Here is a 288,358-nt window from a genome sequence, read left to right on the forward strand (position 1 = left end):
TCACGCCATCTTTGGCGTGTGCCTGCGCGGCCTGGGTGAACCTCGTGCGAGCCTGTTTTGGTTGACGTGGCGGCTTGGAGCCTTGACCGGTCTTTGGACGCTCTGTAGGTGATCACATCTTACAGGGACCGCTTCTGTCTGCATTCTGCCAGTTATGTTAGGTTTTTTTGTATTCTATCGTTTGTAAAGTTTACTATTATGTGCATTTATCTTTTATTAACTAAAGAATTTTATACCCGTTCGATAAAACTTAAACGAGTTTTGAAAGAGCAGCCAAATCCGTTATCTATCTTGTAAGATTTAATGGCTCTGTTTTATGTTCTTTCTAATGAAATAGTGAGTACCTTTTCAAAATAACTTTTATTCAAAATAATTACCTGGTCCTCAATTTGTATTTGCTCAATTTCAATTTGTAATAACAATAATTTTGTGGCTCAATAAATTTAAAAATATTTTAAACAAAAACTGCTCAATTGCCGCCTCCCCTCCCTCATGGTCCCACCATTTCTAATGTATTAAGTCGAGCACATGCAGAGGTACCGTAGAGCCATGCTCCATTAACAATCAAAAAAGTGTCCATCACATTTAGACAGTAGCTTAATAATCTAAACGAAGGATGGAGACTTCTGCTTAATGTCAAGTTGAGATCGTCTGATAAGGATAATAAAGAAAACCAGGCTTTTATTAATTCAGTAAGTGAGAGGCACACGGAAAACTACATTAGAATAAAAAATCAATGCATAAAACGCAGGTCCTCTTGATCACAAGTCCAGCCATTTCTTTCCATCCCTTTCACCCGCTCTAATTCTTCAGGAACTCTTTCAGTGAAAGAAAGGAATATAAGAAATCAGAGTTCTTTGGTTAAACCTTGATAATATCTTTAACGCCTCTTGGTTGAAAGCGTTAAAAGTAGTATAGTTTTCTTTCTTTGATGGTGAGAGACGAAGAAATTCACATTATTCCTAAAGAAAAATTTTAAAAAAATATTGTATCACCATGCCATTTTTAAACGTAATGTACAATTTTTTTATTTGATAACCAACTCAGCACTTCACTTCTTATATTCTGAAAATAATTTTTTTACTTTTATTTTATTTATTTATTTATTGTTCCGTGGGACCAAATTAAGGAGAAATCTCCATGGTCATGGAACGAGTCAATACATGAAATTATAACACGATATTAGAAACAGATAAAATGAAATATAGAAAAAAAAAACATATTCAGGTGACAAGTCATAAGTTTAAATGAAGACAATCAACAATGTAACACTGGAATTTCCTTAATTTTTTAGCTCTTCCAGGAGCTCCTCGACAGAATAGAAGGAGTGAGCCATGAGGAAACTCTTCAGTTTAGACTTAAAAGAGTTTGGGCTACTGCTAAGATTTTTGAGTTCTTGTGGTAGCTTATTGAAAATGGATGCAGCAGAATACTGCACTCCTTTCTGCACAAGAGTCAAGGAACTGCATTCTACATGCAGATTTGATTTCTGCCTAGTATTAACTGAGTGAAAGCTGCTAACTCTTGGGAATAGGCTAATATTGCTAACAACAAACGACATTAAAGAAAATATATACTGTGAGGGCAATGTCAGAATTCCCAGATTTTTGAATAGGGGTCGACAAGAGGTTCTCGAACTTACACCACATATAGCTCGAACAGCCCGTTTTTGAGCCAAAAATACCCTTTTTGAATCAGAAGAATTACCCCAAAAAATAATACCATACGACATAAGCGTATGAAAATATGCGAAGTAGACTACTTTTCGTGTTGAAGTGTCACTTATTTCAGATACTGTTCTAATGGTAAATAAAGCAGCATTTAGTTTCTGAACAAGATCCTGAACATGGGCTTTCCACAACAGCTTACTATCTATCCGTACGCCTAGGAACTTGAACTGTTCCGTCTCGCTTATAACATGCCCATTCTGTCTGATTAAAATGTCAGTTCTTGTTGAATTGTGAGTTAGAAACTGTAAAAACTGAGTATTACTGTGATTTAGCATCAAATTATTTTCCACAAGCCACGAACTTATTTCATGAACTAAATTATTTGTTACTGTTTCAATATTACACACAAGATCCTTCACTATCAAGCTGGTGTCATCAGCAAACAGAAATATTTTTGAATCACCTGTAATACTAGAAGGCATATCATTTATATAAATAAGAAACAGCAGTGGCCCCAGCACCGACCCTTGGGGAACGCCCCACTTAACAGTGCCCCATTGGGACTGAACATCACTACCACTCTCAATATTGCGGATAATTACCCTCTGCTTTCTGTTCTTAAAGTAAGAGGCGAACCAATTGTAAGCTACTCCCCTTACTCCATAATGGTCCAACTTCTGCAGTAATATTTTGTGGTCAACACAGTCAAAAGCCTTCGTTAAATCAAAGAAAACACCTAGCGTTCGCAACCTTTTATTTAATCCGTCGAAAACCTCACAGAGAAAAGAGAATATAGCATTTTCAGTTGTTAAACCATTTCTAAAACCAAACTGAACATTTGACAGCAAATTATGTGAATTTAAATGCTCCAGTAACCTTGTATATACAACCTTCTCGATAACTTTAGCAAACACCGATGGCATAGAAATAGGTCTAAAATTGTCAACATTATCAATGTCTCCCTTTTTATAAAGTGGCTTCACTACCGAGTATTTTAATCGATCAGGAAACCGACCACTCCTAAAGGAAAAGTTACAGATATGGCTAAGTACTGGGCTAACATACATAGAACAATACTTCAGTATTCTGCTAGATACCCCGTCGTATCCATGAGAGTTCTTGGTCTTTAGTGATTTAATTATTAACTCAATCTCCCTCTTGTCAGTATCATGGAGGAGCATTTCAGGTAACAGTCTCGGAACACTTTTTTCTAAGAGCGCTATATGATTCCCTGTTGGAATTAGGTTTCTATTTAGTTCACCTGCTATATTCAGAAAGTGATTATTAAATACTGTACATATATGCGACTTATCAGTAACACGGACATTCCCACTACGCACTGATTCTATATCCTCGACCTGTCTCTGCAGACCAGCAGACATTCAAATAACAGTCGAAGAACATTAAATAATCAACACGACCGTTTTACTCTTCTCGTATTTGCGACTGTATAAAGTGTTTGAATCATTCGTGGTCTAGAAATAATTATTCAGTGTAACCTATTTATAAAGGAAAAAGGTATGTCGTTGTAAGCGTGCTACTTTTAACACTGCAAAAGTCTTCGCGCGGTTTAAATTCGTGGATTATGGTTCAGGAAGATTCGTGTATTTTAACGAAGACCTAATCTTAACAAGAAACTTGATTGGCTATTTCTGTATACCTACTTTGCCCTATATTAATTCGATACGAAACCTCTGGCCTGATTAACAGTGTTTGTTAAGGTGAAATACCGATAGTCACCAGAAAGCGTCGGTTCGATTCCATTAGGAAACTTGTGCATCTATCTGAGCGGTATTTGCCTCTTATACGAGGCCTGTTCAGAAAGTAAGCTCCGATTGATTGCCAAATTGAAACCACAGTGAACATCAGAAATGTTTTACTTGTAACAATTAGCTACACCTTTCAGCTACTTCTCTACGTAGTCGCCGTTCTGACTTAGACTTTTGTCATAGCGTTGTACCAACTTTTCAATAGCCTCATCATAGAAGGCAGCCGCCAGTGCTTTCCGCCAATTCTCCACGCTGGCCTACACCTCGTTGTCTGTGTCAAAATGTTGTCTTCAAAGACAGCGGTTCATGTGACCAGAGATGAAACTCAGGGGGAGACAATTGCGGACTGTATTGTGGGTAATCTCACATTTCCATTTGAAAACGATGCAGGAGCATCTTCATTGCCCCTGCAGAATGCGGCTGAGAATTGTCTTGAAGAAGAAACAGCACGACAGTTATGTAATGTTAGCTGCATAGCTTCAGGCGAAATTTCTCACCAGGCCCTCGTACTTGGCGGCAGACACTATTTTCTAGACATCTTTACGCACTCACTGCGAGCTCAGAAATGAGAAGAGCGACGTGATGCTAACTGGGGTTATACTAGAGACACTACCTAACACATCTGTGAAAAGCTTTATCGGATTTTCATAGGCGTTTCCATTTCGCGACCGATCGGAGCTTACTTTCTGAACGCCCCTCGTACATTCTGTGGTGCCCTTCCATGGCTAGTGACAATATAGACTATGGGCCGACCCTGATACGTAGCGTCCAGTGTAGTTTTAAAAGACAATGAATTATCTCGCTGGAAAAGGACATTGAAAAATCATGTTACAAAGTTATATTGTTCGTACAAGTATTTACAGTTTTCTTCCACTTTTTTACTTTAATCTTGTCACCACCTTGGTGTTATCAAATGAACATTACATACTCATTAGCCCATACTGTTGCACGTGTTTGTTCGTCCAATACACAGAATTAGACAATAAACTATTTCTCGAGGGACTAAAAATTAAACGTATTTCGCACCATAGCTGCAAAATTCATCGTGGAACCCTTGTAGCAAGTACCTGAGATTACAGTTTTTCTGTGATACTCTGTGCAGTCAAATGTTTAGAGAATGTGAATACACAGGTGTTTCGCACAAATGTTAAGCAAATTACTCACTTTAAATCTCTACTATATGTGCACTCATTTGGATAAATAACTATACGCACAGCAGATTTACAGCAGCTGGCGTCACGCTCCCTTAAACGTATTATTTTTATGACGAAGGGCGTGGAAACGAATTTGCTCTTCCTATTGATTTATATTGATTTCTATGGTATTCAGCTACTACCGCCAGATGACGGTTAGGCCTTTACAGACGCTGTTCTAGTCAATAGCTTCCCTATACTAAGATATGCATCCTATAAAATGGAGTGGCTGACCAGTCGAATATAAAATTGAATACATCATTCCTGTAACCCATTACGAAACATACAAATTACAACTTACAGAGTTACTTTAGGGCGACCTCGGTTCTAATCTGGCGAACAGATCGACATAGAGCCTAGCTTCCGATGAAACAGCACAGACTCCCTATATAGTGATTTCAGGTGCTTGCGATCTGACGAGAACGACTATTATGCTGGATCCCGCTTCCCCTCAAATGATACTTACCTAATGTGCGTAAATTTACAAGGCCTGAAGAAATAACAGAGAAACACTACCTAAAGTTTTCACAGCTCTTTAATCTGATAACTACCTAGGAGATTCCTAAAGACATTTGTGAAACCTCTTTACGTCCAACAACAACTTAATTATGTACACAAACACGTCCAAATTACTCCGTCATCTTCATAAGAAACGCACAGGTCATGTAACCAACAACAGGCGTCAGAGAGAAACAGCCCGAGACAGAGAGTGAGGTAAGTATACAGAGAGAGATGGAGAGTGATGAGAAGGAAGGGGGGGGGGGGAGGTAAGAATATGAAACTGAGGGTTTTGCAAATTGCGAAACAGGAAGTCCAGGTAATTAGTTACATATTCGCAGCATGTCGTGCCCCGTCCAGAGTGTAACAACAGCTGCAGTCCTACTTCTCCGTCGTAAAATATACGAGGGTTGTAACTTTAATAGCGGCAACTATTTATTTACAGCTCATACAAAATAGACACGTGTTTCAAAATTTTACTGACCTTCAAAGTAGTCACCAGCATTGTGTATAACCCGTTGCCAGCGATGTGGAAGTCGGAGGATACTCTTAGCAGTGCCAGTTGTGTTGACAGTTCGAGCGGCGCTGTCTATTGCACGACGAATTTGTAGCAGTACTGAAGCGAATGCCGTGAAGTGTTTCCTTCAGTATTGAAATTGAGTTGAACTCACGAGGGCTTAAGTCAGGGGAGTGCTGTAGCTGGTATAGCACTTAGCAGCGCCATCAGTCAAACAAATCAGTGACAGCTTGCACTGTGCGTGCTTGAGCATTGTTCTGCAAGATGATGGTCATGTCCTGCAGAAAGTGTCATCACTTCTGTCTCTAAGCTGGTCGTAGGTTGTGTTCCAAAAATGGGGGAAGAGGCTAAACAGCGAGGTCATCGCTCTCATCGGATTAGGGAAGGATCAAATGGCTCTGAGCACTATGGGACTTAACTTCTGAGGTCATCAGTCCCCTAGAACTTAGAACTACTTACACCTAACTAACCTAACGACATCACAAACATTCATGCCCGAGGCAGGATTCGAACCTGCGACCGCAGCGGTTGGGCGGTTCCAGACTTTAGCGCCTAGATTAGGGAAGGGCGGGAAAGGAAGTCGGCTGTGCCCTTTCAAAGGAACCATCCCGGGATTTGCCTGGAGCGACTTATTGAAATCACGGAAAACCTAAATCAGGATGGCCGGACGCAGAACTGAACCGTCGTCCTCCCGAATGCGAGTCCAGTGTGCTAACCACTGCGTCACCTCGCTCGGTGAATGTTTTAGAGTTGCGCTGACTTGCTTAGGTGTATTGACATTTGTGTTTTGAACGTCACGTGCAATAAATAATGGAGGTGATAGCATTTCGATTGCTTCTAGTCTCCTTGCAATTTTGATTTTTAGTTCCTTGCAGACTTACTGTAACACTTGTACATTAATGTATAAATGGCTCCAAGGTCCATCTACGTGTTGGAGTACATTAGAGTAGACTGAACTAAATTAAATAATGGCACATTGTCTGGCCTCAGTAGTATTCTAAGGTCTGCTGCTCTTCCGAAATCTCGTAGGTTCCTTCCTCATATCCTGTGTAGTGATTTTTTTCTTTTTTTCACTTGACTTTCGTTTTAGTCGTTAAACGCTGATCTGTCCCAGCAGAAGCAGATTACACGTAGTTGTGAATGAGGGTTGGTATAAAGATGCTAAAACATCAAATGCATGTCACAGCTCGAATAACACAGAGCCCAAGGCTTGTTGGTAGGTAGGCTAGTATAATGTATCCAGTCAGGGTCACGGCGTTGAATTGGTCTACAGACTCCGAGAAGCGGGCGTGCGCAGACGGCTTGCGAACATCGATCTCATCTGCGGTCCTGCCTCACCTAGCCCGCCCTGCAACCTGCACGCACGTCAAAACTTAATTCATCGTTATTACGCATATATCTAACCAGCTCCACGTTTTCCAGAAAGATTTTCCTGCTTTCACGACGCAGTGGTTGGGCAACGTCTATTAGGTTCTACTGCCGGATCACAGTGCAAGCACTCCATTCATTTCATCTACATCCTCAAGATTTACGTCACAAACGACGAGGTACAAAAACAATATTAACCAGACACTTTGGTGCCTACGTATTGCCAATAAGTGATCTATTGGTAATGATGATGATAACAGCAGAAGTGCTTGCGGGGTTAGGTGTTCAGTTCTTAATGACGCCTAAACAGCATAGGCCTATACAATCCCGGAAAAGAGAACAAAATTACTGATGCTTTTGTTAAATTAAGAGTTAACTTCAGCAAAGAAATCAGTGATACTTGGAAACAGGTATAGAATAACCTTATCATTGGTGTAGGGATATAGGCAGCCTTTTCAAAAAATTAGGAAAATGCATTTTTTCATATTTTCCATGCTATTGGCGAGAACATTAATCCTACTTTTTATCTTTAATGCTGACAGTTACCTATAAAGTCGTGTTCCTGCATAGTATGTAACTACACGCAATCATGAAAAGCAGGGTGTAAGAAGACAAGACGTAATACATTTAAAACAGATCGCTGTGCGCGCTTAGCTGTTATTTTAATGGTTTCTGTTACTATTAGTGTCAGTTTCCCAGAAGAATCATAGAACTCTTTCATGTGGAAGTCAATCGCAGTATGCTGGAGAAGAATGCATTATGAAACGAATTTATTCAATTTAGGTTCAGAAACTCATTTTCAAGTGCCATTTTAGTACTGTGCAACCAAGGTATTATAAAAGATACCAGTGAATTGCGTCGGTGTTTTCATCATATGCTGGATTACATCAGTAAATTACCTGAATAATTTGCATTTTAATCCACGGTATTTTTTGCGCGAAGACCTTTTCTTTAGTTTACACCGTCTTTACAAAACAAAACTAAATATCTACAGTGATTCCCTTGTCATAAAATTACACACACGACGTGATACGCGTTCATAACATTTCAATAACCACCAAAATACCTAATTTTAACACTTTCACACGATCCGTCTTTCCAGCGCATTGCATACTGCCACTAGACTGTACAGCGTTACTTCAGATATTTCAAGTAACTGGTTATTGATACCAAGCTGCAGTCAAGATTTCTTTATCAAGATTTAAGTTTCCACTCGATCAGTGAGAAAATGTTTATCCGACGTAGAATGAAGCTGTTCTGTGTTAACAGATACTGTAATGCTTTGTAATACTGATGAATTATAGGAGTAGTTAAACACCACCCATTATTATCGCGATAACAGCAGTGATATTACTTCAGAGGAACTCGGAAAAGCTAATTGGTATTCATGCGACAGAATGTGATACCAATATGTACCAAATCGCTGCGCATAAAAACGGGATTTATCCGAGGCTCACACCTCTGATTCTATAGGTTATACAAAGGTAGGTTCAAGTGTTTAGGTTAGGCCTTGGGACAGGGGCCATTTGTATACCAAACAGAAGCATCGTCTTATTGTAACTTTCCCGCAGTGCAGGGTCAAAGTTTGAATATTGTACATTTCCTCCAACTTAGGCAAATGGAGAAAATCGGTTACTTGGTTTTGTATTAGATGTGGTCGACGATACGCTTTACATGGAGACACCAGATGGTTCATGGGCGGTTCCTAAGAAAACCTAATAAAAGCGTTTTTCACCATTTTTCGGAGTCATCAGTGCATATATAAATAATTAACGGCACCAAGTTGCTAAAACCTTAACAGTATACTCTCTAAGCATTTATCTAGAAGTTCCATCTTCCAGTTTTCAAAAATCTGTATCTGTTGTCGCCACACATCCCAAAAACATGGTTTTGGGTACCAAAGCCTATACGTGGAATTAAACACTGCCATCCACGACAAATGGCTACATTTTTTACGTTATGTTCCTAAGATCTCAATCTCGAACACCCTTGAACATTTTCTTGACATCATTATGTTACCGAAATCCAGACGTTCATAATTACCCTACTTGTACACGAAAAATACGTCTGTTGGATCCGGTATGAAGCGGATACGTAGTTTATAAAGTGACTTAGAACGGAGAAACACGCTCTAAAGTGCCTCCGTTATTATCAGAAGAGCTATGGGGGCCCCATGTTGTAGTACTGAGGCACATGCAAAATTTTTGTGAGCGTAAAATCCAGTCTGAGGTGTAAAATTTGTTTTGCGTTATTTCAGTTTCACATAAGTAAACCATCAAAATTTTACTGACCCATAAAGTTCTTATTTTAATATTTCATTTTTGTGGGGGCCAGGGCATCAACGTGTCTTGAGAATGAAAACATGGTCCAGGTAGGCTGTATTCTTTTTATTATTTGAGTGGCCAATTTCAACCTTTGGTCTTTTCAAGCACCTTTATATAATATGCGTTCAGTAATGGTGAGATTTGTTTATACTTCAATTGTCTGCAAGCTCTCACATATAAATATACTTCATAAGCCAAGTTACTTAATTGTCTTAAGTTTCCAGCCTAATTTTAAGTTATAATATACCGCTGGTATATATGGACAGAAAAACAACATACTTCTGAGCGTATGCGGCACGAAAAAATACACTCTTGTACTACCTCTATTAGCCGACACGAACAGAAATGTCATCTCATAGTATAGCCATAGCTGTTATGATAAAGCCGGCCGCGGTGGTCTAGCGGTTCTGGCGCTGCAGTCCGGAACCGCGGGACTGCTACGGTCGCAGGTTCGAATCCTGCCTCGGGCATGGGTGTGTGTGATGTCTTTAGGTTAGTTAGGTTTAAGTAGTTCTAAGTTCTAGGGGACTTATGACCTTAGATGTTGAGTCCCATAGTGCTCAGAGCCATTTGAACCATTTTTTTGTTATGATAAAACCAAAGACGTTTAGAGCCTATCTGCGGGTGGTCGATAACATTAGGTACGCTACCGAAGTCATATTCCCTGCCATAATATGTGCATCCACTGTTCTTTCGAAAATTTTAGAAAAGGTAATACACAACCGTTTTCTTAACCATGTGACAGCCAATAATATACTGTCAAAGTCACCGTTTGGCTTTCTAAAGGGTTCTGCTGTTGAGAAGGCTATCTACACATTCAGTGATAATGTGTTTAATTTATTAGACAATAAATTGCAAGCTACTGGTACACTTTGTGATATGTCACAGGCATTTGACTATGTACACCACAATATCAAAAATGGCTCTGAGCACTATGGGACTTAACATCTGAGGTCATCAGTCCCTTAGAACTTAGAACTACTTAAACCTAACTAAGGACTTCACACACATCCATGCCCGAAGCAGGATTCGAACCTACGACCGCAGTATATCACAATATCCTTTTAAGTAAATTATAATATTACGGTGTGGCAGGAAATGCTGTAAAATGGTTCAAATCCTTCATCTCTGACAGGAAACAAATTGTGTCATTAGGAAAGAGATATTTATTGAACCATCAGACATCGTCCAACTGGAAACTAATTACATGTGTGGTCCCAAATGGTTCCATCTCAGGGCTCTTATTTTCTCTTTTGTGTATTAACGACCTTTCATTTGTAATATTACCAGGTGCTAATGTTGTTTTGTTTGCAGATGATACAAACATTGCAAGAAATAGCAAATCAGAAAGATCAGTTGGTGAAATTTTCTCGGTTCGTAGACAATTGTTTGTCACTAAACTTCGAAAAAACACACTATGTGCAGTTCAGAACTTGAAAGACGTTTCCCACCAGTATATCCCTAAAATATGGTGACAAACAAATAGAAGAAGCTGACAGTGATCAATTCTTGAGATTACAGCTCAATAATAAACTCGGTTGGAAGGAGTACACCACAAAAATGCTGAAGCATCTAAACAAATCTCTGTCTGTAATGCGAATTTTGTCAGACATAGGAGATATAAAGATAAAAAAGCAGGCATACTATGCTCATTACATTCCATAATGTCATATGGGATTATTAAGTAGGAGAACTCAACAAGCAAAGCTGAATTTTTCTGGGCCCAAAAAAGTGTAATAAGAATTATTTGTGATGTAAATTAAGAATATCCTACATAGGCCTGTTTAGGGAATTAGTGATATTAACTACTTTAAGTAATTTAAATTTATCTTTAAAAATTTATCCCTTTTTCAAACTAACAGCTCATTTCATGGAATCAGTACTAGAAATGATGACAGTCACCACAAAGATTTGAAGTCATTTATGTTGGTCGAAAATTGTGCAATTACTCAGGAACACACATTTTCAGTAACTTAGTACCAGCCGTAAAAAGTTTAACTATTCATAAAGTTCAGTTTAAAAGAAGCTTAAAGGATTTATTGCTGGATATCTCCTTCTACTTCGCTGATGAATTTGTTAGTAGAACCAACTGACGAGTATGTGTTAATAATAATATCAAATAATACATGTATTAGTAGAATCTGACTTGTGCACAAATTCAGTGCAGTAATGTGATCGTTGTAAGTCCTGCAAAATAAATTTTCTGCTTGTTGATACGTAGCTACAATAGTCCAAGAATTATCATATACTCCTGAGCCTACTGAACATGTACATGCTTTGTGACAAGTTATTTATCACCATTTACACGAAAATGCGTGTAAGCAAATTTTTACTTATTCTACATCCATGTCGACAATTTCAAGGTGTCTGTGAAAGGTATATTAGCATAGCTATTTGCTTTTCTTTGTAAATGGTTATTGTATACTCTTGTTTTTTTGACATGGTGTGCATCTTGGAGGATCTTCTCACTATGAATCTACTGAAACGAAAAGTAGATCTAATCTACTCTAAAAACTACGCAGCCATTTATCTTCTCTACCCTTCTCCAACCCGAGCTTGTGCTTTGATGTTCTTGCCATGGACGGGACGTTAAAACATATTCTACTTTCTTCCTTTACATATTTTTCCATGTTTATTCCATCGCTAGTGTCAATAAACTATTACATTTATGTTTGTTTGTTACAGCCTTGCATCATAAATATGAGAATTTCCTTTAAGGGATCAATACGTTGAATGGTAAGCTGAACTTGTAGATTAATGCGATGCAGGATAAAGTAGGCGTTAAGATCGTCTGTCGTAAATCGAAGCTTTCCTTGCAGAACTGTCTATAGTACTATAACTGTGATAAGCAGCTGTCTGAAAGAGAAAGAAGGAAAGATCGGTATAGCATTCTTGGCTGGGAGGTGCCGAGACGTAGGTTCAGACAACTAATCGCAACGTATCTTTATCTTCAGCTCGCAGTAGCCCCTTTCCTCGCTGTGTATGAGACTACTGTCTTAAGTGTAAATGTTGATTTTAGATAACTGTAATGGAAGTGTGTGTAGTGTGGTATCATGATTTTCTCTTGTGAGGGCGAGTGAAGGAAAAAACGGCTCTGGCAAATACCCTACTGTTGTCGGACAGTGCCAAGGGCGCCGACGAGCTAATTGTCTCCATCCGACGTCATCAACAGTTACGAATGCCTTCACTCTGAGACATTGCGGAGAGGTACGAAATTTAATCCAGGGCATCGACGCAAAGTGTGATTGTGATAGTGATCAGGACCTTTACGCAACCATCTCTCCTTCGCTCGCCGGGTGGTGGTAATTCCTTCGACGGCCAGGATTCCAATCGGCTACGCTGCTACTGCCCGAGTGGATCGCCACTGCAGGGCCTGCGTCAGCGACCTCGGTTGCGGTGGCGGGTACCTTACTGTTATTCTACATTAAATGTGATGCGTAGTGTCTCAAATCTTAGTACAGCTTCATGTAGGATATCTTAAAAATATAAAGAAAGAAACGAAAAAGCAACATTTCAGTAGGCTTTGCGACGGTGCTACGCTCTTAGGTAGATATATTTGTAAATAGAGCTTCTTTCCCGAATTTGATCTTGAAGGATATTTTATATTGTCATGAGTACATCTACTAGAAGAGAGTTTTCTTCATTGTCTTCATGAGGCCAAAATACCTAGAGCAAGGGTAGTTGGGGTATAATCGCGTAGCTGAGGAGAAAGCTAGATAATAATGACAATTTTCGCTGTTGAGACTTCAAATTTATATCTGTGAAAGATAAGCATGGCATGAACGACATATATGTGACTACGAGGACTTATTTTTAGTGGTCTAAATTATATTTAATATGACACAGTACTGTGCAGTATACGGCTATACCCCATAACTTGGAGTTAAAGCAGGTAATCTGTGGGGCACAAACGGAAAATGTTATGTTTTCCGTCTGAGGCATGGGACACAACGATAAACACGCAAGTCATTTTAAGTTAACGCTGTAAAATTCTCATGGGCTCACTTCTCACACTTTAAATACTTCACCCGATCATCTGATTTTCTTGTTGACGAGTAGGTCTCTTTACAAAGAAGACAAGGCGCCTCTTTCTCATCTTCGAAAGAGTTTTTCACCTCACGCGTCTTGAGACTCCTCTGACCCTGTTATGGACTAGACCCAGAGTCTTCGAACATTGCCGGCCGGTGTGGCCGAGCGGTTCTAGGCGCTACAGTCTGGAACCGCGCGATCGCTACGGTCGCAGGTTTGAATCCTGCCTCGGGCATGGATGTGTGTGATGTCCTTAGGTTAGTTAGGTTTAAGTAGTTCTAAGTTCTAGGGGACTGATAACCTCAGAAGTTAAGTCCCATAGTGCTCAGAGCCATTTGAGCCATTTTTTCTTCGAAAATTTTTTTAACTTGCCAGGAAGATGCTTTCGTTGCGTTGAGTTCATTTTTGTAGGGAGACACTGTGATCATGGCGCATTTTCCTCTTCACTTGGCTGATGATGATGGTCTCTCTAATGAGGTACTGGCTTTACACTTTCCGGCGGCAGGGTGAATAAACACTGTGTTTGCACATCAGCCGACGTACCAGGCTGTGGAGAAGAAGCAGTAACTGGCCGTTGTGTTCTGGTATTATTATTTTTGTTGTATCTGATGGTGCAAACTCCCCTTCACCAAATGTATTAGGATTAAACAGGAAAATACCCGTATTTTGAAACTCAGACAGCTCATTTTGCATTGTTGCTGTTCTAGTATATGGAAGTCCGGACAAGTGAACCATTTATTACTGATTGCCACTCTTCCTGGATGGCTGTCAAGCCATGTCGTAATTTCCTTACAATATAAACCGCTTAATGGTCCCATCTCAAACGAAAATACACCTCTTGAGCAAGAGACAATTAATAATATTATTAGTGACAGAAATAACCTAAAACTGTAGCAAATAATTATAAATTCCATATTTAATTATTAAATTGCGGTTATTAAAACATGTGCACACAAGTAGCTTACCGTTTAAAGCATATACTTCTTCCGTCACACATGTAAGTTATACGTAACGAAGTCATGGGATAATGTCAGGTAGTTCCTGTTTTACCCCACTGCTCCTCTGTGATTTTACTCCAACTGCACCTTCTCTGTAAAATTACTTCTGCATAAGAAATAAGATGTAGAATCGTTAAACAGGGCATATGTTCATAAAACCTGTTAAAGGTATTATTCAAAGCGTTAAAAGTTACAGCTTGCAATACGGTGGTATAAGTTTCTTACTGAACAAAAGAGACCACAAAATTCTAAAAAATTATTTTGCTCAACAACAGCGCGTCTGATACTACCAAGCCTCATGGCGATACTGAAGCAGACAAATCTTCATAGTCTATCGGCTAAAAAACAACGTTAGCAGGTCGCAGAGAGAAATATGACAGTTCCCGGTTTCATCCCCTGCTTCCCCTATCATACTGTATGTTCCTAGTGAAAGTTTGCAATGTACCGTACTGTTCTGGCTCACAGGTGTAATCCCAACAAAACACTCGTTATAATTCTATTGGGAAATACTAACTCAAATCCGTCAGTCCTTTTTCTCTACTTGATGCCACGTTAGAAATGTTGGAAATATTCCTCCATAAGTACCTTCAGTCAGTATTTCCGTGACCTGATCATAGCATTTATGTATCTTCCTGCCAAGATATGTGTTTGAATCACGTCTGCAATTCTCTTCTGCCATGATTGCAACGGGGAGAGCGAAAAACGGAGAATTCTACATTGCAGTCTACAGTCGAAGTTAACAAACCTGAAACTATATTATGAGCTCATTAAATTGTAGGTGTGAACGTGTAACTTCGTTTATCAATATCTTTCTATCATCGGTGCCAAACGAAACGCGGTGATTAAATCAGTTGGTTTCCTTAGTAGTTGCTTAGGAAATACTCTCCAGGAAAAGTCAAACGCAAAGATATCAGTTTTAATATTTAGCAGTCACATTCCGACAGAGTGAACTTCATTAATAGCGCAAGCTAATTGGCGCCCTAGCATATAGGAATTTGAAGCACACCCTTCTTGTCAGAGGGCAGGGCTCTGAGGCGGTCCAATAACAGTACGAGCTAGGAGTGAAAGGAAATTACCAGCGTATCTTATAATTGGCGGCAGTTTCCAGCAGCTCGACCGTAACGCATTTTAAAAAAATAAATTAAGTCATGACGCCTGCAGCACACGGAATACCTGTTCTCTGTTATTTCTTCATTGGTTGCGCCAGACTTCAATAAAAATCCAGTTTAGGTAGAGGCTGTGTCTAGCGATCGTTCTTTGATAAGCGAGCGCGAGAAACGAGACCGGTTCCGGTGCGCCTGGTGCTGGCATTTACACCTTAAACGGCGATTTGCTGTCCGCCGAATCACGCGCGGCTATTTTGCACGGATTATTGGCTGCACTATAAGCTTAACAGATTTTCCTTACAAGGAAGTGGCCTGTCACCTCGTATTGGTGTTGATATTCATGTGTAGAATATATGGATACCTCCATTTCATTATATCTAAAGCTGGTGTTGCTAGACGGAATCATATTACACGGCGTACTGGTTTTCGTCACAGCTGCAACGAGCATTATCCCATCATTTAGATTTCCCAAAACAACCGACAAACGAAATGCTTCGACCTGTTGTAGGTATTATTTCACTGGTACAAAGACACCGCATATCGCTCATGAGGTGACAAAATAATGCACCTACGAGGTTCATTATTTCCGTTAAACCATGCAGTCTTCCTATTTAAAACTGAACGTGAATGTTTTAAAAACTTCAGTATACATCCGATGGGATTCAAAATGTCTCGACGGCATTAGCAACGCTTCCCAACTCAAACTAATAACAACATTAATAATAATGATAATAACGTAGATTGATGAAAGAGCAAAATATCACATTTATCACTACGAATGTATGTATGGATATGATGTGCCAAGTGATTGGAATACGTAGAGAATTTAGTGGGACCAGTCACCGAAAGAAATAAATGAATTTACCAATATTCAAAAGATTACTCTTCTTATTTTTCCACCGAGCGAGGTGGCGCAGTGGTTAGACACTGGACTCGCATTCGGGAGGACGACGGTTCAATCCCGCGTCCGGCCATCCTGATTTAGGTTTTCCGTGATTTCCCTAAATCGCTCCAGGCAAATGCCGGGATGGTTCCTTTGAAAGGGCACGGCCGACTTCCTTCCCCATCCTTCCCTAATCCGATGAGACCGATGACCTCGCTGTCTGGTCTCCTTCCCCAAACCAACGAACCAACCAATCTTATTTTTCCTGGCCTTTACCAGTATCTACACAAGGTGCGCATGTTAAGGATTTGACAATATTAGTAGTTGAGGGTGATCGGATACCCTCCATGTCACCACCAACACTTCCCCCCCCCCCCCCCCCCCCGGTGACGGAATTTGTGTACCCCAATTGTGTCTAGAGCTATCCATGTGAAAGTGTACGAACGTTTTCTAAATGTTTTCAAACCTCAGGCGGGACGTGAGTACGACCCCGGTATACATCTGGTCGTACGTGGGAAACTGCCTAAAAATATCCATGCTGGCCAGCACACCGGCATTCTGGGCATAACGCGCGCGGCTATCCAGGCGTGTGATTACCAAAAGTAAACAATTAGTTTAGGAAACGAAACACTTAAATTAGTTTGTAATTTTGCTATTTGGGTAGTAAAATAACTGATGATAGCCTAAGTAGAGAGGATATAAAATGCAGACTGGCAGTAGCAATGGCAGAAGAAGAGATATTTGTTAACATCGAATACAGATTGATGTTAGAAGGTCTTTTCTGGAGGTATTTTTCTTGAGCGTAGCCTTGTAATGGAAGTAAAACATCGACGAGAAACAGTTTACAAAAGAAGGGAATAGAAGGTTTGAAATGTGGTGCTACACAAGGACGCTGAAGATTAGATGGGTAGTTCATGTAACCGATGAGGAAGTACTGATAAGAAATGACAACAAATTTATTGCACACCGTGACAAAGAACCAATCGGTTCGCAGAACACTTCATGAAACAGCAAGGAATCTCAAATTTAGTAGCGGAGTGAAGTATGGGGAGTACGAATCATAGCAGAACAGGAGACGAATTCACTAAACCGATTCAAAAGGATGTAGGTTGTAGTAGTTTTTCGGAGATGAAGAGGCTTGCACAGGGTAGAGTAGCACAGAGAGCTGCATCAAAGCAGTCTTCGGACTAAACACAACAACTAATCACCTACTTTTCCACACCTCAATAAAGAAATTCCAAGGCCTGATAGCCTACAATGTGTCGCTATGTAAAAACTGTCTGAAAATTTAAAAAGAAAACTACTAGTCTAGCTTCATTGGACTAGCAACTAGATTGTGGATCTTTTATGACTAGCCCGTGTGAAATAGGGCTACCTCACTATGAATATTTTAATCTAATATCCAGTTACTGAGTGGGATTTGGAGATGACAAATGCGTAGCCCGAGCGTTTCTAGACACTTCAGTCCGGAACCACGCGGCTGCCACGGTCGCAGGTTCGATCCTGCCTGGGGAATGGATGTGTGTGATGTCCTTAGGTTAGTTAGGTTTATGTAGTTCTAAGTCTAGGGGACTGATGACCTCATATGTTAAGTCCCATAGTGCTTAGAGCCATTTGAACCATTTTGAAATACATAGCAGGCGACGATGTACAACACATATAAAAAAACTATACACTAGCCATACGCAATACTCATAATAATACATGTCAGTATGTAATCTGATGTACTTATTGTGTGAAATATTTAATAAAGATATTAATAATGCGACTGCTGATATGTAGCTCTGAATTTCATTGACATTTTTGTTCAATTTACAGGCTACATGGGTTTTTATTACAACTGTGTAGGGCCCGAGAAGATAAATTCGACCGAAGTTTCATAAGCGTACATATAGCGCCACAGTCTCTCTTCGCTATTATTTCGCTTGGTACTATTTTCACTAGAATTGACTGGTATTTAACAGAGAGAAGATTTCGCATGCTGCAAATACACAAACAGATCAGACAAAATTGTTTGTCGAATGTTGAAAGTATCGAATATTGACTGTAGCTCGAACCTAAAAGAGAAGAAAAGACGGAGCATTCGTAAAAAGAAACTTTGGAACATTCGTAGCAATAGTTTCAAAGCTGAAACTTTGTCTCTAAGCCGGCCGGTGTGGCCGAGTGGCTCTAGGCGCTTCAGTCTGGAACCGCTAGACCGCTACGGTCGCAGGTTCGAATCCTGCCTCGGGCATGGATGTGTGTCATGTCCTTAGGTTGGTTAGGTTTACGTAGTTCTAAGTGCTAGGGGACTGATGACCTCAGATGTTAAGTCCCATAGTGCTCAGAGCCGTTTGAACCAATTTGATTGTTTCTAAACCTGGCAGGAAATCCAAAGAGATTCTGGTCATATGTAAAGTATGCTAGCGGCAAGACACAATCAATGCCTTCTCCGCGCGATAGCAGTGGAAATACTATCGAAGACAGTGCTTCCAAAGCAGAATTACTAAACACAGCCTTCCGAAATGCCTTCACAAAAGAAGACGAAGTAAATATTCCAGAATTCCAACATCAGTAACTTAGAAGTAAATATCCGTGGAGTAGTGTAGCAACTTAAATCACTTAATAAAAGCAAGTCTTCTGGTCCAGACTGTATACCAATTGGGTTTCTTTCATAGCATGCTGATGCAATAGCTCCATACATTACCATCATATACAACCGTTCGCTCGACGAAAGATCCGTACCCAGCGATTGGAAAGTTACAGAAGTCACAACAATATTCAAGAAAGGTATTAGGAGTAATCCTCTAAATTACAGGCCCGTATCATTAACGTCCATATGCAGCAGTGTTTTGGAACATATATTGTGTTCGAACATTATAAATTACCTCGAAGAAAACGGTCTGTTGACGTACAGTCAACATCGATTTAGAAAACATCGTTCTTGCGAAACACAACTAGTTTTTTACTCGCACGAAGCGCTGGGTGCCATTGATAAGGGATATAAAATTCATTCCGTATTTCTGGATTTCCGGAAGGCTTTTGACAGTGTACCACACAAGCGGCTTGTAGTGAAATTGCGTGCTTATGGAATATTGTGATTCCCTGTCAGAGAGGTCACAGTTAGTAGTAACTGACGGAAAGTCATCGAGTAAAGGTAGTGTTATAGGCCCCTTGCTGTTCCTTATCTATATAAACGATTTGGGAGACAATCTGAGCAGCCCTCTTAGGTTGTTTGCAGATGACGTTATTGTGTTATCGACTAATAAAGTCAACAGAATATCAAAAAAAGCTCCAAAACGATTTAGAAAAGATATATTTATGGTGCGAAAATTGGCAATTGATCCTAAATAACCAAAAGTGTGAAGTCATCCACACGACTGCTAAAATGAATCCGTTAAACTTCGGTCACACGATAAATCCGTCAAATCTAAAGGCCGTAAATTCAACTAAATATCTAGGAATTACAATTACGAACAACTTAAATTGGAAGGAACACACAGAAAATGTTGTGGAGAAGGCTAAACCAAAGACTGCGTTTTATTTGCAGGATACTGAGAAAATGTAACAGATCTACTAAGGAGACTGTCTACCCCTACGCTTGTCCGTCCTCTTTCAGAATACTGCTATGTAGCTGTAGCTAAACACACGAGTCTACACTAACTCGACCTTGAAAACATAATCGAATTCTATAAAATTTTCCCTATTACAACTCTGTTTTGGATTCAGTTCTGTATTAATTATTTTCCTCTAGAGGAAAATGTCCCCCCACCCCACCCCTCCCCCTACAGCCTCGCACGTGAACTCGCCGCTTCCGGGTTTCAGGAAAGCGTTGGTCCACTAGGTGGACCAACGACGAAGATTGGTATGGAGGGCAGCCTTCACGTGGTTTTTAGGTAATTTCCCTCTTCCAAGTAGGTGGTAACCTGGCAGGGACCCACGTCAGGCCTGAGTTACACGATTCGCAAACATTTAGAAAAAGTTCGCACGCTTTCACATGGGATATCCATAGACGTAGACAGTTAGGCTACCCAAATTCCGTTCAATGGGGAAAACGGGTGGCGTCGGGAAGGACATCCGGCCACAATTAACGTCCTGATCCCACGAACACATGGAAGAAAGTGAAGATCTCTCGAGCAAACTGCGATTCACATTATCTGCCATTTACAGCTAAGCCTCTTTGTGTTTCCGAGACTATCATTTTCTAAGATTAACAATTGTTCACCGCCCATGACGTTTACTGAATGGTTTATATAGGACACATATGTCAATATTGATTTTTTTTTTTTTTTTTTTTTTTGCTGCTGCCAATCAAACTGTAGCAATTGTTTCATGTACAGTTTCTTTAAGCTAGATCAAACTTTCGTGAATGTAGTGAAGGTATTAACTGGAGCAACTTATTCATGGATCTAGAATTGTTCTGGTAAAGACCGTCCATTTCAGAATGATTCGCCTTATTCATACTGTTTGGTAATTCTACTGAACTACAACATTGGTTCCCAACTATTGGTCCGCAAGAGCTAAAATATGATCCACGAAAGATTAAAAATTTCAAAATTGTAACCATTGTTGTTGTTGTGGTCTTCAGTCCTGAGACTGGTTTGATGCAGCTCTCCATGCTACTCTATCCTGTGCAAGCTTCTTCATCTCCCAGTAGCTACTGCAACCTACATCCTTCTGAATCTGCTTGGTGTATTCATCTCTTGGTCGCCCCCTACGATTTTTACCCTCCACGCTGCCCTCCAATACTAAATTGGTGATCCCTTGGTGCCTCAGAACATGTCCTACCAACCGATCCCTTCTTCTAGTCAAGTTGTGCCACAAACTCCTCTTCTCCCCAATCCTATTCAGTACCTCCTCATTAGTTATTGTAACCATTATGAGTTCTTAATTTCTTGTTACGCAGGCGGTGCAGCGTCGCACGCTCAGTGAGTTATGGCGAGCACGAGTGGCCGGCGAGAGGGCATAACAGCATAGCACGGACCGGTCAGTTAGTCGTAAGCTTCTTTTTTTCTTGTGCGGCGGTATGAGTGATTCTTCTCGTATTTGGGTGTTTAGTGCTTCGACGGAATCAGCTGTTCAACTCACCGTTAGTCTTCAACATTCTCACCAGTTTATGACTTACGCAAAAGGTAAGCATACATTTTTTCAATATTAAACTCTTTTAATAACAACTATGTTTTACAGAAGGGAATCTATGTGTTTATTACATAAAGTTCCAACAGTTAGATACATTTCGTGTATTACCTAGTTAGAATATCACATTGCATAACGATATGTAGTTTAAATATAGTAAAAGTATATTTATTTATCTGTAAACAGAATATTTATTTATTTTATCATGGAAAATACATCATTTTTACCCTTTTACTAGTTAGGTTTATATTCTTGCATTTCTTTTTTATTTTCAGAAAACGGCGACTAAAAGAAAACATGATGATAGTTACTTTAAATTCGTATTTACTTCAATAGAAAGTAATGGGGAAAGAAAACCACAATGCGTTATATGTGCAATCGTTCTCGTGAACTATTTCTTGAACCCAACGAAATTAAAATTCCACTTGGAAACGCTTTCATTCTTTCTTTTATTTGCAAAAATTCAGTTATGGATAGGTAAAATTACCGAAAAATATTATCCCGTGTTCGCTACATTGAAATCATTCGATCAAAGAATTCTTTGAAGGGAAGTTAGAGAATCCGAAAAGCAATAAAACTCGGGCCTAGTGGTACAAGATTTGCGCCATCGCAGAAACATTTGTAGTGTCGTTTGACATACCAAAATCGTTAGCGTAATGAAAAAATCCTCACGTAACATGGAAAGACTCGTGAAACATTGTGTGATCAAAGCTTTCAAAGAAGTTTTAGGGCAAAAAAAGAAAATAAAAATATTATAAATCGAAGTGCAGGGTAAAACCTCGAACTGAACTAATGTAAAATGAAATCGAGGAGCAACTTGTTTCAAGAGTTGAAAAATTGCCATGCTGTGCTTTCCAGTATGATGAATCGACTGACATTCCTCATTGTTGTCCGTTAATCGTTATTTTCCGTATTTTAGATGATGATAACATAATAAAAGAAGAATTATTGATATCGTGGGATCTGGAAACGACTTCAAAAGGTATCGACGTCATGAAAATAATAACAAAATATTTTCACAAACAAACATAAAACTTGTCAGTTTCTGTACACGTGGCGCTCCATCTATGTTAGGATCACGCTCCGGTCTAGCGACGTTAATATAACAGAAGAACCTTTCAGCATTAAAACGTATGGCGTCTTACATCTCCAGGCGCTAGCTTCCTGAATACCTTAATAGTACAATGCAGTTGGCCATAAATGTAGTAAATATTATGAAAATCAGCGTTTTAAATATTCACATTTTTCAAAAACAGTGCACTGAAATAGACTTCGACCACGATACCCTTCTCTTTCACACAGGTCCGTCGGCTGTCGAGAGGTACCACGCTGGGAAGATTATATGAAGTAAGAGGAGAGGCTGAGTGGTTTCCAGGTGAGATAAAAATGAGAGTTACTAGAGCAGTTTTCTGATCTGACATCTCAGATACATTTGTCTTATCTTGTGAATATTTTCGCAGACTTGAGTAAGTTGAACTTACAGTTCCAAGGTTCTGGAAACAGACATTTGGAAGTCGTTGCAAATATATTTATCTTTGAAGAAGAACTTCTCGCTTTCATTCTTTCTTTTATTTGCAAAAATTCAGTTATGGATAGGTAAAATTACCGAAAAATATTATCCCGAGTTCGCCACATTGAAATCATTCGTTGATGGTAAAAAGTATGACACTATTAGGGCAAACATATAAGAAAACATCATGTCACCTGCAGATGTTGAATTCAAGCACTACTTCTCAGAATATAACAAAACAGAAGCCACAGTTGACCAAAAATTGATTCGCTACCCTTTTAGTTGTAATGGTGATGAAGTTGCAGAGGGAATCTAGGAAAAGCGCACTAAATTCCAAAATGATAGAATCTGTAAGGACGCATCTGAATCTGATTCACTTAAGCAGTTTTGTTCTAAAAAAGGCAATTTAATTCACTACAATTCCACAAATCGCCTTTCTCCACAACTTATTTATCTAAACAAGGGCTTTCTGCTTCGCTGGTAATTGAAAAAATAGTGCAGGAATCAATTGAAAGTAGATGATGACACCCGAGTAGCTTTGAGCAATAATGCTATCCCCAATATTACAGAACTTTTCCAAAAGGTGCAAATTCAAAACTCACAGAGATGCAAACCGAATTTACCTTTCTGCTAAAAATGTTACGTTTTATATTATAATAGTACTGTTAATACGTGTTACGTTTGACTTTAACGAATGTCTTAAAAGTTTTGATTAAAGTTTATTTTTAGATTGACAGAGTTTACTTGTATTGAACATTAAACGTTAGACGAGCCATAATTTCAATTCGCCTGTAACAATATTCCTTTCATTTACAGCATAAGGCAGCTGAATCTTGATTGTTACTGCATATTAAGGTTAAAAGTGGCTGTTAGCGTTGGGAACATATTACTCTCCTGTTAGTGCCTTTGAAAAAGAAGAACGAAATAAACATTAGAATTTATCATCCCACCGATATTGTGTTTCTTAGAGACGAAGAACTAGTTCAGTTTCAGAAGTATGGGGAAGGAATCAGCTTTGCATATTTTTAGAATACATAGGGGTATTTCCCTCCTGTTATTTAGAAAAACTGTTGAAATCGTGCACTATAGCTGTCGGACAGGAATTATAACTCCTAACATTCGGAATAAAAGTCAGATGTCTTAATAAATGTTGCACCTTGTTTGGTACGCTGTTCTCAAAATCGTTTGAGGGAAACGTATGGCTACCAAGTGTTACTAGAAACATAGACATATGTTGTCGTACGAAACTGAAGAAAAACGGAACCGAAGTTTCTCGTGGTGTTGATTCTCACGTTTTCACTTCACTTTGCACTTTACGGCGCATTTTTCTATACGTTTACTGTGACTACTTGCAAATTGTCCATTTCTGAATGTATTTGTAGAATTTGGTAGCTAAATTCGTGAATTGTTGTTTCAGATGCCACCGAGCGTTGCAGTCGTGTATACCGGTATTTATCTCTCTGTTCGCACTCAGAGTGCACCTTCCCTGTACAAATTGTGAGTATTGTATGGTATACGTACCTGTTTCGTGTTGGAGACTCTGATAATTACATGTGAAGTGTAGTGTCAGGTTGCTGCTTTTGATGAAACTAGAGAAAGTTTAGTGAATTTTGGTGTCGGCACATAGCCTGCTCTCTCGAATAGCAACAAGATTTACCTACCCCTCCGACAGACGGATCTCAATCGACGTCGTTCCTTGTCCTCACTTGTTGAAATGAGTATATGTACCATTCATTGAATTTGGTTTACATTACACTGCATTTCTTTGTATTTAATATCAATTGGGTCTCATTGTGTGAATCATTTGTGTTTAGTAGCTACCACCTCAGAACAAGAGTACTTTTCTATAAACGATACAATCTTCTACAAATGAACTTTGACAACCTTTAAAAAATTACTCTTATTTTCTTTCCTATTATCGTCTGGCAACACTGGTAGTCCGCCTGTAATAGCTTCGATACGGACAGAAAATGCTGCCACGATCGCGATAAATGTTATATGATGTAGTTCAGACCTGGCTTCGACAGACAATGTTAGCAGTTGAATTATTTTTCGGATTATAATGCACAGTTACTTCATGCTGAGTTCCTGCACTTTTACTGACTTTCACAGGAATTTCTCGCCACTGGAACTTTTACTCTGAGGAAAACTCAAAGATGAAGTTGTGAAATCCCAAGAGGATGTAAAACATCAGATTGTTGCTGCATGTGTAGTGACATCGAACGAATCTCTTCAGTATGTTCATAGGCCCTTGCACCAGCAACTGAAAATATGTATTTCTGTATACGATGGGCATTTCTAACACTTCATGACATAATGGAATTTTAAGTATATGTATATGCCACATTCTTCAGTGATTTTTTTTGTTGCTGTTAGTCGTGTGTTCCTGCAATATAAGTGTATATCTTGACATTAAACTCATCACGCGAAGTTATTATTTAACTGTCTTTATCCCTCATTTCCTTTCTTTACAGATCCATTCAATTTTTGAAGTGCACTTTTCTTTCCAGTATCTAGCAGGAAATCAGCGCAACTGTTACGGTAGTTAGCTGGAGAACAATCTGTAAATGTAATGTCCAGTGCCTTTCAGTTGGAGTGTCAGTCCTAGCACATGCAGCCAAGAATGATTAGTGTTAGTTTTATATTAAACTGTTCTCCACTAATCCGCTTTTGAAATAGACTGTCTCAGCACCGTCAAGCTTCAATAGTTCATTGGCCCGACGCAACAATTCCATGTAACAGCGCGAAGCACTGCGATGATGATGATGATGATGAGTCCCATACTTCTTTACAGAGCGTAGGGGAGCTACGCGGGAGACCCGCGCCGCCTTACTAGGCAAGGTCCTAGTGGAGGTGGTTTGCCATTGCCTTCCTCCGACCGTAATGGGGATGAATGATGATGATGAAGACAACACAACAACACCCAGTCATCTCGAGGCAGGAAAAATCCCTGACCCCGCCGGGAATCGAACCCGGGACCCCGTGCTCGGGAAGCGAGAACGCTACCGCGAGACCACGAGCGGCGGACCGAAGCACTGCATAAGATCGCAATCGGTTTCGTGTTCAGAATCGATAAACCTTAAGTTCTAAATATCGTAATTACCGCGAAACTTGTAATCGGATTTAGGAGACAGAAACACCGTGGAATTCGTCTCCTTTAGAACTACAATACTAACAGCAGAAACAACTAGAGCTACAGTGGAAAAAGCGAAATTGATATCAATATCTCTGTAATTAATACAACTAGGAAAAGAGAGTATACGTCATTTAGTGAGTACTTTTTCGCAATTCATTTGGGCAAAAACAGAACTATGATAGCTCAAACGGGCGAGGAAATATTTGAGGTGAACAGTTTAATTGAATCACCCTGTAAAACAGTGTAAGATTTTAAACATCTACATCACATATTTATGTTGAAGACTAAATACAGAACAGTTTATTTGAATGACCCTGTAAAACAGTGTAAGATTTGCATCTACATCACATATTCACTGCTGAAGACTAAAATACGTCATGAAAAGCATTTAATATTACTGCTGCGAGCTAGTGTCAAACTAAGGTTCGAGTAAATTGAGAGTGTTCCGTAAGACTTTCTTGTTCCGTAAGACTTCTGGGTAGTAAAAATGACTGGTGATCTCTGAGGCCCAATGGAGTTATCACCACTTTTACGTCTCCAAAGATGAGAACAGTAAATATCCATAAAGTGATGATGGTCGATTAATGATGTTGTTAAATCCAAACACAATACTTGAAGAACTTTCATACCTGAATCTGGCGAACGAGAACGGCAGGGGTGGCGTCCAGCACTTACTGATCACCACATAACGCGCGACATGTTTCTGCGCTTCCTAATATTGTCTTACGGAGCGATGGTATAATGGAGTACTGGTGATTATGAGTTAGGGGATACAAAAGTTTTCGGTCTGCCAACAATATTTCCGTGATTTACGACGTTGATTAGTCCTGTGTTTCATCCTCGCCCTGCCCAATGAACGAGCGTTAACGAAACAAACACAGTTCTATTTCATAAATGTCCTAGTTACCCCATCAGTCCAAAAATATTCGGGACTGGATTAATAATAAAATAAAAACAGTTAAGACGGTTTTAATGCTTTATATGTGTCATATCGTCTCCCCCCATTTGAGTACAACGCACAGAACGTTCATACAGTCATGTGATAACATCAGAAAATTCATCCTTTGGATGTTGTTAAATTCGCATATCACATTGTCTTCGGTTATGTTGTCAGCGCGTTGAGCCTTCATGTGAACTTGTCATTTGGTAGTAGGTTCGTGTTGATGATATCAAATCTAGTCAGTCTAGTCACCACAGATGTCTACTTGTCGTTAGTTTTGTTCGGGAGTGAAGGCGTGTGGGACAGGCTCTGCAAATAGTTTTCTCTTATTCAAAACATTGCGAAGAATATCTTAAATATTTGATGTAGAGATGTTGCCCCATCCTGGTATGTGAGACAACAATGTTGACACACAACGGCCGCCCGTCCACCGCTTAACAATGCCTACTCACAACTCACTTTTCAAGTGCGCATCTATTATTTACAACTGTTAGTTCAGCAGTCACCGTAGCTACTGCGAGGTTCAAATCGCTCTCAAAGCTATGGGACTCAACATCTCCAGTTATCAGTCCCGCCGGCCAAGGTGGCCGAGCGGTTCTAGGCGCTTTAGTCTGGAACCGCGCGACCGCTACGGTCGCAGGTTCGAATCCTGCCTCGGGCATGGATGTGTGTGATGTCCTTAGGTTAGTTAGGTTTAAGTGGTTCTAAGTTCTAGGGGACTGATGACCTCAGATGTTAAGTCCCATAGTGCTCAGAGCCATTTGAACCATCATCAGTCCCCTAGAATTTATAACTACTTAAACCTAACTAGCCTAAGGACATCACACACATCCATGCCCGAGGCAGGATTCGAACCTGCAACCGTAGCGGTCGAGCTGTTCCAGAGTGAAGCGCCTAGAACCGGCCAGCTACTGCGAGGACGTCGCTTGTAAGCCAGGAATAAAATCAGTCTCGGAACTTTTTGGATGGTTAGTGTATAGTACCCATAAGACAAGACAAGTTATCATAGCAGATGAATTAAAAATACTTTCCAGAGATTACAGGCCTTTCCACATAATGAAATTTATCCATACATGTTTCAGCAGTTTATGTGCTATCTTTACTGCTTCCTGTTTATTAAATTCTTTCACATAACGCTATTGATTACTTTATGCTGGCAATGTCCTACATGTCTTACTTTATACAGCTTGTCGTGCTTTCTGGTGCTATCGTATTGTTGTCGTTGCAATGGAGGCGTTCAAACACGTATACTGTTCACTATCACTGTTTTATCAGTGATGTGCGAATTTTATTTTATTCTCTCACGAAAATACTGTTCTACCGTAGGCTCAAGTGTTTTTGTATGTACGTCTCGTTCAGACGCATATAGCTACAACAACATCGTGAGCTGAAGACAAAAACTGGAAGTTTTTATGGTGAAACCAAGTGCGTGCTTAATTGTTAAAGGAGTCATAGTGAACAGAATAAATTAAGAAATAAAACAAACAAACCGTGCTTATGTTCTACTAATATTTGTCTCACAGAAATCTATCAGTTAGTAGTAAACATAAACAAAGTTTGTTTATATTCCAACCTTCATATTGAAATTGCTCTACCAAGAAGTGACAGAAAAATTAATAAACATGAAGAAAATAAGTGTTTTTCACGTCTAATAGAACATCAGACGGGACTATTGTACAGAGATCATGGCGAATTGTGGAAAATATGGTACAAGTAAAACTATAGCACAGACAAACTGATAACGTTACTTCAGACACGTTAATACAGGAAACACTTTTGATAGCAAACGAAGTGTTGAAAAATGTATAGGTAAATGAGAAAGAAATATACTGTGTCTTCCGGAATACGGAAATTTTATCCAGTGTTTTCAGTCAGAAGAACTATAATATCGAAAGATGATGATAATTATTTTCGAAGTGGAGTGATTTAACTTGGCCTCGAAATTTTCCATCCTACAGAGCTACACGACATTAATTTTAGTTTTAATGTGACAATGTGGATTTTCTGCATCTGCACGAAAATTATTTATTGTGCTGTGAAATCAATACTTTGACGTTTTAAGTTTGGAATTTGGGGCTGACTGGCGACAAAGATATAAAAACGGCCATATATTCCTGTTCATAAGATATTGTTCACTGCCTTCTGACGTTTCACCTTTCTTAGAAATTTTTAAAAGAAAAGTCATACTGTCGTAATTTTTATAGATTGCAAAACAGTCTAATATCAACATCAACGACAGAGCTTCAGTTTATTTGTCTTCTTACAGGAAATTTATTCTTTTTGGGTCTTTTATTCCCTTTATTCAGCGATGCTTCTCTTAGAATGTGTTTTGCCACAGAAAAAGCGAGTTCCTGTCTAACTATATTTTCGCAACGAACCTGTATTTGAAAGACTTCCCGATAAATATGTTAAATGATGTCTGTTCTCTCCGGCGTAACTGGTGTAATTGCGACTACACTGTGCGTCATGTTCATAAACGAAATAAAAAGTTTCTGCTACAACCTTAGACGTATTAAGGACGACGACGTTATTTATGACGAAACTAATTCCCGAGCAAATTGCTCTGAAATCCATTGTAAGACACAGTATACTACTAGCTGACGTGAAGGCTGACAATTTGCATTAAATACTGCGGAATGTAGCCTTATGTGAGTGAATAACATTTAAACTGTCCTTGGTTTCTAATACAGCGTAAACTAAATTCTTGCGGAACAACGTGCTTCCACAACTACACATAATACCGTGCTGTATCGACAGTACTTTGGATAATGTATTTTACAAGCGTAAATTACAAGCTTATATAAAGCTATGGAAATGAAAAATAAAAACCTGAAGCAAAGATAAGTAAACTGTCATTTGCCGACGACCAATTAAACCTACAGAAAATACGAAACAACATACAGTGAGTTGTATGTCATTACACGAGACGTGCACCAGTTTCAAGCTGATCACAAATAATGGCGTTGAGGGTAAATACCCACTCTGATCAAGACTGTAACAGTCTTCTCCACTAGTTCAAGTCTCACACTTCGAAAGAGAGAAAATGCTGAAAAAGTAGGCACGTTCAAAACCATCTCTGGAACAATAATAACGATCTTAACAAGAATAAATAAAAATTGAATAAAAACAGCAAGCCACTGCACTTCCCACAATTCAGAACGGTCCTTACTTTGACAAAGGATCATCCGCATAGCTGACAGAACAAAATGTAGTCAGCAAAAATGAGATTTGTAAGGACTGTACTCTAGAATTTTCTCTGAGCATTGCCACAGAACAAATACAACTAGAACAATGAAGAATATGTGACTAAGGTCCTACCATCGACAAGCCATTAGAGTTGACAAGCCATTGTTGATCATCGTACTGTGGTTGTGTAATGGTTAGCATTTCTGTCTAGCAAGCAAGGAGACCCAGCTTCGAGTCCTGGTCGCAGCACAAATTTTAATTCATTTCGTCTGCTTCGATCATTAACGTAGATAATAAAAAAAGAGACTTAAATGTCTCAGGGAAACATTTAATTATAAGACCTATAGTAAATAGTTGATATGCTGCAACGAAATTGCGATATTTTCAGATATGGATTCATGTCTGCGAGCGCTCTTATTTATTCACACACATAACTTCTACGTTTAGACTTGAGGTTTAAGTATTGGTTTCGGTGAACAGCATGTGTGTTCGGCTTCAGTCGCAGATACACAGCAATTGTTATATTAATGAGGTTGGGACACGCGTGTTTTGCTGTGCACCTGTATAGGATCGTAGCGATAGAATCTCCCAGACGCAGTAACATCTAGACGACGACGGATGTATGAAACATGTTATGTTGGGATACACTGCATATACCATGTCGCATAATAAATTGTGGGGAAACGTGCTGAAAATACAGACTCCTGTACAAACAACATCATAACTCTTATGAATGAGAAATGTATTTAAATTCGTTGTGAAAAAGTGCACCGTCTTCAGAAAGCCGGCAGAAATCTATGACACTCTGAATGTTATACCATGTAAACTTATAGATGTATAATATACCTAACTGCGTATTCTGGACTTAACAGTTCTATCTAGTAGCAAACAAATGACTGTGTTGAAATTTCCAATTCATGTGGGTATCTTTGAGGCCTAAATTTCAATGATTTAACATCTCCCTCTAGTTTTAAACATGTTCTATTAAAATGTTGATAAATAAAATAATAATACGAATAAATAAGTTTAATGGGTCGGATTTAACTATTAATTATCATATAATGGTGTAAAGTGAACACGCATTTAAAGCTGGTAGTGGCTGTATTATCGCCAGCAAAACACAAAATAACAAAGGACAAAAGGTACGTCATGGGCCTCTTTCAAACGATGTTACGATAGATTTCGTATTCATTCCGAGATTCAACGCTGCGCAGATACGAGTATGAAAACGTATGTTCCTTTACACTTCACCGGCCGGAGTGGCTGACCGGTTCTAGGCGCTACAGTCTGGAACCGCGCGACCGCTACGGTCGCAGGTTCGAATCCTGCCTCGGTCATGGATGTGTGTGATGTCCTTAGGTTAATTAGGTTTAAGTAGTTCTAAGTTCTAGGGGACTGATGACTTCAGAAGTTAAGTCCCATAGTGCTCAGAGCCTTTACACTTCAATATGGTTTCCGTTGTTCTCGAAGTGTGATTGGTTTGAAACTTTTGTGTTAGTTCCTTTGAAACAAAAAGATAATCGCAATAACACAACTGCAGAAGGAACGTGAATGGTGGCAATTTTTCTGTTGATATCTAAATCGGATTATATTGTTTTGTGAACAGAAAAGATGTTTGCAAGCTGCTGATCAGCTCAGTAATGACGCAGCCTTTCTTTATTGATGTACACCTTTGCTACGAGTATCTTTCCCATAGGAATTCTTCTTTTCTGTAATACATGATTCAACAGATGGGTATTAGACATGACTGGGAAGAGTCGTATCTACTGTTAGCTACAAAATTTAAATGAGTCACTGTGTGTTAGAGATATTGAGCTGAGACGGCCCATTTCATGCTATACTGATCTGTGGCAGTCCTATTCCCAGTGCACAGTGGATTTATAGAAGAACAGGATGTTCATGGGCGTCAAGAAGTAGCCCACTGGATACAGCGTATGTTCACTTACTGTCGGTTGAACACTTGGGACACAAATACGCAGAAAGAACTGTCGCCTAGAAATTCCAATTTCATAAGATAGTTTGGCCGTCTTTCTAAAGAAGCTCACTACGAGAAAATAGTGGTGACTGGTGGACTAAAGTTATATGTTCCTTCTCGGCGTAGGAGGGAAGAGGGAGAGACTAAGAGGTAGTCGAGAGTAAGTGGGAGGAGTCGCAATTGGCTTGCGGTGTTAGAATGAGTAGAATACAGCTATAAAACTGAGACAAAAGTGATGAGAGTTTGAGATTAGTCGAGCCGCAGCGGTGGAGTCAGTAATACACAAAGATTGCTGCAGAATGATGATGTTTGGATTGTGGGGCGCTCAACCGCGCGGTTATCTGCGCTCGTACACAGTCCCAATCTTTTCTCAGTCCAATCTTGCCACTTGCATGAGCGATGATGAAATGATGAGGACAACACAAACACCCAGTCATCTCGAGGCAGGTGAAAATCCCTGACCCCGCCGGGAATCGAACCCGGGACCCCATGCTCGCGAAGCGAGAATGCGACCGAGAAACCACGAGCTGCGGACTGCAGAATGATGGTAATAGTCATATTCTTCAGTTGTTAGACGGAATGATGTTATTAAATAGACCTTTCCTGAACTGGTTTATTCGATTTTTCTGCCTCTTTGTACTGTCTTGTTCCATGTAAGTCTGCATAAACATTCCACCAGATTGTAACGCGTCGTAGGCCTTGGATGTAAATCCGTTCTCGTATAATAACTGAGTACGACTACTTTAATTAGTCCTACCTAGTTAGACTACTTAAACTGACCCTGTTCGGTGGCGATTCTTCTGTCAGAGCGAAAGACACACAGTCATCAAATCAGAGGGCTTAAAGATATTGTCATCGAACTCTGAGCTTTCTCTGAAAGAGAAATATTACGGTAGCATATCTAGGGCAAAACTTGCATACAGCGTACACTTGATGGTGAAAGGACTTGGACTAACAGTGGGAACGGAACGAAATGATTCGTATTTCAGGACAGGGCCAACTGAAAGTGATAAGTAAAATATGAACAGCTACTTTCCTTCTTTCAACAATTTGAAGTTATAGATATTATTTACTAAGGCCGGCCGGGGTGGCCGAGCGGTTCTAGGCGCTATAGTCTGGAACCGCGCGACCGCTACGGTCGCAGGTTCGAATCCTGCCTCTGGCATGGATGTGTGGGATGTCCTTAGGTTAGTTAGGTTTAAGTAGTTCTAAGTTCTAGGAACTGATGATCTCCGAAGTTAAGTCCCATAGTGCTCAGAGCCATATGAACCATTTACAAAGAAATCTGTAGAATATCTAGCTTCTATCCAAACTGTTAAGGCAACAAATTTGAAATAGAAGAAACGTAGTCGCTATGGCGAAAAAAGCTAGAAAAACGTCAGGAAATTATCATATTAAGATTAACTTATCTTAAGCCTAACTATATCTTAGTTCAGTTGCTCAGAAGTCGTAGTTATGGACAGATCGTCTATTGTATTGACTACCACAATAAACTTGGCATTGATCATTTTTCCTGGAACGTAAAACGGTTAGTATTACTACGGAGGACAGACATTAATAACACTGGCATTTTCAGAGTAACGTGTCCCGGTATACTGCTAGAAGAAAATAACGCATTCGTTGAACTGACAGTCACGAAAATATAGTCTCGTGTAAAGTTAACACAATCTGTACGTTTACGGACAAATACGTTCTCGAGGACAATACATTATATGGGTCGTGAACACTTAAACAAAGGCAGCTGCCTACCAATGCCGTGTGTGGCATGTAGCTCGCTACGATTATCATAATGTAATCAGGCTCTCCTTCTTACTCTACATCGATGTCGGTGTTGCAACCAGGTGAATTCAGTTTTGGATGAAACACTGCTAACATAACAAAGCATGCTGGAACAGATTTTTCCTTTGTTGCATAGACAGTTTACCTTGTGGTAGCCTCATGCTATCTCATGTCCTTTAGGAATAAAATGATATAACTTTTTTCACTAGAATAGTTAAAGAACTGTTTCTCCTAATGGGTCAGATATTTTCGGAGTGCGGTGCATTACCTCAATTTCCCATAAGATGTAGCGAAATATACTGGGGTGCAAAACTCACTTTCGCATAATGTGACACTGACAAGTAACAGAGATCGATGCAACCTGGACCATACAGAGAAACAACTGCTGTAGTATAGTACAGAAGGTAAATCAAACAAGTACGCAATGAGACGGACAGAAATGATACTTTTATTCAAAGATAATAATTACACTAAGATCATCGCGATTTATGTTGGTCCCCTTGCCATTAAAAAGGCGGTATATGGTTCTTAATAGAGTATATGACCACCACGGATGCCAATGCATGCTGTGCAACGCGCTCTCACGCTGGCTACACAGTTGGTAACGGTTCTTGTGTTACGGGGTTCCATTCGTCCACCAGTGCGGATGGTCGTTCGTGCATCAGTGCACAATGCAGTGCTTCTCTTCAAGGCATTCTACACGTGCTCCATGTGGTTTAACTCGGGAGAACGGACTGGTTATTACATTCGCCAAATATCCTTTCATTACACGAACTGCTCTACTTGTGCAGTACGATGTGGTTGCGCCTTGTCGTCCGTAAATATGAAGTGAGGGCCGAATGCACTTCTGAAAAGACGCACATGTGGAAGGACAGACTCATAGTAACGTTGACCGTTGAGTGTATCGTTTTCACAGATTTAAAGAGCAGGACATCCAACCAACATTATGCCTCTCCGAACCATAACACATGGACCATTAAATGATAATGTTCGACAATGTTCCTGAGTGCACTACGTGTTCCCATGATGATGGTACGTCTAGCATTGTCGGGCGTGCTCGTTTTGGTGGCCCAGGTGTTATGGAGTGGACTAGCATAATGTTGCATGGGAGTATTGACCTTAAAATCTCTGAAAGCGGTACACTCACAGGTCAACGTTACTGCAACACTGTACTCCTTCCCAATGTGCGTCTTTTTACGGATGCTTTCGCCCCAGGATTAACTTTTATGAGTGACAATGCGCGACTGCATCGAACAGGTTGAGTAGCTATTGGAACGAGAGGATATTCGTCGATTGTACTAGTCTGCCAGTTCCATCGGCTTCATTTCCATTGAGCACGTGGCGGATGCGCTAGGGAGAAGTTTTGCAGCCTTTCCTCATGCACCAACAACCATTCAGCAGCTGTCAATTGTCTTTATGGAGTGACTGAACGCCTTGCTACAAGACGTCCTTATCAACCTTGTGACCAGCATGGGAGCAAGTTCCTGAGCATCTGTCGTTATCTGACACCCTATTAAGAACCGTGTATCACCTTTTGTAATGTCCAGTGCACCATCAAAAAATCACGGCGACTTCAGTGTAATTACTAGCTTTGAATAAAAGTATCATTTCCGTTTCTCTCAGGGCGTGTTTCCTTCAGTTACCTTCTGCACCGTGCTGTAGCAGCTCTTTCTATGTATGGTCCAAGTTTCATGGAGCTATGTTACTTGGCAGTGACATATCACGCGGAAATTACTTTCATCCTTAAGGTTTGCAGACCAGTTCATTGAATCTTTGTCGGAGGCATGAAGTCAGCTGTCCTGAAATTCTAATGATGGATAATCAAAAAAGTTAACTTTCTGATACATTAAAAAAATTAGGTATTGCTTATATATGCACAGAACGAAATAGGATACAGTTCCCCCGTACCGTAACATTAAATTTGTCTTTGTGAGATTTAAAATGTCAGATAAACGCGAAGAAAGCCGAAGATTTGCTTCTGTCGATGTTCCCCAAAACAACGAAACAGCCTGTAAAAGAATTCGACACCTTTACCAGAACTGTTGCAGACAATCTGGTTACTAAACAAGGCGAAAACAGTGGTAGCTAAAACAGACGAAAGATAACGGTTGCTGTAAGTCACTGTTAAATGTCAAAGTAACATTATTATCAAATCGCTACAGGTATTTTACATACGAAAATGGCCAACTGTGAAGTACATAACAACTCCAGCTATTTACGCCAACTTCATTTTTCTGTTCTTTCTGTAAAGTATAACTTGATGACTTTAGTTCAAAGGATGTCGAGTTGGTTCAAATGGTTCAAATGGCTCTGAGCACTAAGGGACTTAACATCTGTGGTCATCAGTCTCCTAGAACTTAGAACTACTTAAATCTAACTAACCTAAGGACATCACACACATCCATGCCCGAGGCAGGATTCGAACCTGCGACCGTAGCAGTCTCGCGGTTCCGGACTGAGCGCCTAGAACCGCTAGACCACCGTGGCCGGCCAGTGCGGTGATGATTTTCGGTACGGACTGCAACCCTTTACGCGGCCTGTGAGCCACAGACAAAAGTGTACATATTCCGCTCTTAATCTGCCCATGCTCGCCTTTTATCCAGGCAGGCTAGCTCCGGCACGTTATCAGCAGAAAGGGCAGGCTGTTTTACTCCCATGCAGCCAAGCTATGCCCAGGCTAAAGGAGTCTTGCTTGCCTGCCCGTCTTTCTGCAGTGCTACACTACGTGGCAGTTTATCCTGTACGCTATCACCATAGTGTTATGAGAAGGGATCGGAAGTTGATGAAAAATATTTTTTACCCGAATATCAGGAGACGAGGCTCAATGAAATGTGTATTCATTTTAGGTCATTGTAGGCCAGAAAATGATGGATTTTATTTGTCCTTTTTTTCTTTTTGGTGTATATCCGGCTTACTTATTTATTTCGATATGAACGGTTTTCTCTGAAACTTTACTCTCTTTCGACTAGTCTGGTGATTCTTAATTCGAATCATGATTACGTCATCTCTGTAGTTCTCTGTAGTAACCAGACCAACTCCGAAAGTCGAAGTCCTTTTCACGTAAGAACCTGACGATGTCTATTATACTGCAACAGCAACTAACGTAAGGTTTTGGAAATCCATTGTCTATAAACTTAGTGTGTTTTGGCCAAATATGACCGTAGTTATACCAATTTTAATTGCTTTTTCCAGGATGTCTACTACGGGTTCGCTGAATTCGCTCTAAGTGCCCAAAATAGTTCATCCAAAATTCCCCAAATGCATTGTATCAAACACGAATTTCGTTTTTCAAATTATGTCAATCTGAAAAGAACATGTCTGAAAGACGTTTTCTTTCATACTGAGCTTTCTTCGCGTTACGTTACATACCACCAGAATGTGGTATTTAGTATCCACTGAGCCATATTTTTTCCTGTATCAGTCAATGTGTATCCTAAATTTAGAAAGCTTATATACTGATAAATAGCCTCAATTCCTTAGCACAGATTTCAATTAGCTTGTCAGTCACTAAGTCTTTGTGCTCGTTTAAAATGTTTATAAAGTTAGGAAACTGCTTGTCAAATTAACAAACATGTCGTAACATACTTGTCAGATGAGTGATCAATAACTTTTTATACAGTTTGCATTGCGAGACACCTACCAATCTTTTTGAAGCTTGCTCATAAGGATACGAAAACTTTTCACTTACTGGACTTGGGCTGTGTTTGGTGATTGGTGTTGTGACGGTACTCACGACTCCAGAGAGTACTGCACCACAGTCGATAAGCCACGCTCGAAACACTCGTAGCGCAACAGCTGTATGTGTTGACAGTACGAAATGTACTAAATATACCGAGGTTCGCCAGTGGCCGCAGATGCCAACCCATGGGCATCACGTGTGTAGATAGCGATTGGTCGATGCCTCGTTAAATACAGGACCACTGATCTACCGCGAACAGTTCCCTTCATTTCTCCGAGTCATGTGTAGTCTCCAGTTACCTCCGAGTCTACAAGCTGCAGTGTTCGTCCATTGTCACAGAGACTTAGACATCATAGGCCAGCTCTGGACTCTACATAGGCCTCACTCAGAGGCACAGTGACAGGATTTTAATGTTTTAGAGAACTGGTAATAATTTCAAACGTTTTATTGTGTTGGACATTTCACAAAAAGAAGCTTCATTTAGTTGAGTATTTCTTCATAGTTAATCAATATCATCTTATTATTAACTGTTGGGAATCTTTTTGACTGAAGCTAACCTACGTCGTCCCCCTGCATTCCCGACAACTGGAATATATTCCCGAATTCTTAACTACTCCTCAAGCTCTTTAAGTTCGGTTCATTTTGCTACTCCCACACTTGTGATAAATGAGCTGTAGTGAAACTACCTACAGAAGCATATACCTGGCTATTCACGTTGGATTGATAGCGCAACCTGTTGTCAGATGCAGCAGACTGAACGGGTCCCATGAAGCTTGCCAGTCTTGCGGAAACCCAAGCCGGCCTGCTTTAACCAGTTCTTCAGTACACATGTATTCTTGAGTCTCCGTTGCGGCGGGTTGAGCTGCTTTAATGCTTGCGGCGGAGATAAGGGGAGATAGGCTGGAAGGAGAATTTGTATCCTTCTGGCCGCACCCAGCTGATAGATGACCACTTAAAACCGATGAATTTAAAAAAAACGTATCTTCAAGAAACAGTACACTGCGCAAAATTACAGGAACACCCTGGGGTCCAGCAGCAGAAACAGTTAAAACTACAGCTCCATCTTTGTGTTACGCTGCAAGTCAATATGCTAGCCCTGTGTGTAATTCTGCCTAAGCTTAACAAGTGAATGTTGCTCTCAATGAGTCGTGTAGACTAATTACGAGATGTCTGAAACCTACATCGCGGGATCAGCTCTACCATTTATCTGGTATTGCCTCTCCAGATATCAAGCGAGAAGTAGCGCATGTAGGGAGAGGTACTAGATATCTACCTCCACTAAATCTCCATTAAATGGTCACCGTTCCCCTCCTTCAAGACTAACGTCCAGGAAATGTCACATGAGGACAAAAGTAACACTGTCCAACTGTGACTGTGTGGAAAATGATGTCTGATCACCACTAGATGATACCATAGGAAAAACTAGGACCTGGCTTCAATGAAGAATGACCTATGTGGAAAACTCTGAATAAGTTCATCACTGGGGATGCAAGGTCAAAAGGCAATTTGCAGATCTGGGGTTAGCCCACATCATCAACCCTTTGTGATAGTTTATTTTAACAAACCACGGAACACTCGTACCAATGTAGAATGTGGCCTGAAAGATGGACCTTTGCAACCTGAGGTGCGCAAGCTCTGAATCGATGTTACTGCCAAACATTCAGCTAAAGTTGCTTACATTGTTATCTTTGTCTTTATTTCTTTTTTTAACATCCTATTAATGTATGACAATGATGACTATGATCTCTAAGATGTAACATTGTCTTCAGCTTTTTTTTAATATTGGCAGTTAATTTATGAATTTTACTATGTATTTTGTATGTCGAAGTTTGACGCTTTGACACGAATAAATGAAATAAATACTGCAGCTTTCAGCCAGGAGTATGGAAGTTGGATCTGGTGGCAAAGATCACTCAACAAGTTGCATGTGATGCATTACTTTCATCTACAACAAAATTTCGTTACGATTGAACTCATGATGAAAATTCGCAGGAAAACCTATGACTCCACTATCTGTGATGTCTAATGCGGGTAGAAATGTGCGGAGAACTAATTGTAACAATTAGCTGACTTACGTAGTCAGTAAGCGCTTAAGAGTCCATAAGGCCATTGTTAGTTGATAGTGCGTCATGTATGATGTACACTGTCTCAGACGTAATTTTATCTGGCTTAATGGCTGTTCAGGGTTTTTACTGCCGTGGGTTGTAACTTTCACAGAATGTTCGATATAATATAGAAATATGACGATGTGTGTTCGAAGCAGTTTCGTCGTATAACGAATGTGTTTATGGTATCCTGACAATCTGAGCAGAATATTAAGTTTATTAGCATTTCATTGCAGCTACATTTATGAAACATCTCTTTATGGTATTATACACTGTGAGGCAAACTGAGCGTCAATAATGCACGAAAACACTCTACTGGACTTAACACTAGTTAATGGCCTTTGTACCTGATGTGTATTTCCACTGAGCAGGCCTCTGTTATAAATATTGACCTTATTAAATATCACGTGGCGTAAGTATGGGCACGGAAAGATAAAGTTGAACTGCAGAGGAATTTCTTTCGACCCGCACAATAACCAAATGCAATACAACTACGTTTGTAAACATCCATAATTTGAAAGTATCTTATTTCATAGGATGAGAAGCAATTTTTTGGTCAAATATCATTACTTTCACCTCAGTGGTTCAGAAACGCCAACTTTCATATGATGGGAACAGTTACTTTGTAGGAGGAACTCTCTTTTACTAAATGGCAAAAATGGGAGCAGGACAACACGTAACGCTCTTTTCATTGAAACTAGATGGCATTTCCCAACTTCTATTACTTAAAACTGGACTTCAGCCATTGAACAATGTTGAACTGACCACCAAGCTCCATAACTGGTTTAGGAGAGTTATGGTCAATAAATGGCTTGCGTGCCTGATTGAAGAAACATTACGTATCACAGATGTGTTGTGGCTTCGAACATCAATCGGTCGAAGTAGTCTTTCTTTCAGCGCAACTCTGTGTGGTCGCTTATAATGCTTCTCACAGCGTACAATTCAGTATTACCATCAGATCCTCTTTTCTGTGATAGTGCGACAATGGTAGCTCACATTATGTCACATAGCGCGTTCAAGAAACACAAACTTTTGCCTAATAAACTAGTTACGTCTGTTCATTATATTCTCCAGCAAAATTCAAGTATGACATGTAATTTCATAGCATGGTGATAATTACATAATAATAAAATACACTCATCGTCATAAAAAGGGCTGCATCCAGGAGGACCTGACCGATCCACTGCAAACTGTGTGGGCATGTTGCACAGCATCAGCTATACCCGTAATTACTTTTCCAGGTTCGGCTGTGCATTCGGGGAATGTGTGAGGGGCCATGAAGTTATGCCAGTCTGTTGATATAAGAGGATCCTTAACGGCCGCGGCGGCCAGTTCAACAGCGGGTAGCATCATTAGAGCATCACCTTAAAGAGCACTGTGCCTAGGAGACACGTTTGATAGCAGTTTTCCGACCTAGATGAGATCGAGAGAGCCCTACCGTGGGCTCTGTTCTTGACGGTTGTGGATACAGGAAGGCACTGTAAGTAGGCTGTTTAGGTTTTTATGTTGGTAACGCCACGTAGCGCTCTGTATGAAAATCAATGGCTGTGCTGTGTGCAGTCTGTGGCTGGTTGGCATTGTTGGAATATTCGCTGTTGTAGTGTTGGGCAGTTGGATGTGAACAGCGCGTAGCGTTGCGCAGTTGGAGGTGATCCGCCAGCAGTGGTGGATGTGAGAAGAGAGATGGCGGAGTTTTGAGAGCGGATGATCTGGACGTGTGTCCATCAGAAAGAGTAAATTTGTAAGACTGGATGTCATGAACTGATATAGAACAGCGCGTAGGGTTGCGCAGTTGGAGGTGAGCCGCCAGCGGTGGTGGATATAGGAAGAGAGATGGCGGAGTTTTGAGAGCGGATGATGTGAGCGTGTGTCCATCAGACAGAGTAAATTTGTAAGACTGGATGTCATGAACTGATATATATATTATGACTTTTGAACACTATTAAGGTATATACATTGTTTGTTCTCTATCAAAATCTTTCATTTGCTAAGTATGCATATCAGTAGTTAGTGCCTTCAGTAGTTAGAATCTTTTATTTAGCTGGCAGTATTGGCGCTCGCTGTATTGCAGTAGCTCGAGTAACGAAGATTTTTGTGAGGTAAGTGATTCATGGAAGGTATAGGTTATTGTTAGTCAGGGCCGTTCTTTTGTAGGGATTATTGAAAGTCAGATTCTGTTGCGCTAAAAATATTGTGTGTCAGTTTAGTGATGATCAGAATAAGTAAAGAGAGAAATGTCTGAGTACGCTCAGTTTTGCTCAGCTGTTTGAAAATCAAATAAAGTAAGAGGTTTATCAGCACAGTAATTCATAAATGTTTCTAAGAGGGAGTTTCAGTTGACGGTTGTGGATACAGGAAGGCACGCATGCACAATATATAGGCTCTGGGTGTCCGACATGCCCCACAAGGTGGGAGCAGCGACAGACTCCGCCACGAACGAGCGGATCCAACGTCAACGATAGGGGCCATTCAGCGGGCTATCCTGCCTTCTATGCAACATCCTGTAAGTGCTAGTACCATTGGCAGGTGGCCGCATGACGCAGGGATCACCGCTGGTCGACCGTTGCGACGTCTGCTACTCACATCCCCGCATTGTCGCGCCCTATTTGCCTGGTGTTGGCAACGGAGGACATGGGGCCCTGCAGACTGTCAGCGGATCATCTTCCGGACGAGTCTCGCGTCTGCCTTGGAGGCAACAGTCACCGGGTCCGTGTCTGGAGGCGCAGTAGAGAGTGCCACGATGAGTACCTTATGGTCTACATACAAGGCATCGCCTGATCCGTCCCTGGTCGACACTGTACGCAGTGTCATGGAGCGTGTCATCAGCACTCCACCTCCACACACCAACCTGTGGGATCTACGTACTCAGGTGCAAGCGGCATAGGATGGAGTATTACAGAACTACATCCGAGACCTGTACAACTCCATTCCGTGACCTCTGGACGCTTGTATTTCCTTCGTAGCTGAAAGTGTAATTCACAAGTGTGGTACCGTCTATCTGCCGGCCTACAGTGATCGCAGTCTGCCTTGTCTTTCTGCATGTAGTCTTTTTATGACGATGTGTGTATGTGCATACTTGAGGGTAGCGATGTACGTGCTGCATCAAACCGTTTCTTCTATTCACGATCCTTATGAGAAAAGTACATGGGTAACCGAAGAATGAATTAAGCTTTCTCGCGAACATCTGGTTCTTGAAGTTTTCTTTCATGCTTCGATGTGATAAACAATATTTTCTTCCAGCTTCGCCCACCGTCTAGTGATTTGGACTATGATGTAATAAATATTTTTATTTTCAACCAAATTAAAGTAAAGATTTAAAAATACCGATTCATTTCTCTTTAGAAACTATCTAAAAAAAATTATAGCCAAGAAGGCAATAGACCTCGCGAGCATTGTATAAGCAGTGTTCTTTACAGGTAATATTACTTGCCCAATATGAAGTTAACCAATGCAAACCTCACACAATCCCGAGCTTCACTTATATTCTTCTTAACTGCTGTTTTCAAGTACTGGAGGATGTGATTCACTGCAGTTGTGAATAGCTGATTGTGCTTAAAAACAGTACAATAGTGTAAGAATCTATCGGCTCATATGCCTAAGGAGAATTACACGAGTTTCCCTTATTGTAGGTAGCAATGACAGAGAAGGACTTCATATTGGTGAAAATTTCAGTAACTGTCAAAATTATTCTTAAACGTATCCCTATGTAGTATACTTCACAACTATTTGGATCTGTTTTGTAGTCAACCAATAACTTCTGGATTCTTCGTAAAACAAAAATATTTCTCTTTATCCTTATAGTTTTGAAAAATTAATGTTTCGTCGACTAATGGCTTGGAGCTTCATTAACCACCAGGTATTCAGAGTACTTAAAGTACAGACTTACGTGTCACAGCGGATCAGACATCTGCATGTTTGTATTAAACGAGGACTAATCTTTTAATGTTTCTGATAATCTATCTTGCATAATGTGGTCTTAAAAGTGAATATCCGAAATTGATATGAGTCTATTCTTTGTAATGGTAAATAAGCCTTGGTATCTGCTGCCCTGCATCAGATGTTTTATAATGGACTTTATTTTCACCTTAACGGCAAGACACCATGTCACTTTTTAACTATCACTGAACACATATCTATATTCAGAATCCTACCAAGTATCATTTTCTGGAAAGAAGATGCACGTGGACAGAAAAAGATGCTTTTTGTGCCAATAAGACATTGGATATTATGAGACTTAAATAATTTAAAACCGTAAACATTAGCATTATTCTCTTTAAATTACACTTTGGAAAAATAACTGTTATATTAACATCTCAGTCTTTAATGTAGCCATATTGTAATAGAATTGTCTGAGATCTGCAATTTCCTTATGAAACACATCTTTATCCTGATTCTTCCGAAGTAGCCTCATGACTTATAATTACTCCAAATAGAAATCACGTGTAGAGAAAATGTGATGAAGTTTTTATTTTCCATAAACATAACACATGTGTTTAATTTTAAGAAAGGGGTCTCTTGACACCAGTGTCTACTCATATCCAGACATTAGACTAGCAAAATATTGCATTATGTCCTGTAATAAAAACTCCAAAGGTTGGCATCTGAAACTGCTACAAACTCTCCTACTGTATACTCTGTTTTTTTGTCATTACGACAGTAATTCATTTGTCTTTTTTATTACAAATGTTGTATCAGTGTCGCTAGGTCCTTTGGCGTGTTCTTACGTCCACATGGCTGACTTGACTGAAGCCTGTAATTATTTCTCGTAAACAGAATTGGATTCTAGTTAGGCGTGAGAAAGTGTTTATGGTTTTTATGGTGTTTAGGGATTTTAATGTTTTCAGACATTCATCCAGTGCCACTTTTGCGCTATACAGTAGGTACTCATTACTTGTATAGTGTAAAACCATGATGCTTGAAATAGGGTTCTGCGTGTACTTTTAATAGCAATAAACAGTCCTCTTTTGTTATTATGATTAGCCAGTCTGATGATGATATCAAATCGAAACTCTGAAAATAATAAACGTTACTGTAACTGCTTTTACCATTTAAAGACGTTTTTTCTGTATCTTCTACATGTCTTTTACCTATCCTATTGCAACACAGTGTGAAAACTGAACAAAACCTTTGCCAATTCACCCATGCAATACATTCACTTTCAGTTGCTTACAGCAATATATTTTTTGTCTCTGGTTTTAATAAGAACATTAGATTTTATAACTTTCAAGTTCTTCCGATGGTAGGGGTAAAAGTAGAAAATGTTTTTTAGGAAATGTTTTATTCATATCTGACTTTAATTATATTTACATTATATAAGGATGTCACGAAAAAATCATATTCACTTACTGTCATTTATATTGCTGATAATGTTAGCCTTATTCCCAGCATTGTTCTTTAGCGATGTAGAGTACTAATCACCATATATTATTGCTCTGCTACATATAAATACTACAACGCTGACATGCATTCACTTTTCTTACAACATTTTGTCTATTGTTAACACGAGTGCATTTCTAAGTTTATCACTGTGTTAAATCAACTAAATATTTGTCTATAATTTCGGATAAGACAAACGAAAATGATTGTTTATAGTTATAAACAAAATGTTTTTGGTAATATGTTCCTTTTTCACAAACTGGAAGGAAATAGATATTTTTTTCACTACAAAACTCAATAAAATTACTGAAGAAGAATCACAACTTGCAGCAACTTGAGCTTTTTTTTATATTCCTTAGAAATTCCCTCCAACAGTCTGAGGGAAACTAATTATTCCCAGTAAGTGCACCAGCTGATGAACGTGATAACATATTGTTTATGAAATGGACTAGAAGCCTGGAGACATAGACATCTTGTGACATACCGGTACTAAACATGTTGCACTGAAATATAATACACATGTTTATTTCTTTTTATTAAAAATTCCTTTACGCAATTTTACTCTCAATGAAACGACCTCCGACAGTAAACCTTTACTTCGAGGAAATATCGCATCTTCTGTTTAACGGCCACGGTTACATTTCAGTGGTACAGTGGTTACCATTGAGAATATCGTGTCTTTCTGCTTTTCTTAGGTGTTCTACTGATATGTACAAGCACCTGTTTGTTTCATTCGGATAATTACAGAATTAACGCTACATTATTTAAAAAATATATCTCATAATTTAGACAATAATGTGATTTAATCTGTTCTACTATCTTTTTCTTGGAGCATTTTCAGCCAACTACTAGCATACCAAAAATAAATAATGTTATTTTATCTAATGGCAATATAACAGGCAGCGAGCAAATCAAATGAACTAAACCAAGCTTTCACACTTTCCGTCTTACATTGCTGGAATTGCCTATCACTCATTATCAGCATTATTCTCGTGAACAGAACACAAGATACCAGTCATAAACTTATAATTAAGCTACAAGCTTCTCAGATAAATCCTACATACAGTAGGAATATGGCAACCTGCACTCCACAACGATTAGTAGCTACGGTGGATTAAATGGGAGATCATTCTCAAACGTCCGCGCAGGAGGGATTTTTAGTTCTCGTTTCGTTACTCCCTCTTGACGCACAGCGGAATTGTCCGACAGGCTGGTGCACTGCTATTGCTACTGCATAATGTTTGTTGATACTGCCAGTAGTCCAAGTCACTGCACAGTGTCGCGGCGGTTCACGGTGTTGTGGGGGCAGCCAGGACGCCGGAGACGGTCTGCGGGACCGTCGGCGGCGGCTGCTGCTGCTGCTGCTGCTGCGGGGGCGGTGCTGTCGTCTCCTCGTCATCTTCATCGATGGGCACGGTGCTGTGGTTGTAGAGGCCCTGCGCCATCAGCTGCAGCGCCAGCGGGTTCTTCTGGCCGCTGGCCTTCTTGATCTTGGCGCGCTTGTTCTGGAACCAGATCTTGATCTGCGCCTCGTTGAGGCCCAGCTCCCTGGCCAGCTCCTGGCGGCGGCGCTCAGTCAGGTATCTGTTCTCGGTGAACTCGTGCTTCAGCCGCGCCAGCTGCTCGCCGCTGAACGCCGTGCGCGGCCGCTTCTCCTCCGGCTTCTTGTCTTTGCGCTTCAGCCGTCGCGACCGAGGACCTGCAACAAGGGGAAACAACTTGTAAAGGAAATGCTGAGTTTTACCAGGGCGCGAGACTTCATAAAAAATCTGATAAGGCACGCCCTTATCGTTGGAAACATTTATAAATGCTTCAAATGGCTCTAAGTACTATGGGACTTAACATCTGAGGTCATCAGTCCCCTAGACTTAGAACTATTTAAACCTAACTAACCTAAGGACATCACACACATCCATGCCCGAGGCAGGATTCGAACCTGCGATCGTGGCAGCCGTGTGGTTGCAGACAGAAGCGCCTAGAACCGCTCGGCTACCACGGTCGGCGGAAACATTTATAAGGACCTCAGCAAACGAAGCCTTCACCTGCAGGGACCACATGAATGTAGTAATTCATGTACAGATAAACCTCTAAAGAACGTTTTACATTTGATTTATTTGACTAGTTTCACTCATATACATTATCTGATCAAAAGCAGCCAATCACCCTATATAACTAGGAATTCATCACTAGCTGTCACGAAATGCGTACCCCCGGGTATAAAACTAGACGGGAAGTATTGTAGAGATGTCCGCAGCTCGTGGTCGTACGGTAGCGTTCTCGCTTCCCACGCCCGGGTTCCCGTGTTCGATTCCCGGCGGGGTTAGGGATTTTCTCTGCCTCGTGATGACTGGGTGTTGTGTGATGTCCTTAGGTTAGTTAGGTTTAAGTAGTTCTAAGTTCTAGGGGACTGATGACCATAGATGTTAAGTCCCATAGTGCTCAGAGCCATTTGAACCATTTTTTTTATTGTAGAGATGCAGTAACAGAAGAATGGGTCGATCAACACAGCTGAGTGACTTCGAGCATGGACCTGCCGATGGATGTAACCTGAGTAACAATTCCATCAAGGACGAAACGATTCTGATGCTGGCTAAGCCGCCTGTGTGTGAAATGATAGCGAAGAAACGCAAAGAAAAAACAACAGTAAACCAAGACCAAGAGACCTCATGTACTGACGGAAAGAGACCGTAGAGCATTCCAGAGAGTGGCTGCAAATAATCACACGAAACCAGCGGAGGGAATCAGTCGTGAGTTCCAAAGTGCTACTAACAGCCTATTTAGCACAACCCCTCGACGAGCTGTACAGTCCTTACATAAAATGGCAATACCATGTAATTAGAACATATCCATAAATAAAACTAAAGTTATGGCATTTTGAGGAAATGAATATCTTTCAAGGAGACCACACAAAAAACGGTTCAAATGGCTCTTAGCACTATGGGACTCAACTTCTGAGGTCATCAGTCCCCTAGAACTTAGAACTACTTAGACCTAACTAACCTAAGGACATCACACACATCCATGCCCGAGGCAGGAATCGAACCTGCGACCGTAGCGGTCTCGCGGTTCCAGACTGTAGCGCCTAGAACCGCACGGCCACTCCGGCCGGCGAGACCACACAGCAATCGGATTTTTTGTAATTGTTTATATTTATGTTATGTGAAGTTCAGAACTTAAATATCAACGACATGGAGCAGAGTAATATTTGACGGTGATTTTAACTGTTTTATTAACAAAAAAACCTAAAGAAAAATTTAAACATACGTATGGCACTCGAATATATGGTTAGAAATTTAAATATGATTGACACGTGCGAGGCAACAAATACAGACTCATTACTAGACATCTGCATCACTAGTCATTCAGCGAGCAGAATATACCGGATATACGTCTCACAAGACGTATTACGTAACGTCACTACGTCAGAAATCTGGCTTGTAAATTTCTCCAATCATTATATTATTTATACACTGAAGCGCCAAAGAAACTTTTATAGGCATGCGTATTCAAATACAGAGATATATGAACAGGCACAATACGGCGCTGCGGTCGACAACGCCTATATAAGACAACAAGTGCCTGGAGCAGTTGTTATATCGGTTACTGCTGCTACAATGGCAAGTTATCAAGATTTAAGTGAGTCTGAACGTGGTGTTATAGTCGGCGCACAAGCGATGGGACACAGCCGCTCCGAGGTAGCGATGAAATGGGGTTTGTTCCGTATGACCATTTCAAAAGTGTACCGTCAATGTCAGGAATCCGGTAAAACATTGAATCTCCGACATCGCTCCGGCCGGAAAAAGATACTGCAAGAACGGGACCAACGACGACTGAAGAGAATCGTTCAACGTGACAGAAGAGCAGCCCTTCCGCAAATTGCTGCAGATTTCACTGCAGGGCCATCAACAAGTGTCAACGTCTAGACCATTCAACGAACATAATCGATATGGCCTTTCAGAGCTGAAGGCACACTCGTGTACCCTTGGTGACTGCACGACACAAAGCTTTACGCCTCGCGTGGGCCCGTCAACACCGACATTGGACTGTTGATGACTGGAAACATGTTGCCTGGTCTGACGGGTCTCGTTTCAAATTGTATCCAGCGCATGGACGTATGGAGTCAACCTCATGAATTCATGCGTCCTGCATGTCAGCAGGGGACTGTTCAAGCTGGTGGAGGCTCTGTAAGGGTGTGTGGCTTGTGCAGTTGGAGTGATATGAGACCCCTGATATGTCTATATATCACTCTGACATGTGAGACGTACGTAAGCATCCTGTCTGATCACCTGCATTCATTCATGTCCATTGTGCATTCCGGAGGACTTGGGCAATTCCAGCAGGAAAATGCGACACACGTCCTGAATTGCTACAGAGTGGCTCCAGGAACACTCTTTTGAGTTTAAACACTTCTGCTGGCCACCAAACTTCCCAGACATGAGCATTATTGAGCATGTCTGGGATGCCTTGCAACGTGCTGTTCAGAAGAGATCACCACCCCCTCGTACTCTTACGAATTTATGGACAGCCCAGCAAGATTCATGGTGTCAGTTCCCTCCAGCACTACTTCAGACATTTGTCGAGTCCATGCCACATCGTGTTGCGACACTTCTGCGAGCTCGCGGGGGGCCTACACGATATTAGGCAGGTATACCAATTTCTTTGGCTCTTCAGTGTATTACCAGACTCAGTTTACAAACAACTTTCTGTGGGAAAGGATACCATACTGAGACACCAGGAATTAAGAATTATGGCGCTGGAAACATGGAAGGCTTGCGTCACTACGTGACGTGCTGACCGAAGCAGACAACAGTTCTCTCCGCGACAAATTTGAAGAAGAGTAAATATATGAAGCCCGAAAGGATAGTCAACAGCAGTACAATACTCGCTGAATTTTACCTCATTTATTGGGATATACTGAAAGAGGATCTAATTAACGAATTCAGTGATGCATGGAATGTCCAATTACCAAACCTGCGCAGTCCCTGGACGCAGTATAACCGACACCTTGTGTAACTACCGTGGCATATTAGCTATTACAGATATTTGAAAACCATGGGAATTTGTAACATCTGTCGATCTTTCGAAAGCTTTCGACCGGGTCTTCCACAGTTTTATACTAAAAGAAGAGCGGAAATGTATCTGCAACAAATTCTCCCAAATTTTCATAGTCATTTTGCAAGGACCTCAGTCCAAAATCGTGATCAAGTGGGCCATTCGATATAAAGCGGTCAGTCTGTCAGGGTTTCCCACTATCGATGGCCATGTATGCCTCTTCCAAGGAAACTTAACAGCTCATTCCCACAGAAATTCGTATGTCGAGCGCTTGTAGATGATCTAAGAATGTCTGTGTCAGCATAAGGCCAGATATCCCGCCGGCCTGGGTGACCGAGCGGGTCTGGGCGCTACAGTCTGCAACCGCGCGACCGCTACGGTCACAGGTTCGAATACTGCCTCGGGCATGGATGTGTGTGATGTCCTTAGGTTAGTTAGGTTTAAGTAGTTCTAAGTTCTAGGGGACTGATGAGCACAGAAGTTAAGTCCCATAGTGCTCAGAGCCATTTGAACCATTTGAACTTACTGGGCGGCAACAGGAGCCATCATGAACTATATACAATCCAAGATCATGAACTTAGGGAAAGTTTACCGCTGAAAGAACAACGATGGTTACGAACAGCAACCAAGATATGAGGTTTAGGGCAAGACCTGGTTTCAGGCCTACAAAGGGTGCAAACTTTCAGCTGGCGATTAATGTTGAACAAAGTTAGGGCTAGAATACAGCTAAATTCCAAGCGATGTCTCGATATGATACAGGAAGTAAAACTAGTGAACGAGGTCATATTATCCAAAGTGTATTCTATACCGTCCATTTTGATAGTACGAGCGCCAATAACCAAAAGTCTATTAGGAGTGAGAGGATATTCCGCATATTTTCGAGGTGAAATACAGCACGCTAACATTACCCATTGAAGAATGTAGGATGGGATTAATAGCTACTGGCGCAAAGTGCAAAACATTAGTAGTTCACAGTGTTCTTAAAAAATCAAAATTCAGCCCTAACAACCTAACATGTATGGTTCTAAAAGTAGTTCACCCTGAAAGGCGAGTGGCACCCGTTAATATTGGTAAAATACATTCAAAGCTCAGCTTTTTCAAAACCAACACAGTCGAGAACAGCTACGTAACCCAGGAAGACAAAATGTGCAACGCAAAGAAATATTACTAACATATTAAGAAACGTTCAGCTGTTAACAGAATGGAAACTAAATACCTTCATGTCAGCTGTCATGAGGTGTGGAAGATGATTCATAACAAACAGCTTACATAATGCATGACATAACATATAGTTTACATCAAGTATGGGGACAAAATGGGACAAGGTCGTCAATGAAACGATTACAAAGCGCAATACTATATACATCTTGCGCATTCACCGCCTTTTGATGAGCGTAATGAAGAGGACACGTTTATATACAGTTTCAAATGTCGCCATCCACGAGCTGTCTGGAATTGGGCTCAATTGCGTACTGTACCGCTGTATAACAAGATACAAGTTTTGACACCACACCAACAGCTGTATCCCGGCCGGAAAAGCAATATGGTAATCTGGCTATCGAGACAATTCGTTCTTACATGATAACGTCAGACACACCGCGTTTAACGGAAGTTAAACATTACACGATATGCTGCAGAACAAACGAAATTATGAAAGCACTTGCTGCATCTGGCGCATTAAGACCAGTGTATACATTGCATAATTCACTCCTTTCATTCGTAATTAAGATTAATGCTTTTTGTAATTATGCTCCTTATATCTGAAATGCACCTTACGATCTGGAAGTAGGATACAGGTTATAAGAACAAAATATGCTATGACGAAGGAGAAGAAATTTCTTTTATTTGCTCGTATTTCTCTGATTTTCCTGAAAGACAAACAGGAAACTCAGTTTCTATAGACGACAGCTGATTGGATTTATACAAAATATCAGAATTCTTCCCACATATGAAGAAGAATTTTTAGAAGGTAGAGAGGCATAAAGGATTTCAAAAGAAGGAGAGAGTACTTTACATTTTAAGGATGAAGGAATATACTATCATCAAAATGGACTTTGCTGTATTATTACTTCTCCTTTTCAGTTTCACGAAATGAAAAATTTTCATTATCATTTACCTCACAGTTAAGAAGAAATTTAATTTAAATAAATAACAAAAAAGAAGAAATTATCACATCAAATCAAATAAAACGCATTAGTCACTTTCTTCCGTTTTCCAGGAGCATTACTATGTTTCAACAAACAACATAAGGGCATAGAAGCCAGGCCGATACGACAGCTTAAGGTGAGAGAATGGCAGAGCTATAACCGGGAGGGAAGGAGGGAAAAAAGTGGTAGAACGCTTGTCTGCGACGTGGGCGGCTTGGGTTCTATTCCTGACCAAAGCTAATTTTAAACAGTAGTGCATGTTCGACAAACATTTCTGTGAAGCGTAAATTACATAAAGGAGGGAAAAAAATCGGTAACTCTCGAGTCCGGTAATCACTGGTTCGAGTACCGTTTTGGTTATTAGTGTTTTCGTTTTTTATCGCTCAGTTTGAATGCCCACATAATTTAAATATTATATTCATCAAATATATGATTAGCACATATCCAATTGTCATTTTTATGAAAATTGCACATCTTTTTTACAGCTACATGCTGCAAACAAAAACCCAGTTTCCATTGCGAACACAAATTCTTAATAAATGAGTGTCTAATTTTAAAAAATTATAAATTAAATTTGTTTTCATCTTCATTTATTTTATTTTTCACAGATAAGTCAGAAGAAATTAGACCATTGTTAAAAATTTACTGCAGCCCAGAACAGAACTAAGGCCTCCACGAGCAATGTAAGCACTCTACCATAGACACACGCTGCCCCTTCGAACCAATGATCTTATATTAGGACATTAAAGGCAATAGGGAAACGTCAAAGTCGATTTTCTCAAGAATTTTTGAGTACCAACGGATCATGCACCACCGCAGCACGCGTGCACCAACATGTCTGAGGGCGGCGGCAAACAACCACTTCTAACGATGTTATGAACTGACTCTCCGTGTGAATCTTGATGGACTTCATATGTTTACTAGTTAGATTTATCTATACCTTAATAGATTATCTCAAGAGCAATGACGTCTCAACATCAAGCTATCTGCATTGGTCTGTCTCAACATCGTATCATATATTTGAGTCCTGTTTTGGGTTTGAACGCTGCACAGTGTATGCATTTGTGTATAAGAAATAGTTCTGTGACAAACAAATTTGTGTCATACGTACTGCAAAGTCCTCCAGGGTTGGTGTGTGGATTTATTACCAGTGTAAGGAATTTGCATAAAACTTCCTGGCAGATTCTCATTCTGGAATTTGCATAAAGTCTCTAAATACTGTTGTTTACGTATATGTGTTAGCAAATGGTTCCTTCTGGTTCAACATAAATCTGTCCGAGACTTTTGCTAATAAGCGCTTGCAACGTTAATGAGATAGCATTGTTGATCACGTTCGTTTTGCTGTTAGCCAATGTGGAGTAAGCCACCAGATTTCAGCTCTATGCTGCCTCAAGCTAACTGAAGCGAGAAATAAAAGTAAAACTAAAATAAGAACCAAACGTTTCAGACATTCTTGCTACGCACTTATGTAATCTAGTCACTGTTCCGAACGTACCTGTCTTGTCGAATGTGCTTCATGTATACTAGCACCAAGGCCTCAACAAATACACTACTGACCATTAAAATTGCTACACCACGAAGATGACATGCTACGGACACGAAATTTAACCGACAGGACGAATATGTTGTAATATGCAAATGATTAGCTTTTCAGAGCATTCTCACAAGGTTGGCGCCGGTGGCGACACCTACAACGTGCTGACATGAGGAAAGTTTCCAACCGATTTCTCATGCCAGCCGGAGTGGCCGTGCCGTTCTAGGCGCTACAGTCTGGAGCCGAACGACCGTTCCGGTCGCAGGTTCGAATCCTGCTTCGGGCATGGATGTGTGTGATGTCCTTAGTTTAGTTAGGTTTAATTAGTTTTAAGTTCTAGGCGACTGATGACCTCAGAAGATAAGTCGCATAGTGCTCAGAGCCATTTGATTTCTCATACACAAACAACAGTTGACCGGCGTTGGCTGGTGAAACGTTGTTGTGATGCCTTGTATACGGAGGAGAAATGCGTACCATCACGTTCCGACTTTGATAAAGGTCGGATTGTAGCCTATCGCGATTGCGGTTTATCGTATCGCGACATTGCTGCTCGCGTTGGTCGAGCTCCAATGGCTGTTAGCAGAATATGGAATCTGTGGGTTCAGGAGGGTAATACGGAACGCCGTGCTGGATCCCAACGGCCTCGTATCACTAGCAGTCGAGATGACACGCATCTTATCCGCATGGCTGTAACGGATCGTGCAGCCACGTCTCGATCCCTCAGTCAACAGATGGAGACGTTCGCAAGACAACAACCATCTGCACGAACAGTTCGCCGACGTTTGCAGCAGCATGGACTATCAGCTCAGAGACCATGGCTGCGGTTACCCCTGACGCTGCATCACAGACAGGAGCGCCTGCGATGGTGTACTCAACGACGAACCTGGGTGCACGAATGGCAAGACGTCATTTTTTCGGATGAATCCAAGTTCTGTTTACAGCGTCATGATGGTCTCATCCGTGTTTGGCGACATCGCGGTGAACGCATATTGGAAGCGTGTATTCGTCATCGCCATACTGGCGTATCACCCGGCGTGATGGTATGGGGTGCCATTGGTTACACGTCTCGGTCACCTCTTGTTCGCATTGACGGCACTTTGAACAGTGGACGTTACATTTCAGATGTGTTACGACCTGTGGCTCTACCCTTCATTCGATACCTGCCCTGGCCAGCACATTCTGCAGACCTCTCACCAACTGAAAACATCTGGTCAATGGTGGCCGAGCAACTGGCTCGTCACAATACGCCAGCCACTACTTTTGGTGAACTGTGGTATCGTGTTGAAGCTGCATGGGCAGCTGTACCTGTACACGCCATCCAAGCTCTGTTTGACTCAATGCTCAGTCGTATCAAGGTCGTTATTGCGGCCTGAGGTGGTTGTTCTGGGTACTGATTTCTCAGGATCTATGCACCCAAATTGCGTGGAAATGTAATCACATGTCAGTTCTAGTATAATATATTTGTCCAATGAATACCCGTTTATCATCTGCATTTCTTCTTGGTGTAGCAATTTTAATGACCAGTAGTGTAATAGTAGAGTTTAATTTTTCGTTCTTTAATAACAGGCAATGCCTTCGCAAGCGTCTGTAAAGGTGCGACAGAGAGTTCGAACAGTTTGGCAGGGTTGCAGCCGTGTGAGCTGGGATGGCGCGACGGCGATCAATTGAGGCAGGCGAGGCGTGAGGCGTGGCGCGTGTCCTGTCCCCGGGGATCTCGCGGTCGCGTATTTGGCGCCTCATTCGTCACACCCGACCCTCTCGCAATGATGCCTACACCCTCGCCTGTTGCAGCTTAATAACTCTCTAATGGCACTTCCTTAGGGGAGCAGATCATCCTCAGCACCCCTCAGCATTTATTCCGGAACAATTACATCACTTTTAAACCAACGCATGTCGTACAGGATGTGATGAATGCACAACCTCCCACACATCTCGTTACACACACACACACAAGTGCATCTGGTTACAGATTCGCTACACAACAACAGGAGCGCTACGAAACTTTATTCGAGCACGTTTCAGGTGCGATGACTTAAAATGATTATGATACCTGTATCTAGTAACAACAACTTGTTAATCTGGAAGACACAAATGGATTACAGACATTGGCGCGAGCGGACATTGACTTAAATCAATGAGGAAATTCGAAAATTTGTGCCGGATAGGGATTCGGATCCTTGTCTCCTGCTTAGTAGGCAGATGCGCTGACCACTGCGCCACCCGGACGCAGTTGTCATCGCTACTGCAGGGACTACCCTAGCACGCCTCCATCAGACCCAAATTCTCAACCCACTCACACACAACTAATGTAGTGTCCATTGCCCACTATCCTCATTACTCGTGACATTTCGCCGATTGCTGTTAGAGTTTGAGCCTGGTGTGCATTTGCACTGAAGCGATCATTCGCCGTCTCTCCTTAATTATATATACAGGGTGTTTGAAAAAGAACTACCTAGTTTTAAATATAAATTTAATGGGGAAATTAATAAAAAAATTACATCAATGAGTACATATCATGAAAGAGAATTCCTTCAAGTTTTGTTTAATGTTAGTAGACGTCAACTTGGGATCCATTTGTTGCCCTGCACACATCGAGACGATATCCTACTTCTCTCCACGTATTCACCAACATTTCAGGTGTAACTGTCCCAACCGCCGCGAATATTGTTTCCCGCAAATGATTGATGTCTCTGATGTTTTCACTGTACACAACATTTTTTATGTGGTCCCAAAAGAAAAAGTCCAGTGGGGTTAAGTCTGGGCTTCGTGGTGGCCAAGGTGTTGAGCCAGCCCTACCTACCCACCGAGTGTCAAGAGCCGCACGCACACGGTTTCTGTAATAAGGTTGGGCGCCATCTTGTTGGGAAAACACAAGCCCCTTTCCCGCCTCAATATCGTCCATTTGGGGAAAGACGAACTCTGTCAATATGTCACAGTAAATGCAAAATACACTCCGCCTTCAGGCCACAAGTGGCCCGTCGGGACCATCCGACCGCCGTGTCATCCTCAGTTGAGGATGCGAATACGAGGGGCGTGTGGTCAGCACACCGCTCTCCCGGTCGTTATGACGGTTTTCTTTGACCGGAGCCGCTACTATTCGGTCGAGTAGCTCCTCAATTGGCATCACGAGGCTTAGTGCACCCCGAAAAATGGCAACAGCGCATGGCGGCACGGATGGTCACCCATCCAAGTGCCGACCACGCCAGACAGCGCTTAACTTTGGTGATCTGACGGGAACTGGTGTATCCACTGCCGCAAGGCCGTTGCCCTGTCACAGTAAACGTTTCCGTTTCTTGTTTTTCTACAAAAATGAAAGTACCAATCACACGATCTTCCATCAAACCGCACCAGACATCAATTTTGGGAGAGTCACGTTGATGCTGAATAATTTCATGTGGATGCTCTGCCCCTCAAATTCTGCACTGTTCCACTGACATGAAATGTAGCCTCATTGCTCTGTTCTTCACTGCACGCATGCGTGGACTGAACTGAGAGAACAGAGGAAAAAGCAGCACTGGTGCCTTCTCAAAGTCAAGCAGACCTGCCAACTGCAGGGGAGCCAAACTTGGAGAGTTGATGAATCAAACACCACAAACTAGAATAGTCTATGTCACTTTGTACAGATTCTATGACACATTAAAACTAGGGAGTTCTTTTTCAAACACTCGGTATGTGTAGTGTCTGTTCTTTCGGACACCATAGATATGCATATATTGCTAATTTTAATATTACTCATTTTATGGGCTATTCTGAGGTAGAAGCTGTTAAATGAATCATTGCACACAATCATATCAAAAGTGTCCGAAGAACCCAAGGTAATGTGGAATTGGCCACTAGATGTCACGGAACGGGACATGCCTGTATAAAAGGAAGCGAGGAGTGTTGTGTTGTCACTAGAGAAGCAGTAGCGCATAATGATCGGTTAAGAGGGCTCAGTGACTTCGAACGTGGACTTATCATTTATTTCCGTCTTGGTAACAGGTCCATCAGGGGCGTTATGACCGTTCTTAAGTTTCCCAAGTAGACAGTTTGTGATGTGATACTGAGGTGCAAACACGAAGGAGCAATCACAGCTAAACCAAACAGGCAGACCTCAGGGACCGTCGATCATTGTGGAACGTGATTGTTAAAATGAGCCGGCCGCGGTGGCCGTGCGGTTCTAGGCGCTCCAGTCCGGAGCCGCGCTGTTGCTACGGTCGCAGGTTCGAATCCTGCCACGGGCATGGGTGTATGTGATGTCCTTAGGTTAGTTAGGTTTAAGTAGTTCTAAGTTCTAGGGGACTGATGACCACAGCAGTTGAGTCCCATAGTGCTCAGAGCCATTTTTTTGTTAAAATGACATGAACATAGCGGAAGGAATCACACGAGAGTTCCAAACTGCTATCATCATTCCAGACGGTAAAATGATTGTACGTATAGAGTTACAGGAATGGTTTACAATGGTCGATCAGCTCTTCATAAGTTACACATTTCTGTATTGAATGTTAAGCGACGCTTGGTGTAAAGAGCGACGCAGCTGGACAGAGAATGACTTGAAACAAGTGATTCTTAGTGATTTGGTCATCCGATGAAAGGGTTTGGGTTTGGCAATTACCTGGAAAACATTACCTGTCTTCATGTGTAGCAACAATAGTAAAGTGCGGAACAGGTGGCATTACGATATGGGAGGTTATTTTGCCTTCTGGGTGTCGTCCCGATACACCTCTTAAGATAATGCTGAATGTGGAAGGATGTGAACACATTTTCCAGCATTGTGTACTCCGTACGACAGAGACAGCTAGGAGACAATGACAAAGCACTCCGTCATAAAGCGGCATCTCTAAGGCTGTGATTTATGGTTTATAGCTTTCCTGTCCAGAGTGCCAATATGAACCCAATGGAACACCTTTGGGATGAATTATAACGGCGACTTTTTTCGGGGTACCAGCGTCCAAAATCACTATCTTCCTTCGTTTCGGCTGCAATTTCTCCACAGACATTCAGGCACCTTACTGACATCCCCAGCACAGTTCAAGCCGTCATACGGGCGAACCCACTCCATATTAATTTCCGCTAATAGGTGTACGGCCATTGATCAGATACAGTATTTCCTTAGTAAAAAACACCCACACGTGATGTTAAAACACAGCTACGTGTTTGGAGGGTTACGATTTTGTATCTGGCTTCTCGTGGTTAGATCATCTGTCAGAATGTCTTGAATTTTTTAACTAGCAATCACAATGTAATATTAGCTCATTCCAAAATTTGAAAAGAGGCGCACTGATGAACGACCGGTAGTATGGCGGGACGGCACACTGAAACAGAAGCTCGAAGGACCTACCACGAACATTCGATGGGAGTTCAAATGGTACGTTACACATTATTGTGGCAAGCCACTTAACTTTTATTGAATGCTGCACTACACTTCACAGTGACGTTGATACATGAGACTATTTTTCAAGATTCTCTGTAAAGAATGGTCGGAATCTTCTAGAAATCGTTTAATCCCTCGACGACAGAAACCCATTCCTTGATCACGAAGTCATTCGAGAACCGCTGTGTGAACTTCTTCAGCGTTGGAAGCATCCCCCCTACCCCGCAGGTGAAGGAAATCGTATGGTGCAAAATCTGGGCTGTATGGTAGATCAGCATCACACGCGACTCTGCGGCCTGATTATTGACACCATTTCACTATGGCTGACGCCGGCCGCTGTGGTCGAGCGGTTCTAGGCGCTTCAGTCCGGAACCACGTGGCTGCTACGGTCGCAGGTTCGAATCCTGAATCGGACATGGATTTGTGTGATGTCCTTAGGTTAGTTAGGTTTAAGTAGTTCTAAGTCTAGGGGACTGATGACCTCAGATGTTAAGTCCCATAGTGCTTGGAGCCATTTGAACCACTGTGGATGAGTGCGACATTACATTGGGTCTATATACCGCCAGAATATTAGTGTGAATCTGTGTGTAACATAGAACTTTCGCCCCAAGACTCGTACTGTTGTCACGCGTACTTCAACTTTGGAAAACGAATGCGGTCGCCGCGCCAGTTCACTCGTTCACTGTGATGCACGTGTCATACGTACCACAGCAGAGCTGTGTGTAGCAAAACCCGAAACATGCACTCTCTTCTGACAATGTACCGCTCTAGCTGCCTCACTGTCTTAGGATGCAATTTACTTTCTGAAGTCCCCCCGAACAAAAAAAAAAAAAATTAGAGGAAAGGCAATGCAAGACTTTAAAATGACGCGTGAGGAGGATTCTCTGTATGTTAAACGTGAAAGATTTTATTTTCTTCTTTGACCTTCTTTGACAGGATTTAACTACAACCAATATCAGTGAGAGTACCCTCTTGAGTATTTCAGTAACAGAGAAAGGGAACAACAGTGAACTATAGAAGAAACTATTCTTCTAAATTAGTTAACTGAAATAACGGAAAACCTGAATCTGGACGGTGGAATAATGAGTCTCTTCTGTTACATCCCACTGCTTTCGCTCAGTGCTTCTTAATTAATCCTTAGGGAAAAAAAGAAGTGCCATTTCTGTCCAGATTTTTCTAAAGTACAGCATTGTACGATGATGCAATACTTTTCCGTTATTTGAATCTTTTTCAAACCGTTTATTCAACGGCAGAATGACATAATTTATGTGCTGTATTAACTTTGTAGTTTATTTTTGGTCAAAACTTATTCTTAATCCCAATTTTTTCGTATGTTTCTGTTTCGATTTCACACCCTGCTTCTTCCTCTAACTTACGAAGTAGAGTTGCAAAATAATCACAGACTGCCTAGTGGATACCTTTCTTGCAAGTCTGTCTAAAAAATCACTTTCATGGAAAAGATGGTGAAATAAATGCAGGTGAAAATTAGGGCCTGTATTAACTCGCAGCCCCACTCATGCTTTTCTTTCTTTCTAATGGTTTAAACAGAAATCTCTTGTAAGTTTTATGACCTATGGAAACATCTGATGGACTTCTTCAACTCACTGACCGCCCACTCCTTTACTGTTCGGCCTGTCTGAGGATCTGAGCCTTACATTTAGCACACTGCTAATAAATAACTACTCTTTACTTGGAAAGGTGATTTTCTGAAAGACAAGTGCCACTATGAAATTTTCGTTAGTCTTATAATTTATAATTATCACATCATGAGTTCTTTAAAGCTTTTAAGAAGTTCCGCTTACTATTTTTTGGTATTAGGAAAGAAGACAGCAATTACAATCATTGCAAATGAATGAGAATGTCTGGTCGAAAACCAGACCAATGCATAGATCGTACTACCAGACGGAGGGGCCTCTGTGCCCATCACAGAATTTTTTTTTAATTCGTTAATTCCTGTTCGTTCTTATCAATAAAACCGTTTTTAAATAGGTATGTACATGTAGCGTACTGAACCAAATAAATCTTTTAGCACAATCTTAGCAATACCAAAGCATTTTCCGTAACTATACGCAGAGCGGAGTGGTACATCATGATCACTATAATTTAAAAAAAAAACATAAATTTCGTTAACTGTTATGAGCTTTATTCGCATTATAACTGTTATGAGCTTTATTCGCAGTATACTTTTTCAGTATATATAGATGTGTAAGAAGGGCCCTGACTTTGAAAATATGAATATGACATTTGTACTTAAAAGTCACATGCATTTAAGTTTCTGTGTTATGTTTTACAGTAATTTTCAAACCAATAACAGAATCTGCTGTAAGAAATGATTAAAAACAATAAATATTTTTTTCAAATTTTTAAAATTGAAGTACATGACTAGAATACAATATATTCAAAAGGCGGACATGAAGTACACCCCTCTTCCCCTCCTTGGTATTACGATTGTTAACAAACATTGCAACTTTCTGTGACCGAAGTGCAATGATTATGCCAACGGCGTTTAATGGATATGTGACAGGGTTCCCATTCACGACTTTGGAAGATACCTACAGATGCTCCTCTGATCTCTGTCGGCAATGTAGCACTGAGGTAGACTACTACGGTATAGCCACTGTCAAATTATAAAGTGCTCACTGTAGTGACACTGTCTCTCTGATGTATCTGTTGTAGTTTATTGTCAACTATCATTAATCTTTCTTACATATAAAGCATTTTTCAGCAAAGTAATTATTTAACTATTGGTGGTTTTATTTCTGTTGTTTTCAGTTGTCTGCCGTGTTCTATGGTTGTTGCGACACGTTCTGTATGCGCATGGGATATGAAGTCCACTGCCGACCATTGTGCCCCAGTGGTTGAGGGAGAATTGAAATCCAAATCCCCACCCAACCATCCTAATTTTGGGTTCCGTAAGTCATTTAAGGAAAATGTCTGCGAGATTCCCTATAAATTATCACTTCTGAATTCATGACCTATGACGCTTCTGTCTTGGAATGTACTCCGCCTGCAGTAACACCGTCGTCGACAGGACGTTAATTTTAAATCGTCCTTTCTACAATTTGAATAATTGACGAGGTGGTTTCACATCTGCAGCCATCAGTGTGGACCCGGAGATAGAGGTACGAGGTGATGTTGCTGTAATGATGGACACCGCCCTGCTACTTATAAAAACGGCGTTTTTCCGTTTCTGTTCGGGCGGTATCCAACACGTACGTTAAGGCGTAGCTGCCTTAAACGAGACGTCGTTTCGACTCGCCCAAAAGGATTAATCAAGGAAATGGGCGTTAACATGGCAGCGCATTTACGAGGCGCAGTTACTGAGACGTAAAAGGCTCATTAGGAAGCTCAGCACAGCCAGAGGAAGTCGGGAGAATTTAGTTGAGGGCGACATTCCACGCGACGGTGCAGCTGCCGCTGCAGCAGGCCCCTTATCGTTGCGTAATGGAGATCAGAACAAAAGTAACCCTGCTCCCCGGTTGTGCATCGAATACGACGCGCCGCCGAAAGGTAGGCGTGTGTGACGCATCGTGGATACGAGGAGCGCGTCTTTCCAGATAAGTGGAAGGCGCAGCGCTCTCGCGTCGTCCCACCGAAACAGTGGAGCCATTTGTGATCTCTTGGTCCTCGTCCGCTGTCCGACTGCAGCTGCGAACAAAGGCCGCTTATTAGCGATGGCGCGGTTTCTGTTTTTGTGTTTGAGGCGTTCCGCTTATTGGAGCCACACAGGCAGGAGTGATGTATTGGCCGCGTCCGCCAGCCTTCCCACTTGAGCCGACACAGCGGGACGTCTGCTCAGCATTCCGCATCTGTTTTGTCTCTCGCTGACTGTCACACATGCTGCGCAACGTACGCGAGATAAAAGAACCATCAAATGTGTTATAGGTACCTTCGGGGAAACCGCGATGTGTAACGAAATAGGGTAGCACGCTTCGCGTAGATGTAATTCATTTATTTATGAGGAGGAACTAATCCTGAAACTCTCAGGGCTCAAAGGCCCATTATGTTCACCGCTGAACTTGCTCAGTGTCTGCCCTCCCTCCAGCCCCCTCCGCATCCATCGAATAATTGAGGGGAAGAGCCCACAAATATGTTAATTGAATTCTGTCTAGATGTACACTCTCAATGGAACTATCAATTGTAACTAAAAATAATATCGAAAAATAAAAGAATTAGTCTCATTTGGGAGCGTTAGTCACTCAGAACTTAGCTAAATGCTTGAAAAATGCGTCTTTAAAGCCACTTTTGCTAATTCTTTGCTTCAGTGCATACCCAAGTTACGAATTCAAACAGGATACTCTGAGATTTACGCATGAGTCAGAAATGGAACACTGTGATACGATCTACTAATAATATAACAACTGTTTTCTAAAGTATTTCATCAATTCACCCTGTATTTCTACTAAGTGCAAATAAAATCTCTCCCAGATACGTTTTTATGTGACACGTTTCTTGTGTTAGCCATTTTGGCAGAAGCTGCATACAGAACACAGTAATTTAAAAGAAAAACGTCTTTTTGCTCACTGCATCCGCTGAAGATGCCTTTTAAGTAACGCGAAACAAGTCTGTGTCCATTAGTTAACAAAAAAACTTAATGTACAGCAAAGAAAGAGGTACTTTTCTTTTAATCTGCCGCTATTTGGTTTTTCAATTTGTTGAATAAAACGTTCTCGGTTTTCCAGCCGCGTCAGTTCGAATAAAATCCTCGAGTTTTCGATGGCCATTCCGCCATCGTCGTCAGGACTTCACTGACTGCCTGGGCTGCTACGGTTTCTCGCTTATATAGGCATGATGACATCATCAGCAGCCAATCAGATCGCCCCATTGTGGAGCGCGCGCTGCAGTTAGTTGATTACAGCAAACAGAAACGGTCTAGAAATTGTATAATATAGACACAAATAGGATATCAAGTTCCTTCCATTAGAAAAGTGGGCGCACTCAACGACTGTGATATGAGTTTCAAATGATCAGTCATCCTTTTCTTTCAGGTTTTATTAGGCAAATCCAGATTTCGGCTAGTGCCTAGCCATTATCAATGCACTATTTCATAGTATCAATGCGTGTCCTAGTACGTCGGTCCCCTGTTATTGGGGCTTCTGTCACAGTTCGTTCAAGGCTACTAGTGAGTACAAAACTTAGTAGTCTTGAACGAACTGTGGCAGAAGCCTCAACAACAGGGTACTGACGTACTAGGACATGCACTGATACCATGAAATAGCGCACTGATAATGGCTAGGCAGTAGCCGAAATCTAGATTTGCTTAATAAAAGCTGAAAAAAAAAAGTACGACTGATTGCTGTGCTCTATCGTTTGAAAGGAAAACAAATAGAATATTTATCTTTTGTAACTGACATATCATTATAAAAACTGCCATTATATGGCACTGAAAATAAAATAACAAACCCAGTAATGAAAAACTTCAAAAGCCTAAATTGCTTGTTATTTGAGGATGAGGACGTACATAAATACACAATTTCCGGTTTCTTCATGTGGTGGAAAAAACTATATACTTCTTATCCAAACGCACTGACGGAATGTGGCTCTTTCTAAACGCTTACAACGTTAAGAAAACCTGGGAGAAGAACTGGCGCCGTCCACTGTGGCCGAGCGGTTCTAGGCGCTTCAGTACGGAACCACGCGGCTGCTACGGTCGCAGATTATAATCCAGCCTCGGGCATGGATGTGTGTGATTCCTTAGGCTAGTTAGATTTAAGTAGTTCTAAGTCTAGGGGACTGAGGACCACAGATGTTAAGTCCCATAGCGCTTAGAGCCATTTTATTTGAAGAACTGGCGCTGATGTACAGAACCACTTTTTTTTATTGTATTTTGCTGAAATAACCATTTCACATAGAGACATATAACAAGAATGTCTATAAACCTCCTTAGGCGACTATATTGCATAATTTCTAATGTATGATTGAGCTTAGGGGTTAATGTATGCCGGTCGAAGTGGCCGTGCGGTTAAAGGCGCTGCAGTCTGGAACCGCGAGACCACTACGGTCGCAGGTTCGAATTCTGCCTCGGGCATGGATGTTTGTGATGTCCTTAGGTTAGTTAGGTTTAACTAGTTCTAAGTTCTAGGGGACTAATGACCTCAGCAGTTGAGTCCCATAGTGCTCAGAGCCATTTGAACCATTTGGTTAATGTATAACTGTGTAATGTGTCCAGAATTTGTTTTGATATATGGAAAAATCTGCAACAGGCTATCCTCAAATGAGGTAGTTTTGATATTCTATGGCGTTTGGTGCTATTCTCTCGGCAGGTACACTGGCTTTTCAAAATGCTCCAGACGTATGGACGACATACATATAGCGTCTTCTATAGCACTCAAATACAGTTATATTGTTTTTTTATTATTTATTACATCAAAAAGCCCCCAACATGTAACGTAACTCGCGTATATCCTCAGAAGCATATTTTCCCTCAACTTCTCTCTCCTTCCTTTTTTTTTAAAAAACTGTGTTTTTTTACAAGGCATCACTATGGATCGTTTGACATTTATTTTCAGTTCTGCGCTTATTCGACCCATACTTAAAATCTGCTGTACAAAACACGAGTAGCATATCCCGGATCTCCCATTTGGCGTATTTATCACTGTGCCTCCTCGCTCGCTCGTATTTTTATGATCTTGCAAAATGTTAGCTTTTCTTAAGATCTACTGCTAGATTTGCGTGTAGAAACATATTATTGCAAAGATTTAGAAGGCTGACCTTCATGACACCCTACTTTTGTCGGCGTTCGTACGTTCACCTTTGTATTTATTTAAGTGACCTCACTGTCATAATATTTATTGGCAACTGACAGCCTTCGTTGTAAATGATTAGTCAATCTGAGTAACATTTCCTTAACACAGGGACAAATATGTCACAGCCCTGTGAGAATAACGTAATTTACTGTACGTGTTGCCTTACTTTGAAATTAATCCAGTGTTTGAGACAACTCAAGCAAACGGTGGTAATTTCTTTTGGGTCGGCAGCATTGACTCCATTTCTGTCTTTCCGTGATCATGATTTTTAATGGATTTCTTACAGCATGGATCATATGAGGTGGCACATTCAACTCGTATCCTCAGGGCACTGACTTCTCATCCTTTCCAAATCAAATTTTTCAATCTTTTTTTCGTTTCAATAGGCCACTCTACGCTGATGCCTCTAGAATGGTTCGTCCAGCGATGCCACTAGTCACTCGGTTCCAGTTTATCATCCGAATCTACTGGTCCTCCATTTCTAGTAGGGTTACGTCTCAGCAAAGAACCAAACCTTTCACCTCCTAACAAACAGTTTTAGTCGGTAGAACATTCTTAAATAATGGTAGCCGCATTTAAAAGCCATTGTATGATACTTTAAGAAGCCTTATTTCGTTACTTGTGAAGGACTACCAGCTAAGTGTTTTTTGGTGGAAGTCTTGACTTTGATGCTTATGAATACAACGCCTTCAAGGCATATACAGCTTAAAAATACTTCGAAATGTTGCCTCTCTGTAATTAACAACCTTATGAAAACCAGTGTATGGAAATTATTTATTTTTTCTTTACAATTATTTCCCCAACAGATTAACAGATAATATGTAATTTGTAATAGACTCACTTTACACATGGTAATTTTGGTCGATACTACACATCGCGATGAGTTAATAATAAATCCGTGGGATACACGTGTGCCAACTGGCTCTGCATTTCAAGATTTTGTTTCTAGCGTTTCAGGTATGTCTGACAGATGCCTTTAATATTAATGTACGCGTGGATTACAGGTGGACCGATGTCGATAAGAAGCAAATGAAGGAAACGTGGATGAACTTCGCCCAACCTCAAAGCGCTCAAGGCCAATCACTGCTCTGATCAGCAGGCCCTTCCATTTCACTGCCGTGTATTTCACAAATTCGTATTTTTGTTACAGTTATCTACTTTTGAACATTAGAAAGGGATAAGTGTTATTTTTATTTAAAATAGATAGGAGACATTATTTTCCAGCGTATACTTAAAATACTTATATTTGCGTAATGATATTAATTCGTGGAACGCATTTACATAAATGCATGTTGATGAGTGCTATGTAGAAGTTAGCAAAGCAACTTTTGTGCTATTGTCACATGTATTTAATATGTCATGTACTACTTCAACTTACGCTTCACCATCACAGATGATAACCATTTAAAAAGTCATTTTCCAATTTCAAAATCTGTAACGGGATAGTACATAGCGACGACGTAAATATGTTTAAAACGTAAGTACAATGAGTTTGTCAAAATTTCAAAAGTGTTTTTAGTAAACGATGACACATGAATAACTATTCTGCGTTAACAATTGCAAAAACATATGCGTCTAATTTTAGACTGAGGTTAAAAGGGCAGCCTTATTTCAAAGCATTTCTTGCGTATCAAAGCTGCGAACACTAGCGTTTCGAACGAGTTGATAACTGGCGTGGCTTTCTAAGTCAGTTTTAAGCCGGAGTTGATTCAGTGACAATCCTCACTTTTAAACATTGTATGTGCTCGAGACGCTTCAAGAAAATGTTTTTATAGCATTTATTTCATTATATAAAATTTGCGAACAATGGAGTATCTGAACCGATTCGCTATTTACTCTTATTTGAAAGGAAAAAAAAATACGCTGTGAGGGTTACAGGATACAGCTGGGTCTCACTATACAATGCAGTACATTCACATCACGAAAATCATCTAGAGACTGTACGATAACATTTATAATAACGCACTTTGCTACACACCTACAGTCCTAGAGCCCAAAATTTGAGGTATCTTTATCCGACTACCGAGAACGCTGCGGTATGTCCTTCACTATATGTTTGGAAATAACATCGTTCTCTATTTACTTCGGACGAAAGATAACAAATGACTGAAACATTTGTTTCCTTTTCGTCTGAAGTTTACAGAACTGAGAGCAACGCGGACGGAGTTTAGTAGAAAACTGTTCAACATATCATTGTATACGTGTTCATAGACGTTCTTTATGAAGCAGCCACTCTTGAAAACCATCGTTGCTGCGCTCAAGGTCTTGCATCTCACGACGTTGTTCAATATTACGAGAAATACTGACACAAAATAAAAAAACAACATTATTTCATTTAACTCTCAGCGGGCGAGATGCCAAGGTGTTTAAAACAATGGACCCGTATTCCAGAAGAACATCACCGAAGAACTTCATCACAAATCCAATACGAGTTAAATACCGCTTATCCGCAAATCAGTTTAGACGTATTGTAATACATGTCCTTCGTAAACACTGCAATCGACCTCCTGCTTTTTCCTTCCATAAATCGAATTTGTACTCCGTCTTGAACTATATCGGCGTTGGTGGAATGTTGAACGATAATATCCCTTTTGTTTGATGCACAGCTCTGGAGTCAACAACTTACCATCGTCGTCAAGAGCACTTGGGTGTTTCTTGAAGGCCACTTCAAATATGTCACCATTGTCCTTAGCCGGCCGCGGTGGTCTCGCGGTTCTAGGCGCGCAGTCCGGAACCGTGCGACTGCTACGATCGCAGGTTCGAATCCTGCCTCGGGCATGGATGTGTGTGATGTCCTTAGGTTAGTTAGGTTTAAGTAGTTCTAAGTTCTAGGGGACTAATGACCACAGCAGTTGAGTCCCATAGTGCTCAGAGCCATTTGAACCATTGTCCTTAATACAGGCAGTGATTGAAAATCTATTATAATAATAGTAACGACAAATATTTTCCAAGTCGTTTTCATAATTTGGATCTTTATTACCAATTACTCTAGATTTATATGGGCCACGCTGGACACTGAAACTATGAGAGAAACATTCCCCATAACCACTTCCAACACGTGCAGGCAGCAACGCCGAGACAATAGACACGGAACTTCTACAACAGCTGAAGAGGGAAATCGAGATCGTGACCTTTCATATATCTATTCACATTAGCGAACACTGCTAACTAACGTGATGAAAAACTAAGCTGACCTTGTCGCGGAAACAAGAGAATGGCCTCCGTTCGGACGTGACGTATTGTTCGTATATCCTTATTATCTATCTTTTCCCATGGGATAACTTTCCAGTTCCTGCTGCGACCTACAGCACAGTTGCATACAGCTTTCAGGCACAGCAGTTTATAACACTGTTTGTTTAATGTGACAGAGCCTTTGACCAAACAGTTTAAAGCACGCTGCAGCTGAATTCCGGCAGCTCTGACGCTACTAAAATGTTTCTCGCGGCGACTCATCAAACACGTTTTAGGCCAGCTACGACGTACTCGTCTCTATTTTAAAATAGCCCATCATCTGTTTGTTTCAAACGGCTTGACGAAATCCGTACTCAGGCTAGCCGGAGGCTGTATACAACGTCTTATAAACAGTTCTCTGAAAGCATATGATTTTTAGAATCACTTTAAGTGACAAACAGTTTATATCGATGACGGACGAACAATATTCTTACACCGATCGGGTCTCTGGTGTACCGCAATAGAAACTTCACTACTAACAGCCCGATGACAACAACTGCGCCGGCCAGTGTGGCCGAGCGGTTCTAGGTGCTTCAGTCTGGAACCGCGCGACCGCTACGGTCGCAGGCTCGAATCCTGCTTCGGGCATTGATGTGTGTGATGTCCTTAGGTTGGTTAGGTTTAAGTAGTTCTAAGGTCTAGGGGACTGATGACGTCCGACGTTAAGTCCCATAGTGCTCAGAACCATTTGAACCATTTGAACAACAACTGCTACGGGCAGTATTCCTGCAAGTTGTGAACGTCTTGTTTACATGATCAATCTGTCAGGCATGCTTTTCCATTAGCTTCATTTGTAATCGTAGCGACAAAGGAAGTAAGAAAGATCAGTAGTTAATGTCATCTGAAACAGAGCACAAGACTGAATTAGACCAGTATGTGGAATGTCACGGATTTGTTGAAACACCTATCGTGGCATTTGATTTAATGACAGACTGAGATCTACGCGAAATCGAAGTCAGGATGAGCATATGGGGATTTGAATAAAAATCCACCCGTGTACAAGTCCAGTTTCTTAGCCATTCTACCCTCTCGCTTGATTCGAAATCACAGAAACAACCATTCATAAACGCGGTATATCTTCGAAATGAAGTTTCCCACTTGAAGTTTGGAGAGCTCCGTAGGAGTATTTTTATATATTGGACTTGGATAATCGGAAGTGAGTTGCATCACCGCCGTGGGATGAAAACCTCGAAGGAAATGATTTGTGTTAATTTCATCACTGGTTAAGGAAAGGCTCGTTGTCTACCCTTTGAGTTAGTTCCATGGTACCAACGGCATCACAACTAAGTACAATATTGCAGGTTACTGGTTCGTTAACCGAGCGAGGTGGCGCAGTGGACTGGACTCGCATTCGGGAGGTTCAATCCCGCGTCCGGCCATCATGATATAGGTTTTCCGTCATCTCCCGAAGTCCTTTCAGGCAAATTCCGGGAGAGTCCCTTTGAAAGGGCACGGCCGGCTTCCTTTCCCATCCTTCCCTAATCCGATGGGACTGATGACCTCGCTGTTTGGTTCCTTCTACCAAATCAGCCAATTAACCAACTGGTGCGTAGACCAGGGGTGAAAGAAGAACGGCGGGAATCGGAAAGTAGCACGGGAACCACAATATGGAAGGAGACTAGTTGTAATTTGAATGTTGAACGCACACAACATGTTGGTTGCTGAAAATAACACTATCTCATTTTTGTTTGATCTCTTTATAAGAGTGGATCAAAAAGTAATGCCTCCTGTGTATTAAAAATTTAATAATTAACCTGTACCAGCGGTTTTAGTACAGATAATAACCTGAACTGTTCTCTGTACAACACTGCCGTTCAACATAGTCACCACGCATTTGTACACATTTGCTCCGTCGTTGAATTCAGACATAAAAACCATTTTGAAAAATTCAGGGTTCTCCTTCTTGACCCATTTTTCTCAGAATGACTTTAAAGCTGTTGATTGTGAATTCTAACGCGTCTTTCTCCTCGTATCACTTGCTCAGCGCCTTCTCGATTTGCGTCTCTGTCAGATGTTGTCGACCGGCAGCTGCGATGTTTATCTGCAACGTCTGTTTGTCCATTACCAAACTTCGTCACCCAAAGCTGCACATCCCTGATGTCCATTGTAGCATCCCCACACATTTTCTTCATGTATGAGGTTAAAACAACTTTACAATCATGGCCAAAGAAACAAAACCCTGAAATTTTACAAACTAGTTTCGAAGCCTTGGTTCAACGATGGCGAAAATCTATGCAAAGGCATGGTGACTGTGTTGAACGGTGGTGTTGTACAGAGCAGTGTTCAGGATATGATCTGTACCAATTCCACTTTTAAATGTTGTTTATTAAGTTTTTTACTACGGAGGAAGCTTTACTTTTTAGGTGAAACTCTTGTGCGATCTGCTGAATTAATCAATGATACAAGTTAGGAATATTCCAGCGAGCTGTTGAACTATAAACGTCATAAATGAAGACAGATGAGTGGGATAGTGCACCCATGTATCATTAACACTTCCATAATAATATAAACATCACAAACGACATCTGACAGAATTATTGATTCTTCACAATGTATTTCGCGCTGCAGACTGGCGATGTATCCGCGTTCTGCCCTGGAAGGCGCTAGCACCTGACCACCAACAGCTCCGCCAGTGTTTTTGTCTTTAAAGGCAGACACGAATAATTTCTGCCACCGTGTCCGTTATATCAAAGTGCCCTCGTGGGCGTCTACCATCGTTCATAACATCACGTGGAAATTCTTTCTGTATTCTGTAGACAACCAGGATAAACATCAGTCGCACCACATGCAATCCTTTCGTAACCAGGCACCGATTAACTGGCGCGTAAACTAAGCTATGCTAGAGACAATGACAGCATAACTTATCCACTTTCAGAAGGTAATTTCAGTGTTCAGTAATGTGCTCTTGTTCTCTCTCTCTCTCTCTCTCTCTCTCTCTCTATCTATCTATCTATCTGTCTATCTATCTATCTGCGTGTCTGTCTAGCTTTCTATCTCTCCCTATCCACTTCTTTGAGAGACAAAGTAAAATAAAGTACATTTTCCTTTTTCTGTCATCAGGTATAATATTTACTTTTATGATAGCTTTTGTGGCTGCTACAGCTATTTCGTTTTGTATTTCAAGACGTGATTATACAGTCATAAAAAACAATGTAAGTGTGATAATACAATAGTAAAACTATTTTAAAGGCGGCTGATGAAGAATGGTTGATCCCAGTATCACTCAGGAATACGTTGTTGTTAATATGGTACAACTATTTACTACATAGTTAACATATAGATACAGATCTCGTCAGTCTTCTCTGCCACGACGAAGAGCGTAAGCTATCATTAAGACAGTCTCACATCTTTACTTTCATGTGTGTCTCCTCGAATCTATTTATCTACCTCTTTTACAAAAGGGCGCTGATAACCTCGACGTTGAGCGCCTATAAAATCCATACACACACACTCTCTTCCAAAAGAATTTAATACCGACTTCCTTCTCTGTTTCTATTTTTTATTTTCAGTAGGTAATATATTTGATATTTGAAACTGCGTACGCATGAAACAAGCGAGAAAATTGTAACAGGTCAGCTTGTGCCAGGGCAATACAGCTTGTACACGCCACTCCTGCACCGTTCGCGTGACGAAGAAAGACTTTTTTCTGAAGCAGGGCACGTTCTAGCGCGGCCTGTCACGAACGACGCAATTTCAAGTGGCACTGTGCTTTTCACACGGCAAGCTGAAGTTCAAACCCGACATTTATGCACGACAGCTTTAACCCTTTTCGATGTAGTTGCAGCTGGGCATCTAGTGGTTGAATTGTCTAACAGATGTTCGAAATTTGTCTATCATTCCGTCTTTTACTAAACGAATTTCCTCAGGATATCACAGTACTCAAGGAATATATTTTTGCCTACGGGAATATCCGGATAGGTTTTTACAGTATAAGACTGGAGCACGTTTCAACTTCACTGAATGATAAAAAGGATAGTTACGATAGTTACCTTTTAATAATTCTGAAATATTTCCAAAAACATTCATCGCAGGCACCAGCATGCAAATCAAGTCTTCCTGGTAACACTATATCATTTTTGGACCTAGAGTTAACGATCATCAGCAAACTCTTGCATTTTTTATACGTCTCACATTAGATTCTGGCTCATGACTCTGATTACTCTATAATAAGTGATTTTCGTCTAGTCACCTACTATATGAAACTGATGCACTCATTCAGAAATTCAAATATCATGAGGTAAAAAGAAATATAACAAGGAAAACTACATGTTTAGTTCAGATCAGTTTTTCAAATATGTTGATGTAATTTTCAGTCTGAAGATTGGTGTGATGCAGCTGTCCAAGCTAGTCTTTCCTGCGCAAGTCTCAATATCTGTGCGTAAGTGCGGCAACATACATCCACTTGTAACTACTTACAGTATTACTGCTGTGATTTCACTCTGCGATTTCCGCCACCATCACATCATTCAGTTACCAATTTAACTATCACTTGATGCTTCAGGTTGTGCTCTATCAACCTGTCCCCTACTTTAGTCAAATTATGCCATAAAATTATTTTCTGCCTGACTGAATTTATTTCCTCCTCTTTAGCTATCTCAATTATCAACATAACCCAGAGCGTTCTTCTTAAATATCACATTTAAAAACCTTCTACTCGCCGTTTTAGTCTGCATGATACATCACCCATATCTCGCTTCTATATATCGCTAAATCTCAGAAAACTTTCCTAATAGTTACGATCCAAGTCATTTACCTCACCAGATGCAACGTCATCGACACATCTTAAAGCTTTTATTTCTTTTTCTTGAGTTTTAATTCCTTTCTCACTTATCTCCCATCTCCCTTGATTCTTTGTGTGATAGCTCTAAGTGCACACTGAATAAAATGAGGGTTAGGCTACAACACTGCTCCACTCAAAAAAATGGCTCTGAGCACTATGGGACTTAACTTCTGAGGTCATCAGTCCCGTAGAACTTAGAACTACTTAAACCTAACTAACCTAAGGACATCACACACATCAATGCCCGAGGAAGAATTCGAACCTGCGACCGTAGCGGTCGTGCGGTTCCAGACTGCAGCGCCTAGAACCGCTCGACCACCTCGACCGGCACACTGCTCCACTCCCGTACATGTCCTTCGACTGGATCAGGCTGCAGTATAGTTTCTGCACCAGTCGCACATAACCCATCACCTTCTATATTTAAACGCGAATAACTTTAGAATGTCATAGAATGTATTCCAGCCAGCAGTGTCATAGACTTTTCTACGTAAGTTAAAAACATATACGTGAATCGCTGCAAAAGCTTATAAGAAACGTTGTTCTAAATTTTTATTGCTTCAGAATTGTAAATCTTACACTAAGAAATACATGAAGTATGCTGCTCTAAAAAACGTTTTTAATTTTTGGTTAAAAGGAAAAGAACAGAAACTAAATATTTTTAAAATGCTGTATTATACTGATACCGCAATTTAACTACTATTGGATTAATAAAGATAATGGATCGAGCTTGTAATACAGTTTCATACTTTTTGTTTTATATACAGATTGACGGTGCGCATGAACCTAATAACAGACGACTTAGATATTGAGAAATCATACGAAAAGTCATGTATGTAGCTACATGGTAAATAACTGTGTTTTAAGTAAAGGTGCTGTTTGGTTACCATTCTGATTCAGCAAGTATTTCTTCGATCACAAAAATGTTAATCTGACATAGCTGTCAAACAGTTTTCCATCCGATACTGAGTTTTGTTTCAGGAAATAAGACTAATACACACACACACACACACACACACACACACACACACACACAGTTGTATTGTACATTCAGCAAGCATAAACGGTAAAAAAAATAGTTCAAATGGCTCTTAGCACTATGGGACTTAACATCTGAGGTCATCAGTCCCCTAGAACTTAGAACTACTTAAACCTAACTAACCTAAGGACATCACACACATCCATACCTGAGCCAGGATTCGAGCCTGTTACCGTAGCGGTCGCGCTAAACGGTAAAAAATACGAACACAGTAGCACAGCAAAAGAAAGGGAAACTGGAAAATCGTATCAGCAGACCACTCTTCGTGGAAGATAGATGCAGAAGGCAATTGTGAGTACCAGCAAAACGAAAATAGCTACATTTGCAAGATCAATTCTAGGAATGAAATACGGAGGAGTTCAATGTCCCGTCGATGACGAGGTCATTAGAGACAGAACACTAGTTCGTAGTGGACTAGGAGGTGACCTTATGAAAGGAACTTTCCTGGCGTTACCTAAAATAATAATTCAACCAGTTCGGCTTTCATGGTGCAGAAGACGTGGTAGTGGCGTGAAGGTATTGTACAGAATTACCCAAATTATCGAAGTACCGAAGACAAAAATGATAAAGACTGCCACAAATGAAACCAAGTTTTGCTGAGGAAAAAAAAAAAAAAACACATCGCATCGGTTTCAAAAATCGGAGTTTTGAACATCAAACGACGTGGCAGTCAAATTCTGACTTTATAAACATTTGAGAAATCAAAAGTAGAACAGAAGCGTTTTATTGAAGACTGCGGATGGCTGAAAGAGGAGATGAACTGTTGAACAAAATACATGAGATTGATGCATTGAGTGGAAGAAATAAAGTACAGAAATGGTGAAGTTACTGGATAGCTATTATTTAAGTAAAACGTTGAGAGAAGTGTATTATAGAAATAGGCACTAACATTGTCCAGGTTGTTAGCTCAAGTAAGTATCCACAGATGAAGACGTGGATGCAATATACACTACTGGCCATTAAAATTGCTACACCAAGAAGAAATGCAGATGATAAACGGGTATTCATTGGACAAATATATTATACTAGAACTGACATATGATAACATTTTCACGCGGGTGCATAGATCCTGAAAAATCAGTACACAGAACAACCACCTCTGGCCGTAATAACGGCCTTGATACTCCTGGGCATTGAGTCAAACAGAGCTTGGATGGCGGGCACAGGTACAGCTGCCCATGCAGCTTCAACACGATACCACAGTTCATCAAGAGTAGTGACTAGCATATTGTGACGAGCCAGTTGCTCGGCCACCATTGACCAGATGTTTTCAATTGGTGAGAGATCTGGAGAATTTCCTAGCCAGGGCAGCAGTCGAACATTTTCTGTATCCAGAAAGAACCATACAGTACATGCATCATGCGGTCGTGCATTACTCTGCTGAAATGTAGGGTTTCGCAGGGATCGAATGAAGGGTAGAGCCACGGGTCGTAACACATCTGAAATGTAACGTCCACCGTTCAAAGTGCCGTCAATGCGAACAAGAGGTGACCGGGACGTGTAACCAATGGCACCCCATACCATCACGCCGGGTGATACGTCAGTATGGCGAAGAAGGATACACGCTTCCAATGTGTTTATTTGTGTACTAACATAAGGTGAATCAATACATTATGGCTGGAGAGCTAGTGGTAGAGATTTTGTAAACTTGCTTCCTAAAATATGTGAATTCTGGGCAGAGTCGTAATTCGGGCTCATTAGTTTCTTCTACTTTACATCAAAGAATTGGAAATGGTTCATTGTGTTATATCCACTTTTACTTTCGTTTATTTATTTAAAACACAATATTTCTTCTGTGCGGTTAGTATTAATTTTAGTGCATATTTAGTGTACTTTGAGAGAGAGATGATAGTCCCTAGTATTTTATGTCTGCCTCTTTTCGTGTGAAGCAGAATGGTTACGACATTCTTTCTATTCTGGAGACTTCTTTTACTCTTTACACATTCTGTAAATTGTTATACAAGTTTCTTTTGCATTTCTTTTAGGCAAGCTTTATGTATTTCTATTCGAACTTCATCACCTGTAGCCATCTCGTCTGATCGTACTTCTAGAATATCATCCGGCTCTATCCCAAAACTTCACAGAATAATCATTGATTTTTGTTATTAACTGTGTGATTCATCTCTTGAATTTTACACATACATTTAAAGAAATCTTCGAATGCTTGACCAGTTTACCCTCTGATTTCAGTTACTGTGTTATTTGCGATCTTAATTGATACCATGTAATGTGTACCCGGCACAAATTCGTATTATGATTCCATCGTGTTATTATTATTTCCAGTTGTCCCCTTGTCAAATTGTCGTTAGTGGCATTCTATTTCCCACACTCTCGGGGAGACGCTGTGGAACAGTCTCATTAAATTAATTAATTCTATCACGTTACTTCTATAGATTTCTTGATACTGTTACCTACTGTTGTATGCGAAGCGTCAAAAATGGAAAGATCGTAACAATGTAATTGAGCAGAATGCATTTTGTAGACTGAGACACTCTGGAAAAATTCAAAGGGAGATTGAGTTATTGACGAAATAGATCGTTTACAAAACCATACCGTTCTGTCAATTCCAAAATACCGTTCCCAAGTCTGGGACGCTTATCATTCTGGATCATGGATAGGATGAAAAAGACTGAAATAACTGTGAAATCTGTAACAGGTTTATTTATCCGACAGTAGAGAGTCACTACTGTCTGCAATGGGACATGTTACGAGAAAGATTTGGTTCTTCACCTAAATATTTCGCTTAACGATTATGGCGGTGAAATTAGAGATGTTGGGAATTATGTGTAGGGGAACGAACAGTTGTTCTTCCCGACCACCAACCGAAATTGTAACTGAAAAAGAGTGTTACGTGTGGAATGATACTGATACACCACTCACGTTATGGTGCTTTGCGTAGTGCAGATGTTGATGTATTTTCCTATCGAATATGTCTTCAGGGGTGTTATACAAAATACTTCTTGTTTCCACAGTTTGCTGAAGTGGTGAGATTTAGCAACACGTAGCAGCGCCTTTGCTACTGTCCACCCTTATTTGAGTTTTCCGTGCGAGCTGGCGCTCGCGTGCTGCCGGCGCCTCCCGTAGTTAAGTCAAAACGCGCTTTGTGTCCAGTGGGCTGGCGGCCGCAGTTGCGTGAGGGAAATCTCGGCGCTCCTGTTTGACGAGCTGGTAAAAGCACTCTCCTGGCCCACTGCTCACGCTGGAGTCAAAGAGCAGGAAACAAGGTTAGAATTCAACGTCTCAGCAGGGGAAGGATAAGGAAAAGCAGCAGCAAACGTTCCATGGGCACCATTCCATCATTCACCGGATCCGAAGCAGATAAACCGTGATAATTTTAAATCGAAATGACTGGACTGGGATTGGGACGAAACTACACTATATGAGGCCAGTGGCTTAATCGCTGCGAAAACTCGCTGGGTAGGACTATATCGACTATGACAGCTACTAAGATAGTTAGAACATTTCCGAGGAGACATGAGGGTCCAAGTTCGAGACTCGTTCTAAAACGCAGTTTCCAAAAGTAAAAAACGAAGGTGAGAGATTGAAGTCCCGTCTGTTTCTGCCTAATTAAAAAATGTGAAGCACCCAGAAGGGGAGGAGCAAATGTAACGAAACTTTACGGTTTGAAAGGGTATTCAATGTTATTATAATGATTACAGAATGAGTAATAATTACAAGAACTTGGCAATAGGAACTCACTTACCACCATGACGTTGCACGCCCTCTGGACCGGATGAATGCACTGACTCCGATGGGTAGGGTGTCAATAGGCAGTTTTATTTTCTCCTGAGGTAAGCTGGTCCACAACTTTTGTGACTGGTCCTTAATATCCTAGATACTGGCACTGGGACGTAATTGACGTCCGAACTGAACTCATATATGTTCTATCGGAGACGTATATGTTGATCTAGTTGGATGCGTGAGTACCTCAACATCACGCAAAAAGTTCGTAGGGACACGTTTAATGAGCGGCCGAGCATTTTTCTGTTAAAAAATGACACCACGATATTGTTGCCTGCGAAGTAGCACATGAGGACACACGACATCCGTGACTTACCGTTGTGCCATCAGAGTTCCCTCAGTCACTACCACACGTAACCTGAAGTCATACCCGATGGCTCCCTAGACCATGACGCCATCCGTAACGCCACTGTGTTTCGCCAGAACATTGGAAGAATGAACCCTCTCCTCACGGATCTGCCATACTCACAGACAAAGGTCATCTGGGATAGTGGAGAGGAGAGGTTTCACTGCTGAACACAATGGGACGCCATTCATTAACAATCCGCGCCTCCCAGTCACGGTACCATTCCAAACGCTGTCGTTTGTGTTGTAGTGTTAACGAGAGCCTACAAATGAGACGGTGATTCCATAGACCGGCCGCTGCTAGTCTCTGTTCAATGTTCCGGCGTGACAAAGAGTGTTGCAGGGAGTCCATTACTTGTTATCGCACTGCAGGCGCATTTTTGAAGCAGTTCTTATGTGATTGGTGCACAGTCGGTGTTCTTGACATGGTCGACCAGAACCTTGAAGCCCAGTAGGGCATTTGTCCTCACGTTTGCATGCAGTCCAGCATCGGGCCAATGACACGTCTGAATGCCACGTACTTCTGAAAATAGCTTGTTTCGAACAGTCGGCTAAGTGGAGATTCACAATGAGGCCCCTTTCAAACATGTCAGGTGCTGATAACGCTGTCTCACATGCGTACGTGGCATCTCCGCGCCCTTCACAATGGTTATTCTACATCCGACGCTGTTCACGCCCCTTATGTACCCTGTCAGGCCTGGTAACAACCTAAATACGAACAACAGTAATGCAATCTGGCGTTATAGAGACGTTCTACATGTCACAAGAATTGCAACTCTAATCATTTACAGACCCGCCAATAGTGTGTACGTGTATGAAGTTACATTGACATTCGACAATGTTCTCTGGGTGCCGCAGGTTTTTGCCAATTAGCGTAGATGGAACTCTTAGTTCGACAAGGCTAGAGAAGGAATTCGGGCGTAGTCGGTTCTAAAGAACTATTCTGACATTCATCTGACCAGTGTAAGGGAAGCACAATAAAAAAGTAATTTGCATAACTGGAGAAGGATTTAAAGCCCAGTTCTACAAAATACGGCTCCAGTGGTGTCAGAGATTTCATTTCAAGACATACTTCATTGAAGAGTGGAAGATTAACTCTGGTGCGTCTCTGATTAATAAAAACAGTGTAATGAAACAATGTAGTGAACTGGCGCAGTGAGAGAAACATATATAATCGCTTTTAGAGAAAGTTAATTAATTTATTACATCTGTTGGTAAAGGTATTAGATTACCGCGTACAAGATTCTTTTGCAACCTATTCTTCATTCTTGTGTTTATGAGAACAACACTTGGTCAGACAGGAAGACGAGTGTTGCTATATTTGTAACCAATAGGTTAAGACAATAGGAGAGTGTTATAGAGACGTTACACAAACTTACACAGGAATCGTTGCAAGAAAGGCGAGCTTTCATTTCATCAAACGCCTCTGGGCACGTATAGAAAACCATTGTTGTGAGTAGTTATGAAACCCTTCTCCTGCACTAATCGTTAGTCTTTCGGAAAGAATCAGATAAGTGAAATAAAGGCGCGTACGATGGCATACAGCAAGGTACATTCCCGCGCTCCTTTCGACAGTGGAGCACTATTAGAAGGATTAAATAAGGCTATAAATGAATTTTACAGTAAGTTGAGGAGTAAAAAAAATGGCTCAGAGCACTATGGGACTTAACTTCTAAGGTCATCAGTCCCCTAGAACTTAGAAATAATTGAACCTAAGTAACCTAAGGACATCACACACATCCATACCCGAGGCAAGAGTCGAACCTGCGACCGTAGCGGTCGCAAGGTTCCAGACTGTAGCGCCTAGAACCGCTTGGCCACCCCTGCCGGCAGTTGAGGAGTAATTATGGAAGGGTAGGTGTAGACTAGTTACAAGATTTTAAGGGGTGGACACAAATACGGAAACACCAAAATCACAGCACATTAAACCGTTGGTATGCAAAACAGCTTCCACTCGTCCCGTATTGTTTTCAAAGGAACCTTATACCATTCTTGCTGTTAAAAAAGTATCATGTTCAGCATAGGATGACGGAGATGGATAACGATCACTCTCGCTTCTCACCAAGGTAGACCACAAAGGCTCAATAATGTTGAAATGTGGTGCCTGGAGATGCGAAAATTAGCTCACAAAACCTGTCCTGAGCAATGCGACCCGCGTGAACAGGTGTTCTGTCTTCTTGGAATACAGCATCACCACTGGGAAACAAATAACATACAGTGGGATGGATGTGATCAGCCAAAATGGTCACATAATGCTTGACAGTAACGCGACCTTGCAGGGTAACCACGGAGCCCACTGAATACCACAACATGACTGCCCATATCATCACCGAACCGCCTACATTTTTTATATTGACGGCAAGTAGTCGGCATCGTAGGCTTGGGACGGTGTACTCTAGCCGTAAACTCGGCCAGAAGTTGGAAACAGCGTGAAAGAAGATCTACCCGACCGAATGACTTTCATTCGTCGCTCCAGGTTTCACGATTTCGGCACCACGTTTTGCTGTTACGGGCATTGAAATCACTGAGATCTGGTCTTTAAATTTCATCTCACCGTGAAGTTCCTAGCTTATAAGGCCCTCTTCGTGTTGTTTTGGCGCTGACAGGATTCACGGGAGCGATATTAAGTTCTGGACTGACTTTTGCAGCTGCCGTTCTCTTATTTTTCGTCATAATTCTTTCCAATAACTGTCTGTCACGATCACTCAACACAAACTTCCGTGAGGTTTTTCCGCTTTTCCGTGTATACGCTATAAATCTTTGATTTTCTGCCTCCTGAAACACCAAACACTTCGACTGCCGTGGTTTCAGAAGCACCCGCCGTACGAGAACCAACAATTTGGCTTCGTTGTGATTCACTTAAGTCCAACATAATGCACTCACAATTATACATAACACTGTTCTAACCACGACTGACACTTGCAACGTATTGAGGATATAGCAGAGGTGTTGTTCGTGATGGAATTCAGCAGCGCCGTCTGCAGGTTCAAATGGCTCTGAGCACTATGGGACTTAACATCTGAGGTCATCAGTCCCCTAGAACTTAGAACTACTTAAACCTAACTAACCCAATGACATCACACACATCCATGCCCGAGGCAGGATTCGAACCTGCGACCGTAGCGGTCTCGCGGTTCCAGACTGAAGCGCCTAGAACCGCACGGCCATACCGGCCGGCGCCGTCTGCAGGCTTGGCTACAGCTGTATTTCTGTTCAAGCTTGCATTTCAAAAATGGTTCAAATGGCTCTGAGCACTATGGGACTCAACTGCTGAGGTCATTAGTCCCCTAGAACTTAGAACTAGTTAAACCTAACTAACCTAAGGACATCACACACATCCATGCCCGAGGCAGGATTCGAACCTGCGACCGTAGCAGTCGCGCGGTTCCGGACTGCGCGCCTAGAACCGCTAGACCACCGCGGCCGGCAAGCTTGCATTTCTCGCGATCCTTAAATATTCTTGTCCAACCCCTGTAGGCACTCTATAACACGTAAGTATATGGAAATACTGTTAATGGCCAATGAAATAGAAAGAAAATTCTGCTCCACTATTAGAATGACTTGGTGCTGCTCACAATACAGACAAGCTGTTTCGTTCCCTTAAGATGTGGGACAAAATGAGAAGAAAAATCTTTGTGTCAGTGTCTTACTGGATGAGTCACCCAGGGTCATATTTTACGTCGCAGTTTACTCAATAAAGGCTCTCACCACTAGACGGAGGACCTCAGTTGCAGTGTGTAATGCAGAACAGAATAACCAGTCCGTGCTAAGAGTGGTTGCTACAGGTCGTTCATATCTTACAATCTTCTGAGTATTATCTATCTCGTACAATATTTCTTGAGGGCTTGGATAATGACTGTACCTTCCCATAGGAGTACGAAGTCAGACGGAACAGCTGCGGTATACAAACTGGATCAAGTTATACATGCAGCCGCTAGTAAACATTTGTTAAGTGTTTGTAAGAGAGCGAAGTCCGTTTTGCTGACAGGTAAACTAAAAAAATAATCAACAATTCATATCTAAATATTCTCAAATCATCTTACTAACTGCAGGTGAAACTACCATGTCGCGTTACGTGCTAAGCAGGTCTTTACGTCTTTAACAGCATGGAGGACTAGTACAGTTCACCACCGGTGGAACATGTACGCGGACGTGGAAGTAATGCGTAAGTTTCTCGCTTTTTCCTTACTTGCATTACCAACTAACGTGGCATCACCACAGTCTGCGCTCGGCGTTGTCGAGTGTGCTACTTCAAGAGACAGGATTTTCGGGACAACTTTCTGTGAACTGCACGATAAATACTTTTGCTCGTGTTCACGTCTTGTGCCAAATAGGATGCTTAGCTTCATACCATGTCAGAAACTGGCACCGGCAATTGCAATACCGTGCAAGGCTCTCTAGTACGGTATTTCAGAACGGAATGTAACAGCCTGTTACTTTCCATTGGAGAAGAAAGCTGACGCTGCTGCTTTACCTTCATATGATCTTTGTGCAACGAGAGTACGTATTCTGCACCAGCTTGGAAATACTCCGTATTTCCTGCATTTCTTTCGCTGCTGTCTCTGGGATGTCATGCAGGCACGCGTGGACGTAAGTAATTACTAAAACCGTATAAGAAGGAAGAACTCTCCAGCGAAATAACATTCTAGATCCCAGTGCGGTGGCTGACATAATTCTAAATAACTTCTTGGAAGTACAGAGACGTGTACCACATTAAGTTGTGTAACGTAATGTAACCTCCTGGAGGTGTTCAGAACTCATATTGTGGCCCATTTCAGCGACTGGTAAATCAAGCATAAAGAAATGCCATCCAGAACGACGCCGTTTCACAATTTAATTCTTAAAACAAATCTCTTTGCCTGTAATGGCTTTGAGGGAAGTAAATTGCTGAAAATGTAGGCACTTGCCATCACATGCTCTCCAGACTACAGCAAGTATTTGAAAGGACATTTCTGGACAGCTCGAAAATTGACTAACCTACGCCAGTATAGGGCACACTTACGTCTGTAATTACGTCTAGGCTGCTTCGAATAATCGACATCATGGCAGGAGGGTTTGCAACATATTTACCGAAAACTTGTCAAAGGAAGGTGAATTACTCCGTCGCAACACTCATAAAAATGTTTCTGATTAATCAAACCCTGTACTCACAGTCGAACTATTGCGACCATACGTTGCAGAACATAGCCCGTGGTAGCCGTGAAACCCGCCTAACTTTCAGCGATCTTTGATCCTCACGTTACCCCCTACGCATTAGACCTATATGTACGTTATTGCAAAGTCCTAACACCTGGTAGAACGATTAGAAAGGAAGAAAGGTTAGGGCTTTACTTGCCATCGACGACGAGGTCATTAGAGAGGAGCACAATCTTAGCTTGGACAAGGGTAGACAGGAAATCGGCCATCTCCTTTTTAAAGGAACCACCCCGTAATTTCTATCAGTCAGTTTAGGGGATCGACGGAAAATCTCATACTGTATGGCTGTACGGGGATCTGAACCGCCGTTCTCCGGAATGTGAGTCCAGTGTCTTACCACTACGCCATCTCGCTCAGTAGAACAAGTTTGGACCAAAGAAAGAAATATTATAAGAAAGATCTTGAACGCGGCACGAAATAATAGTGAGTACAGAAGAAGACATAACGATGATCTATATTTCTATTTGGAGAGTGTAACGAACACCATTCGAAAAATGAGGACTTAATTCTGTGGACACCAAACATGAATGAGATCAAACAGTTGTCTAATCGATTTTTTGTACATTTATGAGTAATAAGAGATCTGGCCGGTAGGGGTTAATAATTAAAAAGGACATTCAAGACTTGGGAATGTCATATCTAGAATTATCTTAAGAAGAAATCGAACAGACATCACAGTTCCAGGCAAACCTATGTAAACCAGCTAGATGTGGAGTAAAGTGCCGATGGTAGTTCAGAAACGAAGAATGTCGAGGCACTGGGCTTGCACTGAAACTGAGGAGAAGAAACGGGTTAAATTAAGTAGTTCAGGGGTAGGGAAATAAGATTTATTACCACTTAAAATTTGATGAATTACGTTACAAGCCATGAAAATGCAATTCCGCCATTGTAAAACAGATATTTTAATAAGCTGAATATCACATAGAGATTAGTACTTTAGATTTAACACTACCAACCTACTGATCATGACAGAATATGTAAATAACGTAATAGGGATTTGACTATTATTCCCCTCAAATTTTGAGCTGATGCTGTGACATTGCATACCAGGGAAATGCACTGTGAAACCCTTTTTTCCTCAGAGATAGGAAAATGTCGACTAAATACAGTAAGCTCCATTTCCATTATCACAACAGTGTCTGAAAATTCGTGGTGGAAGACTTGTTCATATGATTAATTCATTTTCCAATACACTACCAACACACGACTGATTTCTGGCAACGTAAGAAGTGATAGCCGCATTGCAGTAAAACTTACAGTCCATAGTATTCGTAGGAAGTGTCACTGAACAGAGGAGATAGGGCAACAACATTCTCCTATCGGTGCAAGTTGTAAACTTTAAACAATTTACTAAGTTCTCAGAGCCTGATCTTAGTCTTCTGAGTCTTTGCGAGGTATTAAAAACTACAACTTTTGTCTCCTTGGCCACCGAAAAGTTTGTGTAACGTTCTCCGAATATATACAGCTGCAGAATTCGTTTATTGAACGTCTACAGCCAGCAACTAAAACACACACTCTTACTTCTATATGAGTTTTACAAAAATCAAATAAATAATAGGAAAGACATTAAAAGCAACCGTCAAATTGTTCAATGAATGTTTACGGAACTTATTACTTATCGTAGAAAGAAGCCTAGAACTATATCAGCGTAATACTGAAGTTAGTTATGTTTTTAAAAAATGGTTCAAATGGCTCTGAGCACTATGGGACTCAACTGCTGAGGTTATTAGTCCCCTAGAAATTAGAACTAGTTAAACCTAACTAACCTAAGGACATCACAAACAGCCATGCCCGAGGCAGGATTCGAACCTGCGACCGTAGCGGTCTTGCGGTTCCAGACTGCAGCGCCTTTAACCGCACGGCCACTTCGGCCGGCTTTATGTTTTTAACTAGGAGCTCAACACTACTTATTCGACAATCATAATTTCATATTTTTGACATTACCACAGTGAGCCTGCCGTCTCGTTTAGATACAGTCTAGCAAAATACTTACATGATGTTCGTGGACCGTAATAACAAGGAGAATACTTACGTATTCATACGTTCGAGAGAATATACCGAATATCGTATTCAAGTATTGGACAGAATTTTCTGAGTGGGTAGTGTTTTCAGTTCAACGAGGCTGAAAAGTTGTTAGGACACAAGAGACGTATTTGAGAGGCAAATCATTTAAAATTTCCGTCCACTAAACCTAATTTGGCGTCCCCAAAAAATCAGGGATATGTGTTCCAAAGAAGTCATAGCTTAAGCATATAGGAAATATTTGGTCATAATTAATTTTTGGAGAAGTTAGCTTACTAGCCACAGATAACTGTGGAGGCAATTTTTTTCCTTCCCAATGATTGTTAAGTGATTTATGTCGGGAATGTGAGCAGATCACTAGCACAGATTTCGCTTATTGTCTGCGAACCACAGTACAGTAGTTCTCGCTTTGTGAAGAGGAAAGTTATCATAATATAAATACTGAAACGAATCGATTCCAAACTTCTGGTACAGTGCGGGAAGTATACTGTCGCTTAAAAAATTTTCATGAACACTTGCATACACTTTGCCATTGACCAGAATAATGAACCGAGCTCAAACCAGAGTCGATCACACTAATTACTACACTATCGTCAGTACACATACGATAAAATATCGTTTTTCCATCCATCAAGCATGTCTACACATGCTCGTTTGGGTGCCACCATCATTCACTGCAAATCTCCATTCCTTAAACCTTCTGCCTGTGCCGTATAGACAACTATCATCACTGTTTGTACAACTTGAGAAACTTCGAGCGTTTGTTCTTGTGATGTTTAGTTTCTAGACTGTAAACCTAGTTTTAACTTATCTACCTCGTTCAGTGTTAATCCTCTGAGCCTTAGCTGACACGGTACTTGCTGCAATAGTTCACAAATTTATATGACGATTGCTTCTTACAGCTAGATTTTTAGAAGGCGACAGTCCAATTAATTTACTGCTTATACCGGCGTGTTACATATCGGGTTCAGCATTTCAATGACATCTCCGTTTCACAACAACATGGTAACCCTAATTCTTATGAAATTTCTCTGGCAGTATACTTCAACATACGGGCCCTTGCAGTCACATCCCTTTCGGAGACTCTCTGTTGTTCCGTTCTACAGTAAATCCATGTAATATGTTGAGGCATTGTTTGGCACTCATACCACCTTTAGAGCATAAAGTGGCATAGCATATACAGCGTCCGGAATCTTTAACTTCATATTCGTTGTGCATCATCCCAGCCTAAACGAGTCGCAGAGTTTCATGGGCTAATCATTATCGACCGCGACGAAAAATTTTGTTATAACACGAAGAATGGGGTAAAGGAGATATGGCGGATAACAACAGAATTGCCAGCTATTTGCAGCGATGCTAAAAAGTATGCGTATATTGAGGAGTACACTCAGCATACAGCTCGGCTGCAAGGCGCCTTAGACCAGGCAACCTGCGAACACCAGCTGCCAGCCGGGCTGCGTGCTTAGAGGCCACTTTCTGGTGGATACAGAAGCAGATGTCGCGTAGAGAGCCAATTGAAACAGTGACGCGTGTTCTGTGCCGCATCGGTCTTAATACTGGTTTCAGGATAATGGAAAACAACTACTGTGAAAAAATCATCGACACATTAGAGTCCATGTTGTTCTTGGTTGTGCTGAGATCAGTCCGAAGACTTTTTCGATAAATTCTCGACTATAGTCTTCCCTGAGTAAGCCTCTTCATCTCCGAATAACTACTTCAACCTACCTCCATTTGAACCTGCTTAATGTATTCCTGCCTAGAACTCACTCTACATTTTTACCCCCTCACTTCCCTCCACAGCTAAACTGATTATTCTTCGATGTGTTAGGATGTGTACTATCAACCGAACCCTTCTTTTACTCAAAGTGTCTCATAAATTTCTTTTTCCCATGATTACAATCACTATGGTCACATCATTTATTCGGTTTACCCATTTAATCTTCAGCATTCTTCTTTAGTAGCACATTTCCAAAGCTTAGCCAATCACAGTTTGAATTTCAAAAGGGCAACACTATTGAGTCAGGTCTATTCATACATTCAGTGAGTACATAAAAATATCGCTAAATAACAAAATATTACCAGTTCGGATCTTCTATAACTTACTGAAGGCATTTGGCTGTGTCAGTCATAATGTTCTATAAGATTAACTACGTTTCAGTTAACGCACAGTTCAGCACATTCCTAGTTTAGTTCTTATTTGAGAAACAGTATACAGTAAGTTACCCTAGACTGTTCCAGTAATACAAAGAGTATTACTACATCATCTGCTTGGGGAGAAATTAAAATGAGAGTCCTACAAGGTTCGATCATGGGCCCACTTCTGCTCTCCCTCTATGTTAATGATCTACCAGTTTATTTTAATTAGGAGGCAGAATTAATCATATTTGCCTATAATTCAAGCTTTGCTGTGAAGGAGACCAGAGACGCATCTGCAGAAGAAATAGTAAATGATGTTTTTATGAAAGTTACAGACTAGCTTTACACAAATTGATTGGCAGTAAACTTTGAACAAGCATATATCATCCAATGTTGTACTGTCTAAAATATCACATCTCCAGTTAATCTAGTATACCAACAAGGAATAGCAAATAGGTTAAAAAATTTTAACTTATTTAATGCGTATATTGATGCAAACTGTGGAAAAACCAGGTAACACACATGCTAACACGTATAGGAACGGCTAGTTTCGCATAAAAATAATTACCAACTTTGGTGATACAGGAGTCACCAAATGGTTCAAATGGCTCTGAGCACTATGGGACTCAACTGCTGAGGTCATTAGTCCCCTAGAACTTAGAACTAGTTAAACCTAACTAACCTAAGGACATCACAAACATCCATGCCCGAGGCAGGAGTCGAACCTGCGACCGTAGCGGTCTTGCGGTTCCAGACTGCAGCGCCTTTAACCGCACGGCCACTTCGGCCGGCACAGAAGTCACCAAATTAACATATTTTGCACGTTTTCATTCCCTGATGTCTTATTGTATCATATTCTGAACTAACTCCTCACTTAGACAAAGGTACTCATTGTACAAAAGAAAGTAATTCGAATTATGTGTGGTGCTCACTCGCATACATCTTGCAGGCATGTCTTTGAGAATCTTTGAATATTAATCACAGCTTCACAGTACATTTGTTCACTTATGAAATTTGTTATCAAAATTCATCTCAGTATGTGAGCGACAGAGATATTCAGACGTACAACACACAGAAGAAAAAAATGATCTGCATTATACTGTAATTAATCTACCTTTGGCACAGAACTTGGTGAAATTAGCAGCTATGAATAATTTTTGAGAATTCACCCATGGAAGTATAGCGTCTGACTGATAGAAGTGTACATTGAAAATGTTTCTCTTTAATAACTTCTCCTGTATCACAAAAGAGTTCTGGAATAGAAATACTTAACCGTTTTTGCAGAAAAAATTGCCAGCATATAGCCATACAAATATTCTTTTTGCATAGTTTGCATGTACAGAAAATTAGATTCTTTGATAAATGTCACTCATGTATAAAATCTACTGTAATATCCATCATCTGTTAACACACTATGCAAGGAGTCGAAATTTATAGATATTCATCTGAAAACTTTATGGTATCCAGCTCTCAGGGTACCACACTGTTAGAATAGGGTCGAATATCTGTGGCGGTAGTCGACAAATATTCTGTACTTGTTAACAATCAATCATTTAATTTATATGGGTAAGCCTTAAACTCCTTAAAGTGTTTTGTAGTACACATGACTTCATGAATTTCAGTCTTTATGAATGTCTAGCGCTGAATATACTAGTATCCCTCTGGCGCATGATATCTTTATATAATTTTCGTTTTCAGCAATACTCTTTCGTTTCGTTGGTCATATTAGAACAGATGTCACTATGAATGGAAAAACCGTTAAAGGGCTGTTTTGTAGTAGGACAGTAACTGACAACGCTTTTGCGTAGTGATATCAATGCCCAAATTGTAGACCGGCTAAAATTCGATCCTGTTTGATTGCGCTTGCTACTTGTAGATAAAATTGGCGGAGACAATTTCTTTTCCGAGACAATGTGTCGAACAGTATTACTAGAGACAGTCTCGTCCTTATACATTTGAAAAGCTGTACACGAGCAAAATTCCTTTCAAACAAGCCGGCAGCTTTGGAAAATGGACAATTTACATCTTCTTAACACAGATACAGCACTTTACGTGATAGCAGTATACAGAGACTAGAAGTGGTGCATTTTCGTTTTAGCTATTTATTTCCTATTCTCAATAGACGTTGAGCCGTGTTAACTAAATCGTGAAGAGGATTAATCGATGGCTGAAACGCCCTTGTCAGCGTCGTCCCAGTGCAACCACTTTTCTCGCATAATGTTTTATGTATCAGCAAGTTTTTAAACGTCAGGAAAGGAACTAAAAATGTATTGTATGAAACTTGTGTGTGTGTGTGCGCGCGTGCGTTTGTGCGTGTGTGTTTCGGAAACGAATCTTCACTAAACTGATAAACATTTTTTCTCAGATCGTCTTCCCACCAGGTGAAGAGGTCTTGGCAAGCGTTAAGTATTAGAGAGAGAATATTTTAACAAGTACTTCTACGGTTTACTCAGTACGAAAAAACATAATCAGTAGAATTAAAACGTATTGTTATGAGAACACTTGTACACAAATTTGATATTTAAGATCTTACCACTGAGAGTGCTGAAGTGTTACAGGTTGAGCGAAGTGACTAAGGGGCTAGTACACTGCTATCGCAGTCGGGGTTCACATTCCAGCTTGCCCGTCAGATTCCGATATTTCACAGTTTCATCCAGTCGATTAAGGCGAAAACAGGGACGGATGTTTTGAAAAAGACATAGCCGACGTCCTTTGCTATCTTAGTATCAGCGAAGCCGGTGCTTAGTCTCCGATGACCTCGTCGTCGACGGGGCAATAAAACTTAATCTTTCTTCGTTTTTCAAGTAGTTTACAATATTAATATATTTGTTGTATTCGTATCCGGATATAATTTAGGGACGCGACACAAAAATGGACATTGAATATCGTCTGCAGATTGATAAGGAGCTGAGCGCCGGAATGACGTGTGTGTGCACTTCGTTAATCTACTTATATTCACCGTTAGTTTCTGTTTCCTGCTTAAAATTAGTTTAGTTGACTTTTATTCTTTTAATACGGGAGAAGCAATTAGATACTTCGTAACCATATTACGTATAGTTCATATCGAGGCTCTTATCGTTCACGAGGCAAGTTTTCACGTCACTCGCCTGAATAAATAATTCTTTTTCTCACACCTACTAAATTTATTGGCAATTCGTTTCCAGATGAAATGCTATGATACGAGAACTGACGTTTCTCCCAAGTAGCCGGCCAATCAAACATAACAGTAACATATTTCCTTCAGAATAAATTGCTCCTTTCGATTAGTAATATCTTTTCAGTACAGAAAGAGTGTGATTTCTTGTACCTTTCGTTCTTAAGTATTAAGAAACTGTTTTTGTATGTATTTTCTTGTCAGTAATTTGCTCATATCTGAGGTGGCCAGCATTGCATTCCATTAATTATATACCTTCTTCAACGCATTAGATCAACTTCCCTTCCTCTCAAAACCGTTCACCTGAAATGATCAAATCAATATACGTCTTTGGCTGCGTTGATCAGGATCGTCTCTTGGCAGATTTCTGTAATTGTCGATGAATAGCTGACATATCGCAGTATGTGTATATTGCTAATATACCTTTGATTTCTAACTTCGTTACTAGAACAGAATTTTCGTCTAAGTTACATATGATACTTCGCGATAACAGCACTTGTTCACTTTATAGCATCGATACGCTTTCCTTTACATTTATTTTTCTGTTACCATATAATTCTCTGAAATTATACGTTACTAATAAGTAATTCTACTACATTAAATGTAATAAGAATCTTTCGGTAGTTTTTTAACTCAGTATGTGAATTAATGTTCCATGATATTTTGATTCGTTCACATTTGTACTTGTTCATTTTTCATATGAATCGAACGTTTTCCACAAGAATAAACAGGAATTTTTTTATTTATCTTGCTTTTTTATTTTCAATGACAGCATTTCTTTGGAGCATTTTTGAATGTATTTCTACATAATGTCGCCAACACTCAATACTATTCATTGCATTTTACTTTCGAGACTGTTCTGCAACTCACAGTGTTGCCAGTGCTGGAGGTAAGATCTACCTCAGGGTAGTCTTACTTGCATTGTAGTATTCGCATAGCACATTGCTATCATGAGTGTTTACTCATATTACTGGAAACTCTTTATAGCTGGTGACCTCGAAGTTACTGCTGCTGAAAAATATGATAAGATAATTCAGTCTTGCCCTTATTAATTTTGAATAATGTATTACATAGAGATAAAAGACTCACTTCTTTCACAAAGAAGAACAGGATTTCTTACTATATTTCTCTGAAAAACATTTTCTGTGTTGAAAACAATGTGTTGCGCAGATTCATTACAGTTTCGGACCGAGGAGAGCAGCCACAGAAAAAAATCCACAATCGGGTGGTCTTTATTGGAAATCAAAGATATGGTTTTTTTTTAATATACACAAGTAGCTAGTTAGTTAATTTCATTAGAAACCAGAATAACTAAGCTCCAAGCAGGATCGCTCCGTGACTGGGCAATCTGGATATAACTGAATAGCCTCTATCATCTTATAATAGTAGAAAGTGTCTTGACTTGTCGATTATCAACACAACGATCTATATAGTGATTACTGCAGCGACATACGCCCTCGTAATCGTTGTAAGCAACTTATCGAAAAGACAAATTTCTGTAAGGATCGTTGTTCTACATCTACATGGATACTCTGCAAATCACATTTAAGTGATTGGCAGACGGTTCATTGAACCACCTTCATGATTCTCTATCATTTCAATTTCGTATAGCGAGCAGAAGGAACTAACACCTATATATTTCCGTAACAGCTCTGATTTCCCTTATTTTATCATGTTGGTCGTTTCTTCCTACATAGGTCGGCCTCAACAAAATATTTTCGCATTCAGAGGAGAAAGTTGGTGATTGGAATTTCTTGAGACGATTCCTCCGCAACGAAAAACGCCTTTGTTTTAATGATGTCCATCCCAAATCCTGTATCATTTCAGTGACACTCTCTCCCCCATTTCGCGATAATACAAAACGTGCTTTTTAGATGAACTCTGTCAGTCCTATCTGTTAAGGCTCCCACACTGCGCAGCAGTATTCTAAAAGAGGACAGACAAGCTTAGTGTAGGCAGTCTCTTTAGTAGATCTGTTATATTTTCTAAGTGTCCTGCCAATAAAACGCAATCTTTAGTTAGACTTCCCAACAACATTTTCTATTTGTTCTTTCCAATTTAAGTTGTTCCTAATTGAATTCCTAGGTATTTGATTGAATTTACGGCCTTTAGATTTGACTGATTTGTCGTGTAACCGAAGCTTAATGCATTTCTATTAGCACTCATGGGGATGACCTCACACTTTCCGTTATTTAGGTTCAACTGACAATTTTCGCATCATACAGATATCTTTTCTACGTCGTTTTGCAATTTGTTTTGATCTTCTGATGACTTTACTATTTGATAAATGACAGCGTCATCTGCAAACAACCTAAGACGGCTGCTCAGATTGTCTCCCAACCCGTTTATGTAGATAAGGTACAGCAAACTGCCTATAACACTACCTTGGGGAACGCCAGAAATCACTTCTGTTTTACTCGATGACTTCCTGTCAGTTACTACAAACTATTACCCCTCTCACAGGAAATCATGAATCCAGTCACGTAACTGAGACGATATTCCATAGGCACGCAATTTCACTACAAGCCGCTTGTGTGGTACAGTGTCAAAAGCCTTCCGGAAATCCAGAAATACGGAATGAATTTGAAGTCCCTTGTAAATAGCATTCAACGCCTCGTGCGAGTAAAGAGCTAGTTGTGTTTCGCAAGAACGATGTGTTCTAAATCCGTGTTGCCTGTGTGTCAATAGACCGTTTTCTTCGAGGTAATTCGTAATATTCGAACACAATATATGCCCCAAAATACTGATATCGGCCTGTAATGTAGTGGATTACTCCTACTCCGTTTGGTGTGATCCGTGCAACTTTCCGTTCTTTCGGCACGGATGTTCCGTCGAGCGAACGGCGATATATGATTGTTAAGTATGGAGCAATTGCATGAGCATACTCTGAAATGAACCAAATTGGTAAACAATCTTGATCAGAAGAATTGCTTTTATTAAGTGATTTAAGTTGCTTCACTACTCCGAGGATATGTACTTCTACGTTACTCATGTTGACAGCTGTTCTTGATTCGAATTCTGGAATATTTACTTCGTCTTCTTTTGTGAAGGCATTTCGGTAGTATCTCCATTGCTATCGCGCAGAGAAGGCATTGATTGTGTCTTGTCGCTAGCATACTTCACATACAACCAGAATCTCTTTGGATTTTCTGCCAGGTTTCGAGACAACGTTTCGTTGTGGAAACTATTATAAGCATCTCACATTGAAGTCTGCGCTAAATTTCGAGCTTCTGTAAAAGATTGCGGATCTTGGAGATTTTGAGCCTGATTAAATTTGGCATGTTTCTTTCGTTGTTTCTGTTATAGTGTTCTGACCCGTTTTGTGTACTAAGGAGGATGAGCTTCGTCGTTTGTTAATTTATTTGGAATAAATCTCTCAGTTGCTGCCGATACTATTTCTTTGAATTCAAGCCACATCTGGTCTACACTTACATTGTTAATTTGAAAGAAGTGGAGATTGTCTCTGAGGAAGGCGTCAAGTGAATTTTTATCTGCTTTTTTGAATAGGTATATTTTTCGTTTATTTTTGGAATATTTGTGTGTTAAGATATTCAGCCTCGCTACGAAAACCCTGTGTTCACTAATCCTTATATCCGTTTTGATGGTCGTTATTAACTCAGGATTATTTGTTACTAAGAGGTCAAGTGCGTTTTCACAATTGTTTACTAATCACGTGGGCTCATGAACTAACTGCTCGAAATAATTTTCAGAGAATGCGTTTAGCACAATTTCGGATGATGTTTTATGTGTACCTCCGGAATCAAACATGTATTTTCGCCTATATATCGACTATAAATTAAAGGCAAATGGCTCTTAGCACTATGGGACTTAACATCTGTGGTCATCAGTCCCCTAGAACTTAGAACTACTTAAACCTAACTAACCTAAGGACATCACACACATCCATGACCGAGGCAGGATTCGAGCCTGCGACCATAGCAGCCGCGCGGCTCCGGACTGAGCGCCTAGAACCGCTAGACCACCGCGGCCGGCAAAATTAAAGTCACGACCAAGTCGGATACGTGTTCGAGGTCAAACTCAAGTTTTCTTTGAACCTTTCAGCAACTGTACCATCCGAACTGGGTGGTCAGTAAAAGGATCCAAGTATTATTTTGTTCCGGTTTCCAACAATGACCTCTGCCCATACTAACTCACATGAAGTATCTACTTCAATTTCGCGACAAGATAAACTGCTTCTAACACCAACAAAAACGCCGCCGGCAAATATGTTTAGCCTATCCTTTCGGCACACCGTTAGGTACTTCGCAAATATTTTGGGTGAACTTATCACCCTCTTGAGCCAGCTTTCAGTGCCTATAATGCTTTGAGCATTAGTTCTTTCTATTAGCGCTTGGCGCTTCAGTACTTTCCAAACACAGCTACGACAATTTACAACTGTTATACCGATGGTTCCTGTATACACGTTTTTCCTGTGTTCGGCCTGTACCCTTTGTGACTGAAACCCTTTTTGTGTTTTCCCGACATCCCCTAACCTAAAAAAAAACCGCCCAGTCCACACCACACAGCCTGTACTACCCGTGTAGCCGCCTCCGATACTCCTAATCTATTCAGCGGAACCCGAAACCCAACCACCCTACGGCAACCTGAGCAGCAAACTGCCTGATCTGCTCCGCACTGTGACAGAGAATGTTTACCTCGATGATACTATGGCGAAAGGTAGTATAAGCAGAGGAGAGTTCTAATGACCTACCTACAAAACGGAATCAGAACATTCACCCCAGCCGGCCGTTGTGGCCAAGCGGTTCTAGGCGCTTCAGTCCGGAACCGCGGGACTGCTACGGTCGCAGGTTCGAATCCTGCCTCGGGCATGGATGTGTGTGATGTCCTTATGTTAGTTTGGTTTGATTAGGTCTAAGTTCTAGGTGACTGATGACCTCAGATGTTAAGTCCCATAGTGCTCAGAGCCATTTGAACCATTTGAACCATTCACCCCAAATACCGGGCTCTACGCTTCCAAGCAGAGATCCACCATTTCTTTGCATTGACAATAAGACGATTACAGACTTTATTACACTCTCGATATAAACTTAAATGTAAGGGCTCTGAGATATGAAATTAGTAACTATTATTGTGTCTATAAAATGATCTAGTCGGAAGTCTGCAGTAACTTCCATGATTTCAGCTTAGCTAAATATCTTTCAGAGACCTATCCCGCACAAAATCACTTGTTGGTTCGTTTCCATAAACGTACACGAAGCTGAATACTTTCTATCAGGAACTTGTTGTAATTCACTTACTACAAGGCTCCTTGAGGTTCACCACTGTGGCCTTAAAACGTTTACTTCCATTTGCCGAAGAGGTTAAGTCAGTTTCTACATTTATAATGTTAATTGTGATTAGAGTCCAACAAGAACAGTAGGTGAAGTAAAAGACTGCGTAGCAGCAGCACCACCTCAGTCAAGCAACAGTCACTAAGAAGAAGCATTATCTGAATAAATAAGGGAAAACGTATTTCTAGTAAGTGATGTTGCCCTTTATCATCCATCAAAAAATAAAGTGTTTGCCCTTTAATTTACAAGCGGGGAAAAAAGAAAAAAACTAACTTAAATGTGGATATGTAACTACGTCGTAAGAGGCCAGGAAAAGAAATTGGCTATTGTTCATTTAAAGGAAGTATCCCGGAATTCGCCTAAAGCGATTTAGAAATTTTTTTTTAAATATAAGTTGATTCTAATTGAGCGGGCGACAATTTGATCTTACCTTTCCAGAGATACAAGTTCATAGTCTATTAACTGTGCGACATCATTCTGTTTTACGTGAATTTTACACCTGCATAATTTATATTGCGTGTTTCATTTAGGACAAAGTCTGATTACCGTGTGAAAAAGTAATTACCAACAACAAATTTTGGCACACTATTTTCTGTAACAGTGCTTCATTAATTCGATTATTCTTTTATATCTTTCACTCAGGTATATGCTTTTCATCATCTTTTTGTTTATACCTGATGAAATTTCCTCCTTTTCGTATAAGAACCTTTCTTGAGTCTAATTTGAACAACGTGAACTCTAGAACGATGTTCATATTATATTATATACATTATTTTATTATTATATACATTCATATTATATTATATACAAAAGTTATTTGATTTTCATACATCTTATGGAACTATTATTCCTGACTCGAAAACATTTGCATACATTCATCGTTTGATCATTTGAGCTTGACTTTTCGATCCATAACTACGGAAGTTTTTATTCGTATTAGTTACTTTTGCACGTCTCGTAGATTACTGAAATGATTACATATTTGAAACTCGTGGGAAAACTAAACTAGGAAATGCTCCTGTGTTGTTATGCTTAAAATAAATAATGAAAATAGTGTACGAGTTTCCACTATTGATGTCCCGATAAGAACGAGATTTCCCGGTGTACTACCTACACTAAGTCTCAAGCGCGTCATGGAGAGACAATAGACTCACTACTTCGCGCATTCCTGTAACGACCTGGTGGGTTTATCAAAGAAAAAGACTGTGCACACCAGTTACTTAAAATCTGATAGGAAAAGCAAAGAATAGCAACTCCATCTTACCGTTTGCTTCAATGATTACGGGTTCCATTTGATGCTATTTAGTGGAAGTAAATGGGGAGGAATTGTGGGAAATAGGAATTCCTAGAAGGCCTTTCAGTGTTCTAAAAACTTTTTCTCGAAAGCAGTAGAACCAGTTCAAACGTGGTTGTGGACTTCAGACACTAGGAACATTTTATTTTTATTTATTTGCTAGATTGTATAGTTTGACAAATATTCAGCAACTTATACGGTGAATCAATTATGACAATATTCTGGAAGACTATAATGATGAGAACAAATACAATGAATGATACCAGAATGACGCATTTGTGGAAGAGGATGAAGTCTCTAAATTGTCGTTTCTTTGTTGTCATAAAGATTTATTACGAAACATGTATCTAACTCTGGCAAGACCGCTCTCTCTCAGTCAGACGCCCATCAGAATATTTGTAAAAAGCAAATGTTTTGGAAGTGCTTTCTGTAAAAGATATGAGAAAGCTTCAACGTATTTAAAATATTCCCTAGCAATCTTGAGTTGATAAAATACTCATGAACTCTTGCAGATGCGCAGATCGTTTTGCAACACTAATTGTCAATTGCTGAGAAATGGAAAACTGCAACTTCGTTCGTCGAATTGTTAGTGGCATTTTCGATAACAGATCGCAGTTACACGTGGAAATCATCAATCAAAGATTATAATCCAAAGTATTTTCCGTAACGAACATGAAAATTTTCTGTAGCATATCATTATCCTCAAGGACTTGCAACTTTTGATCCTAGGCACAGAGAAGCAGTCTTCACTATAGCGGGGGCCACAAATCACATCTGGTGATGTACTTATTTTTTAAAAAATTTCTGGACAGACCTTACGTGCCTACAGAGGAAACTGAAACTTGTAGATAATTGACAGCAGAAACTTCTACAACGGGAATAACTGCTCTCTTAGAGTTATTTTTTTCCCTCAGATTAAGTAATGAAAGGCAATGAAAGGCCACGTCTTCTTCCATTTCCCTCATAGCGAATCTCCATCCATAAGAAGACCAAGGCGTGGAAGAATTAAAGAGTCACCTTCGATCAACAACCAATGAAGGGCAACGTCTCGAGATTCTGTCATTACTACAATTATCAACCTGTTTCTTGTATCCTGTATTCTTGTATGTTGTATCACTGCGTAAATCTACAATTTTCTATTCGACTACGATGACATAAACTTCAAAAATTTCATATTTCATAAAATGTTTCTTGTAAAAAAGTCAGTAGCACTGTGTTTTATTTAAGTTAAGACGTAACTTTTCGGTCTCGTAAACTGACATACGGCCGGGAGAGCGGTGTGCTGCCCACATACCCCTCCATATCCGCATCCAGTGACGCCTGTGGATGAGGATGATACGGCGGCCGGTCGGTATGGTTGGACCTCAATGGAGTGTTCGGGTGGAGTTTAGTTTAGTTTTAAGACGTAACTTCCCGTACACACACTGGAAGTCTTTGAGTCTATAACCTTGGTGTGAAATATCATCGTAAGACCGTACTTGTGTAACAATAGACACCTTTTATTATATTGTTTTATATCTAAAACTATTTTCTACTGGAAGGTTACTTTAAACATGAGAGCACATGGTTCTTTTCGAAGTGGTATGCCGACGTCTTCCTCCGACAAGATGTGGAGTCCATTATGCCATCAAGTCCGACACTTCCCTCACTTTAGTAATGTTTATATATCTTGTGCATTGATGTAGTGACGACTCTTTTGTGAAACTCATTTCGACTAATATTGTGATTGTCAGAGCATCCACAATGTGTATGCGTAATTCCTTTACATTTAGAGAAATGTACTGAGTTTTCGAGGAGATTTTGCAGCCTAAACTGTCCCAAAAATCCTGAATGTTCCCTTTAGTTTTCGTTGTGTTGATTACGCATTATATTATTCTTATTATAACTGACTATCAGGTGAACTTCCAGACTTGCTCCAATAATTTTACAATACACTGTTGAAGATTAACTGCACTAGAACCAGGCATCAGCAGGATGAAAGTAGTTTAGGTACATTCCATAAGCACGCATTTATCTTTCTTATAGCCAAGCGACGGAACATAAAATTTCATTTACGGTGCTTGGAATAGTTTTGGTGATATGGACTTCCCAAATAATAGCTTATATTGACAGTACAAACAAGTTTTCTGTCACTAGTAATTGTTCCGCGGTTCCCTTTGTACTTTTACTCATTTTTACCTGCATCTTTCAACATATCTCAAGCAAAGGAACAGTTTATTTAGTTTGGCATTATGTTTGAGGTATCTGTTGTATTACCTTGTCTTTTAAGGTTATGTCCTAATAGTAAAGTTGAAAAATTATATTTTTCCTTGTGACATTTTCACCGTTATTTCAGTGACTATGAATATGAGGAATTATGCAGAACGAACGCTGTGACAGAGATTTATCTTCATCCCTTCACAGTTTCAGACATTGACTCTGGACTGAAGGACCTCAAACCTCTTAAGGCACCTGGATTCGATGGTATCCACCCAGAATTCCTGATCCATATGGGAGGAAAAGCTAAGAAATGGCTGGCAGAATTCTTCACTGACATCCTGCTGACTGGTCAACTTCCATCTGAGTTTAAAAAGGTGAAGATAATATCTGTTCTGAAACCTGGCAAACCCAGCAACAGGGTAGAAAACTATCGCCCCATTTCCCTACTCAGCTGCTGCTACAAGCGTTTTGAAAGGCTAATATATACCAGAATAAGTAGCGCTATCTTAGAGAACGTTCCAGTTGATCAGGCAGGCTTCAGACCAGGGCGTAGCTGCTGCGACCAAGTATTGTCTCTCACATCCTTCATAGAGTCAGGATACCAAATGAAGCAGAAAACGTCGGTGGCATTTGTTGATCTAACTGCCGCCTTCGACACTGTGTGGAGGGAAGGCCTTATCTACAAATTTATCCGTATCATACCCTGCAGAACAATGGCTCGACTGATTAACAGCATGCTAAGTGATCGGAAGTTCCAGGTAATCACTGGAAGCAACATAAGTAAGGAGAGGAAGTTGAACAACGGATTGCCTCAAGGATCAGTTCTCTCACCCTTACTGTTCAACCTATATCTATCTGATCTACCTGACACTTCGTCCAGAAAATACTGCTATGCCGATGACCTGGCTCTAGCCGTCAAACACCGGGAAATGAAGACAACAGAAGAGATTTTAGCCAATGACCTGTCTGCATTAGACAATTACTTCAAAATCTGGAGACTCCAACCCAGTGTGAGTAAAACAGAAGTGTGTTGCTTCCATCTAAATAACAAGTTGGCGAACGTAAAACTGAGGTAAGTTTCAGAGGCAGAATTCTTCGTCACAACTGGAACCCAAAATATCTTGGTGTCATCCTGGATCGTACACTATGCTTCAAACAACACCTTCTTAACTTAGCTCAAAAGCTGAGGACTCGAAACAACATCCTCCATAAGCTATGCGGAACTACCTGGGGATCTTCAGCAACCACCCTGCGAACTTCAGCTCTGGGCTTGGTATACTCAAGCGCTGAGTATTGTGCACCTGTTTGGATGAATAGTCATCATACAAGGCTTGTTGATACCCAGCTGAATACGACAATGCGCATAATATCTGGCACAATCAGATCTACTCCAGTTTATTGGCTTCCACTGTTAACCGGTATAATGCCTCCTGATCTACGCAGATGTACTGCCCTTATGAGAGAATTCCACAAGATCTCCAGGAATTCTAACCTACCCGTGCATAGCGACCTGCCACTTTTAAATCGCAAGAGACTGAAATCACGTCATCCAACTCTGTGCGATGCTGCTGACATGGTTGCTAAGAATTTCAAACCTCTTGAAGAATGGAAAGGTCGGTGGGAAGCAGTGACAGATGTGCACCTGCATAACATCTTCTCAGGTGCTAAACTTCCAAGTGGATTCGACTTACCACGCAAGACGTGGTCTACTCTCAACAGAATCCGTACCAGCCACGGGCGATGCAGGGATGCTCTCTTTAAGTGGAAGAAGCTGCCTGATCCAGCTTGTGACTGCGGGGCTCCATACCAGACTGTTCACCACATTGTCAGTGAATGCAGGATTCGAGCCTATCACGGCGCCAAAGAGGACTTCCTGCTAGCAACTCCAGATGCAGTGCGCTGGATTGAAGGACTGGATATTCAGTTGTAAAGACAAACTTAAGTTTCTTGTGTGTCAATATGTACATATGTATATGTAATTTCATGATATGTCTGTATTTGCCATACGCTAAATAAAAAAATCTTCGAAATTACAAACAAAAGTAACGCAATATTTGTCCAACTACATAATGGTGTGATGACCCTACCGCCCCGACGATAGTGCGAAGGTAAGTTGGTTATAAGTGATACAACGATTTTCTTCTCGTTAGCCTTATAAATATTTTTGAAACGATGTTGTAGCTAGACATTAATTCTGCATTCAAAAGTAGGCGAAGAACAGTTACTTCTTCCAATCGATGAAAGCTTATGATAGGGAAATTTTCGCCGTGAGAAGTAACGGCAAGAGTTTCGCAATAACTTCGGTAGGCATCGTGTCAAGAGCGCTGACACGTTAATTGGGTTGTAGACGCTCGGCATAACGAGCTTTGGGCCGCATTCCATTCACTTTAGACAGAGACTGGAGCCTCATCTCGGCACGCGAGTCTGGCGAAGTTCTGCTTGTGTTAAGTGCTGCATCTCGATAGAGAGAAAAAGGGAACAATTAGCCACGACCCTCCAGGGCGCCTAGCATTAACGTGCCAAGCTGTCTTTGAACTTCGCATCTCGTCTCCAAGCATCATTATCACAACTGTGTTGGAAAACGTAATGCAGAGCACGAGGAAGGAACTATGGAAACTAATGGAATATTTCTCAAGTTATATCACTGTGAATTAGTTAAATTTGTATGTTGGGGTCAAGTCAAGAATTTGTTAACGAATTCCGTTATTAAATTAAATTTTAAGGTCTTTTGTAAAATATTAATAATGTATATACTGCATGGAATGTGTTTCCATGTGGGTAACTTTATGCGTGCTTGATGATTCTGTGAAAGCTGAATGTTTTTTAGCCATACAGCCTGATTTCTCACGAACCATTTATAGTATTGCACATTAATAATTTCATCCGCTCCTTATAATGTTTTTGAGCTACATTTCTCTATCCTGTGCTGCGAATCAAAATTTTAAGTGTGTAATATTCAACGACATTCGTTGTCTCATGTGCCACTTACTATGTCCTCCGGAAGGTGCAGAACACATTCATAGGCCTACATAGAAGGTAGCCACGCTACCTGAAAGTGAGGCGGATGCTAGCCTCCTAAGAGTGAGAAATGGGCAAGACTTATTTTACGCAACGTCTGATAAAACAAAGTTAATTCCCAAGTAAATACCCATCTGCCTAACACGGATATAGGCAGCCACATCGCTTCTCTCAAGTTACTGTCAGCAGTCACTCAAGACAGCACTAGAACTCTTCCATAGTCGCCGCTAAGAACAGTCAAACTGAACATCCTAGAAGTGATCTTACGTTAGTCATTACCCAATAGATTCAGGATTAGACCAGAGTTATAGACAGATCAGTGTTAGTGTTTACTGAACTACTTCTGCGCAATATTTTCATACTATAGTTAAGTAGTTTTCAAGTTTCTGTTAATAAATTATTGTAAATTGCTGCTAATCTATGTTGGAATCATGTTGCCATCACTGATGCCTAACCCTATTTGGTCGTGTGACGAGGCCGCATAGTTGCTAAGTGCAGCTAGTACCTCACTGCGACAACTAGCGTCGGTGATAAGAAATCATATGTTTGATACATCACATGTTTCACGGCAACGCATTTGGTGAATACAGCTGCTTATTTGCACAACACAGTTGACTGAATCAGGCTGCTCCTCCAATAACAAAGAAAATTTCGGATTTATATTCTAACAACAATTCTTTACCAAAACAAAAGAAAGAAAAACTATTTTACTGAATATATAGTGTCCATTCTGAGCGGTTTCCAGAGATGAATGTGATGAGCAAATACTTGAGCAGCTGCCTCTCATTAATAGCTATAGTGTTGAACAATGAACAACGAACAGCACGAAATCCGCAATGAAGAAAAAGCGCAGTCCGTAAGCTGATATGACAAGCTGTAGAGAATATGTTGCAAGTTTTAGCCAAACATTTCCTTAGTTCGTGACCGAACACTTGAGTACAGCTGCATAACATTCAACAACATGCTCCGGTTTGGCGATGAGGAGGCTTTAAAGTCGTTTTTCACAGTCGGCTTTACGATAACACTTCCTTTTCATGGTCTTTAAGAAAATAAAAACAAAAATCGAACTGGCTTTTACGATTAAGGAGGTGCTAACATCGGTAGTTTTACTCTACTTTTAAATTTCTGTCAACGTGAGATTCGTCCCTACAATCGCTTGTAGGAAGATTATTTATGGTTTGTAGCAGGTTACTTCATATTTACAGGTAACGTACATGCTCATTCATGAAGCATGGATCAGTCAGTCCGAGAGTGCTGATTCATACTTTGTTCCACAGCGTCTTTGGCTATGTGTCTATTGGAGTCCATTAGGTATTAATGGACACAGGAGCACTCATGCCTGGTACTCGCTACCTACGGTATTTCCTGGATAACTCTAAAATATCTTGATAACCCGCAACATCCTTCAGACAAAGAACCATACTATTGTCGCGTTGCAGAAAGATAAAAGATACTGAGCAAGAGATTGACACACAAAATCTTTTTTTACTTTGAAACTAAAAATAAAAGCAGTGTGGAATACTTTTAGCTGTCATCTACACATTTATGAAGCCGTATTTCCGTTCTTTGAGACGACACTGGGGGCTGCAAGACCACACGAGGAACTAACGTTTGACCCCGGCGCTGCTAAGGATCTCTCTATCTGAGAAAACGGTAACATGTGCACCAAATTTGCAAGAAGAACGTAGAGGGAACTTGAAGCAGACTCTGCGGGACTCTGATAGCTGGCGTTAGGGACACTACTGCCCGCATCTCGTGGTCGTGCGGTAGCGTTCTCGCTTCCCACGCCCGGGTTCCCGGGTTCGATTCCCGGCGGGGTCAGGGATTTTCTCTGCCTCGTGATGGCCGGGTGTTGTGTGCTGTTCTTAGGTTCGTGAGGTTTAAGTAGTTTTAAGTTCTAGGGGACTGATGACCATAGATGTTAAGTCCCATAGTGCTCAGAGCCATTTGAACCATTTTTTTTTTTTTTTTTTTTTTTGAAGGGACGCTACTAGTGGCATTGATCTATTACTGCCGTTCAATAACGTCTAGCGCAGAGGACGGAGCAGCGGTTTTTTCAATGTACCAAGGTCCTGCACGAGGAGTAAAACAAAAGTTGAGCTGTCTACGTACTTAAAGCAATTTCTGGTAATGCGTTACATACTTAGAGTAATAACAGAGGTCATCAATGCTGAGTTCATAGAACTTGGTTAGGCCTCACGTGGATTTCACTTATACTATTCTGTGAAAAACACGAAAGTGCTCTACCATACACTGAACACTCATATTTGAAATGAAAATGTGGAACGAACGTGGAACTGTGCTATGAAGACGGAACTAATCGTTACTTGACCAGCAAGTACGGCTTAAGAATTCGTCGTGAATAGAAACCATTGTATGCCTTCCCTCTCTTTTATACCAGAACGCCGTTTAATATAGAGTGATTAATGCAGTTTCAATGGTTACACAAGCTACCTTCTGACTGACAGTATGATATTCTATGTTCAGATTTTTGATGGACAGTCACACTACACAAATTATTTCCAGTATGACAGTAATTTAGTTGAGTAACTAATGATCAAAACGCAAACATCCTTTCATAGCCCAGTAAAAGAAGACTTTCAACGTTTCTGAGGCACCGAGTCTATGAGGCGTGAATTTTTGCAACGAAGACTGTCTGTTCTTTCACATCTTTCCTATTGCACCGAGCCGGCCGGAGTGCGCGAGCGCTTCAGTCTGGAACCTCGCGACCGCTACGGTCACAGGTTCGAATCCTGCCTGGGGCATGGATGTGTGTGATGTCCTTAGGTTGGTTAGGTTTAAGTAGCTCTAAGTTCTAGGGGACTGATGACCTCAGATGTTAAGTCCCATAGCGATCAGAGCCATTTTGTATTGCACCGAAAAATCTGCAAAAAAAAAAAAAAAATGGTTCAAATGGCTCTGAGCACAATGGGACTTAACATCTGAGGTCATCAGCCCCCTAGAACTTAGAACTACTTATACCTAACTAACCTAAGGCATCACACACATCCATGTCCGAGGCAGGATTCGAACCTGCAACCGTAGTGGTCACGTGGTTCGAGACAGTAGCGCCTAGAACCGCTCGGCCACACCGGTCGACAAATATCTGCACGCCGTACGTATATAGACGACATGCACTGTGTTTCCTGTTTAGGAACAAACTTATTCCATTCACCCACGATGCTTTCAGTTGACAACAGTAATGTCCACTTTACTCTTTGTCCTCTAACTTGCATTCACCAATGCTCGATTCTGTCTCGCGTTCTGTCTTCCAGCGGTGTTAGTTGTATGTTAACGGTGACACACAGCAATATGTGTATGATTACTGAAGAAGAGTTGCAAAAGTTACAGATGTAAAAGTACTGTGGTGTGGTTTCATTACATCTCAGAATAGCATCGTTGTGCCGTTCTTCCATTGGATTCAGTGGACCCATATAGGTGGCGCATATCAGCCAAATCTTCATCAGTAGAACTACCTATACTGCTATGTATCTCTCTTAACGTACGACTAACATTACCCAAAAAATGACGGCGCAGCAGACCGTAGTATTGCGGAATGAAAGCATCAGATCAAATGGTAAATTGGCCATTACTCATGTCAACAGCAAGTATCATGAAAGAATGCAATATGTTTATTTCGAAACAAGAAATGCAGCGCATACCGTCGACGCATACACTGTTATGCATACATTTTCGGCGCAGTTCTAATAACTATGCCACAATATTCTGTACAAACCAATATGTATGTCAAAATACATCTGTATTTGCACTTAACGCCGTTTGTTATAAAAGAAAATTCTATTTAGCTCTCCATAATGAGCTGTGGTAGCTCCATTCAGTTAGGTTTATAACACACGCAGTTCATCTACTACTAATACAGTGGCTGAACAGTTTATCCGGTTGCCATAAAATATCAAAGAAACATACTGAATATGTTTTTCATCATGTGCTAGGATGGCTCTCTTTAGCTCGGCTGCATAGTAGCGGCGGTCATACCAGCTGGAATAAGTAAACGCGAAACAGACATATGCTGCAATACCATATCTTTGTTTAGAATGTAAATTTCGCTGTTATTTTACAAAATATCATATACCCTTTTGTGGTACACATAAAATTTACATATTTCGCTTTAGGCTGTATAGCATTATCCTTCTTAGGATCAGACCATACTACTTCATTCCACAATAAAATGGGTTACTGCCTTGGAACAATACATATTTGCTTCACATAACTTTTCTAAAATCTTCCCAATTAGTAACTTTATCAGTAGGAACGAATGTTTTAGGTTTAGAACGTACAGTAAAAACATGTGATTTCTTACCATCATAACTACGCCGAGGAACACCGGTTAACTTATTGCTTATTGCTATCCTAGATTTTTCTGTAGCCCCTTGTTATTCAAAGAATCTTTCAGCAGCCTGATTATCGTTAGTAAGTCTTTCAATCGGTGCGTTTATTCTATAAGCATACACTTTAATCTTATTAATAATTACATCTTCATATATATTTTTAAATAATTACATTTCATCATTAAGCTTGTAATATGAAAAGGTTGGAAACATTTTAGCATAGGAATAAAGTCTGTCTCTCTCTCCAAAATTACAAGTAACCATCGTTATCCAACGAGTCATTGGACCGGAACGAGGCACTAATGAAACAAAATGTCTGCGACATAGCGTCTTACGTCCAAGCCTCAGACCACGTCACATTCTGTACTTCCGGCGAATACTAGAACTCAGTAAGCGACGCAGATACAAAGACACATGGTAGTAATAAATCAGTGAAATACAATTACTCTAACTAGCCATTGCAGATCACTGGTTAAAAAATAACTCTGAACAGCCACGCGGGATTAGCCGAGAGGTCTCAGGCGCTGCAGTCATGAACTGTGCGGGTGATCCCGGCGGAGGTTCGAGTCCTCCCTCAGGCATGGGTGTGTGTGTTTGTCATTAGGAGAATTTAGGTTAAGTAGTGTGTAAGCTTAGGGACTGATGACCTTAGCAGTTAAGTCCCATAAGATTTCACACACATTTCAACATTTTTTTTTTTCATCCCTGAACAACAACCGAAATTTCTTCTGTGGATTTCGGGTTCATCTGGTTTACATAGGGTGGTCAGCAACAGTCTGAAAAGTTTGTAAGGGCGTTGCAGGGTACTCTGTTTAATCGTTAAGAAATAATCATTAAGAAAAAAATTCTATACGTTATACCGTTTCCCAACTAACTAGCATTGAAGTTATGCCATCATGTCGCTGCGCGCGCAAAGTCAAGCTACCCGCCAGAGACGGTGTTACCTAACGTGTTCTTCTTTTGTTTCCCTAAAACCGAACAAGAAAGTGATACAAAAACTGGACGTGGGGCGTTAGTAAGGATCTAACGTGAACCAAATGCTGAGCAGTCTCGTGCTTTATCATCTACGCTATAAGAACAACTGACACATCGTATCTGGCGGGCCGCTTGAATTATTGCGCACAACGATTTAACTTCAATACTAATAAACACGGAAACGGCACAGCGTATCGAATTTTTTTCCTCACAATTATTTCTCAGTACAACCAACCCTGGAACACACTTATAAGCTTCTCAGACTGTTTCTGACAATCCCGTATTGAAATTGTTCCCATATTCCAAAAATTAGACATAGATTTCTTGATTCACTGAAAAGAAGTTTTCTAGTATTTTAAACCGAACACACCAGTATCTGAAATGATCTCTTGCTACTTGCACGGGTTTAGTAATTAAAATATACTTGCTAAGAAGGGTTACCTAAACACTAGAGCAATCATTTAATTTTCGTTATCCGCATTTTTAAAGGAGTACTTAAGGCGAAAATGGATAGACAATTAGGTATTGTCTCAGAGGCCTGTGGGCTACTGAATAAAACTCCGACTCTTTCGGACTGACGTAATCACTGTAACAGAAGCAGACCAACCGCTGCCTGCTATGCAATCAGCCCAGTCTGTTTACTCTTCGGCTGTGCTATTGCCATCAGCGCTGATACCGGATTACGTCCAGTAGCTCACCCGAAACATTGTAAAGCTAACAGCAGAAGTTCCCGGCGTCTCTCGACGAGCACGCCTGCACTTTGTGCTCAACTACGGAGGAGGCGGAGTCGATTCGCACAATTACCGGCACTGCGGGCTGCTAGCGCTTGCAGACATGCCGCCTGTTACCTGTACAAATGGCGGGAACGTGACTCGCTCACCAGTCGTGGGGTCAGCCGCCACAACCCGCTGCTCTTATCGGGCCTCACAGCCTCAGACTTCTCTCACGTCAGCCGCACTCACTAACTCTGAGGATGTCCGCAACAGTATTTCACTTTACTGGTTCTCATATAGTTAAACATAACGCGAAAAAATACTCTCCGTTAACATTAATATGTTTTCCGGATAAATATCCCATCTTTTAATTAGCTTTTCTTGTTTTGTAGGTTTTGTAGTAATTACTTATATAGCCAGCAAAGGTAGTTTTAGGACAAAGTACTGACTTAGTTGCAGAAGAATGGCTCTGAACACTATGGGACTTAACTTCTGATGTCATCAGTCCCCTAGAACTTATAACTACTTAAACCTAACTAACCTAAGGACATCACACACATCCATGCCCGAGGCAGGATTCGAACCTGTGACCGTAGCGGTCTCGCGGTTCCAGACTGTAGCGCCTAGAACCGCTCGGCCACTCCGGCCGGCTGCAGAAGAATAAATCAAGGATCAGCCATGGCCTCGCTGTGGTAGCTGTTCCGTACTTTCGAAAAATATGATCTGGCAAAATAGCTGTAAGCCACATTGTTGTTTGGCCGAAACTAATAGTTTCAATACACTATCCTCAGGTATCTACACTGACTATCCAAAACGTGCCGATACAGATTTTACTTCTGGCGTGCAAGCGATTTTAGCGCAGTAACTACGATGACAGCTATAATTAGGCCGGTATTAAACTATCAAATTTCTTTGTCAAAGAATTGATCAAAGATGTGATCAAATATTCCGTCAAATATATCTGACAAAGATCTTTGAGATAGCGCTAGAATGGGTGTTACACTGTCATCATATTTTTCGTCAAAGTTCAAGATGGCTGACAACAACATCTTGTTATTAATCGCAACAGTTGCATCTACCACAATTGCACTGTGTGCCCATGCGGAAGAGAAGCGGGGGAAAAAAAGGAAACATACCTGGGTGAAGCTGTGGGTTTTACGACGACACGATGAAAGCATTCAACCAAACTTCTTACGTGAGCTTATAGTGGAGGACGTCAAGTCGTACATCAATTACTTAAGAATGGATGAGCATACATTTCTGTATGTGCTCAGTGAAGTGTATCCTCATATCACACAGCACAATATTCACTTAAGAACTGCTACATCTGCAGAAGACAGGCTCCCTTGAACACTCCGATTCATTGCTACAGGAGAGGGTTAGGTTAGGTTAGGTCTCCAATCTTCTTAATCTATTTTTGTATTCAGGGTGCCTCACGTTGTAAAGCGCCTCATCAGCTTCATACATCTCTATCAGTTTTGTAGTTGTGGGCACACACCAATTGTATTTCCCAGCGGTGTTCATAAAAACACTACAGACGACAGAACGCTGCAGCGATGCTAGCGCTCCATGTGGTAACGTATCACATAGCAGTGAACAGAAGACAAGCGACTTCTTTGACCAAATCTACAGCGAGGCCCTAGATTTGATCAAATATTGGACGACATTTGACAAAGTTCCCTATTACACCATCAAATATCTTTGACAAAAATATTTGACAAATAAATTTGATAGTGTAATACCGACCTTAACAAATGTAAACAGCAGATGCGCGTCCGACCAGTCAATTGTCAGTAGACAGTGTTAATTAGTGAGTGCGTGACTGTAGTGCTTCAGTGTTGTGTCACAAATCGCAGTGGAGTAACATCTTTAAATCAAGCGTTCAAGACAGAACGTTTTGAAGAAGAAAAAAGTGTGTGCAAAGTTTGTCCCGCACACCTTCACTCCCGAACAAAAACAATGATGCACGGATGCCTGCCACGATTCGATCGAAATGCAAAACGCGGAAAATCTTTTTTCAGGAATAAATCGTCGCTTGTGACGGTATCTGGCACTATCAGTACCAACCTACCATACCATAAAACGACAATGTGCCCTTCACATTAAGAGTCAACACTTTGTCGATATAACCGACATTCGAGTCAATGTGACGCGCGAGTTGAACAACATCCAAATAAAGACATTTCTGATAGTTGCACATGGTTGTATGAAAATTATGTGCTTCGTAATCAAGTAGGGGGAGGGGGGGGACTATACAACAATTTAAGCATTAGAAATACCATCTTAAGCGTTTCTCTATATTATTTTTCTTAATCCACTCTCGAAACGTTTTGAATTAACGGGGTACACACAATAAAAAACGACCATAAATAGCCACAATCATCACAAATCAAAAATAATTGACACATATCCATAAAACATTCGTCACATAACCTGTAATTACAACTAAACTACATTAATTACATTGCTAACGTCCAACCATTTAGATCCAAGTAGTCATAATTGGTCACATGTCCTGTAATTAATGTCATGTTTCGTAAGTATAGGTTATGCGAAAAACTTTTATGGATATATGACAATTATTTTAGTTGTTTGATCATTGTAGCTAAATACGATCTTTTCATTGCATATACATACTTCAAAACTCTTCGTAAGTCGTATAGAGAGCCTGAGGGAAACCAAATCAGGACGACTGATTTAGGGCTCAGAAGTCTCTTCCTCTTGTTAGTCATATGTTGCGTTGAGAGACAACGTGCTGCATTGTATCCAGAGCAGATTGGGCAATAAAAAAGTAAGGGAAGTGTTTATCTTAATAATTTCGCTGTGAGTGTGAATAAAATTTGTCATGTAGGATAAGACAGCAGATGCGCGTCCGACCAGTCAATTGTCAGTAGACAGTGTTAATTAGTGAGTGCGTGACTGTAGTGCTTCAGTGTTGTGTCACAAATCGCAGTGTAGTAACATCTTTAAATCAAGCGTTCAAGACAGAACGTTTTGAAGAAGAAAAAAGTGTGTGCAAAGTTTGTCCCGCACACCTTCACTCCCGAACAAAAACAATGATGCATGTCTTTATTTGGATGTTGTTCAACTCGCGCGTCACATTGACTCGAATGTCGGTTATATCGACAAAGTGTTGACTCTTAATGTGAAGGGCACATTGTCGTTTTATGGTATGGTAGGTTGGTACTGATAGTGCCAGATACCGTCACAAGCGACATGTTTATCAGGTAGCAAACAGATTTGTCTAACAGCTGCTGCAAACGGGAAACAGACAACATGCTTCCCATTTTCCCCTGTTTGTACAGATACCCCAGCAACATGTTAAACTGGCAGAATCACCTAAAACCTACAGACCAAATACTTCTGAAATGAAAGATGCTATAGATGTGCCGCCTTCGCAGAAATAAAGTATAAATAGGGGCCCATAATTTCACACCACAAGCATAATTTAGTAATCACTAGGATGGATATTTATTTCAAAACCTCACATTTTTAATATAACTATGCCCACCTTCATTACAAAATTGAACTAGTGTAAATCGGATTGTTTTTCTCTGCGAAGATATAAAAGGCGGTGTTTACAGGGACATGGCTGGCTCAAATGGATCTGAGCACTATGGGACTTAACATCGGAGGCCATCAGTCCCCTAGAACTCAGAACTAATTAAACCTAACTAACCTAGGGACATCACACACATCCATGCCCGTGGCAGGATTCGAACCTGCGACCGTAGCGGTAGCGTGGTTCCAGACTGTAGCGCCTAGAACCGCTCTGCCACCCCGGCCGGCTACACGGACATACCTACCATACGAGATGATACTAAACGACATATTACTGTCACCTGCGTTAAAATTTCTGATGTACTGCTAGAACACGAGCATCAGTCTTTAGTCTTTACAGTTCAAACTTGAAACTTTTATTAAAATTGGTGGTCGGAGTTTTTAACAGTACCTTTGAAAGCGAATTGTTTTTCTTCTTGAGAATATAAACCATTAGTCTTTTACTTGATTCCTTAAGTTAATGCTGAGGCAACTGCACTTTACAACTTTAAGACTGCAACTACTCGTGAACTACTTGCACTTCATTCTAAAAAAAGTACCACTGACATTCTAAATTATTCTAGATTCACCTTTTAAAGCTATTGACCATTGTTCCATTTCAGAGTGTGACTTTCTAAAATAAATACACATTCTAGCAATTATTAAAATCGGCTTTTGGGCTAAATTTTAGGGCCGAGGAAAAATTAATGAAAATTGTTTTCTTTATTTTTAATTTTTTTTTAAAAACTGTGCACTTCAGAAAAAAGTTTCTGCTGAATTATGACATTTAAAAACCTAGATTCCAACATTGTGTGACTGTGATTTCTACTGTTATTTAATTAGTTCTTGGTATCGCTGCAGATATAACTGCATCTCCGAAGCAGATTCAAATGAAATGATGATCAGCAAACCAAGGCAAGAGAAACAAAATGTATGGCAGCAGTAGCTATGTATACTGACATGTAAGTTGTCAACATCATTTACTCCCACTGTTAGAATCACTGAGGATAACGCTGGAAGGTTTAGCACAAATAAGAGTAAGCCATGTGCCAAGTTTGCAATGCCCCTAACTTTACAGCCGTCGTGATAGTTAACGAGATATGGAGCTTGTTTTGGTTTATGATGAACAATTATTGAACAACTAAAAACAGAGGAAATGTTCTAAAAATGGTTCAAATGGCCTTGAGCACTATGGGACTCAACATCTTAGGTCATAAGTCCCCTAGAACTTAGAACTACTTAAACCTAACTAACCTAAGGACATCACACACACCCATGCCCGAGGCAGGATTCGAACCTGCGACCGTAGCAGTCCCGCGGTTCCGGACTGCAGCGCCAGAACCGCTAGACCACCGCGGCCGGCAGGAAATGTTCTAACTTCGTAATGCGTGATACTGGCACAAAGCTTTTTCATATGCTTTTGTCCGTGACCACCATATAAACAGAAGTTATCCTCAAACCGAAAATTGGTCTCTACATCATGACTAGGAGCGGGCCGGCCGTTGTGACCGAGCGGTTCTAGGTGCTTCAGCCCGAAACCGCACTGCTGCTACGGTTGCAGGTTCGAATCCTACCTCGGGCATGGATATGTGTGATGTCCTTAGGTTAGTTAGGTTTAAATAGTTCTAAGTCTAGGGGACTGATGACCTCAGATGTTTCAGTCCCATAGTGCTTAGAGCCATTTTAACCACTTGAACTAGGAGCGGCTCTTTTGTAGCTGATACGTCCTTGCGTTGGTATTGACCGTTTTATTTATTTATCCAGCCAGTTCTATGTGGACCTAAGGTTTAACATGGAATCAGAACCACGGTGCATCTTGTCAGTTTTCATATGAATACATCTTTGCCAGAGTTGACACGAACGGCAAATGATACAAAAATTTCTCAGAGAAACTGAGGATCAAAACCCGATACCCTGGATTTGGAGTGTGACACTTACCCACTTAGCCATCAAGCCACACGAACAGTGAATATCACAACAGGACATGCGCTGTAGAAGAAATCGCGGGCTTCGTATTTATGTATTTAGTACATTCCAATCCCGTGTTCCGAAATATTTCACTGCTCTCGAGAACAAGCGTCATCTCACTGTAGGCTACTTCACTTTCCAAAGGCTCTCGAACGACCTTAAAAAACCGAAGCTTTAAAACTATATGCATTTCAGTAGCTTGGTAGATAAAAATATTTCGGGGATTGTACATACACCAAAATACTAGCCCAGATGACTCCTAGTCTATATATTTCGTCTAAGTGACGTGTTTCGAGTGGTGTTACTCAATATCAGGCACCATATGCACATGAGGTATCTTCATCTACATTCATACTCCGCAAGCCACCGTACGGTGCATGGCGGAGGGTACCCTGTAGCACTACTATTCACATACTTTCCATTTCCACTCGCAAATATAGAGAGGCTCCGTAGGAGCCCTAATTTCTCTTCTCTTATATTCTTGGTCCTTGGTGACAGTAGAATCGTTCTGCAGTCTGCTTCAACTGCCGTTTCTCTGAATTTTCTCAATAGTTTTACTCGGAAAGAACGTCGCCTTCCCTCCAGGATTTCCGTTTGAGTTCCCTAAGCATCTCCGTAACACTTGCGTGTTGTTCGAACCTACAGGTAACATATATAACGGACAGCCCCGGAATTGGTTCGATGTCTTCCTTCAGTCCGACCTGGTGCGGATCCCAAATACTCACGCGGTACTCAGGGATGGTTCGGACTAGGGTGCTATATGCTATCCCCTTTACAGATGAACCACACTTTCATAAAATTCCTCCAATAGTCCAAAATCGACCATTCGAGTTCCCTACTACAATCCTTATTGCAATTTCATATCGCTTTGCAACGTTACACCTAAATATTTAATCGGCATGGCTGTGTCAAGCAGTACACTACTAAGTATTCGAATTTTACGTGTTTGTTTTTCCTCCTCATCTGTATTAACTTACATTTTTCTAAATTTAGAGGTTGCTGGCATTCAGCACATGAACCAGAATTTTTTTCTAAGTTATATTGTATCCTCCTACATTCACTCAATGACGACAGCTTCCCGTACACCACAGAATCATCAGCGAACGGCCGCAGATTGCTGCTCAGCCTGCCCGCTAGATTATTTATGTATACAGAAAATAACAGTAGCCCTCTCTGTCTTACCTGGGTACAACGTACTGGGTTCTGTCACTTCGATCCACTCTCATATCTCGAAACCTATACCGTATGCTCGTACCTCCGTTAACAGTCTGCATTGGGGCACGGTGTCAAACGCTTTTCGGAAATTTAGGAATATGGGATCTGCCTTCTGTTCTTCATCCATGGTTCGCAGGATATCAGATGATAAAAAGGCAAGCCGATTTTCGTACTAGAGATGCTTTCTAAAACCGTAATAAGTCACGGACAAAAGCTTTCTCGTCTCAAGGAAATTTATTACATTCGAACTGGGAATATGTTCACGAACTCTACAGCATGTCAAGCACATTGGTCTGTAAGTTTGAGAGTTCGTCCTTTTTTTTACCCTTCTTGCATACAGGAGTCACCTGCGCTGTTTCCCAGACGTATAGGACTTCGCGCTGGGCAGGAGATGCGCAATAACTGCAACCTAAAAAATGTGCCATAACTGTAGAGTACGTAGGTCGTGAATAGTCCTATGTTATACTGCTATCATAGGCTCTGTTGGATATGTGCTTTTATGTATGATTGTACCCTTTTCTTTCTTTCAGTTAAACTGTCCACATAATTAAAGCGCCTCCACCTAACTACACGATAACAAGTGAAGACGCCTAGAAACTTCGGCTGTTTACCCTTCGTAACAGACATAGGTCTGCCACACACTAGTAGTACGCTAAAGCAATGTAAGGATGTAAGCACCTATTAAGTCTGAAGATAAATGGTGCCAATGGAAACGCCAAATACGTATTTTTGATAGCTAGAATCTCAGAAAGCGGTTCCTGTTGACTGTACAATAAATCTGTCTGCGTAAGTAGTCGCTGAAGCAATTGGCTCTTCGCAAGGAGATAAAAAGAAACTGCAAAATCTGGAGCTTTCAGAAGTATCGTTAGTGTTAGGGCGCGTGACATACGACAAATACGTGAACGTCATACGACGAGAAATTTTGCCTGGAAATTGCAGTCGGCGTTTCTTTGACCAGCAGAAGCTACCAGTTTTACAGCAAGCAAGTCCAACATTTTTATCTCTCTTGCACGTCCGTTAAAGGGGGTGCTCATTTAGCGAGCAATGGCTTCTGACCGAGCTCCTTCGGTGGAATAACCGACATGTGGAAAACCAGCATCTAGAGCCAGATCCTCTTGAAATGGCATCATTACTGTTCCTCGTTCTGGGCGTGCACCTTCCGCCTGAGGAACCGTAAACAAATTATTTATTAATTGCACGAAGCTGGTAGTGGTAGTAGTTGTCTACCGCAAGAACTGACAGCTTATTGTTATTCACTAATATGAAGTTACAGAACAGTTACTATTTCAGTCCAGTGCGTTCATCCATCTACGTTTTTATGTATTCTCCAACACCACTTAAAATTCGTGTAGTACCTCGAAAAGGTTTCTGTGTGATCCGAAAGCTGAATTACATAATTATTGTACATTTCACCTTGTAGTGGTTCCAGGTTCACCAATTTTTTGTCGAAATTAGGGCAAAAACGCCTTAAAAAATTTGTTACTTACTATTTTAACGAATATTTCCCGTACCCGAACGTAAAACAAAATCCTTTCGCATTTAATCAATTTTATCTCCGTATATTGATGTATTTTTTTAATGTCGCCATTCATCAACAGCCGCGATGTGACATACGCTGCTGGACAAATGCCTGTTATAGACTTTCATTACAGATCTCGGTCACACACACCCATGTTCCTCTTACATATTTTCGAATACCATCCGCCCATCTCCCACTAGGGCATCGTCTCGGCATTTTCTTATATCTTGGTATCAAACAAGGAATTTCGGTGATTCATCTAAAACACACTGTCTGAGCAAAGGTATTCAGACGCCCCAATTTAATAACGAATTGACCACTAGAGGTCACGACAGGTGAACCCGCCAGTATAACATAAGACTTGGTGTAATGTCAGTAGAGAAACATTAACAGGAGAAAGATTTGGTCAGGAGAGCTCAGTGATTTCGAACGTGAACTAATTATTGTATGTCACCTGAGTGACATGGCGATCGGGGGCATTTCAACCCTTCTAAATTTGTCCAATTCAACAGCTGGCAGTCCAGGCAGACGTCATGTACCGACAGATAGGAACCGTCGATCGTTGCGGAGGGTGGTCGTTGATAACTACATCAGATCATCGGAAGGAATCACTTGTGACTTCCAAAATGTTACTAGTAATCCAGTTAGGGTGAAACCAGTGATTTTGAGTGACGAATAACGCTATATCTGGTCCAATCCGATGGTAGGATTTGGGTTTGGGGAATGCCTGCAGGACGTTACCTCCCATCAAGTGTAGAGCCAACGGTGAAGTAGGGAGGGGATTATGTTACGGTATAAGGGATTTTTTTGTGGTTAGGGTGTGGTCCCCTTATTCCGCTTATATCGAAGGTTATGAACATATTTTATAGCACTGTGTATTGCGCACGGTAGAGAAACAGCTCGAAGACAATGATTGTATCATCATGACAATGCACCCTTTCATAAAACAGCATCTGTGGAACAATAATCTGTGGACAGTAACATTGCTGAAATGGACTGGTCTGCCCAGAGCCCCGGTCGGAACCCAGTCGAACACCTTTGAGATGAGTTACATATAATGTAGAATTCCCTCCAGACCCCAACGTCCATCATCACTAACTTTCCTGATTTCTGCTCTTGAGGACGAATGGGGTGCTATTCCTCCACAGACACTGAGGCACCTCACTGAAAGTGTCCGCCGCAGCGTTCAAGCCGACGTAAAGGCGAAGGGTAGGTACACCCCATATTAGTGTCCATTAATAGGTGTCCAGATACTTTTGATCAATAATTTTATTTTATTTTGATGATAGTATTGTGTCTATATACTTTATGATCTTTTACAATCTCCGAAATGTGTGCTCATTCCCGAAAGCTTCTCTTCACAATTTTCTGTTCAAGCTGTTTCTTACCGCATCTGGCTCGTACTGCCTATTCCCGATAACCCTCTTGATATGAGCTGCTTTCACAATTTGTGTTGCCTTAATGTGTAGCAGTACGAAACTTGCGTATGATTGCTTCTAATAATTTGGGGAGCAATAGACAGAGAACAAACAGTAATTGCTGTGGATGCTACTGTTCCATAACAGTTGTAGAAGGATACAGTCAATACCCTATGACATTACTTCCGAGAATAGATACTGATTTAATTGGTAAGAAATTTATTGTTTGGTGCTTTCGCAAGCTACGCGCGTCAACTTTTGGATTGCGCAAAAAAAAGAAAAAAAGGCTCTGAGCACTATGGGACTTAACAACTGAGTTCATCAGTCCCCTATAACTTAGAACTACTTAGACCTAACTAATCTAAGGACATCACACACATCCATGCCGAGGCAGAATTCGAACCTGCGACCGTAGCAGTCGCGCGATTCCGGACTGAAACGCTTAGAACCGCTCGGCCACCGCGGCCGGCTGGATTGCGCACCACTGACAATTTTAAGACTGATTAATTAGTAAATTTATATACTTAGACTATTTACACAGTATATTACATCGTAATGGTCTACAGGTGCTCATCCTTAAGGCAGGAAATCAGTACTGAAAATATGGTACAGTAAGAAAGACATATGGTGTCTCTTCCTGATCATATGGTGGAACAGATATTCGGAAGTCAGACATATTAACAACTACTCAACAACACATTCATTTACATATAAAATTTGACATGAAAACTCAGTTTACTTCAAATAAACCCCAACCTTCACACACAATTAAAGTTAAATGATCTACCCTACTCGTACCAGAGATAACTTTGTCTCCAGAGTAAACCGCGTTTCCCCTTCGATCGCTTACCTTACGACTTGAGACACCTAACAGACATGTAATATTCACAGAACAAATTAAAACTCTTGCTTCTCGATAGCTCCAACATTTTATAATTTTTTGCCGACATCTAAAGCAAAATTCAAGATATCCTTTTTGAATTTCGTAACATTGTGGTCATAATTAAGTCGATGTCTGTATGTCATAGGTTTTTCATTCCGTTATTAGGCAGTGTCGGTGACACCGGAATGAGTAACAAGCACAGCGCGTGTTTTAATGCGAGTGGAAATATGCATAACTCTCACGATCATCGTACTATGTAGTCGGTACTGATTGACTCTAAACCAAGTTTGATTCACGTCGTAACTTGAAAGATGTTAATAGTTGATGATTAAGGGAATATTATAATAGATAACGAAAAATTAAACTATTTAGGCAGAAACTAACTGTTATAGAGGTATATTTCTTTCCAGTTTGGAAAGAAGAAATTTTACGCGCTATTCATATCAAAGAAAAGTCATCTTAAACAGCTAATGAATTGTGGCTTGGATTGTGAGATGCGTGCAGAAGGTCAGGACAGATTTTACACACTATACTGCCTACGGCGTTCTGTAATCAGATGTAAAGAGGATCGAAGGTTAGCACCAATGTTCTGTCGGCCACGACCTCATAAAAATCCGACGCACTAACAAGATGCTATTACCTATTTTATTTCTCATTTGATGTCCTAGGTCGAAATCTCTTTCAGTCAGATCGTCATTTCGGTATCGAGCTCACGAGACGCTGTTCGGGTAGCTTCTGTCATATACAAATCTTGGGAAAGTCCCCACGTATCATTGTTAATTTCTTTATCACGCCATTATACACTAAACTGAGGCTTTAGCCTGCAAATCCCTAAAAGTATTTATTCCCCTCCTTTGGCTTTAATGAAGATACTACATGAGAACGTTGCACTAACTTAGGTCACTGACCGCTTGAGAGGACGTATGCACGCAAGGTGTAAATAGATGCGGTTTCTAATTGCTTCGATTTCCTTGCAGTATTGAGTTTCAGAACCAAGAATTTTTTACACCACAGTAACTACAATACACAAGAAAGTCGTTATTCACTTACTTTGTAGCCATCAACGAGACAAAATTATTTTCAACTCGCCCTGTGTATCATTGTCCCCGCACAACAGATGGTATCTTTTATGTCGTTATTCACGACTCATAGTAACGTGAAAGGAAATTTGGAGACGTAATTCACGAAATGATCGTAGTTATAAGGATGAGCTTGAAGAAACCGGATGGATAAGGCCAGGGGGATACAACAAAAAAAGTTGTCAAGTCTCATCATCAGAACGACGGGCATAATGGATCTGAAGTGTCATAAGTGCCTAACGAAAATTGCTATAGTAATGAGAGTATCACAAAACGACGAAAAACTTGCTCCGCTACGCAGCGGCTTCTGTACAAGCAGTCTAATTACCGAGGCAGAGGAGAACGTTGAGGAGCCGAGGTAAGCAGCGAAGGGAAGAGTGCTTTTTTACGGGCTGCGCTTGCCTCCGTTTTAAAAGGAACCGTGCCTGTCATCACTGGCCGTTTTAGGAGGCGTGTTTTCTCTTATGCTTAAGTGACGGAAGCCTACGTGCAGACGTCACTTCTGGTTTGTATTTCATCTCACACTCGCTCATCTCTGATGACCTTGAAATCAGTAACGAATTAAACACATCGTGCGTGCGATTGTCAGTCTCGTCGATGGTTAATATTTTCACAAACACAAAGCCCTTGTGATTCGAGATACTTCAGCTTCTCTGAGAGCGTGGTCTTCACTTACTGTTTTGTTCTTACCTCAGTGACCAACCACTAAATGGATGTACGAAGCATCGCAAAGCGCTCTCATCTTACGAGAGTACGATGTGTCCGATAAGTTAAAGCTATCAATTAATTAGAGGTTGAATCCAACAGGAATTCAAAAATTGTACTTAACAGTTGAACTGCTACTGGATGGTTTTGGTAGATTTTCTTCAAGAATATCACGATAAGCAAAAGTGAAAAAGTATTATACATTTGTACACAAATCATCTCACATTTCTAACGACGCTTGGGACGGCATGTGACTATGTTGCTCTTGGCTTGTACGCAACGCTTGCAGTCGTGGAGGAGGGGCGGGGGGGTTTACCTCAGCAATTAGTTGACGTGTTTAGTGTACGTGTGTCAGTATTGTCATACATTTACACCAAAAGTGTATGAAACTGTCAGTGTTTGGAATGTTTCAAATACTGTGGCGCCCAAGTTAAGAAGGCGTTATCAAGCGGAAGACGGTGTAGGACAGGATGACAACACTTTCGCAATGTTTTCGATGGCTCTGGTTATTCAGAATAATCATTTGGCTGCTCAACTGCAGTTGCAATGGATCGACTGTTAGATGAAGAAAAAGACTTTATAGGCAATAATGCGATTAATAGTGTTCAGGATTGTAGTACTGGTGGCAGTGGCGGACACAGTACTCCTCAAAGAGAAGCTAACAATTCTGTTGTCTACGAACCTTCACCATTAAAGAAATTCAGCACTGTTAGTATTTTAACAACATTTTCGGAAGTACGTCTTGAAGGTATTTTCGATCATTATTATGCACCTCCACGTAACGTTGCTATCTAAAATTCGTTATTGAAGAGACATACGTCCATAAAAGGAACATCGAACATCAAACGAATATTTTAGTACGAGGAGAAAAAAAGACTTAATGAATATCCATTTCGAGAAAACAACGCAATCACAGAACCGGAGAAAAAAACAGCAAATTCTATCCCAACTTGATAACAGGAAACGAAGGAAAATGTGTCCATTACTGGAACCTGAAGTTTTGGCATGCAAAAAGCAAAAGAAACTGTTCTACAGCTCTCATAGCACGTCTCAAGAAAGAATACAGAATGAACCGTAGACACATTACTACTTTCATGACTGCCAAAGATGTACAGGAAAACCAAGATATTTCGCCAGTTTGGGGACTGCTTTGTCGAAGAAGTAAACCAGAAAATTGAAAGTTGCCAGATACAGCCACACTGCATTTGTAACACTGATTAAAGTGGATTTAATTATACACTTACTTATGGTGCGGCACTACCTAAAAAAGGGGAAAAATCAACAGCTGCCTTGGTCCACTCTGCACACAATGCAACTCACAGTTATAAATTAGATGTTGGACTGTCAAGGACTGGACATCTAACAAAAAATGTATATTTGCCTTCAGGGAAAAACTTCTGTCCAGATACTGCTTTCGCCAAATGTGTCTAGTGTTGTTCAGCATAAAGTTCCAAGGATTTTGCCGAGGAACCTAATTATATTTTTAAAGTCCAATAATGGGCAAACTAAGAGTAACGCAATCGAATGGTTTCACAATCCTAATCACAGCGGTACTTAAAGGTTCTAAATACAAGTGGAACACCGAATTGCTGTTAGAGCCGAGAGACTTCCCTCATAAGTATAATCGCCTTTTATAAAAAGAGTATACTACTAGAACTAACTGAAGGAAGAAAACTGAATCAAGAACCGAATGTGGACACTATGGACTTGAGTAGAATGTTACAGAGTCTGTTAGCTCGGTGATACGGTAGCCGTCACCTTTTGATTGATGTTTACGATGTCTCGGTCTCTTTTTCTTGTCGTTGTTATCCATCCGAGAGAAACAAATTTCTCGGCCATGAAAACAGCCTGGGCGGCAGTAGCTCGCAGAGGTTTAGTTACAGAGACGGATACCGACTCCGTTAGGCGAATGGGAAGCTGCTACCCTAGTCGAACGCGAAAATAAATCCCCGACGAGTAGTACTGGGGAATGCTTTTAAGGCAGTCGGAGGCGGCGAGCATTAGCCGATACGGCGGGAATGAATAGCGCCGGCAGACAATAGGCGGGCGGCGTTTTTTCGGCAGATGAGGCGCGCGATTGCGCCTGATCCATCGCCGCATCCGGCGGCGGGCCGCTGCCTCTTCTTCACGCAGACACCGCCAACGCAGCCGTCGACGGCGCCCCGCGACCTTATCGCCGCCACCCACTGGTCGGCTCGGGTCGACTTGACTACTGCAACCTCCTTTACGTGATCTTACACGCCACCCACGATTACTAGCTAAGGAGCTATATCAACGGAACGCAATCGTAGCAAGGAAATATGGAGCGGTTTTCGAGGACGTACATGACGCAGAATCATCACCTCTCATTCCGTTATCTTTGCATTCTGTTTTCTGTCACTATCACTTAATTTTAGTTTCTTTTAGGGAAATTTAAATGCTCTCCAGTCAACGTCATTAAAATATACAGTACGTATCGTTAACTACATAGTCCGTTCCTACGTAGCTTTTGTCACGTTAGACTTCAAACACTGCAGAATGTAGCAAACAACAAATTATTTTTATCGCCTGCATACTCATTTCCAGTATGAAGCCATGATTACTTATATTACCAGGCAGTTGGAAGGTTCCCTGTCGATAACGGAAAATAAACGAAGCAAATAAATTAATAAACATGGAAGAGGATAACAATACACAAGAACAACTTGTCACTTGAAGGGGATAGGAAATCAGCTATGAAGGGGGTAGGAAATCAGCTATGATTTTCGTACGACGGCTATTCGGAAATTAAGGAACGATCGATCGCGAAATGGAAAACATAGAGAAAATCAAAACTGTTTTATTTGCAACAGTTAGCTACACCTTCCAGCTACCTACGCTCCGACGTAGACGTCTATCGTAGCGTTATACCATCTTTTCAATAACCTCGCCATAGAAGACAGCATCCTGTGCTTCCCGACAATTTTCTACGCTGGACTGCAGCTCGTTCTCTGTGTCAAAATGTTGTCTTTATAGCCAGTGGTTCATCTGAACAGAGATGAAAATCAGGGGGCTGTATGGCGGGTGATCAAACACTTCCCATCGAAAACGCTGCAGGAGTTTCCTCATTGTACCTGCAATGTGCGGCCGAGAATTGTCATGAAGAAGGAAATGGATATTACGTAAATTCTTTGGCATGTGTGTCGTAAAATGACATATAGTATTACGAAAAAGATAATCTCTTGTTATTTAATTTTCTAACCTGTATAAATGTCAACTTTAGATTCGAGTCACAGTTAATTAAATCTTAATATAATATTTGCTATAACAGAAACAGTAACTTGTGCAGTCACTTGTTATTGGCTGACGCCTCTCTTTTGAGAATACTTGGCCCAGTGGCTAACGAGTAATTTATACCGACGTTAGAAGCCTCTAAGCACGGATATGTATTGAAGCAAACGGAAGAAAAATTACAGGTTATATTGTTTCTGGGGTTGCCATTTAGCTATTCTAAACACAAGTACAGTAAATGTCGTACAACGAGTTGAATAATCAGTAATACTTGTGCACAATAAATTGCACATAATCATGAGTAATCGTCACTGTAATTGTTGTTGCTGTCGTTTTCAACACGAAGACTAATTTGAGCAGCTCTACAAGCCTCTTCATCTCCGAATAACTTCTGCAACCCACATCCATTTTAACCCGATTGTTGTATTCATCGCTTCGTCTCCATCTACACAACTCTTAGCGCCAATTCCAAACTGACAATTCCTTGATGCCTCAGACTGTCTTATCAACCGATCCCGTGTTTTAGTCAAGTTGTGCCTTAAATTTATTTTCGCCCCAATACGATAAAGTACGTTCACAAACTTACACGGTCTACGCATCTAATTATTACAGCAATCAATTTGTTCCATAGGATTAATTTATAACAAACGCCTTGTGAGACTGAATGATTCTACTTGCTGTTTAAGCTGAATAATATTCTGCACATTTGCTATTTTTGTATATTTGTTTTTAACAACCTTTCTCTTCCTAGTCCATGTTCCTATGCACGATATTAGTTGACTTCGGACTGCTAATTATTAATTTACTAGCTATTAAGTGAGCTACTACATACCATGCAAAATTCCATGCTACTTTTAAAAGCGAGCAAATGAAACATCGTGAATGGTGGTAATATTCAGAGAAAACAACTACTCAGCAGCTCTGTTACTCAGCTGAACTTCATCCAGACTGTTTGCTACTGAGATGAATGTAAAACATATTTTAATACCTCGAATGTTATAGGGTTTGAAGCCTCGCTTTCCGTAACGATAAATGAGTATCTTATCCATTGTGCGATCTTGTCGGCCAAGATAGTGTACGTGGCTTGATCGAAAAAAAATGGATTAGCAGAGCCGTAGAACCCAATATTAACGCTGGGAATACTTTAGTACTATTTCTATAAAATTTACTTAAAAAGAAATTCCGGAAAAATGTGTTGTTAGGTAAAGCACTATGTATATGAACTATGAATGAGCTGAAGCTAGACTTTTCTTCCGGATATCTAAAGACATATGTTCCCAGAATTCGGTGAATGGTTACGAAAAATCAACTTACAAGTACGTTGTGTTGAGACATGTGCGAATGATTACTTCTCAAAAGCATTGGAGTTGGAAGAAAATATGTAAACACCACTAGAAATGAATGCTTGAACATAAATTCAGATCCTAGGCAAGACTGCAGGTTGCACTGTCGTTATTTGACCACTAAAGGCAGCTGTACAATGTCCTCAATACGTTGCAACTAGCAGTCGTGGTGAGAATAGCGTCATGTGCAGCTGTGCATTATGTCGGAGCTAAGTGAATTCCGACGCGGGCAAAATGTTAGTGCGCTTATGGTGGGTGCTTCCGTAAACAAGGTAGCTGAAGTGTTTCAAGAGGCACCATATCACAGATTGATACCGTACTCACGGAAAGCGGTAAAACATCAACCGCTCAGTCACAACGCCGAAGAAAGTGTGTGCTGAGCGGTCATTACAGACGTCATTGGGGAGGACTGTGACAAAAAATAGGAGGATGACAGCTGCAAAAGCCACTGCAGAACTGAATGACGCACTTGAGCACCATGTCTATACCAAAACAAAACGAATGGAGCTACATAAGCTGGGATTTGTTGCAGGGTCAGCTGGAATTACAGAACCACTCGTCAGTGATTCAAATGCCCGTAACAGGAAAGCATGATGCCGACACCTGGACTATATAGCGATGGAAGAAAGTCATTTGGTCGGATGAGTCTTGTTTCACACTGTTTCCAACTTATGGTCGAGTTTACGTGCCAAAAGTCAAACAATGAGGAGGTTTGGTGATGATTTGGGCAGCAATATCGTGGTATTCCATGGGCCTCATGGTTACTCTGCAAGATGGCATTACTGCCAACGACTATGTGACCATTCTGGCTGATCAGGTCCCCTCGTGTTCACACCGCTCGCATCGTCTAGGACTGTCTTTGTGAGCACGAGTAAGAATTTCGCATCTCCCCTGGCCACCACAGTCAGCACATCTTGTGGTCGGATTAGGAGAGAATGGTGAGTGATCGCTATCCACTTCCACAATTGTTACCTGAACTTGCCATTATTTTGTAGGAAAAATGATATAAGATTCCCTGCAAAACAATAGAGTACCTGTATTTACCCATTCCGCGACGACTGGAAGCTGTTTTGAATGCTAACTGTTTTCCTACTCCGTATTACGGGTGGTAAATTGTTATGCTTTTGATGTTCTTATATTTTTGCAAACCCCTAGAGTTATCCTTGTGAAAGTGTGCGAACATTTTCTAAATGTTTCAGAGTCGTGTAACTGAGGCGAGATGTGGTATCAGCCCGGTATTCAGCCTAAAAACCACAAACAGTTTGGCTAGCACACCGGCCCTCGTCGTTAATTCTCCGAACGCATTTGATCCGGTCCTGGAGATACAAAAATACACCTGCTTTTCGGCAGTGTAATACTCTCATGCTCTCAGGAGAGATGTTCTGCAGTTGACACTGCCCCATGTGCAGGGTAAGTCAGAAGGAAAGGTATATGCTTTGAGGGGTGATAGTACTGGAGATCCTGAACAAAAAACTTAAAATGAACATATGCCCTTTCCCTAACCGTATCCGACGTACAGCTGTCTGAAAAACACTGACGTCAGTCGCATGTCCTTCTTCACCATGACTCACACGCGAATACGACCAATGCGACATTATGCTGGGTAGTGTCGCCTTTACTGACCATTTCAATGCGTGCGCTGGGGCGTTATTGATGAACAACTCGTCGGTCCAGTTGTTTTAGGTAAACAGTACGGTATCTTGATTTCCTTCAAAATGTGTGACCAGAATACTTGAGGAATATTCCTCTGGCAACATGACGTCATATGTACTTTCACCACGACGGATATCCTGCACGTTACGTACGTCCAGTGACACAGTGCCTCTCTGAAACGTATCCTGGGCGTTGGACCGATCACCGTGGAATCACTTCTCGGCTGCCGAGAACACCCGATCTTACTCCATTAGATTACTCTTCGTGGGGTTTTCTTAAATGCGAAGTTTACAAGCGGAAGGTGGACAGAAAGGAGGAAGTTCTCGCTCGTATTGTACATGTGTGCGCTCAAGCAAAGGACCATACGGATGAGCTCAGATCAACAACACAGTAACTAGAATGAAATTTTCACTCTACAGCGGAATGTGCGCTGATATGAAACTTCCTGGCAGATTAAAACTGTGTGCCGGACCGAGACTCGAACTCAGGACCTTCGCCTTTCGCGGGCAAGTGCTCTACCAGCTGAGCTACCCAAGTACGACTCACGCCCCGTCCTCACAGCTTTAATTCCGCCAATACCTCGTCTCCTACCTTCCAAACTTCACAGAAGCTCTCCTCCGAACCTTGCAGAACTAGCACTCCTGTAAAAAAGGATATTGCGGAGACATGGCTTAGCCACAGCCTGCGGGATGTTTCTAGAACGAAATTTTCACTCTACAGCGGAGTGTGCGCTGATATGTAACTTCCTGGCAGATTTAAACTGTGTGCCGGATCGAGACTCGAAAGGCAAAGGTCCCGAGTTCGAGTATCGGTCCGGCACACAGTTTTGATCTGCCAGGAAGTTTCAACACAGTAACTGCCTACAAGACCTGCAAAATGCATTGCAGTTGACGGTGGACTTTTTGAACATCTTTGTGAGGAAATATACAAAATTAAAGAAAACATTAGATCACAGTGTCTCATTTACTATCACCTGCATTTGTCCTGTTCCGCATTGGTTTCATTATTTTCCTCGGAAACTGTTAAGAACAGGACATGCGTTCATATTACTTTTTTGTCCTTTGTCACCCCTCAGAGCCTGCACCTTACTTCTTGACTCACTCTGTAGTTCATCAAACGTCAAATAAGTCCATAATAATTGCCCACAGAATTACAGTTGATTCAATTGTTGATCAACATCTGTGCCGAGTTCTCTGGACAAGATAGTATTTGTTAATGCTTACATAGTCAAGAGGATTTCCGGTTTTCACACCTTAGTCACATGAAATGCCAACGGCGGTGCTCAACGAGGCCCATCCGGCAGGAACAGTCACGCACGGAATTCCAGCACTCTTACGCTTTCAAGGAACTGCTACGTTACGCACATCGGGTAGTTTTTGCAGACTTAGTTAGCTGGGTCCATAGTCATTTTCCCCATCAGTGGATAAGTAGAATTCGGCTGTCCAGAGCCAGTAACGTGGTTCAAATGGTTCAAATGGCTCTGAGCACTATGGGACTTAACAGCTCAGGTCATCAGTCCCCTAGAACTTAGAACTACTTAAACCTAACTAACCTAAGGACATCACACACATCCATGCCCGAGGCAGGATTCGAACCTGCGACCGTAGCGGTCGCGCGGTTCCAGACTGACGCGCCCAGAACCGCTCGGCCACACTGGCCGGCCCAGTAACGTGAAACATGAACAGTGTCAATAATCCATATCAACCCAAAGATAAGGTGGTTGTTACTTTCTTATTCGTTCTCACCTATTATATTCACATAGCTTATGGAGATGTCAAAGGCATGAAGTATAGATATTTTTTTAAGTGTACTGCAACATGGAGGAAATGCTTCGTGTCTCATGAACATACAAAATACATGTCTAAAGATTTGATCTTATTAATACGACATGCGACAAGCACTGCTGTACTTGTTCTTCTCAGAAAACATTTTTCGAGAAGTAGCGCAATTGAAGAAGCATAATTCCCTTGAACCCGTAGTACCACAGTAGCTTGTATTATCAGCCGTGCCTCGGGAGAGCCCCAGGTTAACTTCGTTTGTGGTTTCGTGCTTCGCTTAATGGTTATTACGTGAGGTTTCAAGAGAGAGCTTGCAATATATGGGTGAAAGCATGAGTGACAGACAACTGTTCAGACGTGAGTTTCCTCTCTGAAACTTCTGTCGTACCCGTGTTGATTTCTTGCTGCGTAGCCACAGGTCAAAACCATAAGTTCCCTCTGCGTTCGTTACAGCTCTTCGCTGCCATATGAGGTGTGGAATTAACGACTTTAAGAAATTGATACAGCTGTTCCCTTAATGCCTAGTTGCTCTTTACAAATAATACGCTTTCCGTGATGGAATGATTGTCCACTGGCGTAATGGTGGCTCTGTGCGTTCGTCATACGTAAGTACCCCTATATCTGTCAAGTCTCAGACGTACTGCCGCCATAGATATCTGCATTACAATTACCAGCATTATTTCGACTTCCTCTATTAAGCTGTGAATAAAAAAATTGACCGCTAATTACTTCCACACATTTATATCTGCCGCCCACCATCAAAATTAAAAGTAAATCTATTTGTCATTAATCGATGAGGAAACGGTGCGTAGCGTTTGGTAATTTTCATCGTTATGAAGCTTTTCATAGCAATCGCGCATGGGATATTGACAGACGACATAGAATGAAAATATGACATGGTGTGTAAGTAAGTTACGATATGAACAACGAAGAAGTAATAATTTACTTTATTGCAAAAATTTAACTCTATTATATAATCTTTAGGACGTCAAATTCCGTGGACTGATAAGACAAGGAATGAGGAAGTTCAGCGCAAAATCGGTAACTAAATGAACGTATCGAAAATACTGACAAGAGGAAAGGACAGGACGATAGGACATGAGTTAAGACATTACGGAATAAGTTTCATGCTACAATAGGGAACTGTGGAGCATAAAAACTGTAGGGGAAGACAGTTTAGAATATATTCAACGTATAACTGAGGAAGTAGGGTGCAAATGAAAAAACAAACTGTCTTAATCATTAGCAGTCAGAGAACGTAATTGATAAGATAACGTTTGCATGTAGTTTATGGACACCACAAGCAGATGTTGTTGAAGGCACTCGGAAATGCATATAAATAGTAGTCACCTATCATTTTCCACCTGATCAGGTCGAATGTTTCTCTGTAATGTTAATTAACTCAGAAAGCAATTCCTTTCGTTTTGTAACGGCTTTTACGGTCCCGCTCCGTTGCAGAAGGGCTGGCTTAGTAGTGTCCACATATCTGATCAAGGCTACACGTCGCAATTCGCCTTGCTGGCTATAGCCTGCGTTAATTGACCATTTTGATCTCCTTCCTTTAGGAGGTTACGAGTATTGTATTATGTACAATTAGCTAACGTACACGTAGTATTCTTTCCTTAGTCACAAACTCGTATGAAGACAATATTTTCTGCGACATCAGTGTAATTTATTACGTCGTTGACGTTGATATAACCAAATATCTGTTTGTCGTGATAATATATCTATCCCAGAAAAAGACTCTAACATGATGTGACGCAATCTGTAGCTCCCGCTATTTTGCCACAGTTAAATGTCGCAGGTTAAATGAAACGGATACTTCCCCGCTGGGGTCAAAGAAACTGACCCAAATATGGTCAAATACATTATTTTAGTCTGGCTGTGGTGGACGATGAAAATAACGATTTTTGATACGATCAAAGTTATTTAGCGCACGCATACACCCTCTATCACTAACCCTGCGAAATCCAGATTAATATTCCGACCCCATGAAGATAAGGGATCAGGCCGGAAGAAAGAAAATGAAGCATACGAACAAAATTATTTAAAGAATCGCAGGAAACAGTTACAAGTTATTTTTCAATTTCCTTCTTATAACAGTAAAAGCTAAAACTACACAGATATGCGAAAGGACATTACTTTATTCACTTTAATGTAAATAAGGAGGGAGAAGAGAACTGAACATTGGAAGGAGTAGTTAAGCGAAGATGAGTGAACACAATGCTTTCTTAGAGGTAAAAGTTTATAGTGTACAGAATTACGCACACGTAATAGATATACAGTTGGTTTGTTACAAATATGTAAAGGCTAACAGTAAAGAATGATTTAACTCTGAGAAATTATTGACTTTGCTTGCATTATTTTAGCTCACCCATATTACACACATATGGCTACTATAAGTGATTTATACGTTTTCAATGCTTCATATTTTCCTAAAATATGACTAATGCATGAAAATAACCATAAAATTAGCAAGTTAGCGTTTCTCATCATCAAACGTGCTAAAACTGTCCCTCTGGTCCTACGACACACGTCCAAGTGGTAGTCAAATTCATTGATTCCATACCTTAAGCAGCAACTGGTCATCACAACATCGCTGATGCGTTCTGTGAGCTGTTGCAGTCTTCGTGGCAGTGGAGACACGTATAAACATTCCTTAATGTACCGCGAAAGGAAAAAGTCATAAGGCGTTAGGTCAGACGACCTGGAGAGCCAATGGAACAGAGCAACATCATCTTCACCACTACGCCCAATCCAGCTACGCGGAAGTCCATCATTTATGTAGCGTCGAAAGTCGATGCTCCAACGAGGATGTGACACGTCTTGTTGAAAAATAAAGTTCTCCGAATCAGCATTCAGTTGTGGAAAGAACCGCAACTCCAGCATATCAAGGTAAGTGGTACATGTCACAGCCTCCTAAAAGGAAAAAAACTGCTGATATAGCTTTGTCTGTGACATTTCAGAGAAGACTTAAACCTTCGGAAAATCTCGTTCATGCTCCACAATCTCATGAGGATTTTCTGTGCTCCCCACTCTCACATCGTGATAATTAATCTTTCCAGATGCAAGGTTACTTCGACACGGAATATAAACGTGGAGGCGAAATGTTCATTCTCAGGCACTTGCAACATTTGATGTAAAATTGAAGGGGGCGGCCATAATCTTCCGGGTTTATTGTTGCACGAGTGGTGAACGGTGAAGTGTGAAATGTAAACGCCATCGCAAAATCTCAGATACAGTTTTCTGGACTGCATACGAAACTTCCTCTCACCGTCTCCAAGGTTGCATCTGGCACAATTGGTCAACTGGTTCAAATGGCTCTGAGCACTATGGGACTTAACGTCTGAGGTCATCAGTCCCCTAGAACTTAGAACTACTTAAACCTTAATAACCTAAGGACATCACACACATCCATGCCCGAGGCAGGATTCGAACCTGCGACCGTAGCAGTCGCGTGGTTCCGGACTGAAGCGCCTAGAACCGCTCGGCCACCGTGGCCGGCCGGTCAACTGGTACTTTCTTATTTACAGAGACTACCAGTTTCCCTACATTGTTGATATCAACGCATAGTGCACTGTTTCCATGATTCCTTCTGAATGTACGCTGTACTGTTGTAACAGATAAACATCTCGTATACTCCATCACACGTAAACTATTTTCGTGGTTTGTTACCATTTTGTCTAGCCGCTACACTCTTAACACCAAATGTTGGGCACAATGCAAACACCGTGGATTTACTGTTCCATTCAGGTATCAAACATTTTCGTTCACGTAATACTTTTGGAAAATAGAGAACTTCGAAAACGAATGAATCATTTATAGTAGTCCTGCATACTCATGGTCAGTTGAATTCGAGACAGCTGCTGTGGTGACAGGCGAACGCTCTGGTCGCCGTGTTGAAAGCAATAGTTCAGAGTGTCACGTAACTGGAATATCGCCAGACTTTCAGGCTAGCCAGCGACGTGACCAGAGTGCGCAGGTTGGGTAAGGTTCCCCATATCATCGAATGCGATCACGGTCAATTCATGGGTGCGCGGCAGGTGTGTCACCCCATTTCCGAGGTCGTGTAGACATTGTGCTTCTCATAGCCTTGTGTTAAGAGTAGGAATATACCGTAAGTGCATGGGAAACCACCACCGCTAGAATCCACTGCCCGAACTAACAATTTCTTCATTACAAGTGTCTTCATCGTCTATCGTAACAAAGTGTAGAAGCAGATCTACAAAAAAACACGAACCAGTTCGATGCTGGACAACAACAAACGTGGAGCACCAATACCACCCATTATCAGTTCCTTACGGGCCACAGAAACCATCGCCTCACGTCTGTATCTGTGCTCACTGCACGTCACAAGTAAAGTGATCAGCATGGAAGTAGTAGGAACAATGCCATCGGAAGCTAGGAGTATGTACTAAATTAGTCGCAGTGCATGCTGGTACATGTCAGTGGCACACTCCGAGTACGTCGGCAGCTGCGTGAGATGATAGATACATGTAGGCAGTTGATAGAGGTATTCCGTGTGTGTGGGATGATTAGTTCCATCCTCTATTGTCCGACGTTGGCAACCAATATATGAAGCTACTAACCGATTAAGTGCATGCGGCACCACATCGCTGTTCGATCATTTCTCTGAGAGTTGTGGTCCGCAGCTCGTGGTCGTGCGGTAGCGTTCTCGCTTCCCACGCCCGGATTCCCGGGTTCGATTCCCGGCGACGTCAGGGATTTTCTCTGCCTCGTGATGACTGGGTGTTGTGTGATGTCCTTAGGTTAGTTAAGTTTAAGTAGTTCTAAGTTCTAGGGGACTGATGACCATAGATGTTAAGTCCCATAGTGCTCAGTGCCATTTGAACCATTATTTTTAGAGTTGTGGACAGTCATAGAAGAGAACTGCTCCTTAACGTATCTGACTTATATTTGCATCTGCCACGACGTGTCGATCCGTGGTACAGTGAAAGGGGTATTTCAGTCGTGTGCACAATTAAAAATTAGCTCTGTGTTACCTTTCTCTAGGTGATAAGAAATGACTGTATAACACTGATCTCTGGGAGACCCCAACTGCAGTAGTTCGGCTTCCGAGTTGAAAGTTGTTTCAGGTTACGCTACATTGGACGACTGGCGTGTCGATGATGATGAAATGATGACGAGGACAGCACGACACGCAGTTCCCGGGAGGACAATATCTCCGACCCGGACGGGTATCGAACCCGGGCCCACTGCACGCGCTGACCACTCATGATATCTGAGTGTTACGTATACGGAGTTTAAGTAACGTCCTCCAAAACATAGCGACTAAGACCGCTTTCCTCTTCAGTACATTAAATTTTCATTGTGAATAACCAGAAATTCAAACGTTTCTTTGTGGGACTACCAGTATCAAAATACGGAACTTCACTGCACCAAATGTCTGAATGTTGGAGAAATATACATCAAATGATTATGTACAAAAATATTTGTTAAAATATAATGGAAACATCTATGTCTTCGAACACATATTTGTGGTGTGGTAATTTGAAACATTATTATTATTATTTTATTATTATCATCATCATTATTATTATTATTATTATTATTTTAATTATTACATTTTAATTATTACAGTGAAATGTAACTCATGCCCCACCAGCTGTAGCATGAAGGACTTAACGTCTGCAGCACCCAATGCTATCAAAGTTGCCCATTTCTGGTTGAATACTGTATAGTTTTCTTTGTATGTACTGTATATGTGTTCATTTTAGTGTACCTCTGATACGAATAAAGAAAGATTATTTTAATAGTTCGGAAACCCAATACACACAAATAAACAGAAATTCAGACTACTCTTATTTATTACAAAGGAAGCAGCATGACCATACGAGAAACTGGTGAAACATAAGTCAGGCAAAATAGAAGTCCTCTGCTATCCACGAAGAGCATTCGGTTGGGGAGGAGAATTCTGGTGCAGCTGTGTCATAGATTGGTTACGCATTACTGCTGGTGCGGTGTCCAAGATCCGATTAGTGCTAATACAGCGTTGCCGAAGCGTAATAGCAAAGGTAAATCTACCATCGGTAATCAAGAGCACTAAACATGTTGTGGATTCTCTAGAAATATATGTAGCAACTACATCCTGCTTGTGGCCACATTGCATGTAACATCACCAGTCCTTCCTTGATGGCATTCAACCTGGCGGTAGTCTATTGACCTGCTTTTCTCGAGTCCTGCATTACCGAGGGAAGACTACTAAAATTCTTCTCCATTCCCAAGCTTATTATTCCGTGTCGCGTCATAACATAGAGCTAATATATCACAAGCTGCATTTTAACATACATGCATTCAGAATTTTGAGCATCCTGTTCCTTCAATACAGACTGCTGACATGTGCACTTACACGTTTGTGTCCAAAAATGTTCAAATGTGTGTGAAATCTTATGGGCCTTAACTGCTGAGGTCATCAGTCCCTTAGCTTACACACTACTTAACCTAAATTATCTGAAGGACAAACACACACACCCATGTCCGAAGGAGGAGTCGAACCTCCTCCGGGATCAGCCGCACAGTCCATGACTGCAGTGCCTTGGACCGCTCGGCTAATCCCGCGCGCCGGCCGGAGTGGTCCTGCTGTTCTAGGCGCTACAGTCTGCAGCCGAGCGACCGCTACGGTCGCAGGTTCGAATCCTACCTCGGGCCTGGATGTGTGTGATGTCCTTATGTTAGTTAGGTTTAATTAGTTCTAAGTTCTAGGCGCCTGATGACCTCAGAATTTAAGTCGCATAGTGCTCAGAGCCATTTGAACCATTTTTTTAAATCGCGCGGCACTTACACGTTTGTCGGAAAGTCTTTAAAAACATGTAATCACCAAAATGTACATGTCGTGGAGAACACATTTCACCTTAGTCATAACAACAGATTGGATTTAGTATAGTGGAAAGCGTAAATTATCATGTGACTCACTGCCTCGATCCTAGAACTTTGTGATCGTATGAATATCAGTTTCCTTGCATTTCGCTGGTCCTCTCCACGGGCGAATTACCGTGAAACATTGCTTTAGATGCCGACGTGGACATTACGACGCAACAGTTGCTCTGTAACAGACATAGTGCCTTCTAAAACAACAATGCCAAATTAATACTGCATGTTATTTACGTGCACAGCTTTCAAAACACTTAGATCAGTTTCAACATCGACTCAGGCTCACCCAGTGACCAGTAAATGATATTAGAAAACAAATGGAATCACTCATTGGACAACGCTGATGGTAAGACAAAGAAGAGTGACGACATCGGCCGGCCGAAGTGGCCGCGCGGTTCTGGCGCTGGAGTCTGGAACCGCGAGACCGCTCCGGTCGCAGGTTCGAATCCTGCCTCGGGCATGGATGTGTGTGATGTCCTTAGGTTAGTTAGATTTAACTAGTTCTAAGTTCTAGGGGACTAATGACCTCAGCAGTTGAGTCCCATAGTGCTCAGAGCCATTTGAACCATTTGATGACAGCGTTCCAGGTGATGGAAAAAACTTTCGCCAAAAATATTTGGCTGAGAAACGTAAGGATCCTGGTCACCCACTCAATATCAATACCCCGTACAAAACTTCAAACCGATCCTCAGCACCTCAGGTAGGGAAGATACGTGAAAATCTTGGTGAAAATCCATCCGTTGAGCTTGACGCCTCGCTCACTATGAATTTTCCAGTTCCGAGCTTCAAGGTCTCCCTTATCTGTCTTCACTATCAACAAGACTCGTTAGATATAAAACGCACTCAACATAGCCTCCTACGAATTGGAGATTAACGCAAGAAGGATACTCACAGTCTCGAAAGGAAAGGAGCTCATTGAGAAAATCTTTCCCACTTCGTCGCTGAGCCTCTAAAGTTACAAACGTCTTTACTTACTAGTTCTATAACAGACAACTGACGATCTTCAATGAGGAAACTAATTACTTCACTGTCTGCCGGATCGTACGAATTCTTCAATAATACGGAAACCCTCAAGCTGTTCGCAGCCATTCCACAATAGACAGCAGGCCCACCTGTACAGCTGGTTGAAGATGATCATACGCTGAGTTAGTCTTGTTGGTTCAGGTGCTTCTATTACTTTGACAAGAATCAGGCTTGACTCACTTTCGTTTGAGGCATCGTTATATCATTGACTCGTAAAATGAGTTAGACCTTCAGCGAGTCGAAGAAAACGGAAACTATTGGAAATTAAGATTACCAAACGAGTCCGAAATATAAACCGGTTTATACGACATGTTTAAGGAGGTTCCTGAAAAATTGCAGCTTACTTACACTTTGATATATAATTTGCAGTGCAATTTACAATTTTTTGTTTTGTCTTAATTGTTAGAATGGACTGTAGAACACTGTGGATGGCCAATAAAGTGTGACAACGAATGACACGGATCGACATCTTTATAGTGCGCAGGTGCGCTTGCAGCACGTCCATTCATCAGGGGCGAGTATTTAGATGGTATCGGCTGGGCGCTCATCTTGTATACGGCAGCCACCTGCAACCTGCAACAAAGCTTGGCTAACGAGGCGGCCGACCCGACGCGCCTGAAATCCGCGTATGCACACGCCGATCCGTGTCACTTCTCCGTAATTAAGACACGAGTCTGCCACTTGAAGTCACTATTCCAGCCGTCCGACAGCTGTGATGCTTCTGTGGAAGGTACGAGTAACCCAACCGGGAATACACCAGACACATGTATCTCTCATTTCTGCGTCGCTCTCAAAATAAACCAGAAGCTCAGGTTCGTAGACACGTGTCGAGAACATGAATATTAAATTGTTTCTTCTTGCTGAAATTAGCTTTCTGCATATTAAATGTCTGCCTTCTGGTCGACTCAAGGAAGATGTATCGGAAAGTGACACCTGCGTACTGACCCACGGTAGCCTACTCGTAGGTCCTCGATGCGAGATTAAACTTAGCAATAGTAGAGCACGAGCAGCTAGGAACTTCAAATAGTTGTGGATAAACGGATCTCATCGCTAAACTTAAAAGTTCCGATCAGGGGACATAAGCCTCGAAATTTACTTCTCACCTCCCAGAACAAAACGACGCAAATATTTTTTAAAGAAAATACTAGACTGTTTCTAACAATTGGTGTCGTACCAAAGCGAATGTCAATTGACGGCGATTTCTCCGTTAATTGGAAGAAAATGCTGATGACGAGCTGCTGACAGAAATCGTTATCGTTTCTTGAAAACAGGGAACCGATGCTGGGTAAAACCTTCTAAAGTCTGCTGATTTCAGTGTATCAGAATGTGCAGTAATAGGCAAACAACGTGGACAGTAAGTAAAAAATAATGTTTTTCCTCTCTTCGAGATGTTCCCATGTAGCAAGAAAGAGAGCGAAAAATCTACATTCCTTCTCATATGAAACTTTCATATACATGGTACAACTTTTTTACGTTCAGCTATCATGTTTTAGAGAAACTGGTCAACTTTTTGAAAAGGGAAAGATTTCTCAACGAAGGATCGCAGAAATACGCCATTTTAGAGCGACCAATAGCGTCGAAATTTTTAGAAAGTGGCATTAATGCTCTGTTACCTACTCAAGCGCATTAGGCTCGATTAAATGAAAAAAAAATTGGAAGAGTTGTCCTTGTTTGCAGCGTTGCAGAGGACAAAAACTCCCGTCGTGCACAACACGACTATGGTACTTCCCTTGGACATCTTCAGATTCTACTAACCAGCTAAGCGTATTAAGTGTGTATGCAATGATTCCACAAAATGGAAGCAGCGTCAAGACGCCGACTTAAAATGAAGGAAAGACAAGAGCACTAGCTCAGACTGGATCTAAAGCAAGATAGCTGCTTTCGAGTTCGAGTCTAACCTTTTAACAACTGCTCCATCCTATTTGACAACACATATCTAGTTATAAGTTGGATACTTCATAGCATAAAATGTCGTACTGACATACCTCCTACTCCTAAATATTACTGAGAAATCAAAGGTAATTACGAAGATCTTCTTTATGAATCTCCTATTCTACAACGTAGTGCGCAGTGGTATACATACTTCCTGAGAAATTAAAATTGTGAGTAGGACCAGCATTCAGACAGTCGTTTTTCCCTCGCTTGATCCGCAAGTGGAACAGAAGGGGGGGGGGGGGGGGAATACGACTTTGGTGCAAATATTGCCCTCCGCTACACACCGCTTGGTGGCTAGCGGAGCATATATGTAGATGTAGATGTAGAGTATGACTCTTTATAAATCGCGGTTAATGCTTTTACCGACTGAGCTATACGTACAAGCATCAGTTGCGCCATTAATTCTCTTCTAGGTGCCAGACTTCACTGGAGCTTTCCTGCATTCTTTGTCGGATAGGTACTCCTGGATAAGAGTGTATTGCAGAGAAATGGCTTAGTGACAGCCCAGGGCTTATTTACATATTGAATTTTTTGCGCTGCAGAGGAGTTTGCCCTGTTGTAAAGCTTCAATCATTTAAAATATTCTAGACCGACCGTTTGGAAACTAGGCAACATGGTCTGTGAATGTAGCTTGATAGTTCATTTACTGCATACATTGCCACCTTGAAAAGGGTTGGGGGCTCGCTCTGAAGTCTGTAACTCAGGTTATTTCTTTTTTCCGTCATTTTCTTTGGATGTGTCACACGAAGTACGTAGTGATATGCGAATTTTTATTGGAAATAGACCACTGTAACGAGGACACTCGCATAATTTGCAAGAGGTTGCCTTATTTCCTGGTCAGCACTGTTTCCAGATATCATTCCATTATATTTATCCGTATGAGTCTCTCTAATATGTGACGTTAATAACACAATAGATTAAACAGGTCATTAATTGTTCAAATTTGTTTGAAATCTTATGGGACTTAACTGCTAAGTTCATCAGTCCCTAAGCTTACGCACTACTTAACCTAAATTATCCTAAGGACAAACACACACACCCATGCCCGAGGGAGGACTCGAACCTCCGCCGGGACCAGCCGCACAGTCCACGTCATGAAATAGTAGCTCGCGCGGTACATGATGCATTCTGAATAAATGTACGTGTGTGCCAAATCCAATCGTTCTCTAAAAATTTATAATTTTAACGCCCCAGTTTTGATGGGATACTGTTCATAAGTACAACAACGTAACGGATGTTAAATAACGCCTGTAATAGGTAAGCGTGGCTTTAAGAGTGGATTACCTGCCTACATGAGCAATCCTCCCTTCGACGATAATTTCCTGTGTAGGACGATAGAGTTTGGTTTTCCATCCCTTCAGGAGCAAGTGGAAATTTCTATTTGAACAAAAGTGAGATAGAATACGTAGTCCATGGCCAAAGCAGCAACATAAAAGATATTATCCCTCGGTAATAGGCAGACCATAAGTGTATGCAGTAGGCTTTACTGCATCTTAATAAAAAATTCCACTGCTACTAAGCATACCTAAAAGCTAAGAGCTAAGGAAATTGTTGATTCAAATATTTGTTAGGTGTATTCAGCCGCTGATAAGACCAAATTGCGAGAAGCGGTAGTGGTGATGATAATGAGAACCTATGGTGAGTGAAAATTCACTTATACAGCACGAAAAAAAAGTTGTTATTAAAGACTGTGGTACACCTTGTTATGTTCCTCACAACCAAGCCAAACAGAACTATGCATGTTCGAGAACTGGTTGCTGGTAGTTTGTATAGGAAACTGAACCACAAATTTTGAGACATATATCAAAAATCACTCCGTCTTCAGACCACAAGTGGCCCATCGGGACCATCCGACCGCCGTGTTATCCTCGGATGAGGATGCGTGTAGGAGGGGCGTGTGGTCAGCACACCGCTCTCCCGGTCGTTATGATGGTTTTCTTTGACCGGAGCCGCTACCATTCGGTCGAGTAGCTCCTCAATTGGCATCACGAGGCTGAGTGCACCCCGAAAAACGGTAACAGCGCATGGCGGCCGGAATGGTCACCCATCCAAGTGCCAGCCACGCCCGACACCGCTTAAGTTCGGTGATCTGACGGAAAACGGTGTATCGACTGTGGCAAGGCCGGTGCCACATATATCAAAACTGCTTTGGAATTACCTGCTTAGAGTCAAAGTTCGCATCAAAATTCGTTACGATTTAACTTTCGAGAGACTCAAAACGAACTACATCCTTCGTTGCAGGCTCCTAGCAACTAGAGCTATAGTTACACGATGATGATGAAGAACAACGCGTGGTATTGATGGAGGACACGACACTGGCAGCCACTGCACCTCAGCGCTTCGGAACAATGTACTTTACAGTGTAGAATTGTTGAAGTCCTCTGTCTGATATTAAGGTATTACTGAATGGTTCGTGACCCGCATCAAATCTAACAGAGAATAGAAAAAGGGTTTTACAAAAAAAAACTGTTAGAAATGATCATCAACATTTACTTTTTCTCACTGTACTCCAGTTCTCTAAGCCGCAAGTCCAAATATTTAATCCCCTTTCCTGAGTCAGCTACAGTGATTATTTTTTGTGTCTTTCTGATTCACTGCAACCGAATTATTACAAAATTATCGTAAAACCATAGCTCAGGGTCATGAATAATTAATGTTGAAATTATTGTCTAATTACACGTAACTGTTTCATACAAACGTAAAAACATAGGCAGAGAGACTCTGTAGGCTTGAAAAATCCTTTTCAGTTCTTACCTAAACAAAGTGGAACATATACGTCATCATTTAACGTTAACAAGCATAAACCGACAATAACCAAAACTCCGGAGCAAGGTCACACAATGTTTAAGACACTTCACTCACAATCTGGATACCTGGGTTCGAATTACTGTCAGCCCATTCGGATTTATATTTCTCGTGGTTTCTTTAATCTTATTAAGATGAATGCTGTTCTGGATCCTTTGAAAAGGATTAGCGAGATTTCCTTTCGCATCTTTCACCAATCTGAGCATCAGATCGGTCTCTGATGACCACGTCTTCGACGGGATGCTGAAACAGTAATCTTCCTTCACTATCAGAAAAAGATAGATATAGCACTGCTGGTTCAAAACTGACTTCGTGTCAAATAAAAATTTCCCTGATCTTTGGTCAAGACCCAGTAAACGACGCGGGAGAAAATTGGGATGTTTTCTCTCAACTCTTGAAACTAATTTGGCTTCCTAACATACACAGCAGAAACTTTTATGGAAAGAAAACATATGGATGTGTCACATAAAAGGAAACGTTCGTACACCGTTTCCTTAAACCTAACGTAGGTAAAAGTCTGCAGAGAATCATTTAACTTAATAGTTTATAAAAAGACCTTCTTTTCTAGGAAATTACATCATTGGGGTATGCAGGATGATTATCAAAAATGGTTCAAATGGCTCTGAGCACTATGGGACTCAACTGCTGAGGTCATTAGTCCCCTAGAACTTAGAACTAGTTAAACCTAACTAACCTAAGGACATCACAAACATCCATGCCCGAGGCAGGATTCGAACCTGCGACCGTAGCGGTCTTGCGGTTCCAGACTGCAGCGCCTTTAACCGCACGGCCACTTCGGCCGGCGGATGATTATCAGTGATATACCATCACAATGGCATTAATTTCATGTGGAGCAGCCACAGTTACGTGACTAATAGAGTGGTGCTGGCATGATGTCTAGGGGCACATTGATCTTGGCTGCGTAAGATATTTAATCATTTGTTTGCAGTGTACTGAACCCAGTGCGTCGATTATGCAGATCACACAGCTGTCGCTCTGTCCCTGCTCAGGGAGCGAATGTGAAGCAGAACCAAGCTAACATCTGCTTTCGAAGAACTTGCTGTCTGCTATGACGGCAAACACTTGAAACCCACTTCGGATAAAACTCAAGTGCTTTTCATCTACGTAGTAAGGAAGGAACAAGAAACCTGAACGTACTTGGAAAGGACGCAGTCTAAATCACTCTGTCCACACCCAGTACCTGCGGTTAAAGATGGATGGTGCCTTAACCTACGAGTACAAACAACACTGCGTAGACAGCAGACAGAGGGTATGCACCAGGAACATTCTTATCCGCAAACTGACAGACATCACATGGGGAGCGCAGCCTAGCGTTCTCCCCACTTGCTCTGTGTTTCTGTAGTGTGGGAGACGCCTCACCAATCTGGAGGAAATCTGCACATTCTAACCAACTTGATGTGGCTATTGATGAGACAGGCTGCGTAGTCATCTGGTGCCTAAGACCAACTCCAGTCAATAAGATGTTTTCACCTATGGGAGTAGCACATCCAGATGTAAGAAGACAAGAAGCAGCAGAGAATGAAAAGAAGAAGCAAGAAACAGATCCAAGGCAAACGTTGCCGGAACTCACGCATATCCGTCATGACTGAAATCCAGAAAAAGTTTCCTACACCACCAATTACAACTTCTGCAGAAGCCCGCCGAACTGAGCTGTGGAGAACAAAGTCTTCCGGAGGATTATGGACACCAAAAGAGAAGCTCCAATACGGGACGGAGGAGATCCTCAATTGGTTGAGAACAGGGGTGATAAGTTGCAAGATTAATTTGAAGATGTGAGGTCTCACTGATGATGAGTTTTGTGAATGTTGTGCAAATCAGGACTCTGAACACCATTCTCAGGGAACAACTGATGAAGACGTCAAGCTGCGGCTTCGAAATATCGCGTTGGGAAGACGCGGGTCAACTCGAGAACACCTGATCCCAACGTGATGACTCTGCACACTTGTTTGTTTGCAGTAATCTGAGTGAAACCAGTGACATGGAAGACTTGTTTGCAGCAAATGATCGTTCCTTTCTGGTTGCTGAACATTGGACTTACACAGTTTGAAACTCTCTATAATTACCACTGCACTGTAATTTTAAATTATATTGTGTTTTAGTGCCCTCTGAACTCGGATAAATAAAATAACTGCATTGGAGTAAACATGGAGACGGAAGTACAACTAATAGTAATTACTGCTTGTGTAATGACTCTAATCCTGAACTCTATATTTACACACTGATGATGTGTCACGCAGCCATCTCATGCTCCTTCGTGCTCACCCACGCGGTACAATATTTTATGAACTGGAACTAACAAAATACTTTTTCAATGTTCCTCGCCGGCCTTTGTGGTCGAGCGGTTCTAGGTGCTTCAGTCTGGAACCGCGTGACCGCTACGGTCGCAGGTTCGAATCCTGCCTCGGGCATGGATGTGTGTGATGTACTTAGGTTAGTTAGGCTTAAGTAGTTCTAAGTTCTAGGGGACTGATGACCGTAGATGTTAAGTCCCATAGTTCTCAGAGCCATTCAATGTTTCTCGCACACTTAAAAGATTTTAAAACTGTTTTCTTAAAGAAAGTCCACTTGTACTAACGTATCGCTGTAACGGACCGTACAGATTCATCCACAAGATTTGATATAAGTTGGGGCTCTACAGTGGGAGTGAATCTGTCTGTGTCGGTGCTTCGACACCGTCTGCAGCGGACTAAAGAGATGAAACACGTGTCATTACTGCAGCTACCATCCATTATAACTCATAAATGTTTCAGGCTGCAATGGATACGTGAACACACTCACTGAAATCTTGTGTAGCCAAGTGTGCTGTTTCCGGATGAGGCTCGCTTCAGCCTGTCCTGTTATAATGGCGCAGACGTTCAGATGATACCGTGTCGACAACAAGCTATCGCCTTCCTCTCTGAGTGGCATACGATGCTCACACTGTGTATAATTGTTCGGACTGAACTGGATATAACATGCGGTTCTGACTCCTCTTATTCGACATGATCGTCTAGCAACCATCACTGAAGTTTTTTCGGATTTTCATAAAAGGCGGGTGGATGGAAAATTGATATGAGCATAAACGGATCGTCTATGAGCCCACGACGTTTGGATGTTATGATTGCAATTTGTGATGGTTTTATACCATTCAGATTTCTCATAGTTGGCATCATATACAGGTCTGTAATCCCAGTGGTTCAAATGGCTCTGAGCACTATGGGACTTAACATCAGAGGTCATCAGTCCCCTAGAACTTAGAACTACTTAAACCTAACTAACCTAAGGACATCACACCCATCTATGCCCGAGGCAGGATTCGAACCTGTGACCGTAGCGGTCGCGCGGTTCCAGACTGGCGCCTAGAACCGCTCCGCCACACCGGCCGGCTAATCCCAGTGATTTGTGTATCATCGTGTACGTAATTTGAAGTACACACTCCATGTATCTCACTCGTATCCATCCTGAATACAATTTTCACATGTGGTAGATAATTTTGGTAAAGTTGTTATGTCAATTGGCATTCTGACGATTTAAGATAAGTTATTCAAATGTAGGTAAGTGGTTACAGACACTGTACCGTGTGCATCTTAATACTCTTAAAGAAAGACATCTACTAAGTTTCTGGAACTACCAATATTTCTAGAGACGACTTTGTAGTAATGTTGTTCTGGATGAGTTCAGCGGACCAATAGAGCATTTAACATTATGTGTCTAGAAAGTGGTCTAAACTATGGATGGTAACAAGCCTATGAAGTTACAGACAAATCGCTGAGTCTGATGCTCCTGTGCCTGAATGATGCGTGTTAATGCTGAACGTCTCTGGCGTGTTCTGTTTTTCTGTTAACTTCGATAGTCATTTAGCGAAAATGTCACCCAACCAGCAAAGCAGAAATACTTTATCTCTACGGTAATCTAGTAATTATACTGTCGCTATTGATTTTGCTTCAGAATAGATCGATCAGAAAGCGTACAGAAGTCATGAGCCATTATGTTATGGAAGTGAAAACAGTTGTGGCGTCAGTGTTTTTGCAAATGAAGCGATCTTTCTTAGCCAAGTGCAGCACTACAGCCAGCGATATTTAATAAACAGGTTTCAGTGACGCGCTGTGTTATAACCCTGTGATAGATAAGCTCGCCAAAGCGCGATATGATTGTAGTTAGTGTGTAACGCGGCAAGCGACGTCGTTATGGGTGAATTGTGCGCCAGTAATTCGCACTTGGACGCCGTATCATTTAGACGTCGCCACTGCTGGGGCTCGCGTGCGCAGTTTAAATTAACCTGATACGAAAGATTACCTTCACCGTTAAGAAGGTCACTCATTTAGCCGAAATAATTACCGGCTTTCTAGCTATACTGAGAGCGTTTCATCGCGAGGCTTTAAACAACTCCTAACCGTTTATGTCGCATCTCTTTAACTCAAAATGAATGTAGCTATTATTCACGACCTTATATCGTTAGATGTCATTCACGACCTGTCGGACCTTAATCAAAACTCACTTATAGGAGGAGAACGGATACGTGATACTATGATTGAAAACTGGGGTGAAAGTACTTCTAATTTAAAGTTTCAGCATTCTTCAAACTGATCCCAGTAGGTAAGGCAGTAAATCTAATCTGCTCTGTCGAAATGCCTGTGGCTTATTTCTTCTATCATGTCTCGTTCGGATATTCTGTATAATGCACTGAAGTAACCTTACAATTCAGAATTCAGGAAGATTGAAAATATGCTCGTGGGTGACACGCCAGCAAATAAATATTGATGCAAATTCGAAAAGTTCAGAATATTTAGCAAAATTAGTAAACCCATTCAATGACTGGTAATTAATCATTATCTTCACAGACAAGTTTTTTACGCTTTTTGTTCATATGAAGCCTAGTAACTGGTAAAAATCTCTAGATGAGCTGGATAATGTACAGTACTCAGATTAAAACTGCCATTTATAATAGGAACAGTAACTCGTGAAAACGATGATTGTATTAATTTTATGAGAACTTATTACGTTCATTGGTTGTGTTTTAACGAAATAATATTCGCTGAAGCTTAATTGTTTTTAATTTCTGTTGTGTACTGGTCCACCTTTATTTTGTTGGAATTGTATATTTTGACGAAACGAAATCGCAAAGTTCCATAACAAATTTTTCTGGAACATTTAAATCAGACTCAGAGCTGAAAATCAAAACCGAGTAATTATCTTGAAGAAAACGGTGACACCAATACGTCAGTATATCATCTTATTTTTTATTGACAGTAATTTGCTAAACTGCTTGAAATAGTGGCTTCTTATTTCTTGAAGCCAATGGTGAATTCAGAATCATATCGCTGATTATGTGAACCTACTTAACAGGGTTAATTACGTCCAACACAACGTTGTTAGTTACACCGTCTGTAGAAGGAGGTACTACTTCCTCCCATGTTTGCAATTTCTGACCCTTCCAATATGTTAAGGATACTTGTAAAAGGTATTTGAAAACTTTCAAATTAGCAATGATCTGAGAAGAAACAGACAGAAGTTAGCTCGGGAAGTCTTAAACGTCGTATCGATATCGTCTCTCTGGCATTGAGTTGCCGATGGAGAATGCACTTTAACCTCTGATAACTTCTCCAAAACGATACCTTCTTGAATGCATATCCTGGAAACATTATACTGAGTACCAAAAATTCTCTTTCTGTTCATGATTTATAGCCAATAGTGCCGGCCGGAGTGGCCGAGTGGTTCTAGGCGCTTCAGTCTGGAACCGCGCGACCGCTACGGTCGCAGGTTCGAATCCTACCTCGGGCATGGATGTGTGTGATGTCCTTCGGTTAGTTAGGATTAAGTAGTTCGAAGTTCTAGGGGACTGATGACCTCAGAAGTTAAGTCCCATAGTGCTCAAAGCCATTTGAACCATTTTATAGCCGATAGTAGCGTCATATTGCACATATTCAAAGAACCACTGTTTTGTAACGTTATGGCAACTTGTGTGAGATGAAGACACGTGACTTGCCAGTGTCTCAGTAGTACAGACATGCAGACCCTCCAATACCAGTGGTCTAGATCGTTTTACCATCTGAATAACTCGCTCTTCATTACCAGCATGCGAAATGACTGTCAGTATTCCACTAAAAACCAAAAAATTGCATAATCCTCTTTGGGTCTCCCCTCGTCTTAAAACGTGTTACTAGATCAACGAAGTGTGGCATATCGCATTCATCGTACGGCATTTTACTTCTCAATTCCTGCATCTTCAGTGAGGTTTCCCGTGAATGAATCGCATCAATCCATGAAGATGGGCCGATCTCGGTCCTTGGCAAAGACAAGCGTGTTTGGTAAACAGTAACCATGTCCCACCTGTTACGGAGTTCAGCTAAATGTTCTTCAGCAAAATGCGCTTAATATAGCAACCACACACAACTAACATACAGTTCCTCTATCTCTCTCTCTCTCTTTTACACACAGTTTCTCTCTCTCTCTCTCTCTCTCTCTCTCTCTCTCTCTCTCTTTCTCCCTCTCTCCCTCTCACACACACGCTAGCACACGAACGCACACCGCATAAAGATGTTCATATACATTGTACCTCTACGGGACACGATTTGCATATACTACCAAACTCGTACGTAATCGAGATTTCGCAGACTCCCGTGTGCGTGCATGACTGTGTTGCGGGACTCATTCAAGTTGAGCTCTAAGGAACTGATTACTGTGACGCTTAGCTTCCGCTAGGAACCTATTTTACTTGTCTTTTTCAGGCTAAACCTTTCTTTTATCTGTGATGCGGTGGTACGGGGGAGCTGTCTAACAAATCCCCGTGAAACTGAATGCCCAGATAGAAGCTACTCCCAGATACGTTTCAGCGCTTCTCCACTGACATCCTGTGTCCCAACACAGTGCTATGCTCTGCAGTTGTGGTGAAATCCTATTTCTTACTCTTTTTTCAGAGCTTCATTCAATGTCTTCACTACCCACTTGGAATCTTGCGAAGTCAGTCAACAAGCTCACGCTCTTCACGCCTGTTACGGTCCACAAAACCAACTGCTCGCTCCATCCACTCGTTCCTTATGCTCTCGCGTCACGGTCTCTGGGAATTATTTATCGTGCGCGCCCGACTCGCAGATGTTTTCCATTTTTCCCTCGTAGTCAGAATGTTTCCATGCCTCACCGATCTTCTATCTACAGATCTTAATAACGATTTCACGATGTTGATGTATCTTCTCCTTCTTTTCTCGGGTCGTTGACTTTGTTTATACACTGATTTTTGCAAAGCTTCTCGAGTATTAGGCTATATCACGAATTGCCTGTGCACGTCGTTCTCATCCGTTATAATGATTCGTAACAAAATGCTCTCTTATTAACTGTCATTCGGTGTTCCGGAAAACATATTTCTCTCTCTTTTCATCCTTAAACTGCTCTTCCCTCACACTGTTTCAGACAATTCTACGTTGTTTCGTTTTCACGTCTTTTGATTTTCAGTTCATTTGATAAATATTGCTAAGTAAATTTGCTCTGATTCTCAGTTTCTCGCTTAAATGAATGCACATAGAATGATACGGGTTGTGAAGAAAGCATAAGGAACGAGTGGATGGAGCGAGCAGTTGGTTTTGTGGACCATAACAGGCGTGAAGAGCGAGAGCTTGTTGACCGACTTCGCAAGATTCCAAGTGGATAGTGAAGACATTGAATGAAGCTCTGAAAAAAAGAGTAAGAAATGATGACAGTTCTACACCTACACTCATACTCTACAAGCCCACCTAATGGTGTGTGGCTTATACACCTTATATGTATCAACTGTTCGTTGCGTGCCTTCGTCTTTAAATACCTCTTGATTACACCATTTCAACTGACCGATACAAACAATTCCCTTTTATATTGGGGATAAAAGTTGAACATACACATTGTCAGTCTACATTAATCTCAAAACAAGGATTTAATATAAGGATTATCTACATAACCGGAAACATTGAACCAACCATTGCGACACCTTGATCTGCCTTCCTTGGATTTCAATTTTATTGACCATGCACTTTGCTGCAAGTTCCGACCCTCCTAGGATTGTTATCAGATTTCATTATTTTGAGGAAGTATTTTATCATTAATATTGTTGATATTTCGTCTCTTAGAAGCAGAAAGTAAGACGGGTTCTTGCATTCACTTACGAAATTCCAGAGAAAAATACAGGATTATGGAAGCAACAACGAACAGGAAACTCCATTTTCACGCCATGAAGGCTCTCTGGGTGTATTTTGATGAGCTGACAAACAGATAATCGTGATGATTTGTTTCTTCATATATCGTTGCATGTTTTCCGCTAACGTACCCTAAGTTTTTAACTAAAACCAATATAGAGGCATTAACAACTACAGCAGCGAAATATAAGCGATGACCCTACCACAAGTAAGCAGGTATGAAATGGTTCCGATGCATTATAAGCAAACAGATATAACAAAAGACAAAAAGTCTAGTCAAAATATGTGATCGCTTTCTTCCGACCAATTCCTTCTCATGGTGAAGAGAGTGGGAATTAATTTGGGCAACACTATTCTTGTTATTAGGCTGCATCATCATAAGACGTTCAACAGCTGGTACTTGACTACTGGTCATCTGTGTAACAAGCAAGGCATACCATGTCTCCGTATTGCTAAGCATTGTCTCCAATATTACCTCTAGAACCGTACGACAGACCCGGTCGTATTGGAGTGGCTCGGAAGCTCGCTGGCTTATGGCAACGAAGCGAGTTGGGAGCCGTGAAGAACCTGCCTTGGGGTGAGCAAACTGGTTGCATATCGTTGACGCCATCTTCCCGCTGCGCATTCTATTGTGTGGCTGCGGATTGGCGCCTACCGTGCGAATAACACTCTTGTCGAGCTTCTTCCCCCAGTCAGCCCTACAGAAGTAAACCTGTATTCAGACGTGTATACGGACGTGTTATTTCTCTACACGTATGTTGATACCTGAGGACGGATTATTCAGAAAGTCCGGTGCTTCAGTACTCAAGTACGAAAGCAAATAACAGTAACGTTCTCCTCTCCTTTGTATATTTTAGAAAACACAAAAAACTTGTAATACTCGTATAACGTTTAGCAGATCCATGTTCCTGTATATTTATTATTGTATTTAGAATATCTTCCGGCATTGTCCGATGTTCAGTTTCCATGATTCTCTGTCCTGCCATTGATTTTCCCTTAAATCTCTCGATCTCATTGCTTTTACAATTCCCTCTTTCCAGGTTTTTCTCAGTCTTACGTGTTTTCTGCATTTCGGTGGTGTCCGCAGCAAAGTCTCCTTAGGTAACCTGAATTCATCCATCAGTTGAACATGACCGTGCCATTTTAGTTATTTCCATAGAATGTCAGTTGTTATGATCGTTCTATATCCATTCGTACTGGAACCTCTTCGTTACATAGTTTCTCTCTTCAGGATATTCCCAGTGACAGTCTGAAAACATCCATTTCGGTAGCCTCCAACTTCCTCTTTTTCTTGTCTGTAACTCTGTAACTCTCCATGTCCCTACCCTATACAACAAGGAACCTGCAGTCAGAGTTTCATAGGTAATGTATTTCCGTTTCTTTCCTGTTTCGCTTCTTCAAAGGATTCCCTTTCAACCAGGGGGCAGTCTTCTAGCCTGAATTATTCGTTTTGTAATTTCTTGATCATCTTTACCTTTGATTTAAATTCTCGTACTCCCAGATATGTGTAATTACTGCAAACTGCAATTTCCTCTGCTTCGAGTTGGATGTTGGGTAACTCTCCTCCTCCTGGAAGATATTTTTTTCCTGAGTGTTTAGTTCTAAGGCATGTCGTTTATAGTCTTCCTGTAGTTTTTGTGGCATATATTCTAGATCATCTTTTTCATTGGCAACCACAGCGTAAATAAACAGATATCACCTATAGCTAACCCTGTTCCGCTCATTTTGTTTTTCACTGAGTTAGAGATTTTTTGTTACATATATTTTAAACAAGTTAGGTGATACACAACAGCCTTAATGCACTCCCTTGTTGACAGGAAAGCATCGAATAATCTATTACCAAAGTTTCATTCTTGACATTGAAGGATTATATAAATTTTGGAGAGCAGTTATTAAAATGTAACTTACATTTGAGTGCTATCATACTTCCCAGAGCCTTTACATCATATGCTTATGAAGTTCTACGAACATAATATCGGTTTCTTGCTTGATGTCTGATTTTTCCTCTATTAGTTGTTTCAGACAAAACACATTACCGGTGCAAGTCTTTCCAGCTCTGAATCCTGATTGCTGTTTTTCCTCTTGATCTTTGTGCTCTGGCTCCACTAGATCTCTGAATATCCTTCTACACAAATGATTCATCGTACTTTCCACTGAATTTCCTCTATAATTTCCACTTTCAAGTTTATTTCCTTTTCTGCAAATAGAAAATACCCAGGCATCCTCCCAGTAGTCTGTTACAGAAATACCGTTTAAGAACTTGTTTATAGGCCGCTTCAAGACTTCAGATAACTTCCTTGTTCTACATTTGATGAATTCTGCTGCTATTCCTTCTGGACCAGTAGCTCGGCCATTTTTAATTTATGTACACCTCTTTCAAGTGTAGCTGGCCGCTGTGGCAGAGCGCTTCTAGGCGCTTCAGTCCGGAACCGTGCTGCTGCTCAGGTCGCAGTTTCGAATCCTGCCTCGGGCATGGATGTGTGTGATGTCTTTAGGTTAGTTAGGTTTAAGTAGTTCTAAGTGTAGGGGACTGATGACCTCCCATGTTAAGTCCCTTCGTGGTTGGTTCAAATGGCTCTGAGCACTATGGGACTCAACTGCTGAGGTCATTAGTCCCCTAGAAATTAGAACTAGTTAAACCTAACTAACCTAAGGACATCACAAACATCCATGCCCGAGGCAGGATTCGAACCTGCGACCGTAGTGGTCTTGCGGTTCCAGACTGCAGCGCCTTTAACCGCACGGCCACTTCGGCCGGCTTAAGTCCCTTCGTGCTTAGAGCCATTTGAACCATTTGAACTTTCAAGTGTGGAAACGTCAATGTTTATGTCTTTGTTTTTGATTAATATTTCTGATTGTGAAATAGTTTCTTATTCAGCCCTATTTTCTGTCAGTAGTTGCACGTAATGGTCTAACCAATGTTTCGTTGATATTAATTTTATACTGGTAAGATTCTTCTTGTTTGACTTAACTCTCGCAATAATTTTTCATACTTTTGAACATCTTACCCCTTTTAAATGTGTATAAATCTCAGTGCTTTTTCTATCCCACATTTATCTATTAGTGGCGGAAATTGCTTGCCTGGTCATTCTCTTCGATTCCGCTTAATGCGCTTTTACTAGGTAATCATTTTTTATAAAATATGTTTTTTGACCTACTAATGTCTCTATTTAATTATTTTACCACAGTTTCTTACTTTGACTTCCACTCTCTGTGACAAAAGATTCCTCTCCCACTATTCGAACACCACCTACTATGTTTGATACATGTCATTTATCATCTGCGGATTTGGCTGTTTCATCAAACTTCTGATTGGGTCTCTGTTTACGGAGTGTACGTGCGCTATCATGTAACAGACTGTCTATATTGTAACCCTTATTTGTAATTTCTTCAGTTTCTTCCTGTATTTATATGCTTTCCTGCTTCTGATGCTTGTAATAAAACGCTGTTTTAGCTTTACACTGCTATCTGAGCCCCAAGCAACATCTCTATACGCTCTAACATCATTGAACTGCGTGCTACTGATATGTTTTGCTATTCCATGGTCACTGAAAGATTTCAGGTTTCTTGCATGTTTCATCCATGTATAGGACGTTGACAAATTTCTATTAGCTTTTCTCCATTGTCCTGCTATTTTCCTGTTCGTTCTTCGACCGACTCTACTGTTTAAATTCCCTTGGTTGATTATTTCTCTGGTCTTCCCTATATTAGGGGTTCCAACGGTAACCCTTCCAAAGAACTTATCTTTGTTAGTAGAAAGCTGATAACGAAAATTGCATGAAAACTAAATATTGTTGTTGTTGTTTGATATAAATTAATATTAAGTCGTGAGATGCTTTCCTCTGCAGCTTCGAAGTCTGTTATTTTATGCTGATGTTTATTATTGATCTCGAAAGAGACCTCTCTTTTTACTCGTCGGTCTTTTCCGACCCACAACAAAATACGTTCTTAATTGTCCGACAGTTCTGCGCCTGTTTTCTTTTTATTTGTTTCCGTCAGCACAACTATGTCCGTCTTTAGGCTGTTTAATTGTTATGTAAATTCTAACAACTTCTTCTTCATTTCTTGTATAATCCAGATTCAAACGTTTATGCTACTTTTCCGTAGACAATTTCATTTACCAAGTGATTCATCCGTGCTGTCGATGCAAATAATGGACTTTTTGGTAATGTAAATCTTCTTAAAGTAACAGGGAACCAGCCTGACTCATCAACCCTAATCTGAAGGAACATGTGATTTTGATTCCTCCAATATTGACTGTCTTTCTGGACTCTGGAGGCCTATCTTCACCTATTCCCGTTTCTTCCGCTGCTCAGATGACTTACTAAACACCACTGACAATTTCTTCATCCGTTCCCTAGGTAGGAGCACTCACAGGGTGCTTCATACGGACCAGATGAACCCTGGCAATTAATGGGGTTGATATTCCTCTGCCTTGCCCTCTTGCTTTCTGACTTGAACTTACATTTATATTTGTTTACAAAGATGAAAACTGTACTCATAATTAGTAACAGCTACGATAATGAACAAATTATCAGCTGAACGCTGCAAAAATTGTACTTGTGAACTGTTTTATTCCACTTACACATCAACCAGAACATTGTGACCACCGACCTACTGTTGATATAAGCCGGCCCAGGGGATAGCAGCGTCATCTGTAGAGGAATGGCTGCTAGTCATACACACGAACGGAGCATGTGGTCTCAGTGAGCGTGCTGTCCGTGTGTAGAATGGGGAAGGCGCGTGATCTATCTGAGTTAGACGGAGGGCAGAGTGTGATGGCCCAGTGGCTCGGCCCGAGCATCTCGGAAACTGCACTACCTTTCGGGTGTTCAAGTTGTGCTGTGGTGAGCGTCTTAAGCACGTGGCGAAACCAACGTGAAACCACGTCCAGACGTCGTGGGGCTGGGCGGCCACACCTCTTCAGAGATGACGGACGTCGTAGGCTGGGCAGACTGATAAAACAGGACAGGTGGCGAACTGTGTTGGAATTAACATCAGACTTTAATGCTGGGCAGAGTACACATGTGTCTGAACACACAGTGCACCGAACACTCCTAACGATGGGCCTCCGCGGCCGACGATCCATGAACATGCCCACGTTAACACCATGACATCAGAAACTACGACTGAAATAGGCAGAACGTTGAATGGTCTGATTAATCCCAATACCTTCTTTATCATGCCGGTGGGAGGGCGAGAGTACGTCGTCTGCCAGTGGAACGGAAAGAAGCTGGTGGCGGCTCCATTATGCTCTGGGGAACATTCACGTGGGCATCCATAGGTTCAGTGGAGTTCGTACAAGGCACCGTGACGGCCAATGACCATCGTACACTGTTTGCAGACCACGCACACCCCTTCCTGACGACCCTGTTTCCCGACGGCAGTGGCATTCTTGAACAAGATAATGCACCATATCACAAGATCAGGAGTGTGATGGAGTGATTCTAGGAACACAGTGGCGAGTTCCAATTGATACGCTGGCCCGCAGCTCGCCAGATCTGAACCCGATCGAACATATCTGGGATGCGGTTCAACGTGGCTTCAGAGCTCACCGCCCCCCCCCCCCCCTCCCAGGAAGTAGGTGACTTGTGTGTGCAGATGTGGTGCCAACTGCCTACAGCGACCTACCAAGGCCGCACTGCTTCCTTGCCACGACGCGTCGCCGCTATTATCCGTGCCAAAGGTGGACATACCGGCTGTTAATTAGGTAGGTGGTCGTAATGTTCTGGCTGATCAGTGTATATAGAGCAAAATATGAGACGTGCTGAAAAGTAATGCCTCCGAATATCTTATCTGAAAACTCTTGATGCTTTTCAAATAAAACGAACGTCATTAACATTCTACATCCCGATACTTCATGTCTACATATCTGCAAACCTCTGCCTCTGGAGGTCTTCGGACTGTAGCGTGTAACATGGCACTGTGTAACGTAACTAAGTCGGTGCTTGAGGAAAAGCCTGCTGTAATCGAGTTTCCAATTCGAAGACTTCGCCCACACATGGAGCACCCTCTCTTTTAGCATGACAATGACAGACCACGCATGAACGTTGAAACATCTGCAACAATCCGGCGCCTTGGGTTCACTGTCATCATCATCCTCCATACAGTCCCGACTTGGCCTCAACCGACTTTCATATGTTTCCAAAACTTGAGGAACATCTTCTAGGGGCCGGCCGGAGTGGCCGTGCGGTTCTAGGCGCTACAGTCTGTAACCGAGCGACCGCTACGGTCGCAGGTTCGAATAATGCCTCGGGCATGGATGTGTGTGATGTCCTTAGGTTAGTTAGGTTTAATTAGTTCTAAGTTCTAGGCGACTGATAGCCTCAGATGTTAATTCGCATAGTGCTCAGAGCCATTTGAACCATCTTCTAGGACCTCACTTTGATAGTGACGAAGCTTTGCAAGCAGAGGTGAGGTTGTGGCTCCGTCAACAACGCCAGACATTCTACAGTGACGGTATCAACAAACTGGTCTGTCCTTGGGAGAAATGTGTTCATTACCAGGGTGACTATGTCGAGAAATAAATATGTAGACTTGAATAATAAGGACGTATAATGTTAATAACGTTTGTATTATTGAAAATCATTATGAGTTTTCACATAAAAAATTCTGAAGCACTACTTTTCAGCACGCCCTCGTAAGAATCTCTTATTGTTAAGGCTATGCTTGTATACCAGTTGCTGAACATTCTACAGTCTTTAAAACGCCTTAGCTCAGTATTCACAGTACCAAAGTCCAGCGGAAAGAGCAACTACATTTGCGCTAATAGGAATATGGATCAAGAGTGTCCCACATTCGACGAAAATGTACAGAAATATTATATATTTGTACACTAATACTGCAGCAGGAATAATATTTAATGGACAGGGTTAGTTCTCGTGCCATACTCCCATAAGGCAGTACTTCTGCTTCAGAGTGATTCAGTATTGGAAACGAGCCGACAGCATTCGAAGAGACCTGATGTCTAATGAAGTTAATTAGAAAAGGCAAAGGGACAATGTGGTATTGCATCTGTTGAGAAACATCAAGACTTCGTCTTTTAAAAACGTGCTACTTTAATTTATTACTTTTTAAGGAAAATCTGCGTTTGATGAAGAAATAATGTTGGTTTTTCTGAGGACTAAGAGTTTAGTTTGAAAGCGTAATTTGGGACTGTTGCAGACTTTCGAGTTTTCTCTCTCCATAAAATATTATGGAAACCTTATCGTAAATGAAGTGTTGATATGCATCTCGTCAACTGCTGTCGCTGTTATCAGATGATTCGTTATATCTAAATAGATGTGTATCCACATGAAGCAGTTCGTTAAGAGCAGTTCCTTCCGTTCCCCCTCCCCTCACAAACACACCTTCCCTAAGGCGATATTCTCGAAACAGATCGTTTTTTAAGTATTTACTTTTCACCAGGTACCTTGAAATGAGAGGTTGCTGTTATATTATGATACTTTACAGCGGATCTTTTGGCTGTGTTGTGGGAAACTGAATCTCATATACCATGTAGAAAGAAAGCTTCTTTGTTATTTTCTTTGCTTTTCACGTAATTACGTGTTATGTTTTTCTGCCCAACTGAAGAAAGAGAGCATTTTTGTTAATGAAATGCGTTTGACGACGTCCCTGTGACGTTTTACAGAGGTAATTTTGAGGGGATGTCGTTCACACATTCAGGAGTCCAATAACAAGGCGGAAGAGTTTAACACAATGGATAAACCGGATATTGTGGTTAGAGAGCAATTTGTGCGGTGACAGGAGCGCTTAATTTTTGCCCCTGTAAGAAAGGAGTAGCACAATGTGTTGCGAAAATATCGTGTTGACGACTTTAAACACCGAGTTTCGTACAGAGATGTTTTTTGTAGATTCAAATTTGGTAGGTACGGCACACTGGTATAATGAAAGAAAAAATATGCAGTCCAGGTTACCTGGGTGCCAATCCAAAATAATAGTGGACGCCTCAAAGGAGTCCATCTCATGGAATTGTTTCGAACATGGGGACGGACAATCACTTATCATTAGATACTCGTACCCTTTAATCTGACGGGAACCCCATTTAATCCATTTAATTGAGAAAGGTTTTCTTGGAAAATGGAGACGAGACGAGTAGTGATTATTCAGATCAGAAACATGAAATTCAAAGAAGAGCCATATTGTTTATGAAGCAATTATTGTTAAAGCTCTCAGAACACACCTTCCAACAGGAGAAACGTACACAATAAGTACAAATTACGGAAAATCCATTGAATAACAGGTTGATTTTTAACTATTTAGTTTACTTTAAATCTGTTAACTCAGTCACTTATAACTTTAGAGTATAAACGGGTACTCTTTCATGATGATACGGGCTATATGGAATACCAAATTGTTTTCCAGTGAATGACAACAACCAGGAAGGAAACAACATCCTTTTAACACTCTCGTATGATGTTTAGAGTAACAGTGTTCCTAACCTCTATCTCTCTCTCTCTCCCTCTCTCTCTCTCAACTAGAGACAGGACCAATTCACACTACCTCAACTCAAAGTGTGACTACGTCCATTACACTGGGTTCTAGATTCCTTTCTCAACCTGTCACGCCTCCGTATGACCACCAAACGGTACTCTAGAATTCATCACTTCGAAATCGTTTCTTCCAAACGTTTTACGAGCTTCGCAAAAATTATTCGCGGTAGAAACCACAGATGTTGGTGCAGTGTGCACTTCTGGTTGAATATGCTGATAGGAGGTTGCTCATTTCTTAGAAAGACTCTTCTACGCTCAGAAGTTTTGAAGTTTCGAAAGATATTAACCGGATTGGTCACTTCTGAGCTGTGGACGACTACTCATGTTTTCATTCCACTGTAAATTCGAAATATGGAAATGCCAAAAGCACAACAAATTGCCATGCCTAATACGATGTAGGAAATCCGATGGCATTCAAAACAGCTCCCAGTAGTCTCGAGATGGATAAATACAGGTCTTGTGTTGTTTTAAAGGGAATCTTAAACTATTCCTCTTGCAAAACAGTGGCAAGTTGAGGTAACGATGATGGAGGTGGATAGCGATCACACACTCTTCTCTCCAAACTAGACCACAAAAGCTCCACAATATTCAGGTCTGGTAGCTGCGGTGCACAGGGAAGATGCGACAATTCATCCTTGTGCTTGCAAAAATAGCCCTTGACGATACGAGGTATGTGAGCAGGGGCTGTGTCGTTTTGGAACACAGCAGCCCCACTGGGGAACAACATTGTAACCTGAGACGGACCTGATCAACCACACATTGTCCTTGGCAGTAATGAGACCTTGCAGAGTAAGCATGGGGCCCATGGAACACCACGATATGGCCGCCCAAATCGTAACCGAACCCCCGCCCTGTTTCACTCTTGGGACGTAAACTCGGCGAGAAGTTGGAAATAGTCATCTCTGAGGAGTAGTTTCATAATTCCATCTCGTCCTGCGATTCCCTGCTTCTACAACCTCCTTCATGTTGCTGAAAGTGCGCCGTTCAGTTCTGCAGTGATTTTTGCAGCCGTCGTCTTCTTATTTTTTTGGAACAATACTCCTCAATAATCGTCTGTCACGATCACTCAACACCACATTTTCGTCCGCGTTGTGACTTAGCGTATGATTTTTCTCGGCTTTCCCTATATGCAGTACAAATATTCGATAAGTTGCCTCTTGAAACTCGAAACACTTACGGAAGCAACCACTATAAGGGCACCAACAATTTGTCTACGTTCGTAGTCACTTATCTCCGACATAGTACGTTCACAAATACACATAACACTGTTCTGACCACGGCTAAAACTTGCAGACTTCGTGGTCAGATACAATAATACAAACTGCAGGCTTGACTAGCATCTGCATTTATGTTCAGCTATGCATTTCTCGCGATGTCTTCGTATTTTTCCCAACGCTTGTAAGTTTATCTAAGAATGGTGAGGCAGACTGAAGCTACCATACTGGTAGCACATAGTCTGTGTACCACGCTGGGATTCGAGGAGCTGCATAGAGTCGTCTATTCCGGTGCAAGATGCTGCCATGTTGCAACTACGGACCCTGTCCGTATATTCGGTGCAGCAGATAAGTGGGTACTTTAATATTTGTCTAGCAGAGTGCATAGACTCTTTGATCATGTCGTGTAGGACAGCGCTGTAACGCTCCGCTCTGTGGCAGAAATATATATCACAGGCAAAATTAGTTACAGTTATTAATACACAATTTGTATCAGGAAAAGAAGATAAGCCTGTAATCTTATAAGAAACACAGTGACAAAAATACAAACTGCCATTTTCTGACAGATTAAAAACCGTCTCATCGCGTCAGATCGTAAAAAAAATATAGGAAGGTATGCACCCATGCCCACTACACATTATGGGACAAGTAATGCATTGGGTCGGAAGTGGCGAACTATAACGCGGATTCTTCTTTCTTCAGGACCCTGAACTCTTCGTGAACTTTACTTCTAATGTATATTCACCTGTTAATTAAGTGAACGAAGGGTTGAAGTTAATTTATCCACACAAGATCAAAGAAGTAACAAACAATCCATTCTGCACATCAACGTTACAATGATCACTACCATTCCTTATCACACAGATCATAATTCTTCATACAAAAAACTATGTAACATTAACTAAATTTTCCACTTATGCCTGAGGAAACTGACAATAATATTAAAAATGAAATACTTTACTCGTGTTTTGCAAATTATTGTTAGTTCACAAACCGGCTTTTGCCTTCTTAGGCCATAGTCAGGTGAAAACCGAATGTCACATCCACAGATAAAATGACGTGCCACTTAAACAGATATGACTAATACACATGATACATAAAATGATGAGATATAAGGCGTTTATGAAAGAAAGCTTTATTTTTTACGTTACGCAGAGATTCGCGTAAATGAAACTCAGTTTAACAGAATTAAAAAAGGATATTGCGTTCGATCATTTAAGGATATGTTGATATCCTATGTCACACATTTATTGGTTTCAAATATTTCCGACAGTGTCATTTTTCTGATTTGCTTAACATTACATAAAACGTCACAACATACATCTTATAGACGGTTCTATGTTAAAAGATGTCCCGCAAAGGTTGAATCTGTTGTTCCTGATCTCCAGTTTCTCTTGTGTTCCGACAGCCTAATTGAATATGAAAAAGGTCTTTAGCTATCACTATATTACGAAACTAAGAGTTATAGATTTACTTGTCTGTTTATCACGGATAACATTTTATTAATTTTAGGTAGTCTCGGATACTATGACATAAAAACGAACGTGGCTTTCTACGTGTACAACAAAAGAAGAAAATCTTAACAACACTTTCTGAAAAGTGTAAGATTTCAGGTTTCCTACTAATATCTGTGTATCACCATGGGTACTAAAGTTGTATTCCATTTTGAGACTTCTCCCTTCGAAGCTCCAATTTTGCGCTTGGTGGGCCTCGGAACTGAAACAGCCACTCTGTCTTCTACCAGAACAATGCTGCAGTTCCAGTTTGGAGCATTTTTCATGCCATGCAGACAGTAAGAAAAACTGCAGTGCCACTCACTTTGAAATAGCATCATTTCTTCCATTTTTATTAGACATGCATCATTATTTTCCGTATAGTCCTTGCCTGTCCGAGAAATCATTATATCTGAATACAAGGGTAGAGAAGAGCGCAATAACATCTATAGTTCACGTAGAATCAGTAATACTTCAAGCTTTTCGCTGGTCATGTGTATGCGTAGTACATCTATGTTCAGTTGAAGTCAAGCACGAATACTTTGGCGTTAAGCGATTACACCTGAGCGAAGGCTGTACGCCCAGAAGAGGTTTATGTTTGTTATCTGTGACGTGCAGTAACCGGGGATAGACATCTCATTTGCTCTACAACGTGTAACCTGACGTTGTATTCAAATCATATGGGTGCAACAAAGCGAAACGAGATTTTTCAAGAGACAATATGCTCCACTGTTCATGGTAATGTACCCTCTTAGGGACAGTGAAGACAATGGCCCCTTGTTATCCTCAATTGTCCCTTAGCATTTATATGCTATTTCCGAATCGCAGCTCATTATTACATTTTGAAGTTCCTGGAAAATTAGATGACGTGTTACAGGACGCTTAACTATACACTTTTCTGAGTCCACGTATAAAATATAAGGTAGGTACATGTATCGTTAACTTTTTTGGAATTATTTACAAATGATCTCCCTATTTTGTATTTAATTTCAACTTTTGCTTCTTTCACTATCGCTTAGCAGTCCACTCCATTTTAAATAATAATTATTATTATTATGGCTCCTTCATGGAGAGGACAACCTCATATACAGTGAAAACATTCCGACTAATGAAGAAACAAATTATCCAAGGGGAAAACATATTACAGGAATAATCGTCATTTCTTAAAGTTTATTATCTCTGTCCATGAACAGTCACAGAGAAGATATTCCTTCATAGTAGTTTATCGCAATGCTGCTCATGAAAAGCGACAAACTTAGAGAATTTTAGTTTACCATTATGCACACGTTTGACCTAAGGTAACAGCATTAGTGTTATTGAAAACCAGCATTCTCCAGTTTTCGCTGCTGCCAATTAGCTGGGCGATTTGGAAGCAGTCGTTCATGTGCTTCAATAGTGAAGACGTTGAATCTCTAAAAAATGGTTCAAATGGCTCTGAGCACTATGGGACTCAACTGCTGAGGTCATAAGTCACCTAGAACTTAGAACTACTTAAACCTAACTAACCTAAGGACAACACACACATCCATGCCCGAGGCGGGATTCGAACCTGCGACCGTAGCGGTCGCGCGGTTCCAGACTGGAGCGCCAGAACCGCTCGACCACCAGCGGCCGGCGTTTAATCTCTGCCAAGAACTTCATGGTTAGATGTTTGAAACATAAGTGTGACTTAAAGGTGAAAAAATAAGTTGGCGAAGTATAAATACTTTAGCATTGCGGGCAGTGGACGCCAGACTGATAGTCCAAATCAGTGGAAGAGAATAATTACCTTTTTTAGAATCAGTCAGCGATAATATCCCGGCGAGAAAGAAGTGTTACCACCATTTTAATGGTAACTTTACTATGACAACGCATCTGTCGGAATCCTAAGCCGCATCGGTTTCCATCAGCGCTGATAACTACCCTATGCTATTTATTTTATCTGCTCCCATTCATCTGTTTGTTACGATTGCCGCAGTACTGTATCATTGGTAATTAATTTTGATTTACTGCTTCACACAAGCACTGTTGTCCATAACCTTCCATCCCTCTACATATTTTCTCGGAACTCCTCGATTATCAGTGGAGCTCTCGCATAACATGTGCAATTGCGAGCGCTTATTTGTAGTGAGAATTCAAAGATAATTCCTTATTATGTTGTTCTGTCCGGCCGTGGTGTAAGTGCCTGTTGTCACATTTCTTTTCAACGATTTCTTGTGGATAAAACCTAATGACAATCGTTCTGGCAGTCGTAAATCGTCGTTTCACAAACGGATTTCTGGGAATGGATTCTTAAAGCTTCATGGATGTTCGTGTTGAAGCGTTTTTGCGTTCGTTTCCATTTAAACTTCAATGGCTCTGTTCATATTACTTTATGAGGTCAAAGTGGAAATAGCTCGATCTAGTAGTGGACTTTCTTTGAAGTCATAAGTTCACTTTTTTTCAGCGTAATGTCCTTGTAGCAGTATCGAACTTGTGAGGAGCAGAATTTTAATCGTCATCCGTCCAAATGGATTTACACTGTCCGTGGTTTCTTAAACTACTCATATTTACGGCAAAACCAGACGTTTCGTTTGAAAGTGCCTATTACGTTCCACGTGTTTATCTAACTCAGGCACTTACTCTGTCTACAGAGAATTCTTCATCAACGAGCTGTTAAAACATATCTCTCCTTACCATTTACGTTATTATACTTCGTCTTTTTCCTCGAACTGTGATTGTCTAGATGGTCTACAACATGTCCAAATACAGTTGTCAAAATTGAACTGGAGATCTTAACAATGCAACAAATTTTTATACTCTGTCAAAAGACAAAAAGTCAGAGGTTCTAATATGTAATTAACAAGATGTATGTTCCAACAATGTGCGCCTCAGTAGCTGAGTGGTTAGCGCGGCTGACCGCCATGCGAAGGACCCCGGTTCGATTCCCGATACTGCAAGGGATCTTTCCTTGGTCAGAGGACTGAAACGGGGCACAGTCAGACTCGTGGTGCCAACTGAAAAGCTACTTGATCGAGCAGTAGCAGCTCCAGGTCAGGAAAACTGACAACGGTGGGTAGAGCGGTGTGCTGACACTGCGCCCCTTCATATCGCATCAAATAACGCCATTGCCAGAAGATAACACGGCGGCCGATTGCTACCAATAGACCCGCAAGAGTGGTATGTCACAATATGTCAAATCCGTCTTTCCAGCGGCAAAGCATCTTTCTGGGCTGGTACAACGTGTGTCACTTAATATCCTGGCGTTGATGCACATTTTTTATGCATTTGGTCCACAACCCTTGTACTGTGGCAACGAGTTTGCCCTTTCGAAAATAATCAGTAAGAAACTCCTATTTAGATCTCAGGAAATATCGGCCTTAACTATTAAGGTAGACGAAATCGATTTCGCCTATGTGCTATCGAGAAAGTTGTAAGAGTAGTGGTAACTAGGCGAATTATATGCTTTAGAGATATGGAATAAACATTTAGTGAAGAATTTTTTAGGTTGGATTTTGTTTTTTAGCATTACCCAGCAACAATAGACTTCGTGTGACTTCAGTGGCTAACGTACCAGAGGCGTTCAACAAGCAGGGCGACCTTTTTTTCTGGAAGCAGGTTGGTTTCATTCAGGGTTTCAATACACCATATTACCCCCATTTTTTTGGCTACGAAATATTTTAATATAATCTCCGACAATGCGACGGTCTTTCGCCACCTTATTAGGAAGGCCTGCATGTCCGCGTTATACCACTTTACTGGTGGACGTAACACTGCACCATGACGGATAGCAAACAGAATAACACCTTCAGAGTCCCAGAAGACCATCGCCATGACTTTACCGGCAAATGGGACATTTTTGAACTTTTTCTTCAGAGGAATGGTGGTGTGGCGCCCTCCACGGGTTGCCGTTTTGTTTCCGTTTCGAAGTGATGAACTCATGTTTCATCGCCTGTCACAATGTTCAACAAAAAAGTCAAGATCATCGCCATAACGCCAAAGGAATTCCGCACAGATGGTCCTTCGTTGCTCTTTATAGTCTTGTGTCAGGCGGCGAGGAACGCAGCTGGCCCAAGCCTTTGAGTAGGCCTGCATCGACTGGTGGACGAGTGAGTCAGCACTACCATCAGAGACGTCCAGCTGTGCAGCGAGGTGTTTGACTGTAGTCCGTCGATCACCTCGAATGAGAGTGTCCACACGTTCCAACATTACAGGAGTCGTAGCTACACGCGGCCTGGCGGCACGCGGAAGAGCAGACAGGTTTGCATGACCTTGTTGCGATGATGACAGACGCTTCGCCCAACGACTTACCGTGCTTTTGTTCACTGTCAAGTCTCCGTATATAATCTGCGTGCTCCTATGAATATCTGCGATGCTCTAGTTTTCTGGCAAAGAAAACTCAATAACTACCCGTGTTTGGAAAGCATCTCTGTTATAGACGCCATTTTGAAGGCCACGTATAGCGCCGCCGTCTATCGGAACTTCATAAAACGATACAGATTGAAGCAGGAATAATTCACGATGTTCCGCAACAAATTCCGCATTTTTTCAACCGAAACTGGCCGAGAAAAGAAATGTGTTGCATTACTTACTGAACGCCTCTCGTTATTCTTAGATACAAAAGACGACGACATAAATCCTTTCAGTTTCGTCTCTGTATCTAAAGGTCACCGAACACCAGTACAGTTACCGCATCGGTCTTACTTCGAGAGGTCTTATAATCCGCCCTTCCACCGTTCCCCTGCGTCTGAAGCGCAAATTGCTCTCAGGACACACACGTTTAGACCTGTTCGCGTGCACCTACATTCAAGCAAAGATAGTACCGACACTGCTGATATGAAAATTTAATTAAACCGGATCTCAGCGACACAGTATCGTCGCTGCCGACCTTGCTTAGTGGCGGCTGATTTCCCAGGGCGGCGCGGCCGGCCGTTCCGGGCACGGAAGCCGCAGTGAGGGCGTGTATTAGCTAAACACGGTGCCGGCGGTACGCGAGACGTCTTTAATCGAATGGAAACCCGCGGCGTGCGTGGCGGGGATGGTGAAAGCAAGCGATAACGAGCACTCTGCCACCCTCCCCGAGCACACCCTGGCTACTGTGGCTGCAAATTTATGAGCCACATGGACCCCCGCGATGAGTCCGCGCACACGCAGCTCTCGGCGTCCTTTTCCCACGGCCGGTTGTGTCAATATCGTCTGCCTAACGACTCTGCTCGTCTCCCCGAGCCCCGCCTAGCAAACAAATTCACCGTTTATAAACAGGAAGCAACTTTCTCTCCCAGCGGAATTCTTCACTAAACACTGGCGCACGCCATGGCAGAAATAGTTCTTCGCATTTGCGCCGAGAAGAAGTGGAAATAAGAACGTGCTGAATAACGTATGAAATGAAGCGGATTTGGCCTGCGACTGTACGACTTTCACTTTTTTCTGCAGAAATCTTCCGTAATTGATAAAAGCAGATCTATGGACTTTACGCTGATTATCAAAACTATGTGTTATTGCTTTTACTAACAATTATTTAAGTATCACGCCGTTCATACGCAGTTTTTGGTACAGGGTGACACAAGATGAATATCCCCCAACAGAACAGTGTCGTAAGAGGTTATCAGAAAGTAAAATCTAAATGCTCTTTTACCCAGAGTGTCCGGAAATTCCGGCTACAAACATCTAAGACTTGGAGAGCTGAGTGAGTCCATAGCACTTTGAATAAGGATCCATGTCCGGAAACGTACCGTTTACGTACTCGAACCATTTCAAATCAGGTGTCTAACTCATCTATTTTTCTTTAAGGACTTTAATTAAGCGTGACTCGTCACATTATTTTTCTAATAACGGAACTAATTTAAGTAAAAATTCTAAGGGAAAGCAAAGGAACTTATCCATTTGTCACTTTACATCTTTCGACTACAGTACGCTACACTGTAATTCTCGTATAAACAACCACTCTCAGTAGCTATGCTAATAGTATCACATTCGTATATACGTAAATAATTATCAGCTGACGCTACAGAAACACATATATCTCATCTGTTTGATCGACAGAATGTCTTTTGAACTATCTAATTTATCTTTGTTGTCATCTGTTCGATAGAAAAAAATAATCCAAACGTGAGAAGTTGTTTTTGAGACACCGTTAGCTTCCATTAATTCACAACGTCAGCTTGTGTAATTGTTCGGTGTGTTATATGGTGTATTACATTTACAGCAAACAGCAAAAATAATGAGCGTGCGATACTTCCCTGGCTCGTTAAATAAAACGACATAAACCGCTCGTTCATGTGGTAATACCGTTTTACTGGCAAGTCGTAATAGTCACCACATCTCCCACTGAATCCGGAAGATCATTCAATGACAACTACACTAGTCCGGCTTGATGATTTAGCCTGACAGGAAGTGACTGCCGCTCAGATTGAGTGTGCTTGTCTTTGCACATTCTACAGCAGTCAACACTTTCCCTGAAAATATTGTGCATTGAACCAAATTTATTCAAGCGGAAAGCCACTCTTCTTGCACGGAAATATTTGCTGAATGTATGTTTCTTCAGGCGCATAAACGAAAGGTGGTTTAATTACTAAAAAGTTCGTTCGCCACATCAACACCACCTAACGTTAGGCTCTTAGGAACTTGATATTAAGGTTTAAGGCGTATGCAACATTTCCATTGCACAACATACCACTGGCAACAGCAGCTGCTCCTCTAATTTTATTTACGATTTGAAGATAACGGAACAGTATGTCTGGCCTACTGTTCTCGAGATGTTGCTGAACTTAAAACGGGTGTAAGTTTATGTTTACACCTTTCATGACGTCGTCTAGTGGAATTTCAAAATCTTAGCTTACATGTGTGTTTTAGTTTAGTCAATTTCTTTCGTTTGATTGTGCATCCAGTTTCGTGCATCCTGTCTTTTTATACATGATTCATGAAGTGCTTATGCACATAATCGATTTTATTGTTGTTAATAGTAAATAACATAGTTTAAAAGCATGACGAAATAGATAACACGCATAACGGCAGCGTTAAATGCGGTACACCTTGTTCCCTAATGGAACTGGAATCCTAACAAGTCAAGAACATTAAAAATATTGTTTGAGCTTGTAACTAGTAACATGGAAAAGTGGAATATAATGAAAAAACAACCTACATTTCCTCGTCAAGTTTTTCTATTACCACATCTCCTGTTTTCTTCACTGCTCCTCGAAATGAAATAAATAAAAAAATGTGCATTTGCTTGTCAGAAGTATCTCACCAAATATCTATGCACTTCTGTTGGGAACAAATTTACGTACTTACACGAACAACAGCAGTTAGGCAGATTGATAAACGAAATGTCTGCCACGATGACACCACTTCGACGATAAGCACTCAGTCAGTTCTTCAGTTAGCTTCTCAACGCTGAATAAGCTTCATTTCATATACGCTTGTCACGCCAGTAAAGAAACAATTTGAAATACTGAACACAATTCCAAACTCCTTTCAGAAGAACAGTATTAGCTAGAACATAATAGAGTTAATGCTGAACTATTCAACAATGCTTGGAAAATTATTCCATTAACAGCCGCTTTTAAAATTTAAACCACAAACATTGCAACAATGAGGTGCAAGGAACAGCCCATTTTACCTACTCATTCACGCATGTGTTTGAGCTCATTTAATGAGGAAAACATATGTTTTATTCAGTATGTATAACAGTCGCTAGGATGCGAACAGCACTAACCTCGCCATTTCTTTGTCGAAAAGAAAATATTGGTTTATCAATTTTGAATTCAATGAGCATTTCAACAGCAACATACGTACATTTTATTAGATAATCCTACTTGTACTAATAATAATAATAATAGAAATAATAAAGTGCCTCTTTAAACTTAATATTTGTCTTTACAATCTCTATAATATGAATGTGTCCTACCAGTTAACATTGGCTGACGCACATAGGTAACTGTGCTTTGACACATTAATTCCATCTAATAATCGACCCACTCCCTTCATTACTCCAATTAGTTATCACGTAAACGGTAGTTTCATGTATAGCTATTTCTAACATATCTATTCCAACGCCGCAACGTTAAATGTTAATCTGTCTCTGAGCAATATAATGAGAGAATTGCACAGATACTTTTTAGCGAAACCGTGTCAGTCGACCTGACTATTTGTTGCTCTGCTATGTGCCATATACAGTACTCTAATGTGTAGCTGTTTATTCTTTTGCCGACTGAGATAAAGAAAATACTGCCATTCCGCAACTTGCATGTATATGAAAATCGATGCTGGTTAGGAATTACAGCGGGTGATCTCCAGAGACAGGCGGACAGCCAAGGTTGCGTTCAAAGGCGGTGTTTACGCTACGTTCTACTTCGAATATGAATCAGGGCAGTTACATTCCTATTGAATCTGTCCTACACTTAAGCAGCTACATAAAAAGAAGATCACATTGAGGCTCTACCTCTTGGAGCATGGAAATACAGGAAAATTCCGTAGTTAATGAATTAAGCCCTGAGAGCAACCAGTATACTTAAATTACAGGCATAAGCCAATCACTGGGAAAAGGTGATCTGCTGTCTATTATTTCCTCTGAAACTTCGTAGATGCCCTTAGAAACCAAAAGCCGATTTGTAACCAAATAGATATAATATTGCAGAACATCAGGAAGTGTTTCCTATTTAGTAAGATAAAAACATCTTTTGGCGACTTCAAGGAATCTTGAAATTCTTATGCGCTGAAGCACGAGAATCTGAAAGGAAAGTTTGATGAACGTTTTTCTGCTTACTGGTCTCACTTGTGATGGTATTCAACGGAACTCATGCTACGCATGCTGGCTAGAGGCCCATATCATTGTTTAAGACAACATTCCAACATCCTATAATGCAAACATAAGATAAGAATAGTGCCATTAGGTTTTACGAAGACTAAATAAGTAGTACTGAGTCCTTGAACCCCACATAAATTTACTTCCGTACTACAATTAAGCGAGGGGGATTCTAATTGGGTTCAGGTTTTTGAAACTACTCATAAATTCATCGTCAACGCGCATTAAACACGTTCCATAGATAGAAATCTAGTGATTACTGGGACCGATTACAAATGACTGCATATTCACCCTCCATCGTACTTATTCCTAAGAGTGCGTGAATAATGTCCTTATTTTTAGAAAAAATAATGAAAAGGACTTGAGAAAGTACTATTTCCGACGAAAGAAAATTTAAATTAGTTTCAGTATAACTTGCCTTTACACGACACCTATCTAGCTCTATCGACAAAATATTTTGAGGTTTTTTGTTTGTATTATTAGTCGATGAGAGCAGAATTATCTTACAAAACATATTTTTAACTTAAATCATAACGACTTTTTTGTGATAAGAGTAGAAATATGAAGGCAAAGTATTACAACAATGATGTGACGCACACACATTCCTCTAAAAACAAGCTTACGTACTGTGCAGCAATGTCCTTACGTCTAAAACATGCGAATTTAGTGGATTCAAAATCATCTATTTAAATCAACATTTCTCATTGAAAACATAATTCAAACGCTGCTGCTGATTATCCACATGCATCTCGGACAATTAACCAACATTCCACGATATTAAACAGAAAAAATTCTTCCCATTTCGACAGTAGTGATGCATGATGTCAAAGTTATTTCAAAGATCTTACAAAGTGCTGTTTCTAAGACTCTTACACCAAATTTTATTAAAACGTTTAGATAATGAGAGATAAGTTTTGCGGAAGCAGTCTCAAATCAAAAGAAAAAAAGGACACAGACAATAAGAATTTTTATTCTAGTTGATACCTGGTTGATATCCAGTCCCATTTTAGAGTCGTTCATATGAGTACTAATCCGTTAAATTTCGGTTACACGATAAATCGCATAACCTAGGGATTACAACTACTAACAGCTTAAACTGGAAATATCACATAGAAAATGTTGTGAGGAAGGCGAAACAAAGAATGCGTTTTATTTGCAGAACACTTAGAAGTTGCAAGAGATCTGCTAATGAAACTTCCTACACAACGCTTGACCATCCGCTTCTGGAGTATTGCTGCGCTGTATGGTATTCATACCATATAGGACTGACGGTGGATAGCGAAAAAGTCCAAAGAAGGGCAGCTTGTTTCGTATTGCCGCAAAACAGGGTGGAGAGAGAGAGAGAGAGAGAGAGAGAGAGAGAGAGAGAGAGAGAACATGCGCGCAAGCTAGTGTAATGGATATCACACGCGAGTTGGAGGGGCAATCATTAAAATAAAGGTATCTTACGTTGCGGCAACACCTTCTCAAGAAATGTCAAACACCATCATTTTCCTTCAAATGCCAAAGTATTTCGTTTCGCGTGAATTGCACAGTAATGATGTAGAGGTAGATGAAACTTTTGTCACTCGTCCCAAGAGGTGTTCGGCTCAATTGCCAAAACCACGTATCGACTGTTAATTCGTGCAGGGCTTTTATAAACATTTATAAAGAAAAGAAAAAAGGACAGTTACAACCATAACATCTGAAGATTGTGGAGGTATCTGGTAATGGATCATTGTCCCCGCCCCCTCCCCATACAAAAGGGAAAATACAATTTAAAATATACATTTCTTCTATAGATAAATGCATGACATGCTCAATACCCCTTGCGTACCTTAGAAATTTATTTTGCCTTCGAGATATGTCATTGTTTCAACACCACCTTACTAAAATTGTTTTAAAGCTTTCCATCTAGTTCTGAGGACTCAGACATCTTTTAAAACCATCTTCAGTTCGGTGCCATGTGATTTTTCGCAGGCTCTCAGCATTTCGTGGTGATGCCTCTAACACCGTTGAGTAGTTGAATCTGTTCAAACCTGTTAACTGAAATACTCGGTTCACTTTCATGCATCAGCGACACCTTCCCACGACGTATGAAAAGTTTGCTAGCAGACACCTGCTAACAAATTCCTTCTCGTGGCACCGGGTGAGTTGGAAGCTGTTAACGCGAAACACTTAGTTTCAGCGATCTCCGAGAAAACAGGCGGATTAAATGGGAACTTTGCGCGCGTAGACAAGCCAGTGCATTGTTCCGCTCGCATGCGTGCATGCCCGGCCGCGCGTAAACATAATTACATGCAATTACGTAGCACGCCCTCTTCAATTTTCGCACCATGCTCTGCAGCTACTCTGGCACAGCAGACCAGCGTATCTGGCGTGCATAAGAGTCCTCCGCAAATGTAACAGTACTCTCCTAGAAGTTTCTTCCTTTTTGGCATGTTTAGATCAGTAGGATCCAATAATTATCGACACAGACTGTTGAAAATGTGATAGCCCGCAAGGAGGTATTCTGCGCTGAAGCGTCAATTTCACAGCTATTGTTTCATGGTTGCATCGGTCCACGCAACGATTACGCGGTCGCTGTTTCGCCGAAGCCCTTTAAATAACTTAATTGCAGCAGTTGTTGTTACGCGTAATGATGCTTTCAATATGGTCTTCCTGTAAGACGCCGTTTGGAATGTAAAAGTTGGATGCTGGTGAGAGACGGGCCTTACAAGTAGGGGGTGACTGGCTGTAAAAGGTCAAAAAGAAATGCATATATAAAACTTGCTACAAGACTGACACATTAATTTTTTGCGCATTTCTATAAATTATAATTTTTCCTTATCTCTAAACGCTTCCAATAGTCGCAGATAACTTCCTTCAAAACTTCGTCAAACAATTTCGTTTCCTAAGACTACAGCTTGCACGGGCTGGAAGTTTCGACGCTTTGCTATCTTTAAAACATTGTGAATATTATTATTTCACGTGAAGTATCAGTAGGTAATGCATATCTTGTGTAAGGTCAGGGACGTACCCACCAAAACTTCCGGATCGTCTGAAGAGTGATGGCCGTCAGCACTTCCAGATCACACCGTCAGTTCTGAATGGCACATCTCCGTTATGACATGGTTAACTTCACGGCCTTTATGAAGGACTTGTCCTCGAATATGTCTGACATTATTCAAAGAAATCGTTGTAACTAACTCTATCCATATCAAACATTTTAGGACCGATGATGTCGCAGTGATGAAGGACAAATTACACAATAACGATAGATTGCTACCGCCACCACATTAATTCCCTTGCACTTTTGCTACGGAATCTGACAGAGAAGAGCTGTGTTTAAGTTGTATCAAATGTTTTGTTTGTGATAAAATGAGACAGCAGCATGAAGTCTGCAACCAGACTAGTTTGGCTACAGTGCACAAGGAACAGTGTAAGTAGTCTAACGATGGGGATCTAACAAGAAATATTAGTTTGCGAAGAAACTACCCATAGAAACTGAAGTGACTACGAAATTTTAAAGGTTACATCATTTTCTTGGCAACTGCTTTTCGAAACATTAGTAGTCTGTGTAAGATAAATACTTTGCCACATGTTGTGAGTGCACCGTACGCTGTGGTGCAGAGGAGACGCGAGAATCCTGTGCTTTATTGACACCTCCAGACGTTAGATGTGATTTAACGTATCTGGTTTACGGGACTTACGTATTTATCCAATGCAGTAATTTGGTAGAACAATCAATGTTTGTATAAATAGGAGAAAACTGTACTGATGAGGCGGTTCAGCTCCGTCTATACTTTCGTGTGAACTCAATAACATTGTTTATAGTGTGAAATTTTATTTATTGTTGATCACTTTACGCTCCTAATTAGGGCCTGATCCTGGATTCAACGTGACAACAGGACGAAAGTACTCTCGCATTATGTGTCATAGAGCGCTGAAACTTGGACCATATACAGAAACAACTGTTACAATATATTATAGAAGGTAACTGAAAGGAATGCGCAGTGAGGCGAACAGAAATGACACTTTTATTCAAAGACAATCATTACACTGAAGTCGTTGATATTCATGATGGCCCCTGGACGTTACATACGGCGAGACATTGTTCTTAATAGGGTATGTGATCACCACGGATGGCAATGCGTGCTCTGTAACGTGCTACCATGCTGGCCACAAGGTTGGAAAAAGAGTTCTTTTGATAGTGTGTTTCATTCCTCCACCAGCGTGGTTTACAACTGCTGGATGGTCAGTGGTGCATGTGGACCTGCAGCAATACGTCTCCCCAATGCGTTCCACATGTAATTGATAGGGTTTAAGCCAGGGGAACGCCACTCGGGGTATCCGTGCGGTCTGGGGCACCTTGTCACGGTTCACGCTGCTGCCCCCGTCGGAGGTTCGAGTCATCCCTCGGGCATGGATGTGTCTTGTCCTCAGCGTAAGTTAGTTTAAGTTAGATTAAGTAGTGTGTAAGCCTAGGGACCGATGACTTCAGCAGTTTGGTCCCATAGTCCTTGCCACAAATTGACCGTTGGGTCTGCCATGTTTAAAGATTTGGAGGTCATACGCCCATGCAGTGTTATGCCTCTCCACAAAATAAAACCTGCACTACCACATGTAATGCACCCTCGAACGTTTCGGGGCGTGATATGTTTGGTGGTCCACGTGTTCTGGTGCGGGGAAGCATGGTGTTGCATGGGGTACTGACATCTAAAACTTTGAACATGGTATACTAACCGATCAACGTTATTGTGACACTGTACTCCTTCACCGTGTGAGTCTTTTATGAGAGCAATTGGCCCAGGCTTCATTCTTATGGGCGACTATGTGCGACCACATCGAAGGGCGCAGATAAAGGAGCACTTGGAATGAGGGGATATTTGGCGAATGCACTGGTCTTCCCATTCCTCCGACTTAAATCCCATCGAACCCATGTGCAATGCGTTGCAGCTTGCCCACATGTGCCAACGACCATCGAGTAATTGAGAACCGCGTTGGTGGAAGAATGGAATCCCTACCACAACCAATCGTTACGAATCTTGTAGACAACATGGGAGCAACTTGCAGAGCATGCATTCCCGTTCATGGTGATCATACACCCTGTTGAGAACGATGTCGCCCCTTTTGTGATGTCCAGGGGAGCGTGACGAATTGCGAAAACTATAGTCTAATTAATGTAGTTGAATAAAAGCGTCATTTCTGTTAGTCTCATTCCGTATTCCTTTCAATTAGCTTATGTACTATAGTGTAGCAGTTGTTTCTGTGTATGGAACAAGAATCATGGAAGTGTGTTGCTTGTCGGTAACACGTCACGTGGAACTTACTTTCGTTCTGAAGTTTAGTTCACCAGCGTGTACGTACTGTAAATTCGTCATTGTAAGTTATATTTTCAATACCTATTTATTTCGTTAGTCGGCATCTAAGAACTACGATAATATAATAACGAGTATGGTAGTTTTCACAGTTTTGTGTCGATGCACTGTGGCTAACATGACGTTCAGCTGACAGTTTGGCACTAGTTATTGGTTTCCCATCTCGGAAAGTTCCAGAAGTCGCTATAGCAGTTTTCAGAATTATTATTATTATTAGGAGTAGTAGTAGTATTAATACTGCTGAAACTCAAAAGGTGGAGATATGGGGTAAGACTTCAAGGAGACAGTTGCTACATCAGTACTGATAAGATGTACAGGAAGTAATAATTACCGTTTCTTCCTAATCTTCAGTGAATTACCCGAATCTTCATTTGTTAATTGGTCAGCTTGAGCGAGATTCTAAATAGTGACGACGGGCCAGAATATCCTCCTCAGTGGATAAGACGCGATTCTGTACTTTCCGTACAGGTGCGGCTCTACCGGACAGACATTCCGTGCATATCTACCGAATGTCAGACGGTAGAGGACCGGAGCGTTTCATCACGGGCGTTCTCTGGTGGCAGGAGAGTGCCTTTCTCCTTCACGGTAGCAACTGGTCGGTCGGCTTATCGGTGCCCACAGTTGGTACACGGAGTAGTTTCTCACGCGGTCGCTGCTTAAGGATGCCGACCTCCGCAGTTAATGACGGCCACGCGTGGAGCCGCGAAATGCGCCGAGCCGGCCGGCGGCTTTGTGGCTGCGCCGAATGAGATGTCCTTCTCGTTTTATTTCCCGGCGAGGAATTACACTTCGACGAGACGCGGCCGGACTCGGAATTATCTCATTACTCTGGAAACTGCGGATAATAGAAACCCGATCAAAGCGGCCCGGAGGCGGTGGCCGCCCCTCGTATTGCCCGTAATCCCAGCAGTGGCTTTAATAAATGCATAATAAGCTGCTACTGCGCCCGTTAAGCAGCTCGCTTCAAACAAATCACGTCCGAATGCTCCCACTTTAAGAAGTTACTCTATAAACTAGAGCTCTGGTCGAGCCAAGGCGATCCTGTAAAATATGTTGCTTTCGCTACTGTGAAGTTTTCGTATTGTGAGAGGCGCGGTACAAATTTGCGACTGTCTTCTTTCCTTGGAGATGCTTCTATTCTACAGTCAGAACAGGTAGAGAACATACTGTTGTAATATTTCGGGATGGAGAAGGAAAGAGTATAAGGTCTGAAATATGCATGCTAGGGATGAAATCTGACCATGTGTGATGATGATCAGCGTGCATTATACAGAAAATGTTCAGTTTGCCCAAGGACACGAAGTGTTTGATAACACAAGCTCCAGCTGAGTATTAGCACATTCCATCTTTTCAATAACCCACTATGTGCCTTATAATAAGTTTTTAACCAAGTTTTAGATGACATACTGAAAATAGCTTTCAGCAAGCGTCGTAAACTGTTGTTACCAAATAATACTTAATGCATAATTTCTATAGTGGAAAACCAAAAATTCTTACAAATATCGACTGGAAGCTAGATCAACACAATTTCCGACCGTACGGTTCTTTACGTCTACATTTACATCACTACTCCGAAAGCCACCTGACGATGTGCGGCAGAGGGTACTTCTGATACCAGCAACTGATCTCACCTTCCCTGTTCCACTCGCGAATAGCGCGTGGGAAGAACGATTGTTGTTTCAACTCTAATTTCTCGAATGAATCAGCATTATATGCCATTTCCAATTTGTAGCTTTCCTTCGTTTATTTTTTTAAACGCAGCTGAGATACCCATCATACAGATAAGTGTAGTGAAGGATAAATACCTCCATTAACATATATTTCGACAGAAGTATTATATGTAACAATCGTGTTACTGGATAAACTCTTAAGACAAACTGCGAAAAGAGAATTCGATGTGGCTGCAGTGTATATAAAGAGTAAAATAAGTACAGAAAAGCTGGATTCACTATTTAATAACAGCACTGAGGTCGCATGGGAATGCGAGGGATCCTATGACATTCTTGGAGTCATTGTCAAATCTCGTTGGTAAGCCATTAACTGGACAATGCTGTATGTGTGGTAGAAGGTTTTGGTGAGGTTTTAGTGAAACGGAAGTGTTCCGCAGTGGGCAATACCAGATAGTTTTAGGCGGTCCACGTATATTCTTACTAAGGAGATGCAATTTTGCGAAGGATATTGGGCAACCACTTGCATTACTAACTTCCCTGTTCCGCACTACGGTACTGGAATAGAAATGTTTTCACTGATCACGAAAGCTGCGGTGCTTCTGTGTGTCGGGCATTAGCGCTTGTGCGGGTTACTGTCGCTAAGATATACTTTTGTGGCGGACTGTAAAAGCGCACGAAGTTTCAAATTTGGGAGAATCGTCAATCAGGCCTCTAAAATATTGAACGAAAAGGCATAGATCCGTTGCTCATTTTGTTTCAGCACTGCAGATTAAAGAGGCACTCGGGATCTTTACGATAGCGCTATGGGATTTCAGAGAGCAAGGTTAACAAAATTTTGTTTTGATTTTTTAGCTGTGATGGTGCAGAGATTTGTTGCTTTCCTGGTTCCAAAACTCTACTGTAAAAGATCTCAGTAACATATTTTAGCACCAGGGAGTAAGTACAGGTAGCAAAATAAAATATGAAACAGTCTCCTGGAAACGATTAATCTAACATCAACGAGATTAAAAAATATATATACCTGGAAATAAATTGAACTAGCGGAATGGTATGTTGAATTAACGCACAGAATATTTCCACTTCATAAAATGTAATAATTAAATGTTAAATGGGCACACTGAAAAATGTATATCTTTTAAAACACACTAAATAAATCGAATCGAAAAATATTTATTCTAAGGTACTTGCACCACTACTTGGCAATAAGTGGCAAATAAAAAGTCAAAAACACTTACTGTTAGCGGGCCAAGTCGATTACTAATGAAATGGTGATTTCACAAGTGTCTAAAATGCAAAATTCTAATAAAGAAGGGAATTAAATTGACACAGTGTATACACTCGATAAAGATAAAGGGCATTGAAATAAAAGTCACATTAGACAGAGGCGTTCAAGCATGTCTTTCTCAGGTGTAATAACAGTACGAAATAAATAGGATAAAACTACAGTAATACTACCTGAAAGTGATCAGGACAGCTGCTTTAGGTTAAAAACAATCTTCGGGCAGTCAGTCGGATAGAAGACTGTATATTATAACGAGATACAATACGAAGGTTGGGGATGAAGAAATTTATTGTTCTCGTCTATGTCAAGTACATGAGTAGAACTGTATCAGTTGTAATATACAGTAATATTCATTTTTCACTGCAAGTAAGTACCATCTGTAAATGCGGATCTTCGCGACGTCAAATCGTACTTCTATCCATACAGATAATTTTTAGTTTCAGAAGCTTATTCATGGCGTTAACGTGTTTGAAGGTAGTTCGAGTGGTTTCACAGTCACTAAATGTTTCAGTAGAATCAAGACAGTACTTTTTGACCAACTGGCACGCACAGCTCATCCATGTTGTCTTTGACGCAGGTTTAGAGGCTACTGTAATAGATTTGTTGTAAAGAAAATCGGCACCTCCTGTTTGAGCTGATGGTTTCTATTGCTAGCCTTATCCATAGAGTATGAGATACGTTAAATTGAATACAGCAAATTTCTATGTTTTGTGGGTAGAATTTGTAATTCAGCGGCAATGCCAGTTTTTTTTTCTTATATGGAACGCAAAAGTGTCGTATAAGGGTGTGGAGTTCTCCTCCCTGTCCGTCCGCTGATGGACCCCAAGACTCGGAACAAACGTTTCGTGCAATACTCACTTTCGGCATAAGAAACTATCTTATCAGCTTTCCCCAGAATGTTAAAGAATTATTCTGTCGCTTCTTGGTAGGAAAATTTCACAAAATAAATGAGAAACACAAACTTCAGATGATATATGGTATTTATTCTTTTGCTTAACCGATTTTCGACTTTCAATAATATCAATAGTCGCCTGGATATCCGCGTGAAAAACAGTATCATGTCGTTGAGTAACTTTAAAATCAAATACTACAGCCGAAAGGTATGGTGAAATAGTCGCAGAGCGCCGCTAAAATAGCAGCAGAAAACATCCACACTAAGCAATGACTTAGGTATGGAGTAACATACAAGATAGCCCCTGGGATTTGTCTTTTTGCAACCGATAACCGAATGGAAATCTGAAACTGTTGCATTCCCGCGACTTTCTGTCTGGATGCTAGGGCAGAACAACTGGCTGCACTTTCGACATGCATCTGCCTGTAATGAAAATTAAGAGTAATTACTGTATGGTTCTTTTGATTTCTGTCAAGTTTGTTTCTTCTGCTTACGTTCTTGGCTATCTTTGCTGCGTTGTCGCCCAACCTAAACAGACGAAGATAAAGCAGGCGTATTTGCTTTACGTTTATACGATCACATGGCCGCCATTCCCTGTTTATGCGCTGAAATACGAGCTCGTCATTTCTGATACACTGGCCGCAAACCGGTTGTCACGGAGAACCGATCAGCCGTCATTTGGTCGTACAGCGCCTTTTTCGCTCACCGTACACTTCAGTAACGGATCACTGAGCCACGATACTGCCATCACGAGTGACCTCGAGTGTTGAACTGCGTTAACGAAAGTGAAGTGTCTCTTCACAGAAGACGAAGAGACGAGCTGTAAGACGGGTGCGGACGCACTATAGCGTCTCCGCCAGCAAGCCGTGCGAACTGTTGTGTTATTAAGACAATTGCGGTAATGAGTGTTTGGTGCTGAAACTAGTGTTTCGGTGTGGCCGCGATAAATCAACGCAGCAGGAGCAGCACGCGAGCCGAGTGCGGCCGCCCCCGCCGCCCCCGCCGCTAACGAGCCGACAATTACTGCGAAACAAAGGGCGTGCGACACACAGGCTGCAGCCGCAGCCGCGCATACATCACCGCCCCAATTATCAGCTAGGAATTCAGCTGCACCTCCGACGCGACGAAGTACTTTTCCGCTCATCTGCGCGACCTTTCGAAGTGCATCTTCTGTTAAAGCTAAATTGTTCAGTAGAATCTCTCTATACCGAAATATTAAAAACCGGTGGTCGGTTTCCTTTAATGTGATAATTAATTAACTTATTAGCAGCCTCTGATAATCAACAGTTAATCAAAGCTATTTAGACGATTTTATGTTTTGCAAAATACAGGGCATGCAAATGACTACATACAGTCTTTGAAAACGCACCTCTCTTTAATTAATGCAGATAAGTCTATGGGGTAACTGTCTGAAGGACCGATGGCCTTTGTAGTCTGGTCGCTTCAACCCCCACAACCCACCTAACTTTCTGAACGTTATGAAATAAAGTTAGGAGTACGACAAGGAGATGGTTTGTCATCTCAACTTTTCAACACCGCGTTAGATAATGTAGTGAGAGAATGGAAGAAATTCATCAACAAGCTACTAATAGTAATCAAGTAGGAAGAAACCCAATCAAAACAACCACAGATTGTCCAGCGTTTGTTGACGTCATGGCATTCACAGCTAATTCACAGAACTGCAGTAACAAGCGGAGGAAATAGCACTAAAAGTATTATTTGAAAAAACAAAAAACAAAAAAACAAGTTCATGGCAAATATCAGTGATGCCCTCCAAAATCTTAAATTTCATAACAACACAGTGTCTAAAATAAACTGTTTTAAGTACCTTTGAGAAAGGATAACGAGCAATACAAATGAAAAGATAGCAATAGGAAAAAAGAGTCCTACATAAAATGAAAACCGCTTTACACGTAACGTAAGTCCTTGTACTGATACACGAGATTAAGACACTATCAAGCAATGGTAAGGCCTGAAACACTGTATGCAACAAAACACATAGAACAACAAGATACTGGGATCTTGAAAGACTGGAAAAATTTGAAAGAAGAATTTTAAGAAAATACTACAACCAAAAATTAATGGTAATGCCGAATAAAAATTGAGATCAAACATAGAGGTCTCTCTGAAGATGGAAAAGCAAACTGACGTAATGAGGCAAAGAAGACTACAGTTTTCAGGACACATATTGCGAATGCACAATACTAGACTAACCAAGCAATCTTCAATTAACTAAACAGCTACAAACCCAAAATCACATATCTCACTGAAATTGACAAAGTTATTAAAAACACTAGAATTAGAATGAACAAAATATATAACAGAATACTTTTATACAAGCAACATAAAAGGCAGGAATTTAGGAAAGAAAGAGATCTACAAATGGAAGGAAGTGGACACAGGAGAAAAAGGATCGACACTCTCAAAGGATGACAAATTAAACACAAAGGAGCAAAGCCAAAGTTGATTTATCGTACCCTTGAAAATGATTATTCGAATAAATAAATAAAGGAGATACAAAAAATTGTGAGTAGTAGTTCAGGAGACAGCGAAAAGCTTAACAACGCATCCATTTGTTGCAAGACTGGAAATAAACGTAGTGGTTTCGTTTGAAGGACAGAATTGAGTGCTAAAGTGTTACTGGAAAAACAAGAATGTGAGTGTGATTCGAGAAAATTGGATTGTTGAATTATGAACACCGTCACCTTTAAGTTTAAAAAATAAAAGAACCTGTGACAAGTTTGAAGTCGATGGAACGATGCATGATGTGAAGAAGGGACGTAGCAGAAGAAAGAAACTTTCAGTAAACGAGGAATGTGTCGATGCAGTAATCCAAGCGTACACACGATCCCTGAAAGAGTCTATGAGGGAATGCTTTCATAAGGCTTGGACCAGAGACACCAATGATCACAGAATTTTGGGGACTCGGGGATGGAAGCTTGACAGTCCGACACTTCTCCTTGCTCTGAACGAGGATGCTCCCGATAAACGAACCGAATTTTGTGAGTTGTTCATCAACAAGTATGAAGAAGATTAACGTTTCCAAGATTTTATTCTTTGCCCGGCTTAAGCGACCTTTAAATTCAACGGAACAATTAACTTCCATAGCTGCGTATACTGGACTAACGAAAATCTATACGTAACTGAAGTAAGGCATGCTAATCAACCAGATGTATCAGTCTGGTGTGGTCTATCGTCTAGAGGATTAAACAGGCCGTACTTCTTTGAAGAGAATATCATAGGAGACTCTTACCTAGAAATGTTGCACATGGTAACTCCAAATCTTAACGACAATTTTGTCAATGAAGACTATCACTTCCAATGGGATGGGGCGCCACACCACTTCCAATATGATCAGGGAATTTCTCTGTCGCGCATTCCCCTGGAGATGAACAGGACGAAGAGGAAGTGCTATGGAGTATCCATCGCGAATACGGGATTTAACCCTCTTTAGACTTATACATTTGGGGTAGTGTCAAACTCGCAGCATACGTCACAATACCACAAACCATGGATTATCTAAGACAGCAAAGCGAGCGAGCCTGTAATGCTATTCCATTAGAAACAATACAGTTGGTATATCACTCTATTCTAAGCAGCTGGCGACGTTGCATTGCGGCAGTAGGTGGTTGTTTTGAGTACCGTACATGCCACCTTAAGTTAACCTTTATGTGTACGACCCCAAAACCGTTAATTACTCTCTGATTTAATTAAAGTGATATTTAGTTTCAGGAAGTTCATACATTATACAATGAATTATCAGTTTACAGCGGAGTGTTCGCGCATTTGAAACTTCGTAGCAGATTTAAGCTGTGTGCTGGACCGGGACTTGAACGTGGAACCTTTGCCTTTCACAGGTAAGTTATCTGCTGACAAGAGTTATCCATACACGACTTATGACCCGCCCTTCAGTTTTATTCACACCAGTACTCTACACTACGTCTAAGCCATGACTCCACAATATCTTTTTTTTCAGGGGTGTTCGTTATGCTAGATGTGCAGGAGAAATTCTGTGAAGTTTAGAAGGTAGGTGAGGTACTCGCGGATGTAAAACCTTGAGGGTGAGTTGCCATTATGCGTGAATAGCTCATTCGGTTTTCTGCGGAAAGCAGAGGTCCCACGTTCGGGTCCCGGTCTGGATACATTTTTAATCTCCCAGTAAGTTTCAGAGCAGACATTATTTTGGGACACGCTGTATAATGACATTACGAAAAAATTCACGGATGTACTGCTGGAAGTTGGTGTCCAAAGGGCTCAGTATTTCGGAGAGAGTGAGACTTTCACCATCATCGGGTGCCCTGATGAACTGTTCATCAGCGCACTTGATGGCCACAGGATCTATCACCGAGATATTGTGCTCTTTGGGCACCAACAACCGGAAGTACCTGCGGGGATTATTTTGTTACAAATACACCGGAAACACAATAAATAAACAAACACCGTCTGCATCGCAACATTTTGTCACCGACTGCAGGTATCGCTACGAGATAAGCTATCACAGCTATTTTCGTTCATAAGTGCACTATTGATTGGTACTGTACATATGAACGGAAATAACTGGAATCAGTTCCGTTCTCCTAACATTTACATCCAGGACACCGGAAGATGATCTGCAGCACAGACTGAAACCGGTAGCCGGTGATAAAAATTTGTAATCCAGCTGGTGTTTTTTTTATAACAAAAGAGATCACGGACCCTAAGATATGGCGTCATTTATTAAACTGAATAACTACACTGATATTATTTCCTTCGTTGTTGTACTCGTAAATCACAGACCCACGTCATTCCATTTCAGCGTAGCAATACTACGTGCGTCAAGTGATTTGGATACTAGAACGAATAACATTAGGTGTACATTTTCTCAAACTTCATATTTCTCTGAAAAAAGGACAGTAGCTGGGAGTATGAACATCTCTGAACAACAGAAGGAAACATGTCAAGAATATTATATCAGATCAGTTTAACAAATGAATGGAATATTAAATTTCATGGTAAAAGGAACGACACGCTGTAACTACAGTCACAAGAAACAATCTATATTCCACGTACCTTTATTTCATGCCGAATTCAGAAAGGAAGCAGCTGTTGCTGCATTAATCCTGTCCAAAATATTACTAACTGTTACTTAAGTTCTATGGACAAGAATTACAGTTCATTACGTTCGCCTCATTCGAGAGCCCTTTATCTCGCATCTCACAGTAGTAGGCTGCTCTTTTTCTTTTGGCTTAATTTCTTCCTGGCTTGAATGGCACTTGAGATGGATAACTAATTTAATTATAGAGTATCTATTGGAGCTTTTCCTATTCCAATAGACAGTCGGATTGATTAGGAGTCGATAGAAACTGACGTGAATATAGCTAGAGTCTAGAGTAGCGACATTACAACATCTCTAACGCTGTACCTACTCGGACTCGTATCGTTCATCTGCACAAATAAGACTTTTATCTCCAGCATGGGCCATGTACTTCTCTGTCGTCACTTTGTGCAGAAGCCTGTCGCAAGAGCGATGACTGAGTTCATGATTATAGGTTCATTTCATTCGTAATACGATGAAAAATAATAATTTTTCACACATAAGAAGTAAGTGTGTTACACATAATTGTTACACACTTAATCTAACGTTCTCCATAGAGAACGTTGAACAGTACTTCTTATATAACTCTCCATTGGATTAACTTTATCGTTTCCGCTATGGTGAGTGCTATCAAATAGCGTTTAAAAATTGGACGTGTGTAACGGATAGCGTTACGTGGAACATGACAGGCAGAGAAACGTGAAAAAAACGCATCTGAGTTCGTACATGAAATGCTGTAGTGCACATTAAATCATAATGTTCAACACATACATAACTGCTAAATTGCATTTTAAAATTAATTTATCATGTAACACGCGGAATATACAGCAAAATATTTTACATTTCGAAGGTTCTTTGGCACGTAAAAGACAATAAAAAAAACAGTACCTTTAACAATATACAGATTCTCATTCATTTATGTTGTAACTGTTTTTTTTTCGCAGTGACAACAAGTTTTGCATGTCTTTTTAAGAAGTGGAACTATTCTACGATACTACACTTGTTATCCCTGTACTCAGCCACAGAACGGAACTGCTTCCAGGCTCCGAATAGGAACATTCTGTGGTTGTCTTCACTCACATATTATCTTTGAGAAAAAATTTCATTGCTCACTGCAACGTTTTAGTCAGCTATTAGCACCCATTAGACCTCTTAGCATTTTCGATTGTTCATATTAAAGTATTCTCCACCTAATTACGACTTCTCTAGCAAAGCGTAGGTTGAAGTTAGAGGGAGTCAAACTACATTCTGTTACAGGTTTTGACAATTATTTTGTAATAAAATAAAAAACTTTGTGATAAAATGTAACCGTATAGCATACAATTCGTCTGTTGACACCTCAGTTATCATAGCTTCGTTACCTGTACCGTCAGTTTTAGTAGACTGACACATGGCAATTATTATTGAAATAATTTTAGCGTATTAAACTTACATTAAATTACGTGATAGGTTAAATATTTTCTTTAAATTGTGTTGCTCTGAACCATGGTCCTTCCTGTTGCGTTACGGTGATCTGGTTTATGAGATACTCATTGGCTTGATTTTGATTCCCATTTTTCATGAATTCCGGATAACGCTTTGTAGTATGTGCTTCAGTCCTATGGTCACTTATCCTTTGTTCGTGAACATTCTGAGCTACTACAGTTGTTTCTAATTGTTATCTTGGCCGTGAGCACAACAAAGATTTCTTTTCGTGAATGGAAAAAATAAAACAGTAATAAATAAGACGTAACTAATACCACGCACCATTCCCACTCTGGTAAATGTCTTATATATTAAAGAACAAATATGGCATCAGGAGTCTACAAAATATGTTTAATATCTGAATTAAATTAGGTATTTTTGAAGTAAGACAACGTCATTATGTTTCTAAACGCAATTAGAAGTATTTTTGTCCAGGATATATGTTTAGCAATAAATAAATTCTGTTGAAAGACCGATAGCTCTAAGTCTTTGTAGTCTCGTTACGTTATCGGCGCCCGTATCCCATGCACGTGGTGTGTAAACCACCGGAAGTAATGTATCTTCACACAAAGTTTTAAAGCCATGTCTCGTAAACTCAGTAGCCATTTTCAGGCAATGTCACCAAAGTTGTTGGTTAACTGAGACTGTCATCTGTAGATAGTAGACTTACAGATTTATCGTCTCCTGTTTAGCACTTGCTGTTAATCTCTCCTTGAAACTCCATTCCTGTGACATGATCCCGTGAAACTTCAGATGACCAGAAGTACAGTCCGTAGTTTATTCCACCTTCCCAGAGGAGACGCCTACAAAACACACGAAAACATCCGTCTGATTCATTGCTTCCCTTATTGTCGTTCTCTGCACGTACACAGGAAATACTCCATGGCTGCACAAGAGTCTTGCAATTTCAATATATTTAAATATTTAACAGTTCAGTTCTCCGCAGTTAATAAGACTTACAGTAAACGCGAAAATTAATCAAGCACGCTGAAAAGCATTTTCCCCCTTTTACCACCTGATTAATCCCCAGAGCCTAAATTCGTTGCTATAGATATTTAACCGTTTGATATTATAGTGAGTATGAAGTGACTTACTTCCTTTCTTTATCGACTTTAAGATACCGAAAGACATTTTTTATCGGTGACTAAAACACATTTCTACTACGAAGTGCGTGGAGTGCACGAAAGGGATCGACAGTAATTTAAATAGCTGTACTCAAATCTCTTGGTCAGGTATAAGTGTTGTATTTACAAGTCTGCAGAAGACATCCTCATGTAGCCGGCCGAAGTGGCCGTGCGGTTAAAGGCGCTGCAGTCTGGAACCGCAAGACCGCTACGGTCGCAGGTTCGAATCCTGCCTCGGGCATGGATGTTTGTGATGTCCTTAGGTTAGTTAGGTTTAACTAGTTCTAAGTTCTAGGGGACTAATGACCTCAGCAGTTGAGTCCCATAGTGCTCAGAGCCATTTGAACCATTAACCATCCTCATGTATGTGTGGTTTACGGGAGTATCTTTACAGTTGATTTAAAGCTCTTTGTCGCCACCTTAATCATTGACTTTAATTTTCAGCGTTTATTATTAAAATCATTTATAATTTTTACTTTTCACTACTGAATACAAAGGGACTATTACTTTCTGTTTTGATATTCCATTTTTATCTGTTATCTTTAAAATTATGTTTCGTTTTAGTTGCTTTCGGACTGAAGATTACAACAACAATAACAATATACCATGCACATAAATACTATCCGTATTTGCAGCTGAAGGTTTATTATTATTTTTACTCAAACATGAGTCATCTAATCACATTAGCAATCATGAGTGGTTTTTATGCCTCCTGTTCTTTTTGTGTACCCATTGGCTTACGTGAAACCACCATGTATAACAGTTTTGCAGACACAAGAAATAGGACACATAAAAACCACTAATAACGCGTAATAGACCTATCCTTAAGTAGAACATGTTTTGCTAAAAACAATGATAAAACATTCGAAAGGATGGTTAATATTTAATCTCATGTAGATGATAATTGTAACTGACGCAGCAACAGGGGAACAATGGCTGCAAATGTCAACAACGTACTTTTAGTTGTTCGTTGTTACAAATACGAACCTCCTCCACACACCTCAACTGTTAACAGCAAACATACATTTCGCGTTCCGTACTCTCTATTTGCCAAAACGTTGCAGTTTTATGGACCTAACGTTAATATGCAAAAGGATGAGCTTCGTTAATTTCTACTCAATTTCTAGATTATTCGCTCACCGAGCAGAAGCTAGTTCGAAAGATATACAAAATGGTTCAAATGGCTCTGAGCACTTTGGGACTTAACATCTGAGGTCATCAGTCCCCTAGAACTTAGAACTACTGAAACCTAACTAACCTAAGGACATCACACACACCCATGCCCGAGGCAGGACTCGAACCTGCGACCGTAGCAGTCGCGCGGTTCCGGACTGAAGCGCTTAGAACCGCTCGACCGCCGCGGCCGGCAAAGATATACATGCTGATCAAACTTTCTATAGCAATTATGAAGTTTCGGAGCGTTTCCAGCTAACTGAAAATTTTACTGAATATCGAGTTGAAAGTCACAATGGAAGAAAATTTATTCATAATTTATGTATCGTGAGAAGTTAATTTAAGGCATTTCATCTCATTACTGATTATTTTGCAGGAATTGCTTCTTGAGGCTCTGGCCTAAATCTGTCAACTATTTTTCTGAGTACCTGTTCAGTTTCAAAGCACATACCTTGTTAACAAACGTTGGTAACAATCGCATAGACGATGAGTAGATTTCTTTTTTCTTTTTTCAAACCATGTCATCAAAATGCTCCTTTTCTATAATCGCACTTAAATTGTTATAGAAAGCGAAATCATTACTTGGTAGCAATTTTTATGAAGTCTTAATAGAACGGTTGGGGAGGGTGTTGGATTGAAACCCAGGAGTGATCAATCAGCTTTCGGGTTTCCACAGGACTTCTCGTATAACATGGCGATGACGCCAGGATGGACCTTTCAACGACACCAGAATCACTTTCCTCGCAGATGTATGCCCACCACCTTATAGTCAACGGGAGGTTAAATTTAAGCTTTATGTGCTCTTTAATAACTTTTAGCCGAAGAATTGTTTTTAAGCTACGCAGAACAGAAGAAAAGAAAGAGCAGATGATTTTTTCGTGCCGAACCACCAACACAGCTTCCCGTGCCGGCTCGGGTCTGTTGAGCAGTAGCTCGAAGCTCCTCACGTCTCCCTTCTGGAACAGAATTTTAAGCTGATTGGAAGTGCAGCTCGCGTGGAGCGCATCGAGACACGGAAAATTTCCACTGCTTCTCGTGACAGAGAGCTGGTCGCTGCACGTCGATGCCGTGCCGTGCCATTAATGTAGACGCGGGTCGGCGCATGTGTCGGTGTTTTTGTACACGCGAGGACGACAGCCCCAACGGGCGGCCACCGCAAATCTCCGGAGAGCTTATTACTGCGAGTGGTCGCGAAGCAGCCCCTGCGCCCTGGCAGCATCCCTCGCGCGCCTCGCCTGGGGGACGGCAGCGCCAGCGGCTCGTAATGGCTGCAGATTTGCCGAACATCCGTCTGTGGAGGGGATCCGGCGCAGCCTCTAGTGTTCCCGCATTTAATAACGGCGGCCGCTGTGCCATCTTCGACAGTGGCCTTAATGGCTACCTCCTCCGAGAGCAATCAACAACACCACGAATGTCGAATTTGTCGAAGATGTTTCCGTATACTGTTACGGTGCATCAGAGAGCGCAGTATTCTCTGCGCTTGAGCAGGAATCTTTTAGAGGGCTGTTTGTATGGTTTGACTGGACCGATAATACGCAAACGATAGTCAAATACCAGTAAATCCCCACCTCCTATTCCTTGAAGAATCGAACTCCCACGTACAGAACGTCATATCTCCCGAAATATGTATTATACAATGATACGATCTTGCAGGTACATTCAATGGTCTTTGTAGATACCGTCTGCAAAATATATTGCGAACAGAGGTAAGAAAAATAAGGTAACAAATTAAAATGCATGCCTGATGCTGCAAATCCACTGAACAGCGAATATATAATAGCGATAAACATTTTTGGTTTTATCATTTCGTGGGGGTTGTAAGCAAGAAAAAGTTTCGCAGAGGTTTTAAATTACGTACAAAGCTTGTCGAAAGTCGCTAAATGCTCTTGTTCAGCTAAGGCTCTTCTGTTACCATCGGGCTGCCTACTCATTCGGAATATCTGAGCCATTCTCTATGCCATTTGTAAAATTTTATTCGTATTTCTGTTCTTCTGTTTAATCAGTGTAGTTTCTAAATTGGATATTATGAAGGTAGACTGGCTACACGTAAGACAGGCGACGATCTGAAGGCTTCGATCTTGATCAATTAAATTTAGGAATAAATAGATAAAATGTCGTCCACGACGACGGAACTGCGAACGCTCATCAAGCCTGACGGTCTCCAAACAACAACGGGCATAGCAGTGGCAAGCGTGAATTGCTCCACAGTTTTCTAGTACTCTCAGAAGTAAAGTCTATCACGCAAGGGCCATCAGCGAGGAATTCAAACCTCCTCTACAGCCCAGTCTTCTGACAATATGCATGAAAAAATTTGGAGACAGCTGCATACAATTTTTTTAAGCCCGCTTCAAGATCAAATATTTTCTGTTCATTCTGGGAATCAATGCCAGCCAGTCACTGAACTGGCATCGAACAATACAAGAAGTAGAAATAATCATCGACAAACTTGGATTTTTTATTCTGAAATGTAATCCGAGTGTTTTGACGAAAGGAACCTACGGCCTCCTTTATGTTACTGAATTTACTTCGTTCATTAAGCAAAGCTGATTTGTGTAATTGTTTAAAAGATTAAAAGTGTACAACGAAAATCGTTATTACAATATTATTATTCTGGACGTCAAGTCCTTTAGGTGGGTGGTGTTCGTTGACTGAGAAACGAATGAAAGTGTGCTGCAATATACTAACTAGGCCTATATGTTTTTTTCTATTTCTTTATCTGAGATATAAACTTGTGTATTAACTACTGTTTCTTTTCAAAATATCGTGTGCCGTAGCCTCGACACCCTTTGGCGTATCGATTCATTACTCTGGAATGCAAGCGTGGGTGCGATAGGCACTGCAAAGTATAACCTCCATCAGACGATCAACAGCTTTAAAATTTCACCAACGATATTATATACCAGTTTTAGAACTAAAATAAAAATAAATTAATGAAACAAGAAGTAATTATATAATTATTTTATTAAGTTTTTCTCTATAAATGTTTGTATTTTTTGCTTTCGGTCGAAAGATATAATAAACTGCATCAAAAATGCTTCCGATTAGTTGATAATAAGACACGGAAGACTAAAGTTGGTTTTTTTCGTCACAAGCAACCATTATCTCTAAACGATGCCTCACCATTTCTTCACAAATATTAGTTTCACCCAGTACACTTCCTATGAGCGACCATTCAGTAGTATTAACCGAGCGGGGAAGCGCAGTGGTTAGCACACTGGGGTCTCATTCGGGAGGACGACTGTTCAAACCGGCGTCCAGTGATCCTGATTTTGGTTTTACGTGACTTCCGTAAATCGTTAAAGGGCACGGCCTCTTTCCTTCTCCATCCTTCTCTAATCCGAGCTTGTGCTTCGTCTTTAATGGCCTCGTTGTCGACGAGACGTTAAACACTAATCTCTTCCTCCCTCTTCCACCATTCTGTAGACGGCCGGAGTGACCGAGCGGTCCTAGGCGCTTCAGTCAGGAACCGCGAGACCGCTATGGTCGCTGGTTCGAATCCTGCCGCGAGCTTGGATGTGTGTGATGTCTTTAGGGTTAAGTAGTTCTAAGTTCTAGGGGACTGATGACCTCAGATGTTAAGTCCCATTTGAACCACCATTGGGTAGATTCTTGGGGCCCTATAGCGCCTTTCTTTTTTCGGACAGCCAATCGGAAACCAAGTGTTTAAAACTGAGATATCCAACTACGATCAGTCATACTTGATTTTTGTGGCTATGTTCTCACCCTTTCACATAGTTTTCATATTGTTAGAATTTTGTCTATATTTGTATCAAGGGCTTTTTATTTCACAAAGTTCGCTCTAGATGAAGTTCGAAACAGTATTTTCCAGAACTCTACAACAGTTATCAAAAACGTTTAGTAATAGCGGGTCCCGAAGTTTTCGTGTTGATCACCTCTATAAACCAAATTTCGGACTATCAGACGATCAACGGTAGAAGTTCTTTGGTTCAAAAATGGTTCAAATGGCTCTGAGCACTATGGGAATCAACATCTGAGGTCATCAGTGGCCTAGAACTTAGAACTACTTAAGCCTAACCAACCTAAGGACATCACACACATCCATGCCCGAGGCAGGATTCGAACCTGCAACCGTAGCGGTCGCGCGGTTTCAGACTGTAGCGCCTAGAACCGCTCGGCCACTCTGGCCGGCTATAAGTTCTTTCTATAAGGCACTAGCTTAGATGTTGTAAAAATAATTATATCTTCGTTTTATAGAATTTGGTCGTTATTACCAACATCAGAAATTTTGCTGTGCGAAATTCATCAAGTAATATTTCTGATGCCTAGCTTCAACTAGATAACCATTCAGTCTACCCACACACTGTAGCCGTTATATGCAGCGATAAGCTTCGTGAAATTTGGATACCAGTCGCCCACAAAACAGAAACTGCTTCCCTGCATCTGGTGGAAAGACGCATCACTGAATAAAATTATCACTATAGCTGCTCGCTTTTTCTCCTTTTTGCTGCCTCAAATTGCGTCATGCTGGGCATAATGAGAGACTGTAAGAGCAGCAATGTACTCGCTGTTCCATTGGACTGACTCAGATATAGTCAGTGGCCTTTCTGAGTCATTCGGAAGGAATCCCTCAAATCACATTCACCAAATGTCCTGATTTTGAGAGTTATAGAAAGAGAATCTCGCCTGTTACATCTCATTGTTACAAAAGAAATGGAGAATTTTCCAAACACACGCTCTCATACAAAAATATTGTATTTCATTGTGCATGCAAGTATGTATGAGTGTAGTGGGTGGAGGAGAGAGGGGAGGGAGTAGCAGAAAGTTCCATACACTTATAATATTTTTTTTTCCGAATGTAGTCGATGCAAAACTGAGATAAGAACTAACATTACTTTAGATGGAACATTCAATAAGGCTTTCCCTCAAGAGCAGTTGTTTTACCAAAGCTGCACCATATCGATCTTTCAAAATTAATCAGAGAAAAGAACATTATTTACACAACACAACTATACATCAGGCTTAACAAAGATAAACATTTCTTTAATTGAAGCAGAGGAGTTTGTTATCCGAAGGAGAGTACCGGTTGGGCGTATGCCATGACGCAATTATTGAACTCCAGTTCTGTATCTTGATACCAATATTCTAAATTTTCTCGTGAAGTCTTTAGGAAAGATGTACTGTAAACTGAGAATAGAGAATATTAGTCGAGCGACAGTAAATTGTAATTACATTGAAACAGCAAAGAAGAATAGAAAAGGAAATAAAGCATTATGAAAAGCTATAAAGATAGGGTCTAACATGAAGGGTTGTTGAGGTTATTAGAGACACGAATCAAGATGTTTGCACAAATATCTGTTTCTGCTAAATGTAGTTCACTGCACTTAATTTCTGACATAAAATTCTACATGCTATTGTCACAGCCTCCTGACAGTTAGAATCACAATTTTACCTAACTAGCGCATTACATATACAACGAAAATCAGCTCTCTACTGTGATAAATATCCAGTCTGTAAAATATGATGATAATGTTTCGTAGATCTTATTTATCTGTGCTGTTGCTGTGGGCTTCAAACTGGAGAAGCAGATTATTGTGTGAAATGAATCTTTGCCCTGCATCCCGTGCATGAATCGTGGTATTGCCTGACATCATCAACTGTAAAATCTGGCGCGGGAACGTAGACACGATTCGATGACAAGCAGCGAATGATGGCGTCTGATGGAAGGATTCAGCAGACTCGTGGCTTCTCTAGCGCTGTCCGCGGGACGGCGCTGCGTTTGTCACTACACGTCTTCATCTCGTGATAAATACATGTCGCGTCTCCGCCCGATTGTGTTATGGAGACGACGACGCCATTTCATCGTGGTACAGCGGAGCCCACTATGCTGCTCCCCTCTGTCTAATGTTGCCGGCTGAGATGCTACTACAGAGTAGTTTGTTGTTGGAAATATACTACTACATAGCTGAGTCTGGAACTGAACGCAAATTTGTGTCTTTCGCGGGTTAGCACTACCGGCACAAGGCAAAGACCTTTTACTATTATTAAACACTCAAATCTAAAACTCACAATTGTGATATTCTCACAGACTGACGTACGTGGAAAGAACATTGCAGTTGTTGTACAGCATATTTCATTACTTAAATGAGAAGATAGTGCCCTTATAATTCGATGATGAATTGAAAATTTAGCTAGCATCAGTATCTCTGAATAAATATAACTATCGAAATCCACTATGACTTTGGCCGGTTCATCTCTATGTGCACTGATTGTGCAGGGTGCCTTACTGTTTACTATCTCAAAGTTTGTGATTGTAGCTATCTGTTTTTCACTTCCCACCTACAGGAATTTTGTCACGTCTACTCTTGAGTGACATTTTCGTCACAAAGGAGTTGTATTTCTAGCATCTCGAGCAGATGTACAACGTTTAAAATTGCTATTCGATTATCATTGTGACTGGTACGGTTGCTAGGAAAAGATATAGAAGTGAGCCTCCATTCCGTTTCAGCGTCTTAGAGTCCAATGACCGTTGCGACAGTAGAAAACATACGGCCTCTCTGCACTGTAGAATTGCTTGTGAAAAACCCCTTGAACTCACTATGAACCACTTCCAACAGCGCCGGCCGCGGTGGCCGTGCGGTTCTGGCACTGCAGTCCGGAACCGCGGGACTGCTACGGTCGCAGGTTCGAATCCTGCCTCGGGCATGGGTGTGTGTGATGTCCTTAGCTTCGTTAGGTTTAAGTAGTTCTAAGTTCTAGGGGACTTATGACCTAAGATGTTGAGTCCCATAGTGCTCAGAGCCATTTGAACCATTTGAACTTCCAACAGCCGCGCGGGGTAGCCGTGCGGTCTTGGGCGCCTTGCCACGGTTCGCGCGGCTGCCCTCGTCGGAGTTTCGAGTCCTCTCTCGGGCATGGGTGTGTGTGTTGTCCTTAGCGTAATTTAGTTTAAGTTAGATTAAGTAGTATGTATCGAGCTTTAAAAAAAAATGTTGTATGTAAGCCTAGGGACAGATGACCTTAGCAGTTTGGTCCCATAGGAACTTACCACAAATTTCCAAAATTTCCACGTCCAACAAAAACGTTTCCCCTTAGTATGATAATAAGTTAGGTGGCGAAATGGAAGCATCCACAGCGTGAAAGTAAGATTCCACGACCAATACGTGTTGCTAGCAGTTTAGTGAACAATACGTCTGAATATCTTAATCATTATACAGTGTAACTGTATGAAACACAAGACTGCCTGATTTGAAACATGTTTAACCACTTTATTTCAAATAATACAAAAAATGAGGATACTTATAAGAAACGGTAGTTAGTAAACTCGTTGATTATTATATTGTAAACTGGAAGCCCTCAAGAAATGAAGAATACAGTCCTATAATCACTGCGTTACGCGTGCCATAGAGGGAGTAAAAATGTGTTACTGGTGGAACATCGACTAAGTACGAGAACAACAGTGAAAGCTGACCTCACATGCAATGAAGCCCAAGATAAATAAATATTTACGGATGAATCACTTATGGTAAATTGAAGGAAATTAGAAATAAAAATAACCTTTCTAACTTTGTTTAACGCAAGACCCATTTTCTTTCTTTCTTTTCTGTTTTTACAGTTTTTAACACAACACAGCATACCTGCGTTTGATTAAGTCAGACTATATAATAGCGAATCTGCTGTGTATATAGCATGCTACGACAGTACAAATTTGATAACAAGTTCTCAACAGTTTTACGGTAGAAGATGCTTTGATGGTGGTTTCATGAGTGAAATAATACAAACACAGGTAACATGTAGTAGTAGTAGTAGTAGTAGTAGTAAGTGTTTGAATAGTAGGGACGAAACTCTGCGCGCTGCGGAAGAGTGGACGTTGATGTAGATAAACGGATGTACGATAGGAAGATAAGCTACTGTGATACAACAGATGGACAGCCGCATTTTTAAAGGTACACTATAGAACTATAGCTCTATCACAGTCTGTTTCAGGTATCTGGTGATGGGTATATAGTGATAACACCAATTAATGAAGAAGCTGAATTTAAAAAAAAATATATAAGTTAGAAGGCCAACAGAAATTTATGAGTTAAGCCAGGAGGAGTTCATGCTTAGGAAGGCTGCTCGGCATATACAGGGTCACCGGAAGCTAAGTGCTACCAGAAATAGCGCACATGATTTCCTAGCTGGTGCTCTCGTGTACCTGTTATATTCGAATTAAACAAAATGGGAGCATACGCGAAGCTACTTCCAAGGAATGCGATGACCTTTTTTTTTTTCAGAGATGTTATGAGATAATCTAGGTTTCATTAACAACGCGAAGTTTCGAAATCTTGGTAGACTGGCATCGTGCGTGATACAGCTGGCTTGCTGGCTCTGTGAGGCGTGAACAGGCGTAACGTCTAGACAGGCAGTGGAACGACCGGAGCGCTATCTACAGGGGCGTTGCCTAACTACAGGACTGGGGTATCAGTAGGAGCGAAGTAAACACAACCGGCAGCGTAGGAACGGAGCCACAAAGCGTCTGCCTACTCTGTCATGATTTTACGCGCGTACCCGGAAATAACAGCAGGTCACTTAGCTTTGAAAATGTAGAATTTAGAACAGACCCATCGTGTTTGTTTTCTAACGATTTTTGTATATGTCCCTTACTTCCCGACGTATTGATGGTGTTAGTATCTTCATGATATTACTACTTATTATCATGTTGCAACAATTTCAAGTCAAAGTAAGAGGAGTTTCCATGGGATTTACCTGAAGAGGGTCTGTCCGAGTATCTGGTGCAGTACACCCAAGCCGGCCACAGCTGCTGGGCTGCGGCGGGGGAGGCGGGGGTGGCGGCGGCGGCGGTGGTGGCAGCGGTGGCCGTCGGAGCCTGTGCGGGGGCTGGCGGGGGCGGCGCAGGCTGCGGAGGCGGCGGCTGCTGCGGGGGCGGCACCGGCACTGGAACTGGAACCGGCACCGGCACCGGCACCGGCACGGGCAGTGGCAACGAAGGCGTCGGCAGCGTCGGTGGAGGCGGCACCGGGGGCGGCGGCACCGGGGGTGGCGGCTGTGCCACCGGCTTCTTGGGGGCGGCGGGGGCGACGCTGGGAATGAGGGGCAGCGCCTCGTGCGGCCGGAAGAGGCGCACGCAACGCCGGCCGAAGTCGGGCCGCAGGATGTTGGCCACCGAGAAGGGCAGCCCCGCCGCCTCGCCGCGGCCCTCCGTGTCCAGTGCCATCACGACAGTCCTAGCACTGCACTTCCGCCCCTCGCTACAGCCGCGCCCAGACTCGAGCCATCGTTTTCTCTTTTATTTCTCGACCCGTCTGCCACCACAGCTGAGCCCAGTCAATTTGCAGTTATTCAGCTAGTGGTTGCAGAAAAACTGGGCGAGAGCACAATTTGTGGCATTCTCATCCGACAGCCCGAGATCTCCACTTCTTTACTCCCTCACGCACTAGCGTCCTTCCCTTAAACGAGTTATACTCTGTTCCGAAAAAAAATGTCAGGCGCGTACAAGTGGCCGGTCGAGTACCGACTGAACATCGTAAACCATAGGAGCACCCGGAGTAAACTGCCTCGTGCGGGGTAATGTAAAGAAGTCTGGGACGAGTGGAGGCGCCGCGACGCAGGACGGCGCCTGGAAATGACTTGTAAGCCGGCGGCTCGGCGGTGCGCGTGTGTCCGCTTGAGTGGCAGCTGACGTGCGACGCGCCAGACGCGAGATGCGCGCCGCCCCTCCAATTTTCCTCCCCCCCGGCGACGGCGACGGCGACGGCGACACCCCTCCACACGCGCACTACTGCTCACATTAGGGCCAACGTTTCAATCTAACTCGGGCGCCGGCCGGGCAGCCGACGACGCCGCAGTACCGGCGAGGCAAAAAAAGACGAGGCTCCGCCGGGACCGCGGCCCGCGTCGCCTCGCCGGAGGAGGGGATGCGCGCGCCGAGATGCGCCGTGATTGGCCACGCCCACCAGGGGTGGGGAGGTCCCGAGGCCAGGTGTCCGCCGCGACGCCCCGCCCAGCTGGCTGGCCAATCGCGGAACGCCTCACATCCCTCCCCGCGGGGCGATATTCCGCGGACACACATTGGCCGCGTCACCGTTTCTATTAGTTAACTTCGCGTTGGAGGTTTGGCAGGATTGAGCTGTTTTATATATCGGAAAAAAAGAAATGTGTGAGATAATGGAATTGAAATCTGCGAAGTAGGGAGACGTAGGAAGGGGAGAAACAGTTACCGCAGAGATTTTCATTACTGGTGGGATGATGGGAGATAATAAGAGGGTTTAGAGTAAGGTATTTATTTTGTCGAGACAGCTGTTGAACGGCGTCGAGAAGGAAGGGGGATATGATAGGCTAAACCGCAATGCATTAGTATACAGGCTGAAGCCGAGAGCACGCAGCTCACCTCCTTAATGTGTAGTTACACGAGAACGAAATAATTGGTGCACGCACTTGTGTGTGTGTGTGTGTGTGTGTGTGTGTGTGTGTGTGTGTGTGTGTGCGCGCAATTGCGGCTTAGGAAGCGGTGTTCTCATCCCTTAGGTTTTCTTTCATTAGGCTCAAATAACAAAAAAATATTTCAGCCGATACTCAGATACGTAGACCACGCGGTGACTGTAGATATTTCTTTAGTTGTAGATATCTGCCACTGCCGAACCCAGGCTGAAGACAGCGAAGAAAGACGAATGATCGAGGCTGCTAAACCATGTTGCAGCGGATGAATATGGCTGACAGAGGCTGCAGTTCTTTTTAAGAGGTAGCTTCACTTCCTTTCTTCAAAGAAAACAATTCTGCGCATCGCAGTCTCAGGCATGGAACTAAATGCTTACTTGTGACTGTGGACACGATGGAACCCACTACTGCTTTCAAGCATAATATTCCTCCTTAATTTTTTTTTTAACGGTCGTTCCTGAGAAGACATCGTAGATTTGTAACTTTAGTACAGTAACTGCGTTAGTCCACACATAATTCGACGATTTCAGTTTAATCCTGAAAGCGTCAACTTCTTGGATTCAGCGGGGGCATCATATAAGGCCTTCCGAAAGAGTCGAGCGTCATTTTGTATAACTCTAGGTGAGACGACATGTAGTATGAACTCCTTCGTACTCTGCCTCATAAATTCTATTTATTTTGAGTGAAAGTGTTGGCAGGTACGGAGATACAAAAATACGATCGAATGACAGGACTTCAAATAATGTGGAGTGAAGGAGTGAAAACAATGTTCCACTGTGTCACGCGTCACGTGTACATCGCTCGATGATCTTGTGCAGATCAAGCTCAAATATCCTATAATTCTACACGACGTATGAACGAGTATGAATAAAGACTCAGACGGTACTTGTCCTTTGTTCTAAATCCATCGTAATTTGTAATATTCGCTCACATTAGCACATCTTCATAAGCCTTTGAACCATGAACTTACCTCCACTATTCTTCTTTCTGGATTAACACATTTGAAAATTATAACGCACAATGTGGGTGAACAGTTGGATGAAAGACACAATGTACAAAGTTAAGAAAAATAAATAACAATGCAATATTCTGTTTTTCGGCAGTAAATTACATAAAAATTGAGAATGTGTTTCTTAAGTGTACCTAATGCTCAAGAGAACTTGCTACCAAGCAGGATTTAGTATCATTTTGGATAATAAGCTTCAGATTTTATAAATAATTTTAAATATTTTGATGGAAATCTGTGTTTCATAAACCAAGTACACCGAAAATTTTCTTAATGTTTCCGCAAGGCCCGTGAAGACATTGAGTGATTTATCGTTTCTGCAAAGAGAAGCTCCTTAGAGACGAAGCACAGCCTCAGATAAGGGAAGGATGAAGGAGATCAGCCTTGTCCTCTCAAGGAAACCACCACAGCATTTGCCATAAACGATTTAGGGAAATCACTTAAAACCCAAATCTGGGTAGCGGGATAGGAATTTTAACCGTCGTTCTCCAGAATGCGAAGAAGAGCATTCAGTGAAAGCTTAGAAAAATAATTCAACTCGTTAACTTCTAATACAATTTTAACCCTCCCTCTAAAGCCCTTCAGTGGTCCTGGAGTCCCTCATTACTTTATGATTATTATGTATCTATTAATTTACTAAGTATATTTAGTAACTTATTTAATTTTAGCTTTATTTACTTTTTGTGACACACCACAGACAAAATTGTCAACTAAGTTAACTGCTGTCAAAGCTGAAATATTTAATAAGAATTTTGGAGAAACTTGAAACTGGTTAGCTAATCTCAGACGCTCCATTACGTTATCACTTCGAACTGCTAGTCAGTTTTTGCCTCGAGGTTAGTCATGTATCACAACTTTATCTTCCCATACCTGTTACACTAGTACTTCGAAAAGTCTGTCATCGAAATTTGGTCATATTTCCAGAAAATTTTATTTTTATCTCCCCTTCTTTGTTTTTGTTGCTGCTGGATGAAATTCAAAGAAAAATTCCCAACAGAAGTGGTCAAAATCTTTTTATTATACTTAAACTTGTGTGTTCTATGTTCAGTGTTGAATGTACTCGATTGAAGAGAGAGTTCCATTGTCGGCCAAAAGCTATTAGATGGCAAGAAGCATGACAGCAGAGCTCATAGGTAGGAGATTCATTTGTTTCTATACAGTACACTCTATCTTCTCTTCTGCTGGGTAAATCAGTAAAAAGAACTATCAGTGTTTCTTATTAAGTTTAGTTAGAAACAAATGTTGATGATGCATAAAGTCTAACGGAGTGGAGCCTCCAGTTTTCTCTCGTTTCGCTGGATTCTCTTGTCCCACAGAAAATGCAGTTGAATTTATTTCAGCAATTTTTCGTACGTAACCTTTTGTACACTTATAAGTACCACATATCCCCCCATATATAAGCCAATATTAGCATGTTTCATAGTCATTGTCGTCGTGCGGTAGCGTTCTCGCTACCCACTCCCGGGTTCCCGAGTTCGATTCCCGGCGGGGTCAGGGATTTTCTCTGCCTCGTGATGGCTGGGTGTTGTGTGATGTCCTTAGGTTAGTTAGGTTTAAGTAGTTCTAAGTTCTAGGGGACTGATGACCATAGATGTTAAGTCCCATAGTGCTCAGAGCCATTTGAACCATAGTCATTGTCACCGGGAATAGCTGGATTACTTCTTTTATTTTCACAGTAATTGTTGCTCCGTGCATATTGCTGTGATTCAAGTATGGAGTGCACAATTTCTTCCACACAGGACTAGTACCTCATGTATAAAGTATTTCCCACACAAATATTTTTTTAATAAAAGTTTCAATAGCGGAACTAATAACAGCGAATATAATGGGCCTTGTAAAGAATCTGCAGACCAAAAATCACACAATGTCTACGGAGTACAATGAAAGAGTGCCTCCTAATTTGTTGTTCACGCCGCAATGGCGAGATAAACGATTATTAGGAAACGAACCCAGCGAGAGCAGTCACAGATTTTTTTAAATCTGCTATCCGTTCCTGATGAGTCATGATTCTCAAAATAATAGCTGAAGTAGCTGTAATAAAACTCAAGCGATAGTCAACAGAAGAGAGAATTCAAAAAATATTACATGTTTACCCCGGCTAGTGTGTATAATCCTTTTGTTTTAATCGATTTCTGACACCAGCTTTTATAAACTGTATTTGTGTAGTGACTACTAAAACTTTTGCTAAAGCATTTAAGGAGTAGTTTAACGTCATCCATTATCTGTACCTTTCACCACAATTCAACTTTAAAAAAGCGCATTGTAAGACACGTAGAAACTGTACAAACTCGTATATTCTATCGATCATTTTATTCGAAAGAAAGGAAAAATCAGGTCAGGATATCTTAGTCTTCGCGATTGTAGCTCCTCTAGGAACACGATAGTTTGTTGACGGAACTATATAAATCTGGAGATGATCCACTGAGATCGATACCGGTCATGCTGTAGAAAGTGTACAACTGTGACTGAAAAATAAACGATACATAAAAAACTTTTAAGTAAACAATTATCTCGCTCATGTGTAGATGTTTAGTTAATTATTTTGTTATCACTTTGTTGGGAGAGTTTTAATTGCAGTCCAGGAAGCCTGATTATTGCTTTATTTATGGGAAACGTAAAGACGTTCACAGTCTTACAAAATTTTTTTCTTGTCCTTAAGGAACATGCGAAATTTCTGATAGTTATTATTGGTTGCCGTGAGGGTTGCCTGTTGAGGGAGTTAAGTGTTATGTCCAGTGGCGTACTAAATGTTTAACTTGTCAGTATGGCGACGGTGGGTTGAAACACAAGCATCAGTGTGCATTACAGTCAACACGCGTGCGGATAAAGTGAGCAGGGATTTCCACGTAAAACCGTTTCACAAAAACGACAGAAATAGTGCTGCTGCTCTCCGCCAGTATCGACGCATTAAAGATATTAGGAGAGGTCTTACTTACGCGCCGCGGTTCAAGAACATAATTCGGAATTAATTGACGATTTGGGAATTACTCTGGGAGGGGTCGACGGCCAATTGCGCCACAAATTATTGAAGACGTTACTGTTTCCTTACAATGGTTAAGAATGTTGGACCCAATGTACGATCTTCATGCAGTGCACGAGCTGTTTCACGGCAGCTGAACATTCGATGATCCATCGTTCGAAAAGTGCTGCTGACATTTGTGAAATGGTATCTGTAGTACTGTTCCACGCTGTCGTGGATGCAAATGGTCCTCACAGTGAGACACGTATGTAACCTTGAACATAAACAATGCATGTTTTACAGATGTTACCATCTCATTTGGAAAATAAAATGCGTTTCTTTCAATGATTTATTCATTATTTTTCCTCTGCATGTCCTCACAAACGTTTTCACTTCATTGACCTACGATCATTTGATTTTCATGTGGGCCCTCTCAAGTAGCGAAAGTTTAATTATAACTACCCTTTATATTCACGGCTTTCGTAGCAATATCTGAAAAGCATTTCACACCGAATGAATAGATTCGGATGTTCAAAAAGTGCGTGTGTTAGTTATGCACGAGAAAAGAGAAGTGAGATGTGTCTATGATAACATTACAATAATTAAAAAATAAAAGAAGGGGCAGAAAAGGAAGTTTTATAGTGCACCAGCACACGTACTTGCAAAAGTGTACTTGCACACTGCATGCATTTAGCCCGAAATTCTTTAATTTCCACGTCGTGTTCCTTGCTCGAGATGCACGGTGGGGAAAGCAATTTGTTTGTTGACCCGTCTAGTCATGTGGGTTCCCAGTATTTTGTGAGAAAAGCCGTGTCCATACATGTAACTTTAGTGACGGATCTGCTGGTGGCAGGCATACTGCAGTGCCACGGTGGGTTACATACCGTCCACCGAGGACGTCAGTAAGTCGATGTAGTGGCTAGGTTTTCAATACGGCGTCAGATAATTCGGGTGGAATTTCTATTATAGCGCAGCTTATGACATTAGAGATGAGGCAAGAGCTAAAGGAAAAGAAAATCCAAACGTTAGATCCGAAAATGGATTTCACGCATGGAATAAATGATGGCACGCGCGTTAGCAGGCCAGATACGGGGTCCGGGGAGGCGAGCCTGCACCGTCGAATATGCCCGGCAGATTAACGACGAGGGCCGAGGGTCGATGTGCAGGCCAGCCTTGGTGGTTTCCCACATCCGACTTCGTGAGTACCGGTATGGTCCCCACATCCCGCCCTACTTATGCGATTCGCAATCATTTAGAAAACGTTCGCACACTTTGACGTGGGTTAACATTAGACGCAGACAGTTGGGACACACAAATTCCGTCCCGGGAGCGTGGGGAGTGTGGAGAGGAGAGAAGGGGAAAAGCGGAGAATGATGCTGAGAAGAAGGCCCCGCGATCACCCTTTACCACTAACACCGCCACATCAAAAAGTTAACAAAAATGGTTCATATGGCTTTGAGCACTATGGGACTTAACAGCTGAGGTCATCAGTCCCCTAGAACTTAGAACTACTTAAACCGAACTAACCTAAGGACATCACACACACCCATGCCCTAGGCAAGATTCGAACCTGCGACCGTAGCGGTCGCGCGGTTCCAGACTGAAGCGCCTAGAACCGCTCGGCCACAGCGGCCGGTACAAAATTAACATGCTGAGCCCGTGAAGACGAGGAGAAGAAGAAGAAGAAGAAGAAGAAGGAGGAGGAGGAGGAAAGGAAGAATCGAATTTACAAAATTAATAACATTCGAAGGCGAAAATTTATTAGCATACCATTTCCAAATTACTTAACGAGTGCTTGGTGGTGTATCGAGCGCCTTTCAGAAATGGAATACACATGTGAGAGATTGATTTTATGTTATTTATTACTATGTACGTTTCAGTAATTTCTCATTTTAGTTTTCACAATTGTCACGTGACACTCGAGAACTATTACACAACTAGAATTCATAATTTCTAGCAGTGCTTGGTCTCTCGTACCACAACCTTGGTACGACTCGCCTCTTTGGTTCCATAGGCTAGAACACACTGAAATCGAACTGACCGTAGACTAGTAAAAATTATTCAGTGAAAGCTGGGACAAATTGTTGGTCTTTGGAAACAAAGCCACCAGTGATTAATCGGATGGCGTTATTCGGTTGTGGGGTGAAGCTAGTGGCGTCACTGAGTACAAAAAAAAAAATGGCTCTGAGCACTATGGGACTTAACTTCTGAGGTCATCAGGCCCCTAGAACTTAGAACTACTTAAACCTAACCAACCTAGGGACATCACACACACCCATGTCCTAGGCAGGATTCGAACCTGCGACCGTAGCGGTCTAGCGGTTCCAGACTGTAGCCCCTAGAACCGCTCGGCCACACCGGCCGGCTCACTGAGTACAACCAGCTTCTAGCTGTTATTCACATGGCGGAAGCTGGCACCTTGGTGTTCACACATGCTACAGCAGTCTGCTGAGATCTGTGGCGTCCCTTTGTTGCGGATGTGAACGGGCCTTACGCTCAATGTGACGCACAAAATTCTTTCAGCGTGTCCCGCTACAGTTTGTTGGGCACTCCCACATGGCTAATCGTACCCGTAGCGAAGCTTGCAGATATTTTAAGGATCTTCTGTATCTGATCAAATAATCCAGATTTGAAAGGTTTCATACCGACAAAGTACACTCAAGAATTGGTCGAATGAGGAATTTATAAAGAACCTCTTCTTTTCCTGAATTACTCTTCTTCACGAATGAGGAATTTATAAGGAGCCTCTTTCTTGCGTGAATTACTGTTCTTCAAGAACTTCCTATAAATCTTCCGTCTGTTTTCCCCACAGCTAGATTTATCTTATCGTTCTACTTTAACTCGTACTAGACAGGAACTCTTCTATACTTGACTGCTTCCACTGATGGATTACCGATCATGTACTCAAATAATATAGGATTTCTTCGTACATGTACGCTCACTAAGTTATACTTATTTATACTGTGCTACTCAACTGCCTGCATTTCGTAATAACTTCCTAGCTATTTCAGCACCATGCGTACAACCACATGGTCTGCTAACAGACCGTATGTCCAAAATGTTCCAAGACTGATTTCACACCTAACAGAGTAAGAGACGCTATCGCAGTAACTACTGTGGCCTCTTGGACTAACAACTGCAAACAACAGATGTGCATTCGACCAAACAGTTGTGAGCGGGCAGTGTCAAGTAGTAGACGTGCGGCCGTAGTGTGTCACGCGGTTCTGCCACGAATCACGATGGAGCAACCTCTCTAATTCAAGTATTTAAGACATTCTCCAGAATGTTTTGAAGAAGAGATAAGTGTGTGCGGAGCTTTTCCTGCTCACTTTGACTCCTGAACAAAAACAGCCACGAGTGGACGCCTGCAGCAACTTGATTGAAATGCAAAATGCGTGCAATTCTTCTCTGAAAAAGATCATGAGTTAAGAGACTTGATGTTATCAATACGAACTTACCACAAAACTGCATAATGCGAAAAGTCATACGAAGGGCCAAAGCTCTGATCACATAACCAACATTGGAGCCAATGTGACGCGCGAGTTCACCGACATTCCAAAGGATTTTTCTCACAGTTTCGTATGGTTGTATAAACGTTCTGTGCGTAGTACGCAAGTGGGAGGAGGCTATGTAGAACCCCTGTAGCATAACAGTCTTAAATTTTCTATGTTTCTTATTAATCAAGTTTCGCAACTTCTTAAATTGACGGGTTGTATCGTGAAGAGTAGCTGCGGCGACGAACTGTGTTTTGGCGTTAGTTTGGAGACCTTCGGCCGACAGTCGTTTAGATATTTTTCTGACATTTTGCCAACACGAACAGAAACTCATAGCGGATTTGACCGCCACCACATTTCAGTGGAAATATTTGTGTTTGTACATCTACAAATTTCCAAGCTTCTTAGCGAACTTGCGAAGAGTACAGTAGAATATAAACTAATAATCTCTAAAATGCCAAGGAATTCTATAATTACAAGCTGTTTAGTACAAAATATTTTCAGTTACTTCCTTGAGGACCTGCCGACAAGGATGGGTTTGCGGCACGACCCGCTGCGGAGAATATTCCAGACAGAAATAAGCACACATTCACTGGCTGGCCATACGTACGCTCAACAACAAATCCTACACATTTAATGAGTCCACGGTAGGGCCGACAAACCCAAGGAAGTTGAATAAGGCAAGAAGAAAAGGGGAAGTATTTTCACTAAGGAAAAGGTAACAGACAAACAGACTTCTCGAATGTAGGCGTGGAGGACTGAAAGAAACAGCATTTACACGCTCGCACATGGGTGGTCTGCAGAGCTATGTTCGCAATTGTAGTGCTATGTGAGTGAAATACTGGTAATGCAGGGATGCACTACGATTTTACGTTGTGTATATCGGGACATACTCAAAAGTGTGGCATTTTGTTGCTATTCAGCTTCTTGTACCAATTACATGACACATGTGCTTTCCAAATTTTTGAATGAATCGTTTTCATATCGTGTGTTGCTCTGAATTACAAATTCTTGGAAGATTTGCTAAAGCGATGCGCTAAGCGTAGATTTAAACAGACTGGTAAATGTTATTATACCAAAATATTTTACTTTTCATTTTTATTGACACGGTTTTATTAAGGCACTTTCTTGTCTCTCTATCTGTTCGGTATAAATTTTACAATTGATTTAAATCTAAATTTCCAGCGAGCTCGAGACTAGAATTGGTAAACATATCTCATAACTTCATGACATTGCAGTATTAACTCTCTCTCTTTTCCGGCTGTTCGTTAGCGTTGGGGTGGGGGGTGGGGGGTGAAAAATTTGGTAATGCTTGAAATCTAGGCTGTTCTGTGTCATGGCATACTATATGGGTAGAATCGAAATGCATTTCAGGGGATATAGAACGGATGGGCACGGCTGAGCAGAAACAGGGGAAGACGAGCTGGACAGAGACAGGGAGGAGGATTCGATGTGTGTAAGGTGTTTGAAATACGTATACAAGGGCTGGTATAAGGCTAGTATGGATATAAAAATCATACAAATTAAATTTTGCTTGCTTCTTTATTTTATTTTTTAGGAAAAAACAATTAAACAAATTGACTTATTACTAGCAAGTAGAGTACTAGTCTATTTCGGATGTGATCAGGTTAAAAGACACTGACATAAACCTGGAAGTTAACCCAAGTGTCTCTTATAATCCCATCAAAATGTTTAAAGTACACTGAGGACTTTCACACATACAAAACTGAAATGTAGATATTAATCAATTAAATAAAAGTAAATTTTTACACAACCCATTTTTAAATTGGATTAAAAGGTATAAAATAATTTCTCCTACCCTCATATAGATTCCAAACGCCATAAAGATAGTCCTGAAAACTTGTGATTGTGAACTTTTTATAGCTATAAAAATTCTTGTAAGACTTAGAACTAAAAACATGGGGCACATGCAGTAAATAATAGTAAGGATGTGAACTACTCATGCATCAATTAAGTACTACATGTGCCTCACGGTTTTCGTTTTAAGGATTACAATTATTTTCATAGCCACTAAAATTTCACAAGCACAAATTTTCAGGACTATCTGTAATGGATTGGGAATCTGTATGGACCTAGGAGATACTATTTTATGATTTCTAGTTCGGTTCAAAAACGCGTTATATTAGGAGTTTATTTTTATTTTAAGTAAATATTAGTATTATTAACATCGTAGGTATTTGTGGCACGGTAAACGTCAGGATGGCTTCTAATTCTATTTCCGCAAAGCCGATCAAGTACCGCTCCCTGGCGCCGTGCCTGCAACTAAACTGGTGTAGATCAAAGATACCGTGAGTGGCGAAATCAGGAACAGGCAGCAAGTCAAGAAGAGGCCGCGGAAGTCTGTAAAATTTTGTAGTAGCTGCCATATCTCTACCTTAAAGTATGCTATGCTCTACTTCTGCTTCTGACAATTCTTCCCCACTACGAAAGGTATACTGAGTTTTGTGCGTTAGGAGTTCTTCAGTCCAGTTGCCTATATGTTCGGACATTCCGTATGCTCAACTGCACCGAAGGCTTTCTGGGAGTCGAGAAACATACCAACAACCCGAGCTCTGTTGTCTGCTACTTTATGGATATCGCCAAAGAACAGAGCGCATTGAGTTTTGCACGGTCGGTACTTGGAGGAACGTAGGGAATTTGCCTAATAGCCTATCACAGATCATGCTACATAAGTCTGTAACACTCTGACATCCCTGAGAATGGTGTATGGATCTGCAGATCTGTCCTTCCACCCGTCTTACGATTTGTAACGACCTGCAGCATGTTCAAGTCACGTAACACTATTCGTCTTTCCAACTACTACGATGAATCATTGTTAGAACTGATGCTAGATCTTCGGTATTTTCTATACAGACTCTAACGGACGTCTCGTCATGTACAGTGGCCTTTCCTCTATCGAGCAACTTCAGCAAAGTTGCATTTCAGCACCCATTTATTACTGTTTATGTAATTTGCTCATATGTGCGACAGTCAAAGGCAGGATCTGATTTGTGTTCGTCTTTGGAGAAGCGATTTCGGATGACATAATTTAGGATTTAAGCTTTATTTTTCGATCATCTCACTGCCGATGGGCTGTTTAAGTCTCCAAGGAGTACTGTTGTTTATTTAATGTGGTGTCACCGCTAGACACCACACTTGCTAGGTGGTAACTTAAATCGGCCGCGGTCCTGTAGTACATGTCGGACCCGCGTGTCGCCACTGTGGGATCGCAAACCTAGCGCCACCACAAGGCAGGTCTCGAGAGACCCCTAGTTGTACGGACAACATAGCTAGCGATTGGACGTGCTAAGCCTTGCTCTCATTTGCCGAGAGATAGACAGTAGAATAGCCCTCTGCTAAGTTAAATGGCGACCACCTAGCAAGGCGCCATTTGTATCAGTGCCAATAGCTTACGAGTATGCAGGAGAGATGTATTCCAACAAAAGAATAAAGTTAAGTATTAAAAAAGCTACGTATTTTTCTTTAGTGCATTTATAAGTCTCATGTTCCAGACTTCACGCCCGTCTGCGTTAGCCTTGCGTGCCCTATCGGCTACAGCATTGTGTCTGGGCTGTATGGTCTAGACACAACATTTAACATATTCCATTACGTCGTAGTACGGCATGTTTATAGGTTAACTTACAATTTTATCCATATAACAAAGTAAAACCCTTTTTTTAGCACTACACAACACTGTCATATTCTCTAAATCATTTTCTGTATCAGGAATATGACTTTGGAATAATCTTCCAAAAAATATTAGACAAATTAAAATTCTTTCAAACTTCAAAAGATAGATAATGTCCCACCTTCTGTCAAAATTGCTATTTCTTCTTGTAGATCTCTCTCGTCAACCTCCCCTCTCCCCTCTACCCCGACACACACACACTTCTCCCTCCCCTTGTCTGCAGAGTTCTCTATTGAAATTCTCTTCTATTCTGCCAGCCATTGCGAGGAAACAAGGCTTCAAAAGTGTTAAACTAATTAATATCGTTCTTAATGCTTCTATTACATTAGTATTATTACTAGTGTTACAATTACTGTAATAACTGCAAATTATTACTTTTTACCAGTAATGAAAATCTGTATTATTGGGTTTGTTATGTAATATCTAATTCATATCGTTCTTATTTGCTCCACTATTTTATCATCATTATTAGCGATACTATTATTATTATTATTATTATTATTATTGTTGTTATTTCCAAATTTTATTTTTGTGAATAATGCAAATTATTATTATTGTGGTCGTTATGTAGCCTTAAGGCCCTTGTTTGGTCTGCCTAAATAAGCGGTAAATAAATAAGTAAACATAACTTACATTACCAGAATGAGATTTTCACTCTGCAGCGGAGTGTGCGCTGATATGAAACTTCCTGGCAGATTAAAACTGTGTGCCCGACCGAGACTCGAACTCGGGACCTTTGCCTTTCGCGGGCAAGTGCTCTACCAACTGAGCTACCGAAGCACGACTCACGCCCGGTACTCACAGCTTTACTTCTGCCAGTACCTCGTCTCCTACCTTCCAAACTTTACAGAAGCTCTCCTGCGAACCTTGCAGACGAGGTACTGGCAGAAGTAAAGCTGTGAGTACCGGGCGTGAGTCGTGCTTCGGTAGCTCAGTTGGTAGAGCACTTACCCGCGAAAGGCAAAGGTCCCGAGTTCGAGTCTCGGTCGGGCACACAGTTTTAATCTGCCAGGAAGTTTCATAACTTACATTAATTTTATATTGGGAACGTTAGGCATCTGTTGTAACAGCATGACCTGCATTATCTTTCTTAGAGTATACCAAATCTCAACAATTTACTTGTATGCTGTATACATATGCACATGACAGATATTTGTCTTCAAGATATTCATTATTTAAAAAATGATGTTTAAATATGGATATGTGCGCTTTTCATATATATGACACAACTTAATGCCTGTGACAATAATTTTACGAGTTATGATTAGGAATCGGTTAGCCTTATTGCATAGATCCATTTTTTCACGCTACGAATAAATTTATACGTAAAACCAGAGTATTGTCATATAACTGAGAATATCATTCAGTTTTAAAAATTGTAAAAAGCTGTGATGAATTTATGAAACAAGTGTGATTTTTTGTTGGTATTTTCCTTCCTTTTCATTTAGGCTTACTTTTTTCCTAAGAGTGCCCTCTCTTTCTTTGAATTACTGCAGAGTAATTAATAGCAGGTGGACAATAGTTTGATCACCTTCATTAGCCTGTGTATCCACAGTGCGTCATAAGATATTTTGAACTGTTTATAACAGGCTTTTAGTTGGATATGTCTTGTTACCTAGTTATAAAAACCGATGAGCGTGCTAGTTAAACTTTGACGGACTGTGGCATAGTATGATTCTGTGTTTCCCTCGTTTTAATCTTAGCACTTGCCGACCAAGTTTCCATGTGATGCGCACATTCTCTCCTGCTTTCACGACGGGTATTAGGAAGAACGTCAATTCGTTTACTTAATGCTATGACTGCCAATCAGCCCCACTGCTGGAAGAGACGCGATTTGTGATTACATACGGGTTGCCGGAAGGAAGCTGTTGTCGCAACCTTGTTGCCCGTCCCGTGCTACGTGCAAACATTTGCGGCCGTAACGAAGCCCTTTGTGGCCGGTGTATTGTGAGGAGGCCTTTTATTTCGGCAGGGCTTCATTAAACGCCTTTGTGCTGCCAGTGACAGAAGCCGGTGCTCGGGGAACGATGAAGCTATAAAAACGTGCAGGCCGGGTGTGGGCTTGCGTCTATAAGGCAGCCACCACGATACGGAGGAGGGGGCAGGGTGGTGGATTTGAGAGATAATATCTGTACTGGCTGCATTTCATAAAAATCAAAAATACCATAGACCGTTGTTAAAATAGACACACAAGACTTCCTACGAGATCCTATTATTTTAGTGCTGGTTTCATGGGAATTTAGTGTTTCGTATCAAAGAACCGAGAAGAGATGCAAACGTTAAAACACTGCACTTGATTTCGGGAGGAGCCGAGCCCAAATCATGATTTTGGTCTCTATGGTTTCCCCACAAAGCGTTACGGGAATTCTAGGATGGTGGGTCGTTAGACAAGGCCCCAGCCAAGACCCCACCCCAAATGTGACCAGTTTCAGTTTGAGTATACCATATAGGCTGCGAAACTATATACCATAACCTATCTAAATTTTCACCACATTTTTTTAACGACGAGACGTTGAACTGTAATCTTCCTTTCTTGGCCTGAAGAACGTGGAGAAAAGTGGCGCAGTGGTTGAGGCAGTGGGCTTGTGAGCTTGAAAAACACATGTTCCTCTATTTCAGTATTGATTCAGGTTACCTGTCACTTCTCCGAATCTCATGGAGCGAATGGTTCATTTAGTCCCTGAACACGGGGAAGGCTGATTAATTCCACTATTATTGTTCAACCAGAAGTCACTCCAAATTTGGCAGGACACCTAGGTCTCACTATCTTCTTTTTCCTGGCTTTTATCCCTTATCTGCACGGAGTAGGCATGTTAATTATTGGATTTGGCAACATTAGTGCTCAAGGATGGCCAGGTGCTATTCCTGTGCCTTCCCCCTGGCCCCTCGTCCGCAACTCATGGGATGGAATTTGTGTACCCCAACTGGTTGCATACACTGTAATACCAAACCTAAATGTTTGCGAATCGCGTGACAGTGGCAGGACTTGTGTAGCATCTGGGTATTCACCCAGTCGGATGAGGGAAACCCACCTATAAACCACATCCAGGCAAACCGGCACACCAGCCCTAGCTTAACGGATTCGGGTCTGTGATCTGCCACATTCCCCTTCGCCCACGCCCCGCCCCCGAGGAAACCCGAAAGAGGCTTGCCAACGCTCCCTGGGGGAGGGGGGGAGGGGAGGAAGGGGGGGGGTTTACACATTAAGCTCTCACTATCCTTCCCTTTATTTTGGTGATTACCAAAATCAAAAACATATTCTTTCACTTCTATGCTGTTTTTATTGAATCTCAGGTCAGATTAGCACTCACTGACATGTGAGAATTATTTCCGATACAATAGTGCCTGTCAGTGGCATCTAGGTACATCCGTCCCACCTCACACCAAAACTCATCATTTCATCCGGACTGATTTGCTACTGATATTGTATAAATCTTTCCCGACACGATACGATATGTTTTAGCGAAGGAAGGTATTAGTGAGTTTCTCGTTAAAAGTTATTATTACAGTATCTGAGAATCTTCTGAATCGTTAGATAGTCTGTGACCATTGTGGTGTTGTAATGATAACAATATGATAGTTCACGAGGCGGGGTCTAGGAGATTCCAACACCCATCAATAACACGTGTCGACAATAAACACAGAAGGCGATAACGCAACCAACAGCAAAACATCATAGGCTTGGCAATTTAAAGAGGATAGTGTGGGGGGGGGGGGGGGGGGTATAGAAGCATTCCACCACAACTGAACTTGGAGGGGAGTTCGAAAATTTTCGCGCAGTCTGAGAGACCACACCTCGTGAGTTAAGGGTTAACCGTGACAAACTTCATAAGAGTAATAAATTATTAAATTTGTTTATAAAATTGTCATTCGTAAGAGCCGGTAAGATCTGTTGCAATTGACCGGCGAGACTCCTACACCGGCAGAACCGCCTAAGATTCACAGAGTAAAGTCAAAACACACTTTGCTAAGGGAATACACATGCTCCTAGTCGTTGCAGGGTGCTGCAGAGAAAATTACAACATACTACAGAGGGCGAGCTGAATTTAGAACTTTCAGCCATCACCGCAGCCATCTTCGACACTCGCACAGCTTACGATTAGTCAGCATATGCCACTGCTGCAGACACCGAGATGACGAGAAAGCAACGTTAGTTAATTTGCAATAACATTTCATTTCACGAATCAAATTATCACAGCCAGCTAGTCGCATGGCTTTATGGGGATCTTCCAAGCACTGTAAGTCACTGGAAATCGGATGTTTAGCAACTTATGGGCATGCTAAACAGCTCAACCGACGTCTCACAATAACACGGTTACCGTAAAGCAAATACTGCCAGAAAAATAAACCCAAGCCAGAACTAGCAGTACTAAATGCAAGCTTTAAGGCGGAGAGTAAAGTGGACACTACCATTATCAGCAGCAAATACCGTCAGTGATTGGAACAAGTTTATTTTCAAACAAGATACACGGCTCTTGCAGTTGTGCTGACATTTTCAGTACATTATAGATAGAAACGTAAATGAGGGTAAGAAATCCAACGAAATGCAATTACTTTATAACTAGCCGCCGAAGACCACGTTTCAAATGGTTCAAATGGCTCTGAGCACTATAGGCTTAACTACTGAGGTCATCAGTCCCCTAGAACTTAGAACTACTTAAACCTAACTAACTTAAGGACATCACACACATCCATGCCCGAGGCAGGATTCGAACCTGCGACCGTAGCGGTCGCGCCGCTCCAGACTGAAGCGCCTAGAACCGCTCGGCCACTCCGGCCAGCAGACCACGTTTCCCTTGGACAGAAACACTCACGAAGTATCACTGAAAAATCTTAGAAATTTTGACGCTGGAGCTCCGGTTCACCCTGTAAAACACTTCTAAGGATGATTATTTTTACTGTAGCTTTATTTGTGCAAAAATATACACGTTTCGTAACGCACTGCCCACGTGTGGGAGTGCCACGAGTCAGTTCCTGAGGAACGGCGTGTTGTCGTAAGGGCCGAGTAGTCGACAGTGGAAACGGTGTATAAATCTTCAAGCACAAACCAAACGTAATCTAAAACTTGAAAGCCAAGAATCGTCAACACCGCGCAAACAAAACCGCCATATCAGATAGAGAGAAAAACCAAAATCAAGCGGGCGAATGTGAGCGAAAATAACGTCGATGTTGGAAAAGGTCTGGAAACGTTAACACAACCGAACGAGGAAAGAGTACAAAATTTTCTCCTCACTTACGCTGCCAAAGGGTCTTGCTAACTGACCCTAGACTATGCTGAACACGCTGCGGATGCAAAAGCAAACTATTCTGGATGGCCAATTCTGTTGCGTCCATTTCAATCTCGATATGCCCGAGTCCAGCAACGAAACTAAAACATGCCTTCGGTGAAATCTGCAATTTGTAATTGATAATTTCTCACTCACTAAATAAGATAACCACATAATTTAAGACACCAACTAATCACGGTTAAGTTAGCACCAAATGCAGCAAGCAAAATTAATATCGACTTAATATTATAATACTTGCACGTTATACTGAAAAGCGGAAAACAGAGTTTAGTATCGGGTTGGTTCTGTCTCTGGGAATAGCCGGCGGCCAGTGTGCATGAGAGGGGAAGTTGTTTGGTTCGTTAATTCAATGCTTCATAGATCGTCTGCACAATTTCTAACCCACTGATGTAAAATGATTGAGTTAAAAAGTGTCATGTACGCTTGTATATTGGACATTTATAGTACAATGGCTTTTGTACTAATAAAAATATGCACATATTAGTCTTAACATTACTTGTGCTTACTTAACTGTGACAGCAAAACAAGACATCTTTGCATGTTGTATTACACATGATACTTGCACTTAACTAAGAAATCATTAACAGAATAGAAGGAACTGTCCAAAAGAAACGGTCATTTAAAACTTGATTTGCCAGCTGACAGGCATGGTGTTTTCAAGTAGTAATGCATTATTTGTGATAAATTACATCACAGAGTATAAATCGTACTATGGATACTAACAGTAAACACAAAAATGATTCTAATGGTCAGTTTTTTTACAATGAAATAATTATTTTCCAGGCCATTAGCTACGGAATAATATTATGTCACTAGACATTGTGTTGTTGTGGTCCTGTGTCCGAAGATTGGTTGAAGCGAATTCCGCACGCTCGCCCACCCTCATCAAGTCGATCGCCCCAGCATAGTTATTGCGACCTACATTAATTTGAAGTTGCTTAATGTATTCCAGCCTTGGTCTACCTCTACAATTTTTACTCACCATATTCTTACGACATTGATGAATGTAAATATACAAGATACGTTAAGATGCTGAAATATTTGTTTCTGAACCTAGCAAATACGCTTGTTGAGCGTACCTGCTGGAGAAGCTCAATAATATGTTTCTTCCAGTGCAACGTAACCTCTGTATGAGAAAGAACGGTTACTTCGTATGAAAAATTTATTTAAAGAGATAAAGTTTGTTGTTCCTGTTGTAGTCTTCAGTTCGAGGAGTTGTTTGATGCAGTTCTCCACGCTAGTGTATCCCGTGCAAGCCTCTTCACCTCTGAATAACTACTGCAAACTAATTACATTAGAACCAACTTAACTACATTCGTGCTCAGGCCTCCCACTACAATTTTTAACTGCAACACTTCTCTCCATTACCAAACTGACTACTTTTTCTTGCCTCAAGATTTTTCCCTCAAACGATTCTTGTTTTTTAGTCAACTTCTTCAATGAAGTTCTTTCTTTCCCATTTCGATTTACTATCTTCTCATTAGTTATATGATCTACGCTTCTCATGTTCCCCATTGTTCTGTAGCACCACATTTGAAAATCAACTATTCCCTTTGTCTGAAACGCTTATTTTCCACGTTCCAATTGCCCAAAAACAGAGTGAGGTGGCGTAGTGGTTAGCTCACTGGGCTTGCATTTGGGAGGACGACGGTTCATATCCGCATCCGGCCATCCAGATTTAGGTTCCCGCGATTTCCCTAAATCGCTTCAGACAACTAAAGGGATGGTTCCTTTCGAAGGGCGGGGTCAAATTCCTTCCCCGTCCTTAATTCAATCCGAGATTGTGCTCCATCTCTAATGATCCCGATGTCGACGAGCCGTTCAGATCTTACTTCATTTCTTTTTTCTTTCCTTAAAAGACTACACTGCAGAATAATCTTCAGAAAGAGCTTCGTAACACTTAAAATTTATGTTGAATGAAGGCAAATTTCTCTTTTGCAGAAATGCGTTTCTTGATGTTGCCAGTATGCAATTTATATCCTCTCTTCTTCGGCCATCATCCCCATTTTTTTGCCTTAACAACTAAACAACTCATCTACTATCTTTAGTGTCTCATATCCTAATCTAATGCGCTTAGCATCGCCTAATTTAAATTAGCTACATTCCATTAACCCTGTTTAATATTGTTGTTGTTGTTCGTCATATACTCTCTTTTCAAGACAATATGCATTCCTGTCAACTGCATTTTCAAGTTTTTGCCGCCTCTGACAGAATTACAATGTCATTAGCAAAGCATATAGTTTTATTTCTTCTCCCTCAACTTTAATTTCCCAATTTATCCTTCTTTCCCTTTACTACTTCCTTAGAGTACTGTCTGAATAACATGTGGGATAGAATATAATTCTGATCACTCTCTTATCAACTACTGCTTCCCTTGCAAGTTTTTCGGCTCTTATAATTGCAGTCTGGTTTCTGTACAAATCGCCAATAACTTTTCACTCCCTGTATTTTATACCTGATACCTTCAAAATTTCAAAGAATGTAGTCCAGTTAAATTGTCTAAAGCTTTCTCTAATCATCTTGAGTATTAATAACCGCTTCAGCTATATTTAGTCCTTTATTATTCGATAACTACCGGTTTCATGGCACTAAAAGCCACATTTTCAGGTGAATACATGACTAAAACATTAGAACGGAAAAGCTCAGAATCTTTTCATCTGAAGATATAGCTTTTAGTGCCACGTGACCAGTAGTGATCCAATAATGGACTATGTACAGCTGAAGCCGTTATTAATACCCAAGATGACTACTCATAGCTCTTGTTGCCCTACCTACAAGGTTGTCTCCAGCTTTCTCTAAATCTATAATTACAACAAACACAGGTTTGCATGTCTGCAATCTAACTTCTAAGATAAGACTTAGGGACAGTGTCACTATTGTCCCCCCCCCCCTCCCACCCTATGTTCCTACGTTTCTCCCGAACACAAAGAGAACTTCCGTGAGGTCAGCTTCTATCAGTTTCTCCAGTATTCTGTAAATAATTCGTGTCAATAATTAGCAAAACTTCTGCAAGATTGAAGGTTATCATCCCAGTTTCACCATCCGATTTCACTTTGCAACCTAAAGTCACTCTTCTGAACCGAAGTAAAAGCTCATGTTACACTATATCACAATAAAAGGTGTGAAAACTGGTGTGTTGATCGTACAGTAAAATAGTGTTAGTTTGATTGTAAACGTTCGACAGCTTGAACGTGCAGGTGACTCTATGCATGTAAAGCAGAATTCACCGTATGAGCTTACGTGTTCCACTGTGATCTGACTTCATTACTGTATGACACCTACATTTTGATGACAGAATAACTATCATACACTATCACGTAAGTAAAAAATAAATAAATAAATAAATAAAGTTGTTCGGGTATCGTAATTACTTCATGTAAAAATCTGAAGCCTTTGACAATAAATTGAGTATTATAGTCACAAGAGAATAGAAGCTTTCGAAATGTGGTGCTGCAGAAGAATGCTGAAGATTAGATGGGTAGATCACATAACTAATGAGGAGGTATTGAATAGAACTGGGGAGAAGAGGAGTTTGTGGCACAACTTGATAAGAAGAAGGGACCGGTTGGTGGGTCATATTCTGAGGCATCAAGGGATCACAAATTTAGCATTGGAGGGCAGCTTGGATGGTAAAAATCGTAGAGGGAGACCAAGAGATGAATACACTAAGCAGATTCAGAAGGATGTAGGTTGCAGTAAGTACTGGGAGATGAAGAAGCTTGTACAGGATAGAGTAGCATGGAGAGCTGCATCAAACCAGTCTCAGGACTGAAGACCACAACAACAAAAACAGTCACAACATTGTGTAAGTCTTTTTTATCATTGTACTGGAATTTTGATAATTTTCATTAACTGCTTATCTTCAAAAGCGAGTAGGTGGTAAGTCAAATGTCGCTTGCGTAGGTGTGACCCATAGGATCAACTTCATGTCGTCGGGTAGGGCCAAGGTAATAAATTCATGCACATACATTGTGAGATTTCCCTTGGAAACTGTTTATCAGGAAAGAATTAGGTGAGAAAAAATAAATTCTACCAGTTACGAATATCGGTCCACATTTTCTTTGTTTATATACACTGTGTAAAATAACAGACTGTCTTGGGTCTTGGCCCGCTTTAACTAAATCCGTTACTTCTATTAAAAGCCTCATTGTGAGCCTATGTTATTCTAACGTCATTTGATCCGTAGAAATGGAGAATAGCGGAGTAACAGAGAAATATGAGAGAGATATAACCGATAGAGCTCTAAGAATCAGACATATTCAATCAATACTTACTTCAGAAGTAATTACTGTAATGGAGTTGTGATGTTTCCCCTAGATTTCGCACAATAATAGCTTCCTTTTCTGTTAGTTAGCCACATACTGACGCATTGGGAAAATAATTTTTGCAATGTACTACACACAATACCTTGATTTCGTAAGTATTAGCAGCGTTTTCCTTTATAACAAGGTAGATGTGGTCGTCATTAATAGCTATACGGCAGTACTTTAACACCCCTACACGATCTCGTTCTACCATCTTAATTTTAATCCCTCGGAGTCCTGTTGGGAATTTAGTATCGACTTCTCCACATGTTCTTTGCAGCTGTCTGACTCCTTACAGATTTATTACCTTACATGCAAGGTTGGATAGCTTCTCTGCAGTCGGTATCGCGAATTTTTTTTTCTTTTTGTGGGTCGTCATCTACAAAGTGGAGGATATGTTACTGTGTTTGTGTCTGAGGTGAAAACTGCAATAGTCAGTTCATCTCAATCTTGAATGTACGTATTCCAGTACTTCATCGGTTTTCCGAATTTTTAGTATCTTGCGGTTTTAAAAATGTTCTTTTGAGTTTTAAAATTTGCAGCCTATCTACAAATTTTAGCAAAACACTGTAATAACTGTCTAACAGTCTGCCATGCCACCATATATCTGTTTTTAGCTCTTTGTACAATAGCTTCTTATATCAACGTCTTCATGCACAAATTTGAGGAATCAACAAATAAAAGTGGAATTTATATACTCTAATTACACGAGGACCTCTAATGAACAGTCGATCGCAGGCAGTCTCTGCTTCCACCTTAACTTTTACCTCCAACAGCATTTTGTGACACAGGCAAATCGCCATCGGCGCGAGTCCTTAAAACAAGGTGTTGCTCTGCTAGACGTCACTGGGGGACAGCTTCAAGGCAGGCTGCACTCATCACAAGGGCTACATATAATTTTAGCATCCCAGAAGTCGGAAGTTACTTGGTTCATTAAAAAAAAAGCGTTTATAACATTACTGACTGTCGAAAGTAGATATCCGAAATAAAAACAAATAACAGATGATTACAAAATCAGCACTAATAATAATTAAATTAGTATGTCTGTTGTAAGGCTACCTTCCTACGGAGTTTATTCAGTGCTTTTACCGACGGTCTATCTTGCCTGTATGTTCAAGTAATGAAAAGGCATTTTCTGAGATGTTATTTGTAATTAGTTTCTGGAGACCAGCTGTATTTCTATCGAAAACACACAGAAATTTGCCAGGGTAGGTAGTATGTTACGCGTATGTGAGTACTACAATGTAAAACAATAGCACATCTTGAATATTTCCTAGAAAAATTAAGCAATTTTGCCTGCTTTAAAATGTTTACACAAAACGTAGAGTGGCCCATAGATATTCTGACAGACGATATATAAGACGGGAATTCGAAAGTTCTTCGTGCAGTGACAGTAGCTACGGCGCAGTGACATTACATGTCAACAAACCAGGGGAAACAGTACGTAATACTATGGGGAAGTTGTTATTATTCGTAAGGTGATATTTCCCCATTTTCATTTATCTTTAATCTGATAATTTTACTGATGGGTTTGGTGTAGAAGATTTATCATTATCCTTTCTGATTTTCTTCCTGATTGTTTAGTTGCTTGGTTTGCAGGCCTACGTTACGCTTTGTTTTCACGGAAGTCGGAGCTACGTTCTGTTAGTCAGCTTTCAAGCACGACGATTTGCTGACGTTCTTGCCTTTTTGCGGAGCGACACTAGTGCGGAGATGGAATATGTGGACACTTCAGCTAGATGTTTGCATCTACATCCATTGGCTTCGCCAGCTCCCAACCAAACTGACACATTTCAGCCTGATCTACACATCGTCTGAAGGTGGGCAAACCAGCCTAAAGTTGATAATGGCAAAACAAATCATCGAAAAAACTGACTGGTCGCAGTTTTTCAAACTTTCAACATATGTTAAAACTAATTTGTAGTCACAGGTATCTGCAGCACTGCTAGAAAAGAAACAAATTCTTAGTGGGCCTGTATACTGCCTGCGAAAAGCCGCTAAATATCCCCCCGCACAAGTGTTCCAACCCACCCTTTCAGTTGGGTTTCCATTGTGGTCTCGCTATTATGTTTCTAGTTAATTTTGCCAGACGATGTTTTTTTTCGAGGTGTGTGATCAGTTTGTCTGTATGCCTTATAGTCCATTTTAAGTCATCCAGAACAGAACCGTTTTTCTTCCATGATCTTTTACTTGACCGGTTATATATAAGGGGCGATCAAAACATTTCCGTTCGAGGGCTTTGCTGCAGCGTACATGCAACACAGCGTGACACCGACCAGGTATATAAACACCGACGTGTAGGAAAGGAGTTCGTATGATCTTTGACCGGGGACTTCTTGATCTCCCTTTATGATACTTAATATCTAATTTAACACTATGTTAGCTGTTCTGTTCCTGTGTGTGTGAGTACAGGTGCTATTTCATTAACTGGTGGTATCACCAATTTATAAATTCTTCACTTAATTTCTTGGTTTAAGACTTTGTAACTGAGGAAACGTACTATTAGCATATATAAGGAATTCGGGATCTTCGCTTTCTTTTCTTTTATGTATATCTTATATGTATTATAGTTAAGCGTATCATTACTACTCTATTGTCTGCGGTTATTTCATTTTTTTTAATTCATCCTTGTACTATCTTGTGCAACGTTACTCTGTTGTTGCATTGTGTTTATGATAGTGTCTATTATTCTTCCATTCGTCAATACAGCTGCGTTGCCGGCAAATTTTGCCAATGTATTTATGGTTTCAGTGTTATGTCGTTCACATATAAGTCAAGCTGTAATAGGAGATAATACTGAATCTTAAGAAATTCCTGAGTAAATGGTAATCGGTGTTTATTTTTGATCCAGACACTACCACACGATTTTTCTTTACCTAAGAAGGACGTTACCTCGGTTTGTGCTGATTATAAATTGCCCAGCTATTATGAAACGAAGTTTAGATGAATGTCTGGCTTGAAAAGCAAATTCCTAAGATCCAATTACTATTACTTGTGCTTTTATTCTACTGAGGATTAGTCTTTCAAATATACAAAGAAATTTTTAGACAAATTATACAGCTATGATAGGAGGTCCTTTTCATGTTAAGATACTGATTCTGTCTTGTGATTTTCTAAGATGGCGAGAGGCAATTTTTTATGAGGCAGCTATCAAATATTCCAGTGACTGCACTCAAGTTTTTCTTGGCAGATTTTAAAGTGTCGTGGTTGAATTTTGGACTGGACCGGACGCTGAGTAGCTATGTAAGTTGTACATCGTTTCCTTCACTTCAGCTGGAATCGTTAGATCTGGTAGTTGTCCGTCTTTCTGGGATATAATTTGTGTCAAAATTTATCGGCTGTTGGTGGTGCTTCACACGTGGTGCTATTGTTGTTGCTGGCTGAGAAATCAGTTAAGACGTCTCAGTTTTCACTCTGCACTTCGATGATTTCTGTCTTTTATAATGCGTTGTAGACTAGATAATTTGGTCCTAATAGTTTTCGTCTTCTAGTTAGAGATTACAGTAGTACGTATGAAGCTTCTGCTTGCTTGTTGTTTGAAGTGCGTCGTTCCATATTTCTTGTTTTCCACTGGCTACACTTTTTTGTATCTCATGATTACTCATCGCAGTGTGTCCTCTGTTTGCTAAGTTTCTGACACACGTCTATCTTTTGTTAATTCTACTTAATGAGTTTTCAGTTCCTCAATTATAGAAATCTTCATGGTTTCTGGTCGTTGATATATGCTGTTTTCGTGATGTTCTCGCTGGTCACATCTCAGTTTCAAGCTTCTGGAAGCAGTGTTTGTTCTACATAGTAGATATATATTAGGTAGCATTACTGTTGCTCTGTAAATATCAGGTGAATGCGTCAAAGTTTCTTGTTGCGTTTTTTGGTGTGGGAGGTAGGTAAACTTCTTTTGTAATTTTTTCCAATCCCAGCAAATGGGCTGAGTATAGATTGCATTTCCTGATTGAGTGAAGACTGATTCCGGAGTTTTGAGAATAACTGTGTCCAAGCTGTCTAGTAGTTGATATTAAGGTGATGTAATGTGTGCTGGTTCATCAAACTCAATATAGCGGCTCACATCACTTCTGTTTGCCGACGACTTTGTTCTGCTAGATGATACTGTGTGTGAGCTTCAGTTATTGTTATAAGAAATGAATATGACTGCAATGTTTCTACTGAGAAAAGCAAATTGTGATATTTCATGCAATGGTACAGTTCTGTCAAAAGCCACACTACAAAATTAAGTCTTGGTACAAATCTCCCGCCGGCCGTTGTGGCCGAGCGGTTCTAGGTGCTTGAGTCTGGAACCGTGCGACCGCTACTGCCGCAGGTTCGAATCCTGCCTCGAGCATAGATGTGTGTGATGTCCTTAGGTTACTTAGGTTCAAGTAGTTCTAAGTTCTAGGGGACTGATGACCTCAGATGTTAAGTCCAATAGTGCTCAGAGCCATTTTGAACAAATTTCCCAATTTCCCATTTTACCTACTTCGGTTGTTACATCTCCTATTTTGAAAGCAAATACGTAGAGAAAACTGCCGGCTGATATTAGCAGTATGTTGTACTATTATTATAACTTTAAAAAAAATAGGGCAAGCCCTGAGGAGTTCCACATAACAACAGCTCTGCTGATATTGATATATGTGAATGAGATAAGGTCAATCACGAAAATGAAGAACAAATGTATAGGAATTTCTGAAATAAGATTTCTGGGAACAGGTATGACAAGAGCTGACAGACAGAAAAACAATATCAGCAGAGAATTCCATAACAGCATTTACATCTACATATCTGCATCTACATACATACACGAAGGCCAACATACGGTGCATGGCGGAGGATACCCTAAACCATTAATAGTCATTAGCTTTACCGTTCCACTGGTAAACAGAGCAGGAAAAAAACAACTCTCTGTATGTCTACGTATGAACCTTAATTTCTCGTATCTTATCTTCGTGGTCCTTACGCGACAGGTATGTTAGCAGATCATTCTGCAGTCAGTTTCAGACGCCGGTTCTCTAAATTTTCTCAGTGGCATTCGTCGAAAAGAACATGGCCTTCTCCACTGGGATTTCAATTTGAGTTCGCGTAGCACCAAAAGGGCTAAAATGGCTCTGAGCACTATGGGGCTTAACTTCTGAGGTCATCAGTCCCCTAGAACTTAGAACTACTTAAACCTAACTAACCTAAGGACATCACATACATCCATGCCCGAGGCAGGATTCGAACCTCCGACTGTAGCGGTCGCGCGGTTCCAGACTGTAGCCCCTAGAACCGGTCGGCCACTACTGCCGGCGCGAAGCACCTCCTTAGTACTTGCGTGTTGTTCGAGCCTATCGGTAACAAATCTAGCAGTCCACTTCTGAATTTATTTGATGTCCTTCTTTAATCCGACCTGGTGCGGGCCCCAAACACACGATCTGTACTCAAGAATATGTCGCACTAGTATCCTATATGTGGTCTCCTTTACAAATGAACCACGCTTGCCTAAGATTCTTCCAATAAATCTAAGTTGGTCATCACCTTCTCTATCACAGTTCTCACATGCTCGTCAGATTCCATATTGCTTTGCAACGTCAACAGAGATATTTAAAAATCGTAACTGTGATAAGGAGGACACTGCTAATGCTATCTATATCCGAACATTTCGGATTTGTTTTTCCTATTCATCCACATTAGTTGACATTTTTCTACATTTAGAGCTAGCGGTCATTCATCACATAACTAGAAATTTTATCTAAGTCATCTTGTATCATCCTACACTCACACAACTTCGACACCTTCGCGCACACCACGGCGTCATCAGCAAACAACGGCATATTCCTGCCTACCCTGTTCACCATATCTTTTATGTGAATAGAAAATAATAGCGGTCCTATCACACTTGCCTGGGGCACTCCTGACGATATCCTTATCTCTGATGAACACTCGCCGTCGGGGACAGCGTACTGGGTTCTATTACTTAAGAATTCTTCGAGCCTTTCACATATCTGGGAACCTGTACCAAATGCCTTCGTTAACAGACTGCAGTGGGGCATCGAGTAAAATACTTTTCGTAAATCTGAATATATGGAATCTGCCTGTTGACCTTCATCTATAGTTCGCAGTAATGGCATGAGAAAAGGGCAAGCAGAGTTTCGCACGAGGGATGCTTTCCAAAACGTTGCTGATTCATGGACAGAAGGTTTTCGGTCTCAAAGAAATTTATTATAATCAAACTCGTACATGTTGTTGAAGAATTCTGCAGCAAACCGATGTTAAGGACATTGGTCTGTGATTTTGCGGGTCCGTCCTTTTGCCCTTCTAATATATACGAGTCATCTGCGCTTGTTTCCAGTCACTTGGGACACTATACTGGGCGAGAGATTCACAATAAATAGAAACTAAATAAGGGGCCAATAATGCAGAGTACTCTATGTAAATACGACCTACATATTTCAGGGGAACGTAAAGTGCGGAGACCAAAACTACGTTGGACGAAACAGTTCTAAGAGTTAATCCATGACTGATGATGAATCTGTTCTTTCTCATGGTTTGGTTAAAGTATCGTACCTTATACTGGTAGCGTCTTACGTTTCATCTTGTTTCTTGAAAACAAAAACCTGCATAATTTGGACATTTTTTTGCACGTCAAACTGTGTGTAGTTCTTCCTACGTGATCTCAGTGATAAGTCCTTATATTGCCACCTTCAATGGTGACGTATCTCAGTGGTGACTGATCGTGGTATTAAGAAATTTTGTTTAGATCAAAATAATTAAACTCGTTTATTTGATTTTCGTATGATTCAAAGTGATTTATAACTGAATCAACTCTGGTGATCGTTTCTCGTAGACTTTTGATTACTTCTTTGTGCTTATTGGTTCATCTTCATGTGCTGTGCTATGTACTGATATGTGACTAGTGGCACTATTAATCATAATTGGCCTATTTGTCGATTTTCCTGTTTATTTTCCAGTGTGAACTCTTGGTAGGCGGTAACTCTTTCAGTTTATTGTGTGGGTTTAGTTTCTAGCTGGATAATTCCGTATTTTGTCGGTATTACAGATATTTGTTCTTCGATCCCTTTCGTAGTTATTTGCTGTTAATGAGAATGCGATATTAGTTAACGCCTACGATTTATTTGCCTCCATTCAGTGTTGGTATTCTGTTTCCTTCATCTGTGGATTCTTCCTGTGACGGCGTAATCGTTGTTTCAGACATCGTCTCGTTGTCGTTGTCCTCGCTATCTGTTGGTGTTGCCTTTTCTCTCTGCGTTGCTTGTTGTGTTTCTTGTCGCAGTATTCTCTTTCAATTTGTTCTTCGTTTAATGGTTCTATTCTTCCTGCGTGTTGTTTTTTCTCGCTTGTGATATCTTTCATTTTGGTTTTGCGTGGGTTTCCGTCTCAGCACTGTCTGACCTTTACCCGGCTCGACGCTCACTATCCGCCCGTGGTGCACTGAACCTGCAGCGCACCTTGTATTGTCCGTCTTTCAATAGCGGCAACTCCACGGTGTTTTTCGCACTTTCGCTTGTGTGGCTCCACAACTACTCGTTTCATATACGAACAAACTCGTAGTATCGTTTGGTCTTCAGCTTCTGGACGTTTACTCGTACAGAACCCAATCTGATAGTGGGGCCTCAGCTGAAATAAAATTTTACGTGTTTTTCCTGTAGATCTATGGGAATATAGCTGGAGCAAGTGAGGGTATACACAAAACTTCAAACAAAATAAAAATTGGGGAAAGAATGAATAGCAAAATTACAATCGTCTATCGAAATGCATGAATGTGTCAAACGCAGGTTGCATCCAGGAGCCCAACATCGTATCATCTTTTAAAAAAAAATAGCGGTACTCTGCTTGTTACTTCATTCAATGCGCAGTTACTACTACACTTAAAGACATCTCTCTCCGTTATATCATTAGACACGGAGCAACTTACAAGCGGAGGTGTAGCAAAAAAATGGCTCTGAGCACTATGGGACTTAACTTCTGAGGTCATCAGTCCTCTAGAACTTAGAACTACTTAAACCTAACTAACCTAAGGACATCACACACATCCATGCCCGAGGCAGGATTCGAACCTGCGACCGTAGCAGTCGCGCGGTTCCGGACTGAAGAGCCTAGAACCGCTCGGCCACCGCGGCCGGCTGGAGGTGTAGCAGATAGCGAGAATAAACCAGCCGTAACCTTGTCCAAAAAGCAGTGTACTGAATATACGTGCGTTGTTAATATTTTAGGTGACACGAAATAATGTACTCAAAGCGTCCTGGGTATCGAAAAGATGGACCATGTCTCGTAACCTCTCAAAAATTTCAAGGCCAACTTACAGAAACCACGAGCTGATGTTTGTCATCGAAACGCGGTCCACAATTGAGACAAATTGTTTAAATCTGTCATTTTTAATTTATCTGTTGTATTATTGTACAATTTCGACCTTAGCTCATTTTCAGGTATTTGAACGTTTTTAGACACAACATTTGTCAAAACTCAGCGACGGCACATCGTGCTATAATTGTGTGTTCACGTGTTCTATTTAAAGAGTGTTCACAGCGATTGCACTTCTGAACGTAAAGGTCATAGTTGTAAAAATAGCTTTCACCACTAGCAACGTTACAATGGGTACACATGACAAATAAAAATTACGTATATTACTATATGTAAAGTATCGGACTCAACTAACGCATCATGCAGCGACAACGGATATCGTGGACGGGATACAATAATTTAAACAAGAAAAGGAAGTTTTCTTTCAACAGAAGCAGTTAGTTGCTACGTTTTCCTCACAAAATAGGGTGCCCAAGGAGGAATGATCAATATTCAGTGATAGGAACTATCATTCGAAGCAAAACCAGTAGTAAACGTGTTCTCTTAAATGCATACCCTAACAGCTACGAGCACTTCTTCATCTTCGATGCTGTGAAACAAACCTCTTCTACTGCAAGCAGTTTGCTTTCCGTGTTTTGGGAGGAGGTAGTATGGACCAAAACAAGAAAACATCCTGTGGTAAACGTGGGCTCTAAAATGTAAGCCTTAACAGCTATGAGCACTTGTTCAGTGGAAGAAATGTGTTTCACAGTAACGACGATGAACAAGTGTTCATAGCTCTTTTTCACTAGACATCATTTTCTCGTTTTGGTCCAGACCACCACCGCTTAAAATATGGAAATCAAAGATCTTGCAGTAGAAGAGGTTGGTTTCACATTGTCGAAGAAGTCCTCTTTCTCGAGTAATCGTTACTGTCATATCCCTGAATATTGACCAATCCCCCTAGAACACCCTCCATAGGGCGTGTGCAGCTAGTATGTTCAAAATAAGGCAGACGGTGGCATATCAGGTGTTGGGAGGAGCGATCCAGAACAATTCTACTTCATTTTTCTTCGCTTACGAAAATATTAGTGTTCCCGGGTAACTGGACCAGCTACTGCTAGATTATAACGAATAAAATGCCATCAAATTTAGCCAGCCGCTGTGGCCGAGCGGTTCTAGGCGCTTCAGTCCGGAACCGCGCTGCTGCTACGGTCGCAGGTTCGAATCCTGCCTCGGGCATGGATGTGTGTGATGTCCTTAGGTTAGGTAGGTATAAGTAGTTCTAAGTCTAGGGGACTGATGACCTCAGACGTTAAGTCCCATAGTGCTTAGAGCCATTTGAACCAATGAGCCATCAAATTTCGTATAGCATCCATGTCTCATCATCAAAAGTGCTACCTCACGTGTTTCTAAGCATTAGTAAATAGATTTACCCTAACAATCAAGGGATTCACTGTTTCAAATGGAGTTTCGTATATAAATTACTTCAGCGTGGCTGACTGCCATGCGGAGTGGTTCGATTCCCAGTACTGCCAGGGAGGTTTCCTTGGTGGGAGGACTGGTATGGGGTGCGCTCTGCCTCGTTAGGCCGAGGAGCTATTTGAGAGTTTATCAGCAGTTCCAAGGTCAAGAAACCAGACGACGACCGGGAGAGCGGTGTGCTGACACATGCCCCCCATACCGCATCCGATGACGCCATCGGCAGAGGACGACACAACGGTCGATTTGGCCCGATCGGCCCGTCTAGGGCCAGAACGCGGAGCTTTACTTTCACGTACATAAATTATTTGATTCAGCCTCTGAGAAAAGTTGCGAGACGAGTCAGATTCGATGATCATGCCAGCCCACCGGGTAGGGACTTGCCGTTCTCTTTTCGTGTATTGATGTGACATATCCACTGTAAGAACGGTGAATATGTGGTATTGTGTCTGATGTAAAATGAAGTAGTGATCTGTTATGACTCCGGAGACTTTCTATATGTCACTACGAATAAAATTTTCTCGCTGCTTAAGCCGTGCCGTGTTTGAGTTACGATTCGAGCTGTTGGCTGCTTGAAATGCACCTTTCACAAAGAACCACCATTAAAAACCTATTACTTTAATAGGGGCGATCTCAGTTCTTCTTCTATCATCAGCGCTCTTCTATCTTCAGCGCTCCAAAAATATGGAAATCGCGTGGGCAGAGATCGGGTGTGTATGGAGGATGTGCAAGGGATTCCCAGAGAAACTTCCGCAGCGTACTCGAAACAACCTGGGCAACATGTGAGCCTGCTGTTTCGGCCTAAACCCCTTACACATTCTCCATGCAGACCCGATACCTCGTTATGCGATTTCCATATTTTTGCCGCGCTGAAGAAAAGCATTCATGCCGGTTGATTTGCTTCGAGGTGCACGCCTGGATACGATCATAGTTACTCAGGTAACTGAAAACATTTCTTCATGAAGCACTGACCATCGTGTCTTACAGCGGGGTAAATGTATTAAAAGTAACTGCCATTGCTTTTGAAATTATAAACAGTTTACTTACTTTTTCCCATCTTTCTCGTTTCAGTTTGACTGCCTCTTATATGTTCGTTTTTCACCTAGAAGTACATTATTTTGAGTTTAAGTAAAACAATTCATCAAAATGTATTAAAAACTGATGACAACATTCGCTAGTGACTACATGGTTCAAATGGCTCTAAGCACAATGGGACTTAACATCTGAGGTCATCAGTCCCCTAGAACTTAGAACTACTTAAACCTAACTAACCTAAGGACATCACAAACATCCATGCCCGAGGCAGGATTCGAACCTGCGACTGTAGTAGTCGCGCGGTTCCGGACTGAAGCGCCTAGAACCGCTCGGCCACCGTGGCTGGCCTCGCCAGTTGTTCTCTTACTTAAATTTTTAAGTAACCTATCTATACCGACATCTTTTCAGGATATCTGTGTTTCACTGCAGGTGTATTTTACATTTATTTATTTTTTCTTTTTAACTGTATTGATCTTGGCCTGTTCTTCTTACATTTTTCACATGTCCATTGTACATTAATACCCGAACAGAATCTTCCAGGCGTTTCCATAAGGAGCACAATCTCTCTTTTAGTTATACAAAACTACTATTGGCGTGATACGCAATTTGACGATGTTATTAATTTTGAAAGAAGAAATAATTACCTTGACCATGAGAGGTGGCATGAGCCCCTTCTCATATTTCTGTCTTACGATTCTCCTCTCTAGTTGCATGCGGTGGAGGGTTGCTATTCCTTCACACGCGGACTTCCCATGCAGCGTCTCTCGTCACCCGGGTGGTCCAGTGACAGGCGGGCTCTTCTGACTTTGAAAGGGTAGGCCGACAGGCGTGGGGGGTCGAGTGAATACTTTCCGGACGCCGACATTGTCAGGAGACGCGCCCGCGGGGGCCGGAAGTGGCGGCTGGGCTGGAGGTTCCGTTGCTTCGCAGAAGCTTAGCGAAAACACTTTCTGGCGGGCTACCAGCGAGGCGTGGGAATGACTTATGTACCCAGGCAGCTGTGGCGGGCAAATTCCCGCGCTTTCTGCAAAATAGGAACTGTGATTGGCTTGCTCAGGGCATAGCTCCGTGACGGAGCAAAAATCAGCACAGAAATTGGCGCCAAGAATCTCCATTGGTGGAATGGTAGTGCCCCGGCAATGGAGTGGAACTTCCGCCGGTTTTCGAGTTGCTGATTGGAACGTAACCACGGCCACTGTCGTGGGGGCGGGAATGTTGTGTGTTCGGCCTGTATGGGTGCTCTAGGTAGTCGGCAGTCGCCTTTCGGTCGAGGACGTCGAAGCAACCAGCCAACGGCTCCGGTACGCCAGATCGTGTCCTGGCAGTCAAGAAGACAGTTTGGTAATATATGTCCGCAGCACCGGCAGACAGGGATTTTCCTAGGTGATAATCAGAGCTCAGCAGAGCGCGCCTGTTCGTCTTTTTCTAACTTTGTTCTGTCTTGAGTAGCAGCAATTACTGTTGGGTTAGCTGTGTGTCTCTCTTGAGATTTGAGTGGCAAGGAATTGGCTCCACATACCACTTCGTCTTAAACCTCACGATCTAGTTTAGGGACAACTTCACCTTTACAGTGTTTGTATGAATCTCCAATGTGAGCCAATTTGATGTATTATAAATATTTCCTGTGTTTCTTTTACTATTCTGTGTTTAGTCTTAATAAATCATATTGTTATTTTGGACAGAACTTTCATTCTGTTAATCGATAGAGCAACCCTATCATTCCTCACTATGCTAATGAAACCTTTGTTTATTTAACTTGTTTATCAAATTAAATTATTGCAGGTGCTAAACTCTCTTCTACTCCACTGGCAGGGTTGATTAGAGTCAGTTCGCGTATTTTTTTTATCCTTGTGCAACAGCAAAAGTCGGAGTTAGAATAGGGGGGGCTTAGAGCATGATTTACATATGTGGATTCTAGTAGAATTTAGTGATAAATACACTGCTAGCCCCGGCACCTCGCAACCATTCTCTTTTATTATATTACATCTACATCGAGTTTCAGAGTTTTCTCCTGCTGAGTCGAATAGACTCTTAATCCAAAGTGAAATTTGTATTGTGAGTAATTTTGTGAACAACGTGATGTGATTTATTACCTATTTCATCATAGCACATTATAACAGTACTTCTGTTTTACCCCTAATATCGTTTAGAAGTGTTATGTATAATTTTAATCTTACGAAAAATACCATGCTAACATTTCTGTTTATTATCTATTCCTATACTTGCACTTTCTACGGCTCTTGTTTCATGATTGTTTGTGGGGCAACTAACAACAGTTAGTTTGCACTTGTCTCGTGATCGAGAATGTTGACGTGATACAATGTATCTAATTTTATATGACTGACATAACACAGCCTTCGGAAATGGAGAGTCGAAACGTGTAAGATTGATGAAAAATAAAACTGTGGTCAAAACATAAGTGAAGTTATTAAAATTTTGTCCAGGTGGGTGCATCGTCTCACAGCATTTTCATGCAAATTGCAGCTAGCAACAGTTACTTCAATATTGCGTTCATTGACTGACGAAACAGATTCCCACCATTGCCCCATCAACCTACGAGATTCATCTCCTAATCACAATCACACTGGACCTAGCCATCCGTATCGTGTGCCAGAAATTTTCATGACTGGAGGACTATCTGTGTGTGACAGTAAATTCTGCAGAAATCTGCTAGCAGAGCTCCATTGCCACAACATTCGGATTATGTATTTGCTTCACGATACATCAACAGACCTGTGGTCTTCGAAGAGAAGGTTCACAGGCTTAAGTCATCAGCATCTAAAACACTTGGGAGACTTGCAGTACATGGACACAAACCTGCATCCAGTTACCTAGAAGACTGTAGGGAGACTAACATGACCTGAATTGTGTATGGATAGGTAACATCAATCACAAATACAGCTAAAAGATTTTACAGTTGCCTCAGTAGATGCTGTCAGCACAAGCTAAGCAAGATGAACAAAATGCAAAATAACAAGATGTAATGACTAGGTAACAGAAACCACAGAATCGATCACCTCCTTCGAATCTTGCTGAAACGATGATTCGTTTCCCCAGAAAAGACTTGGCAGGCTGGAAATTGAAGTATTAAAAGCACTTGCATATGCGCTGGTGTGCAAAATTTGAAGTCAAAAGTACCTTCTGCATCATGAGTCACTGTCAAGTATTGCTCGATTAAACTTGGACCATACATAAAAAAACTGCTCAAGTATAGTATAGACGATAACTGAAAGAAATACGTAATGAGACGAACGGTAATGACACTTCTACTCAAATACAATTCCCACGACTTATGATGGTCTAGTTGACATTCCACACGGTGGGATATGGTTCTTAACACAGTGTGTGATCGTCATGGACGGCAATGCGTGCTCCCTGCAACGTACTCCATTACGGACCACGAGGATGGTAAGAAGTTCTTGTGGTAGGGCGTTCCATTCCTCCACCTCTTCGGGTAGCAGTGCTTGTGGTTCGGAACGTTCTGTATACACGTCGAACAATGCTCCGAGCAATACCAAACTCGTAGGCTACAGTCGTCACATTTCGTCCTTCTTTCGCTCTTCAAAATGTCTCTGGACAATGTTGTAATGAAGAACTCGACCACAGTGTATCGTAGCGGATAGCTGATTCACACACACACACACACACACACACACACACACACACACACACACACACACACACTCTCACACTCACACTCACTCACTCATTCCTTCAACTGCCTCGTGTTGCGGTGCGTGCCCTATTTGGCGCTGTAACCATGCTGACCGCATGCCATGTGCCGTCCAACCTTCTGTGCAAGAGTGGGAGAACTCTGGAAACATGCCCCCGCACTTTCAAACATTTACACTGAGCAGTTAATACGAGGGTAATCCCAAGAGTGAGGTCTCCTGAGGTTTCCCGAAGCACCGCTCACAGAATTTTAACGGAAACATTGAACTACCGGAAGGTATGCGCAAGGTGGGTGCCACGCATGCTGACGTAGGACCACATGCGGCAACGAGTTGATGCTTCCCGCGCATTTCTTCACCGCCTTGCAGCCGAACAGGACAACTTTCTGGACTTAATTGTCACGGTTTACGAAACCTGGGCATACCACTTCACACCTGAGGCCAAGCAACAATCACGCCAGTGGCGGCATCCTTCTTCGCCAAAGCCGCGGAAATTCAAACAAACACAGTCTGCCGGTAAAGTCATGAACTCTGTTTTTTGGGATCGGAAAGGGGTATTGTTGGTCAACTTCATGCCCACTGGGACCACAATTAAAGATGACAGGTACTGAGAGACTGTGAAAAATCTCAAACGGGCAATTCAGAACCGGAGAAGAGGAATGTTGAGCAAGGGCGTACACATTCTCCATGAAAACGCTTGCCCACACATCGCTCGGTAAACCGTTGCTTTCCTGGAACAGTTTCAGTGGAACATAATCACCCACCCACCCTATAGTCCCGACTTGGAGCCCAGTGACTATCACTTGCTCCCTAGGTTGGAAGAACATTTGGCCGGAAAGCGATTCAGCTCCGACGACGAGGTGAAAGAAGAGGTTCATAACTTTCTGAATAGCATGGCGGCGAGCTGGTATGACATGGGCATACAATACTGCCACAGCGCCTACAAAAATGCATAGACAGAAATGGTGATTATGCCGAAAAATAGCTAAATGTTCAAGCTGTAAACTGATGTAAACCATTGTGGAAATAAACAGGTCTATGTACTTATAAAAAATAGGAGACCTTACTTTTGGGATTACCTTCGTATATTATGTTACTTTATGTATCTCATCAAATGGTTCAAATGGCTCTGAGCACTATGGGACTTAACATCTGTTGTCATCAGTCCCCTAGAACTCAGAACGACTTAAACCTAACTAACCTAAGGACATCGCACACATCCATGCCCGAGGCAGAATTCGAACCTGCGACCGTAGCATTCGCGCGGTTCCGGACTGAGCGCCTAGAACCGCTAGACCACCGCGGCCGGCTATCTATCTCATCCTTATGTTCTGCAGAGCAATGTATTTTGCGATCTTACTGCTTTTACACGTCCAACATGTCTTGCACAGCTCTTATACAAGCGACTGGGAAAAGTCTTATGCTTTATTCTTACCAAGCTGAAGATAATGCCTCACTCCAGCCTGAAAGCAGAAGTCTCCTCTCATTCTGTTACAGATGCGAAGGATCCCTTCTTCAGCTACTGAGCTCTGAAGTGTCGGACTTACACTGGTATCCATAATTAAAGCAACAAACGGAAATTTTGCCAAGCGGCGTTTATTTTGCCAAAAAACAGTATAAACATGTGATAGTAAAGCAGAAACAATATAAAGAATACAGAATCTAAATAACTGCAACGTGCATAACGGTAGACAAATATGTGCTCTTCGTTTTTTCCAACTTTACACATTTGCACACACAGTCCAGCAACTGATTAATGTGTTCCGTATGGGCTGTGTCCACCTCTGGCAGCAACACAGGCTTGGAAACGATGGGACATGAAGCGAATGATGTCATCAGTCTCATGTTGAGGCAATAAGGCCCATTCTTCCTGCGGAGCTGTTCGCAAGTCTTGAGGAATGATTGTTGGATGCTGAAGTGATGCAACCCGTCTCCTTAGTGCATCCCAGACATAATCTATGGGATTCAAATCGGAATAGATAGCAGGCCACGCCATGCGTGCAGTATCTTTCGTTTCCAAGAAAACATCAACCACCCGCGCTCTATGAGGTCGAGCATTATTGTCCATCGATGCGAAGTCTGGGCTCTCAACATCTCGCAACAACCGCACATGAGGTTCCAAGATCTCGTCACGATACCTGACATCAGTTAAGCGTTGTCGATTCACCCGTACAATTTCATGGAGAGCTGTTCGAGTGGTCAGCATAATCCCTGCCCACGTCATTAGTGATCCTCCTCGATATCTGTCTCTTTCCACGATGTTTGGGTCCCGAAATCGTGTTCCACCACGTTCCCTCCAGAGGCTATTCCGTCGAGAATCACTCTCCAGACCAAATCGAAACATCTGTGAGAAGAACATTGACCCACTGTTCGACCGCCCAAGTGGCATGTTGACGACTCCATTCTTGACGATCCCTTCCGTGAAAACGCGTCAGAGGTAAGCATACAGCAAGTCTCCGACGATAACGGCCACTCTGCCGAAGGCTTCTGTACGCCGTTGGCCTCGATACAACACGTCCTGTGGATGCTGCGTTGTCAGGTGCCAGTTACCTTGCAGTACTAAAGCGGTACCGTTGACCCCTTAAAGCGGTCTTCTCTTTCTAATGTCACACATGGTCGGCGCTTTCCTGCTGTTTGAGATACAGTTTCGGTCTCTATAAACTGTCGCTACATCAGAGAACAGAACGATCCACTTTAAGCCATCAGGCCACATTAGTTTACGACCACCTTGAATCCGTTTCTCCTACGACTCTCCACTGCAGATAGTCTGGCAGGCGTCTTCTCTGTGCCACAGTGCATAGTGCACCGTCTGTGACTGCGTACACGGCGATTGTGGATGTAGGACTACCAGACAAATACTACACCGTTTGGTGGGTGTCCTGACGTCATCGCTGGAGTGGTTATCCGCTGACCGGCATGCTATCCTCCGTGCAGAACACGATCGTACGGACATCTGTTAACAGTTTGTATGATTATATCGTGAATTAGACACAGGAAGGCGAAATAGCGGTTTGTTGCTTTAATTTTGGACACCAATGTACGAGGCCTGTGGAGGAACTCAACTTGCGATCCAGCAGCGCGAGCCCTGTGACACACCTTAAAGCCCTCACACTCGCGATGGATGGCCAAGAGTCTACAACTATTGGTTTAGCTCAAAGAGGCCACACGAGGAGTCCTCTGTAACCCTACAGTGTAAAGTCACCTCCGGTGAGATAGATACATTTGCTGTCAATGCAACGTTCCAGAGCCTACGTTTTTCGTATACTCATATCGCCCATGTACACCCAGGAGAAGTACGCCTTAGGTAAGTGTCATAATACCAGTTAATTTTTAAATTCGGGTAGTCTAGCATTTTACAGTGCCATCTGTCCTTTTTCGACAAATGTACTTGACGTCATTCACAATGTCAGTGCACCTCAGCTCGACTTAGCGGTTCTTTTTCTTCATCGTGTATGGCGACCTGCAGTCAGATAATTAATCGCTTGCTATTCCTTGTGAAACTCAATACGTATACTTACCAGTCGCCTCTCTTCTCCTTAACAAACAGATATGAATTAATGAAACAACGTATGAGTTACATACAACAGCATATCGTTACATTGGAGCACAATATCTTTTACGCTCTTTCATAACAATAAACGGGGTGAAACCGAACTCCAACGACAAAATTTCGGAGGTCGTTCGGGGATATTTTCTGAGTCTGTTATTATGAGGAACTCGTCGCCTCCAGTATTTCGTAATTGTAATTCGTTTAATTTCCTATGCTAATTTATTTTCTTATCCGGAATGTGCTGAAAATATCAGCACAGCGCAACCGTTATTGGTATGAACTGTGTATCTTGTGTGGAAACCAAGTTGTGCTCTTCACTCGGTGTGCTTTCTGTTGACAATAGTTATGTCTATTCTGCTCTTCTCCCTCAAGCTTGGTTTGAGCACTTCTCTGTTCGTCTGCGGTTTGCTTTTTCGGGAAGCGTTTGTTGTATGTTAACAGCGATAGAGAGAATTATGGATAGGTTTACTGAAGAAGAGTTGTCCGGTATACATCTAATGTATCGGTTCACAGAATAGAATGGAAGAGCGATTCAACACCGCGATGCTGGTCTGTTTCGTCTGAGTGTTGTTGCATTATTCTCTGTTTAGTGTTGTACCGTTTGGTAACTGCGTTGTACAGGATTGTAAGAGCATTAATAGTGTCGCATCCTCTACATACATATTTTCGTCTGCTCAGTCTATTGCATCTAGCTGTCAAAATCATTGCAGAACATTTTGTGTCCGGTACGAAAATAGCAGGCTTATCATTTAGATTTTAGTGGTCGCCCGTGAACAGTTCAAGAAATCTTGCACTGTTATTTTCAAAGACTGTGGTGCTGTAACGTCTTGCTAACTTCTAGGTAACGTCAGGAAAATAACGTAAATGACGCACGCCGGGAGCCATTCTGTGATTTCTTAAACTGCCCGTTCCTTTATCGCCTCGAAAGACGCCCAGTTCGTAAACGACATCCTGTAATTGGTCATTCAGGTGGCCACTAAGTTTTCCCTAAAGCAAGCCGGCGACTGGAGCTGCAGAGTTTTCGCGGATGAGGTAATTGCGCAGAATATAATACAGCGTATTTTAAAGCTCCACACAACCAGCCGGCCGACGCCGGCTCGAAGCGGCGAACTCGGGTGCGGGAAGTCCGTAGCGCTAACGACTCGTCCAGGGGCGACAGAAGAATAAACTGGTAAGCGCAGCGGCTGCGTGGCCGGCGCGATAGCGGCACGAGAGTGAACAGAGAGGGGAGTGGGGAGAGGGGGAGCCGTGTTTACTGCGCGCCCTCACCTCGGCTCAGCTCGTTATCCGGCGGCGGCCGGCACCTCGTAAAGTAGTCGCCACCGGCCTTCATCTCGTATGCTGACGCCGGCAACTTCCATTCAGATCCACACGTAATGTCTATTGCCCCGCTGCCAGAATGTTCGGTAAAGTACCCAGAGGCGGCCGAGCCGCCCACGTTTCCGCTTCTGCTTGTCGGTTCTTCTCCTCTCCTCCTCCCTGCCTTCCTCTCTTTCCTTGCAGCGATCGATGGCTCAGCGCAGATGGACCACCGCTCTCCCTCTGTCTCTACACCTTTCCATTTTCTTTTTGTTGATCCATCGCTAATCCTAAAGCAAATTAAACACTCACCGTTCCCGAGGCGACTTCCATCGGAGGTAGTGTTACGTGAAAGTCTGTGGCTCGTATTCCTCCCAGACGTCTTAAAAACTGGGTGTCGCTTTAATAGCAACAGCCGAACAAAACATGAAAACTTATGTAAGCATCGAACATTGTTCCTTACTCGTTGTCCAAATCCCGTACTCCATTTTGATATTCCTTTCACATGTTTAAGAATGAACTGTTAATGTAATACATTGCCCGACAAAAAAAGTGAAGCACAGAGATGGCATGGTCATATGTCAGTGTAGCTTCATACAGCACGCATCATCCTCGGATCTGTAAATGATTAGAGCTACAAGTAAAAAGGCCACCAGAGTGCGTTAGTGTTGTTCGTGTTTAATGTTATTCACAGGCCGAGTAGGATATACGAGGGTAGGAACTTTATTAGTGGTAACTATTTATTTACAGCTCGTACAAAATAGATACGTGTTTCAAAGTTTTACTGACCTTCAGAAGTAGTCTCCAGCATTGTGTATAATCCGTTGCCAGCGATGTGAAAGGCGTATGATACTCTAAGCAGTGCCAGTTGTGTAGACAGTTCGAGCGGTGCGGTCTATTGCCCGACGAGTTTGTAGCAGTTCTGAAGCGAATGCCATGATGTGTTTCCTTCAGTTTATAAATCGAGCTGAACTCACGAGGGCTTAAGTCAGGAGTGTGCAGTAGGTGGTACAGCACTTTGCAGCCGCATCAGTCAAACAAATCAGTAACAGCTTGCACTGTAGGCCTACGTGCTTGAGCATTGTCCTGCGAAATGATGGTCAGGTCCTGCAGAAAGTGTCATCAATTCTGTCTCTAAGCTTGTCGTAGGTTGTGTTTCAAAAATGAACAACATAGAGACAGAAGTGATGACACTTTCCGCAGGACCTGACCATCATTTTTCAGGACAATGCTCAAGCAGGTGCAGTGAAGACTGTTACAGATTTGTTTGACTGATGGGGCTGCTAAGTGCTATACCACCTACTGCTCTCCCCTGACTTAAGCCCTCGTGAGTTCAATTCGATTTCTAAATAGAAGGAAACACTTCAGGGCATTCGCTTCAGAACTGCTACAAATTCGTCGGGCAATAGACCGCGCCGCTCGAACTGTCAACGCATCTGGCACTGCTAAGAGTATCCTACGACTTCCACATCGCTGGCAACGGGTTGTACACATTGCTAGTGACTACTTTGAAGGGCAGTAAAACTTTGAAACGTATATCTATTTTTTGCGAGCTGTAAATAAGTAGTTACCACTATTAAAGTTCCAACCCTCGTATAAGGGAAGTGAACAGCGTCAGATGTTGGGTGGTCATTGTCAAGGGCCAGAGATGCCTTGTACCCGTGTGACACTACTTTATCAGAACCTGACAGAGTTTGAAAGGTGCTTCATTGCGGGTCACTATTTGGCCAGCTTATCGAATCGTGCTGTATATAGGTCTGTAAGGCATTTAGATGTGACAGTGGCCCTATGTTGGACTGCACGGTAACGTGAGGCCAGACACACTTGTCGTCAGGGCTCCAGTAGACCACGCCTGACCGTCACCAGGGAGGATCGCCTTATTATGCACTCATCACATCATAACCGCTTCACATCTGGGCCCGGCATCCGAGAACAGATAATGGACTCGCGGAAAAACTCTGCGTCATCCCGCACCACTGATCGGAGACTAGCAGCAATTGGGAATTACCGCCTCATGCCTGGGCCGCTGATAACGCCACAACACAAACGGCAGCATTTGGAGTGGTGCCATGACCGGGAAGCTTGGACTGACCTTGAATAGCCTCACATTGTGTTCGGCGATGAATCGTGTTTCTGCCCTAAAAAATGTTTCAAATGGCTCTGAACACTATGGGACTTAACATCTGAGGTCATCAGTCCCCTACAACTCAGAACTACTTCAACCTAACTAACCTAAGGAAGACATGCTTTAGAGAGGCACAGCGATGTTAATGCTAGCATCTTGATACGGCAGCCATCGATCATGAATGGGGTCACTGGTAGTGACTGAGGAAAGTCTGACTGCTCAGCGGTACGTCATGGACATCCTGTTTTCCGATGTGTTATCCCTCAGGCGACAGTTTCGCCCAGTCTCTTTTCGACAAGACAAAACTCGTCCACTCCTGGCACGTGCCTCTATCGACTGACTGTGTTACGTTACAGTACTCCCACGACCAGTAAGGGCCAAAAATCTGTCTCCGATGTAATCAGCTGAGATGGTACTCCATCCTAGAATCAGTATCCAGGTTGACGAAGACCAGTTACGACAGTTGTGGATCATTTTGCCACAGTAGAAGATATATATGTTCTGGCTTCCGTGGTTTCCTTTAATGATGAGATAATTCGTTCCCCAACCTGAGCTTACGCTCTCTTTCTGACGACAGAATGTTGGACACTCATAAACCTTCCTTCTCTTGTCTCACCATTTCAAAACGGCAACTTTAACCGATAGGGAGAGACACGGTATTAGGAGTCGGTCCTGAAAGTGTAAAATCTGTTATGTGTGTTTCAACACTCCGAGTATCGTACTTTCGAGACAGAAACAGAGAACCGGTGCAACATTCACTTCACCTGGTGCGGAAACCACCTAAAAGCAGTACCTTAGTTGTTGTGTTCACCCGAACAAGAGGTGTTGACTATTTGACTCAAGATGGCACATTTAACGACCTCACTAGCTTGTTAGTGCTCTGCACGTTACTCTGTGCAAGTAGACCAGGTAGTTTTCGTTTTTTTAAAATTGGAATTTACTTGACTTCATTTCAGAGCGATGTCATCACCAACGCAAAACAACGATTGTCAAGGGAACTTGAAGGAATCATCCTTGACCTTATCGAAAAAGCTTTTCGGGCAGTGGGCGGAGTTAATTTAAAGAAACCCCGTAGGAAATGAAACAGGTTGAGGAGACTGTAACCTGGGCCCACGATCGCTGTAACTGGTCCTTGATATCCTGCATAATAGCACTGGAACGGAGCTGGAGTCTGAGCAGGTCCTACATATGTTCCATAGGGGACAGGTCTGGGGATATTATTGGCCACGGTAGTATCCGAAAATCACGCTGAATGTTCATAGAGGCACGTGCCGTGTGTGTTCGAGTATTGTTCTGTTGAAAAATGGCACTGCGTTACTATCGCATGAGACGTACGCATGAGAATCCAGGATGTCCATGACATACCGTTTAGCCGTCACAGTACCCTCAGTCACTGCTAGCTGGGACCTCAAGTTATACCCGATGGCTCACCACACCAAGACGCCAGGAGTAACACCTCTGTGCCTCTCTAAGGCATTCGTAGAATAAGACCTCTTCCCAGGTTGCTACTGTACTCGCCGACGATGGTCGTTCGTGGTAATGCAGAACCGCGATTCTTGCTGAACAGAATGCACTGCTGTTCATCTGCAGGCCAAGTTTCCCGCTCACGGTACCACTCCAAATGAAGCCGTTTGTGGTGTTGTGTTAACGGTAGCTTACGTATGTCGTGGTAATTCCCTAGTCCATCTGTCACTAATGTCCGACCCATGGTGTTGGATGACACAAAATGGTGCAGGGAATCCGTAACTTGTTCTCGGATGACAGACGCAGATCTGAAGGGTGGTGGTGGTGGTCAGACGTAGTCGACCTCAACGTTGACGACGAGTATGCCTGCCCTTATGTTCCCATGCATTGCAGGATCCTGCCACTGTCACATCCGAATTCTCCGCGAATATGAATATTGCACGACACGACGACTTGGCCAAATGGAGGCCCACAATAAGGCCCTTTCAAACTGTGTGTGGTGTTGATAAAGTTGTCTCACATGGGTATGCGACATCCCCATGTCATGCGCAGTGACAGCTCAATACTGGCGCTGTTGTCGTTCCTTACATATCATACCAGGCCTGATAACGCTTAATACGAGCAAGACGAATGCAATCTGGTGGCTGTTCTACCCACATCAATAAAACTTTTGCATCAATTCGGTTCCGAGAGTTCCGGAACCTGTACAGAAACTTGGAATAGAGATCAACATAAACATCCTTTCCGCCCTGCTGTACACACCGGTACCTCTAATACCCAGTAGCAGTCCTCTTACATTGACGCATGCCTGTATGCGTCGTGGCATACTATCCACAAGTTCATCAAGGCACTGTTGGTCCAGATTGTCCCACTCCTCAACGGCGATTCGGCGTAGATCTCTCAGAGTGATTGGTGGGTCACGTCGTCCATAAACAGCCCTTTTCGATCTATCCTAGGAATTTTCGATAGGGTTCATGTGTGCAGAACATGCTGGCCACTCTAGTCGAGCGATGTCGTTATCCTGAAGGAAGTCATTCACAAGAAGTGCAAGATGGTGGCGCGAATTGTCGTCCATGAAGTCGAATGCCTCGCCAATATGCTGCCGATATGGTTGCACTATCGGTCGGAGGATGGCATTTACGTATCGTACAGCCGTTACGGCGCCTTCCATGAACACCAGCGGCTTCCGTCGGCCCCATATAATACCACCCCAAAATAGCAGGGAACCTCCACCTTGCTGCACTCTCTGGACAGTGTGTCTAAGGCCTGACGGGGTTGCCTACAAAAATGTCTCCGACGATTATCTCGTTGAAGGCATATGCGAAACTCATCGGTGATGAGAACGTGATGCCAATCCGGAGCGGTCCATTCGGCATGTTGTCGGGACCATCTGTAGCGCGCTGCATGGTGTCGTGGTTGCAAAGATGGACCTCGCCATGGACGTCGGGAGTGAAGTTGCGCATCATGCAGCCTATTGCGCACAGTTTGAGTCACTACACGACGTCTTGTTGCTACACGAAAAGCATTATTCAACATGATGACGTGGCTGTCAGGCTTCCTCCGAGGCAAAATCCGAAGGTAGCGGTCATCCACTGCAGTAGTAGCCCTTGGGTGCCTCAGCGAGGCATGTCATCGACAGGTCCTGTCTCTCTGTATCTCCTCCATGTCCGAACAACATCGCTTTAGTTCACTCCGAGACGCCTGGATTCTTCCCTTGTTGAGAGCCCTTCCTGGCACAATGTAACAATGCCGACGCGATCGAACCGCGGTATTGACCGTCTAGGCATGGTAGAACTACAGACAACACGAGCCGTGTACTTCCTTCCTGGTGGAATGACTGGAACTGATCGGCTGTTAGACCCTCTCCCTCTAATAGGCACTGCTCACGCATGGTTGTTTACATCTTTGGTCGGGTTTAGTGACATCTCTGAACACTCAAAGGGACTGTTTCTGTGATACAATAACGTCTATCTTCAGGAGTTCTGGGAACCGAGGTGATGCAAACCTTTTTTTTTTTTTTTTTTTTACGTGTGTACTTGTTGCTGGGAACTGAAACGCTAGTCGTTTACGTGTACGAAGTTACAATGAAATCCGACGATGTCTTCTGGGTGATTCACTTATTTTGTCGGGCAGTGTTGTTTTCTCTGTCAGAAATAAAACCAGCTACCTCAATGTAAGCCTCAATGTGACTTGACAACTTTACCACAGTCAAAATAAAGAGAAGTGCATGAAATAATTGAGTTGACTTGTGCTCAGACTCGCTAAACAGCTAGGACGCTTGGCAGAAGATGTAGTCAAATTTCAAGAAGAATTGACTGAGACTTCACCGCTTTTCACCCTCTGCATTCCGTTCGTTCTACGTTCATACCACTGAGCGATGTTGCGAAGTAATTAGCAGCCTGGACTTGCATTGACAAAGACGGCGATTTAAATGCCCTTCCAGGCATCCAGTTTAGATTTTTCTGAATCACGACAAATACGAGGATGTTTACTTTGGAAAAGACACAAGCGACTTCCATCCGCATCTGTCCCCAAATAGAGCTTGTGCTAATGACACCGCCGTTGGCAGAAAGTTAACGCTAATCTTCCTTCTTTTCTCTTTATACTCAGCAAAAACAGCTGAAATATTAAACTGTACAGGCACTAGCTAAATCACCCAAATGATCTAACCGCAGCAAGTATTAACAGTATGATGTAATATGCACTTGCTACTTAGTATACAAACTGGATTGCGGATGTGTGACAACGGCCTTCATTAAAACTTGGTCAGAGAGCAATACAGGATATTCTCACAGCCTCTGTTTAATAAATATTCGACTTTCATTTCATTTATTTGACGTTAAATGCAACTGACTTATGGATGAAATGTGATTTACGTTTATATACGCATTTTCGCCTATTGAGCCATAGTGACGGAAGACTTCAGGTTAGATAACGTAGTGCTTAAATTTTTTGATCATATTATAGTATTAGAGGGAGATTTCAACGTACCAGTTATAGAATGGGAGACGTGTGACGTTTTTAGTGCCTTAGTCGAAACTTACTTTGAGCAGTTAGTCAGAGAACCGACTTGTGAGCATAATGTCTTAGATCTCTTAGTTAAAAACAGGTCCAAAACTGCCAATTCAGTTAACACGGTGTGGGTAATCAGTGTCATCTGTTGTAGCACCACTGACTGCGTGTCAATATGAATGTTAACGATTGTAGGAGGACAGTTTTGTGGTTGAAGTTCATCTTTCAAAACTGAAAATGTTGATTGTTCTATTTCTGCAATCAAGCCAAGAGCTCCGAGGGATACCGACGGACCGCCGTGTCATCGTCTGCCAAATGTTGTCATTCGGATGTTCTATGGAGGGGCATGTGGTCAGCGCAACGCTCTCCCTGCCGTTGTCGGCCTTCTAGACCTTGTAACCGCTACTTCTTGTTCAAGCAGCTCCTCAGTTGGTTCACAAGACTGAGTACATCCCATTCTAGTAATCTTAACTGGGAAGAATCTTTGACAGTGTCGGGAACTGAACCCAGATGCTGTGTGTGGCAGTCAGACCCGGTGAGTACTCAGCTACGAAGGCGGAGAAATAATGTCCACTATAAATGGAGTGTTGTACAATACTCCTTAGAAAGGTAACATGCCGATCGAAGTTGACAGGCATGGAAGAGATCCGCCGTCGTTCAAAAGCCATCCTAGAAAGTTTTTCTGTAAGTAAAGAAAACACAGTCGTATATTTAAACGTAACCGAAGTTCCAGCGAAGCCAAGATGAGCCTAAGAAGAGCCAAGTAAGACGCTTTCAACAAATTCTAAAGCAAAATTCGATCTACCAATCTCTGGAATCGTAAGTTGATTTGGTCATATATGAAATAACTACACTGATCAAAGCCATCCGTTCAGTCACTCAAAGACAATATGAGCACAGAATCGGAGGAAGGCCGAGAAAAAGTTAAAATATTAACATTTGTTGTGGAGAAGATCGTGTTACGGTTTCTCATTTCTCGTCGTGTGTTTATATATACCTCATGATTCGCCTTGTTACTGTATGGCTACACACTTACAAGAGATATTTGTCATATGAATTCGGAACTGTTCTGATCAATATATTAACGATAACATGTAAAAATATTTCGTCATCAGTGTCCTCATGCGACTGTTCCACGGAAAACAGGTCAAATTTCTTAGCTGTGATTGTTTTTCCAATTTGTTAGCGCAAATACGACAGATTCGTAATTCTAAGATCTCCTATATGCCTAGTTAGTAAAATAAACTCTTAGGTAACCCTTTCAGGCGAAGTGATTCCGTTTGAAGCCACCTAGAATTTTCTCATTTCGTGGCGTATAGGAAGTAACAGCTGCTGCCCTGTAGCGGCTGCAGCTTGATCAACTTCATATGTTTCAGTCTTAGCAGATAGACGAACAAATCCAGGAGCCATTTGTGTATGCAGTGTACAATTGTGTTTCTTTTAAAATTTTGACTGAACTCTCATCTGTAAGGCACGTTTTGCGTATTGATTAGGTACAGAAAACATTCCTGTTCACGTTTATAATCTGAGATTGAGAGAATAATTAAATTTATGTATTTATTTCCGTAATTATTGTGGCGGTTTCTTTTAAAACCATTGCGGCTCTAGGGCCAACATCAGTAGCTGTGACAGGTTGTTTTGCTTCCAGTTTCATACTATGCATTCTCGCAGAATACATGAAGAAAAAATTTCTAAGAGGTTTCTTTGATGCCAACTCAGACAGACAGTACCTGTGAAAGTGCAGATAATGTGTTAGCGAAAGATAGTGATCTCGATTTTCGAAAGCATAAAAAGGTGTTGTTTTGCAATATTTCAAAGAGTGAAAGCAAAAATTAATAAGCAGAAAAAATGTAAAACTGTTTTTGCAATTGAATAACATACAACAGAAGCAAAGCATCCACCAGTACATGGCACCTCAAGGCACTGTATACACTGAAGCACAAATAAGGAACACCAGAGAAGCAGATGGAAGTGTGTGCTGTCTGTCAAGTAGCCCTATGCCAAACTGCAGAAAGGAACTGCATTTTACCTTATCACCAAAAGTAGCGACATTTCATGTATATTGGCTCCATTTGAAACCACCCCTTACGTGTTTCATTAATGAATGTAACACTTGTTTTTTACATTGCTCTGTCTCAGTATATGCCTAATAATCTAAAAAAATGCAAAGCATTTCACTTTTTTTTATATTTCGATCCTGAAAGGATTAAAATGTTTGAATCAGTAAGTTCGTCAATGAATATGAAATGTTTTAGAACTGTTATCCCTTTATGAAATGACTATTTCTCTAATTCATCCTGAAATGAAAAATGGTTCAAATGGCTCTGAGCACTATGGGACCTAACATCTGTGGTCATCCGTCCCCCAAAACTTAGAATTACTTAAACCTAACTAACCTAAGGACATCACACACATCCATGCCCGAGGCAGGATTCGAACCTGCGACCGTAGCGGGCACGCGATTCCAGACTGAAGCGCCTAGAACCGCACGGCCACATCGGCCTGCTATCCTGAAATGAGCACAGAAAAATATTTCATTAGGCTATGTGTGTTATGTGTCCTTTTCAATCTTGCCGCAATGCCTCTTTGCCACTGCCGACTTCTCATCAAACAAGAACCACGTTTCTATACATTTTAGTCATTCTTCAGATTCGATACTTCTTTTCTCGATCTTAACTTTTCAAAAATCCTTAATGGCAGAACGTACTTGTATTCTTAGTTTTTACTTTATGGTTATGGTTAGTTTCTCTAAGCGTTTGTCAGCTCTCTAAAAGAGGTTTAGAGCAGGAGGCAGGCTTTACTGTCTGGGAAGTAAAATAATTGACGGTTGAAGAAGTAAATCTGATATATAAAAATTAATGTTTCTTTGTTTGATCCTTTACTCGTATTTTACGTGCTGCCATACCGTTCGTTAGACTGGGATAAAACTTTTTCAACTTATTTCTTGCAATTGCGTGAACGTTATATGCATAGTGCAATTAACGTGTCGTACCGGCAAATGTATTTGAAAGAGCATGGAAGTAGTTAGATGTTTAAATGTGACAGAAACAAACAGATGCCGATAATTGTGAGTTATATCTCATCGAAATTTTCCAGTGCAAACAGCAATTTTTCCTATTTTTTCAGTGAATCGACGAACCATATTTTGGTTATACGCGTTGACTGCTTTGTCAAAAAATATGCCTCCCAAACGTTTGTCCCTTAGTAGATCTACCAGCGCAGCACGTAGAAATAAGCGAATTCGAGCTTCTCAAACAGACGAGGAACGTCAAGCGAGCAGTGAAGCAGATCGGTTTACGAATTGCACATTCACCTGCACCAGAATCTCAAGAATAACATGTGGCAAGAATCGAAAGACAACGTTTACGCCCTATGCGATCACGTGCATCACCGTCAAAAGACCAACATGCAGCAATAAATGAAGCTGATCGTTTGCGAATCGCTTACTCACGTGCATCACAATCAGAATATCGACACACTACGACAACCGAAACAGCTACCCAAAAGCGCGCATGAGAATCAGAAGACCAACACGTACTGAGAACCGAAGGAGAACTTTCACGAGCCACCCGATCGCGCTCACTAGAATCAGAAGACCAACTTGTAGTTACTCGATCTCGACGAACAGAACATGTTGATTTGAATTTTGCTGCATTTCAATTTGATGTCAACTACGATCACAGTTTGCGTCCCAGTGTAAATATCGGCAAAATGGAAAAATTGTGTGGGCATTATGGTTCACTTCAATCCAACAATTAAACACCACGAATGTGCTGCGCGAATCGCAAAGTTAAGTTGCTGACATTGCTTCCATCACCTGATCCATTGTTGTCATCCCCTTCGGGCAACTCACTTGATTCCAAACACTTTTTTCAGAACTTCCGCAAATATTATTCAGCGTTTCAGATGATATCTTTTGGAGCCGACGAAAATTTCGAAGATCAGTACATACCTAGTTTCAAAATTCAAGAACAAGGCAACTATTCTTAATGAAAAGTCAAACTGAGAAGATGTGCTCATTCCACGCATTCCCATCATCCCAACCGACATGCCATTTGATTTCAAAATAGTGCAGTTCCCTATTCGACTTGCGTTCTCAATACCCATCAACAAGGCACAAGTTCAGTCACTTCAAGTGTGCGGATTGAATGTTTAAAAACTATGTTTTTCAGACGGCCAGATGTATGTTGCATGCTCACGAGTCGGAGAATCGGAGAAACAAGAAATTTATTAGCTTTTTCTGGAGATGGAGAAACAGAGAGTACTGTCTACCCTAAACCACTTTAATAAGAAAGTCAACAAAATAAAATGAATATCATTTACGTTTCTCCTTCACATACGATTCAGTTTCAATAAATGTACTCATTATCGACAAAAATGTCATTCTTTCTATAAGTTGTAATTAAACAAAATAACTCTATAAAATTTCAAACGATATTTCCACAATTAATTTCCCTGCGGCAGCAACGCGCCATGTACCACATAGTAGGATACAAAATATAGTCGGCCAGTAGGAAGAAGTATGTTAACGTATTTAAATGTAAGTGCTACGAACGCTTTCATGAAAGTGTTTGTTTGATATCCCGTTACATGGAATGAAACATGGTCGACAAAGAGTACAGATAAAAATGAATGCAGGTCTAGGTTCGAGCAATTTGGTGCTACAGTTGAATACTAAAATTAGATGGTTAGATTGAGTAACTGACGAAGAAGTACTAAATAAATGTGAGGAGTCAGGCAGCAGTAGTCGGCCGAGACACAAACAGCAACAGGGCAGTAAACGATATTGTGACTTTTACGAGTTCCTAGCCAGGAGCGAAATTTATAATTTCATCTGTGTGCGTCAGTAGTTTCGTTTCTTGAGTTTCTGCTTGTTAATTTAATATCTAACAGCCACAGTTCTCTCGTTTTCGTTTGTGTCGGAAAGTAAACCGATTTTGTGACATATGACAAGTTCCTAATCAGGGGTGGATCATTTAGTTTCACCTGAGTGCTTCAGTAGTTAGGTTTCTGAATCTCTGCATATTACTATACTTTATTAGACACAGTTTCTGCATTTTCGACAGGGTCTACAGTAGAGTCGCGCAGCAAGTGCCGATAGTCCATTTATCTGCATAGTTTAGTTTTCCTCGGTCTTTAGTATGGACAGGGACTGCGATTGTTGCGTGTGGATGCGAGCCGAGTTGGTGACACTTCGCTCTCAGCTCCAGGCTGTGATGGCTCCTGTTACACAGCTTGAGGCTGCAGTGGACGGGCACTACTGTTGTGGGTCAGCCGTGGGGATCCAACGGACGTCCAGCACGACCGAGTCCTCCGATCGATCCTCACTGGTGGCCAGCCCAGTTACAGCTCGCACTGAGGTTCACCCCTCACCTATGGTAGAGTGGAAGGCCGCCCCGGGGCGTAGTTGACAGTGAAAGAGTTCCCAGGAGGCCGCACATAAGGCGTCCCCGGTTTGTCTGAGAAACAGGTTCCAGGTGCTGTCTGTTGTTGACACTGTCGCTGAGTCAGATCTGTCGCCTGTCCTGTTTCAGAGGAAACCTCTCAGCCTGCAAGATGTGGACAGTCACAGAGGGTGGGATTATTGATGGTGGGGAGCTCCAACGTTAGGCGCGTTATGGTGTCCCTTAGGGACTTGGTTGCCAAGAAGGGAAAGAAAACCCATGTGCACTCCTTGTGCATACCGGATGGAGTCATTCCAGATGTGGAACGGGTCCTCCCGGATGCCATGGAGAGCACAGGGTGCAGCCAACTGCAGGTGGTTGCTCACGTCGGTACCAATGATGTGTGTCACTTTGGATCAGAAGAGATTCTCTGTGGTTTCGAGCGGCTAACAGAAGTGGTAAAGGTTGCCAGTCTTACTTGCAAGATGAAAGCAGAGCTGACCATTTGCAGCGGACTTCTGGTACAGAGCCGAGTGGAGCGTCTGAATCAGACGGTTCTGCGACCGTGTAGGCTGCAGATTACTCGACTTGCGCCAAAGGGCGGTTGGGTTTCGGGTTCCCCTGAATAGGTCAGGTGTCCACTATACACAAGAGGCGGCTACACGGGTAGCAGGGGCTGTGTAGCGTGGACTGGGCAGTTTTTTGGGTTAGAGGGTCTCGGTAAAACACAAGAAGGGCTTCAGTCACAAAGGCTGCAGGCCGAACACAGGAAGAACGTAGATCCAGGAACTATCGGCATAACAGTTGTAAATTGTCGTAGCTGTGTTGGGAAAGTACCAGAGCTCCAAGCGCTAATAGAAAGCGAGCTACTCCATAGACAGAAGCGTCCATACCGGCGAAAAGCATTCGTGAAATTATGGCAAGCTCATGAAATATGAAAGGAGCACAGTCTTTATATAATATCTGTGATACTAAAACCACATATGACCAGAAACCCACCTGCACCACCATAGCAAAAAGAACGTTAGCCACTCAACACTGAGCAGGACAATGTCAATACTGAAAGCGACAACAAACAGTTAAGGTCGTTGAAACTCCACAAAAAAGTAGTGCTATCACGTTCAGAAATACAACTGCAAGATAACCCCATCACCTCACCCAGCCAAGAGACACAAAAGGTCAATACTGAAGTAAGGAATGAGCACGTAATGATACTGAAAGATTTAGAGTACAGTCCTGGCACGAAATGGTCTGACGATGACACAGTGTAATTCAATTAACAACGTGCTATAAGCGTACCGTATAGCAAACATAAATATTAACAGAGTTACATCCGCGTAAAAGATAACAGAATTAACGCAACTGGCTCAGTTGTTTTCCAGTTCCCGAACACAATTCTTGCCGGACATTCAGTTGTGTTATAGACAAGAAATATCAAGAACTAAACTTCAATTATAATCCAGAATTACGCCACTTGGTTAAAGACGCGACATTCACCGATGTATGTCGCAAAGACCACTTCAAGCAAACGGCATTCATCTACGTTGCAAATAACATGTCAAGCGGACTCAATCGTATATATACGCACAGACTGAATTACTACTTCGCATATCGAGTGGTCAAACATTGCCACTTATTATGATCATTCCAGCTGTCATATTTTATGGAAACCAACGAAACAAAAAGTATTTAGAACACACTGCCTTTGGCACTTTAATATCAGCCACTTAAAGAGGGACTTACTACAGACAGAACTCGAAAATATTTGGTAATATTGTGTCGCTGCTTCCTCCTAGTTCCGGAAAGGCATTGACTGGTGGCTATTCTCTACCAAACCCGAACTTACACGACTATTACTACAATTTTCAAGAGAAACTGCACATAGGAGACACCACTCTCAGAATTATTATTTCTTATCGTTGACACAGTCTTATGAAGGTACCGAAAACATACAACAAAAAATACACGAATTGAACGGTACAAAGTTTAAATTGTGCAGCTGACGCAAATTGCTACACAGGGACATTTTATCAGAACTAAGGACTCTGCGACAGACGTTCAGTAAAACTCTACAAAGTATCATATCATAAAAGAGTGACATCGCGCACATCATCATATTATCACATTGCTAATCGACTCTCAGGACGGTAAATGAGACACCCAACAGCAAGTAAAACATAACGTTTGCGACTTTTTCAAGGTTTGTTTTCTCATACGAAAGCGCCAGGCCTTCATATCCTTACTTGGTCGTCTCAACCTTCGTACCAAGATGTAACTACAAACTTCAACCATTAGTCATTATTGCAAATCGTAAATCAAGATAAAATATCTGTCATAATGAAAATTGATGGAATCCCTGCAGAAGTTTAAAAACGCTATTGGCATTTGATAGGACCGTAATTGATTCAGATTTATAACGATCTATTACGAGGAGGTACGTTGCGACTCATTTTCACAGAAGGCGTTACCACGTTAATTGAAAAATTATCTTCTACGAAAAAAATATAGCACTGTCGCCCGATACCGAGTTGCGATAGTGACTTTGAGCATTACACCCGTGAAGGTAGTTCATGGCTATAACAAATTACACATCGTGTCTTGGCTAATTATTAACGTAGTGTAATTACAATAAAAAGTATTACCAATATAATGGCAACATACCACCATATGACAGTGATGGCCTATTAAATTTCCTGTACTTTCTGCGTTCTTAGATTTTAAAAACGCATGAATACAAAAGTGTTTGCGTCAAAGTGGTATTACCGACCGATTTGTTGAGACTACTATGCGGTGCGTTGCTGATATTACCACTAAAATTAAAGTCAAGAGCCGTTGCTGCAACCATTATACACAACTCTCACGGGCGTAGCAGTTTATGGCTGCAGAATATCAGCACAGGCATACCCTGACGATATCGGAGCAGTCTTGGCGGAAGCCAACGATCTGTTAAGGATATGACGCGTTGAAGCAGCTTATGAGCAGGACAGCGGAGCAGTCCTTAACAAGGACAAATCCGCGATCTTACAAGCCAGGTGCGGAACCGCACCACATGATACGGACTGACTTATAAATGAACGCAAATAACTAGGGGTGTACATTCTGGCAGAACTGCAGATTATGTATTAAACGAACTGGCAAATCGTAATTGCTTAATGTGCAATTCAACATGTGAACAACGAGAACACCACATGAACCGCTTACGTACGGCGCGCTTTATAAGTATGTGTGTGCCACCCAAGTTACAACAGGTAGCGTCCGTCCTACCCTACAGCAACTAAAACAGTAAAGCATGTCTTATCAGCCGGGAACTGAAGTCGGAGGAATCGCTCTACGAAATCCGTGGATTCATTTTCGCACCGTGTTCGTGAAGGACACGTATCATATCTTTAAAGAAATAACAAATTTCATCCCGAAAACTTTGGTGCTTCTCTGCAGACCGACAGACGTGCCGCCACCAGTACGCATGTCTAGGTCTGAGTCTCCCTTTCTATATGTCAAGCAATACTACAATGATGCCTGCTATATTGGTGAGGAAACTTTAAGCCTACCCATGGCGGTGCTATAGCAACGGACCTTTGAATCATCTCCCTTGCATTCAAGACTAATTGTCCATCCTAGAAGGAACTGGGTGCGTGTTTGGATTAATATACGTCAACATTTACTGCTCGCAAACGTCAGGTCGCAGTGGAATGACATCAACGACATAGTGGTGACGCCGGCCGCGGTGGTCTAGCGGTTCTAGGCGCGCAGTCCGGAACCCCGCGACTGCTACGGTCGCAGGTTCGAATCCTGCCTCGGGCATGGATGTGTGTGATGTCCTTAGGTTAGTTAGGTTTAAGTAGTCCTAAGTTCTAGGGGACTGATGACCTAAGATGTTAAGTCCCATAGTGCTCAGAGCCATAGTGGTGACGCGATAGAAACTACACGACTGGTCATTAAAATTGTTACACCAAGATGAAATGCAGATGATAAACGGATATTCATTGGACAAATATATTATACTAGAACTGACATCTGATTACATTTTCACGCAATTTGGGTGTATAGATCCTGAGAAATCAGTACCCAGAACAACCACCTCTGGCAGTAATAACGGCCTTGATACGCCTGGGCATTGAGCCAAACAGAGTTTGGGTGGCGTGTACAGGTACAGCTGCCCATGCAGCTTCAACACCATACCGCAGTTCATCAAGAGTAGTGACTGGCGTATTCTGACGAGCAAGTTGCTCGGCCACCATTGACCAGACGTTTTTAATTGGTGAGAGAACTGGAGAATGTGCTGGCCAGGGCAGCAGTCACACATTTTCTGTATCCAGAAAGGCCCGTACACGACCTGCAACATGCGGTCGTGCATTATCCTGCTGAAATGTAGGTTTTCGCAGGGATCGAATGAAGGGTAGAGCCACGGGTCGTAACACATCTGAAATGTAACGTCCACCGTTCAAAGTGCCGTCAATGCGAACAAGAGGTGACCGAGGCGTGTAACCAATGGCACCCCATACCATCACGCGGGATGATACACCACTATGGCGATGACGAATACACGCTTCCAATGTGCGTTCACCGCGATGTCGTCAAACTCGAATGCGACCATCATGATGCTGTAAACAGAACCTGGATTCACCCCAAAAAATGACTTTTCGCCATTCGTGCACCCAGGTTCGTCGTTGAGTACACCATCGCAGGCGCTCCTGTCTGTGATGCAGCGTCAAGGGTAACCGCAGCCATGGTCTCCGAGTTGATAGTCCGTGCTGCTGCAAACGTGGTCGAACTGTTCGTGCACATGGTTGTTGTCTTGCAAACGTTCCCATCTGTTGACTCAGGGATCGAGACGTGGCTGCACGATCCGTTACAGCCATGCGGATAAGATGCCTGTCATCTCGACTGCTAGTGATACGAGGCCGTTGGAATGCAGCACGGCGTTCCGTATTACCCTCCTGAACCCACTGATTCCACATTCTGCTAACAGTCATTGGATCTCGACCAACGCGAGCAGCAATGTTGCGATACGATAAACCGCAATCGTGATAGGCTACAATCCAACCTTACCAAAGTTGGAAACTTGATGGTATGCATTTCTCCTCCTTACACGAGGCATCACAACTACGTTTCACCAGGCAACGCAGGTCAACAGCTGTTTAAGTATGAGAAATCGGTTGGAAACTTTCCTCATATCAGCACGTTGTAGGTGTCGCCACGGGCGCCGACCTTGGATGAATGCTCTGAAAAGCTAAACATTTGCATATCACAGCATCATCTTCTTGTCGGTTAAACTTCTCGTTTGTAGCACGTCATCTTCGTGGTGTAGCAATTTTAATGGCCAGTAGTGTATTTCGAATAGGAGTGGCACCGAACCCTTATTGAATTAAATGTGCTGTACAAGACACCCTAGCACACCGTTTTGTGTGCGCCGAACGAAAAAGAGGTGGACATGGGTTTGTAAATGGTTAGCTCGTATTACCCGCAAGGCGCCTTCAGGAATACTCCTAGAATATACAATATATTACGTCCAAATTGGCATTTCTGTCTGGCAACAAAACACAACAGCTATGAATGGTAAGCAGCACACTGTGCTTCGTACGTATTCTCGACTTAAACGCCAGAAGCTACCGAAATTAAATATTATTTAATTCAGCAACAATGGATATTCTAAGACAAGTTACAACAGAAGTATAAAAAATTATCTGTAATTTTTTGAAAATCTCTGCCAGGGAGACTGAAGTTCTTAAGCTAGGTTCTTTTCTTAGTCTTCGTAGTGAGACTCTTTGTTTTCTCTCAAGAGAAGTTTCCACCATTTATCATTAAGTGTCTTTGCGCCGTGTTGTTTTCCTCAAGAAGTCGTTCATTATGTTTTCAAGAGGAGTGACTATTCCCTAATTTTAGAAAAGTTTTCGTTCATAGTAGTTTGTCGTAACTTATTTGCTTCCCATGATGACGTCTCTTAGTTTTCCAAGATAAGGTTTATTTCTTTTTCTTTCCTGGGAGGTTTTATTTTATTCAATTACATGAAGAAATTATCTGTATGTTTTTTTCACGAAGAATCTCATCTGTTACTGGGACGAGTCAATTACGGAGTCTGGAAGACACCACAGGGCCATTTACGAGAGTAAAATATAATTATGAGCTACAAGCTTAGGCCAGTTAAGGCGTTTTTAATGGATAGCGTAAGGTAGGGCTAAAGGGAACGATGGAGGTCCTAAAAATATGGTTATCGCGACAGACCCTCACGCGGGGACCCTGGTTCGATTCCCGGTACTGACAGGGATTTTATCTTTGGTGGGAGGACTGGACATGGGTGTACTCAGCCTAGTGATGCCTATTGAGGAGCTATCTGACTGAGAGGTGGCGGCTCCAAGGTCGGAACGTCGACTATGGGGGGATGTGCGGTGTACTGACACCATGTCTCTCCATACCGCATCCAATGATGAATGAGTGAAGATGACACGGCAGTCTGTTGACTGCTGCGTGGCCTCCAGAGACTGATCGAGGGGTTTCCTTTCTTGTTTGAAAAAGAGATAGTTCAAACCAGTTTCACAAAATAACTAGGTAATCAACTGGACGTTTCAGGAATGTTCTTAAATGGTTGTGTGTGAGATAGGATAAAAGAGTATTAACTTGAAGTGGCGGCAATTAACTCTTGGAATAGGAGAAGACTTGACAAATTATTGCACATTATGCTGTCGTAAAACTGGCTCGGTGTAGCTCGTTATTTGTATCCAGAAACTAACTCTTATTTTATCGTATTTTCAGGTGCTGGAGAAAGCTCGAAGACAAGTTTTTGCGAAATAAGTGAGTGGAGCGGGAAAAAGGATGTCGGAACTTGGAAAGCAAGTTACAGAATGAAACCAGTTTTTTGCCATTTTCAGCAAACTAATTCGAAGCGAGAAATTTACTAGTGAATGTGACATCAAATTATACCTGCCGAACGTAACTCTTGAAGAGGCTGTGCAGAGCTGTTACCACCAGCTCACACTTAAAAGCCAGTTTTTGGTCGGTAAGTACAGCTTTTAGGTTCGGACACACTGCAGCATAGAGTATAAACTGAGATAAGTCCGCCTAACAAACGTTTACCAGTCTCCATCGGACACAGTGTTATACAACACATATTTCGCTAGAAGGGCAAAATGGGCTTCTACGGTACAAAACATTTCTCTAAATATTAATACTAATGGCAATGGAAATAAACTGTACTAATGTAATTTTTAATATTTTTGCTAAGGCCGCTATGACCCTCCAAACAAAAGGAACTTGAGCATTTCAAGGTATTGGAGAAGATGTAATAACAGCCGAAAAAGCATTATTTGAATATATAATTCGAACACAACAGCAGTTGAAAGTCTTCACATTTACTTATAGAAAACATGTAATGTTTACAATTATATACAAACAGGAGTATGTCACGATTTTAATGTTACGTCCTGATTTGGGTTTTCCGTCGTTGAAATAACCGATTTAGCCAAACGCCTACCACATGGTAGGTGACATTCATACTCATTAATGACCACAATATTGATTACTCTGTCCGCGAGGAGTGGCCGCTCGGTCTTAGGCGCCATGTCACGGATAGCGCGGCCTCTCCCGCCAGAGCTTCGAGTAGTGTGTAAGCCTAGGGACCGATGACCTTAGCAGTTTGGTCCCTTAGGAATTCACACATATTTTGATTACTATGAACTGACAAGTTTTAGTGCAACTCTATCAACAAAATATTTTCTTGTTGACTCATTATTAAATGGTTCAAATGGCTCTGAGCACTATGGGACTTAAATTCTAAGGTCATCAGTCCCCTAGAACTTAGAACTACTTAAACCTAACTAACCTAAGGACATCACACACATCCATGCCCGAGGCAGGATTCAAACCTGCGACCGCAGCGGTCCCGCGGTTCCAGACTGTAGGGCCTAGAACCGCTCGGCCACCCTGGCCGGCGACTAATTATTAACTTTGTTCTATAACCTCAGCTGCATGACCGCACAGTAGATCATGACAAACGCCCTAGATAAAGTTGCTTTTACGAAGAACTTCAGAGTGGATCTTTTACCCTGCAGTAGGGTGTACGTGGTTATGAAACTTAGCAAGCTTTGCCCCTTTGGGTTCCAATTCTGGCATCACTCTATTTTAATCTGTAGCGAAGTCTGACAAAGGACTGATATCAGGGTCCAGAGAGTTGCTTCTTCCATCTCACAAATTGAAACACGTCGACGCAGAGCGGGCCACACAGTTCCATGCTGTGTGCAACCACTCTCCGCGTGAGTCACTTGTTTTCAGTGTGCCTCGCGGCAGGCAGCACGTACTACACTACTGGCCATTAAAAATGATACACCAAGAAGAAATGCAGATGATGAACGGGTATTCATTGGACAAATATATTATACTAGAACTGACATCTGATTACATTTTCACGCAATTTGGGAGCATAGAAATCAGAGCCCAGAACAACAACCTCTGGCCGTAATAACGGCCTTGATACGCCTGAGCACTGAGTCAAACAGAGCTTGGATGGCGTGTACAGGTACAGCTGCCCATGCAGCTTCAACACGATACCACAGCTCATCAGGAGTAGTGACTGGTGTATTGTGACGAGCCAGTTGCTAGGCCACCATTGACCAGACGTTTTCAGTTGGTGAGAGATCTGGAGAAGTTGCTGGTCAGGGCAGCAGTCGAACATTTTCTGTATCCAGAAAGGCCCCTACAGGACCTGCAACACGCGGTCGTGCATTATCCTGCTGAAATGTAGGGTTTCGCAGGAATCGAATGAAGGGTAGAGCCACGGGTCGTAACACATCTGAAATGTAACATCCACTGTTGAAAGTGCCGTCAATGCGAACGAGAGGTGACCGAGACATGTAACCAATGGCACCCCATACCATCACGCCAGTATGGCGATGACGAATACACGCTTCCAATCTGCGTTCACCGCGATGTTGCCATACACAGATGCGACCATCATGATGCTGTAAACAGAACCTGGATTCATCCGAAAAAAGGACGTTTTGACATTCGTGCACCCAGGTTCGTCTTTGAGTACACCATCGCAGGCGCTCCTGTCTGTGATGCAGCGTCAAGGGTAACCGCAGCCATGGTCTCCGAGCTGACAGTCCATGCTGCTGCAAACGTCGTCGAACTGTTCGTGCAGATAGATGGTTGTTGTCTAGCAAACGTCCCCATCTGCTGACTCAGGGATCGAGACGTGGCTGCATGATTCGTTACAGCCATGCGGATGAGATGCCTGTCATCTCGACTGCTGGTGATACGAGGCCGTTGGGATTCAGCACGGCGTTCCGTATTACCCTCCTGAACCCACCGATTCCATATTCTGCTAACAGTCATTGGATCTCGACCAACGCGAGCAGCAATGTCGCGACACGATAAAAGACAATCGCGATAGACTACAATCCGACCTTTATCAAAGTCGGAAACGTGATGGTTCCCATTTCTCCTCCTTACACGAGGCATCACAACAACGTTTCTTCAGGCAACACCGGTCAACTGCTGTTTGAGTATGAGAAATCGGTTGGAAACTTTCCTCACGTCAGCACGTGTGTCGCCACCGGGGCCAACCTTGTGTGAATGCTCTGAAAAGCCAATCATTTGCATATCACAGTATCTTCTTCCTGTCGGTTAAATTTCGCGTCTGTAGCACGTCATCTTCGTGGTGTAGCAGTTTTAATGGCCAGTAGTGTATCTTCGTGCCGTCGAGTGCAGCATGTTACGGTCACTTCGCAGACTTTAACTTGCGGAAGGCAATGAGAGTGCAGACCGTCAAAATTCCGATAAAACAGCTTGCTCTGAAATAGGAAACCCACTCGAGATCCGGCATTCATGTTATATACCCGGTCTAGTCACATTAATCTCATCACCGGCCGTGGTGGCCAAGCGGTTAAAGGCGCTACTGTCTGGAACCGCGCGGCCGATACGGTCGCAGGTTCGAATCCTGCCTCGGGCATGGATGTGTGTGATGTCCTTAGGTTAGTTAGGTTTAAGTAGTTCTGAGTTCTAGGGGACTGATGAACTTATAAGTTAAGTCTCATAGTGCTCTGAGCCATTTGAACCACTTTTTTCATCACCGAAGGTTTTCAACGTCAACGTGCAATGGTCACTCACAGACGGCAGGTGACAGCGCTACCAATGGAGGGTATATAAAGCATCACCGGTGGGCGCGGTAAACAGCACTGTCGTTGCCGTAATGCAGAAACGGAGAGTTTCATCTGACGTCCAAATGGGCATGATCATTGGCTTCCGGGCCAGGGGTTGGGGGAGGGGGGTGCGAGCATTACCGAAACGGCGAAGTACGTAAAGTAGTGGTTAAAGTACTCCGTGCATGGCCAAATGGAGCGATTCAAAATTGGTGACGAGGCAACTGTGCTGTACCACAGGCCACATAGCACGAGGGTGAGCGACGACTGCGAACATGTGTACGGACGAATAGACGTGCAACTGTTGAGCAACTGACCACCCAGATGAACTAAGGCGTTACCAACAGTGTCTTCTTGAGGACCATTCAGCTGGAATTGGCGTGGCAATCCCTGACCTGGATGTCCACTGAGTGGCTGTAGGTGGTCTTTTGAGATGAATCACGTTTTATAGTCTGTTGGACAGGTGGGATGGCCTATGGTATGTCCGGCCTTGAAATAATCGTTTGAAGGGTACGAGCCGGAAGAAGGAACTTTGTAGCCTGGGAAATGTTTCCGTGGCGTTCCCTGAGTGATCTTATCATCCTGAAGGCACAGTGGATCAACACAAGTATGCATCTATCGTTGGGGACCATGTCCGCTCCCACATGCAGTTTGTTTTTCCTCAGCACAATGGCATCTTCCAGCGGGACAAAACAGAGTGTCAGCTCGAGGTGTACGTGCAAGGTTCAGAGAGCACCAGGATGAGTTTACTGTACTCCCCTGACCAGCAGACTTCCCAGACTTATACCCAATCTAGAATGTATGAGACCACCTCGATTGGGCTGTTGACGCCTTGGATCCTCAACCGAGAAACCTAGTGCAGCTGGATATGGCACCGGAATCGTCAAGGCTCCACATCCCTGTCGATAACTTCCAGAACCTTACTGACACCCTTCCTGCACGTCTCGCAACGGTCTGTGCATCAAAACACTAGCAGTACAGGCAGATTATTCCCGCCTGCCTGGTGTGTTTCACGTGTGTTTTCAGTCACTGAAACCTACGTAGCTTACCTCCGTCCGAATGCATCGCCGGCTATACGTCCGTATGACCTGTTTTTACCCCGTATCATCTTAAAGATCGTTTCCTGCGGTTTGTCTCCCTATAGCAAAATCACATTCTACACTCCTGGAAATTGAAATAAGAACACCGTGAATGCATTGTCCCAGGAAGGGGAAACTTTATTGACACATTCCTGGGGTCAGATACATCACCTGATCACACTGACAGAACCACAGGCACATAGACACAGGCAACAGAGCATGCACAATGTCGGCACTAGTACAGTGTATATCCACCTTTCGCAGCAATGCAGGCTGCTATTCTCCCATGGAGACGATCGTAGAGATGCTGGATGTAGTCCTGTGGAACGGCTTGCCATGCCATTTCCACCTGGCGCCTCAGTTGGACCAGCGTTCGTGCTGGACGTGCAGACCGCGTGAGACGACGCTTCATCCAGTCCCAAACATGCTCAATGGGGGACAGATCCGGAGATCTTGCTGGCCAGGGTAGTTGACTTACACCTTCTAGAGCACGTTGGGTGGCACGGGATACATGCGGACGTGCATTGTCCTGTTGGAACAGCAAGTTCCCTTGCCGGTCTAGGAATGGTAGAACGATGGGTTCGATGACGGTTTGGATGTACCGTGCACTATTCAGTGTCCCCTCGACGATCACCAGTGGTGTACGGCCAGTGTAGGAGATCGCTCCCCACACCATGATGCCGGGTGTTGGCCCTGTGTGCCTCGGTCGTATGCAGTCCTGATTGTGGCGCTCACCCGCACGGCGCCAAACACGCATACGACCATCATTGGCACCAAGGCAGAAGCGACTCTCATCGCTGAAGACGACACGTCTCCATTCGTCCCTCCATTCACGCCTGTCGCGACACCACTGGAGGCGGGCTGCACGATGTTGGGGCGTGAGCGGAAGACGGCCTAACGGTGTGCAGGACCGTAGCCCAGCTTCATGGAGACGGTTGCGAATGGTCCTCGCCGATACCCCAGGAGCAACAGTGTCCCTAATTTGCTGGGAAGTGGCGGTGCGGTCCCCTACGGCACTGCGTAGGATCCTACGGTCTTGGCGTGCATCCGTGCGTCGCTGCGGTCCGGTCCCAGGTCGACGGGCACGTGCACCTTCCGCCGACCACTGGCGACAACATCGATGTACTGTGGAGACCTCACGCCCCACGTGTTGAGCAATTCGGCGGTACGTCCACCCGCACCCGGCCTCCCGCATGCCCACTATACGCCCTCGCTCAAAGTCCGTCAACTGCACATACGGTTCACGTCCACGCTGTCGCGGCATGCTACCAGTGTTAAAGACTGCGATGGAGCTCCGTATGCCACGGCAAACTGGCTGACACTGACGGCGGCGGTGCACAAATGCTGCGCAGCTAGCGCCATTCGACGGCCAACACCGCGGTTCCTGGTGTGTCCGCTGTGCCGTGCGTGTGATCATTGCTTGTACAGCCCTCTCGCAGTGTCCGGAGCAAGTATGGTGGGTCTGACACACCGGTGTCAATGTGTTCTTTTTTCCATTTCCAGGAGTGTACGTACACATTACATGGTATCTCCAAGCATTTACACTAGAATTATTATATCCATTACTGTTAAGCTATTTCAAGTCGTCATGAATCATATCTAAAAGAATCTACTATGGACAAAAAAATGTTCCAGATCCGTACCTAGCACATAAATCAGTTTTTCTCTAATGTTAATAGGTAATTTTGATTTAAGGATTCGGAGAGCTTCTGTGTGTGAGATTGGTTCATTACAATATCTAGTTTTGTTAATTTAGCGTAATATTTTCTTAAGCTACCGCTTTCGGGTTCCTATATTCAAGACTATATACCTCTTGACGTAATTTTTCTTGTTCACTCGTGGGCCAAATTTTAGCTTTAAACGTTTTATCGAATTCTTCGTACGTTCTACAATGCTCTGCTGCGTCGTTGGCCCACAAAGCAGCATCTCCGGTTATATGGGATACAATAAATCGTATTTTATGGTATCCATCCCCCGACCTAGGAAAAATATTTCTAATGCTTTTAATGAATATTATGGGATGTGGCCTATCCTTTTCGGAAAAGTAAGTTTGAAATTGTTTGTTTCTTACTATGCTCTGTTCCAGTTTAAATAACGAAAGCGATGGAGCATTCTTTCATATATTCTCGACTGAATCAGGCTACGTGCTAAGCATGTTTTCTTCATTCCTGTAACTCCTGTCTGATTTAAATACAGGAGAATAACTTCCGTCTGTTTTACATCTACGTGTAAACACGTTCTGCTCTTTCTTATTTGCAATCGGATTTTCAGTTCGATTAATTCCAACTTACGGTCTACTTCTCATTTTCATTTATAAATATGCAAAGCAACTTTCTATTCATTTGGACATGTCTCCCTCCCACTTTTTGGACCGCTTCACTAAATATTCGTCAGTCTGTTCCTTATTTTCTACTTCCATACTTCCCATTTTCTGAGTAAGAGATTCTACTGTATTTTCTACTTTACTCTCCCCATGCCTTAAAATCTTCAACTTCAGTCTTTAATTGGTTTACGAGCTAAGGTAGACTTTCATATTTTTGGTTTACCTCAACTAACTTATTGCGAATCTATTTTAAATCAGCAAAGATTTTCCGGTTTCGTTCCGCTAATTTTCTACTTCCTTCCGCTTCGAGTTCGACTAATCTTCGATCTTGTGTGGCTTCAAGTTCCATTTGCTTCCTATCTCTTTCCTTATCCCTTTCTTCCAGTTTCATTAACAGGGCGGTAAATGGATCGGAAGCTCCATACCAAGTCAGTACATCTGATTTTTCGGCATTTCCCTCAGTTTTATTGGGTAATTTATGCAAAGTACACTCGCTACGCTCTATAGGTGATGATGAGTCACAGAGGTTCGATGTTTCACTGACAATCACTTTACTTTTTACAGGTATCAGAATATCTTCGATTTCGACCAAATCTGTTAAATTCTCTCGCGAACCTAGATCAATTAATCTATCTAACTCCACTTTTCCATCCCTTGTTATTACCATTTCAGAGGTAAAACTTACTCATATAATTGCGAATGCTGTGTCTCGCAATCACAAAATCCAAAACCATGTTAGAAGAATCTCCCTCACAAAGTCTGTATCAGAGAATCCAACACAACACACCTACCAAATCATTCTCCGCACAGTATAACTACAGTTTCAAAAATTAATCACTATTTTGCCTTATTTAACATAAACTATTCTACACCGCATAATAACTACTCATGTTGAAGTGTGGCAAAAGGAGGGTTGTCCAAATGAGGCTCAATTCGTACACAAATCAAATATAGCAGGTACATGAAACAGATAAAACTGCAGATCAGTTATATGCGCATGCATATTTATATAAATTCCTATTAAAAATATTTACTTAAATATTTCACAACCGTTCAGTTCACATGTTGCTTTGATTTATGATATTTACCCTGTTTCTCCTTTCTTGGTTCTTGCCCCAGTTGTGCCGTCTCCCCAGTGTGCTAAGTCTCGCTCAAGTTTTGTTAATTCTTGACCTTACTTTGTCAGGGATGTGTAATTTTTTTGGATATTCTTTCACAGGAGACGACACAATAATTAACTAATATTCTAGCCGTATCGAAGGTCGAGAGTCAATGCCATGATAAAATCTCTGATATCTGATAAGTATAGTTACTTCTAGCTGTTGAACAGTTTTAAAAAGAGTTTTAGTTCATTTTTTAAGTTTCAGTATCGTCGGAAACAATGCTGGCCAGAGATATCACAAGAACGCGAGAATCGGCAACCAAATGAGACAAGTGAACTGCGCCTACACTGCGTACCGTGAATTTACGAGTTGATATTACTGAATATTTTCAGTTAATAAAGTCATTGGCTATAGATGCCTACCAAATTGTTTCAAATTAATTAATTTTCCTTTTTAATTAAAGCAACTCAATTAAGACTGAAAATATTAATTAACTGTCCAGTTATATTCACAGGTTTTCGCCGATTGAAACTTTGTCAAATAAAATCCAATATTTTCTTCCTTTCCAATATATTTCCACAGATCAGAACTTTCCCAGTACAATAATAGACATCATTGCTCCCCAGAGCGACACACAAGCACTCAAGGAACAAGAACAGGCAGAGAGAGAAACGAAAACAAAAAATGTCACATCTTTAGCTTCCGTAGCCTATAGGTTCTTAGGAATCTAATGATTCCAGTATTAATACAACATGTTAAATATTTGTTAAAGTATATGAACCAATTATTTTTATTATTAAAAATCTTAAGTTACGACTTAGGACCCTATAAGAGTGGTTACATGTTTCAGCTGACTGAAATCTTGTCCCTTTTCATATAGATTTGATGTTGAGGAAATGATAAAAGTCGCATGGTACTAGGTCAGGCGAATAAGGAGGGTGAGCTAACACTTGGATGCTCAAGTTCGCTAGAAACCTCTTACCAGACAGTGCGATATGAGTCGGTGTGTTGTCTTGATGCAGAACTCATGACTTACTCTTCCATAGTTCAGGTCGCTTCTTTCTTATCTTTGTATTAATGTTGATTAATAATTTGACCTGCAGGAACCCAGTGAAGATACACAATTCCGTGAATACTGAAAAAAACCATCATCATCGCTTTGAATTTTAATTTGCTCATTCGAACTCTTTTTGCCCTCGGTGAAGTTGGGTCTTTCTAGTACGTGGATTAGCGCAGTGTTTCTGTATTATAAGTGAAAAACCAAGATCAGTTACATTTTTTCACTTTTTCCAATAAATGAGTATCATTGTAACGGTATTCTAAGTGTCAGTACAAACATTTTCACGAGATTCTTCTTGTTCGATCGTGGGAATTTTCGGCACGAGTTTCGCAACATGTTAAACTGGTTACGTAAAATTTCCTTGCGCATCCTTTGACAATTCCTACAGTTTCAGCAATCGATAGTATACTCAACCTGGGGTCAGATCGAATCAGATTACCTACTTTTTCGATATTTTCACCCGTTTTTGATGTTAAAGGGCGTTCCGAGTGTGAGTCATCTTAACATTTTTTCGGCCATCTTAGAAACGCTTGAACAACTCAAAACCTCGTCTACGTGATAATCACTCTTCGTCATACACTTCTTTTAGTAAAAGATAGGTTTCAATACCAGTTTTTCAAAGTTTCATGTGAAACTTCACGAAAATTTGGTGCCCTGTTATTACACTTATCATTTTTCCGGTAAAACAGCTTTTACGCAAACTAAGGCCACGGCCACATTGATTTTTCTACAGACACCAGATATACCACATTTGATTGACAAGGCTTCACACTTCACAGCTATTTGTCGATCATCTTTGGCTCACACGTACTTAGTCTGTGACAGCGTCAGTTCAGTTATTTTATAGCTATTCGTTGTACACTGATCCTGTCTACCATTCACTCGTTAAGGACTGGAACATTACTGCCTCTTTGCAGCGGTCGCTGATTGAAATAGGCTGGTGACTGGAAATTTAGTAGCGTGAAACTACACTAAAACGTCACATAACGCTACACGAGCATTTGCAATATAGGGAAACATATAGAGAAGGGGAACAGCACTACTCAACACAGATAATAAATAAATAAATAATAACTGACCAGTTCAATTAGAACAATGTAATAAGATGACAGAAGTAGGCGCTCTGTACAAACTGAGTACTACTGCTGGTACAGATGCTCACGCCGAGGATTAGAGGACTACACTGCAGAGTCACCTCACGCCACACTAACGCTCACACACTAACGCTCAAAAAATAGGTAAATACTTAGAGACGTTTATTTTGCGAAAGAGAAAGAAGTCACACGGAACTAAGCCTAGTGAGAACAGCGGATGGGAAGCAACTTTCATGTTACTTTAGTTAACTATTCCTGAATAGTGTAGGCCGTATGCCGGCGTCCATTATAGTGGTGTGGTATCCACTCACCTGTAATCACTTCTATGCACGTATTCTCCTCATCTTCTCCCTCAAACGTTTCAGAACATCGCGGTAGAGCCCTTTATTGACAGTCTGACTAGGAGGGACGAACTGGTGAACAATTCCGTCAATATATCTATATACTGACTTGTCGAGATTTTTTTGGCCGAAGTAAGGATATCTTCCATTGCGAAGATTGCTAAGTAGTTTCAGGGTAATAACCATGAGAGCAACTTTTGTCGCAAACTTTCGCCTTTGAAGTAGTTGAATTTCCACGCAGACTTTCGCGCGATGTTTCTTCTGACAGTCTTAAAGCAGTCATCGCACAAACTTCCCCGCAGTCGTTCTCATGACCTTGTACAAAAAAAAATAAAAAAAAATAAATAAATAAAAATAAAAAAACCCTCGCTTTCCGAACATTTTGTGGTCTGATGCCAGTTGACGGCTGACCGAAACGATCGTCATCATCAGACGACGTCGTTTGGCCGTTTTTGAAGCGCATATACAATCTCAAGTACATGTCTGATCTAAAGCGTTGTCTCCTAATGCTTGCTTCAACGTTTAGTGCGTGTCTGCAGTGATTTTCTAAAACAAACCTTTGTGCAGACACGTTGCTGTTCCAGATCACACCTCACAAAACATCTAGTTCATCCAGCTCATGGAAACACGACAGTAGAAATATCCTCATCATCAACTAACCAAACCAATCAGGTCGCAGCCAGTTGCCACACCGATACGACAAATATGTATGGGGAGACACCTAGCTGTACTTCAGTGTACTCGTAACTACTTGCTTGCACACAAAATTCAAATTTAGGGTACTTTTAGAACCCACATAGTAAGTACTACCGCTGCTGCTGCCGTCGATGGTGTGAAGCGCTCAATTCATGGACTAGACCAATGCTCTACAAAGTCCGATAAATCGACACAAACGTTTTAAAAACAGGTAAACATGTTGCGAAGATTAATACCCGCTGCAAAACTCGGATAAGAACACTACTGGCCATTAAAATTGCTACACCAAGAAGAAATGCAGATGATAAACGGGTATTCATTGCACAAATATATTATACTAGAATTGACATGTGATTACATTTTCTCGAATTTGGGTGCATAGATCCTGAGAAATCACTACCCAGAACAACCACCTCTGGCAGTAATAACGGCCTTCATGCACCTGGGCACTGAGTCAAACAGAGCTTGGATGGCGTGTACAGGTACAGCTGCCCATGCAGCTTCAACACGATACCACAGTTCATCAAGAGTAGTGACCGGCGTATTGTGACGAGCCAGTTGCTCGGCCACCATTGACCAGACGTTTTCAATTGGTGAGAGTTCTGGAGAATGTACTGGCCAGGGCAGCAGTCGAACATTTTCTGCATCCAGAAAGGCCTGTACAGAACCTGCAACATGCGGTCGTGCATTATCCTGCTGAAATATAGGGTTTCGCAGGGATCGAATGAAGGGTAGAGCCACGGGTCGTAACACATCTGAAATGTAACGTCCACTGTTCAAAGTGCCGTCAATGCGAACAAGAGGTGACCGAGACGTGTAACCAATAGCAACCCATACCATCATGCCGGGTGATACGCCAGTATGGCGACGACGAATACAGGCTTCCAATCTGCGTTCACCGCGATGTCGCCAAACACGGATGCGACCATCATGATGCTGTAAACAGAACCTGGATTCATCCGAAAAAATGACGTTTTGCCATTCGTGCACCCAGGTTCGTCGTTGAGTACACCATCGCAGGCGCTCCTGTCTATGATGCACCGTCAAGGGTAACCACAGCCATGGTCTCCGAGCTGTTCGTGCAGATAATTGTCTTGCAAACGTCCCCATCTGTTGACTCAGGGATCGAGACGTGGCTGCACGATTCGTTACAGCCATGCGGTTAAGATGCCTGTCATCTCCACTGCTGGTGATACGAGGCCGTTGGGATCCAGCACGGCGTTCCGTATTACCCTCCTGAACCCACAGATTCCATATTCTGCTAACAGCCATTGGATCTCGACCAACGCGAGCAGCAGTGTCGCGATACGATAAACCGCAATCGCGATAGGCTACAATCCGACGTTCATCAAAGTCGGAAACGTGATGGTACGCATTTCTCCTCCTTACACGAGGCATCACAACAACGTTTCACCACGCAACGCCGGTCAACTGCTGCTTGTGTATGAGAAATCGGTTGGAAACTTTCCTCATATCAGCACGTTGTAGGTGTCGCCACCGGCGCCAAGCTCGTGTGAATTCTCTGAAAAGCTAGTCATTTGCATATCACAGCATCTTCTTCCAGTCGGTTAAATTTCACGTCTGTAGCACGTTATCTTCGTGGTGCAGCAATTTTAATAGACAGTGGTGTAGAAAGATACCGATCACTTATTCACAGAAACACGTAACAGACAGCCTGTATACAAACGAGAAAGAGTTGCTGCTGGAGGCTGCTCTCTGACCTACATCTGGAGCTCTACTGACTGTCCACAACGGTTTATTATTAATTATCATATGGTTTTACAAGTACACTGAAGTATCTACACTCAAATGGAAATGTCCAAATGCGACAACCAGTCTAGAGCACTCGGAGTCACTTGCATCCATAGATCACCGTCAAATGCTTCAAGAAGACACTCCTTAACAATGTGTTATATTGTTTTTTTGCTGTTCTCTGTAGCCGCAGCCAGCAGACCAACAGATACCCCATTTCTTCAAGATGTAACCACAATTCTCTTGACCAGTCCTTGTACGATTCAGCCCTTACTTGGTTTAGCGCGTTTGTTGGAATCCGTCAACCATTTTTGTTGACATTACCTTAACTATTTTGGTTGGAGAACACCGCAGCAGTTTTCGTAAATTACAGCGTAGGAATTACTACAACCAGCCAAAAGTTTTCTTGAAATGATTTTATTATACCATCACTAGTTTCTGGAATGAGCCTATCGTCAGATGGTATCGCTGACTTCTTGCAAATTTTACATCTTTGTATTCCTGAAAAGCCCTCCTTTACATATTATAAGACAGAGGTTTGGTTATATTTATTTTATTTATTTTTATTTATTGATTTATTTAACCTGGCAAGATTAGGGCCATCAGGCCCTCTCTTACATCTAACCAGGAATTCTACTTATTTTACATTCATATGTTTGAGTAAGCATGTTAAACTACATCTAGTACAAAAATTGAAGTAAACAACTACAAAGGCACACCTGGAAAAATACATACATATATTTATATTCGTAGATCATAAGTATTGTTATAATTAGACATTATTGAAGAGACAGATTTTAGATAGGAGTGCTAGCAGCAGGGAGTATGAGGCAGAATGATGGTGAAGGGGGGAGAAGAATAGAGAGACATGATGAAATATAATTAAGGAAATATAAAGGAAAAGAAGATTGTGTTGCTAATAGAGATACACTCCTGGAAATGGAAAAAAGAACACATTGACACCGGTGTGTCAGACCCACCATACTTGCTCCGGACACTGCGAGAGGGCTGTACAAGCAATGATCACACGCACGGCACAGCGGACACACCAGGAACCGCGGTGTTGGCCGTCGAATGGCGCTAGCTGCGCAGCATTTGTGCACCGCCACCGTCAGTGTCAGCCAGTTTGCCGTGGCATACGGAGCTCCATCGCAGTCTTTAACACTGGTAGCATGCCGCGACAGCGTGGACGTGAACCGTATGTGCAGTTGACGGACTTTGAGCGAGGGCGTATAGTGGGCATGCGGGAGGACGGGTGCGGGTGGACGTACCGCCGAATTGCTCAACACGTGGGGCGTGAGGTCTCCACAGTACATCGATGTTGTCGCCAGTGGTCGGCGGAAGGTGCACGTGCCCGTCGACCTGGGACCGGACCGCAGCGACGCACGGATGCACGCCAAGACCGTAGGATCCTACGCAGTGCCGTAGGGGACCGCACCGCCACTTCCCAGCAAATTAGGGACACTGTTGCTCCTGGGGTATCGGCGAGGACCATTCGCAACCGTCTCCATGAAGCTGGGCTACGGTCCCGCACACCGTTAGGCCGTCTTCCGCTCACGCTCCAACATCGTGCAGCCCGCCTCCAGTGGTGTCGCGACAGGCGTGAATGGAGGGACGAATGGAGACGTGTCGTCTTCAGCGATGAGAGTCGCTTCTGCCTTGGTGCCAATGATGGTCGTATGCGTGTTTGGCGCCGTGCAGGTGAGCGCCACAATCAGGACTGCATACGACCGAGGCACACAGGGCCAACACCCGGCATCATGGTGTGGGGAGCGATCTCCTACACTGGCCGTACACCACTGGTGATCGTCGAGGGGACACTGAATAGTGCACGGTACATCCAAACCGTCATCGAACCCATCGTTCTACCATTCCTAGACCGGCAAGGGAACTTGCTGTTCCAACAGGACAATGCACGTCCGCATGTATCCCGTGCCACCCAACGTGCTCTAGAAGGTGTAAGTCAACTACCCTCGCCAGCACGATCTCCGGATCTGTCCCCCATTGAGCATGTTTGGGACTGGATGAAGCGTCGTCTCACGCGGTCTGCACGTCCAGCACGAACGCTGGTCCAACTGAGGCGCCAGGTGGAAATGGCATGGCAAGCCGTTCCACAGGACTACATCCAGCATCTCTACGATCGTCTCCATGGGAGAATAGCAGCCTGCATTGCTGCGAAAGGTGGATATACACTGTACTAGTGCCGACATTGTGCATGCTCTGTTGCCTGTGTCTATGTGCCTGTGGTTCTGTCAGTGTGATCATGTGATGTATCTGACCCCAGGAATGTGTCAATAAAGTTTCCCCTTCCTGGGACAATGAATTCACGGTGTTCTTATTTCAATTTCCAGGAGTGTAGATGAAGAGGAAGGCAGCTCAAGAGCAAGATAGGAGACGCTAGCTTTGCTATTTGACAGAAAAGAGGATTGGCCTTGTACATTAATTTTGTGGAGAATGTTATGAGGATAATAGTAGGAAATGCTTCAACTTCTTAAAAGCAGCAGGGGATTGAATTTTCCGCAAGGTAAGGGGCAGTTTGTTCCAGAGGCGGACAGCGGCAACTGAGAAGGAGTTTGCAAAAGTTTTTGTTTTGTGATAGGGCACAGTCAGGATACCAAATAAGAGTGACCTCGTGTTTCGATTATGATGGCATGACAGGTCTTTAATCTCTGAAGCAAGGTACTGGAATGCTTGCGCGACGAGGAGGTAGACATAGAGTGTGGTAGTCACGCAATTTGTCCGGCCGCAGTACATATTATAACTAATAACTAAAATCAAATCAGCAGCCAATATAAACAAATGTATCAGTCATTTTTTTGTTGGTCCAGTTCATTGATCAGTATGGATTGTAAAAGCAAACCAATCCTCTGTCTTATATACGTGAAGGAGGGCTTTTCAGGAATAGACAAACGCAAAACATGCAAGACGTCAACGCTGCCATCTGACTATGGACTCAGGCCCGAAACTAGTAATGGTATAATAAAATCATTTCAAGAAAACTTGTGTCTTGTTACAGTATTTGCGTCCTTGTTGGATTTTGAACCAGCGGAGCGTTGTAAGATGGACATTCGTTTCAGCTTTGTCGCCATTTGGAGGTCACGTCCAAAAACTCATAGTTTCTGAATCAACTCAGGGCGTTTTGCGTGATTTCAGACGAGTTGTAATGGAACTTGTAGGGCACCGTACAAGGTAGAGTTCTTATAGAAGTTATCTTCTTGAGCAAAGTTTATCTTAGCTGATTTCCCCCTTAGATCTTGTGGAGCAATATTACCTACGACAGATGACCACTGAATGGGAGTAGATCTAACAGTTCCAGTCGCAAATTCAAAGTGAGTTTGGCTACAGTGGTGCAACGATGGTTATTGGCACGATTATAATCATTTAGATGGTGCCAAGTAGTTACCTCAAGCAGGATTACTCACTGTAAGCAGCAGTATGGCCTTGCAGCGGGTACGTTTTCACTTTCTGCAGACTTCTCGGATCGCGGCGTGACGTGTGACAGTATCAGACGTTGCATGATAAATGATCTCTCGTGGCACTGTTGCGCTTATCATTAGGAGACACAACTTGTACGCGTGCTTACAAGTAAATCCTAGTACAAACATCGCTGCAACGCTGCGACTCTCTAGAAAACGTGCTGTCCCTAAAAGAAATCAAGTACTTCCACAACGGTGCAAAACATTTGGAATAACGGAAACGGACCAATCCAACCACAAATACAAACACAAATACAGACACGCGAGTCTGCACATTAGTCCTGTGATTCGAATTATATGGCTTGGGGTTCCTTTATTACGAGAGGTCACAGACTCGGGGAGGATATAACGTCACATCCTAGTTATTTAGTGAGAATGAGTAGGAGAATGAATGGAATATGTACGTGCAGTGCAGAAGGGAAGTTGGAGAACGTTGTTTTGTAGTCCGGTGATTTGTAACTTGTTAGAAACGATGATACAGATCGTCTGACAGGTATCAGTGTCTACAACAGCCCACAGAGGGAGCGTTGGGTAGGCTGGCAGATCAGTTCTCCGAAAGGTCACTCAACATGTAGAGGAGAGTGTTGTGCCTTGGAATGCTTTTCAGACTTCGCCTCTAGCCAGCTCTGGAATGGATGTTTAATAAATCTTTTTATTCAGTTTTTAAATGCTGACATTCACTTTTTCAGTGCCGAAGTCATTTTTTGAAGTTACAGATACTACGCCGGAAAATCAAGGATTTTCCAGATGTGAAAACATGTTCCAAGATGCAACATGGTCATGCACTGAAGAACAATTATTCCACTGAAATTAGAAGAGTTGCAATACAGACAATATTTTCACTGCTGTATTCAAAAGTCTGATACATTATTACTCTATTACACAGCAGTAATCAGTGAGTGAAATCAAATTAAGCAGAAGTATTATCAAATAATCAGTAAGTGAAATCAAATCAAGCAGAAGTATTACCAAAAACCAATCAGAAGTTGAATACATTTTGAAATGGGGGCTGCTGGAAAGTAACACTAATTTCCATTTCAAGACAGTTAAAATTGTTAAGAAATTAAAGAAACTCAGTTCATTTGCAAGTAGCGCATGTTCCTTGGTAAAAGATCTTCTGTTTCAAGGTACAAGATGGTGCACGACAGACGAAGTATGGCTTAACTCTCCACATGTTATGTTGATAGTTCTTAAGATACTCTTTACACTCAGCACAGAATTTCGTAGGCTTCCCTGAAGAATTAACAATATATTACAACTAGCTTTAACATGTTATATAGGACGTAAATGTGTATAACGCGAAATATGTACAAAAGCTGCACTAAACGCTGCCTCATGTCTAACAACAACAACAACTGTCCAAAATGGCGGAAACTGCTTTTGGTAGTCTCTGTGCGCAGCTCTTCATGTGATTTTAAAATCAGTCAGTAGACTGAATCACCGACCAAAAACCATCATTTGTTCTTAGCTACACTATTCTCTAGGTACAACAGCGTCTTCTTCTTACAAAACAAATCCCTAGCTAGGCCACGGCCTAAATTACAGCAGGCAGCATGGGGAACAGATGGAACAGAAATAAGGCCTGGATTTAAATTTGTGATATTTTGTTCCCCATATTTTGTGTATTATAAAACGTTTCATCTGCTATTGATACCCATGTCTGGATGATTTTCACTTGGGTTTGGGTTATTGTGATTTCAGTCAGAAGACACTGACGGTATCTAACCAGCTCCAGAGTGCCGAATGTAACTAAACGCTATTGGCACATTGTAATTCTAAGAAAATTGCTTAGTCAGTACACTGTCACCTGATGTGACTGGCGTCAGCAGTCGAGTTGTCACTTCAGTACTTCAGTACTTTAGTATTTCGAATGTAAGGAGATGCTTTAAAATAGTGCCACATACCGCTTTAGTCATAAGATGGGAGGTCTCTATAGGGTGGTCGGGAACAGTCGGAAAAGCTGTTACAGGGGACGTTGTAATGAGACATAATTGTTTAAAAAAATCGAAACTTTCCGTCGTCCCCGAGTTATTTAGCATTGCAGCTAGACAATCAGGTCGCTACCCACGCAAATCCAAGCGGTTGCACGAGCTAAATAGTGGAAATGCACAGTAATACGTGAGTCGGTGAGTTATCCCCTGCCATTTAAAACGTGACTTTTTTGAAAGTGATTAATCTGAGCTAGATATGCTAAAGCTAGGTTTGTTCGGTTTGAGGAAACCAAACGAAGAAGACATTTGGCGACACCGCGTCTGGCAAACTGCTTGTATTTGCGCGCACCACTATCTGATTGGCTAAATTCAATGCTAAATAAGTCCGAAACGGTGCAGCGTATCATATTTATTTCCTAACCATTATTTGACAGCGTAAACTACCATGCAACACCTTTACAAGCAGCCGGCCGGTGTGGCCGTGCGGTTCTAGGCGCTTCAGTCTAGAACCGCGTGACCGCTACGGTCGCAGGTTCGAATCCTGCCTCGGGCATGGATGTGTGTGATGTCCTTAGGTTAGTTAGGTTTAAGTAGTTCTAAGTTCTAGGGGACTGATGACCACAGATGTTAAGTCCCATAGTGCTCAGAGCCATTTGAACCATCGGGCATGGATGTGTGTGATGTCCTTAGGTTAGTTAGGTTTAAGTAGTTCTAAGTTCTAGGGGAATGATGACCACAGATGTTAAGTCCCATAGTGCTCAGAGCCAGTTTTTTGAACCTTAACAAGCTTTTCAGATTGTTCCTGACCACCCTGTAGTTATGGAAATAAATAAACATATTTAAATATCACAAAGTATTACCATTCTGATTATTCCTATCAACGTCCGCAATTATTTCTTCTTTATGTAGTTCCTTAACTGGCCTGACTAACCTGAATGTATCCATTTCTAATGCTCTAACCAAGGAAAGCTCCGTGGACCGAAATCATGTTCTCTGTCTGGTAGTAACACACATTGAACTCTCAGCCGCAGAGGATGGCTGCTGTACAGAAAAAGAGCGGAGAGAGACAGCTGGCAATAACTCAGTGATCACATTGCGTATTTTAACTTATCGCACAGGCGACACCCGAAAGTGACTGTCAGCTGCTAATGGTATTGGTGGTTTCCGTCGCCGACTGTTTCCAACAAGTGCGATTGGACGCCCCTTCCGAGAATCTCCATTTCGAGTGAAACTTGTGCTGATGGGATCGGCGGGTGGGCATGACGTAGCGGCGGGCGCGCGCATTTGCCTTGCAAACGGCGGCACGCGGAAGCCTGTTGCCGTTACACAAGGCCCGGCCCGGCCCGGATGCCATGCGGACTCAAATAACCGGCTGTGGCAGCATTGTAACGCCGCTGCCTCGCGCAGTTTTATTGAACCCCGAATACTCCCCGACACCCACTCGGATAACGATATTCTGGCTGCGTAAGTAGCGTGACTCTTAGATTTATAAACCAGTCCCCAAATATATTCGGTTACTCTGACGAAATGAACAATCTGCTAAATTAATTAAGTCAGAAGACGCGAAATTTGCGTCAGTAAGTGCTCTTCGGCTTTATGGGCAAAGCTGTGAGTGCTGCTGCGTGTTGCTGCAACCTTGTTATTTCTCCACCCACTCGCCTCTACTCTACGGTAAACATTCGTGGCAAAAAATTCTGCGAGCAGATTTCCACAATTCCATTCGCGTCATGCTTTTTTGGGATATTTTATTTGCTATGGGGTGACAGTCAAACTTTATATATATATATATATATATATATATATATATATATATATATAGGGTGAGTCACCTAACATTACCGCTGGATATATTTCGTAAACCACATCAAATACTGACGAATCGATTCCACAGACCGAACGTGAGGAGAGGTGCTAGTGTAATTGGTTAATACAAATCATAAAAAAAATGCACGGAAGGATGTTTTTTAACACAAACCTACGTTTTTTTAAATGGAACCCCGTTAGTTTTGTTAGCACATCTGAACATATAAACAAATACGTAATCAGTGCCGTTTGTTGCATTGTAAAATGTTAATTACATCCGGAGATATTGTAACCTAAAGTTGACGCTTGAGTACCACTCCTCCGCTGTTCGACCGTGTGTATCGGAGAGCACCGAATTACGTAGGGATCCAAAGGGAACGGTGATGGACCTTAGGTACAGAAGAGACTGGAACAGCACATTACATCCACATGCTAACACCTTTTTATTGGTCTTTTTCACTGACGCACATGTACATTACCATGAGGGGTGAGGTACACGTTCGACGGGAGTTGCATAGGACGTGGAGGACGCATAAATTGGCCAGCCCGTTCTCCTGATCTTACACCTCTGGACTTCTTTCGGTGGGGTACGTTAAAGGAGAATGTGTACCGTGATGTGCCTACAACCCCAGAGGATATGAAACAACGTATTGTGGCAGCCTGCGGCGACATTACACCAGATGTACTGCAGCGTGTACGACATTCATTACGCCAGAGATCGCAATTGTGTGCAGCAAATGATGGCCACCACATTGAACATCTATTGGCCTGAAATGTCGGGACACACACTATTCCACTCCGTAATTGAAAACGGAAACCACGTGTGTACGTGTACCTCACCTCTCATGGTAATGTACATGTGCGTCAGTGAAAAAGACCGATAAAAAGGTGTTAGCATGTGGACGTAATGTGCTGTTCCAGTCTCTTCTGTACCTAAGGTCCATCACCGTTCCCTTCCCCTAACGGGGAAGATCAGTTTGGATTCCGTAGAAATGTTGGAACACGTGAGGCAATACTGATCTTACGACTTATCTTAGAAGAAAGATTAAGGATAGGGAAACCTACGTCTCTAGCATTTGTAGACTTACAGAATGCTTTTGACAATGTTGACTGGAATACTCACTTTAAAATTCTAAAGTTGGCAGGGGTAAAATACAGGGAGCGAAAGGCTATTTACAATTTGTACAGAAACCAGATGGCAGTTATAAGAGTCGAGGGGCATGAAAGGGAAGCAGTGGTTGGGAAGGGAGTGAGACAGGATTGTAGCCTCTCCACGATGTTATTCAATCTGTATATTGAGCAAGCAGTAAAGGAAACAAAAGAAAAATTCGGAGCAGGTATTAAAATTCATGGAGAAGAAGTAAAAACTTTGAGGTTCGCCGATGACATTGTAATTCTGTCAGAGACAGCAAAGGACTTGGAAGAGCAGTTGAACGGAATGGACAGTGTCTTGAAAGGAGGATCTAAGATGAACATCAACAAAAGTAAAACGAGGATAATGGAATGTAGTCGAATTAAATCGGGTGATGCTGAGGGAATTAGATTAGGAAATGAGACACTTAAAGTAGTAAAGGAGTTTTGCCATTTGGGGAGCAAAATAACTGATGATGGTCGAAGTAGAGAGGATATAAAATGTAGACTGGCAACGGCAAGGAAAGCGTTTCTGAAGAATAGAAATTTGTTAACATCGAGTATAGATTTAAGTGTCAGGAAGTCGTTTCTGAAAGTATTTGTATGGAGTGTAGCCATGTATGGAAGTGAAACATGGACGATAAATAGTTTGGACAAGAAGAGAATAGAAGCTTTCGAAATGTGGTGTTACAGAAGAATGCTGAAGATTAGATGGGTAGATCACATAACTAATGAGGAGGTATTGAATAGAATTGGGAAGGAGTTTGTGGCACTACTTGACCAGAAGAAGGGATCGGTTGGTAGGACACGTTCTGAGGCATCAAGGGATCACAAATTTAGCATTGGAGGGCAACGTGGGGGGTAAAAATCGTAGAGCGAGACCAAGAGATGATTACATTAAGCAGATTCAGAAGGATGTAGGTTGCAGTAAGTACTGGGGGATGAAGAAGCTTGCACAGGATAGAGTAGCATGGAGAGCTGCATCAAACCAGTCTCAGGACTGAAGACCACAACAACAACCCTAACGGAAGTGCATCTGGTATGTATTTCAAACAACTGAGGGTGGCTATGCAGCTGGAACCGCCAAGCAGTAAAGAATACAAGATAAAAGGACATTTTAAACGAAATAACGACAACCAGTGCAGCAGATAATTGTCATTCAGATACTTCGTGACACTCACTGTTGCGGTGATATTCAGCTCTCATCTCTAGAAGCAACAATTAGTTTTGCCAGTCGTTATCCTCAGAAACCCTGCGACAGCAGTGACGTTTCATTCCCCATTGCCGTATTCAGCATCATAAAGGTCAGAGCCAAGTGGATTCGGTTAACTTCCATTACGGTTGTAACTACTCGTAGAAGACAACGCCACATTCTTGAGTTACAACCTGTTCCTCGAATACGGCACTTAATTCTTTGATATTAACTGCACATATCCTTTTGCAGAACAGTTTCTGGGCATTGCCTGGACACAGCTTACAACTACACTCCTGACGGGTAGTATTTCATGAGGATAACAACATGGAAACACCACGAGAAATGCGTCCTCGAATAGAAATTAAGACGTTAACCAAGTCTGCAGGTTAGGTTGTGCTGTTGTATTTGCCACGAATGGCCCCAGTTCAGTGTTCTCAATAATTTGTGCCAGTCGTGGTCAGAACAGTGCTCTGTGTAGTTGAGTTCATTATGTCGGAGCTACGTGAATCTGAACGTGGGCAAATTGTATGGTGCGTCCTTCCGCAACCAAGGTAATCCAAGTGTTTAATGTTTCAACAGGCACCCTTTCGAAGAAAGCCGGAAAACATTATCCGATGAGTCACAACACGGATGAAAGTTAGTGATCGTGGCAAGCGGTTATCGAAGAGGATTGTGACGAAAAATAAGAGGACAACAGCTGCAGAGTCACTGCAGAACTGAACTAGCACTCGCAAATCCTATCAGTACCAGAGCAAAGCGAAGGTATCTCCATCAGCAAGGAGTTGCATGGTGAGCTGGAATCCCAAAACCACTTGTCAGTCATGCAAATCCTCGCAATAGGAAAACGTGTTGCCGAGGCCATTAAATCTGGGCTGTGGAACAATGGAAGATAGTCATTTGGTCTAATCTGTCTCATTCACACTGTTTTCAACTTTTGGTCGAGTTTACGTCCCAAGAGTGAAACATGTCAGGGGTTCGATGATGATTTGGGCAGCCATATCGTGGTATTCCATGGGCCCAATGGATACTCTGCAATCTTGGATTACGGCGAAGGATTATGTGACCATTTTCGTTGATCAGGTCCATCCCAAGGTACAATGTTTATTTCTGAATGGTGATACTGTGTTCCAAGACGATAGGGCCCCTATTCACACAGCTCGCATCGTCCAGGGCTGGTTTCGTAAGCACGAAGATGAATTGTCGCATCTCCCCTGTCAACCATAGTCACCAGATCTCAGTATTAGTGACCCTTTGTGGTTCTCTTTGGAGAGAAGGGTGCGTGATCGCTGTCCATCTCCGTCATCGTTACCTGAACTTGCCACTATTTTGGAGAAACAATGGTGTAAGATTCTCTTGAAAACCAGACAGGGTCTATATTTGTCCATTCGGAGACGGATGGAAACTGTTTTCAATGTCAACGGTTTTCCTGAATTATATTAGGCATGGTAGTGTGTTTTTGGTGTTTCTTTTTTTATTCAACTTCTGTATGCATCACTGCTACCTGGAATGCCTGGAACAGAATTTCCAGAAGAATGGAATGGGTAGGTGTGCGTAGGGGGGGGGGGGGGGGGGCGAAGTCTCTGCAACGCGTTTACTGCAGTTTATGTAGTTCTAGAAAGATCTGCTAATGATATTTTCATGGATATCAATAAATGGTTTAAAGCCAAATCACTGACATTAAACTTCGAAAAGACTCACTATATGCAATTCAGAACCTGTAAGCGGTTTCCACCCAGCATATACATGAAGTATGAAGAAGAGCAGATAGAAGAGGTTTACAGTCTTAAATTCCTGGGATTACAACTTGATAATAAATTCAGTTGGGAGGAGCACACCACAGAACTGCAGAAACGCCTTAACAAATCTGTATTTGCAATTCGAGTGTTAGCTGAGATAGGCGACATAAAAATGAAAAAGCTTGCATACTTTGCCTACTTTCATTCCATAATGTCATATGGTATAATATTTTGGGGTAACTCTTCAAGTCAAACAAAAGTTTTCAGAGTCCAAAAGCGTGTAATACGTATTATTTGTGGAGTAAATTCACGGACGTCCTGTAGAAATCTCTTGAAAGAACTGGGTATACTAACCACTGCCTCTCAGTATATTTACTCCTTAATGAAATTTGTCCAAAATAATATATCTCTTTTTCCAACAAACAGCTCGGTTCATACATACAATACCAGGAACAAAAATTATCTGCACAAGGACTTAAAAGCACTTACTTTAGTTCAAAAAGGGGTCGACTACTCAGGAACACTCATCTTCAATAATTTGCCAGCAAACATAAAAAAATTTAGTTACAAAGAAAGATCAGTTTAAAAGGAGCCTGAAAGACATACTAGTGGTCAACTCCTCCTACTCCATTAACGAATTTTTTATTGGAAACAAATGATGTATTGTATATACACTCCTGGAAATTGAAATAAGAACACCGTGAATTCATTGTCCCAGGAAGGGGAAACTTTATTGACACATTCCTGGGGTCAGATACATCACATGATCACACTGACAGAACCACAGGCACATAGACACAGGCAACAGAGCATGCACAATGTCGGCACTAGTACAGTGTATATCCACCTTTCGCAGCAATGCAGGCTGCTATTCTCCCATGGAGACGATCGTAGAGATGCTGGATGTAGTCCTGTGGAACGGCTTGCCATGCCATTTCCACCTGGCGCCTCAGTTGGACCAGCGTTCGTGCTGGACGTGCAGACCGCGTGAGACGACGCTTCATCCAGTCCCAAACAGGCTCAATGGGGGACAGATCCGGAGATCTTGCTGGCCAGGGTAGTTGACTTACACCTTCTAGAGCACGTTGGGTGGCACGGGATACATGCGGACGTGCATTGTCCTGTTGGAACAGCAAGTTCCCTTGCCGGTCTAGGAATGGTAGAACGATGGGTTCGATGACGGTTTGGATGTACCGTGCACTATTTAGTGTCCCCTCGACGATCACCAGTGGTGTACGGCCAGTGTAGGAGATCGCTCCCCACACCATGATGCCGGGTGTTGGCCCTGTGTGCCTCGGTCGTATGCAGTCCTGATTGTGGCGCTCACCTGCACGGCGCCAAACACGCATACGACCATCATTGGCACCAAGGCAGAAGCGACTCTCATCGCTGAAGACGACACGTCTCCATTCGTCCCTCCATTCACGCCTGTCGCGACACCACTGGAGGCGGGCTGCACGATGTTGGGGCGTGAGCGGAAGACGGCCTAACGGTGTGCGGGACCGTAGCCCAGCTTCATGGAGACGGTTGCGAATGGTCCTCGCCGATACCCCAGGAGCAACAGTGTCCCTAATTTGCTGGGAAGTGGCGGTGAGGTCCCCTACGGCACTGCGTAGGATCCTACAGTCTTGGCGTGCATCCGTGCGTCGCTGCGGTCCGGTCCCAGGTCGACGGGCACGTGCACCTTCCGCCGACCACTGGCGACAACATCGATGTACTGTGGAGACCTCACGCCCCACGTGTTGAGCAATTCGGCGGTACGTCCACCCGCACCCGGCCTCCCGCATGCCCACTATACGCCCTCGCTCAAAGTCCGTCAACTGCACATACGGTTCACGTCCACGCTGTCGCGGCATGCTACCAGTGTTAAAGACTGCGATGGAGCTCCGTATGCCACGGCAAACTGGCTGACACTGACGGCGGCGGTGCACAAATGCTGCGCAGCTAGCGCCATTCGACGGCCAACACCGCGGTTCCTGGTGTGTCCGCTGTGCCGTGCGTGTGATCATTGCTTGTACAGCCCTCTCGCAGTGTCCGGAGCAAGTATGGTGGGTCTGACACACCGGTGTCAATGTGTTCTTTTTTCCATTTCCAGGAGTGTATAACAGAAGGATTTACTTTCGCACATATTTTTTAGGCTTGACTTCAGCTAAATAGAAACGATGATGTTTGAGTGGTTTCAATAGGAAGGAATAGTATGGAATTCTTCAGTGTAAGAACGTGAAGGATGAACTTAGCAGCCTGAATGGTTATCTTCCTTCTCACACACAGATATACAGGGAGTTGCAAAAACATCTTTGCAGAGGCGAGCTTTATAACTTTGATTATTTGATAACGTATATTTCAGAAGTACAGTTGGGTAGAAAGGTATGGTTTGCGGCACAGTTTTCACACACGTCTGAAGTTTTACTATCCGTTTAACAGTGTTCAATGTGTACACCATCCGTAGCACGCAGAATATCTAAGTGATATTCCAGTTCCTTCCATGCCCGGCCTAGCATGTTCTCATTAACGTGTGCATTTGCTGTCTGATGGTCGGACGTGGTTGTGGTGAGCTTCTGTAACGTGTCTGGGAGCTCCGCTGGACCTGGGTGTCACATTTGGTCTGTATAAAGCATACCACACCCTGTCCCATCTGCTGGGGGTAACCATTTTTGTCAATAGCTAAAAAAATAAAAAATGAAAATAATAAAAGAAAATTTTTGGTATGCGTGAATACTGTGAACATTATGCCACAAACTTTGCCTCCCTACTTATCCCCATTTCTGAAAAATACTTGATTAAAGTTGTACAGATGATTTTCTAACACCTTGCATTAGTTCCTTAAAGAGCTTTGAATGTTGTGTCCTACAGGTAACTGTTTAGTGTAGATGACTTTGTTGACAGGGTGCAAAATGTAATGTCGTGTATGTGTTGTTATTGTTTGGTTACACGCTCATGTCGAGCTACTCAGAAGACAATTCCCATAAAATAGTGTGTTAATCTTCAGACGAAACATAAAAAAAAAACTAAGTACCACTGTGCTACCACATAGAAATGAGGCCTTGTGTTACGCAAGACACCACAAAGGTTATTGTGCTACGGTATTCTAGCCACTTATTGTTTACTCGCTGCTGAGAAATAATATTACCTCCAGATACTTAGAAGTAATTTCATAACTTGATGTTGTTTAAGTACTAACAACATGCAGTTCTAAACTGTATGTGAAGTATAACTTCAGGTATGCAAATAAAAATAATGTAAACGTACAGAAGATAACTGTCTGAAGCATACTCTTGCGCTTTATTGTCAGAGAGCGTGAGTCGGTAGTTCGAAAATATATGATTTTATCCTTTTGAAATTATTTATTTATTTTAGATGAGACTTGTGCACTTCAATGAGGCAGCATAGTTGCAAACTGGAATCTTTACCAGGACCATGCAGCAGTGTTAAAGTAATAACTAATGGCAACCGTCCTGTCAGTGAACGATGCTCTCTGCCTCCCTTGCATATATATCCTAAGCTTGAGAGAAATATAGACTGCATAAAATTTAAACTACTGTGGTGTACAGCAAATGTTTCATAGACTGCGATACTGTAAACGGTAACTGATACTAAAAGCTACATCTATATCAATATAAGCCAAGAGTGTGTTATAAGCTACATTGAAAAATTTATTGCGTTACTTGTCAGTCTCAACAAAGCAGATACTAGTCGACATAGGAAGCCAGACTAATATACACAGATGAGTACAGGAAGAGTTTTGAAAATACATCTTGATAGTGACAGAACGTTGCTGGATTAGTTATCAGAACCGGAGACAGTCGTTGTGCTTACCACGCACCGGCGAAAATGTTTCACAAATAGTTGATATCTCTAGTTCTTATTATCATAACTAGAACTACAGCAGTCATCAATAGACTTATAACTGAGAAAGTGCATGAAACCAACAGAGCAGGCTGTTGTGGGAATTCATAAAACTGGTAAAAGAAAAAAATCTGTGAGGCGCTGCTGAGGAACCATAGTTGGAAAACGAGAAGGCGAAGCCAATATAGTGATGGTACAGATGAGTAAACAATGAAAAAGTGACTTTGCGGCGCACTAAAAATGGAAAACAGGAACGGCTACAGATGCAGAAAACTCCTATATACTATCACGAGCTGGCAGTAACATTGTTAACTAATATTAATCTATCTCACGTTTTAGAGGAAATAGCTAAGACAGCAATTAGTGGTGAAACTTTCACGATATAACAGTGTCAGTCACTATCAAGTCACCACATCGGTTCACGCCATGCTCGTCATCTCTACATCTGCTGACACGGATAAAGCAGACTCGCTATACCCGTCTTATCTCACACATTTCATCATGGGTTTTTCTTTCATATCAGCCAAAGCGGTCTCCCCACAACGTAGGAAACTAAAAGGCAGTCTGCCCTAGAGTTCATTAAGAAGGCGTACCAATGTTCCAGAGAGATTTATTATTGCCGGTTTTCGGGTTCATAATTATTTTAATTGCACTGTTAATTTATAGGCGTTGACGCCCGTGCATAGACGGATATGAGAATTTATAAGTGCCTATTACACATTGTTTGGGCGCTTGAGTTTCCTTATATGATATGAGAAGATAAAAATAATTGAAAAGGACGGACGTGGGTTTCAGTAAACATATGATATAGCCCATTTTGCACGTAAAGACGACGCTGATAAGTTGTGAATCAAGACAACATATAGCGGTAGACTTTTCTGGATATGAGAAAAGAATACATATTCTTGTTCTATAGGTGTGATGTGAGTTGCCTGTAGACTTGCAGTCGATCAACAGTAGAAACAAACTGCCAATTCGTGTAGATCGTCATTGCCCTCTGCAGAAAGAAAAATTCGTTCATTCGGCTTTCATTATATTTCTTCTTTTTTCTCACTCTCTACTACTAACAAGGGTATGTAGAGTGTAATTTAATCATTATAAATTGTATTGACGTTACACAAAGTAGAACTGTCACCAGTTCAAAGGTTAGTTTGAGAACTATAGTGGCTTTGTAGGCACTGTCCTATCGGAGATGGTAAGATGTGCCTTCCTCCGACCTTGCCGGCCGGAGTGGCAGTACGGTTCTAGGCGCTACGGTCGCAGGTTCGAATCCTGCCTCGGGCATGGATGTCTGTGATGTCCTTAGGTTAGTTAGGTTTAATTAGTTCTAAGTTCTAGGCGACTGATGACCTCAGAAGTTAAGTCGCATAGTGCTCAGAGCCATTTCTTCCTTCGACCTTCGAACTGGTTTACCAACCCAATTGTAGAGGAACCTACGGATTCGCGTGAGCTTCGAACCAAGGTGCATCTTGGAATTTTTCACGTTAACAGACCTATCTAGATCAAACAAAAGCTGTCTCTTTCAATATCAAGATTTTAATTAACACGTTTCCTTAAAAATTCTGTGTGTAATCCATCCAGTGACGATCCGTGTTTACATATTGAGGTAACATCAGCGAAGGACGCTATGTGCCCCTTTGTTCCATTTTTCTCGTTTATTGCTTTGAGTTTATAACACTGCCTCATATAAGCATTGCCATTAGTAAGCTTCACTCCTGAAGAAAATTGCCGAGTGAGAAGTCTTGTACACTCTAATGTAGCTCGAGCACAAAATGGTTCAAATTGCTCTGAGCACTATGGGACTCAACATCTGTGGTCATAAGTCCCCTAGAACTTAGAACTACTTAAACCGAACTAACCTAAGGACATCACACACATCCATGCCTGCGGCAGGATTCGAACCTGCGACCGTAGTAGTCGCGCGGTTCCTGACTGAGCGCCTAGAACCGCTAGACCACCGCGGCCGGCAGCTCGAGCACATTCAGACATCAATAATATGAATGAAATGCTGATATGTAGTTCGTTATCCCTTCGTTAATATTAAAGAAGATTAGTATCGTATATGTGTATTACTATTAGTAGTAGTGCTCTCTATCGAGTCACATAGCAACGTCAAAACAGTGAAGTCGCAAGCCATCCACCATGCCAAGTGCGCGGAATCTGGAAATTATTGCTACACCGAAATGTGCAGCAGCAGTGTTCAGTCCGCTTCCAGACGTCCCCATTTAGTCTTCTGACAGAGTCCATAAACAGCATGAAGATAATAGGCGGAGGGGTCACGGAAAATAGTGCAGTCGTTGTCGTAATGCGGAAACAAAGCGATTTCTCTGACGTTCAAAAGGGCATGATTATTGGCTTTCGGGCCAAAGGTAGAAGCATTTCCGAAACGGCTAAGTTGGAAACTGTTCGCGTACTTACGTGGTTAAAATATACGGAACACGGTAAAATGGCGTTATCCAAAAACGTCGCCGAGGCAACAGTGCTTGGTAGACAGAGAGGAGCTATTGTGGACAGGCTGTGCTGCAAGCTGTGGCAACGTAACCGTCAGTATTCTCATACATGTTTCACGAAAAGCCTTTGATTATTCATATTATTTGTGTTATCACTAGGTCTGGATGAC

The 288,358-nt window shown here is 41.8% G+C and overlaps 1 protein-coding gene, 1 non-coding gene and 1 pseudogene across 2 annotated transcripts; 1 reads left to right on the top strand and 2 right to left on the bottom strand.

Annotated features, from left to right (window-relative positions):
- Positions 1-33,298: 33,298 nt before the first annotated feature.
- On the top strand, positions 33,299-33,382 carry Trnas-gga (transfer RNA serine (anticodon GGA)). The gene is given in 2 exon segments: positions 33,299-33,338; positions 33,348-33,382. It is a non-coding gene; the product is annotated as a tRNA-Ser (tRNA).
- Positions 33,383-45,095: 11,713 nt separating this feature from the next.
- Positions 45,096-198,410, bottom strand: LOC126249752 (homeobox protein engrailed-1a-like). The gene is made up of 2 exons (XM_049951433.1): positions 197,319-198,410; positions 45,096-46,855 (listed from the first exon to the last, which is right to left on the bottom strand). Exons 1-2 carry the CDS (start codon positions 197,785-197,787, stop codon positions 46,446-46,448), a joined length of 879 nt encoding a protein of 292 aa, XP_049807390.1. The 5' UTR covers positions 197,788-198,410; the 3' UTR covers positions 45,096-46,445.
- LOC126249940 (5S ribosomal RNA) lies at positions 57,040-57,157 on the bottom strand (annotated as a pseudogene).
- Positions 198,411-288,358: the final 89,948 nt, after the last annotated feature.

This window comes from Schistocerca nitens, chromosome 3, assembly GCF_023898315.1.
Source record: "Schistocerca nitens isolate TAMUIC-IGC-003100 chromosome 3, iqSchNite1.1, whole genome shotgun sequence".
Taxonomy (NCBI): Eukaryota; Metazoa; Arthropoda; class Insecta; order Orthoptera; family Acrididae; genus Schistocerca; species Schistocerca nitens.

What these genes read in the sequence shown, in the direction of transcription:
- LOC126249752 (XM_049951433.1), bottom strand. Translation starts at nt 197,787, where the DNA reads ATGGCACTGGACACGGAGGGCCGCGGCGAGGCGGCGGGGCTGCCCTTC. An exon ending in CTCGGACAGACCCTCTTCAG is followed by an intron (nt 46,856 to 197,318) that starts GTAAATCCCATG and finishes CCCTTGTTGCAG; the next exon opens with GTCCTCGGTCGCGACGGCTG.